A 241,919-nucleotide genomic window follows, 5' to 3' on the forward strand; every position below is an offset into this window, starting at 1 on the left:
CCTCCTTCCTTCCTTCCATCCTTCCTTCCTTCTTTAGTTCCTTCCTTCCTTCCATCCTTCCTTCCTTAGTTTCTTCTTCCTTCCATCCTTCCTTTCCTCCCTCCCTCCTTCCTCCCCTTTCTCCCTCCTTCCCTCCTTCCTTCCTTCCATCCTTCTTTCCTTCCTTAATTCCTTCCCTCCTTCCTTCCTTCCATCCTTCCTTCCTTAGTTCCTTCCTTCCTTCCTTTCATCCTTCCTTCCTTCCTTCCCTCCCTCCTTCCTTCCCTCTCTCCCTCCCTCCTTCCTTTCTTCCTTCCTTAATTCTTTCCTTCCTTCCTTCCTTCCTTCCATCCTTCCTTCCCTCCCTCCTTCCTTCCCTCTCTCCCTCCCTCCTTCCTTCCTTCTATCCTTTCTTTCTTCCTTAATTCTTTCCTTCCTTCCTTCCTTCCTTTCTTCCTTCCTTCCTTCCTTCCTTCCTTCCTTCCTTCCTTCCAGCAGCAGTTGAACCAGAGCCAACACCGGCACGGTGGCCCAGGCCTGATCAGTCTCCCTCCTGGGCAGCTTTGACACCCCTCCCACCACCAGCGAGCTCTGTGGGTCAAACAGGGTGAGCCAAGGACTTTGCAGGCAGGAGGCTAGGAGCTTTAGCAGGACGCGGGTGAGTAGGTGCCTGTCTGCGAGCCTGGCCTGACCACCCCCCGCCTTCTGTTCTAGGGAAGCTGAAGGACCCACGGTGCTGTCTGGCCACCCTGAGCAGAGGAGGCCGGGAGGGTCCCGTCCCTCGGGCCGCACCCCCACCCTCAGCCCACCCGAGAAAGGGCTCAGCACACTGACATGGGGGAAGTTTACTTTAGCGTTCTTCCACCGACATCCGTGTGCTGCTTAAACACGCCCATCACCCCTTGAATGTGGCCCAGCAGCAAATACCCGAGCGAAGAGCTCCACGGGGTGTGCCTCCCCGCCAGGTCCTCATCCCCCCACGAGCGCCTCCCTCCAGCCTGGGGGAGCGCCGCTGCGTCACCCGAGGGCACCGCCAGGGCTCACAGACTCCGGATCTGCCGCGCCTTCAGATCCCCGTAATTCTACAATTCTGAGGTCCCAGAGCTTATGGCAAACTTCAGGATCGAGAGGAGCAAGAACGTATGGAGGCCATTCGCTTCCGCTAATGATTCCTGCCGCTATAACCAAGACACACCTTGTTCTTTCCAGAGATCTCGCTCAAGTGCTCTGTTACCTGAAGCACCCGTGAAGGTTAAGGCACGCGGTGGTTCTGTCGCCCCGGGCTCAATTTCTCTGTCTGTAAAATGGGTGTGTTAGATCACGGTGCCGGCCGGTGCAGCTTGGACTGATTTGTGTGAGGATGGGGGAGGGATGTGAGAAGAGTGTCATTCGATGTGTTGGAATGTGTTGCTGCTTCCTCGTATTCTGTTTCTGAACCCGGAGGACATTTCTAGAATCTCCAGCATCCCTGCCTCCTTTTCTCAAGTCAGAGCAAGAGAAGAAAACGCTCTGCTGCTGGCGCTTCGGGTTGGTGTTTGCTTCCTAGTGCCTTGCTGGCGACCCCCGACCCCCGACCCCGGTCAGCCACGGTGGCTCCCAACTTCTTTTCCTGGTCCATGAGGTACAGCCAAGTGGAACCACTAGACCCGCGGACCCCTCGTTCGAGGCCACTGCTCTTGCTCCCCACGCGTCTCTGTTGGCCATTCCAGCAAATCAAACGTCGCGTTCGTACCATGACCTCCGTCTCCCAATCCTTCTCTGGTGCCCCAAACCGCGGCACCCACTCTGCATCCAGCCCCTGCTCCTCCGAGGCACCAGGAAAGCGAAACCCCGCCCGCAGCATCCGGCACCCAGGCCGGCCCCCCCTTCCTCTGTGGGGGGGGGGGGGGGGGGCCTGCCGCCCAGGCGCTGGGGCCTCCGCGGTCCCCGCCCGACAGCGTCCACGCAAACGCGAGACCGATGCCTGCCAGACGGCGAGACCGTGGCTTTGCTTGTTTCTCCACCAGCAGCGCCGTTCTCCACCTCGCATCCCGCAACCGCCTCCAAAGGGTGAGCAAGTCCGAGCCTCGAGGACTGGAAGGCGTCTGGAGGCTGAGCCACTTGCCCAGGGTCACCCGGTGGCCCAGGAGAGAGCAGGGGCCCAGGCTGTCCCTCCCGCCGGAGGGGGGGGGGAGGACACTGGCCACACCACCCTCCGGTCGTGGTTCCCGGGAGAACCCACTCTGGTGTAACGCACCAACTACACGGCTGCGGGTGACATCGCAGGTGACACCCCTCAGGTAAAGGTCCCCTCAGAGGTTGGCGACCAGGGGCAGCCGTTCCCGAGACATCACCTCTGCCCAGAACTGGTCAAAGCCTCTGCGCCAGCCAGGGGAGGGCAGGGCCTTGCCGCCCGCCCCTCCCGCCCCCGCAGCCCCTCCCGCCCCCGCAGCCCCTCCCGCACCCGCAGCCCCTCCCGCACCCGCAGCCCCTCCCGCCCCGCAGCCCCGCGCAGGGGCTAGGACCCCGATGGCCATCACCCGGGCTCCAAGCTGGAGCAGGCCTGCTCGCTGACTCCAAACAGATCTAAGGCTCTGCCTTCCGCGCCCAACGCGGCTTTCGTTTCCGTGAGCCCCCCTTGAGATAAAGGGCCACGTCGCCGAGGCTGTGGGATGTGACCCAGGACAACGGCCCCTGGACGTACGCCTCAGCGACCAGTTTCAGAACCTCCCTGGGAAAGACCTCCGACGCCGAGTGACCCTGTCCGAGCAGCAGGAGCGGGTCCAGGTGTCCCCGTCCCCCACGGCAGGTGTGGTCAGCGCCTGGTCAGCCGACTGCGAAATGCGGGAGGCTGCTGGAGGCTCGGCTCCGGCCCGGGGGCACAGGGAAGGAAGGTTCTGGAACCCGAAGGAGCCCCGCCCGAGGGGGCTCATGACTCCTCCCTCCAGGTCAGAGCTGCGGGGTTATTAGGCGCTCCAGATCCACGTGGCAGCTCCCCGAGGCGACCCTAACTCCTTACGAGCTCAGGGCACCAGGGCTGCGTTAGTCACCGTGAGCCGTGGCGGGGAGAGAAAACACGAGAAGAGCCCTCCTCTCCGGGTGGATGCTTTGGGATGGAGGACCGCTCTGCACACAGCAACATCGGGAGGAGGTTGCTTGGGCCTCGATGCCCGCAAAGCCTTCGAAGGGTGCGAGGGGTTTCAGGGCTGAGGCCTCTGCCACCCGCTCTCAGCGCCGCCCCCACGGGCAATGGGGGATGGGAACCCTAGAGCCTCACCCCAGATCCCACGCCCAGGGGAGCGGTTCGGCGATAAGGGCTGTGGGGCTCGATAAGCACACGGTGCCAGGCGCCTGTGCAGGAGATAAGCGTGGAGGAGGGACTGTTCCCAGGGAGAGCGCCTGGGCGGGCCAGGGCGTGCGTGGGGCTGGGCGGGGCCTCTGCGGGGCTCAGGGAGCCGGGGAAGGAGCCGGGGAAGGAGCCGGGGAAGGAGCCGGGGCCCTGGCCAGCGGCGGGGTGCCCTCTCCCCGTTTCCTCTGTGGGCTCGCCCTGTCTCCTGGCCTGCTGGCACTCCCTGACCTTTCCGCCTCACTGCCTCCCGCCCCCTCCGGGTCTGAGCCGCCCAGCCCCGTGTCCCCGCAGCTCTGGGCACAGGTGTGACAAGGATTGGCTTGCCCGTCACCTTCCCCACAAAGCGGGGAGCAGTCGGCTGCACCCCACAGCCTGGCCCTGCGCCCAGCACACAGCCAGCATTCAGGCCCCAGGCCCAGGAGGAGAGAGGAGCTGGGGGGCTCTGAGGGGTCCTATAAGGAGAGAGGGGGGTGAAAGGGGGGGGCCCGCCTGCCTGGTGGCTGCAGGAAAAGACAAATCATCTCTGAGCTCACACCTGCACCCCCGCACCACCGGGGCTCAGTGGCTGCCATGGAGCCGGACACCTCCAGCGCCTCGGTTTCCCCACGTGAAGAGCAAACACTTGCTTCCTCAGAGGTCGTCTCCGAACCGCCCGGCGACTGACATCTTCACCTTTGACCCAGAACCCCACCCTGGGGCTCTGTCCCTTCGAACCTACGCACATTCCAGTCCACAGACACACGAGGACGTGTGTGCGGCTTCAGTAGTGATGGCAAAACCCCCAGGACCGGGGGCAGCACGCGCCGTCCCCCCACGGCAGGCCCCGTCACGCGCCGTCCCCCCGCGGCAGGCCTGCGTTGCTGGGAGAGGAGCCCCTCGATGGGGTGGCCGGTCACATCAGATCAGAGCCCCCTCCTGGCCGTGCTTTAAGTCCCTCTCTAACGGCGCCTCCCCAAGTGCAGTCACGTTCTAGGCCCGAAGGGGCAGGGCTTAAACACGAATTGGGAAAGGACGTGATGCCGTCCACATCAGTGTGAATATGCGCGTACGTGTTCACATGTACATGGCTGTAGATGTGTACGGATGTGAATGCAGGATCGCCCTGTGTGCTCCCAGTCTGTGCAAACATCCGTTAGGACCTCCGGACGTCCTGTTGAAGAAGACTGGGTCACTTTTGCTCTTTCGGGGGGGCGGGGGGGGGCGGCCGGAAGCGGTTGATGTGGAAAGGAGGACCTGGGTAATACTTTCAACAATAAAGATTAAAAACAAATAAATAAAATAATTTTTATAGGGTTGTGCGTTTTCTGCGTTTTCTTAATTCCGTTTGAAAATAACAGCCCGACTGGCGTGGCTCAGCGGTTGAGCATCGACCCAGGAGCCAGAGGTCACGGTTCGATCCCCGGTCAGGACACATGACCAGGTTGCGGGCTCGGTCCCAGAGTGGGGGACGTGCAGGAGGCAGCCGCTCAATGAGTCTCTCTCACCACGATGTTCCTCTCTCTCCCTCTCCCTTCTTCTCTGAAATCAGTAAAAATATATGGAAAAAGGAGAGAAAGAAGACAACAGTGACCCCGTTGCCTCCGTGTAGGCCCCGTCTTGGTGATGTCATGGATGACATCTGTGACAGGATGTTCATGAAATGGCACATGGAAGCCTCTCCCTTTGGGGGTTGAACGGTCAGAGATCAAGCTCCGCCCACCCCCACCCCACCCCGGGGCCTCACTGAGTTCCTCTCCCGCACCAGCGTCCAATACCCATGCTGGGTGGACAACCACCGGCCGAGACAAGGGGGACACACACCACCCTCAAACCCCCACTTACTCCGAGAACCACCTGCGTTTCCTTTGGAACGTCCATGGCAGTTTGATGTTGCGCTGTCGCCGTTCCCTGTCCTGCGCTCAGAGAGGTGGGAAGGGTGTGTGTGTGTGTGTGTGTGTGTGTCCTAGAAATGCCTCGAAAACCCTTCGGATCGCTTCTGTCTCCCCAGTCTAGATGGGCGCACAGACTGCGAAGGAGATGGAAATGAGCTGCTCTGCGTGGCCTCGTAAACAGACCCGTCGCACGGGTCATGGGCTGTCTCGTTCCTCAAACCAAACCCTGAACCGTGAGCGCGGGCATTTGGCAAAGACCTAGACCCGCAGGGGCTGGTGGAGTCTGCACGGGCAGGCCCCGCCGTGAGGCACCAGCGCGCTGGCCTGGGCCTGGGCCTCGGCCCGCTCTGCTGTGTCCCCCCGGGAGCTCGCCCGCCCCGCTCCTCCCTGTGTCCTGGACAAAGGCACACTTCTGTGCGCTCACCGCGGCCAGCTAGGGTCCAGATCAAGGGGAGGACCGGGGGGGGGGGGGGGGACGAGGGGGGAGTGCCATGGAGAAGGGAGGGAGGCAGGGAGCCAGGAGTTGGGCTCGCCCGCCGTCCTTCCCTGGGAGCCTCAGCGTGCACCCTGGGAACGTGCAGGCACAGGCGCCAGCGCACAGCTGTCCCCCGCGGAGTTGGACTGCCCAGGGGACATTGACAGCCCTTTCCCAGCATGCTCCACGAGGCCGTTTCCTTTCAGAGAGGAAGACGCCGGGCCCCAGGGATGCTGCTCTGTCGGGGGGGATCAGGGAGCAGCACTCCCGGCGCCCGGGAGCTTGGGATCCCAGCCTTCTGAGACCAGAGACTTTCCGTGCGTCTGGCGCGGCCCCAGACCCTCCTGCGGTCTTCCTCCTGGGAAGGCCCACTGGGTGGCCCGGGGCTGGCTGCTGGCTCAGCACCTGTCCTCTCCCTGCCTCCTCTCAGGTCCAGGAGGACCCTCCACACCACAAGGTGGCATCCCAGCCGCAGGCTCCCCGGGGGAGAGGACCGGGGAGAGGACAGTTTCGGAGCTCTGCCCCCGTCAGGGCGCCATCTCCCTGCCAAGTGTGACTATCTCGCTCAAGCACCACCCAGAAAGGGGAGTGGCAGGGGGCCCTGTCCCGCTCAACCATCCGTCCAGACCAGGCGTGTGGAGCTATCTTCAGAAGCAAAGCACTGCCCACCTGCCATGGCTCAGTGGTTGAGCGTCGACCTCTGAACCAGGAGGTCATGGTTCGAGTCCCGGTCAGGGCACATGCCCAGATTGCAGAATTGATCCCCAGAGGGGGGCGTGCAGGAGGCAGCCGATCCATGATTCTCTCTCCTCATCGATGTTTCTATCTCTCTCTCACTCTCCCTTCCTCTCTGAATCCATAAAAAAATATATTTAGAAGAAGAAGAAGAAGAGGGAGGGGGAGGGGGAAGGGAGGGGGAGGGAGAGGGGGAGGGGGAGGAGGGGGAGGGGGAGGAGGAGGAGGAGGAGGGGGAGGAGGAGGAGGAGGAGGAGGAGGAGGAGGAGGAGGAGAAAAGCACTGCCTTCCCCCAGCCCCCAAAGGACAGGAAGCATGCTGTGTGTTTCTCCACTATTCTGCTCGTGCTCGGGGTTCATGCATTCCATATTTGTCCCGACCTTCACTGAAACCTGCCCTTTTCCTAGTTCAGGGCCAGAGGCTGAGCACAGGCAGACGGATAAGACGTCGTCCTTGACCGTAGAGAGCAGATCCCTGTCCTCGTGGAAGCTGAGCTCATAGGAGGCCTGGACGCCCGATACATTCTCCATTGGTGTGAAAAGGTTTGCTTGCCCCTCCCTGTTGACGCAGGACCTTGACCTCGTCATCAGCACAGTCTGCGAGGTGCGGACCGTGCCTGTGCAATGCTCCGGTCTATGGACCCACATGAGGAGCCAGTCCTTAACCTTGACCCCTTGAGCCAGGTCTCTGATAACCCATGACACGAGTCCCTCAAGTTTTAAAATTGTAAGTAAAAGGGGCTGAACACTGGCTGTGACTACAAGTCACACTTTGGGTTCTCAGTTTTCACTGGAAAACGTTGTTCCCAGCTCAATACCTGAAGCCAGGGACGGCGCAATTGCTTAGAAAAACGTTATCACAAATACTTACACCAGTTGCGCATTATCAACGCCCATTCATTCCACTGGGACGTTGGTATGGTGACAGCAAACGCTGGTGAATTTGAACTCAACTGTTTCTCCCAGAACCTACCACTCAGGCCTTTGCTTGTAGATCATCTGTTTTCAAAAATCTGGCACACGTGTTTTCTCCGTCAGCGTCTCCATAGCCCGGGGCCACGGGCACGGCTCTTCCACTTCACAGATGAGGACGAACACGCTGTGCTCGAGGCCACGTGGTGGTACGAACACAGATTCAGCCCTGGTGTTCTGGCAGGTCCCACTGTTCACCCCTCGTTAACCGCCGTCGTGATGCACACAAGGGCCGCTGCGCTCGCTACAACATATCCCTCACGGCCCGGTGTGTTTGCTGCTGTCCGTGCTTCCTCTCCGGCTCACCGGCTCACACGGGTGAAAGGAACAGAGGCTCTGTCGTTGAGCGTGGAGGTCTCCCCTACGTCCTGCCCAGCTTAGGTCATCATCTCCGACGCCTTCACCGGGGTCTTATTCGGCCCATGTAACGTGAAGCCTCGGGCACATGAGCTCACTCGGTGCTTGTTACATAAACTAAGGCGTGTTCTCGGTGCCGCGGCAGATTCTGTCCCGGTCCCCTCTGACGCCGTAAAAATGCGTTGTCCTCCGCCATCTGGGGACCTGGGCTGCACTTGACCCCGGGCATCAAGCTCATTTCTCCCCCCCGGGAGTTGCTCTCAGGGGTTATTTCAAGCCACAACGGGAGCAAAGACAGCGAGGAGGGACAAGACTATCCCAGGCCGGGGGCACATGATGACAGAGGTCCGGTTCTCCCTGACTCTGGGCCCCAAAGGCCGCCTGGCCACGCGGGCTCCCTCCGGCGCAGTTGGATACGTGCCCCGGGTTTCAGGGCAAATCAGTGGGATGTGTGTGCAGAGCTCCCTGAAGCGGTGTTTGATGGTTTTACAAGTTCCCATGGGGTCAGTGCCTGTGGAGCTGCCCTGAGGCCCAGGCACCTCCTCCCCCAGACAAACGTGACCCCAGGCATGCATTTCCAGGGGCGGTCCGCGGGGTGTTTGTCTTGGCCGCGGCCGGCGCTCCGAGCCCCGGGAGCAGCGGCATGTCCCCTCCATGCTGTGCGCTTAGGGCACAGCTGAGAACAAAGGCTCGGGAGCGGCTGGAACCCCCTCTCCACCTCCCTTATGGAACAAAGCGGGTCATTTTGTTTCGTTTTGTTTGTTGTTGTTGTTTTAAATATATTTTTATTGATTTCAGAGAGGAAGGGAGAGGGAGCAAGAGAGATAGAAACATCCATGATGAGAGAGAATCATTGACTGACTGCCTCACCCCACACTGGGGACCGAGCGGAGCCTGCAACCCGGGCGTGTGATCTGACCGGAAATCAAACCCTGACCTCTGGTTCATAGGTCGATACTCAACCCCTGAGCCATGCCAGCCGGGCGAGTGGGTCATTTTGAAGGAAAGGGAGGCTACACGGGGGTCCCCGGTGGGGAACTGGCAGGTAACACGGGTGTGGCATGACTGGAACGCACTGGCATCCTGAGGGCTGCTCACTCATCACAAGGTGGTCGCCCATGTTTCTCCTCAGCATCTAACAGGACAGCGGCTGCATGCCAGGGCGGCGGCGTCACTGGGAATGAGGTACATGTGTGTGTTTTTCTAAGTTGTGCTCGTCTCTAAGGAACTCTAGGATTTTGTAGCAAAATACACCCCCTGGTGAGGGTAGCTCACACGTTCTCAGTTAATGATCTCCGCTCTCCGACTCAGCATCTCGTCGAGTTTCCTGGTATTCGTTAAACAGAATCATAACCAAGGGACTATTACGAGTTTCAAGTGACCCATTGATTTAAAAATCACACACGTACAAAACCCACAGAAAACTGCAGACACTGCTATCTTTCCCGTTAACCAGCGGAAGTCAGTTCTAAAGCCCAGAGCTCCCAGCCACAATATCAACAACAAAAGCAATAGCGTGGGGAGAATCTCATTTCAAATGCCCCGGAAATGTACGCATGTCTCGGCGAGATAACGGAGTTGCCTACATTGACAGAGAAAATATTTCTGGGCAGGAAGATGGCGAAGAGTAAAGTAACGTAAACATGGCAGTCCTCCCCACCCCAAAAAGAATGCAGATGTTCTATTTGATCCCAGAGAAAATGTTTGTTTTTTTAATCTTCTAACTTCAAGACGTTAACACAGTCTATCTGGAAGACAGACTGAATGAATAAGAATAGTCCATGATGAGGAATAGTGTAGGTGTTGGTCTAGGCAGGGGTCCTCAAACTTTTTAAACAGGGGGCCAGTTCACTGTCCCTCAGACCATTGGAGGGCCGGACTATAGTTTTTTAAAAAAAAAAAACTATGAACAAATTCCTATGCGCACTGCGGGCCCGGGACGCGTCGGCTGCTAAGCAGGACAGGCAGCGGCACCCGGTGGGCCGGATCCATGTCCTCAGCGGGCCGCATGTGGCCCGCGGGCCGTAGTTTGAGGACACCTGGCTAGAGTTTAGAGCAGCATTACAGAGGTACAGGACAGGAAAACAGAAGAGGCTGAGAACCCATTAATAACTCTAGTGTACACGGAAGTATTCGTTTTACACAGGTGGCATCACAAATCAATGGTGATGGATTATTTTTAATTTTTTTTTATTGATTTCAGAGAGGAAGAGAGAGGGAGAGAGAGATAGAAACATCAATGATGAGAGAGAATCTTCGATCGGCTGCCTCCTGCATGGCCCCCACCGGGAATCGAGCCTGCAACGCGGGCATGTGCCCTGACTGGAATCGAACCTTGACCTCCTAGTTCATAGGACGATGCTCAACTACTGAGTCACACCGGCCAAGCATGATGAATATTTTTTTAAGTACTAGTTCTGGGGAAATTTCTTAACATTTTGGAAAAAATAATATTGGTTTTTATCTCATACCACTACATTTCCTATGAATTTAATAATAATAATATATAGAAAATAACCCTATAAAATTAATAATAAATATTAAAAGTTTATGCCTTCTCTGTAAGGAGAGTGTCAAGGCAGAAAAGCAATGGGAAAAAAATGAAAGAAAAGTATCTATCTATTTAAAGTTTGAACACCTTTGTAGGTTAAAACTCTTTAAAACAAAAGGACCAAAAATAATCTGGGAAAAACCCATTGGCACAGATTTCCAGCTTCCTAAAATACACGGGTTTGCCTCGCTCGCTGATCCTGCAGAGAATGGGCTATTTCTGTGATGGTGTGGGCTGTCCCATCCCTGGCTCTGTCTCTGACGGTGTGGGCTGTCCATCTCTGTCTCTGTGACGGTGTGGGCTGTCCGTCCCTGTCTCTGTGACGGTGTGGGCTGTCCGTCCCTGTCTCTGTGACGGTGTGGGCTGTCCGTCCCTGTCTCTGTGACAGTGCGGGCTGTCCCATCCCTGTCTCTGTGAGGGTGTGGGCTGTCCATCCCTGTCTCTGTGAGGGTGTGGGCTGTCCGTCCCTGTCTCTGTGAGGGTGCGGGCTGTCCCATCCCTGTCTCTGTGAGGGTGTGGGCTGTCCATCCCTGTCTCTGTGAGGGTGCGGGCTGTCCGTCCCTGTCTCTGTGACGGTGCGGGCTGTCCCATCCCTGTCTCTGTGAGGGTGTGGGCTGTCCATCCCTGTCTCTGTGAGGGTGTGGGCTGTCCGTCCCTGTCTCTGTGACAGTGCGGGCTGTCCCATCCCTGTCTCTGTGAGGGTGTGGGCTGTCCATCCCTGTCTCTGTGAGGGTGCGGGCTGTCCGTCCCTGTCTCTGTGACGGTGCGGGCTGTCCCATCCCTGTCTCTGTGAGGGTGTGGGCTGTCCATCCCTGTCTCTGTGAGGGTGCGGGCTGTCCGTCTCTGTCTCTGTGACGGTGCGGGCTGTCCGTCTCTGTCTCTGTGACGGTGCGGGCTGTCCATCTCTGTCTCTGTGATGGTGCGGCTGTCCCATCCCTGTCTCTGTGAGGGTGTGGGCTGTCCGTCCCTGTCTCTGTGAGGGTGCGGGCTGTCCATCTCTGTCTCTGTGATGGTGCGGCTGTCCCATCCCTGTCTCTGTGAGGGTGTGGGCTGTCCATCCCTGTCTCTGTGAGGGTGCGGGCTGTCCGTCCCTGTCTCTGTGAGGGTGCGGGCTGTCCCATCCCTGTCTCTGTGAGGGTGTGGGCTGTCCATCCCTGTCTGTCTCTGTGACGGTGTGGGCTGTCCCATCCCTGTCTCTGTGAGGGTGTGGGCTGTCCATCCCTGTCTCTGTGAGGGTGCGGGCTGTCCGTCCCTGTCTCTGTGAGGGTGCGGGCTGTCCCATCCCTGTCTCTGTGAGGGTGTGGGCTGTCCATCCCTGTCTCTGTGAGGGTGCGGGCTGTCCGTCCCTGTCTCTGTGAGGGTGTGGGCTGTCCGTCCCTGTCTCTGTGAGGGTGTGGGCTGTCCATCCCTGTCTCTGTGAGGGTGTGGGCTGCCCGTCCCTGTCTCTGTGAGGGTGTGGGCTGTCCGTCCCTGTCTGTTTCTGTGGCAGTGCGGGCTGTCCATCCCTGGCTCTGTTTCAAACCCTGTGTCCACCCTGGGGCCCAGAACCCTCGAGTGGAAACCCCACCGACTTGCTGACCATCTATGCGAAATCTCTCAGGATTCCCACGTGAGGGCCTCACCCTGGTGCATGGAGCTGTCGTAGCGGATTACTGCAGGCTTCGATTTTTTCAGCTGGAAATGTGATACGGTCCCTCTGGGAGAAGCCAGGGTATAACATTCTCAGGGAGCAAACGCTGGAATTTTATGGAGTGAACTTAACCACATTCCAAGTGGATACTTGATGAGAGCAAAGAATTTCACTGCAAGGGGACGCCATCCGCTGAGAGGCCGAGAGGCCCCGAGGGACACCAGTGACCACAGGAAGCGAGGGCAGGCGCTCTCTAACGAGTCCGCACCTGGCGGGTAAGGCTTACCTGCAAACGAGACTCAGAAGTGACTCATTTGTCCAGTTCCAGGGCGAAACGGAGATCAGTTTTACTTACGGAAAATATTGAAATTGTGTAATGTAAGTTCATAGCCACAGGCATACATATATGGTAAAAAGAAAAAAAAAAAAAACAACAACAACAAAAACACAACTAGTTCATTTGCAACTTCTGCGTCGGGCCAAGTTGGAGTAACAGACCAGATTGGTTTCTGCCTGAAACCATCCTAAGCACCACGTGATGTACATCAAGCAGCAGTTTTCAGGGCACCAAACATCAGCCCACGAAGGACGGCAATCCTGAGAAATGGGGAACGGACGAGGTGGGTCCTGTGGTCACCCCAGCTCGCTGCCAGGGGACTCTCCAGGCCAGGATCAGAGACAGGCAACCCAGGAGCTGCCCAGTGGACTCCCTGGGTACACAGAGCCGACGTGTGGAAGCCCAGAGTTTGCAGAATAAAGCACCGAGAGAGAGAATTCCCGAGACCTATGGAGGGTCCCCTCGAGAACTCAGCGGAAGCCCTGGCCGGTGTGGCTCAGTGCGGGGAGCATCGTCCCATGCCCCAAAAGGGTTGCAGGCTCAGTCTCTAGCAGGCGGCGTGCAGGAGGCAGCTGACCGACGTGTCTCTTTCACATGGATGTTTCTCTCTCCCCCTCTCCCTTCCTCTCTCTCTAAAATCAATTTTTTAAAAGAATACAGAACTGAGAGGCGCATGCAGGTGAGGAAACCGAGGCTGGGAAAGATCTGTCTAAGAGGGTTCGAGGGAAGAGTCGCCGTCCCCACGGCGAGACTGGGAAGCATCACAATGAAGGGTCCCCAGGTAGCGCCCTCGGAGTCGCCTTCGTCAGGAGCCTGGAATAAGGAGCCTGAGGTCACATGTGCTCTGTTCCAACTGAATGTCTGAAAGCAAAACCCCCAAAGGTCACACTTTTCCCAAGTGGGTTCACTGCCTCCCAGAACAAAGCTCGAGGGTATTTATAGACACAAAAATGCTCAGCACCAAACCAAGTCAGTCCACGAAGCCCGCAGAGAAATGGGGAAGAGCGACAATGGAGAAAAAGCCAGCCAATCCCAACCAACCCAGAGCTAATCGGACGTTAGAATCTGCAAACAAGGACAAAAAAAAAAAAAAAACAACAGTTCTGACCGTACAGCTGTGTTCCAGATGTTCAGGCGAAGGAGACCCCAATTAGCATCGAGAGCCAAAAACTACAGGCACTAACAGAACACACACTGGACGTGATCACAGCAGACTGGGCTTCGCAGAACTAAAGGCAGCGACTTTGAAAACACAGCAATAAAAACTACACAAAACAAAATACCAAAAAAAACTTTATAAAAAATGACAAAATTGGCAGCAAACGGTGGGACAATCTTTTTTTTTTCCCCTTGTCCCTCTTTATATTTTTTTTTTTCAGGATCTACAATGCTTTTTTTTTTTCTTTTTCTTTTTTTTTTTCTCCCCTTCCCCCCAGTACATGCCTTTACCTGCCCCCTCCCCCCAGTGTTTTTTATCCACTGGTTATGCTTATATGCATGCGTACAAGTCCTTCGGTTGATCTCTTACAGCCCCCCCGCCCCCCGCAACCTCCTCTGCCTTCCCACTGTAGTTTGACAGTCTGTTCAATGCTTCTTTGCCTCTGTATCTATTTTTTTCCCCATTTCATTCCTTTAAAAAATCTTGCCTCTGCAGACTAGAAATAAACATATAATAACAAAAAATGTTTGAGTCCCAATTTCCATGTCCAACAGTTCTGAGTCCCCATTTCAATGTCAAACAGCGGTGGGACAATCTTAAACAGTCTAAACCATAATAATAAAAGTGTAATATGCTAATTAGACCGGACGAAGCCGCGGCTGCGAGGGAAGCAGGTGCCAGCAGCCGGGGGAAGGAAGGCCTACTTTTGCACAAATTTCGTGCACCGGGCCCCTAGTTTATGTACATTTGAAGACTTAAAGATGAGTAGGGAGGGGGACAACAGAAAAACTATTTTAGAGAAATAATGGATAAAATTTTTCTAAACTTGGCAAAAAGTATAAACCCACAGATCCAAGATACTTATCAAACCCAGAGTACAAGAGACATTAAAAAAAAAAAAATTACACCAACTTACTTCATAGTAAAATTTCACAAGCTAATAAGCGAGTTTATCAATGTTGCAAGATACAGCATAAATGTGTGAAAAATGTTTATGGACCAGCAACAATCAACAATGAAAAGTAAGCATGATTTAAATAGCGCCAAAAATAAGAAATACTTGGAAAAAAAAGTCGACAGAAGACATGAAAGGCTTCTATATTGAAAACCTATAAAATATTGATGAGAGACATTAAAGAAAACCTAATTAGAAAGATATGCCACTTTCACCCATCAAAAAGACTCAATGTTGTTAAAATGTTAACTCTTGCTAAATGAATCTTTAGACGCAAGACCGCCTCTATCAAAATCCCAGAAGGCTTTTCTGTAGAATGCCACACGCAAATTCTAACATTCCTGTGGAAACGCAAAGGACCTAGAACTGGCCACCGACTTTGAGAAAGAACAGACGTGGAGAGCGAGCGCGAACGGAGCTCAGGGGTCTCAGCATGCACGCTCGCTGCAAAATGCCTTTCAACGAGCAGGAACGCTGAGCCAGTTTTTGTTTTTGTTTTTGTTTTTAAATATATTTTATTGATATTTTACAGAGAGGAAGGGAGAGGGATAGAGAGTTAGAAACATCGATGAGAGAGAAACATCGATCAGCTGCCTCCTGCACACCTCCCACTGGGGATGTGCCCGCAACCAAGGTACATGCCCTTGACCGGAATCGAACCTGGGACCCTTGAGTCTGCAGGCCGACGCTCTATCCACTGAGCCACACCGGTCAGGGCTGAGCCAGTTTTAAAAGCTACTAATAGAAATACGTGAACCGAAAGCAAACCAGCTCATCTGCCACGTGGCTCGCTCTCCACTTGACCATCGGTCGCCGTGAAATCAGGAGACACCTCAGGAACGCCGCCAGAGGGCACACCTGGACCCAGACGCCCTTTTCTGTCTAACACAGGGCTGGTCCTGCACAGCCGAGGGGGGTCCCGCAGGGCAGGGACGGTGCCCGCAGAGGATGCTCTGAGGACCCACGTGACATCGCTGGACATCCCTCCCTCCGCCTCCGGCACCAGGTCAGGCACAGGGCAGAGCTGAGGAGCCCGGGCGCGAGGCTGTCCTGGGCCTGGCCCCGGCCGCGGAGACAGGGAGCTGGAGGGGGGAGCAGAGGCCTTCAGCGGGAGACGGAGCAAGGACTGAGCCCTGAAAGGCAGGAGCTGCTGACCCTCCGTGGCTGGGGGGGCTCTCCGTAAGGCCCAGGGAAAAGGGGCGCCACCTGCCCCTCCCTCAACACGCATGGCATTCCCCCTGAACATCGGGTCCTGCACGCACGCCGGGAGGAGCGCGAGTGACGAGCTGGGGCCAAAGGGGGCGCAGACACTCAGACTGAAGTAGGCAGAGTCCGGGGACCTGGGACCTGGGGTTCTCGGGGAGCGGCCCCCGGCTTGCCCCGGCCAACCACCAGAGAGCGGGGAGCCCAGGAGAGCGGGCTTTCTAAGAACTGTCCGAACTCACGGCCGCGTAACTTCACGTTTCAATTAGTCACAAGTGAATCAGATGGAAAATGCACTCACCACTTCAGAGCCCCATCGCCACGTGCCGCTGCCACGTCGTGAGCAGCGCTCACACCGACCTGCTGGCCACTGAGAAAGTTCCGTGGGCCCGGCCCTCGGCCCGTAGCCGCCGCTGCCAGCTCGTGGGGGTGGGGGGCGCAGAGGAGACCAGCGGCTCCGTTCCACTGCATTCAGGTGACCTCGGCCACATCCGACCAGCTGGTCCCCAAGCCGAGACACGTCGTCACGATGGCCACGCAGGGAGAGGTCCAGAGAGCCAGAGACGCGCTGTCGGGGCCGCGTCCTCGCTCTGCACGCACAGAATCCCCCGCTCGGTCCTGCCGGTGACTCCCCAGGAAACACGTCATTTGCCCACGTGTTTCCATCCTGAATCGCCGTCCACCATGAAGCTTTGCTGTCCGCCATGTCTGTGTTTCTGACTGCGCCTCGCGGGGAGTTGTACGGGGAATGGACACGCTGCATGGTGCGGGGCAGGGGGCGGCAGGGCGGGTTCCTCGGGGCATCGGGGACGTGGCCCTGAATGGGTCACCTGGGCGCCTGGGATTCGGTTCCTTCAACTGAAAACGAGCAGCCGAACCGCCGTCGGGGGCGCCTGTGCCGGTCTGAGCTAACCAGGTGTCTGGAAGCCGAGCCTGGGACGGACCCTCGGGAGGAAATGTGGGAGCTCGCGCTCACCTCTCAGCTGCGGCGGAAACCCCAGTTCAGAGCAACAAGGCCCCAGGCTGAGCTGTCACCGACTCCTCACAACGGCCAGGCGGATGGGACCAGGCCTTGAGGCCACTTCTGCAGCCCTCCCTGCGATCCCGCTGTGGCCACCTCAACGCTGCTCTGCACGCGACAGGGGACCAGGAGGCGGGCCTTGCTCCCCGAGCAGAGCATCAGGCATCGAGCATCCTCCGGGCGGGATCAGGATTGGGGGGAAGGAGATGGTGCTGGGACCGGGCAGCGCCCCCTGACCCCTGATCCTTCCATTGACGGAGGACATTCCTGGTCCCTGCACAAAGCCAGCCCCGAATTCTATCATCCGGGTGCTGAGGACATCCGGCCAGGCTGACACGGTTCCTCACCGCGGGCAGGGGGGAGGGCAGCGGGTGGGGCGCTGAGCCCGATGGCGTCAGCAGCATTCCCGGGCCATCTCCCCGGCTCCGGGTCACTCAGACAAAGGGCAGGAGACGCACCTGCTGTGGCCGCGGGGCGCCTGCCAGGAGGACCGGCTGGGACAGACGCTGCGGGCGGGGAGCGTCGGACCTTCGTCACCGGCACACTGACACGGATTGCAGCGGAGATTGAATGTCGCCGGCGTCTGTTGGCTCCAGGGGTCTTTTCCAACCACAGGCCGCTGGACCGAATGACAGCAGCGCGGCCGTGACAGAATCCACGCCGGGCGCCAAGCGACCCTGAGCAACCTGGAGGGAGCCGGCCTGCGCGGTCCCCGAGGAAGGACGCCTGGAGTCGGGTTTCTCTCCCCTGTGCTGTCTCCGTTCCTTATCTGTCAACATGGTAAGAGCGAGTGACAGGACCACGGGTTTCACACATGTGAATTAGCTGGGGTTCTCCAGGTGGCTGCATGGCTGAGCAGGAGAAAGGGCCCCAGGAAACGGGAGGTTTTCCTGAAGTGAACCTCAGCTTTGCATCCGTCACGCCCAATTATCACACGAACAAAAGCTGCGTGCGGATTTACTCACTGCTTGGCAAGCACAGGGCCACCCAGTCGCCAGCGCCACGGAGAGCGATCAACGGTGCCGAAGTCCTCCGGGACGGCTCAGGCCTCCGTCACTTCACCAGCACAGGAAAAGCGGACTTTCTCAACGGCAAATGTGAGCTGGGGAGGAACCGTGTGGCCACTCGGAATCGGCTCAGCGAGGATCGCTGGAATTTCACAAAAATCTTGTTCTTACGTTCATTGGAGACGGCTCGGTACACGCTGCCAAGTCTGGGCTTCTCAACAGAAGCCACATGATTTGAGAGTCTGCTCCGAGGCCCTGGTGCAGACAGAACCGCGTGGCACCCGCCAGGAGGCCCTGGTACAGCTTCCGTGCAAAGAGCCGGGAAGAGGCAGCAGCCGACAGCCGTGCTGGTCCAGGGTCTGCTCCACCTGCTGCGGGTTCCACGCCATCGCTCACCTCCTGGGCCTCAAGGCCTCATCCCCGAGCTAAAGCTCTTACAGGCACTTCTCATCACGGCTCAGGCAGCAACGTCTGGGACACGGGTCACCCCCGGCGGGCAGGGTGCGTCTGGCATCGAGCGCGTGAAGACCAGGATGCTGCTGAGTTGAGAAACCTGGTTTCCACTCGATTGGACTCAATTTCCAACAAGGTAGCATCGGGCCCAGGGACCCTGCAGGTCTACAGGTAGCATTCCAGCATCTCTCGGCCGCTCCCGATCCCGTATTTGTAAACAGTCCCAGATTACTATCTTCGGTGCTAATATAATTCTTGATGTTACCCAACATATGTGGGCAATAAGTGCTGCTTTAATGTTTACAGCAACAACAGCGGAGTAAAGCTTCCTCGGTCTTTGGCGGCCGTTTCTTAGTGACTATTTTCTGTGCACGGGGCACCGCCTCGGTCTCCCAGAGGGTAACGCATACCCGCAGGACGCTGCCTTCACTGTCGGGGGACGTTCGCTGAATAAATGGCTCATCGAAGGATCTCTTTGGTGCTGACAGAAACACGGAGCGTGTGCGAGTCCTAGACGGTGAGAACCAGGTGAGCAAGGCTCCCGTGGGTGGCTGAGGTGGTTGGGCCTATGCACAGGTTTTACAGCTAAAGCAAAAAATGTTCTCCCCACAAAATGACCTTCCCCATTCCTCGTTTCCAACAGAGGCTTTTGTTTAGAAGCCCACCTTCTCCTCGGGCTAGCTTCTCTCTCCCTGCCCTGTCTCCCGCAGGAAAGCGAAGGGTTTCTGGAGGAATGCGTGTCAGTGATACACTGGGTGGTTTTTCTCAATGAATGAGGGTGTGATCCCAGGAAAGGAAGAAGAGGGGGGCAGCTGTTGACCCAGAAACCATGTCACATACACACACCCCAGCTGGGCCCCCCGGCTGACGCGGACAGTGAAGGAGAAAGACGGACAGTGAAGGAGAAAGACGGACAGTGAAGGAGAAAGACGGAGGGCAGACAACAGGGCCGCGCAGGCCGGTGGTGCCGGAGAGCACAGTGGGGGCATGGCTGGGAGTCCCCTGACCTATTTCCCGCCCCCCCCCCCGGGCCAGGGCCACTTGGCCAGCCCAGGCTCTCTCTCTGCCTCTCTCATGCCGAGAGAAAGGACAGGAGGCAGGCCTGAGCAAGCCAGGAAGGAGGCGTTCGCATGGGCTCCGTCACCAGAAACGCACCGAGTGAGGCCGAGGGGCCAGTGAGGCAGGGGTGGGCAAACTTTTTGACTCGAGGGCCACCATGGGTTCTTAAACTGGACCGGAGGGCCAGAACAAAAGCATGGATGGAGTGTTTGTGTGAACTAATATAAATTCAAAGTAAAGGAGCGGAGGGGAGAGCAAGAGAACCCTCCGCTCTTTCGGCTCCGCGGGCCGGATAGAACAGCCGAACGGGCCGGATCTGGCCCGCGGGCCGTAGTTTGCCCACGGCTGGGCCAGAGACTTCTGGGAAGCCAGTCAGACAGGGTGGGGGTGGGGGGGAGGGGGTGCGCCTTCCTGCACAGGAGGGAGACGGGAAGACACGCCACCCCACCGGGCAGCTGCACCAGTCTCCTAGGGCTGACAAAACGGAGGCCACAGCCGGTCCTTCGGCAGCGCATCCAAGCAGACCTCACGGCAAGGGCGGGGGGCGGGGACAGGGGAAGAGGCCGAAAGGGGGGTGAAGGCCGTCTGTGAGTGACCACTGACCATGGCGGTCCCTGTGCTCAGCAGCCCCGCAGGGTGTCCATTCCTCAATCCCTAACTTGAGTGCTGTCGCCAATTCACAAAAGACGGCGGGCACACGCCCAGGTGACAGGGATGCTCCAGGGCAAGGCCAGACCACAGTCTGGCTGTGCCCCTCCCCCTAGCCTGCCTGGCCTGCTGCCATCCCCCCCTCCGCCCCCCGTGAGCCTCCTGGAGAACCCCAAACCCACACCCCGTGAGGCAGCGCATTCAGCCGTCCTTGTCTCGGGCAGACTCACCTGAGCGCAGCCTGAGGCTGCTCGGAGCCTCCGCACCGTCGGGGACCCAGTGCCACATCGCCCTGCACGACAGGGACCCAGTGCCACGTCGCCCTGCACGACAGGGACCCACCGCCACATCGCCCTGCACGTCAGGGACCCACTGCCACATCGCCCTGCATGTCAGGGACCCAGTGCCACATCGCCCTGCACGACACGGCACGGCCAAAGCCCTCCGCCCTGCCCACGGCTCCCTGCTCCGCCTGCGCTCTGTGCCCTCTCGCCCACCTGCCCGGCTCCCTGTGCCCCGGGGTGGAGCTGAGAAAGGCCGCCGGGCACAAGTGGCCTTGCTGGGTGCAGCCAGGAGAGAGCGCCGCACACACTCCAAGGAAGCGGTAAGAGGCTGAGAATGCCTCCGACATGAATTACCGGGACCTCACCCGATGACGCGGGTCGGATGGCGCCGCCCGGGCCGGAGCAGCCTCTGGTCACACCCCGAGCAGGCGTGCATCCCGCACAGCGGAGTGAGCAACGCACAAGAGGCCGGACTCAAGCGTGGCCGGCGTGGCTCAGGGGCTGAGCGTCGACCCGTGAACCGGGAGGCCAGGATTCGATTCCCGGTCAGGGCACAGGCCCGGGTTGCAGGCTCGATCCCAGGTGTGGGGCCGTGCAGGAGGCAGCCGATCCATGATTCTCTCTCATCACTGATGTTTCTCTCTCTCTCTCCCTCTCTGAAATCAATAAAAATATTTTTTTTAAAAAGAGAGAGAGACTGGATTCAATGGTAAGTCAGCTCCATCCAACCCCGCCGCCCCCCCACCGCCCTGCACTCGCTCCCCTCTGTGCTCACGCCTGCGTGGCTTTGCTGCAGACCGAGCCTGTCCCGGGCGGAGGAGGGGTTCACGCAGCCCCACTGTGGACTTTGCTCCTGTGAGCCTGTGGGTGGAAACGGTGTAGAATGACAGGCAAACCTGGAGCTGCAAGTGATCTGTGGGCTCACCTTCTCCTTACCTGGTCGTTTCCCTCAGTAACTCACGAGGGATTTCAACATCGTTTCTCCTTGGCATGAGTCTCCTTACCCTTCCTGCCTCTCACCTGCTGCCCTCTCGCTCGGGGCACGGAGACCTGGTCTTGAAATGGAGTCAGATCCGGGGCGCAGGTGCATAACATCCAGTGAGCGGCCGTCAGGACCGCCCCTGGGTCCAGGGGAGCGCAGGCAGGTTTTAGGACCTTGGTCACTTTTTAACTCACCCACCCCCACGCACTTCCAGCCAATGACAGACGGCAGGGAAAGTGTGGGGACCCCCTCCCCTCAGGTTCTGACTCATCCTTCACTGGCTGCTGACACTGAGGAAGCCCCAATGGCTCTGATCCTCAGTGTTCTCGTCTGTGAACTGGGAGCACTCACACCCACCCCGCGGGATGACCTATTGGTCAGGGGTCTCACACCCACCCGGCGGGATGACCTATGGGTCAGGAGCACTCACACCCACCCCGCGGGATGCTCTATGGGTCAGGGGCACTCACACCCACCCCGCGGGATGACCTATGGGTCAGGAGCACTCACACCCACGGGATGATCTATGGCTCAGGAGCACTCACACCCACCCCGCGGGATGCTCTAGGGTCAGGAGCACTCACACCCACCCCGCGGGATGACCTATGGGTCAGGGGCACTCACACCCACCCCGCGGGATGACCTATGGGTCAGGGGCACTCACACCCACCCCGCGGGATGCTCTAGGGTCAGGAGCACTCACACCCACCCCGCGGGATGCTCTAGGGTCAGGAGCACTCACACCCACCCCACGGGATGCTCTGTGGGTCAGGGGTATGCAGCTCCATCAAGGCTGCCTGGAGCCAGCACCGCTCGCTCGGCAGGTGTGAGCGTCCTACTTCCCCCTCTCCCAGCACGCTGTCTGCCATGGGCTGTGACACTCTGCTCTCCTCCTCTGGGTTTGTCCAGTGGCGCTTGGGTCAAAGAGGCTGGAGGCCATGGTGCTAAGACCAAAGCCATAGACGGTTGTGTTGACTCTTAGGAGAAACCATAGGTCACCTCCGTCTCCCGCGTCAGCACGGCCACGTGACTAAGTCTCCGTCGTGTGACAGGTGTCCCCTCGAGGGAAAGGCACTGGATCCTGGGAGACTGGGTTTTCCGCTCCTTAGAAGTGTCCGCTGTAGAGCTGGCGGACGCCGGGGTGGGCGGCTGTGAGGTGAGGATCTGGTTGAGGGATCCACACACTTGGCAAAGGTTGGCCTGCGTGGCATCTGGTGCTGCTGACTGTCCGAGCTGGGGACAGCGTCCCTGTGCTCAGAGGCCTGGGCCTCGCCGCAGAGGTGCAGACAGCGGCTTTCAGCGCAGTCACGTCTCGCGGAGTTCCGGCATCCTTTGAAGACTAGTGTGAGAGACAATGATAATTTGCGGCTAACAAGAGACTGACCAGAACATTAAAAGAAAAATGAGATGCCCATGGGAGTTTGCCGGAGCCTGCCGGCATCAGTCGAACAGTACCTGCAAGTGGGGGAGAGGATGAGAAAAGACAGACAGAAAACAGAATGGGATCGGGAGGACTGTAGCACTTCCCACTTACAGTCCCGAGTTTATTTTACACCATACATTTATACAGGGTCAGTTACATTCCATACAATACATCATTCCTATTATGTGGTAAACATAATTATACCCCTTTGTTTCAGGTTTCCTACTGACCTTTACACAAAGCTCCTTATCTTGGCTAAGATTCCAATGGCTATACCTGCACATACACCTCTGGCGCCACCTAAGTTCCTTTCCATGAGATAATCTAGCTATGCTTCTTGCTTAAGGATAATTACGCTTATAAATCAACTGTGCTTGAAGGTTAACTAAGCTCTAGGGGGCAGAATGTGTGATTACTAAACTATTGTGCTTAAGGGTCTCTAAGCCTAAAAGGGGGCAGGGTGCATGACTAACCTTGGGAACAGGCAGGCCACTTTGTGACACCTGCCCTCTCAGGACTCTGTCAACTGAGGTCGCTCCCAACCATTCCCCCTCCTTAAAAATTAAGTAGGTTGGGCTTTTAATTTTAGTTTATGTAGCTCAGTGCGCAGTGCAAGAATGCCTTTTCCTACTCTACGCATAAGGTAGGAAATAGATGTCCTTATTATCTTTCTGAACCAGAGGAGTACCCATACTTGCTCCTAACTTTCATAACCCATATTGGAATTTCCCATTACTTAATCCCCATATTCCCTTATACATTCCCAGTTCTAAGGAGTCTGTCCTATTGGGTTGAGACCAGTCATAAATGGAGAAATTAGTTCCTGGGAGTACATACTGTACTGCCTGAGGACCATTACAGCGTTTCCATGGCACAGCGTACTTGGCAGTCAGGGATTCTTTTTCACAAGGGGGCAAGTCCTGGGGTGGAGAGATGTAGATTACCTTTCCCTTCTTTCCGCTCAGTCCTTTAAGAAACACTGTCCAGCCGGGCGATGCCATTGCTACAGAGTCCATTTGTAGACATCCCGTTACATCACCCTCTAATGACAAACAAATAGGCATTCCATTCCCTTGTCCAAAATAGTCAAAACCCACATGTAGTTCTGGTCGTATATGTCCATTAGAAGGCATCCCCAGGGTGTGAGTGTCATTCACATATACCGGAACTGACGGTCCGCCCCATTCAGCTGGATGAAGTAAAGGAGGGTCAGGAACGTAGGCCCAGTGGATGTCTCCTCGGACGCTCGGTACTTGGCAGCTTAGGATAGCCATCATTGCCAGGAACATTGAGACTCCTGTCTTTGGAGTAGAAGTCTGTATCAGCGTCTGTTCTGCTTCAACCGCCAACTTCTTCATCTGTCCCCAGGTGGGCACCGCGGCTGTCCGCGTCGTCTGAGCCAGGTTGTAGGGTTGCTCTTGGAGAGTCAGTTGTCGAACTCCCTTGACCAGCTCGCCCATCTCCTGCGAAGCGCACAAGCCTCTCCGGAAGCCACCTCGCACTTTCGGCATCCTGGGGAAAAACACAAACATGCCCTCGTCCCCAAATGAGCAGTGGGTCTGGTCCATGCCATTGTCCGGTTAAAGGGCCCTTCCACCTGACCTGAGCATAGGTGGATGCAGTTCCTGTATTCCAGAAACGCTGTGCAGCTGATCGCCCATGCACATCCAAAATTAAAAAATTAAGAATAAATAGAGTATGATGTAATAAGTTCTGTGGTGTCCGGGGATATAACTCCCCCCTTTTTATTTTTTGTAATTGTAGCTTTAGAGTGCTATGAGCTCTTTCTACTATCCCCTGTCCTTGGGGATTGTATGGAATTCCTGTTTTATGGGTAATATTTAGCTTCTGGCAAAACTGTTGAAAACTTTTTCCAGTATAGCCTGTGCCATTGTCAGTTTTAATACATTTGGGCTGTCCCATAACTGCAAAACACTTTAAACAGTGGGCTATACAGTGCTTACTTGCTTCACCAGTCTGAGCTGTAGCCATAATAAAGCCAGAAAAAGTATCTATAGTGACATGTACATACTTTACCTGCCCAAAACTGGAGATATGAGTCACATCCATTTGCCACAAATGATTAGCTTTTAGTCCCCTTGGGTTAACCCCATAATGAGGCACTGATTGAGTAGTAGGACAATTTGTATATTGTTTTACTATTTGTCTGGCAGCTTCCCTGGTAATTTTAAATTGCTGCCTGAGACTATTACTATTTTGATGATGCAGCGCGTGAGATCGCTCAGCCAATTGTTCCTGGGTATATAATATTATTCTAGTCGCAATGTCTACCTGTTCATTCCCTTTTGATAACGGTCCAGGCAGTCCAGTATGAGCTCTGAGATGACCAAAGAAACATGGCTGGATGCGCTGCTGTAGGGCGCGCTGTATGTCTCTAAACATACTTTGTACTATGGAATTAGTTGTCCCAATAAAGGGAACAGTTTCAATTACTTCCATTGCTTTTACTACATACTGACTGTCTGAATACAGGTTAAATGCTTGATTTGGAACACATTGTAATACTGCTAAGATGGCATACAGTTCTACTACCTGCGCAGATGTATAGGTAGTTTGAAAAGTTGTTACTTTACCCTGAATACTGTAGGCTGCATTACCATTAGATGAACCATCAGTAAAAATTAACAAAGCCTCTGTAATAGGTTCTTTTTGTACTATTTTGGGAAATACAAAAGCATGCTGGCTTGCAAACTGCAGAAGTTTATTGTGAGGGTAATGATTATCTGTTTGACCAGGGTAATTAGCCATAGCCGTTCCCCAGTTGTTACTATGTTGTAACAACCAATCTACTTGCTGTTTAGAGTAAGGAAGACAGATATAAGGCGGTTCACGTCCAATTAATTTGCAAGCTTCAGTCCTTACCATGTGGATAAGAGTAGCTACTTGAACATAGTAAGGTGTAAGTACTTTAGCAGGCGATACAGGCAGGTGAATCCATAATAAAGGACCTTCCTGCCATAATACTGCCGTGGGGGTGTGTTGAGTAGCAAGAATGTAAGCTCCCCATGGCCGAGAATAGTCTAAATATGTAACCTGCTGTTGACCAATAGCTGTTTCTACTATCTGTAAAGCCTGTCTGGCTTCTTCTGATAGCTCTCTGGGAGAGTTAGGATTAGAATCTCCCTTGAGGACTTCAAAAAGAGGCTTAAGTTGTCCTGTGGTGATTTTAAGATAAGGTCTTAGCCAATTAATGTCTCCTAGCAGTTTCTGAAAATCATTAAGTGTTTTTAACCCATCCTTTCTTAGCTGTATTTTCTGAGGGGTAATACAATTCTGATGTAAAGTATATCCCAAGTAAGAGAAAGGAGACTGTCTCTGTACTTTCTCAGGGGCAATGACCAGTCCCTTTTCTTTAAGCCCTTCTTGTAGTTGAGCACATGCAGCTAGCAATATGCCTTCATTCTGATAAGCTAACAGAATATCATCCATATAATGTATAATATAAACTTGAGGAAATTTCTTTCTAGTACTAATAAGAGCTTGAGCAACAAACTTTTGACATAACATGGGACTATTGGCCATCCCTTGAGGGAGAACTAGCCAATGATATCTCCTCATAGGTTCCTGAAAATTAGTGGATGGTATACTAAAAGCAAATCTTTTACAATCTTGAGGTGCTAGGGGAATAGTATAAAAACAGTCCTTAAGATCAAGAATTATTTTGTAAGTACCTGCAGGAATGGCAGAAGGTGAGGGAAGTCCTGGTTGTAAGGCTCCCATAAGTTCCATTGTCTCATTAACCTTTTTTCCTAAAAGGTCTTATCGCAGCCTGGCAGGCCATGTTAGCATTCTCAAATGCCAGTTGTTCTACCAGTAACATTCCTGATTCTCCATCACCAATGAGCCGTCCTGCTGTTTGCAGCAGGCGGGATACAAAATCCTGAAAAGGCTCATCAGGTCCTTGCCTGATTTTAGATAAATCTTCTGTTTGCCTTCCTGTAGAAGGCAATTTTCTCCATGCCTTAGTGGCAGCTGCACTGACCTGAGCAGAGGCCCCAGGAGGATACTGAAGTCGGTTGTTCAGTCCTCCATAAGGTCCTTCTCCTGCTAGCATCTCAAAGGTAAAAGGAATATTTTGGCCTCTGTTTATTTCTGCTGTAGCTTGACACTGTTCTATACATTCTGATTTCCACAACAGATAATCTCTTCCTCCCAAGCAAGCTCTTGCCATGTTCTTCCAATCATTAGGAGGCAGAGCATCCGTAGCTAAAGTGTCCAGCAGCGCCTCAGTAAAAGGTGCCGTTGGCCCCTACTGGGAACAAGCTACTTTAAGTTCCTTTAGTTGTTTAAGTGGAATGGGAGAGTGATATCTCTGCATTTGCCCCTGACCATCTGGCCATTCCAGCATGGGAAACGCCGTATGAAATCCTCCTGTGTCCTCATCCTTTTCTGCTGCTCTCTGCAACGTCTGCTGCAGAGGGGAATTTAAACCTAGCTGGCTAGGTCCCCAGGATAGCTCTTTATTTTCGGACGGAGGGACCCGTATTGGGCGCGGTTCCCCTTCATCTGGTTTTTCTACTTTTAGGACGGAGGGCTCCTGAGGCGTTCCTCTGCCAGAGGAAGGCGTAGAACATCTACTATGCAGCTTAATTGTTTTTTCCTCAGGTGGTGACATTAGCTCACAATTCTTTAGCTTGGAGGCCAGTCGTAACAGTTCTTCCTTAATTCCTCTAACTCCCTCTTTCATTTCTACCTCTTCTCCCAATTTCTCTGAACAGTTTAGCCGTGTTAATTCCCTTTTTATCTCAGCTAATTCCTCCTCCATTTTCTCCATACGACTGGGGGCTGGTTCAGTTACTGTTGCCAACATCCTCTGAAAGAAGAGCCAACCGTTATCATTATCATGATAATGAGCGGCTGCATCTTCTAAAGCCTCTTCTTCCTCGGAAGGAAGAAGATCCCAAGGCTCATCGTCATACGGGTTTTCCTCTTTCTGTGCTAGCAGCACTTCCTGCTCTTTCTTCTCTGATTTTAAGTGAGGGTTTTCAGACAGCAGCCGTCCTAGCGGTGCTGAAGGCTCAGGAGATTTATTAAGCCCCTCAGGAAGGGATAACTTTTCTAGGCTGGGGCAAGAAAGGTTCTTGTCTTTTAAAGACAGCCTCTCTAGACTAGGACATGATGGACTTCTTTGCCTCATTCCCTCATTCCACCTTTTCCCTTCATGGCGGGGGTCAAGACAATCCCGAATAAGATTCCACAAAGAAAATGTATCCTTGCCAAAACCGGTTTGGCTCAGTGGATAGAGTGTCGGCCTGCAGACTGAAGGGTCCCAGGTTCGATTCCGGTCAAGGGCATGTACCTTGGTTGCAGGCACATCCCCAGTAGGAGGTGTGCAGGAGGCAGCTGATCGATGTTTCTCTCTCATCGATGTTTCTAACTCTCTATCCCTCTTCCTTCCTCTCTGTAAAAAATCAATAAAGTATATTTAAAAAAAAAAACTATTAAGAAAATGTATCCACAGGCACCTTCTTCGGGCCATGAGCAGAATAATAACCTTGTATTCTTTTTCCAACCCTAATCCAAGTCTCAAGATTCACAGTCCCTTCTTCTGGAAACCAAGGACAAACTTCTACCACAAAAGCCAGAAAGCGCTCAAGCTGTTTATGCCCTACCCTAGTTCCCCGAGCGCGAAGCATATTTTTAAGCACATGTACAAACAACTCTTTACTATTACTTTGTCCCATAATTTATCTCTCCCGACTATAAACTCACTGCTCCACTGACCTTACTCGGTGCACCTTCTTCTTAAATTGCAGTGTCCTTCTCCATTTCCCCCTATATCAGGTCTCCTGTTCGGGCGCCAGAAAATGCCGGAGCCTGCCGGCATCAGTCGAACCGTACCTGCAAGGGGGGGAGAGGATGAGAAAAGACAGACAGAAAACAGAATGGGGTCGGGAGGACTGTAGCACTTCCCGCTTACAGTCCCGAGTTTATTTCTCACCATACATTTATACAGGGTCAGTTACATTCCATACAATACATCATTCCTATTATGTGGTAAACATAATTATACCCCTTTGTTTCAGGTTTCCTACTGACCTTTACACAAAGCTCCTTATCTTGGCTAAGATTCCAATGGCTATACCTGTACATACACCTCCGGCGCCACCTAAGTTCCTTTCCATGAGATAATCAGCTATGCTTCTTGCTTAAGGATAATTACGCTTATAAATCAACTGTGCTAGAAGATTAACTAAGCTCTAGGGGGCAGAATGTGTGATTACTAAACTATTGTGCTTAAGGGTCTCTAAGCCTAAGGGGGGCAGGATGCATGACTAACCTTGGGAACAGGCAGGCCACTTTGTGACACCTGCCCTCTCAGGACTCTGTCCACTGAGGTCGCTCCCAACAGGAGTTATTGGAAAACTTTCTTATTCCTGGGAATCTCGACAGAGCAGGCTTTGGGGGGCTTTTGAGGTCTGTGCCCCCGAGACCGACACTTTCAGTCTGTGACGCTTTGGTACCTCGGAGACCCCTGCCCACTGCTGCCTGCCTGCCCTCGGCCTCAGCAAAGGCCACACAGGGCCTGACGGGTCCCCACAGGCACCCTGCTTCTTGCTTTTACTATATTTTTTTTATTTTTTGGTTAATCCTCACCCAAGGATATTTTTCCATTGATTTTTAGAAAGATTGGAAGGGCGAGGGAGACACACAGAGAAACATGGATGTGAGAGAGACACATCAATTGGTTGCTTCCTGCATGCACCCCGACCAGGCCAGGGAATCTACAACCAAGGTACGTGCCCTTGACCGGAATCAAACCTGGGACCCTTCCATCCGCAGGCTGACACTCTATCCACTGGGCCAAACCGGTTAGGGCTGCTTCTTGCTTTTATACGCCGGCATGGCTCCGTGGTTGAGCATGGAACTGTGAACCAGGAGGTCAGAGTTCAATTCCCGGGTCAGGGCACATGCCCTGGTGCCAGGCTGGATCCCCAGTGGGGAGGGGGGGCATGCAGGAGGCAGCCGATCCATGGTTCTCTCCCATCATGGATGTTTCTATCTCTGTCTCCCTCTTCCTTCCTCTCTGAAGTCAATAAAAACATATTTTTTTAAAAAGTAGAACTCGAAAACCCAAACAAGCAACCACAGCGCGGAACCGGGGCCCACGCACTGTTTGTAGCACGAGCCGGGGTAGAGTCCGCAAACCTCCTTCCTGCCGGCCAGGCTCTGCCCCAAGTCCAGGACTCACGTGGCACCAGGCGAGGAAGCCTGTGCACCTCCCAGCCCTGCAGGGAAGGGGGCCGAGTGGGCGAGACACGAAAGCGTTACTTCCCCGGACATGTAGGTTACTAGGGAAAGATTAACAGGTCTGTGGTGTGTGCGCGCTCAGATTTCTCACTCCGGGATACAGAGCGAGGATTGTTTGTGGTGCTGGTAGGAGGCAGTGACAAACGGAGAGAGTGATGTTGCAATCGACACATCTGGCCGTTACTTGCTCGGGGCACATCAGGGGAGTGGTCAGGGGAGCAGCGGGACCAGCACCCGGCGGGGGGGGGGAGGACCGGCTGGAGGCTGCAGGCAGGTCTGCACAGAGCAGCTCTCTCTCCAGTGAGCTCACGCTCACACTTGGACTTTTGGTCCGAGCTGTGCTGAGCTGGCCGCAGCCTGGCCGGGACATTCGTGGCCGCCCGCGAAGCGCTTCGGACCCCTCCTGCCCGCAGCAACCATGCCCACAGTGGACGATGTGCTCGTGCACATCGGGGAATTCAACTTCTTCCAGAAGCAAACGTTTCTCCTCCTCGCGCTGCTCTCGGCATCGTTCCCCCCCATCTACGTGGGCATCGTGTTCCTGGGCTTCACCCCCGAGCACCGCTGCCGGAGCCCGGGCGTGGCCCAGCTGAGCCGGCGCTGCGGCTGGAGCCCGGCCGAGGAGCTGAACTTCACGGTGCCCGGCCCGGGGCCCGCGGGCGAGGCCTTCCCCCGCCAGTGCCTCAGCTACGAGGTAGACTGGAACCGGAGCGGCCTGGGCTGCGTGGACCCGCTGGCCGGCCTGGCCGCCAACAGAAGCCTCCTGCCGCTGGTCCCCTGCGGGCACGGCTGGGTGTACGACACGCCCGGCTCCTCCATCGTGACCGAGGTGAGTGGGACGGGACTTAAACCAACTGCAAAGAGCGCAATAAACTGGTGATCAAAGATAGACCCCGAGTCACAGAAGCATGGACAGACTGCTGAACCTCAGAGGGAAGGCAGGGGAGGGTGGGTGGGAAGAGATCAACCAATGAACTTGTATGCATCTATGCATAACCCGTGGGCACAGACAATGGGGGGGAGAGGGAGGGGGGCGGGCAGGTGACGAGAGCGTGCTGGACGAGGTTAATGGGGGGAAAGGAGGACCTATGGTATACTTTCAACAATAAAGATTAAAATTGGAAAAGAATAGTGTAGCTTTTCTTATGGAAGAAGCCAGTAAGGCCCACGCATGCTCTTTGGACTCAGGGTATCTTAGAAAATCCCAGTTTCTGACAAAAACACGCAGCCTCTTATTTGTCTGGGGTGTTGAGTGGATTAGCTAAAACCCGGTCAAATTCGATCATGATTCTCATTTATGCAACTCGCAGCAGTAAGAGACAAGCAGAAGCCATGAGAATTCCAGGAAACAATGCCAGGGAAGGGAACGGTTCAAGCCTCCTGCTTATCTGGCGGCCCGGCCTCCCCCTCCACGCTCCCATCACGCAGAGGGTCCCCGGAGAGCCTGCGGACCCACCTGAGCGGTGCCTGTGACCCCATGCACTGCGCTCTTGCTGGCTAGCTGGGGTGGGAGCTTATGCTAGTGGTGGGCAAACTCCTTCGTCCACAGAGCCAAATAGCAACAGGACAACGATGGACATTTCTTTGGAGAGCCACATTTTTTAAACGTAAACTTCTTCTAACGCCACTTCTTCCAAATAGACTCGCCCAGGCCGTGGTATTTTGTGGAAGAGCCACCCTCCAGGGGCCAAAGAGCCGCATGTGGCTCGCGAGCCGCCGCGGTTTGCCGACCACGGCCTTATGTTATGAAAAACCAGAGGCAACATTAGCATCTAATGGCAAAAGCTCATTTCAATAAATATAGAAAAAAACAAAAACTAGAGATGTGCTTTTCCTAGAGGCAAAGCCAAGTGGGGGAGGGGCGATTGTTCTGCGAACACAGCATGCCGGCTGCCTGGCTCCCTGAAAGACCCCGTGGCTCGTGGGAAGACATTCAGCTCGCGGGGCCCTTCGTAAGGACCTCAGATGGTCTGGTAGTTGCATGAAATGCTGAAAATCACAGCTTTAGCCCCACACCATGCCGAGGCTTTACAGCGTGGCTACACTCACCCCCTCCCTCAGAAATGGGAAAACGGAGGCCCAGAGGCGGGAAGGGTTCCACCCCAGGCCACAGTGGGAGGGGATTCGCAGTCAGCCCTGAACGGGACCCCCTGACTTCCAGGCCGGCACCTGTCCCTCCTTCCACACTGCCTCTCGTTCCAGATAGAGCAGATGTCACAGCCTTTGCAGGACGCTTCCAGTCCCCCAGACACTAGCAGGGGTGGGGAACGTCCGGCCCGGGGGCCGTATCACGTGGTCTGGGTCCGCCAGGGCATTAGGGGTGAGTTCTAATTAGATGTTTGACCAAATACAGCAGGCTGATTTTTAAGTTGATTTTAATTCTGCATGGCCCGTGAACGATGTTATAAATATCCAAATGGGCCCTAGCGGGTTTGGCTCAGTGGATAGGGCATCGGCCTGTGAACTGAAGGGTTCCAGGTTCGATTCCAGTCAAGGGCACATGCCTGGGTTGTGGGCTAAATAAATAAATAAATAGATAAATATCCAAATGGCCCTTGGCAGGAAAAAAGTGCGCCCCCCACCATCACGCACCGCACCCCCCGGCCTTAAAGAGACAGTAAAGAGACAAGGAACAGCCCAGCCTTCTCCAGACAGTTTGTGTGCGCTGCTCACACACCTATTTGCTCCTGGGTACTAAAATTAGACAGGGGACTTGTTCTGTGCAGAAATGAAGTAACTACCCAATTTCAGCTGATGTAGCCAACCACGGAGTTTAGCCTAAGGACCTACTGCCAGGCGGGATGCTCAACAGATCGCGGGACACAGCTTTTGTGGGGAGAAAATTAACACAGTGGCAAGGAAACAGTGGGTTACTGCCTCCCGGCCCAGGGGTTCCACGCCAGGGCCACGAGGGTAGCTCCCCAGGCCGAGGCGGGTCTGACCGGTTCTGTTTCCTTTCTCTCCGGACGCACGCGGGACCCCTCCGGCCCCTCGGCAGTTTAACCTGGTGTGTGCCAACTCCTGGATGCTGGACCTCGTTCAGGCGGCCGTGAACGTGGGATTTTTTATCGGTTCTATGGGGATCGGCTACATAGCAGACAGGTGGGTGTCACAGGCTCGGGAAGCACGGGGTCCAGCCGTCCCTGCGGGAAGGCTTCCGCTGCCCGGAGAGAAGCCTGGCCGAGTGCTACTCCGTCCTCTGGGTCCTACAGAGAGGGCTCAGGATTCGGCAGTGCTTCTGCCCGGGGGCTATGCAGAAGCCGAGGGTGACAGGGAGGGTAATAGATGGTTTGGCCCAAGTCATTCTTCCTCCTCCCCATCCCCCCGGTCCTGAGCCTCCGGCCTCTGAGCTCTGTGGTCCTCTGCCTGTCTGTCCTGTGCCCGCATCGGTGCACACTGCCCCGGATGGCCGGACTCCGGGCCCAGGGCCGGCGGCGATTATAGGCATGGAGCCTAGGACGGCGTGGGGTGAAAGGGAGGCGGGTTGGTCTACACTGAGAGGCTAGCTCTCCACTTCCACAGAGTCGGTGTCGCTGGAGAGAGACGAGGGAGCCGCTGTGGGTGGGACGTCCGCAGGTGGTCCCCTCAATGTCCTATGTCTTCAGTGCTACTGTCGCGTGACTCCCAGCTCCCCCAGAACTGTTATGTAGCCATCATTAGGGAACCCCAGATTCACTGCGCTGAAAGGTCCTTACAGCATGGATCTCTGCTGTGTGGATGGCCAGTTCGGTATTTTCAGGAGTCCTCAAAGGACAAGGAACAGAAAAATTTGCTTTATACTCGATAAGCACTTTATATCACTTGGCCATCGGGGCTAACGATTTAATACCCACAATGCCTGCTTTCACACAGTGCTTTCCCGTGTTTTCCCGTGCTCAAGCCACTGTGCTCAACATTTTCAACATCATCAGTTACCTAGTGAGATCGAGATTTAGAAATATGTCTAAATTATATAATTATATAGTTTTATATAAATTTCCAATTTTATATAAATATATACTATATAATGTTCTATGAATATACAATTATTATCATACTAGAGGCCCTCGCAACCCTGGCTGCCTCGAGGCCCCGCGGCCCCGCCCCTGACTATTCCAGAAAGTCATTCCGCTGTCCAGTCTAATTAGCGTGTTAGCTCTTTATTAGATAGGATAATAAAATACAATATATATTTAATTCTGAACTAAATGGTAAAGTAAATATGCTTTATGCTATATTTACTATCCCAACTATATCTAGGATCTAGATAAACCCAGCCTTGTGAATACACTATTAAATGTAAATGGACCATTTTCTCTGATGATATTATAATTGTCAGGCTGTATTAAAACTTGCATCATGTTAAACTGAAGGATGGCTTCATCTATCACACTCGCAGGGGCATCTGCATGTTCAAAGCTGTGCCCACTCTGGTAGCAGGAGGGGAGAGGGGGGAGGGAGGGGGAGGGAAGGGGAGAGGGGGGAGGGAGAGAGGGGGAGAGGGAGGGAAGGTGTTGAGAGGCTGGGCCACCAGCAGCTCCATCCACCACACCACTTCTGGGACTATCCGCTCAGCTCCCTTCAAAGGCTGCTCCTGGGACTCTGTGGAGCCTTGTGAGGCAAAGAGGAAGGTCATTTGCTCTTACTTTTACTGCCTCGGAGCTGAGGATGGGTGTTCGGAGATGACCCCTGAAGTCAGGAGAAACACACTGAGGGAGGGGCGGGTCCAGAGTCCCCTGCGCTCATCCAGTGTGTGGCCCTCCCGCTGGCTCCCGGCCCCCTCTCCACCCCCTCCCGCACTGGAAAGTGCAGACTCTGACACTCGCCCGGACAGAAGGGAGCAGATAGGTGGCTGCGGCCGCCTCAGGGCTGGTTAAGTAAGCGGGTTAATTATTCTCATCCACTCAAAGAAGGAGACGGTTCCAACAGTTCCACGTCCTCCTGACAGTGCATTCCTGGTTGATCACCCCGTCAGTCATCACCGTCTCCACGGCCCCCTTGGGTTCCGTACTCCTCCCATCCCGGGTAGAGCCGATCGCTCACTGCTCTCCCTCCAGATGCTGGTCCTTCCTTACCGCTGGGTCTTTTCTCTTTTCCCTTAAATTGTCTGAAGTTCTGCTGGTTTTGCCTCTTTTTCTGTTCTATTTGTGTGTGGGCACATAAGAGTGTGTGATAACATAACCACCCAGGGCTCAAAAAAAGGCAGTTTGTATCTTGCATACTTAATGCCTATTTCTGAACAGTTCTCAGATGTATACAAGAATCTCATGGAAATCTCTTTTTTATATATATATATTTTTTTTATTGATATTTTACAGAGAGGAAGGGAGAAGGATAGAGAGCTAGAAACATCGATGAGAGAGAAACATCGATCAGCTGCCTCCTGCACACCTCCCACTGGGGATGTGCCCGCAACCAAGGTACATGCCCTTGACCGGAATCGAACCCGGGACCCTTCAGTCCGCAGGCCGACGCTCTATCCACTGAGCCAAACCGGTTTTGGCTCATGGAAATCTCTTTTATGCTACAGAATAAACAAACCTTAAATAGATTGTTTTCTGTGAGAGTTTTAAAGAATATGACCTGACAGATAATTACAGTGTCTTTTCAAAGAAAACCGGGGGGGGGGGGGGGGGGCGGGGGCGGGGGGAGGGGCAGATTACAAAAAAGTTGTAAATAAGAATACTGAGTCTGACACCAAGTCAACTTTCTGGAGGTCAGCTTTGCGAATGGAAAGTGGGAAGGAAAGAAAAGGAGAGGGGGAGGGGAGGGAGGGAGGGAGGGAGGAAAGGAAAGGAAGAAGGAGCAATGTTAGGGAACTTGAAAATAGACTTTTTATTTGATATCTAATTTGTTTCATCACCCACCACCTCCTGAAGAGTGATTTTGAGGATCACCTGACCCCAAAAAGGAATCTCTCACCAAGTTCAGGTTTTCTGTTCTAACCATCAGTAATTTCAAGTGCTGCCTCGAGCGGTATTCTCTCCAAGTTGGACAGCTGGGCTGAGGGGAAAGGCCCCGATTTGTAGCACTTGCCGATTCCCGTGGTGTAAATACTCCCACATGGTCCATTGCAAGCTACCGAGCTGAGGCCACTGAGCACAGGGCTGGCTGGGGCCAGGCACCACCCTGTGTGCTCCCCCCGTACACACAACAGAAAGACACAAATCAGCTCATGAGCGGCTATAATGGTCAAACACCGTGGCACACCTGGGAACTGATACGTTGGACATACTTATTACACGCGTTTTTAAATGAAATTTACCTAATTATAAGCGTATAATTTAACTTTGAGGGCTGTTGAACAATTAGCTCACAGCGTGTCTGAAAAATATAACAATGAGCTCTCAGGAGCCAGGGCCTCCCAGAACGGATGGAACTAGCTCAAAGCGGAATCGAGGTCCCCGTGGGTCCCAGTCAACTCACCCAACCACGTGGATGCTTCCAAGTTGAGGTCTCCTACGTGCCAGTCAGTGTGCTGGGCACCCCACACCTCGTATTTCAGTTCGGGTCATGACAGCCTTCAAAAGGAGATTTGAGGCCCCGGCCGGTAGCTCAGTTGGTTAGAACGTCGTCCCGATACACCAAGGTTGCAGGTTCGATCCCTGGTCAGGGCACATACAAAAAATCACCCAATGAATGCATAAACAACCATCCAATGAATGCATGAACAATCATCCAATGGATGCATAAACAACCATCCAATGGATGCATAAACTATCATCCAATGGATGCATGAACAACCATCCAATGGATGCATAAACTATCATCCAATGAATGCATGAACAATCATCCAATGGATGCATAAACTATCATCCAATGAATGCATAAACAACCATCCAATGGATGCATAAACAACCATCCAGTGAATGCATAAACAACCATCCAATGGATGCATAAACAACCATCCAATGAATGCATGAACAATCATCCAATGGATGCATAAACTATCATCCAATGAATGCATAAACAATCATCCAATGAATGCATGAACAACCATCCAATGAATGCATAAACAATCATCCAATGGATGCATAAACTATCATCCAATGAATGCATAAACAATCATCCAATGAATGCATAAACAACCATCCAGTGAATGCATAAACAACCATCCAGTGAATGCATAAACAACCATCCAATGGATGCATAAACAACCATCCAATGAATGCATAAACAACCATCCAATGGATGCATAAACAACCATCCAATGAATGCATAAACAATCATCCAATGAATGCATAAACAACCATCCAATGGATGCATAAACAATCATCCAATGGATGCATGAACAATCATCCAATGGATGCATGAACAATCATCCAATGGATGCATAAATAAGTGGGACAACAAATCGCTGTTTCTCCCTCTCTTTGTGTCTGGGGCGGTGAGGGGGAAGGGGGAGGAGATTTGATCATTCCCAGTTTTGCAGAGGAATACACTGAGGCTCAGTGAAATGCAAGCCGTGCTTCCCCAATGTTAATGCACAGATGAACCCCCGGGGACTCTGTGAGAATTTAGATTCTGGAAGAATAACCCTGGCCCTCAAACCCTCACAGCGTGGGACTGAGCGGTGCCCTGGTCCTGAACGGGGCTGCTGTGCCTAAAGTGCATGCAGAGTCACAGATGGAAGGTCTGGACCAGGGCCGACCTGAGTCGGGCTCCCGTCCATCCATAATTCAGAAGTTAGATCTCCGTAACGTCGTGACTTCCCACAACCTTCCTGCACCTAACCTCGGTCTCCCCCCTCTCCGTGTGTGCTCCTCGCAGGTTCGGCCGTAAGCCCTGCCTCTTGCTTACCATCCTCATCAACGCCACGTCGGGAGTTCTCATGGCCGTGGCCCCGACCTACCCCTGGGTGTTACTGTTCCGCCTGGTGCAAGGGCTGGTCAGCAAGGTGTGCTGGCTGATCGGCTACATCCTGAGTAAGATGCTGGGACTGCAGCGGGGAGAGCTCAGGGTGGGTGCTGCCAGCATGCAGGCAGGTGGGGGGGGGGGGGGGCGGTGGCAGGCACATGGACTCACCTTCCAGGCGGTGTCCAGAGATGTGTCTTTTCTGCGTCAAGAATTCCTAAGCTCCTTTCCATCGGCTCAGTGTGCATTCCTCCTGTAGAGAGCGCAACGGCGTCAGCAGCGAGGGCCAACACCGCGCCCTCCAGGTTCCTACATAACTCCTCGGGGATCTGTGTCTTCTGTCCCCCGCGGTAGGACGTGGAGAGAAAACCGAGCCGGCAAGCCCTAGCCAGGGAACGTCAATGCTGAGAGACGTTAGACCAGGGGTGGGCAAACTTTTTGACTCGAGGGCCACAATGGGTTCTTAAACTGGACCGGAGGGCCGGAACAAAAGCATGGATGGAGTGTTTGTGTGAACGAATATAAATTCAAAGTAAAGGAGCGGAGGGGAGAGCAAGAGAACCCTCCGCTCTTTCGGCTCCGCGGGCCGGATAGAACAGCCGAACGGGCCGGATCCGGCCCGTGGGCCGTAGTTTGCCCACGGCTGCGTTAGACTCATGAGGGACTTGAATACTTCATATAAAGCCCTCCCAGCAAAGCACACTCAGTCTCGATGTGCACACGAGGAGGCCGAGCATGCGGTGCTTGGCCAGTCCAGGCTCCTCAGCCCACTGCAGGGCCGGGATGTCATTTCCCTCCTGCTCACGAGCAGCCCGACGTAGGCTTCAGCGCCACGGGGTGCAGGAGGAGACTTGGGTGCTAACAGCACGGCCTCTTCCAAGCAGCATCAGAACAGAATGCCCACCCTCAGCAGACCCTGGGCATTGCTTTCCCTTCGGCAGCCTTCGAGCAGCAGCCACATAGAGGGAGAGGGACTTGACATTGAAATAACGCGATAGCAACGCTCTCGTGCCGCACGAGGGACCTGGACTCTGTGCCTGAAACCCTGCCTGGCCACGTGAACTTGGGGGGTCCTGGGAGCTGAAGAAAGGCTGGCGCGGGGTACTGTTGGCTGCCTGTCACGACAGACTCTAGTGATGTCAGGTCCACAAAGGAATTCATGTACCCAGTGATCCGCGAGGCAATGTGGTGGCTGGGACACATATGTAGGACTCGGTGGAAGTCAACTGCAGGAACTGAAGCTGTTTCGGCCTCCGCTCCTCTCTTTCCCGGCCCTCGGCACGGCCTGTGGGAAGCCAGCCGACGGGAGGAGGCTTCTGGGACAGACAGGCGTTCCTGTGTAGAGAGCACTCTCTTCCCTTCATTTAATTCTGTTTGAAAGTGCTTTTGGGTCATCCACAGTCACTGACAGGAGTATTTCCAGGGTGCGTTTCTATTTGGCTTATAAAGGGTTGAAGGCTTCGACACAATTACCAAACATTTTATTTTTTTTAAATATATTTGATTGCTTTTTTACAGAGAGGAAGGGAGAGGGATAGAGAGTTAGAAACATCGATGAGAGAGAAACATCGATCAGCCGCCTCCTGCACACCTCCTACTGGGGATGTGCCCACCACCAAGGTACGTGCCCTTGACCGGAATCGAACCCGGGACCCTTCAGTCCTCAGGCCGACGCTCTATCCACTGAGCCACACTGGTCAGGACTACCAAACATTTTAAACAGAAACTCTGTGGCTCGTGGAGGATCTCGGATCTCAGTCCTAGTGCGTTTGCGACGTAGAAATAACTGCCCCCTGCAGCCTCGTAGTGCAGAGCTCGTCCGGCGCCGGGACGTCGCGGGTGGCGTGGAGCTGGTTCTGTTAGCGTGCGCGGGGGCGTGCCGGCGAACCGGCTCATGGAACACGAAAGCCAGGATTCATAGTGTTTTCCAGTCTCTGAGTTATAAATACTCCCACCGTGACAGATGTTTAAGGTGCCAGTGGGTTTAGCAACCAGCTCGCGAAATCCCAGGGAATTTAAAGGGCCGCGTGTGGGAGCCGGGGCGTGCTGACTCCAGGCGGGGGAACCCCCACGAGCTGCTCAGGCCATGTGCACGCATTCAGGAGGGCCAGGAAGACGCTGGCCTCACGTGGGAGAATGAGTTCCTCGGAGGCATTTGTTTACAATTCAGGGGTCCTCACACTTTTTAAACAGGGGGCCAGTTACCTTTCCCTCAGACCGTGGGAGGGCCGGACTGTAGTTTAAAAAAAACACTATGAACAAATTCCTATGCGCACTGCGGGCCCGGGACGCGTCGGCTGCTAAGCAGGACAGGCAGCGGCCCCCGGCGGGCCGGATCCATGTCCTCGGCGGGCCGCATGTGGCCCGCGGGCCGTAGTTTGAGGACCCCTGATTTACATGAAAGCCATCCTCAACCTGAATTCCGTGCTGGACTCACTCCTTCCGGTTTTGAATGATCACTGCCTTCGTTCCCCTACGTCAAAACTCTGCATGGATCGGAAAGACAATGGCCTCTATCCTTGAAGTTATTCTGGAAGTCAGACCTGCTGCTCACCACCCCCTGTAATGCGGGATTATGAGATTTTTGACATGAGTTAACACCATAGCCATAATTCTAAAACAGGCCTCAAAGAACGTTTTAAAGTTGCAGGGAGCTGTATGGAAAGGTCTAGAATTTGCGCGACACTTTGCGGTTGTCATTCTGGGCGGGCCGTGGTGGGACAGCCGGCTGCCTGACGTCCTGGCCGCTGACCGCGTGCTTCCCCCTGCAGTCACGGAGTTCGTGGGGCTGAGCTACCGGAGGACCGTGGGGATCGTCTACCAGGTCGCCTTCACCGTGGGGCTCCTGGCGCTCGCGGGGGAGGCCTACGCGCTCCCCCACTGGCGGTGGCTGCAGTTCGCAGTGACCCTGCCCACCTTCTGCTTCCTGCTCTATTATCGGTACGTCCGTCCGTCCGTCCGTTGGGAGGAAAAGGAAATCGGTCGCCCTATTTTTCTCTGCCTTCCCTGGCGCGCACCATCCCCTGCCCGCCCAGGTGTCCCTCGCTCCTGTCCCCCGCAGGCCCGGCCCACGCAGGCTTCCCTGGCACCTGCTGGGTGTCCCTTGGCAGGGCAGCCCCTGCCCGACTCCATCTCCTCTGTGGGTGCCTCGCTGAGCGAGGTCCCTCACAGAAATCTGGTGTGGCCGTGGGGGGCAGGGCCCGGGGTTCCCCTCCGCTAACGCACTGTTGGCACTGGCGCGGAACCCAGGTGCGTGCCCGAGTCCCCGAGGTGGCTGCTGTCCCAGAACAGACACGCCGAGGCCATGCAGGTGATGAGGCACATCTCCAGGAAGAACGGCAAGGCCATGCCCGCGGCGCTCCAGGTGAGCCAGCGCTGGGCGGGGGGGGGGGGGGGGGAGGGGAGCGGGAGACGGAGGACAGGGAAAAGCCGCCATCGGAGGGCCCGCCACAGGCAACAGGGCCTTCCATGGGAGAGGAATCGTGGTTCCCTGTCAGACATTCCAGAGAGGGGAGAAGCACAGTCACCTGCAGGGGAGGCGCCATCATCAGAAATAGGGGGGACATAAAACCCTAAAAGGAAACCAAACAGCCATTTGAAAGTCACATGAGGAGCTTCCCCTAGGGCACCTCAGGCCTGTGCTGGCCCCCCTCCCCCACCCCTGCACCCGCCCCCCCACCCACTGCCCTCGCGCCACCCCCCTTCGCACCCATGTCTGCTTTGCCTGTGTGTCTGTCTGCACCCCCACGCAGGGTGGCCTCCCCACGCAGGGCGGCCTCCCCAGGGGAAGATGCCCAGGTCAGGAAAGCAGATTTTCAAACAGGACGGATCGTTTCCTCTAATTGAAAACGTTGGGTGGGAAGCGAAGAGCCGATCTGCGCAGCTGCCTTTGTGGGCAGAGCAGGGGAGGGGGGGGGGCACGGGGGGGCTGGGGGCCGCTTCCCCCGCACTTGCCTCTGCCTCCAGCAGGCTCCCCCCTTCACTCACCTCTCCTCCCACAGGGCTGGGAAGGGACAGGCAAGCTTGTTAGGAATCGTGTCGGAATAAGCGTAAAGCATGTCTGACTGAGGAGCTAGGACAGGTACCGGGAGGAGTCTGAGATTTTACAGGGCATTTCCGATGGGGATTTGGGGCGCAGAGGCCTTGCCCCCGCTTCCCCTCTGGTCTCGGGGGGCTGGGATAACGTCCCTTCCAGCAATGGCTGAGCAGTGCCCGTCCTAGGGTTTGGGTCCCTGCAGAGCTGGGTCAGGACCACAGCACGCGTGGGCCACCGCCCGCCAGAGGCCACCCTCACACCCCCGACAAGCCTGGTCCGCGCTGGTCTTGCGAGAGGTTCTTCCCCTCGCTCCTCGGTCTTTCGCTCCATCGTGTGGCCCCAATTCCCGCCGCCCCACCCCTCCCCTTGAGCTTTGCCTTTGTCTGTGCCTGGGTTATCCCTGGACTCCAGCTTCCTGTCCTGTGAAATGGGTGCAACCGCGAACCCCACTTCCAGGACCGCTGTAAGGATGGGAGGAGCGAGGGAGTGAAGGGCTGAGCCGTCCTGATGACAGCACTCAGCAGGGGACCGACTGCTGCTCCCTCCCTGGGGGACGCAGGGTCACCACCGCTCGACGTACCCATGGTTCCCGCTGTGTCTAGGGCCTCAGACCTGAGGAGGAAGTCGGCGAGAAGCTGAACCCGTCATTCCTTGACTTGGTCCGAACCCCTCAGATAAGGAAGCACACCTTGATCCTGATGTACAACTGGTAAGGCTTACTCTTCCCTTGAGATCCTGCCAGCCTGGCCGGCGGGGCTCAGGGGCTGAGCATCAATCTATGCGCTAGGTCACGGTTCGATTCCCGGTCAGGGCACAGGCCCGGGTTGCAGGCTCCATCCCCAGTGGGGGGCGTGCAGGAGGCAGCCGATCCATGATTCTCTCTCATCATGGATGTTTCCATCTCTCTCTCCCTCTTCCTTCCTCTCTGAAATCAACAAAAATATATTTTTATTTTTTTTAATTTTTTAATTAAGGTATTATATGTGTACATATCTTACCATTGCCCCCCTACCCCACTCCCATACATGCCCTCACCCCCCAATGTTTTGCATCCGTTGGTTACTCTTATATGCATGCATACAAGTCCTTCAGTTGATCTCTTATTTCCCCCACCTCTCCCTAACCTTACCGCTGTAATTTGACAGTCTGTTTGATGCTTTACTGCCTCTGTATCTATCTTTTTGTTCATCAGTTTATACTGTTTTTCATTATCCCCAAATGAGTGAGATCATGTGGTATTTTTCTTTCACTGACTGGCTTATTTCACTTAGCATAATGCTCTCTAATTCCATCCAGGTGCCTACAAATGGTAGTAATTCCTTCTTTTTTATGGCAGCATAGTATTCCATTGTGTAGATGTACCATAGTTTTCTGATCCAGTCATCTGCTGATGGGCACCTAGGCTGTTTCCAAATCTTAGCTATTGCAAATTGTGCTGCTATGAACATAGGGGTGCATATATCCTTTCTGATTGGTGTTTCTAGTTTCTTAGGATATATTCCCAGGAGTGGGATTACTGGGTCAAATGGGAGTTCTATTTTCAGTTTTTTGAGGAAACTCCATACTGTTCTCCACAGTGGCTGCACCAGTCTGCATTCCCACCAGCAGTGCACGAGGGTTCCTTTTTCTCCGCATCCTCGCCAACACTTGTTGTTTGTTGATTTGTTGATGATTGCCATTCTGACAGGTGTGAGATGGTATCGCATTGTCGTTTTGATTTGCATCTCTCGGATAATTAGTGACTTTGAGCAGGTTTTCATATGTCTCTTGGCCTTCCTTCTGTCTTCTTTAGAAAAGATTCTATTTAGGTCCGTTGCCCATTTTTTTATTGGATCATTTATCTTCCTTTTATTAAGTTGTATAAGCTGCCTGTAGATGTTGGAGATTAAACCTTTATCAGTGATAACATTTGCAAATACGTTCTCCCATACAGTGGTCTTTCTTGTTGTTTTGTTGATGGTTTCTTTTGCTGTGCAAAAGCTTTTTATTTTGATGTAGTCCCATTTGTTTATTTTCTCTTTGGCTTCCGTTGCCCTAGGGGCAGTATCAGTGAAGAAGTTCTTTCGGCATATGTCTGAGATTTTTTTCTTTTTTTTAATATATTTTATTGATATTTCACAGAGAGGAAGGGAGAGGGATAGAGAGCTAGAAACATCGATGAGAGAGAAACATCGATCAGCTGCCTCCTGCACACCTCCCACTGGGGATGTGCCCGCAACCAAGGTACATGCCCTTGACCGGAATCGAACCCGGGACCTTTCAGTCCGCAGGCCGACGCTCTATCCACTGAGCCACACCGGTTTCGGCATATGTCTGAGATTTTGCTGCCTGTGGATTCCTCTAGTATTTTTATGGTTTCCCGTCTTATATTTAAGTCCTGTATCCATTTTGAGTCAAAAATATATTTTTAAATAAAACATAAATAAAATAAAATCCTTCTAAATTCTTCTAAGCCCAATCACCCACTTTGTGGAGGGGAACAAGATGCCTCAAACACAGCCCAGATCCAGTGTTCGTGTCGACCTGGACAGCAAGGTGGGCCCGTGGACAGCAGTTTCCCTGACGTCACGCTTCTCAGGCAGATTTGGCATCAACGTCCAGTCCCAAAGCCCCAGTCGGTGCCTTCCCAACCTTGGCTTCCCCTGGAACCACCGGGGAGGCTTTTAGATATTAAGGCCAGAGCCCTCCCCGCCGGGAACGCCTTTGCATTAACCGAGAGAAGAAGGGCTTGGGAACCACCCTTTTACAGCCCATCTTGGCAAAGCTCAGCCGATGCCGGCTGCCGAGCTCTCCGACGGCACAGGGCTGGGAAGAAAGGGCCTTTCCCTGTCTCTTCTTCCTGGAGAAGTAACTTTGGAACAAGAATGAGCCACAGGAATAAGCCAGTGGCTCCACAACGCAGGGACCTGGGCCTGGCGGCGCCCACTGCTCTGAGGGCTGAGCGCCGCCCCCACCACGCCCTCCTTCCCGTGCCCACGGGGTGACGCCCCCCGGCCGCCTGAAGAGCCACGGTCACTGGCACAGCAAAGCCCGTGGGGATTAGCTAAGCCCCCTTCACAACATGGCGTGGAAAAATGCAGCCGTGAAATGTGGCCTCGGACTTCTTCTTTCTTTGAGTAATTGCAGCTCTTGCAAACTATCCTCATATTTCCCGTTAAGACAATGAACACTTTCCGTCAACAAACGTAGAAACAGCGTCAAATGTCACTTGCGTCACGGCAGGAGAAGTCATTAAGAAGGGAGCTGTGCCGAAACCAGTTTGGCTCAGCGGATAGAGCGTCGGCCTGCAGACTGAAGGGTCCCGGGTTCGATTCTGGTGGAGGGCATGTACCTTGGTTGCGGGCACATCCCCAGTAGGGGGTGTGCAGGAGGCAGCTGATCGATGTTTCTCTCTCATTCGATGTTTCTAACTCTCTATCCCTCTCTCTTCCTCTCTGTAAAAAATCAATAAAATATATTAAAAAAAATAAAAAAGAAGGGAGCTGTGCCCATAGCCCCCTCTGGCTTCCTAAAATGTGAAGGAAGCCGTCGGTCCTCTGATCTCAGTTGCATGAGGAGGCCACAGAGAAGCGCCCGCCACTAAGGACCCGCAGAGCTTTACTAAGTAAATCCCGCTCCTAAGACGTGTCTTCCTTCCGTTCAGACGTGGCCAGAGGATGCTCTCCCAGGTCTCCCCTGTCCTGGGGCGGAGGCCACCGCCAGCTGCCATCGGGGTCAGAGAGCGAAAAAGCAGTGGGTGGAGGGAACGGGAATAATAAGATGACCAAGAAGGGTGACTTACGGCCAGCCCTGATCTTCCCAGAAGGCCCCCTCCCGGGGCTGCTCCTGCCAGCCTTGACCGGAGCTCTCCTCTTTGGCCAGGTTCACCGGCTCCGTCATCTACCAGGGCCTCATCATGCACCTGGGCCTCGCAGGGAGCAACATCTACCTGGACTTCTTCTACTCGGCCCTGGTGGAGTTCCCCGCCGCCCTCCTCATCCTCCTCACCATCGACCGCATCGGCCGCCGCTGGCCCTGGGCGGGAGCCAACACGGTGGCGGGGGCGGCCTGTCTGGCCTCGGTTTTTATCCCGGAAGGTGAGTGTCGGGCCAAGCGAGGGTCTTGCTTGCCAAGATCCTAGGAAGAGGCGTACCCAGCCCTCTGCCAGGAAGACCATGTAAGCGATCATCCAGATCCATGTGGAACGAACCCGCTGTCCGGGACCTGCATGGCAAACACGTGTGCCTTGAAGTACACTCGCACCGCCCGGCCGGCGTGGCCCAGGGGTTGAGCATCAACCTGTGAACCAGGAGGTCAGGGTTGGATTCCCGGTCAGGGGCACAGGCCCGGGTTGTGGGCTCCATCCCCAGTGGGGGACATGCAGGAGGCAGCTGATCGATGACTCTCTCATCATTGATGTTTCTATCTCTCTCTCCCTCTCCCTTCCTCTCTGAAATCAATAAAAATATTTTTTTTTTTTTAAAAAAAGAAGAACACTCGCACCCAGTGGCTGCCTGCCGTAATGTAATTACACCCGAGTGTTCTCTGATGGGACAGGGGGGAGGCGGGGGGCCCTGCTACAAGGCATCGGCCGCCCGGAGCTCAGGGATGGGCTTTGGGTGAGGAGGCCCGGGGCTCAGTCTCACCCCGCACTTCCCAGATGCTAATTAGACAACGCCCTGGACCTCCCACACATCCTGCAGAACGAATGAGAAACCCTGAGCGACTACGGCCAGGGAACAGGTCTCCAGCTCCTCTCTCTCCTCTCTCAAAACACCTCCTCAATGAGGGGGAGCAAAGGCCTGCCCCACAGTCCTCCCGCAACGGGGTGCGATGGCTGCGCCCTTCGGGTATCCGCACCCACTCAGAATATGCCCCCCGCCCCCCCCCCCCCACTGTTCCTTCGTGCGGCCTCTACAGACGGAAGGCGGCCGCCTTGGCCACGGGAGAGTTCTGCTGTCATTGGTGACGGCGCTCTCAGGGAAAGCATGTTCGCGTTCCGTCTGAAGTTAGATAAACAGACGTGAGCGTCTGCTGGCATCGCCTTGACGCTGGAGAACCAAGTTTGCTCTCTCGTCCCGCGCTGGGATGTGGCTGTCCCCTGCCCGCCCCTGCCCCCGCCCCCGCACCCCACACTGCTTAAAGCCAGGGGTGTGCACATGTGTGATGGCGTGTTTCCCCTCAGACCTGCAGTGGCTGAGAGTCACAGTGGCGTGCTTGGGTCGCATGGGGATCACGATGGCCTGCGAGATGGTTTGCCTGGTCAACGCGGAGCTGTACCCCACGTTCATCAGGTGAGCACCGGCTCCCCCGCATGCTGGGGTGTTTCTTGGCTGGAACCACGGGGGCCAAGGCAGACGCCTTACTTAGGGAGGGCCAGCGCCTCCCCAGCAGGAGCCACGTCACAGCCCACGCCCGCAGCCGGGGTGGAACAGAACCTGCGCTGCGACGAGAGGCCCTGAACCGCCAGAGAGGGTTACCCAACAGCCCGGGACCAGGACCAAAGCCACGCCAACGGGGCCGGAGAAACAGGGGCGCCGGGATGAAAGTGGACAGGGAAAATCACCCCCACTTTAAAGCTTCCAGAACGCTAATAGACAACAAGAATAACAGAACACCAACGGAAGACGTGCTGTGCGTCGTGTGTGTGAGCGGAAAATACCGCGAACGCCGATTCCAGTTCCCAGACGCCTCAGTGGTTTGGGGACTGTCTCTGTGAGGGGCGGCTGGGGACACTGCTGCTCTGGGGGAAGGTCGGAGGTCAAACCCGCTCTCCGCTGCAGGAACCTCGGGGTCCTGGTCTGCTCCTCCATGTGTGACATTGGCGGCATCCTCACGCCCTTCCTGGTGTACCGGCTCACCGGCGTCTGGCAGGAGCTCCCCCTGGTGGTTTTTGGTAAGAAACCCTCGGAGGTGTCTTTGAACGGAAACCTGTTTTTCTAGAGGCCTCCGTTGTTCGACCTCAAAACAGGTGCCTGGTAGGAACAACTAGTATGACTAGTAACTAGTAATACCATCAGCATTGGTGAAACGAGTGCTAGTAACACCAGTGTGAGCGAGCAATGCTGTCAGCAGCTGCCACTGCTCCAGGTCGGGAGCCATCCGGCCTCCTGCCCGCAGAGGCACAAAGTCAAGGTCAAGGTCGGACCTGAAGGCGAAGGGCGTTCCCTGCAGGAGCCTCGCGCTCTCCCGCTCCGCCCTCCGCGGTCTCCCCGTCACAGGGCTCCCTCCTGGCTCCACGGCACCGCTCTGAGGAAAGGCTGTTACAATGTTACCAGCCAAAAACATACAAATAAATATAACCTTAGAAAGGCTGTTACAATGTTACCAGCCGAAAACATACAAATAAATATAACCTTAGAAAGGCTGTTACAATGTTACCAGCTGAAAACATACAAATAAATATAACCTTAGAAAGGCTGTTACAATGTTACCAGCCTAAAACATACAAATAAATATAACCTTAGAAAGGCTGTTACAATGTTACCAGCCGAAAACATACAAATAAATATAACCTTAGAAAGGCCGTTACAATGTTACCAGCCGAAAACATACAAATAAATATAACCTTAGAAAGGCTGTTATAATGTTACCAGCCGAAAACATACAAATAAATATAACCTTAGAAAGGCTGTTACAAAGTTACCAGCCTAAAACATACAAATAAATATAACCTTAGAAAGGCTGTTACAAAGTTACCAGCCTAAAATATACAAATAAATATAACCTTAGCTCTCAAACTGTATGGGAACTTAAAAACACAAAACACTACAAGTTTGCTACCCACCCCCACCCCCACCCCGACCCCCACCCCCACCTTCACCCCGACATATACAAAAAACTAGAGCTGGAGACAAAGCAAAAAGAGACCAGAAATGTATGAAACACCTGAATTCGTCGAAATCCAAGACCCGAAGTCCTGGCTCACCCTGTGACACAGCAATCCTTTTAAAAGCAAGCCGTCACTTTACTTGCCAGGAACGACCCAGGTTTCTGACTCGTTTTCCTCGCTAAGTGCTTTCTGTTGGCAGGATTCTGTTCTTGCTTTTCTTAGAATCGGTGTGTTGTTTTTTTCACAGTTATTTTCTAACTCCCAAGCATCTTAATATTATGGCAAGGTCCTCGCCTAGAATAAACTCGACTCAAATGTGAGTTGCCGTGTTTCATTTCCCTATAAGGCAGTGTAATCCAGCGGGGTTTGGGATCAGCACAATATTTATGGTGGCGAGTAGGGCTGTCAGATGGCAGAGAAATGCGTAAGGAGAGGAAATGACACAGACAAGTTTTAAGGACTAAGGGAGGCTCTAATTATAGCGCCAGAATGTCCCCTTCTTTTTTTAATATAGTCTTATTGATTTCAGAGAGGAAGGGAGAGGGAGAGATAGAAACATCAATGATGAAAGAGAATCGCCTCCTGCACGCCCCCTACTGGGGATCGAGCCCGCAACCCAGGCATGTGCCCTGACCGGGAATCGCACTGTGACCTCCTGGTTCATGGGTCAGCGCTCAACCACGGAGCCACGCCGGCGGGCTGGGGGTCCCCTCTCACTGTGGTTCCCCTCTGCCTGCCTTTCAGCTGCGCTTGGCTTGGTCGCCGGAGGGCTGGTGCTGCTGCTGCCGGAGACCAGGGGGCAGACTCTGCCTGAGACGATCGATGAGGTGGAGAACTTGCGGAGGTACGGAGCTGACACGCCCAAATGCGCTGCTTCCTGCATGCTCTCGGCCAACTCTGCCGCCAGTTGGAAGGGAAGACGAGGGAGAATCTAGCCATCCGTGGGCAAACTACGGCCCACGGGCCGGATCCGGCTGTTCTATCCAGTTCTCTTGCTCTCCCCTCCGCTCCTTTACTTTGAATTTATATTAGTTCACACAAACACTCCATCCATGCTTTTGTTCCGGCCCTCCGGTCCAGTTTAAGAACCCATTGTGGCCCTAGAGTCAAAAAGTTTGCCCACCCCTGACACCACACAATGAGATCCATTCGCACAAAATCAGACTTGAGAACACAAAAGGAACCGTAAAATAAGAAAGAGACTACAGGATAACACCTTCTGCTTTGCCAGGGCGGGAGGGCTTTGTACATACGGCCCGAACTCCGGGACCCACTTCGAAAAGATCCATCCGCTTGCCTTCATAAAAATTAAAATTGTGCTTTGAAAAACTACTCTAAGCTTAAATAATATCGCAGACTTAGAGGAAACAGGTACTCCTCCACAAAGGGTTAATTCCCCCAATGTGGAAGGAGCTCTAACAATTCATAAATGTGGAAAGAGCTCTAACAATTCATAAAAGCAATCACCCAACAGGAAAACATGTGCAAAGGATCTGAACAGATAATTCTGCCAACACAAAAACGGCTCTTAAATCTCCGGTGATATGCGTGACCTCCTTCCGAGGAAGGGAAGGGCAGACCCTCCCTGCCTGGATTTCCTCTTGGATGGTTGATGATCGCACCGCTGGGGGACACCCGTATAGGAGAGAATGTGGAGGTGGTGTCCCACATTCCCGATTGGAAACCTTTCTGAGGGGCGATATGACAATAGGCTAGAAATCGCCAAGGTACATACCCTTTTACCTGGCAACTCCACACTTCTGGAATTTACATATGCAAAACATATGTGCAAGACTATCCTTTAAGGTAATTCTTCTTAATATAACCAAAGACGGGAAACAACCCAAATGCCTGTTGATTGGGAGACCAGTTATACAAACCATGGTACGTGATTCAACAGAATGGCATATGGCCATTAGAAAGAAAGAAGCACCCCTGGTGAGTCTGCGCAGTGGTTAGAGCACCGGCCCGCAGACCGAAGGGCCACGGGTTCAATTCCAGTCAAAGGCGGGAGGCAACCAGTTGATGTGTCTCTCTCACGTAGATGCTACTCTCTCTGTCCCTCCCCCTGCCTTCCATTCTCTCTCTTAAAAAAAAAATCAATGGAAAAAAATATCCTCAGGTGAGGATTAACAACAAAAACAAAAAGGAATGGAACGGCTTTATGTGCACTGGCAAGGACAGTTCTCTAAGACACATTATTAATGAAAAAAGCACAAAAGAGAAAGTGTACGTCTAACGTTTGCTGGGGAGAGTGAAAACATACTTATGTGTGAGGTATATATACACGCTAGAGGCCTGGTGCACGAATATGTGCACAGGTGGGGTCCCTCTGGGTGGCCTGCAGGGATCAGGCCAAAACCCACAGTCCAACGCCGCCTGCAACTCCTACCTGCTGCTCCCGCTCATCCCGGCCCCACTGTGCCCGCCTCAGGCTCGCGCCCAATCAGTCCCGATCGGGAGAGGCTCGCACTGCCACAGCAGCGCTCACCAGCCATGAGCCCTGCGTCTGCGGATCGGGCTGAAACCACCTCTCTGACATTCCCTGAGGGGTCCCGGGTTGTGAGCGGGTGCAGGCCAGGCTGAGGGACCCCACCGGTGCACTATCGGGCCAGGGAGGGCTCCAGGGCGTGTCTGGCCCATCTCGCTCAGTCCCGATTAGCCAGACCCCAGCAGCAAGCTAACCTATCGGTCGGAGCATCTGCCCCCGGGTGTACATTATAGCAACTGGTCCATCAGTCGACTGTCTGCCCCCTGGTGGTCAGTGCACGTCATAGCGAGCAGTTGAGCAGCCTTAGCATATCATTAGCATATTACGCTTTGATTGGTTGTTTGGTTGTTCAGCCATTCAGTCTATTTGCATATTGCCCTTTCATTAGATAGGATTTGCTTGCATCTCTGGCTGCCTTTGCAAGCGCCGTGACATTGGCTGTGCAGGGCTGGGTGGCTGTGGCTTCTAGGTGGGAGGAGACTTCCAATGCATGCTTCTATTTTCTTTTTTTCAGAGAGGAAGGGAGAGAGAGAGAGAAACATCAACCACGAGAGAATCATGGATCGGCTGCCTCCCGCACGCCCCACACTGGGGACGGAGCCCCCAATCTGGGCATGTGCCCTGACCAGGAATCGAGCTGTGACCTCCAGGTTCATAGGGCGACGCTCAACCCCTGAGCCACGCTGGCTGAGCTCCATGCGTACTTTTTGGTACTTTCTGGGTTTTGAACCATACAGACCTATTGAAAAAGTAAACTTTTTAAAAAATTTAAGAGAAATGTAGATGGCATACTTCGCACAAGTTTGTTTTGTGCTGTATGCTTCGAAATGGTTATTTATCTTATCCAGACGCCATTCGGGGCCTCCTGGGGCCAGGTCTGGCCATGCCACAATGCGTGCGCTTGAACACGTTCAGGACGGAGCCATCCTGAGGAATCACAGTGCCTGGGCCCCTGGAGCTGGGAGCGCAGAGCTGGACGAGGCCTTTGAATTCAGCCAGAGGTCGCACTGGCCGCCGCAGGACGCCAGCGTCTCGGCGCTGAACTTGGCCCACATGCTAGTTTTTCAAGTGGGAAATTCCACATCCACTGAATTTCCAGCATCTGGTAACATAAATAAACAAGCAGAGGATTGGGTAACGCTGAGAAGGCATTTCCTCTCGTTGACAGCTTGCAGGCGCTAAGTGACGGCTCCACATTTTGGAGGGCATGTCCCCCCAGGACCCCACATTTCCGCATGCCTTATTCTCTAGTGCAGCCGTGGGCAAACTACGGCCCGCGGGCTGGATCCGGCTGTTCTATCCGGTTCTCTTGCTCTCCCCTCCGCTCCTTTACTTTGAATTTACATTAGTTCACACAAACACTCCATCCATGCTTTTGTTCCGGCCCTCCGGTCCAGTTTAAGAACCCATGGTGGCCCTCGAGCCAAAAAGTTTGCCCACCCCTGGGCTAGGACCTGGTGCATTTTGTGCTTTCTGCCTGGTGCATGGAGACATTGCAGTTTGAGGTCCTGGATCCAGATGTCCGTCCCCCGTCCCCCATCTCAGTGCAGTGTCCCGTGCACCCGAGCACACTCCCCCCCCCCCCCCCCGCTTTGAGGACAGACTGCATCCTGTGCAATGTCCTATCCGAGGGCCAGCACAGAGCAGGTGCGCACCAGGTCGCCGGGAGTACATGCTGAGCTCCCTCCACAGTGCTCCTTCCTCAGGCCCCGGGCCTTCCCCAGCCAGCCCGTCAGCCCGTCAGGAGGGAGGCGCGCGGCCATCAGGCCAGGCCCCCGCATTGCCGTCCATGTGGCCTTACCCCCAAGCCTCGATTTCCTCATCCGGAAATGGGGCCCTCAGTTCCTGGCCTGGGTTTCTGTCATGACTGGACGAGAGAGCCATGCACCGTGCCTGGCCCTTCGTACGTGTCTAATAACCGCAGTTACCATCCACAAAGTCCCCACAGCTGCCCTACAGAACAGAAAACATGGGCCCGGGCACTTTATGGGAAACCGACTTTTTTTTTTTAATATATTTTATTGATTTTTTACAGAGTGGAAGGGAGAGGGATAGAGAGCTAGAAACATCGATGAGAGAGAAACATCGATCAGCTGCCTCCTGCACACCTCCCACTGGGGATGTGCCCGCAACCAAGGTACGTGCCCTTGACAGGAATCGAACCCGGGACCTTTCAGTCCTCAGGCCGACGCTCTATCCACTGAGCCACACCGGTTTCGGCTATGGGAAACCGACTTTTAAAATATGTTCTGCATGATCATGGTGCCTAGGTTTTGCAGTCTTCATTTTTAACTGGAAAAGATTCAACTTAGACATTTCCCACATTCCCGGTTACCGAGGAGAGGAGAGCACCTTAAAGAATGGCTTAGGCCCGTCTCCCTCTTCCGCGGAGATTCAGGAAGCAGGCCAGCCACGCTGGCTGTTCGCCAAGCTCTGCACGCGTTCTCAGTGAGCATCCCCACCTGGAACTCACTGCGAGATGCACACGGGGGGAGGCCTGCCCGTGTCTTATTGCGTTTGTTTCTCTATCACCCCGTGGCTTTGGCATCCAGCCTCCTCATGAGTTTCTCTCCCATCTCCGACTCTGCTTTACAGGCCACGAAAACACAAAGAAAAGAAGATTTACCTCCAAGTCAAGAAACAAGACATCCCACTACACTAAGAGAGGTCCGCTCTGCACCTGCTTTGATCATACCAGGCTGCAATCAGAGTCCTGCTCTCATCGCAACGCCCACACACGTCCCCCTTCCTCCTCTCTGAACCCCGTGAACCCAGGCCGACCACGGCTGAGTCACAATGTACCTGCGGGACCCGAGCCGGCAGCCCCCGGCCCCCGCCCCCCCAGCTTTCCTCGGACAACGGCCTTGGGTTTGCTGGGATTTTCGTTCCATCTCCGTATTTCCTTATTTTATTCCATTCTTCACGTGGCTATCAAATCAAGACACACAGAGGGCTTGTGAACCAGGGAAACGGAAAAGATCTAAAAAGCAATAAAACTGGGCACAGGAAGCCTGTTTTCGTAAAGAAATAAAACAGCCAAAGCAGTACCACGCTGTCCAGGACGCGTGCCGAGAACTTTAGTCTCTTCGGTATCGCACGTGAAGGAAGTTCAAAACACGTCGGTTACCGTCCAAACGAGGACTTACGGGAACCTGAGGTACGAGGAACGGGAACGGCCACCGGAGCAGCCCCTGGGTCTCTGTGTGTGTGTGGAGGGGACCCTGCAAACGTGTGCTTCCTACAGGGGAGGGGAGGGGAGGGCTTCCTGCTCCCCCTTCCTACCCGGGGGAGACTCGGGGAGCCGGGGGCAGGGCCAGGCACGGGAGCTGCAGGGCCTGGGGGAGCCGTGGGCAGGGCCAGGCACGGGAGCTGCAGGGCCAGGGGGAGCCGGGGGCAGGGCCAGGCACGGGAGCTGCAGGGCCAGGGGGAGCCGTGGGCAGGACCAGGCACGGGAGCTGCAGGGCCAGGGGGAGCCGTGGGCAGGGCCAGGCACGGGAGCTGCAGGGCCAGGGGGAGCCGGGGGCAGGGCCAGGCACGGGGGCTGCAGGGCCAGGGGGAGCCGTGGGCAGGGCCAGGCACGGGAGCTGCAGGGCCAGGGGGAGCCGTGGGCAGGGCCAGGCACGGGAGCTGCAGGGCCAGGGGGAGCCGGGGGCAGGGCCAGGCACGGGGGCTGCAGGGCCAGGGGGAGCCGTGGGCAGGGCCAGGCACGGGAGCTGCAGGGCCTGGGGGAGCCGGGGGCAGGGCCAGGCACGGGAGCTGCAGGGCGAATCCCCTGTCCCCTAAGTCCCAGGCCATCCTCGCTCTCGGGGTTCTCCCTCATTTGGAAGAAGCGCCTCTTCCAATGCCCTCCCGAGGAAGAGCACACCTCTGTCCCTGTGAACCTCTCCTGACGTCAGGGGTCAAACCTGCAGCTCCGTAAGCCACAGGGGCACCGTCCGGTGTGATAAAGACGCCTCTCAGTTGTTAGCGTTAACACAGCGTGCCCAGATTTTTCCAAAGGAACATAGTGAGTAGGTTTGTAAAGCTAACACTACAAGACCTACACTGGAAAGCAGAACATGCCCCTCGTCTACCTTGCCAACTCCTCAAAGGTCATTTTCAACAATTTTAGCTGTCTTTTCCCTTTGATTGATCTTCATGTAGCTAAATAACTTTCTTTATGTTAACATTTATTGATTTTTAAGTTTTAATTATCATCTATTCGCTTTTAAATATAAACTATGAAAAGTTAGCTCTCCTCCCCTCTCCCTTCATCCCAACACACAGCTTCTCTCTTCCCTTAATGCTTTGCTTTGTCCGAATAGTCAACCTTCATTCACACCCTCATGCCATGTCATTACTAACAAAAGCTGGGCCACCTGGTGAACTGTGGCTACACTCCTCCCTTCCACCTTCTGCCCTCCCGGCCCTCGGTTACCACTGCTCGCTCTCTGAGTGTGCATGCTCACTTCCCCCGCCCCAGGCATAAACCTCCCCCTCCCCCATGCACCCCAACACGTCCCGGGCACAGCGCCCTCTCCTGCGCCTTCCTCCCGGAGACCTGCCCCGGAGCCTGCAGCCTCTCCTCTGCTGCACCCTCTCCTATCCTGGCACAGCGCCCTCTCCTCTCCCACACCCTCTCCTCTCCCACACCCTCTCCTATCCTGGCACAGCACCCTCTCCCCGCTTGGCACAGCGAGTTTGTAAACAGCGTCTGTATGAAACTGCCTTTGAAACATCTACGGTGGTTTCTACTTTGCTGAATAGACACACATTAATATTCTACCTGAAACAGTGAGTAGAGCACGCCCAGGAAATCAATGCCCAAATATGGGAATCTAGGGTCCATTAAATGGCACGATTGGGGTCAACTCATGGATGCCACTGAGATCTCCAAATTACTTGGCTGCATTTTATTTTTAAATATGTTTTTTATTGATTTCAGAGAGGAAGGGAGAGGAGTGAGAGATAGAAACATCAATGATGAGAGAATCATGGATCTGCTGCCTCCTGCACCCTCCCCCCCGCCGCCCCCACTGGGGATCGAGCCCACAACCCGGGCATGTGCCCTGACCAGGAATTCAACCATGACCTCCTGGTTCATAGGTCGACGCTCAACCCCTGAGCCCCGCCGGCCGGGCATGAATTTTACTTTTTAATACCTGACCCTTCATCTCCCCTGGCAGGGGCAGCACATAACAAGTCTTTAACTACCAACGCCTCTCCTCAGGCCCGGGGGGCACCAGGACACCCCCTTACCAGGGTCATCCGGACACAGTGAGGCTGTGCCTCCGGGGTCTGTCCGGGGCTGCTCTCCTCACCCCCAGGCCCCTGGCTAAGCCAGCGCCCGCTGATGCCAAGCCAGCCCCCTCTGGCGCCCCGTCCAAAGCTGAGCGCTTTGGGCCCCAGAGGCTGAGCCCTGGGCCAGGCCGTGGGGACGGACGGAGGACGCGTCCTGGAAGCCAGTCTGCTGCATATGGAAACTGGTCCCCTCCCGGCGCTCTGGGCCTCATCTACATGGGGGCGCCCAGAGGCCCCTCAAAGCCAAGCCGCTGAACACCCGGCCGGGCTGAGCCTAGATCCACGGCTCTTCCAGAACCTTCCCAGCACAGCCATCACCACGGAGACATCCGGAGTTCCTGGGCGCAGCGCGCTCCCTGAGCTCCCCAGCCGGTGGCTGATGTGCACCGCTGTGGGTGTCCGGGAAGAACTCCGGGAAGCCCGTGTGTGCATGTTGCTTGCACGTGTGCTAGAACCTTCTCTCGTTGCCGGGAAAACGCGTGGCACGTCACAGGTATTCCCTGCAGCACAGACCTGTGTCCGGGCCAGCCACGGCCGGCGGGGCCCCAGGGCGCAGCAGCGGGCGGGCTGCGGTGACTGGAACGCACCGTGGGTCCCGCTCCCTCGCACATCAGAGTGCCACCTGCAGTGTCCCCCGTGGGCGACCTTCTCCGTGCAGTCATTCCTGCGCCGGGTGACAATGCCAGCGTCACCGCGGCCTCGGCTGGACGGGGCTCTGTGGTCGCGGGAAAGGGCAGACCGGGTGTCGGCGGTGCGGAGTGGAAAGCTCCCTCGGCCAGAGCTGGTCCCGGCCGCTGAGCGGGGACAGTGTCCCCGGAGCTGACGCGTGGCTACAGTTCCAAGGGGCAGCAGGATTTGCGGCGGATAAAGGAGAGTGTGCTGTGTGCAGGCGGGGCCCCTGGGGTTGAGGTGTGGGCGCAGGAGCTGGAGATTGGGGACAGCGGGCCGTCAAGGGCTGGAGGCCCTGAGCGGGGGAGATGAGAGAGAGATTGAGGAGGGGGGAAAGCCGGCTAATCAGACATGGCGCCAGAGGTTACACAAGGAATTTAGGAGAAGAGGCCATGCACATTCCCCCACAATAACCTAACAGAAATCAGATAAACCAGAAACACGCTCAGCAGCCTGGAGGCGCCGCAGGGCACACATCCTGGCGGGCCTGTTGGCTCTGGGCACCCCGGAGCACGCGCAATCATTTTTGTGCACACATAACCAGGAGCCACAAAAACAGGTGCAGGCACAAGCACGCTTTCAGAAAGCGAGGACAAAACTAAGACACTGTGGAACAGCTTCACCCAAAACGATTCAAGGAGAGACAGAGTTAAGATTGAGATGTTACGTTCTAATTTTCTTCTTCATAATTTCGGCACTTCCCCGATTTTCTGTGATGCATGTATTTAAATATACATATTTGTTATGCATATTGGATACACAAAAAAAGCACATATAATGTATGTGGGTCACCAATAAAGGCTTCTCTCCTTAACCCACCCCTGGTCCATCCCCATCACACCAAACATAACAACTAGTCCAGGTTTCATCTCATTTCCTTTTCATGTTTATCACGTGGGTACGTGCACGCACGCACACACACACGCACACACACACACACACACACACACACACACATGCAGCTCTGCTTTTTCATCACTGTTTTCCATCTTATTATTTTCTTCCCTTACCTTGATTTCCCTTTCTCTTACTCAGGGCTTATTCTGCGGTTCTTTTTCTAGTTCTCTGTCCCAAGTACCCAACATGGAAGTTTTGGGGTGTACCATTTACTTGCGCTCAGAAACACATATCGCACTTAAAGGGAAAGATTTGGTTTTTAGTTTAATATTTCTATTACTTGCAAAATCTGTCTTTCCATTGTAACTCATCACTTGGGGTTTTGACTCTCTGAAGCACTGTTTTTCAGGTCACACACTTTGTAGCTCACATGTCATTGTATCCTATATAATAAAAGCCTAATATGCAAATTGTCCCCTGGACCGGAAGTTCCACCAGGAGTTTGACCGTTCGCTATGAGGTGCACTGACTACCAGGGAACGGCACAGAACAGGGTGGGCATGGAATATAGTGGACATCAGTGACATGGTGCTGGCAGTGGGTGGCAGTGAAGGCGCTGCCGGCCCCATTGGGCCCCGATGAAAGCGGGACTGTGGCAGGATGGTGAAGCAGGTAAGCGGGCGGCGCCAGGCCAAGGCGGGTGTGAGTGAGGCCTGATCGCCCCGCCGATAGCCCAACAGATAGTGACTGGCGGCAGTGGGTGGGGGGGGGGGCACCGCCTGGCTCCTAGGCGCTGAGGGAGCCGGGCGTGGCCCCAATGACTCAGGCAGAGAGGGGGTGCATGGGGCCCAGGGGCACAGGTGCTCCCCAGGGCCCAGAGGTCACCTGGGACCTGCCCTTCCATGCCAGACGCTCACAACTCAATCACTGGCCAGGCCTAAAAACTGCACCTGTGCACGAATTTCGTGCACCAGGCCTCTAGTTTATACATAATTCTCAGTCTTTCCTGGCCATATATTTGATCCAGTCATTGTAGCAAGTAGCTAAACGTACTTTCTTAACCAAGACAAATTACAGCGTATTTACTAATCAAGGCATCTAGCCATCAAGGGAAGATCTCACAAGTTCCTTTTCTATGAAGCAAGTGAACTATAGTAACTTAGTAAATGTTTATCCGAAAATGGACACGAGTGTACTTGGGGTTCCTTCGGTCACTGAAAAGTCAGGCTCTCCTGACATGTTAGGAAACAATGCTAATTCCCAATTAATCCTTTAAAAAAATTGGAAAGTAATCGGATTAAATGAACTATTTGTTTTTATTTATTCAAACCAGATGATGATGATAATAAAAATCTGGTACTAATTATGTGAAAATGGGACGTAGAATAACATATCTTCTTTTTCTGGCATACTCTTAAGAAACCAAGGTCCTAGTGTTTAGGAGGGGACGGCACTCTCACTGGGCTATGTTGCAACCTAACCGGGTCAAGGAGATTACGTAAGACAAGAGCGCTCCTCCCTCACATCCGCAATGACAACAAGGGAGCCCTGGCCAACAGTGTGCAATGGCCAGCTCTGATGAACTGAACTAGTCAGCATGCTGACGGCTGACCCTGGGGTCAGAGCCACAGGGACGCACCGCAGGGTGGTCTGCGGCTGTGAGAGTGAGCTCTGGTCAGAACGGGGTCAGACGGGCAGCGACAAGAGCAAAGTAAGAGAAATGCACAGGGGGACACAAACTCTGCTCCACCTACAGGCCTGTGGGGAACCCCAACTCCATGGCACCCTTTGGGGATCCATCAAAATCAATACAGCCTTCCTTTGGCTATCATGGCGTCCAAGGCTTGAGGCTTTGCTCTTCTTGGAGAAAGACACTGTAAACAAAACATCTGGAAGGACATGGATGGTCACTTCCTATTGACTTTGGTCCTGGGAAGCCTGGAAGACACACAGCCGGGCCAGTGCTTAAACCTCACTCATATGTGGAATCCAAAGAACAAAATAAACTCGTGAACAAAGCAGATCCAGAGACACAGAAGCATGGAGCAGGCTGTCGAATCTCAGAGGGAAGGCAGGGGGTGGGAAGAGATCAGCCAATGAATGTGTATGCATGTATGCATAGGCCTGGACACAGACAGAGTGTGGTGAGGGCCTGGGCCCAGGGCGGCTCCTCTGACATGTGGGGCGGAAACTCCCCAAGCGCTGAGGTGTGCTGACTGCGCACCTCTTTTTAATTGTGATAAAATACCCTTGGCGTTGACCAGCTTAACCATCTGACGGTTCAGCCACATTACGTCCATTCACACTGTTATGCAGCCATCACCACCATCGTCTCCAGAGCTTTCATCTTCCCACACGGAAGCCCTGCCCCACTAAACACCACCTGCCCATCCCGCTCCCCATCCACGCAGCCACCCTTCTACTCTCTGTCTCTATGGACTTGACTACTCAGGATTCGGGCTTGATCCCCAGCAGGGGTTGTGCAGGAGGCAGCCGATCATGAGTCTCTCTCATCATTGATGTTTCTCTCTCTCTCCCTCTTCCCTCGTCTCTGAAAAGAATCCTATCTAATAAAAGAATAATATGCAAATTAACTGTCACTCCATCACAAAGATGGCAGCGCCCATAGCCACAAGATGGTGGCGCCCAGTCCTCTCAGCCCCACCGGAGTCCCCCAGTCCCAGCGGGGGTGGCCGCTGAGAGCGGGCAGTGTGAGCAGCCTGGCGGAATGCTTTCTGCGTCACCATGGCGACGAGGCAAGCATCCCGCACTGGGCCGCAGATGGGCCTCTGGGCCACTGAGAGCCTCTGGGCAGCGGGTGCAGAGCAGCCAGGCCCCGCAGAGAGCTACTGGCACACGGATTCGTGCGCAGGGCTACTAGTTAAAAATAAGTAAATAAATAAAAATAATAAATCCATTAATGACTTTTCCCCCTTTTCCATGGCTCCGTTGTCTTCCAGAAACTTGGAGAGACCACGCAGCAGAGGTTTTCCCGAGTTTTTTTTCCCTTTGGGTCAGGGTTTTTGGTTTTTTTTAAAGATATATTTTATTGATTTTTTACAGAGAGGAAGGGAGAGGGACAGAGAGTTAGAAACATCGATGAGAGAGAAACATCAATCAGCTGCTTCCTGCACACCCCCCACTGGGGATGTGCCCGCAACCAAGGTACATGCCCGGAATCAAACCTGGGACCTTTCAGTCCGCAGGCCGACGCTCTATCCACTGAGCCAAACCGGTTAGGGCTAAGGGACTCTTTTCAAAGGAAACACGTGCTGGGTTATTTCAAGTTTATCACTTTGTCTTAAACGCCTAGATCTTTTTCACGTTTGGTGGTTGTCTCTGCTCATGTCCTTTTTTGCAGATGAAATCTACATCCCCTCCCACTGTCCCTCCTCCTCACATTAGTAGATGAGACCGTTTCCTGGAGGGTGTCTCTTGCTATGACACGGAAAGGCACCACTATAGCCACCCAGAGAATGCATGGGTCGCTCTTCAAAGTTTTGGGGTTGGCCACCCATGTCTGGCCAACAATGAGAGGCAGACGGCCTGCCAGTCAGAGTCTGATGTGGGTTCAAGGATTCCACCCATTGTTTCTCCTGATCCAGTGAGACCTCCTCCCCGCCCCCCCACAAACCCCATCTCAACACCACGGCATTGCTTTCGCCTTCTGCGAGGGGACTGGAAAGCCACAGGACTCCGAGCAGCCACGAGTCCCCAGCTGTGGTTCCCACGAGAGGCAGACCGACAGAAGAGTGAGCCCCTTGCCTCGGGCTGACACGTAGGGCCGGGGGCCCTTCCCCTCCGGCAATGGCAAGTTAAGGAGGCGACGCTGAAGCTTGACTGGGGCTTAACATCAATACGTCTCACTGAATGAGAACAGAACCTTACAGACACAAATCTCTCAGGACACTGGGAAGGGGTGTTGTAACCAGGAACCAGAAAGGTTCCTAGGAAAAGACCATCAGATCAAAGAATTCCCATATATTATTCGTCCTTTCTTAGTAGAAAAAAGGGGATTATACACCCATCGGGAACCACAGTATAACTGCATTTATATTCTCTATTTGAGAAAAAAGGAAAACTTCTTTCACAATTACTTAAACTAAATTAGCCCCGGGGTGGGGGTGGGGGAACTCTCTCTGTGTCCCATCATTTTGGGTGACTTTATTTCCTTCTGAAATTACTTCACTCATGTCTACTGGTTTTTAGTCTGTCTCCCCCAACTAAAATTTAAGTTCTAAATGAGCAAGATATCTTGTCTACGTCGTTCTCTTACTGAATTCCCAGTGCCAAACACTGTGTCTGGCACATAATAAATGTTAATGACTGCTAAATGAATTAATGGTCGTGGGTGGATTGATGGATTGACATCAATGGATGGAAGCCAGTGAGGGATTTCTTGATGCCTTGGCTTTGGCCTTTATTGACCCAAGAAAAGATGAAAAGGGGGGAGGGGTGTGGGAGTGCCACCTCCCAATGGTGACTAACGTAGAAACAATTCAACAATATCCAACAACAACTCGCTGTCCCATCCGGAGGCCACCGCTTGGGAGGGCAGAGGGGTCGTCCTCTGTTCATGGTGCGCCCTTGGCGTTGTGTTCTTGTCATTGCCAAGGGCACCGGTTTCCTTTCACTCCCATCAGCGTGTGTCTCCGCATCCTTCCGTCAGTGGCTCTCACAGAAGCCCTGGCAGAACGTGTGCTACATCCACTCAATGAACCTGATTTCTGCACCAAAAGTCAGAAGTGCCCAGCCGTTTCCCACGGACAGGGTGGCCCACTATGGCACAACTGTCCTTTAGAACAAAGCCTGCCTAGAACGAGATTTCACGTCAGCCTTTGGGGATAGTGGCGGGGGTGGGGTGGGGTCAGTCCCGGTCTCATTTGTCCTGGAAAGCCGTCTTCCGCGTCCCCAGAGAGCAGCCCTTGGTGTGGGTCCTGGGGCTCCAGCGCTTCGGCCCAGACACACTGAGCGGTGTCTCCCGCTTTGAGCAACAGCAACCGCGGCAGGAGCAGCTGGTCCGCGGGGACCACACCGGCAAAGGAAAAGCCTCCCAGAAGCTCCCAGTTCCAAGTGATGGGGCGTCTTCCGTCTTATTTCCCAGCTTCCAAGACAAGACGGCTCCATGCCCCTGGTTTTGGTCCTAAGTTCTCCACCTTACTTTGCCCCCTCGGACCCCAGCCCCAGAGCCGTCCACAGAGCAGTGCGAAGTGGGGAAAGCAGTGCCTATAAGAATCTCAGAATTTCTCCGGTTCTGTATTAGGATTTAAGTTGCCATTTGAAATTTGGCAATAATTTTGTTAAGAACGTGATAAAGCAGGCCCAGCTGGCATGGCGCCGTGGTTGAGCTCTGACCCATGAACCAGGAGGTCACGATTCAATTCCTGGTCAGGGCACATGCCCAGGTTGCAGGCTTGATCCCCGGGGTGGGGGGGGGGGGGGCGTGCAGGTGGAAGCCGGTCAATGATTCCTTCTCATCATTGACGTTTCTCTCTCCCTCTCCCTCTCCCTTCCTCTCTCTGAAATCCATAAAAACATTTTTTTTAAAAAAAGAATGTGTAAAGTAGGAAGAAACTGTTCGCATTTTTCAGCAGGCATTTAGAGGCTGCATCGTTCTGAAATATCATTTTTATAATCTTTCACGGGATAAACGGTTCTGTGACCCTTCCTGCCCAAGGCCCCTCTGTGGCTTGTTGGGCAGATGGGCCCACGGCAGCAGCTCCAGGTTGGCATTCTGAGTCCTGGCTGGGGCAGCGCCCTGGGCTTCCCGTCGCCTGGAGGCCCACCTGCCCACCCTCCACCCCGCCGGGCTCATCCTTTTCCAGGGGGACCGAGCAAACCGATACCCTCTACTCCCAGCTATCATCTGTGGGATCCCTTAACACGACCCTAGTGGTTCAGGGCCCACTCAGGGTCCAGTTTCTGGAGGAGGCCGCACACTAAAATGGAGAGAGAGACTAGACAAGGGTTAATTTGGGAAAATGGGGGGGCCAGGCGGGAGTCCACCTCTAGTGGGAAGACTACCGCCAGGCTCTGGCCTTGCCATCCCTTTTATTGAGGCTGTGGGATACACCCATTACCCTTAAGCAGCTTTGGGAAACGCCCATAGCCCTTAAGCAGGTAATAAGCGGATTATCATATCAGTAAGGATTTACATGATTACAAGATAGGGAAGTTGCCTCAGTGACCATCGTCTCCATTAGATAGGGAGTGGTTGGCTCTGACCTTTCAGAGCTTCAAGGTTGACCAGCCTCTTTCTATTAGTGAGACAATGATTGGTTTCCGGCAATCGTCTTCACCTGGGGTTGAACCCCTAGAAGATCTGACCTCGGTTTCTAGGTCACTTCCACCCTGGAGGGCCAACATATTTTCCTTTAAAATGATCAATCTCACCGAAACCGGTTTGGCTCAGTGGATAGAGCGTCAGCCTGCGGACTGAAGGGTCCTGGGTTCGATTCTGGTCAAGGGCATGTACCTTGGGGGTGTACAGGAGGCAGCTGATCAATGTTTCTCTCTCATCGATGTTTCTAACTCTCTATCCCTCTCCCTTCCTCTCTGTAAAAAAATCAATAAAATATATTTAAATAAATAAAAATAAAATGATCAACCCCCCCACCCCCCAATAAAATAAATAAAGTGACCAAGCCCTGAACATCCCACACTGAGGCCCGCCTTCCTCCCCGGCACATCTGTTTCCTATCTGAGCCTGTTAGCGGCGGGCCTAAGCCAGCCTGGACGGAGAACGCGCATTAGTCGTGTTGAACACTCAACAGAACACCTTGTAAACTTTATTGGAAACTCATGTGCCTTTCCCCTGGCACGATCCCTAGACTTGTTCCCTCTGAGCCCCACCACGGACTCTTACAGTCTTGCCTTATTCCAACCGACGGTGACTACTGTTTTACGAGGTCATTCCGGCCACCGCACCCTCCACATTGAGGCGCCTTGTCCTGCGAGCGGCGCCGTGGGCGTCCCGGACAGGCCTTGTCCTCTGATCCGCGTGTTCGGTTCCGAGCGGTACCTGGTGTTCCTTCGAGAACGGAAGCACGTGCAGGGCTTCTTGAGTTTTCAACGTGGCTTGTTGCTAGGTCCCCGCCCACAGCAACCCTTCTGGGAATCTTAATTTTCAGCCAATGGTACACGGAAACCTGGGCGCCTGGGGTGCACCCGAGAGGGTCCCAGGGCTCTGGCGGCAGGGAGGTCGGAGGCGCTGAGAGCATAAACGTTTTCAAGACCCTTGACCCAAAAGCCAGGTTTGGACGGGGACCAAGATCAGGCCACGGAAGCCTGGCCTCCCACAGCTCAACCAGCAAACGTTCACAGAGCCTTGGTGACGAGTCAGAGACGGCGTGACTCATGCTGGTGACGGGGACCGGGATCCTGGAGCGGGGAAAGGCGTTCTTCCAACCACGGAGAGAGGGCTCGGCCTCCAGGGACCGCAGAGGGTGGCCCGTGGGCACCACGTTGGGGCCCACACACCAGCGGTCGATGGTGGCCCTTCACCCCATGGTGGCGGCCCTGTGCCCCAGCACACGACTCCCTCCCGGTGGAGAGCCCCACTGCTACACACACACACACACACACACACACGCACATGCACACGCACACACATGACACCAGGACTCTTGAAGCTGCCTCTGTCCCTCTGCTCCCAGACCCTCACATTGGTTTTGGAGGGTCAGCACCCCAACAACCAGAGCACAGACAGCTGGTTGACCCCTCATATCCACTCACCTGCTTCCTCAGGAATGGAGCCCCAGTCCCGCTTCCTCCAGGTGTGCTGGCCAGTGAGGTGCAGACCCTGCAATCGGGGCGTGTCCTAAAGGGGGTGCACGCCTCGTCCCCACCCGCCTGGCCTCCTGCATGTGGGTCATGTGGCCACTGGGACCTGGGGAGGGACGCCCTGCCCGGCCCGGCCACGAGACAGAGGCCCTGGGCCAGGCTGTAGGCACCCCCACTGGTCCGGGGCGGGCATCCTCGAACTTCTTGACTGTGAGAAAGAAACGTGTGTCCTGCGTGAGCCCCTGCTGTTCTAGAGGCCCGCACTCCACGGTCCCGACCAACAGCACCAAGACCCGCCCGCTGCGCTTCCTACAATCACCTGAGCGCCTCGCCCACAACCGGGTGCACCTGGTCCCTCGGCGGGGAGGCCGCGCGTTTGGTGTTTTTAATGATGAGCCCTCGTTGTCTAAAGCCTCCCTCAGAAGTTCTGTCGAGGGATGCTGAGAGAGATTAGAGGGGACGCTAACACACGTCTAAAACATGATTTAAAGCCTGAAACCCACACACGGGCCTCCCCCGGGGATGCTGTCATAAAGCTTCCGGGGGTCCCAGGGCCCATAAAGCGGTGTCATCTACGCCGAGGCTAAGCGAGCAGCAGCATTGGGTCTGAACAGACAGCGGGCGCAGCCGCCTCCTGGAAACGCTCCCTGCCCCGAGCGGCTAACCGTCCCCGGAGCCTGCGGGGAAGTGGCGCCAACGGACTTGCTGGGCCGCCACACGCTCCGACCGATGACAACACGGGCGAAGGCAGCGGGACAGGCGTCCCTGGCTTTGTTGCCACAGCGTACAATCACTTGGTCGGAAAAACAAGATACAGAGTAAGTGCTTTGCTCTGGAGAAGCTGAGATGCCGCGCAAGGTCCCCCCCCACCCACCTCCCCTCCCCATGTATTCAGATGGGTTCCAATAAAAGAATTAGGAAGGCAAGGCTTTTTTAAATTATTATTTTATTTATTTATTTGTTGCCAAGGCCAAAGTTCCGGGTTTCCAAGTAGCCCGTGTCCATTCTCGAAGGAACAGCAGATACCGCTCGGGACCGAATACGCGGATCCGGCGCTGAGCGCGTCACTGAGCTGAGCCAGCGGGGCTCACGCGTCCATGACAAACCGCAGGCCTCTCGGGCGCCGCCAACGAGCGTTAGCAACTTCTTCCCCAGGGCGATCTGAAGGCTGGCTATTAGCTGTCTTTGTGGTTTGTCTCACAGATAAAGAAATGTTTAAATAAACATGTTTGTGTACTCCAGGAAGGATGTCAATTCTTTTTTTTTTTTCACCCAAGGATACTTTTCCATCGATTTTTAGAGAGTGTGGAAGAGAGAGGGAAAGAGCTGGGGCTGGGAGGAGCCCGCGACCTCGACCTGAACCGTGCCCTTGATCGGAATTGAACCTAGGACTTCCCAGTGCTCTAGCCACTAGTATTGAACCAGAACGTGACCCGGTTACTATATAACTGGTGGTAAACTGAACGCTGGTATATAGGGTGGGGCAAAAGTAGGTTTACAGTTGTAAGGGTATAGGGAGCGGTTATGCAGGGGTCCTCAAACTACGGCCCGCGGGCCACATGCGGCCCGCCGAGGACATGTATCTGGCCCGCCGGGTGCCGCTGCCTGTCCTGCTTAGCAGCCGACTCGTCCCGGGCCCGCAGTGCGCATAGGAATTTGTTCATAGGTGTTTTTTTTAAACTATAGTCCGGCCCTCCCACAGTCTGAGGGACAGTGAGCTGGCCCCCTGTTTAAAAAGTTTGGGGACCCCTGGTAGGGTTAAGCCTCAGACTGACCTGCCGGCAAAGCCGCAAACAAGTCCCAGCTTGGAGGGCACAGTCCTCTAAGCATAAAGCTTGATCTTGTGACTGCTCCCTAGATCTTTCCTGGGCAGCTAATGGGCTGTGGGAGGGGCAGCAAGTGCTGCCAAAACCAGTGAAACTTACAAGAACATTGTAGATTACCTTGTTCACCTCTGACTATAAAATAAAGCATCAGCTTGCAGTCTGGATCTGTTCTGTGGCCTCGGTCCGCACAGAAGATCCACCTAGAGTCCTAGACCCAGCTTATTCTCTTTGTCTGTCTTTTCTTCATCCTTCACCAGCCCTCCCTCAGGCTCGCCGAACCCTTGGCTGTGCTGGCGCGGGACATAAGGGAAACGGTTTATTCTTATGATTTGTTCATTATTGTGCTATTTTCCATACAAACGGCTGGAGACCTGCTTGTGCCCCGCCTGGGTTGACGGCGATAGTTCACAGTAGGCAGACGAGTTCACCTTCTAGAATCCCCAACAAGAACCAAAACCGAGAGTGAAACGGAACAAGAGACCCCGGAGCACAGGAGGCAGAACTGCTTTCCTAAAAGGTCAGGGTCCTGTGGCTACAAACAACAGCCGCCTTTTACCCCTCACGCACGTGTGTGTGCGTGTGACAGGTGTGGAGTTTGCTGGGGAGTCGCCGTATTTAAAACCAGGCACCCCCCCGCCCCCAGTTAGTCCACATTAAAATACTTCTGCAGCATAGATACCTACAAACACAGACATTTTCTTTCCGACAGCGACTGAAGCAGTATTATTCCAGGGCCCTTTCCCGGCAGCATTTAAATTCCATCGGAGCTTTAAAACACCCGGGAACGGTCACCGGCAGCACTCCCACAGCAAAGAGTGAGTGGTTAAAGATAGCCAGGGCATGGGGACCTGAAAAGGAATAAACCAACGTGAAACACGCACCTGAGTGTCCTTTGGGGTTCATGTTGGTTTGGGGGCCCCACGTGTGAGGAAGAGAAGCGCCATCATCCTCTCAGCCCCTCGGGCGCGGCAAAGCGTCTCGCTCTGATTCTGGATCTGAAGGTAAATCTAGTTTCCTTTGGGCTTTGCTGACCTGTCAGAACCAGAAATAAAAACTGAAGGTGAAGTAAATAAACGATCCATGTCTTGACGAAGAAACTGCTCAAAGTTGTACACGGGCCTAACTCTCAAACAAAAAGAGAGAACCAGGGAGCGACGCAGAGAAGGGGTTAATTATTGGGTTAATTATTGGGTCATTGTTGGGTTAATTATTGGGTTATTACTGGGTTAATTATTGGGTTATTATTGGGATAATTATTGGGTTATTATTGGGTCATTATTGGGTCATTATTGGGTCATTATTGGGTTAATTATTGGGTCATTATTGGGTTATTATTGGGTCATTATTGGGTTCATTATTGGGTTATTATTGGGTCATTATTGGGTCATTATTGGGTTAATTATTGGGTCATTATTGGGTTATTATTGGGTCATTATTGGGTCATTATTGGGTCATTATTGGGTTAATTATTGGGTCATTATTGGGTTATTATTGGGTCATTATTGGGTCATTATTGGGTTAATTATTGGGTCATTATTGGGTCATTATTGGGTTATTATTGGGTCATTATTGGGTTCATTATTTGGCCCCGATCAGCACTGAGAGATGCGGAACTTCTCACAGTGCGTGGAGGGGTGCCTGCCGCGGCCTCGTCGAAGAGCTCCCTAAAGGCCCAGGTTCTGGGCTCCACCACCGGTTCCCCAGTCCAGTGGTTGGCAAACTGCGGCTCGGGAGCCACATGCGGCTCGGGAGCCACATGCGGCTCGGGAGCCACATTTTGCCGACCACGGCCCTAAGCCAAGACCCTGCACCAGGAGCGGCGCTGAGTGTGTTCCCTCTGTGACTGGGCACACCAGGTTTTTAGAGCCGCAGAGGAAATTAACCATCTGCAAGATAATGGAGACGGCCTAAGGTCTGTGGAACACCTACTGTGTGCCAAGCATGGGTTAGTGACCATCGCTACTTCGCCTCGTTCAGTGTTCCCAGCGACCTTCCAAATGAACTCTGGGGCTTGTTTTCAGGCTAGGCAGTGACGGTTCTGTGGGGGCAGTGGCATTCCCACAGGCATGTGGCCCAGTCAGTGACCTCGCCCAGACTTGAAGCCAGGCCTGTCTGACGGCGCAGACCACTCTCTGCGGCACAGGGACGTGTGTCCTACTGCAGAGTCCGGACCGAGGCGGGAGGGGCTGAGAAACCACCTCGCCAGCACCTTCCGTCCTCCCTCCCTCCCTCCCTCTTCCTTCCTCCCTCCCTCCCTCCCTCCCACCCTCCTTCCCTCCCTCTGTCCTTCCTCCCTCCCTCCCACCCTCCCTCTTCCTTCCTTCCTCCTTCCTTCCTTCTTCCTTCCTTCCTTCCTTCCTCCCTCCCTCCCTCCCTCCCTCTTTCTTCCTTCCTTCCTTCCTCCCTCCCTCCCTCCCACCCTCCCTCCCTCTTCCTTCCCTCCTTCCTTCCTCCTTCCTTCCTTCTTCCTTCCTTCCTTCCTTCCTCCCTCCCTCCCTCCCTCCCTCTTTCTTCCTTCCTTCCTTCCTCCCTCCCTCCCTCCCACCCTCCCTCCCTCTTCCTTCCCTCCTTCCTTCCTCCTTCCTTCCTTCTTCCTTCCTTCCTTCCTTCCTCCCTCCCTCCCTCCCACCTTCCTTCCCTCCCTCTGTCCTTCCTCCCTCCCTCCTTCCCTCTTCCTTCCTTCCTTCTTCCCTCCCTCACTCCCTCCCTCCTCCTTCCCTCTTCTTTCCTTCCTTCCTTCCCTCCCTCTCCCTTCCTTCCTTCCTTCTTCCTTCCTTCCTTCTTACCTTCTTCCTTCCTTCGATCCTTCCTCCCTCCCTCCCTCCTTCCCTCCCTTCTTCCCTCCCTCCCTCCCTCTCTCCCTCTCCCTTCCTTCCTTCCTTCCTTCCTTCCCTCTTCCTTCCTTCCTTCCTTTCCTTCCTTCCTCCCTCCCTCTTCCTTCCCTCCTTCCTTCCTCCCTCCTCCCTCCCTCCCTCTCCCTTCCTTCCTCCTTCCTTCCTTCCTTCCTTCTTTCCTTCCTTCCTTCCGTCCTTCCTCCCTCCCATCCTCCTTCCCTCTTCTTTCCTTCCTTCCTTCCTTCCCTCCCTCCCTCCCTCTCCCTTCCTTCCTTCTTTCCTTCTTCCTTCCTCCCTCCCTCTCCCTTCCTTCCTTCTGTCCTTCCTCCCTCCCTCCCTCCCTCCCTCTTCCTTCCTCCCTCCCTCCCTCCCTCCCTCTTCCTTCCTTCCTTCCTTCTTCTTTCCTTCCACCCTCCCTCTTTCCCTTCCTCCCTTTTCCTTCCTCCCACCCTCCCTCCCTCCTTCCCTCTTCCTTTCTCCCTCCCTCCCTCTTCCTTCCTTCCTCCTTCCTTCCTTCCTTCCTTCCTTCCTTCTTCCTTCCTTCCTTCCTCCCTCCCTCCTCCTTCCTTCCTTCCTTCCTTCCTTCCTTCCTTCCTTCCTTCCTTCCTTCCTCCCGAGCAGGACCTGGGACTCCATGACAGCACGCGTCCCGTCAGGGGAATGAAGCTCTTAAGTCATTCTTTGTGAAGAAAGTCATGGGGTGTCGGCACCCACCATTAGCGAAAGGACAGGAGACTGACTTTAAAACGGTTCCCAGCGGAGAGCCCTGAACTCGGCTGAGCGGGGTTCCGGTGCTCCCACAGGCGGCATCGCGGACAGATCGCTGCCTGCCCCACAGGTTAGAGCAGGGACCGTCAACCAAAACTGCCTATTCGCCCTGGCCGGTGCGGACCAGTGGTTAGAGCGCCGGCCCGGGCACCGGAAGGTTGCGAGTCCAGTTCCCGTGAAGGGCAGGGACCTGGCTGCGGGTTCGACCCCCGGCCCGTGCGGGATGCAGCCAGCCAATGTGGCTCTCACATCGATGTTTCCCTCTCTCTCCCCCCTTCCCTCCCACTCTCTCTAAAAATCAACGGGAAAACTGCCCCCGGTGAGGATTCTAAAAAATGCTTACGTGTGCCCTCCGCTCCTTCCTTACAAAGTCCGCGGCCACCGTGCTGTGCTCCTGTATCAGCTCTGGGCCATGAGAAGACAGCTGTCGCCCAGCCCTGCCACGCCTCACTGCACGGAGTGGCGAGCGGAGACGCCCCGCAGGGCAGACTGACAGCCCGGCTCCTCCGAGCTCCTGCGCCTCCATGGTCTCTGGCACAGCGACCCCCTTGGTCTTGGGAAGAAGCAGCGTCAGCGCCCCTCCCCCCGCCCCCCCCCCCCCCCCCCCCCCGCTCAGCACCGCTTCAGAGGGAGGTTCCACAGGAAGCCGTCAGACCAGGCCACACCGTTTACAGGGGCGGGACAGCTAACTACACAGATGCCTGGCCCTGGCCAGCGGCTCAGGGGTTAGAGCATCGGCCTGGAGACCCAAGGGTTGCAGGTTTGATTCCTGGTCAAGGGCATGTACCTCGGGTGCAGGTTCAATCCCTGGTCTCGGTCAGGGCTCATGTAGGAGGCAACCAATTAATGTTTCTCTCACATCCATGTTTCTCTCTCTCTCTCTCTTCCTCCTTCCCCCTCCCTCTCTCTTCCTCTCTCCCCCTCCCTCCCTCCCTCTCTCCTCCTCACTTCTCTCCCCCCCTCCCTCCCTCTCCTTCCTCCCTCCCTCTCTCCCCTCCCTCCCTCTCCCTCCTCCCTCCCTCTCCCCCCCTCCCTCCCTCTCCCTCCTCCCTCCCTCTCCCCCCTCCCTCCCTCTCCTTCCTCCCTCCCTCTCTCCCCCTCCCTCCCTCCCTCTCTCCCCCTCCTTCTCTCCCCCTCCCTCCCTCCCTCTCCCTCCCTCTCCTTCCTCCCTCCCTCTCTCCCCCTCCTTCTCTCCCCTCCCTCTCCCTCCCTCTCCTTCCTCCCTCCCTCTCTCCCCCTCCTTCTCTCCCCCTCCTTCTCTCCCCTCCCTCTCTCTCCTCCCCTCTCCCTGCTGAGCTCACTGGCCCAGGCATGGCCGCTGTTGGCATGTGACTAGCCAGCCTGCCTCCCACCAAGTGGGTAATTGGGGTCTTGGGAGATCCCCAGGTCCCAGTTTGGGGAGAGACGGAAGCGCCCCCTCCTTATTCTCAGTTCAGCCTCATCAGTAGCAAAGCTGACACTACGCTCTGACTGCCATTTGTGTCCTCGTGTCTGTTCTCAGTTGATAAGATCCAGCAGTTGCAAGAGGCAGGAGTCAAATTCATGAGAAAGGAGGAGGCTTCGTCCGAAGGCCACCACTCCGTCCTGTCGGCCATCACGGGACTCCCGCAGGGGTGTAACCGCCGCCGCCTTCCAGGAACGACACCTCCTCCCCCCCGGGAAGCGGGAGCGGGAGCCAGGGACACAGCGGTGGGGTGCCCGCCTCAGCTTGCGGGGGTACCATCCCCTCCTCGCGTGGTCAGCGAGCCCGCACGCTGGGCTGGAAAGAAGGGACAGTCCGTGTCCTGGGAAATCTTACCGGCGAAAGGGGGGCACGCCTTGCCAAACCTCCATCATCAGCCTGGAGACCCCGACGGGGCGTGAGCCCACCCAGTCGCACAGCGGGGAGCACGGGTCAGCCACGGCTCCTGTGAAATGCGGAGCGCACACCACGCTCCGCCATCCGCTCTCCCACGTGGCCCCTTCTCTCAGAGCGGCCAGCGGCCCCCCCCCCCGCCCCGGGCCACGGCTGGGGGGTGCCTCCTTCAGCATTACGCAGGCCCTCCTGCGCTCGGCAAGCACCTTCTGCCACAAACCCAGCCTGGCCAGAGCAGGCCGCACTGTGTTGTCAGCATCCACTGCCCGCTGCCGTGCGCTCGCTCCGCCCCCCCCCCCCCCCCTTCCTGGGGAAGCGGCACCTCTACACTGCCAACTGGGTTTTGCTTCGTCATCACATCAAGGCCTTTTTATTTTTTTTTTAAATATATTTTATTGATTTTTTACAGAGAGGAAGGGAGAGGGATAGAGAGTTAGAAACATCAATGAGAGAGAAACATCCATCAGCTGCCTCCTGCACACCCCCCACTGGGGATGTGCCCGCAACCAAGGTCCATGCCGTTGACCGGAATAGAACCTGGGACCCTTCAGTCCGCAGGCCGACGCTCTATCCACTGAGCCACACCGGTTAGGGCTGTCAAGGCCTTTTTAATTCACCTTTATTTTTCAGTAAAGGGGCTGCCCTCTTTGCATTCCTTTAAACGTACAAGTGTTGGTCTCCGTTCTGTCATCAGTTTTTATGTCACACTTCTCATTCTTTCCAGTCTTTTCTTTGTCAATGTGCTGGTTATGTGTATTTTTTCCCCCCTGATAATTGGTGGGGTCCTGACTCCCTGAAGCCCACTTCCTACTAGGGACTGATCAGAAGACTGGGCACGGCCCCCCCGCACCTGGACCCCCCCAATGCAGCTCATTCTTCAGGCCCCTGGGGTCACACAGCGGTCACCCTGACCCTGGCCCCCAAATACCAGCTACTCAGGGAGAGGTGCTTGCTGTCACTCAGCCATTGCGCACCGCCAAGGAGAGAGGACCGTGGCTTAGGACGAGCTCACCTTGGGCCCGACCCCGTCTCTCCTGGCCTCCTGCGCGCCCTTCCTAGTGGAGAACCCAAGCGGGGCACCCCCACCCCCCCCCCCAACTTGCAAAAGATGAAGATGCAGATGCAGACCTAGCGGGAGGGCCTCGCTCACAGATTCTGGGGTCCTTCACCTGGCAAGAGGCTCTGTTAGACATGAACAGCATCGCCTCGGAGACCCGCCCTGGGCCCTGGGCCCCGGGCCACGCTCTGCAGCAGCCGGAGGGGCCATCCAGAACTGCCGTCGGGTCGCAAAGCCTCCAGTTGTCCCTCCCACACAGATAAAACGCAGGCCCCCGGGCTCGGCGGACCCCTGACCTCGCTCCCACCGCTCCCGCCCAACGCCAGGCCCAGCTCTCCGGCCACAGGGTCCCGCACTGCTCCCGCCGCAGCTCTGGAGAGTGGGAATCTGCATCTTCACCCGGGTCGTGGTACCCGGCGCACGCACACACAGGACAGCGCATCGCCTGTCCACTTACACTGTGCTCACTGTGTGTAAGTGGCACCTCGCTGTAGAACTTTAAAAAGCGAGCAGGCTAAGGTCACACCTGCCTTTGTTTCCGTTCCTGTTCTAGGAGCTTATTGGTCAGTAAAAACCCTGTCCCCCGTCCCGGTCCCTGGAAGATGTCCAAGACGGACAGCGCACCTCCTAGATGAAAGCCATGCGAGGCAGGTGCCCCCCGCCAGGCCGGACGTGGTCAGTGGGTAGATGTGCCCAGTGGGTAGATGTGCCCAGTGGGTAGATGCAGTCAGTGGGTAGATGTGGTCAGTAGGTAGAGCGGTCAGTGGGTAGATGTGGTCAGTGGGTAGATGCGGTCAGTGGGTAGATGCGGTCAGTGGGTAGATGCGGTCAGTGGGTAGATGTGGTCAGTGGGTAGATGTGCCCAGTGGGTAGATGTGCCCAGTGGGTAGATGCGGTCAGTGGGTAGATGTGCCCAGTGGGTAGATGTGCCCAGTGGGTAGATGCGGTCAGTGGGTAGATGTGGTCAGTGGGTAGATGTGCCCAGTGGGTAGATGCGGTCAGTGGGTAGATGTGCCCAGTGGGTAGATGTGCCCAGTGGGTAGATGCGGTCAGTAGGTAGAGCGGTCAGTGGGTAGATGCGGTCAGTGGGTAGATGCGGTCAGTGGGTAGATGTGCCCAGTGGGTAGATGTGCCCAGTGGGTAGATGTGCTCAGTGGGTAGATGCGGTCAGTGGGTAGATGTGCCCAGTGGGTAGATGTGGTCAGTGGGTAGATGCGGTCAGTGGGTAGATGTGCCCAGTGGGTAGATGCGGTCAGTGGGTAGATGCGGTCAGTGGGTAGATGTGGTCAGTGGGTAGAGCGGTCAGTGGGTAGATGCGGTCAGTGGGTAGATGTGGTCAGTGGGTAGATGCGGTCAGTGGGTAGATGTGCCCAGTGGGTAGATGTGCCCAGTGGGTAGATGCGGTCAGTGGGTAGATGTGGTCAGTGGGTAGATGTGCCCAGTGGGTAGATGCGGTCAGTGGGTAGATGTGCCCAGTGGGTAGATGTGCCCAGTGGGTAGATGCGGTCAGTAGGTAGAGCGGTCAGTGGGTAGATGCGGTCAGTGGGTAGATGCGGTCAGTGGGTAGATGCGGTCAGTGGGTAGATGTGCCCAGTGGGTAGATGTGCCCAGTGGGTAGATGTGCTCAGTGGGTAGATGCGGTCAGTGGGTAGATGTGCCCAGTGGGTAGATGCGGTCAGTGGGTAGATGCGGTCAGTGGGTAGATGTGCCCAGTGGGTAGATGCGGTCAGTGGGTAGATGCGGTCAGTGGGTAGATGTGGTCAGTGGGTAGATGCGGTCAGTGGGTAGATGTGCCCAGTGGGTAGATGTGCTCAGTGGGTAGATGCGGTCAGTGGGTAGATGTGCCCAGTGGGTAGATGCGGTCAGTGGGTAGATGTGGTCAGTGGGTAGATGCGGTCAGTGGGTAGATGTGCCCAGTGGGTAGATGCGGTCAGTGGGTAGATGTGGTCAGTGGGTAGATGCGGTCAGTGGGTAGATGTGCCCAGTGGGTAGATGTGCTCAGTGGGTAGATGCGGTCAGTGGGTAGATGTGCCCAGTGGGTAGATGCGGTCAGTGGGTAGATGTGGTCAGTGGGTAGATGCGGTCAGTGGGTAGATGTGCCCAGTGGGTAGATGTGCTCAGTGGGTAGATGCGGTCAGTGGGTAGATGTGCCCAGTGGGTAGATGCGGTCAGTGGGTAGATGCGGTCAGTGGGTAGATGTGCCCAGTGGGTAGATGTGCTCAGTGGGTAGATGCGGTCAGTGGGTAGATGTGCCCAGTGGGTAGATGCGGTCAGTGGGTAGATGCGGTCAGTGGGTAGATGTGCCCAGTGGGTAGATGTGCCCAGTGGGTAGATGCGGTCAGTGGGTAGATGCGGTCAGTGGGTAGATGTGCCCAGTGGGTAGATGCGGCCACCGCGGTCCATGGTGACGAAGATGAGGAAGGCCGCGGGGAATCCCACCAGCGCAGAGAAGGGGAAGTCCTGGTGGAGGCCCCGCCAGTGGCGCCCACGTGTGTGACGAGGCCCTGCTAGAGCAGGCGCTGGTGAGCCTGCAGAGGAGAGAAAGGTCAAGGGCATGCTCTCTGTGGGAGGGCGTCACGGCCTGGCGGGAGGACCCAGGACCCCACGGGCGGGCGGGAGGGAAGCACCTCACGCCTTAGAATGTGCTAGAGCAATAGAGGGGCGTGAAAATCAGAGAAGGGGCCCTGGGAGGCCCTTAAGGGGCACTTCCTTCCCCGGTCCCTGTGAGAGTGACTCACAGAAGGTACCCTGGTTGCCTGGAGGTGGCCAACAGAGATTGCTGCTGCACACCCTCCAGGTGCAGCCAGGTGCTGGCCTGGCCGAGCGCTGCCCACCCCTCCAGGGGCCAGCAGGGGGCAGTGGCGAGTGAGCGGCTCAGGAAGCAGCCTGCGGTGGAAGCTGCGGGACCTCCAGTAATCAACCCCCGGGGCCTCCATTCCCCTGTGGGTGAGCATGGCGATGCTGGTCCCTCCACACTGGCTTGTCTGAGGCTTCTCGAAGCTCACGGACAGCGAGTCCTTCGTGGCGTTCCGGCCCAGAGCAGGCCCTCGGCGAAGGGAGCTGTGACTGCTGCCGTCACTGTCCTCGTCCCAAGATCGAGGACGCAGACGAAACGAGGCGGAGACGCCAGCCACGTCTCCCCACGTGCGCTGGCTGCTCCCTCCAGCTCGCCCTCTGTCTTTAACGAGCCCCAGCCGCGCACTCTCTCTCCCCACCCGGGGCCCGCCAGGCCCCTCCATCCGTGTTCGAGAACCGAAGAGCCACGTGACGGAACGTGGCACGCAGACAGGGGACCACCAAGTCATTCCCCGGGGGAAATCCAGAGACTGCCGTGTGTCACTGCTAGAAAACGACAGGACTTTGGAGGCTCGGGACATTGGCCGTGGTGTCGGTGTTCGCACTGGGAGGAGAGGTTTCCGCTGCTCAGAAGTTTCTGTCTCCTCCCAGCGGGCAAACTGCCTGTGGGCTGAGGTCCCTCGGGGTACGCCCGCTGTGCCCCGACAAGCACAGGGATGCCTCTGCTTCCCATCCTGGACAAGCGTCCAGAGAAAAAGAAGGAAGTTAGCCAAGCGGGGTGCCCCTCCGGGCCCGTTAGGCAGTTACGTGGGGACAGCCACCTATTCCCAATGAAAAGACTAATGTGAGAGAAAGGCATGTACAACCGAGATGTTCTTGTCCCAAGTGTGCAGGGCTGCCACCTTCTGGCAGGCCGCGCGAATGGCACATTAAAATGACTAGCATTTCCTGTATCTAAGCCTTTTACACATATTATCATCTCATTCATTCTCCCAACAGGGCTATGAGACAGGTACTATTATTATTAACCTACTAGAGGCCCGGTGCACAAAATTCGTGCTCTTAGGGGGGTCCCTCAGCCCGGCCTGCACCCTCTCGCAGTCCGGGAGCCCTCCGGAGATGTCTGACTGATGGCTTAGGCACGCTCCCAAGCCGGCAGTCAGACATCCTTGGTGCTGTTCCGGAGCCGCTGCATGCATCAGCCATGAGCCCAGCTCAGGGCTTCCGGATGAGCGGCGCTCCCCCTGTGGGAGCACCAGGGGGCAGCTCCTGTGTTGTGCATCTGCCCCCTGGTGGTCAGTGCACGTCATAGTGACCAGTTGTTCTGCTCATTTGCATATTAGCCTTTTATTACTGGTATATAGGATAGGCTGATGAGGAAACTGAGTCACCCTTCAGCAAGAGGAGTCTTCTATGTGCCAGGCGCCTCCCTATTAGTTCAGGCCCTCAGTTCCCACAAACCTCACGTGAAAATGCAAACGAGTGGACAGGCAGCAGGTGGCTGAGGGGTGGACGCAGGTCTGGCTGCTCGGCCAGGTGGGAAGCACCTGGACCCACCTTGGTGCTGAGAAGGCCCTGCTGCTGGGCAGCTGAGTGGTGAGTGCCCACGTGTGCGGGAGTCCCCTAACCCGCGGAGGACACAGCACCAGCCTGCGAGGGTCCCGCAGCTCTGAGCGGAGCCAGGACGCGCTGCTCCCAACGGTGAGACGTGAGGGCTTTGAGGCCACGGTGGGGACCCTCCTTCCTTCTCCTCGGCTCACTGCGGAGCGCTCAGAGGTCAGGACCTCGCTCCTCACGTGAGGTCGGGCCTCAGGGAGAAAGAAGGACGTCTGTCTCAGAGCCCCGACCCCGGAAAACCCCCTGGAATTCCTCTCCACGCTCCCCCGCCCGCCCCAGGGTCCCGTGACTCGCACCTGGGGCTCTGACCACGGGAACACGAGGACACAGGTGCGCGCCTGGTGGGGCGAGCGGAACAGGTCAGCGAGCCAGGGGTTCAGCCTCCACCCTCAGCACGCGGACCCCTGCCGAGCGGGGGGGGCCCTGGGAGGTCCCTGCAGCTGCACTCCACACCATCCCCCCAAACTCCGCCAGCGCCCTGCTCCCCCGGCAGCCCCCGGCGCTTTCTAAGCCGCAGCCCAGCCCACAAGAAGCCCCGGCCAGCGCGTCCCCTCTAAGCCGGCAGGAGGCGCTTGCCATGCTCCCGGGCCATGTGGCCATCACCCTTACGGGGGGGAGCCGGGAGCAAAGGACCGCGCAGACGGGGTGACAAGCCGAGCGCCCCGAGCTGGAGGTGGGGCAGCTCACCCGCGAACACGCCCCCCAGGAAAGGCGCCCGGCTCCCCGGAGGGCTGTGTCTAGGTCACCTGCAGGGCTCACACGCCTGCATGCCCCCGCCTCCCGAATCCCCGCAGGAAGCCGGCGGGCCGCGGGGCAGAGCCTGGGGCTCCCGGGCCGTCACCGCTCAGCCGGAGGGCCAGCGCCAGGGCTGCCCAGTCACCAGCACCACCCGAGTCCCCGCCGGAGCTGGTGCACCAGGGTCAGGCGAGTTTGGCAACAGCGATGCAAGCACTGCTCTCACCTTGAGCTCATGCTCAAGGTCAGGCTCCCCTAGGCTGGTTGGGGCTGGGGCTGGTGCGTGGCCGAGGGGGCAGGGCCTCCTAGGGGGGTGTCAAAGGCAGAAACTGCACATCCCCCCCCAACTGACCCCTGCCCCAGTCCCCCGGCAGGTGAGGCTGGGCATTCAAACACGTGAGCTCACTGTCAGCCCTCCAGCAAGTTCCAAGGTCCAGACCAGGCCGAGCTGCAGCTTCCCAGGGGCAGGCCGGCTCAGGAGGGGGAGCGGAGGGGCAGGCAGCAGGGGCAGGGAGACCCATTGCTGCCTGGAGCCTCTCCTGACCTCCTGACCTCGAGCCCCCCCCAGTGTCCAATCACCTACATCAGCTCCAGGGGAGCCTCACACAGCCCCCGCCCCAGCCCCCGCCCCCGCCCTCACTTGCACCCCAGGAACGCTTTCTCCTGCAGCCGCCTCCCCCTCTGGCTATGTCAGTATTTCCAGGAATCGCTCAGTGTTCAGGTCATCTAGACCTCGGGCACTCGGAACCCACAGTGACCCGTTCTAAAGGTCCTTTTGTCCTCTGACATCTGACCCTCCTCTCCAGGAGAGCCCCCCTCCCGCCAGGTCACCCCTTACCAGCCTCCCCCTGCAGCCCGCCCCTCCCTCCAAGCCACCCCTCACCAGCCTCCCCTGCAGCCTCCCCCCTACAGCCAGGCCACCCCTCACCAGCCTCCTCCCCCCCTCCCACCAGGCCACCCCTCACCAGCCTCCCCTGCAGTGCCCCCTCCCACCAGGGCACCCCTCACCAGCCTCCCCTCGACCCGCCCCCCCCACACACAGCCAGTGGCTCCATTCACCCTTCCCCCCAAGCCACACCCTCGAGCAAAGTGGATCCCTCCTCCTCCCAGCCCATGCCAGGCTGTGTCTCTTAAGCCGCTTCTTCCTTCTGTCCCTGTGACAACCATGGTGGTTGGCATTGCTCGCTGGGGCTCCTTCCCAGCCTCCTCACACCCTCCCCGCCTCCGGGGAGGCCACCCCCCTCCCACCGCTGTGTGATCCTCTCCCTCCGCCGCCTGGTGAACACCAAACTCCTTTGTTGGGCCAAAGGCAGGGCTGCCGGGTGTAGCAGAAAAACGTCAGGTGCGCAGCTGCCCGTGAATTGGGGTGAACACTTCCTTTTAGTATAAGCAGGCCCCACGCCACGTGGGTATGCCCAGCCTCTGTTGCCAGTAACAGATATCGCCCGGTACCTGGGACAATAACCCTGAAAAGGTGCGCTGTTGATGTGAAGTCTAACTTAGCCAGGTGTCCGCGTCCCCCAAGACTGCTCTACCGAACCCTGAGACGGAACCGGTTCAACAGCTCCGGCTCCCTCCCCTTGCTGTGCCCTCTCCTCGCAGCTCCATCCAATGCCCCGGAGCCGCTCAGCCCGCTGTGACCCCCCCTCAGAGCCCACGGCCCCTCTGCATCGGCCCACATGGGGTCTTTTCTCACCAACCACCTTCCCCCCGCCCTCCCCCCGACTGCAGACCTGGAGGGGGCCTCGTGGCTCTGCTCTCTGTGCCCCGCCCAGCACCACACCCAGTGGCAGAGCAGCGACAGCTCGGAGCAGACCCGCAGGCCAGGAGGGGACCCGCCTGGGCCGTGACAGGCAGAGCGTGTCTCAGCACAGAGCCCAGTGCCCTCCTGGGGCTGCTCCGGAGTCCCGGCGGCACCCAGTCAGTGTCCCTGGGCGGCCAGGCCTCTCACGGGCTATGTCTTCGGAGCAGCGGTCTCCAGGCGGTGGTCCGCGGACCCTGGTGGTCCTGGAGGTCCAAAAGGTTGGCGACCGCTACGTTGGAGGACGCCTTCAAAAAGCAAGTGGCCCCAGCACCTGCCCCTCTGCCCCCTCCTCCTCCCCCCGCCCCCCGGACAGCGTGCCGGCCAGGCAGGGGGAGGGGACCAGCCCCAAAGGTGGTGACACTGACATCCCGTTGCCTCTCGTTTCTGGGAAGCGGTGGCCTCGTCCAGACCGGCTTTGGCTAACACAGAGCCGCTGCCCAGGTGCCGGCCGTGACCCGATGCCCTGCCAAGGCCCACACCTGTCCGGTGCAGCAGGTCCAGAAGGGTCATGCAGGGTGCCCGGTGAGCCTGACCCGCACCCACTGTTTACTGCACGGAACTCCGCCCTCTGTCTTGCCGTGAAGCCAAAGCTGAGAATTTGGTGTCTGTTTCTTCCCTGAAACCCACACGTTCCCCAACACGCAGGGCCTGCTCTCACCTCGGTCACGACGGAGGAGCCGGGCGTGGCGTACACCCAGCCGTGCCCGCAGGGGCCCAGCGGCAGGAGGCTTCTGTCGGCGGCCAGGCCGGCCAGCGGGTCCACGCAGCCCAGGCCGCTCCGGTTCCAGTCCACCTCGTAGCTGAGGCACTGGCGGGGGAAGGCCTCGCCCGCGGGCCCCGGGCCGGGCACCGTGACGTTCAGCTCCTCGGCCGGGCTCCAGCCGCAGCGCCGGCTCAGCTGGGCCACGCCCGGGCTCCGGCAGCGGTGCTCGGGGGTGAAGCCCAGGAACACGATGCCCACGTAGATGGGGGGGAACGATGCCGAGAGCAGCGCGAGGAGGAGAAACGTTTGCTTCTGGGACCAGCCGACTCCCGGACCTGCTCCAGAGCGTCATCCACGTGGGCGCGGCGGCCGTGGCGGCGGCATCGCGGAGCAGCCCGCCGCGGGCAGTGGCCAGGTCAGTGGTCCCTGCGGGCTCCTTGCAGCGGGCCCTTCTCCCAGCCGCCTGCAGCACCGCTGTGTGGCTGCCCCATCCGCACCTGGGGGAGCAGGCTGGGAGGCAGCAACGCCCCAAGCTCACTCTCCACCGAACTTGCCCGGCTGCCCAGGGAGAGCTCCGGCCAGGGAAGCCGCCTCTGGCTCACGTCCGTGTGCTGGTTCATTTGTTGACTCAACAAACATTCGCCAGGTCCCCGCACACGGCAGGTGGAGCGGGCTCTGCACACAGGGATGGGCCGTCCTAACTCCGCCGGCTCAGTGTCCCCGGGGCGGACTCCCCACGGGACAGCAGCAGGCAGAGGGAGCCCCCGCCGGCCCTCGGCCTCACATGCCGTCGGCAGGGTGCAGGGGGGTCGGCAGGCGGTGAAGCAAGGCAGGAGGAGTGAGGCGGCCGGCAAAGTGGCCCAGATGACCCCCAGCACGCACGGGGGCCAGGGCCGGGGGCAGCCAGGCTCCAGGCCTTCATCCCGGGCCACCCTGCCCTCCTCAGGGCCTGCTCCCCAGGGGGCGGAGCTGGGAGCCGGCCATGAGGCCCTCCGCCCCCACCCCTCAAACAGGCAGAGCCTGCCCATCCCGCCCCTGCACGGCACACGCGGAGCCCAGGGATGGCGGGGCCTGGGCAGCAGCAGCACGGCCGCACCGGAAACAGCTCCGGTTTTGCAGGTAACCGTCCTCTGGCCGGGGCGCGTGGGACGGAACGGGGTGCGAGGGCCCAGCTCCCCAGACGGACCCGTTTCCCGCCGTCCTCGCCCGACTCGGCATGGCTGGGTTTCCTGGGACCCCACCAGTGTCGCTGTCTCCCGGGCAGGCTCCCAGCTGCCCTGAAACAGCCTGACCCCAGGACACGGCCCAGGGCCCTCTGGCCTCCGCGGTGAGGCCCCGTGGGCCCAGGCCAGGGCTGCTGACAGGAGCCCCAGGACACACGACATTCGGGGGCCCTCCACGCGCACAGGAGGGACAGGTGGAGGTGCACAGGGGTGCCCTTCGTTCCTGGGACACGCGTTCCTGGGCACCAGAGCTGCCTCCAGCCCGGTGGTTTGGTAGCAAGCATGGCCCCTCCTGGGGGACTGCAGCTCCGAGATGCCCTCCCACGTGGCCAGAGGGGGAGCCCAGGGGGGGGAGGGGGTGGGGGTCCCCAGCATACTCAGCACGGCCCTGGGAGAGGCAGGAAATGCAGTCTGTCTGGGTGTCTGCCTGCCTCAGGAGCCCCCGGGTGAGGCGTGCCTTTGTTCTAACGGGGGGCTCTGGTGGGCGCCTCGATGGCTCCTGGCCACAGGAGAGACCACCCCCATCCTCGTGAGCTAGCCACGGGCCCTGCCCCACGAGGAAGCCTCCGTGAGAACCCGTGTTGCAGGGCTCAGAGCTCCCAGGTCCAGGACACGTTCACATGGGGTGGGGGTGGGAGGAGGGGGGCAGGGAGGCCCCGGCTCCGCAGGGACAGAGGCTCCTGGGCTCGGACCCTCCGGGTCTCACCCCGTGCATCCCTTCACCTGGCCGCTCACCTGCATCCTTCATTGGGCCCTTTGCTAAGCCGTAAACTCAGCGCCACCCTGAGACCTGCCAGCTGCTCTAGCAAATAACGGAATCCAAGAAGGAGGGGTCATGGGAACCCCGGTCTGCAGCCACCGCAGGCGGAACTGTGGGAGCTGGGGCCCTCCTGCCTCTGATGGGCACCTGCAGTGGGGCCTGATCTATGGGGTCTGACGCTCTCCAGGAAGACGGTGTCGGGTCAAGTTAATGTGGTGTCAGAGAACTGCTTTTGGGGGATAACCCACAGTGACACAGGAAGAGGACTACGGGGGTGCCAGCTCCCCTGACGTGGGTCCTCTGCGTGGGGAGTGGCCGAAGCCTGAAGGTCCAGCTCTCCACGCATCACGGGGAGAAAGCGGGGTTCCTCCCCGCCCCCAGCGGCCAGGCCAGACCACACCTGACCTGAACCCCACCGCTCACTTTTTTCCATGGAGAAAGCAGCTGCCCAGCTCTGTGCAGGAGCTGCCCCACCCCCACCAGAGACTGGGGGACCCTTAGCTTGCCCTGCATCACTCCCTTGCCCCCTCCCCCAGCCCTGCTTCAGGCGATCCTAATGGCAAAGGGGAGAAGCCACCAAGGACTGCGGCCACGGCCCGTCACGAAGGGCCTGGCTGGTGCCATCAGCCCGAGTTTGGAGGCCGGCCAGGTGCTCACCAAGCATGTAACGTGACCCTTGCCAGCACCTGAGTTACCCAGGCATCAGACATGAGAAACCAAGGCTCAGGGTCAGCCCCTTGCCGCGTCACGCGTGCGGTCCTGGTGCCAGAGCATCCCCGCGGACATGCGAGCGAGCGAGGGTGGGGCTCCCACTGACGCTTCACTAGGGACCCGGATTCCATCTCATCCGACTCTCACGTGTCATGCAATCCTACCCTGCCTTTGTTTCCTTAGCCATTTACAAATGCGAAGCGTGCTCGGAGCGTGCAGACCGAACCAGAGGGGGCGACGGGGCCCCGGGCAGAGGATGGGCTCAGAGCGCAGGTCCTGGCTCAGGTTCAAAGCCAACCAGCAGCCGTGTCACAGCGATTGTGTCCCCCCGGGGCCCGGTCAGTCCCCCAGCCGGAACTGAAAGCTCTCCCCAGACTGGCCTCTGGCGCAAACTCCAAGCCGTTCAGGGGAAGAGACGGGGGACCGTGGGCCTTAGACACGGCTCCGCCCTGTGCCGGGACTCCCGGCCTGACACAGACCATCTCCGTGAATGAATGAAAAGACAAGAAAGCAAGTGGATTTTCTGCATCATGTTTTCTATAAATGCCAAGAATAAAAAGGGAGGGCGTGGGACGGGCACGGGACGGCGGCCGAGATGGGCGCCGAGCTCTTGGGCGCGGCACTGCCGTGGTCGCCGTCCGTGTGTGTCGTCACTGCCGGGCCCCGCGAGGAAGCCGGGGCCGGGCCTGTAGTGTCGGATGCACCTTAGGGCTGCCGTAACAGAGCACCATGGGCTGGGAGGCTGAAACAGAGGGTTACCGCCTCACCGCTCTTTGGCCAGAAGTCCAAGGTCAAGGTGTGGGCAGGGTGGGCTCCTCCTGAGGCTGCGGGCAGGGCTGTCCCGGCTGCTCGCCTTGGCTTGCACTTGACCGTCTTCCCCCTGTGTCTTCACATCCGCTTCCCTCAGTGTGTGTCTGTGTCTGCATTTCTCCATTCTGCAAGGACACCAGTCATGGCGGGTTAGGGCCCACCCGCCGACCTCGCTGCAACGTGGTCATGGGTGTGAGGACCCTACTCTGCGTAAGGTCACGTTCTGGGGTTGGCTTCCGCCACCCCGACATGCCAGCACTCGAATGAGGAGAAGAAAGGAAGGAATGAGCCCTAGCCAGTTTGGCTCAGTCGGATAGAGCGTCGGCCTGTGGACGGAAGGGTCCCGGGTTTGATTCCGGTCAAAGGCACATGCCCAGGTTGTGGGCTCGATCCCCAGCAGGGGGCGTGCAGAAGGCAGCCGATCAATGATTCGCTCCCATCACTGATGTTTCTGTCTCTCTCTCTCCCTCTCCCTTCCCCTCTGAAATCAATAAAAATCTATTTTAAAAAAAGGAGGAGGAATGGGTCAGAAGCACCGTCCCGGTGGTTCTGATACCTGAACAACATTGTGAAATCCTAAGAAAAACAGTAAGGAACTCACTCCAATCGGATCACTAGAAAACGGGATGAAGGGAAGGCTGCTGACTCCGAGAAGCCCACTTTGACGGCTTTGTCTGCTTCCCGTGAGCACCTAGGCGCTCTGGTCCGTAACCAGAGGCAAGACGGGTGTGTGCAGGAGAAGCCACTCGAACAGGGCTGCACCCAGGCCGCCTCCCGGGACCCTGGGACCCACCCACGGGGTTGCTTTGGTGAGCGGGGACCCCCGAGTCTGCCTTCTCGGAAAGAGGCCTGACCCAGACGTGGGTGACGCTGAGGGGCACGGCGGACCCCGTCAGTCCCGCACGTGGGGACGACCCCAGAGAGGACGGAGGTGCTGCGTGAGGGGTCACCCGCCCACTGCAGCTGAGCCCGAACGCGGCCCCGGTACCCCCACAGGAGGGCAGGCGGGCAGCGGACGGGCAGCCAGCTCGGCAACGTCCCACTCTCCAGGGGAAAAAGCAGTGACACCCAGTTAATAATTTATCTTTTATTGAAATTGAATACTTTACGTTACAGTAAATTTGATTGGAAAAAAAAATGAGGAAAGAAATCAATTTTAAAAAATACTCAAGTTGAAATCAAATCAGCCAGCCAAACCGAGTACAGACCCATGAGCCCGGAGGCGTCTGCCTGCAGCGGGTGACTACCACTATGTACAATTCCAGAATAAGAGGAAAGCCATCCGCGAAACACCCCGAGAAGAGCCGGCAGCGGGGAGAGAGCAGTCACCCCGCCCGCCCGCCCGTGGCTGGGGCCCCCACCTCGGCCGCCCCCACCCGGACACCACGTGCCAACGCCAAGGCGGGAGTCCCACCCGCCGGCCCGCATGCAATTCTGCAAGTCACACACTGTGCAATTTATTTAAGGCTTCTTATAGGTCGGATGGTTGATAAACACTTTTTTCTTTAAAAAATAAGCACAGTAACGTTGGCGTCAGAGAACCGGAAGAGGCGAGACCTGTCCCGTCATCTCCTCTGACATCTCGACTCACAAAAATCAACCTTTGGGCGGGTCGTCTGAGGGCACCAGCCAGCGAGAGGAACACTGACAAGTGTGCGCTGCGCACCGAGGCCTCAGGCGTCATGCAGAAGCCGAGCCGGTACCGACTGAAGGCATGGGATGGCGGGGGGGGGGGGGGGGGGGGCCTCGAAGCCCAGGCACTCGGGGGCCACGCACGTGCGTGTGCCCGCAGGAAACGGAAAGCCGAGAGGAAAGGAGACAGACGGAGTATTCTAACTCAGAGGATACATGTCGACAAGTTCAAAATCGCATATGAAACCACCCCCGCAGGCAGCTTCCCGGGACCACGGGTGGCCGAGCACCCCACCGGCAGGAAGAAACTGAGGGGGAGGTTTGTTTTTTTGTTGTTTTTGTTTTTTTTGTGTGTTTTTTTTGTTTTTTTGTTTGTTTTTTTGTTTTTTCACAAACCTGAGTAATTGTCAGAGTCAATAAATAGGAAGAGAGAGGTAAATGCTAAATATAACGGTCAAACACCTACAGGGCCTACAGCAGCAAGGGTTCTCCCAAAGCCCTCTGTCCCCAGGTGCGTCTGGCCCGGCGCCACACCCTTAAATGAGGACTCGGGACAGACCCGAGTCCCAGCACCACCCTTTCCAACCGGACCAATGCCTCATCCCGGGCCGTGACCCGCCACGGACGAGGGGTGCCCGACCTGCTCACCCTCTCTCTCCCCCTTCACAAAAATCATTCCCTTTTGAACCAGTTTTTGTTAAAGGCAAAAACGACAGAAGCGTCATCGAGCTGGAGTCTCATGTGGTCGACGGCGCCCGGCGGGCAGCAGCCCCGGCCCGGCCCCGGACTCAGATGTTCAGGAGGTCCTCGTCGCTGTCGTCGTGGAAGGACCGCAGGCCACCGGGGGGGCCGGGCTTCGGCGCCGCGGCCCGGGGCGGCCCCCGCCTGGCCTTCTCGCCGCCCACCAGCCCCACCCGGGTGTCACGGAGCATCTTCCTCGGCGGGTTGCGCATTGGGTGGGTGCTTGCGGCCCCAGTCCCTCTGCCCGAGTGCACGCGCACCTCTGGGATGGTCAGGACCTCGTCCTCGCTGTCCTGGTCGTCCCCGTGCAGGGAGGCGAGGGCCGCGGCCTCCACGGGCTTGGTGGTGACGTGGCCGTTCTCCTGCCCGTCCTTCCCGGGCCGCGGGGCCGGCGCCTGGATCTCTTCCATCAACCACTCCGTTTCGTTCTCGTCCACCTCCTCCTCCTTGTTGACCTGCTGGGGACCAAACAGAGCCCGTGGAGGCCGCCTGCAGCCAGGTCCGCTCCCGCACACCCTCCTCCCCACCCACCCAGGTCAGGGCCCCTTTTCTGCCCACTCAGCTGCGTGGCCCAGCCAGGTCAGGCCCCCTTTCTGCCCACTCAGCTGCGTGGCCCAGCCAGGAAGTGGCGTCACAGGGGCAGGAAGGCAGCGGTGAGTCCGGGCTCCCCCGCGGCTCATCAGGAGCCCGGCGCCCTGGGCGGGGCGGGCTGGGGGGGAAGGACGTGAGTCGGGGTCCAGCTGAGATAAGCCTTTAGCAGGCAGCTTGGCAGTGGCATCAGGAGCCGTGAGCACATTATGCCCTTTGGTCCAAACGATGCCCCTCTCCTAAAAGTGTATCTTGAAGGAAATCATCCCAACGCCAGAGGCACAAAGCTGACGCCACCGCGAACACGGGTTTAGAACAGGCCAAAAGCAGGAGCCACCGAACGCGAGGCGCTCGGAGACCAGCCGCCTCCGCGGGGAGGATAAAGGAGCGAGACGGACTAAAAGCCACTGATGGCTTTCCCTTTCTACGTCCGTCTGCTGGTTAGGACGTTCTTCTCAGCACCGACTGACAGCACAGCCCCCCCCTCCCCACAGCTCTCCGGGGGGCGGGGGCGGGGCGCAGGACGTACCTTGGAGTATTTGTAGGACACGTTTGCACTTCCTCTACAGCAGCTGGTTAGCTTACTCAGCACCGTTTCCCTGCAAGAGACCAGTTACTCCCGGTGGACCCAGCAGGGTTCCCAGCCTAACAGGGTGGGGGCGCCCCCCCCCCCATGACTCTCCACACACAGGTGCACTAAACCCAGAACGGCGGCCAGAACACCATGGAATCAGACAGGAGTGGATTCAAATCCTGCCCCACCGCTTGGCGGTCTAGCGAGGCCTGGAGCAAGCTATCGAACATCGGTGCCTCCTCTTCTCCACGTATGAACGAGACGGGACACCTTCCTGAACCCCAAGGCTGCACCGAGGCTGCGTGGGCCACCGCGTGGGGACTAACCCCCGGACGGCTCGCGCCATAGCCCTCTGCTTGCCTCTGGCTCACGCGGATGAGAGAGGACAGGGAGCCTGAGCTGGCCGGCTCCTCTGCCCGGGCCAGGGCTGCACCACAGGGCTCCCAGCTGCACGCCTCAGTCACGTGTGACGTGCAAACCCGACGGAAAGTCACACGGGTGAGTGAGCAGCCCTTGCCCGCAGCAGGTGCCTCTAAGCGATGACTTCACGAGGGACAAGGGGAGGGAGGGCGCTAGACCAGGGGGAAGTCTGCTCGCGGCAGGCGTTGAGCTTGCTGCCCCTCTGCACACCCAGGCGTCCCGGGAACCGGCCGGCCAGGCCAGAGCGCGGCCAGGGCAGGAGGGCAAAGCACCTGGGACAGGGTCACGGCTCTGGGCACCCGGGACACCTCATCACAGAAACGCAGACGTTTATAAAACGCAACTGGAAGCCCCCCTCCGGTTTTAACTTGGGCTCTGGTTGCTGTTGGGGCCCCCGAACCACGGAGCCCTGATGCGACTCTGCCCACTGCCCACCCGCCTCTCCTTACCGCCTTTCCTTTTTGTAGAGCAGCAGGGTCAGCAGGCAGCCCGTGAGCGCCACCAGCAGCAGGCTGAGCACCGCGCCCACCGCCTGGCTCCGCTCCGAGAGCCCCGTGCGCGCCGGTGCATCCGCCCCAGCGTCCTCGCTGTCGAAGCCCGCCCTGGAAGGAAGGCTCGTCACTCGGGGGTCCTGCCGCCACAGCGGGGACCAGCAGTCCCCACCTCGGGAGTGGCCCTGATTGCCACACCACACGTCACGCCACCACACGAGATCTACCAGACACGAAGCCCCAACTCAAAGCTGTCTGGATTGCGAGTCCAGGCAGAAGCATCAGGAGCCAGGCTGAACACCCGGCCTGGGGCCACGGGGACAGAGGAAATGAGAAAGCTGAGCTTTGGGGGACGCACTCCTCGGTCCTGGCCTGTCCCTCGGTAGGGCCTCGGGGCCCAGAAGCAAGGAGCTGGAGGGACCTAGGAGATGCTCTGAAGACTCTGCCCTCAGAGCCAGAGACCCCCCGAGCCAGGACCAGCCGGCGCCGGGGACACCTCCACGCACCTGGGCTTGACTTCCCCGCCACCCAGGCCCCGATGTGATTTGGTTTCTGCTTCTGGTTCCTTCTGTGACCCGTGAGGACTTAGGAGTGTGACTCCGTTTCCAAATGTCTTTCTACTTCTCAGTGACTCTCCTGTCCCTGTTCCTAACTGAGTGCACCAGGTGTGCCGTTTAGACGGCGCCAGGGTACGGAAACTTGTCGAGACTTGCTTCACACCCGTGCTCCTGGGACAGTCAGGACAAGGCTGACTTTTTTTTTTTTTTTTTTTGCTGGACTAGCGCCCACAGGAAGTAAAAAACAAAACCCAGGTAAGATTTAAGGTCTCGAAGGTGGGGCCTGGGCTCCCCTGGCAGGGTCCCTGCCATCGTTTGCTGCTGCTGCAGGGTCCTCCCCGAGCCGTGAGGGAAAGCAGTCACAAGACAAGAACTCGGTCTTCTCCTGACCTTGTCTCAGGACAGAGAACACAAAGCTTAACATGGAAACGGGGATGAGACAGAAAGGAAGTGCATCGAGGAGGAAAGCCACGGATGTGCTCTGCTTTGGATGAGGCCCTAAGCCTGGCACCGTGGCTGGGCCAGGGAACCAGGGTGGGCACGCGAGAGGCAGGCTCCCGAGGCCACAGAGGCTGCCACCTCCCTTCCCGCACCAAGAAGCTCTCGGGGCAGAAACGGGATTTTTCCATGAAAACCTGGCCTCTGGCGGATTTTCAAGATTTGTAGAAAGTTCATTCACTCGGGCAGAAAATGCTTCCCTCGAGTTAAAGTGACATTAACTCACAACCACCTTTCAACCAGCCAATCTAGTAGTTTGTACTAGAAAACGAAAGATTAGCTGGGAACAAAGGTGGGATAAAGCTGCCACCTCCCAGGGACCACCAAGGGGGACACGTTGCTGGGAGAGGACATGAAAAGAGAGAGGCACTAGGGGCCCACGGTGCACGCACCCCAGTACTGCTGGGAGTGGCCGGGGCTGCGCGCAGTGACAAGGAGTGGACCAAGGAGACAGGACGTGGACAACTGCTGAAGCCAGGTGCTGGCTAGTAGGGTTTACCTCTACCACTTCTCTGGACTTGTTCATGTGTGAATTCTTTCCACAATAAAACACTAGGTGGAAAACACACACACACACACACACACACACACACACACACACACACACACAAGCTGTAGCTGAGTTTTGAGCGAGGAGGTGGGTAAAGTTGGTAAGTGTCCATCCAGAGGGGAAAGTGACGGAGAGCAGGCTCCCACCCATGCCGGGACGCCGCACTTACCGCAGCGGACACACGGCGGAGGTGTACCAGGAGAAGAGGTACTGGCAGTCGGCGGTCTCGTGGTTGAACTCGGGGATCCCCTCCTTCACCGAAGAGTCACAGTGGAAGAAGATGGTGGAAGAGACAGTTTTTGTCTTATCTTTCCCACATTTGGAGGTCGAGGAAAACACCACATCCAGATCCCCATCTGTCAGAATGGAAAGCGAGCACACAACACAGCACTGTTATCATCACTATTTCAATAACAGCTGATCTTCTCAAAGTTTTACAAAGTTTGCAGACACTTAAAACCAAGCAGAAGGGTCCCCCATCAAATGTCCCACGTGTGCTCTCCTCACAGGCCACCTGGCACGCACGTGGGCCTCTTCCCTAAGTCCGTGTGCAAGGCGGCCTGGGCCCTGACTGTGAGAGGGCTGGCTGTGTCCTCAGGTAACAATAGGGTCCGGAGTGGCAGCTGGCGAGGGGGTACTGGCCTACCCGGAGACTGGAATAAACCAAGTGAGCGGCCAGCAAACTGACCAATCAGCCAACTAATCAACCAATCAGCCAACAATCAGCCAACCATACACCAGCCAGTCACCAAACCAGTAGGCTAATCAACGAACAGCCAGCCAATCAACCAACCAGCCAGCCAGCTAATCAATCAGCCAGCCAGCAAGCCAACCATTTAATTAACCAGCCAGCCAATCAGCCATACAATTTACCAATCAACCAACCAACCAACCAACCAGCCAGCTAATCAATCAACCAGGCAACGAACCAGCCAATCAACCAATCAGCCAGCCAATCAACCAATCACCAGCCAACCAATCAACCAATCACCAGCCAGCTAATCAACCAATCGGCCAATCAACCAATTAGCCAGTCAGCTAATAAACCAACCAACTAGCCTGCCAGTCAACCATTCAATTAACCAACCAGCCAACCAACCTATCAACCAGCCAACTAATAAACCAGTCAGCTAACCATTCAATTAACCAACCAACCAATCAACCTATCAACCAGCCAGCAAATAAGCCAGCCAGACAATCAACCATTCCATTAGCCAACCAACCAGCCAATCAGCCAGCCAGCTAATCAACCAACCAATCAAACAATCAGGCACCCAGCCAATCAACCAGCCAGCCAATCAACCAACCAACCGGCCAGTCAATCAACCAATCAGCCAGCCAGCCAACCATTCAATTAACCAACCAACCATACCTACCTAATGGAGCCTCAATAAAAGCCCTGGCCCCCAGGGGGCAGTGAGCTCCTTGGTTGGCAATACTGGGCGCACTGTGTCACACGCTGACCTGGGAATGCACACACCCCAATCCCGCAGGGAGAGAACAGCAGGGGGTCTGGCTCCCTCCTGAACCTGCCCTCGTGCTTCTTCCTTTGGCTGATTTTAATCTACATCCTTTCACTATAACGAACTACAACCAGGACTAACGGCTCTCAGTGAGTCTCAGGGCCCTTCCAGGGAATTATCAAACCTGAGGCTGGTGATGGGAGCCCCCCCAAACTAGCAGTTGGTATTAGAAGTGAGGGAGCCTTGTGTGGATTCAGTCCACTCCCCACTCTGTAGGCGACTGGAACTGTCCCGTCAGCCACAGCGGGGAGGCCGGGAGGTTAGTGTGAGGCAGACAGATCAGAGAGGGGAGCCCTGGGACTCTGTTCAATCCACTGGGGTGGCTGCACACAAGGCAAGAACAGTACCAGGGCTTAGGTTTTATTTTTTTAATTTTAGAATCAAGACATTAAAATAAAATAAAAAGGATCTGAGATTTCAACTGAAGGGACTTCATGAATATTTTAAAGCTCTTCCTTCGAGAAGTAAAACGGAACAATGGGAAAATGCAATTACCTTGAATGTAGTATTTGGTTTTATCAGCAGTTCCCACTTTCCTGCTGAAGTGCTGGTCGTTGGATTTAACCTGGCAGACGCTGGCTCCGTAGCACGCCGGATTGTTGGAGCTCGTGATGGAAGAAAGCTGGATCTCATACAGGTACTTGTCCCCGTTTGTTCGAATGTCCCCGGAGGCACTGAACTGCCTGGAGAGACAGAAAAGGCAGCAGTGACTCCGCAGTCCTTTAAAAAAGCTGTTCACACCTGGCCAGTGTGGCTCAGTGGTTAAGTGTCAACCTATGAACCAGGAGGTCACAGTTCCATTCCCGGTCAGGGCACGTGCCCAGGTTGCGGGCTGGGACCCCAGTAGGAGGCGTGCAGGAGGCAGCTGATTGATGATTCTCATCATTGATGTTTCTAGTTCCCCCCCCTTCCTCTCTGAAATCAACAAAAACTTATGTTTAAAAAGAAAGCTGTTTACTATAGACCCGAAGTCCTGGGAGCGAGTGCAGACCGCAGGACACCCCGGTGGGCAGACTTCCACCCCCACCACCTTGCACTCTGCACAGTGCGCCTTCTTCGAATTGCATAGCACACACCCACCTCGCCCTGCCCCCGCCCTGACAGACACCTGGCCACCTGACCACAAGAAGGTCCCAGTGACACTGCCAAGATGCTGATCATTTATTCAGAAGCCGATCAGCCCATAGATCCCTGATCAAACATTGTTTCTGAAAGCCGTGGCTCGACCCCTGGGCTTATCATCAAGTGAGGGGGCGGGGCACCTTTATTTTCACACTCGAGAGAATTCACCATCTTTGGTGTTAAGACTTGAGAGCTGAGCAGTTTTCCCTTGGTTGAAGCAGGCCGTGCCGACAGCCTGGGATCGGGAACTCGGGCCCCGGCCTGTTTACCTTGTGGAGCTCCCGCCAGGCAGAGACCCGGCTGCCGAGTCCACGTGGGACGCACGGCAGTGCCCGGAGGAAAAGGCTCACTCACTTAAAGAAAATGTCTCCGAGGCTGACGCTCTTGCCGGTGACGGGGTTGGTGATGGTCCCGTTCACCATCTGCACCTCCTGGGGCTTCACGGCACAGGCAGCCCGCGAGTCCCAGCTGAAGTGGTAGGTGCAGGTGTCCGTGTCGAACCTGGAGGGGGTGCAGGACAGTCACACCCAGGGCCAGCGGGGCCAGGCGGGCTTCGGAGGAGATGGCACACAGCCGCAGGGGCTCCCCCATCCCCGCCCCTGCCTTCAGACTCCGGGGCCTCCCGCCTCCCTGGGACGGGCAGGCAGCTCTGGCTAAGACGGCTCTTTTGTTCACTTTCCTCAAAACCGTATCAGGAAAGAGGACCAGCCAGTACGTCAGCCACGCGAAAAGGTAGGAAATAGCTTAATACAATTTCTTAAACTTAGAAACCGTGCAACGTCGAAAAGCTGAAAAAAATTGCTCCTAGGTTTTTGAATTTTTACTTGACAGGTGTTTGCGACTCAGAAATTGCCCACTCCCACTCCGCGGACAATGGACCATTCCTGGGCCTTCCCTCTGGCAAGCTCAGCTCTGGAGAGAACCCTTTGTTCACAAACAGCAGCTCACATGCTCCCTCTGCTGGCCACACTTGCCCTCACGCCAGATGCAGAACTGCCTGGAGAATTCTAGCAAATTCCAAGAGCCTCCCAGGTGCCACCTCACCTGCCCGTGGGCCCCGCACTTGAACACCGGCCTTGGCTGGCACCCATCAACGCCCCTTTGGCTCTATGACTTCCAAACACGGAGGGCAGTTACATGCCGCCTCACGTGGTTGCTTTCGTCTAGTCACTGCGTGTCCCCCATTTTCCTTGTGGGGAGCAGCCCTGCCCCCCCAGCCCAGGCCCTAAGTCTCAGTGCCAACCCCTCCCGGGCACGGCCACCGGCATCCTCTTCCTGCTCACACAGCCACAAGCCGGGAAAACGAGAGAGAAACGCTGCCGGGCCCCCGCCACGCCCCTCGGGGAGCCCCCTCACCTCCTGAAGGCAGGCCTGCCCACAGTCTTCGCACAGGTCAGCTCTATGACGGTAGACGCAGTCTTGTTTTCACCACACGCGTCGCCTTTTGAGTACGTCACAGTGATCTTGTCATCTGAAACACACAGAGGTGGAAAAGCCGTTCGTTCTCGTGTATCATGAAAACCTTCCAAGTCAGGAATCAAAATCGGCGCCAAGGACCAGGACGGAAAAAAGCTGGGCGTTCTGGAAACTCGTCGCCGGGTCACCGGCACCTGGGCCGCCCGGTGAGGGCCTCTGGCCGCCCCGCTGCTCACACAGAGACCGGGTCCGATCCCAGCCTCCTGCTCACCAGCTGCATGACTAGTTGTGGCCTCAATGTGACAGGAACGCCAAACCCGGAGGCGGGAGAGTGCACAGAGCAGGGCCTCCATTAACAGCCGCTCTCAGCACGGTGCCAGGCGGCCCCTCTTTCCCTGTCCCAGGAGTCGCCGGGAGGCCTGAGACACGGTCCTGGGAATAGCGCCTGCGAGTTCCACCCAGTCTGCACGGACCCTCCCGGGCACTGGAGAACCCCCCCGCCCCCGCAGCCCGCGGCCCCGGCCGTACCACTGACGTCCAGCTTCTGCGTGTGCACCAGCCCCAGCACCTGCACGTCCCCAGAGGCGCTCTTCTTGCAGATGCTGGCCCTGTCCGAGCAGTCCAGGGGCCCCTTGTTTATCTTCTGGCACAAGTTGATGTAGTACCTGTGAGACCAGAGGGCGGTCAGCCTTGGCCCCTCACCGGGGCAGCTCTCTCCGTGGCTCTCAGGAAAGGCCACGCCTGCTCTAGCAGGTTTGGCTCAGTGGATAGAGCGACAGATGCAGACTGAAGGGTCCTGGGTTCGATTCCAATCAAGGGCACGTGCCCAGGTTGCAGGCTCGATCCCCAATAGGGGACGAGCAGGAGGCAGCTGATGAATGATTCTCTCTCATCATTAATGTTTCTTTTTGTTTTTAATGCATAGTTCTTCCTTTCTTTTTTTAAAATATGTTTTATGTTCTTACTGACTTCAGAGAGGAAAGGAGAGGGAGAGAGAGAAACATCAATGATGAGCGAGAATCATTGATCGGCTGCCTCTTGCATGCCCCCTATTGGGGATCGAACCCACAACTTGGGCATGTGCCCTTGACTGGAATCAAACCTGGGACCCTTCAATCCACAGGCTGAGGCTCTAGCCACTGAGCCAAATCAGCTAGGGCTCTCATCATTGATGTTTCTCTCTCTCTCTCCCTCTCTGAAATCAATTTTAAAAATGTTTCAAAAAAAAAAAGGCCATGCATGACAGCGAAGGCGCCCGCAGCACCTGCGTGCGGCTAACACAGCTTTTCAAAGACGGCCCACTCAGCCACAGACCGCCTCGGCTGGCGGCTGGCGGGGCGGTACTCACGAGGCGCCCTCGTGGTCGAAGAACCAGGACCCGGTGAGGGAGGACAGCAGCCGCAGGTCGTAGGTCTTGTGCCCGTGGATGAACTTGCACTCCATCTTCTTGGGAGGGCAGACTGCTTTGGTTTTCCACTCAAATGTCACCTCGCACCCACGCGTCTCGCTGAAGACCTGTGGCCTCCCGATGTCGGCTTCCTCGTCGCACTTAAAGATGATAGCGGACGTCCGGTGGCTGTTGGCTGGGGAGCAGCGGGGGACCATCAGACCACACACGGCCGTGTCTCAGGCTGTCCTCAAACTGCCCCTGCCCCCCACATTGCCTCCGGTCCCCCACACTGCCCCAGGCCCCCCTTACGCTGTCCCTGCTCCCCACTAAGTTGCCCCCACCTCCCATGCTGCCCCAGACCTCCTTTATGCTGTCCCCCCCCAGTAAGCTGTCCCACCCCCCAGTAAGCTGCCCCCAACCCCCACTAAGCTGCCCCCACCCCCACTAAGCTGCCCCCACCCCCCACTAAGCTGCCCCCACCACCCACTAAGCTGTCTCCACCCCCACTAAGCTGTCCCCACCCCCCACTAAGCTGCCCCCACCCCCCACTAAGCTGCCCCCACCTCCCATGCTGTCCCCACCCCCCACTAAGCTGTCCCCGCCCCCCACTAAGCTGTCCCCACCCCCCCGACACTGCCCCCACCCCCCCACGCTGCCCTTAGTCCCCCATGCTGCCCCAGACCTCCCTTACACTGCCTAACCCTGCCTATGATGCCGCTGGCCCCCCCATGCTCCCCCGACGCTGCCCCTGGTCCGCCCCACGCTGCCCCCGCAGATGGTGCTGTGTCACTCACACACACTCACCCCTACCAGACCGTGTCTCTCACTGCTGTAACATCCCTGCCACTAGCGCCACTCCCCAAGGGCAGGGTCCCGCTTGTCTAAGGTGCCCATGGTAACAACAAGCAGCGAAGTGCTAGTGACCATGAGAGCCCGGCAGGACCTGAACCCCACGTGCGTGCCGCCCGGGCCGGGAGGCGTGCCGGCCCTGTGAGCCTCACACCGAGCAGCAGCAGGCCCGTCAGAGCCAGCGCGCACGCTCCTCACAGACACCACTCTTCCCTGGCGGCCAGAGAACTGTCATTCCTGACGTGTTTCCCCTCGGGAGCTCACGTCGGACCGCCCACACACGAGGGGACTCTTGTGAACCGCGCAGCAGTCAGGGCGCTGCGTCGGGCTCACTGCTCATCGCCGCCCCGCAGGCCTGCCACGTGCAGAAAGTCTACGGAGGAGGCTCTCCCGTCACTCACCTGCCACCTGCAGGCCTGTGACGAGCAGTCACTTCGCTGAGGCAGGAATGACCAGTGCTGGACACCGTGTGGGCCTCAGCCTCTGGAGCTGGTGGGGGAGCCCGCTGACCGCTCGGCTGACTGCCCCTGTGCGCCGTCAGCCAGCTGTGTCCACACGGTACTCACACTGCCTGCGGGATCCCCTCACGGTCCGTGGTACTCACACTGCCTGCGGGATCCCCCTCACGGTCTGTGGTACTCACACTGCCTGCGGGATCCCCCCCTCAGGGTCCCTGGTACTCACACTGCCTGTGGGATCCCCTCACGGTCCGTGGTACTCACACTGCCTGCGGGATCCCCCTCACGGTCCCTGGTACTCACACTGCCTGTGGGATCCCCCTCAGGGTCCCTGGTACTCACACTGCCTGTGGGATCCCCTCACGGTCCGTGGTACTCACACTGCCTGCGGGATCCCCCTCACGGTCTGTGGTACTCACACTGCCTGCGGGATCCCCCTCAGGGTCCCTGGTACTCACACTGCCTGTGGGATCCCCCTCAGGGTCCCTGGTACTCACACTGCCTGTGGGAGCCCCCCCTCACGGTCCCTGGTACTCACACTGCCTGCAGGATCCCCCTCACGGTCTGTGGTACTCACACTGCCTGCGGGATCCCCTCACGGTCCCTGGTACTCACACTGCCTGCGGGATCCCCTCACGGTCCGTGGTACTCACACTGCCTGCGGGATCCCCCTCTCGCGGTCTGTGGTATTCACACTGCCTGCGGGATCCCCCTCACGGTCCGTGGTACTCACACTGCCTGCGGGATCCCCCTCACGGTCTGTGGTACTCACACTGCCTGCGGGATCCCCCTCGCGGTCCCTGGTACTCACACTGCCTGTGGGAGCCCCCCCTCACGGTCCGTGGTACTCACACTGCCTACGGGATCCCCCTCACGGTCCCTGGTACTCACACTGCCTGCGGGATCCCCCTCACGGTCCCTGGTACTCACACTGCCTGCGGGATCCCCCCCTCAGGGTCCCTGGTACTCACACTGCCTGCGGAATCCCCCCCTCACGGTCCCTGGTACTCACACTGCCTGCGGGATCCCCCTCGCGGTCCCTGGTACTCACACTGCCTGCGGGATCCCCCTCGCGGTCCCTGGTACTCACACTGCCTGCGGGATCCCCCTCACGGTCCCTGGTACTCACACTGCCTGCGGGATCCCCCTCACGGTCCCTGGTACTCACACTGCCTGCGGGATCCCCCTCACGGTCCGTGGTACTCACACTGCCTGCGGGATCCCCCTCACGGTCCGTGGTACTCACACTGCCTGCGGGATCCCCCTCACGGTCTGTGGTACTCACACTGCCTGCGGGATCCCCCTCACGGTCCCTGGTACTCACACTGCCTGCGGGATCCCCCTCACGGTCCCTGGTACTCACACTGCCTGCGGGATCCCCTCGCGGTCCCTGGTACTCACACTGCCTGCGGGATCCCCCTCACAGTCCGTGGTACTCACACTGCCTGCGGGATCCCCCTCACGGTCCCTGGTACTCACACTGCCTGCGGGATCCCCCTCTCGCGGTCTGTGGTACTCACACTGCCTGCGGGATCCCCCTCTCGCGGTCTGTGGTACTCACACTGCCTGCGGGATCCCCCTCACGGTCTGTGGTACTCACACTGCCTGCAGAAGCCCCCCTGACGGTCCCTGGTACTCACACTGCCTGTGGGATCCCCCTCTCGCGGTCTGTGGTACTCACACTGCCTGCAGAAGCCCCACTCGCGGTCGCGGTCGTAGTTGGCCGTGGTGGCGCACCACAGCCGCACCCTGTTCTCCAGCACGCACTCCTCGTAGCTCTTCCCGTTGAAGGTGAAGGGGAACACGCAGGGGTCGCCCTCCTCGGTTTCTGGAGAGAAGGACAGCAGCAGAGCCCGGGTTGCCAAAGCAGCATCACTGTGCTTAGCGGCGCGACGACGTGTGACCTGGAGCTGCCCATGGAGGACCCCTATAGGAGGGCCCCCCGGACCCCTCAGACCCCGGGCCTCCCGCCCGGTGTGGCCAGCAGTCCGGGGCCTGAGTGTCTCCAGCCTGAGCTCCGCTCCCGGGGCTGCTGGGACGCGACGCCCCGGGTCCCATCCACTGCCGTGGCGCTCACAGTGGGCACTCCCCTCCCGTTTCCTCCCGCTGCAGGTCTAACGCCACGTTTACTAGGAACGCAGATGCCCCCGCCGCCAAGCTTTACCTGGAGGGCAGGTATCTCCGTTGGCATAACTTAAAATGACTGCCTCGTCCTGGTGCCGGTAGTCCAGCCTCATGGAGGCCAGCCGCCCGAAAGACACGCCCTTGCTCCCGGAGAGCAGGCAGACGCCTCCATCCTTGCAGCCGCCCTCGTCCAGGCCCGCGGCCGCCGTGCACACGCCCACGCTGTAGGTGCGCGAGTCTCGAGTCACCTGGACAGGGGACACCATGTGGGGCTGTGAGTGGGCCGCCCCTGCAGGGAGGCAGCGTGGGCAGGAGGCAGGAGGCAGGGCTGCACCCGCATGTCCATCAGCCTCGGGCTCACCGCTTGCCCCAGTCCCGGCCTTCTGCCTGCTCGCTGGGCACCTCCCCGGGGCATGGAAAGGACCCCACCTCCCTCCACCCAGGCCAGCCTGCTTCTCCTCCTGCCCCCCCCACCTTCCCCACCCAGGCCAGCCTGCTTCTCCTCCTGCCCCCCACCTTCCCCACCCGGCCCAGCCTGCTTCTCCTCCTGCCCCCCACCTTCCCCACCCGGCCCAGCCTGCTTCTCCTCCTGCCCCCCCACCTCCCTCCACCCAGCCCAGCCTGCTTCTCCTCCTGCCTACTGGGGCAGCACCTGCCGGCCTCCCCTGCAGCTGGGCCTGGGAGAGAGAGCAGCTGTGAGACCTCAGGCCGCTCAGACCACTCCTGGAGCCCGTCTCCCCCGTCCCCGCGGGACCCGGGGGTGGTGAGGCCTATGCTAACAAGCAGAGTGGGCGCTCCCCGAGTAAGCGTGCACCGTCCCTTCCTGGCTTGCCCGCCCTTTGCAGACTCCACCTACTGCACTGCACACCTGTTGGAGGGCCTGAGCCTGGGCCAGATCTCCGTTTACAGGGTCCAGGGCACGACCTCCCCCAGGAGGCACGAGTCTTGTAGGCATGGCCCACAGCTGCGCGACTCGGTCACGCCCAGATCACAGGCCTGGAGGCCTAGGACCCCCAACCACCAGTAACCTGAGCTGGCCATGGCCTCATCACCATAACAAACCATCCGTGTCACGCAGGATGGAGCAGACGGGGCCCACGCCAGCTCCAAGGTGCCCCGGTCGGGGGCCTCCATCACCCTGCATGCCCCCCTGGGACCAGTGAGAAAGCCGCCTCTTTCCTAGAGTCAGCTGGGCAAGCGTGGCATTCCACACGGCCTCCGCCAGCCACCAGAGACCTGGCCCTGCCCCTGGGTACGCAGTCCCAAGCACGTCCCGAGCCACCTGTTCCTCACCGGTGGCCCCACAGGGTCACTGAATCCTCACAGGCCCTATGGAGTGAGAGCTCCGACCCAGGGGCACAGCTGTGTCAGCGTGGCTGGTTGGCCACACGTCCCAGCACCCCCATAGGCCGGCCCGTCCATGCCCCCAGCACCCCCACAGGCTGCCCGTCCATGCCCCCAGGACCCCCACAGGACGGCCCGTCCATGCCCCCAGGAACCCCACAGGATAGCCTGTCCATGCCCCTAGGACCCCCACAGGCCGGCCCATCCATGCCCCCAGGACCCCTACAGGCCAGCCCGTCCATGCCCCCAGGACGCCCACAGGCCAGCCTGTCCATGCCCCCAGGATGCCCACAGGCCGGCCCGTCCATGCCCCCAGGTGGTGGCTAAGTGCGCCACCCCCATGCCCACCCGGGACACATGCCCGCGCAGAGGTGAGGGCCAGGGAGTTACCTTGAAGGTGCTCCTGGACAAGCTGGACAGGTTGAAGCTGTAGTCGAGCTGCTCGTCCATCAGGGAGCAGCCCTCCGTCCTCACCTCGTCCGGACAGACCAGTGGCGTCTCCCACTCGAACACAAAGTCACAGTCGCTAACCCTCAGCAGCTCCGGGGTCCCCTGTGGGAGAGCACAAGCCTCGTGGGTTAGGCCGGCGCCTCCCCCTGCTCACAACCCTGCCAGGGCCGAGACTGGGCCTGGGGCTGCGGCACCCTCCCCGCACCCAGGGACAGGTGCTGGCCGCAGACCACCAGGTCCCGGGGTGACCTGCCGAGAAAGGGGGAGGCCTGTCCATGTCACGACAGAGACGTGTGTGAAACAGACCCTGGCGAGGAGGGGAGCAAGCACTTCTACGCGCTCCCAGGCAGCGCCCCCCTTCTCGACACGGGACATTTACAACGAGGCAACAGCCCCCAGCCGGCACGCAGTGCGGGCCTCAATCCTGCCGTTACTCCCTCGCTCAGCAACAGCCCCAGAGCAGATGCAGGACTGGTCGGGAATTTCAGTTTTTGCTTCTGCTGAGAAGCTTTTTTCCTAGAGACTCATGTGGAAAAAACATTTCAACTAAAGATAAAAACCAGAGGGAAGAAAGCTGCCTTAAAGTCTCTCTAAACCTGGAATGAACATTCAGTGGGAGAGCCCGGCTGCCGAGCTGTGGGCACAGGCACGTCCCTGGCAGTTCTGACCCACAGAGAAATGGGGGCCATCATTACAGTTTATCTCTTATTCGGGGGCGGGGGGGGGGGGCGTTATCAGGAGAAACGCACACGCAAAGGCTCAGTAAAATGTTATTTTTTAAATGTACACGGAACAGGAATCAATAACCTCCTCAGAAGTCAAGTGCACGACTTTGTTGGACCTGTGCTGACTCCAGGGGTCTCCCTTTTCGCTAACTTATGAATGCGAGGGGATCACGGCGGCTGAAAGTCTGCCAGACTCCCAACCAGAATCAGCCACCAGCGTCAGGGTCTAAACCAGCCGTGGGCAAACTACGGCCCGTGGGCCGGATCCGGCTATTCTATCCGGTTCTCTTGCTCTCCCCTCCGCTCCTTTACTTTGAATTTATATTAGTTCACACAAACACTCCATCCATGCTTTTGTTCCGGCCCTCCGGTCCAGTTTAAGAACCCATTGTGGCCCTCGAGTCAAAAAGTTTGCCCACCCCTGGTAAACCAAGTCATGACCCTTGCACTCGCTGCGAGGCGGAGCTTCATACCCACTCGTGCACGCGGCCGTTCGTGTTCTTAGGTTACAATAAGCCCCTGTGTGCACCTGCCCTGTAACTCAGGGTGGGCCACTCACGGCTGGATTCACTCCCTAAATTAGGCAGATGCACGCCAGCCGGACGTGGGACCCGAGGGAGACCGTGAGCTCGGCACCCTGGATCTGAAACAGGCCTCGCGGGCTCCAGCTCAGCCTCTCCCGCACACTGCAGCCGCCACTGCCCCCACATGGCAACGCGCCATGCTCGCGGGCACACTCACCATGCTCACACCCCTCTTGCAATGGAAGGAGATCAGCGAGGTGTAGTTGAAATTCTTGTCGGCTAAGCAAGGGGTACTGCTCTCAAAGTTCAAGTAGACCTCGTTAGCCACGGGATTGAGTATCGGAGGTCCTGAGACTCGGCCAATATCCTAAACAAAGAAGAACGCAAACCACATTCAGGACGGTCACTGTGCCCCAGGTGAATACAAAACGGCCAAGTTTACTCCTCGTCTGTTTGGAGAACGAGCAGCGTCTAAGGAAAGCCGGTTGTAGCAGCTCACTCGGCAGGTCCTGGCACTCAGCTGCGCCACGGAAAATGCAGTGCTTCAGGGGTCATCAGCTTTGACCCCACGATTAGAAATAGTGGCTCCATCTCCCCCTGGAATGTTCCAAGCCTCCAGGCTGTTTCTCTCCGTCACACTGAGAATGTCGCAGGGTCTTCTGGGACCCGGCGGCGAGAGGCAGGAACCGCCGTCTGTGCCCCACGCTGACCCTCTCACGCCCAGCACTGCACTGCGACCGCCCGCTCACCGGGAGGTGCCCCCAGGAGGGCACAGCCCTGCTCCCCGCCACCTCTCACACTCAGCTCAGCACAGCACCCGGGCTGCTCAGTAGGGATTCTGGAGTAAATGAACACATGAAGGAAAGGCATGTGAGCACAGGACTCTGTGTGTGTGTGAGTGTGTACGTGTGCATGTGTGTGTGATAGAGAATGTGTGTGTATGATAGTGTGTGTGTGATTGTGTGTGATAAAGAGTGCGTGATAGTGTGTGTGTGAGATAGTGTGTGGGTGACAGTGTGTGTGATAAAGAATGTTATGATTGTGTGTGTGATTGTGTGTGTGTGTGTGTGTGACTGTGTGACAATGTGTGAGAGAATGTATGTGTGATAGAGAATGTGTGTGTGATGAAGAATGTGTGTGGTAGAGTGTGTATGTGTGTGATAGAGAATGTGTGTGTGTGATAGAGAATGTGTGTGTGTGATAGAGAATGTGTGTGTGTGATAGAGAATGTGTGTGTATGTGTGTGATAGAGAATGTGTGTGTGTGACAGAGAATGTGTGTGTGATAATGTGTGTGTGATAGAGAATGTGTGTGTGCGATAGAGAATGTGTGTGTGTGATAGAGAATGTGTGTGTGATAGAGAATGTGTGTGTGATAATGTGTGTGTGATAGAGAATGTGTGTGATAGAGAATGTGTGTGTGATAGAGAATGTGTGTGTGATAGAGAATGTGTGTGATAATGTGTGTGTGATAGAGAATGTGTGTGATAGAGAATGTGTGTGTGTGATAGAGAATGTGTGTGTGTGATAGAGAATGTGTGTGTATGTGTGTGATAGAGAATGTGTGTGTGTGACAGAGAATGTGTGTGTGATAATGTGTGTGTGATAGAGAATGTGTGTGTGTGATAGAGAATGTGTGTGATAGAGAATGTGTGTGTGATAGAGAATGTGTGTGTGATAGAGAATGTGTGTGTGATAATGTGTGTGTGATAGAGAATGTGTGTGATAGAGAATGTGTGTGTGTGATAGAGAATGTGTGTGTGATAGAGAATGTGTGTGTATGTGTGTGATAGAGAATGTGTGTGTGTGACAGAGAATGTGTGTGTGATAATGTGTGTGTGATAGAGAATGTGTGTGTGTGATAGAGAATGTGTGTGATAGAGAATGTGTGTGTGTGATAGAGAATGTGTGTGTGTGATAGAGAATGTGTGTGTGTGATAGAGAATGTGTGTGTGTGTGAGAAATGTGTGTGTGTGATAGAGAATGTGTGTGTGTGATAGAGAATGTGTGTGTGTGAGATAGAGAATGTGTGTGTGAGATAGAGAATGTGTGTGTGTGATAAAGAAATGTGTGTGTGTGATAGAGAATGTGTATGTGTGATAGAGAATGTATGTGTGAGATAGAGAATGTGTGTGTGATAGAGAATGTGTGTGTGGTAGAGTGTGTGTATGTGTGATAGAGAATGTGTGTGTGTGATAGAGAATGTGTGTGTGAGATAGAGAATGTGTGTGTGATAGAGAATGTGTGTGTGTGACAGACAATGTGTGTGTGATAGAGAATGTGTGTGTGTGAGATAGAGAATGTGTGTGTGTAATAGAGAATGTGTGTGTGATAGAGAATGTGTGTGTGATAGAGAATGTGTATGTGTGATAGAGAATGTGTGTGTGATAATGTGTGTGTGAGATAGAGAATGTGTGTGTGTGTGACAGAGAATGTGTGTGTGTGATAGAGAATGTGTGTGTGTGATAGAGAATGTGTGTGTGAGATAGAGAATGTGTGTGTGATAGAGAATGTGTGTGTGACAATGTGTGTGTGATAGAGAATGTGTGTGTGTGAGATAGAGAATGTGTGTGTGTGATAGAGAATGTGTGTGTGTGATAGAGAATGTGTGTGTGTGATAGAGAATGTGTATGTGTGATAGAGAATGTGTGTGTGATAGAGAATGTGTGTGTGATAGAGAATGTGTGTGTGTGTGACAGAGAATGTGTGTGTGTGATAGAGAATGTGTGTGTGATAGAGAATGTGTGTGTGTGACAGAGAATGTGTGTGTGTGATAGAGAATGTGTGTGTGTGTGACAGAGAATGTGTGTGTGTGATAGAGAATGTGTGTGTGATAGAGAATGTGTGTGTGTGTGAGATAGAGAATGTGTGTGATAGAGAATGTGTGTGATAGAGAATGTGTGTGTGTGATAGAGGATGTGTGTGTGACAGAGAATGTGTGTATGTGATAGAGAATGTGTGTGTGTGAGAGATAGAGAATGTGTGTGTGTGATAGAGAATGTGTGTGTGTGATAGAGAATGTGTGTGTGTGATAGAGAATGTGTGTGTGTGAGAGATAGAGAATGTGTGTATGTGATAGAGAATGTGTGTGTGTGAGAGATAGAGAATGTGTGTGTGTGATAGAGAATGTGTGTGTGTGATAGAGGATGTGTGTGTGACAGAGAATGTGTGTATGTGATAGAGAATGTGTGTGTGTGAGAGATAGAGAATGTGTGTGTGTGATAGAGAATGTGTGTGTGTGATAGAGAATGTGTGTGTGTGATAGAGAATGTGTGTGTGTGAGAGATAGAGAATGTGTGTGTGTGACAGAGAATGTGTGTGTGACAGAGAATGTGTGTGTGTGATAGAGAATGTGTGTGTGAGATAGAGAATGTGTGTGTGTGACAGAGAATGTGTGTGTGTGAGATAGAGAATGTGTGTGTGTCTGATAGAGAATGTGTGTGTGTGTGTGTGATAAAGAATGTGTGTGTGTGCACAATGAGTGTGAAAATGAAGCTGTAACACTTTATCACTGTGGGGCATGTTCAGACCACAACACCCGCTCTGGTTAGAGAAATTACTAGCTTTTAGAATCTGAAAAAGGGTAGCTGAGCAGTAACACAGCAGATGGGGCGTCTCAGAAAGTGACCCAGAGCGAGACCCCAACCTGCACTGTGGGCAGGAGGACTCCAACGGGCTCCCACCGGGGCCTGGCTCACCCCTCCCACCCACAGGCGGCGGCTCTGCCAGTCCCTCGAGCAACTCCCCTGCCCACTCCTGACGACGCTGCAGACACGCTCGCCTGTCACATGACGGGAAGGCATGTGAGCACAGGAGCTCGCTACTTAGAGCACACAGAGAAACACTCCACTTCTGAGGTGCATTTTAAATACCACCCCCCACCGAGGGTTTGACAGAACATGTATGTAACCCGTGAAGACAGGTTCTGGAGACGCAGACCTATACTGGAAACGTGAGTATAAAACCACTACTTCTGAGGCAGAACGTGTCGCTGTTAAAGCTGCGCCAGCCCTTAACTGTCCCTGGTTTCCTAAAGAAAGCTTGGCCCGGCCGGTGTGGCTCAGTGGTTGGGCGCCGACCTGTGAGCCAGGAGGTCACGGTTCAATTCTGGTCAGGACACATGCCCAGGTTATGGGCTCGATCCCCAGTAGGGGGCCTGCAGGAGGCAGCCGATCCATGATTCTCATCTTCGATGTCTCTCTCCCCCTCTCCCTTCCTCTCTGAGATCAATAAAAACACATTTTTTTTAAAAAAAGTGCTTGTGTTTGGGAAGAACGCTAACGACACAAGATGTGCACCCACAGAAACCAAGCTCTCCATGTTCTTTCTTGCACTTTACGTAAATATTTCTCCTCCCGTGACACACAAACATGTAGCTACACGTGTGTTCACATCTCTGTCCACAGCTCCGAGACCTGGCCACCCTCATCGGCGGGCGGCCTGACGCAGAGCCCCACGCTGCTCCTCGCCACGCTCCCGGAACACGGTCCCGCTCGGTCTCCACGCCTTCTGCTGGAGGAATTCCCCGGGGGAAGCAAGCAGCACGGCGCACAGGCGTGCTGTCGAAAACCTTGCAGGCATGGTCTCCCCCCGCGTTCCCCACACTTACTATGGGGGGCCCGTCCACGGGCACCTTGCACACGGCGGCCCCCGCGGGACACGCCAGCCCGTGCATGGGGTTCAGCGGCTGGCAGATGTTGATGTAGTAGTCGGGGTTGGTGTCGGAGGACTCGTCCTCACTCTCGTCGTACGCCTCGTAGCCCCCAGTTTGGTGGATGAGGGGCGACAGGTCGATGATGGAGCTGCCGTTCTTTACGGAGCATTCCGTCTATGAGAGAGGCAGACCGCTGGAGTCGGCAGGACGTGCCTAGGCCTTGTACGTCACCCACACGCGTTTAACAGCTTAACCCCCACCGAAAAAGCACGAGAGGCGGGTTCAGGGCCCCAAACGCTCCGCTACAGAACACTGAGCACGCTGAACCGATGACCACGGGCCATCGGAGGGGACGAGAGACCCAGGCACCCGCTGGGAGGACACCCGGGGCCCCCAGGCCTTCCTCCGCAGGTCCACGTGCAGCCCGGACTCACCACCTGCTCGCAGGCCAGCGGCGTGTGCCAGGAGAAGAAGAGGGTGCAGGTCCGTTTGTCCAGGGAGATGAGCATGGGCCTGTTGGTGGGCCCGGCCTCGGGCCTGCACACGAAGCTGATGACGCTCTTGTACCGCAGGCCGGACTTGGAGGGACAGGGGGAGCCCTCCTCGTACACCAGCTGCAAGACCTGGTCCACGTAGGTGAGCCTCTTGCTGGCCTTGCCCACGCTGATCCTGGTCTGCCCGAAGCAGGCCCCTGCGCCGGGCCGGGGGAGAGGAGAAACACACGGTTACGAGGCACACGGCCAGTGTCCTGAGCTCTTCCCGCAAACGCAGGCTTTCGAGTCCACGCCGACACCGTGGTCCTGAGGGTCCGAGAGGGTCTGAGCAAATGCCACCCACGCACTATCCCATCACGTGGCCGCGTGCCGCCAGCAGCCGCCGCGGGAGAGGGCGTGTGGCCTCCGCTTGTCCTCGGCCCTCTGGCTGGAGGGACGGAGGCTGGGGCGGCCTCAGGGGCGAGACCGCGGGAGCCGCACTCACCCACGCCGGGGGCGCAGTTTTCGTTCTCCCCGCAGATGCTGATGAAGACGAGCCCCTTCTCGCTGTACGCGGCCGTGTGTCCGGCTTTGCCACCCAGAGAGTTCAGGTCAAACATGTGTCCTGCCGAGGGCCGAGACCGTCACCAACTCCGCCACAGGCGAGCTGCCACCAGTCACGGCCCCCCCAGGGCGGGCGAGGCGCGGGGCCCACCGCCCCTGTGCCCGTGCACAGGCGACCGTGGGCCCCGGTGACTGGCAGGTCCCTCCCTGAGGTGGGGCTGGTGACGTCTCACCTGTGGCGGGGTTGGTGACTCTGCAGTCGCCGTGCACGTTGCTCCGCACGGGACAGGCGGCCGGGGTGGGCCAGGCGAAGGTGAACTCGCAGTCCTCCACGGCGCTGATGAACATGGGCCTGGCGTTCTAGGGCGGGACAGAGGCTGCTGACGGGCAGGTCTGTGTTTGGAATCGTGCACCCAGCAGGACCTGTGCTCCTGAGGAACACTGGGGGCTTCGCACACATGGGGCGAGGGAGACGCACCCAGGCCGGAAACCCACTCGGGGCCTGAGGGGTTCCCACAGGGTGAGGGGGAGTCGGGGCGGACAAAGATGCTCAGGGGGCTGCTCACAGGAGCACACGAGCGATAACATTCTAAAAAGCAAGTGAACTAAGACCTGTGGTTAGGAACAAGACCGGAAGAGCCACCATGAATTCTCTGCCCGCCACACACCGCCAAGCCTGCTCCGCGTCTCCAGCCTCTCGTCCACCACACGCATGCTCAGATCCGCTTGGCGGCCACACCTCGGGGCACGGCCACGCCCAGCCCCTGCCCCCCCGCCCGCCCCGCCTCCGCCCGCTTTCCCGCCACAGGCCGGCAGGGCTCACAGCAGTAATGGGTGAGCAGCTTCGTGGGGTAAAGTTCTGAACCAGGTCCACGGGGGCGAAGGGGAAGTGCTGCCTTGACCAGGTCCGGCCAACCTTCCGCTTCCCAAGGTGACCCCCACGAGACCCAGGGCGTGCTGCCAAGTATCGGTTCCCTACAGTCCCTGGGGTGCCGAGTGAAACTTCAACCCCATGAACTCTGAAGCCAGAACGGCCAGGCCTGGCGTGTGTGGAGCCGGAGGAGAGAAGTGCCCAGGACCACAGGGCCGGCGTGATGCTGCCTCATCACCCGCTGCCCGCTCGCCCGCTCCCCGCTCGCCCGCTTGCCCTCTGCCCGCTGCCCGCTGCCCGCTCGCCCGCTCGCCCGCTTGCCCTCTGCCCGCTCGCCCGCTGCCCGCTCGCCCGCTGCCCGCTCACCCTCTGCCCGCTCGCCCGCTGCCCGCTCGCCCGCTCCCCGCTCGCCCGCTGCCCGCTCGCCCGCTGCCCACTCACCGGCTGCCACGCCTGCCATCCTGAGCTCTGAGACTCCCACCTCCAGGGAAGGCAGACGCCCTCCCCCGGCCCGCCCCCCGCCGTCCCCAGGGCAGCGGCCCAGGGCTGAGGACGCTGGGTCACTTACCACTTGGTTCTCGCTGCAGGTGAACCGGATGGTGGTCGACTTTTTCCGAATCTGGTCAGGACACAAGTCGCCATCCACGTACTTCAGGACGGTGATGCCGTCCTCCTGCTGAGGACCGTCCCGCACCCTACCCAGGTTCACGGGCTTGGAGCCGTTCAGCAGACACGCGGCCGCTTCCGGCGGGCACGGCTCTGCAGTGGGAGATACACGGGGTCACCTTCGGGCCTTTTCCGTCTGGAATTTAACTCCTGGCGAGGGAGGCCAGGCACGCTCAGACTGCACCTGCCATCACGAAAACAACCTGCTTCTCTCACGCCAGTCAGACACCACCACCGAGTCTTCACTCACAGAGTGACGGGGAGAGGCTCGGGGTGCAGGGATCCGGGTGTAACGGCCTGAATTCCTCCTGAGCCTCGAAACGGGGAAGCTAAAACACCCAGATGAGGCTAAAGGGACACGGCCGTGCCCTACACTCGCCCGCTGTCCTAAAGCAAGAGGCACCGAGGACTCGGCCCCTTTCCCAGGCCCCAAACGCCTGTGCCGTCGGCCCCGGGGAAAGAACTTGCCCCGCTTCAGGGGTTAGGACCACGGTGCTGCCAGCCTGCCCAGCACAGAGCAAGGGGAAGGGGCCGCGGCCCCGGTGAAAACCGCTCTGTAGGAGGAACCGGAGCCTTGGCACCGGGCCGCCAGCGTGGGCTGGGCAGGGCAGGGCAGGGCTGTGTAAACGCCAAGGGTCAGGGCAGATGGCGCCTGGCCCCCCGACTTCTCAACACTCAGGTTCGGGGGGGCTGGCTCCTGCCTCGGAAAAAGGCCCTCGCCCACGCCACTCTCAAGACACAGCCGGCACACACCTCTCCGCGGCACGCCCTCCCACCTCCTCCCTGCTGAGAATCACCTGCCGCCCTGATCACCTCCGCCCACCGCCACCTCCTCACGTTCCAAAAGGCCGTAACGTCCCCAGCAGAGCCTTGGGCACTGGTTTATCCTGGGCCACCCCAGGGACCGGTCACTGAGACCCTGAAATAACCCTCCTGCGCTTCCTGGCTGAAGCCCTGCGTGTCACAGGGAGGACGGCACCCCAGAAGCCCGGGCCCCTCGTCCCCACGCTGACCAGCCCCCGCCCGTCCTCACCCGCGCCGGGCTGCGGGGCCAGGGACTTGCAGACGTTGATGAGGTAGTGCTCGGGGGCCCCGGTGCTGGTGACGGCCTCCCAGTTGTCACTGTACCGCGACAGGGACGAGAGGTCGAAGGTGTTGCCGGCCCCGTCTCTGCAGGGAGGAGAGCATGCGGTCAGGGTCAGCTGTGTCCACCTGAGCAGCTGGCACGCTGTCTGGGAATCCGATCTTCCCCAGGGGCCGGACTTTAGACTGGACCAACACCCCCAGCCGTCACATCAGCGACAACTCAAATTCACAAAGACATAGTTCAACAAAACGAGCCCCGGCTGGTGTGGCTCAGTGGATAGAGCATCAGCCTGCGGACTGAAGGGTCCCGGGTTCGATTCCAGTCAAGGGCACATGCCTGGGTTTCGGGCTCAACCCCCAGTAGGGGGCGTTGAGGAGGCGGCCAATCAATGATTCTCTCTCATCATTGATGTTTCTCTCTCTCCCTCTCCCTTCCTCTCTGAAATCAATAAAAAACACTTTTTTTTAAAATTATGTATTAACAAGAACCTCCAAACACCAAGCCCGAGAAGTGGGTGCTCTCCGAGCTCAGACCACGGAGAAGGCGCATGGCAGCCACTGTCAGCGGGAAGCTGGCTGGCACGCTGGTGCGCGCTCCGCGTCCCGTCAGACAGGAGCGAGGGGCGGGAAACCGCCTGGGAGCCGCGCCGACACCAGCCGCAGCCCCGAGAGGAGGACACTGAGTCCAAGCAGAGAGCGCGACGCAACAAGGAGCAGGGCGCCAGGACCGAGAGACCCGTTTCTGTTTCTTTTCATGAAAAGCAATTCACGAAGTCACGCCTCCGGCCGCCCGAGAGGCACGGCCCAGGCCGGACTCACTTGAAGGAGCATTCCGTCACGTCGAAAGGGCGGCAGGCGTACTGTGTGCGCCACTCGAACAGGTAGGAGCAGTCGGAGGTCTCCTGGAGGAACACGGGCTGGAGGGGGACAGACACGCTGTGACACGGAGCCTCCCGTCCGTTCACGCTCTGGGTTTTAAGGGTGGACGTGGCCAGGGATGATCACGTTCCCTGAAACGCGCTCACGTTCATCCAGGTTTCACCACAGGCCCCGCACCGTTCACACTCAGCTCAGCGCAGCTAGGAGGGGCGCTTGCTGCCGGCCTGACGCGGGGGCAGCGAGAGGGCGCCCCGCCGCCCAGACCTCCCCCGGCTCCCGCTCACCTTCTGGGTGCTGTGGTCGCAGTAGAAGAAGATGGTCGTCGAGCGCTGATACACCTTGTGGCAGGTGTCCCCCCCGGTGTAGTTCATCTTCAACAGCCCGTTCTCGTACGTCAGCTTCTGCGTGAGGAGGCCTGTTCGGGAGGCGGCCGGTTAGCGGGGATCGGTTCAGCCGTGCCCGGAGCCACGCTGACGGCACACCCGCTGCATCACGCACCCCGAGCCGCAGGTGACCGAGGTGCCGGCCCACGGCTGTGCCCGTGCCCCTGCTCCTGCCACGTCACAGCAGGAGGCACAGAGCAGGCTTCTCGGCCCAGGGCTGCAGCAGCCCAGACTGACCACAGGACGACACACAGCCATTCCTCAGCTGGTCAGCAAACAGCGGTCACACCTCCGCGTGGCCCTGGGGGCTGCCACACCCACAGCCGCTCCTTGGACTTCTTTTTAAATGTCCTTCAACTTATTACCACTTGCCCACGGCTGAGACAGCAGGGTGACCCACAACCTGCCTGTGAGTCTCAGAGCCAAACCCTTTCCTGAACGGGTCCCCCGACTCGATTCTAGAAAGTACTGCCTCGGAACACCCATCCCTGGCTGGCTCAGCAGGCCCCACTGTTGTAATAGAGAAAAGAAACAAGACTGCCCTCGCCGGTTTGGATCAGTGGATAGAGCGTCGGCCTGCAGATGGAAGGGTCCTGGGTTCGATTCTGGTCAAGGGCACATGCCCAGGTTGTGGGCTCGATCCCCAGTAGGGGGCATGCAGGAGGCAGCCGATCAATGATTCTTATCACTGATGTTTCTATCTCTCTCTCGCTTCCTCTCTGAAATCAATAAAGACACATTTTAAAAAAACAAATCAGATAAAAAACAAGGTCTTGGGATCCGTAACCGGCATTGCTAAGTATGAATGAAATAAACGAAGCTCGAAGGCCTCCGTCAGTGCACACTCTGGCTAAGAAAGTCAGCCAGCAGGCACCTCCCCGTGGGCACCCACCCAGCAGCCGTCCTCCTGCCCAAAAAGAGGCACCCCAGCCTGGCCCCTTCGGCCCGCAGCCCAGGCTCTGCGTGCAGCGAGAGCAGAGAGAGCCCCCCTACCTGCCACTTTGTGGAATCCCAGCGGGCCCCGCTTCTCCTGACAGGACGAGATCACCTTGGACTTGTCGTCGGTGGAGCAGACGCTGGAGGACAGCTTCCCGCAGACCCGGAAGTAGTAGGTGTACTCCCCGGCGTGCACCACGCTGTCATTCAGGGCGAGGGGCTTCAGGTCGTACAGGTGGCCGTGCCTGGGGTCTCGCACCTCACAGTTGTCTCCTGCAAGGACGCAGGAGGCGTCACCGAACAACGCGGTCACTCCCATTGGCAGCAGGAAGTTACCCACTTCCCATCAGACAACTGCCGTCTCGAAATAGGCCTCACACACGCCCACGCTGTTTCCTTTTGTTGCCATAGACACGTGTGGAGAACTGCCTGGCAGACAACTTTCTAGAAACGCCGAGGACACAAGATGAGGATCCACGTAACCGAACAAAACAGTAAGTGCCCCATACTCATGTGCTCACGTGTGAGAAGCCACAACCATCAACCCAGGCCCCTGAGGAAAACACCGCGGGTCAAGCTGGCAACGTACAGGAGTCACGTAACTCGAGGGTAAAGGTTATCTGTGTAGCCCGGCCGGGTGGCTCAGGGGCTGAGCATCGACCTCTGAACCAGGAGGAGGTCACGGTTCAAGTCACGGTCGGGGCACATGCCCCGGCTGCAGGCTGGATCCCCAGTGTGGGGCGTGCAGGAGGCGGCCGATCCATGATTCTCTCTCGTCACTGATGTTTCTCTCTCTCTCTCTCTCCTCTCCCTTCCTTTCTGAACTCAATAAAAATGGTATTAAAAAAAAGATATTATCTGTTCATTCTAATCGTACACTGTACACCTGGAACTAACGTGACAGTGTCTGTCAACGGTCACTGAGAAGAGAAACTCCCCAGGTGACAGTGGAAGAAGAGAGCAGCTATCTGCCCACCGTGCGTTTTCCACGGCCACACACGTGCCCGTCATCGCAGGGTCTCGCATCTGCGGCTTGGGCGAGGGCGTGGCCCCTGCTGCGCTCACGCTGCCGGCGAGCCGGGCCTACCTTCCGCTCTGACCACCGGGCAGGCTTCCACCGTCCTCCACACGAACACGTACTCGCATTCGTCCAGCAGCTGGAACGTGGGCGAGCCCTGCGACGGGGAGGAGGAGGGAAGGACAGCCACGTGAACAGCCTGCATTTCAGCTCCGTGAGAGACAGCGCTGTCAGCCCACGGCCCTGGGAGGGCACGCTCCAGCGGACCCCAAAGGCCTGGACCCGTGAAAACCCAGGCAAGTGGTGCGTTAGAAGATTCAGCGATGGGAGGGACCTGAGGAACGGAGCCGACACACGAGACACACTGCTGGTCGCACTCGCGCCGCCGTCTGTCACACGCACCGCCGTCTGGCACACGCACCGCCGTCTGGCACACGCACCGCCGTCTGGGCACACGCACCGCCGTCTGGCACACGCACCGCCGTCTGGGCACACGCACCGCCGTCTGGACACACTCACCGATATCTGGGCACACGCACCACTGTCTGGCACACTCACCGACGTCTGGGTACACGCACCGCTGTCTGGCACACCCACCGACGTCTGACACACTCACCGATGTCTGGGCACACGCACTGATGTCTGGCACACACACCACTGTCTGGCACACTCACCGACGTCTGACACACTCACCGACGTGTGGGCACACACACCGATGTCTGGACACACTCACCGATGTCTGGGCACACTCACCGATGTCTGGGCACACGCACCGCTGTCTGGCACACTCACCGACGTCTGACACACTCACCGACGTCTGGGCACACACACCGATGTCTGGACACACTCACCGATGTCTGGACACACTCACCGATATCTGGGCACACGCACCACTGTCTGGCACACTCACCGACGTCTGGGTACACGCACCGCTGTCTGGCACACCCACCGACGTCTGACACACTCACCGATGTCTGGGCACACGCACTGATGTCTGGCACACACACCACTGTCTGGCACACTCACCGACGTCTGACACACTCACCGACGTCTGGGCACACACACCGATGTCTGGACACACTCACCGATGTCTGGGCACACTCACCGATGTCTGGGCACACGCACCGCTGTCTGGCACACTCACTGTCTGGCACACTCAACGACTTCTGGCACACTCACCGATGTCTGGGTACACGCACCGCTGTCTGGCACACTCACCGACGTATGGCACACTCACCGATGTCTGGGCATACGCACCGATGTCTGGCACACCCACCAACGTCTGACACACTCACCGATGTCTGGGCACACGCACCGATGTCTGGCACACGCACCACTGTCTGGGCACACTCACCAACGTCTGGGCACACTCACCGACGTCTGGGCACACGCACCACTGTCTGGGCACACTCACCGATGTCTGGGCACACGCACCACTGTCTGGCACACTCACCGATGTCTGGGCACACTCCAGCGTTATCCTGGTGGAAAAGCGCTGGTTCCCGCACTTGTCGCCGTTGACGTAGACGAGGCTCAGGGACCCGTTGCCAGCAGCCTGAGGACTGATCTGCACCACACCCAGGTTCCAGCTGTCGTCCTCGGACACCAGACACGACCCCACTGCGTTGCCTGGAAGAGCCGGGGTATTCGCTGGGGGTGGGGCTGGGGGTGGGGGAGGGGGAAGGCAGATGGAACTGGAGTCCAATGCCCTACACTCACCTCGGCACCCAGGGATGTACGGGAGGGGCGTGCACACGCTCAGGTAGAACGTCCTCTTCTGTCCGTCCGCCGAGGGGTCCACAGCAATCCAGGGCTTCCGGACGCTGCTCAGGCCACTCAGGTCGTACTCGTTCCCGGCCGGGTCTGAAACATGGGCACGCGCAGGGCAGCGAGGCCTCCTCGTCGGCTGGGAGTGCAGCCCTCCTGCCCAGCGGAGACCCACAGGCACCCCTGGCACTCAGGACAGAAATGAGGGGGCCTGGCCGGGATGCCCAGTGGTTAGAATGCTGGCTGCACACTGAAGGGTTGTGGGTACAATGGCCAGTCAAGGGCTCGTACCTGGGTTGCAGGTTTGATCTGGCCCTGGTCGAGGTGCCTGCAGGAGGCAACCAACTGATGTGTCTCTCTCACATCGATGTTCCCCCTCTCTCTGCCTTCTTCCCTCCCTCCCACTCTCTCTGGAAATCAATGGGAAAACATCCTCAGGTGAGAATAAAAAAAACAAACAAAGCAGCAGCAGCAGCAGCAGCAGCAGCAGCAGCAAGGGGGCTGGCTCCCAGGAAGCCCCGAGGGTTCCTGCAGAAACGCAGCCCGCCCTGACCCTGGCAGCTGCGGTGCGGAGGGCCAACCAGAGGGCACAGGGGCGGGTCCCGGGGACACAGCTCAGCCTTGGGCCCACCTTACACAACTTGGTTCTCTTTTTAGTCTTTCTCCCTCGGATAAGGAGCTCTGAGAGCGTATTTTATTTTCCCCCAAGTTTTCTTCTCTGTTCTTAAGCATATAATTCTGATCCCAAATTGTAACTTAAAACCATTAACTATCCCAGATTCTCTTCAAGGGGAAGATTCCAAATCTAGGCATCCTTCAAAGAAAATGTGCACACACACACATGGCATGCTGCCTGTAAAGTAAAGCACGCCACATACACACTCACTCATGTGCACACATGCACACCCTCACATGCATGTACATACATGCACCCGTGCACACACACTCACATGCACACCTACTCACGTGCACGCACACACTTCTGACTGGGCTCTGGGTTCCTGGTCCCCCAGGCCTTACCTGTGACCTGGCAGTCCACGGGAGAAGGCACGCAGGCCAGCGCCGTTTCAAACTCAATGAAAGTGCTTCGGATGCCCAGGCCAGCATCAATGTCTTGATGCAGGAATTTGGGGATTCCTGGGTACACGTCATCATTGCAAACAAAGCGGATGATAAAAGAATTACCAGTCGCTGGGGAACAAGAAGGACAGACTGTGAGAAACAGCGGCCATCACAGCGCCGCCCCGACAGCCCTTCCACTGGAACCAGCCCTGAGGCCACCTCGGAGACAGGGACGTCGCCGCGCCAGGTCTGCGTCGAGGGGCCTGAGCGGACCCGGAGTGGCCACATTCATGGCGACAGTGACCTACGTGCAGGTGGGGTGATATGTGAACCTAGTGTCTTGGCCTCATACAGGGCAGGGCAAGAGCAGGTTTATGGGTGTGAGCACACGAAACAGAGTTTATTCTTGTACTATTACTTATTAATGGAGGCCCGGTGCACGGACTCAGACTGGGCTGGCACTTGGATACCAAGTCCCTGCTGTGCGACACAGTGCAGAGAAGAAAACTGTAGGGGCCCTGGCCAATTGGCTCAGTGGATAGAGCGTTGGCCTGTGGACTGAGGGTCCCAGGTTCAGTTCCGGTCAGGACACATGCCCAGGTTACGGGCTCGACCCCCAGTAGGGGGCGTGCAGGAGGCAGCCAATCAATGATTCTCTCTCATCATTGATGTTTCTCTCTCTCCCTCTCCCTTCCTCTCTGAAATGAATAAAAATATATTTTTTAAAAAAGTGATAACGTCCCGCGTCAGAGGGACAACTGATGAAGGACGCGGGGAGGAGGGGCGAATGGGCGGCAGGGGTCCGGCCACCTCTCCCGTCGGGGCCTGGGTGAGCACGAGGGCACGTCAGTGTGGCACACGTGTGCCGGAGGCGAGGGGACTCGGACACCGCAGGGACTCCCTGCCGTTACGCTCTCAGAAAGGGTGACAGTCACAGAACCGCCAGCACACGTTCGGCCGCAACAGCAAGGCTCCGGGCTCACCCTTGGTGTCGGAGTAGGGGCCCTTGTAGGTCAGCGTCATGAAACCCTCCGTGGACAGCTGGAGGCTCTTCTCGAGTCCAACCAGCCGCTCTGGCTTCAGGTTGTTGAGATCCGCCGTCTGGGTCGCCGCCTCGCAGCCGGAAGCTGGCTTTCCATCCAGGGTCCCACAGACGGGCATCGTGCCGCACACGTTAAACTGCAGGCCAGACGGGAAGAACCAAACCCACACCCTCAGGCTGCGCACCTCGCCACGGGGGAGAGCCGGCGACCCTGCCCCGGCCAAGCTGGGCAGCGGGTGCCCACTGCTTGGTCACCAACGCCCCACGTGTGGGCACGAGTCCTGGAGTCGGCACCTCAGGCAAAGATCAAGGCCCAGTGCCCACGGACTGCCTCCAAGGCGTGGCACGTGTTATATGGCCCTGCACCTCCAAACGCTCAGAGGCATTTCCGGTAACAATGCGCCACATGTGACAGAGGACATAGGTAAGCCCTAGTTTTACAGTACTCTAAGGCACAGTAGAGAAATGACAGACAGCTAACATGTTGACTAAGTCATTGTGATGGGATAACCCCAGACTTCTTAAAGACGTTACCGTCATCCCACGAAAATGAAGGGGAACAGGCCCCCCCGTGGGAAGACGGAAGGAAAGACCGCTCTCTGCCTGGTAAGTGTGTGTGGAAACGTACGCGAAATTAACAACTACAGGCAAAAAGCGGGTTTCTGAAAGCTAGGATCTCCTACTTCAGAAATGGCCAGTCGGTGCAATGCCAAGTAATCGGGGCTCTTCACTTCTAGCATGTTCTGTAGAGATTCATGTTATCTAGACTGTTTTCTACGGGGTTCAGCGAGGCTCTCGTCTGCCTCTCACATCCTTAAAGGCAGCTAAGTACACTCTGGCCCATTATAACTACACCCTCGGCCACTGTAACTACACCCTCGCCCATTGTAACTACACTCTCACCTACCGTAACTATACCGTTGCCTAATGTAACCTATACCCTCATCTACTGTAAACGACCTCACCCAGTGTAACCTACATTCTCACCTATTACAACACCTTCACCTATCGTGTAACCTACTCTCTCACCTACTGTAACCCACACCCTCACCTACTATAACCTATACTCTCGCCTGCTGTAACCTACACCCTCACCTACTGTAACCCACACCCTCACCTACTGCCAACAACACTCTCACCTACTGTAAATTACAACACCAGCTGCCGGTGACCTCCGCGCACTGTCGCACTTCAAAGCAAACTGGGATTCACACAGAATTCTTACCACAAAAGTCTTCCCGATGCCAGAGACCACGTAGCCTTGGGAACTGTTCAGCGGGTTAAGGTCAAACACGTACCCGCTGTTAGGGTCCCTTATAGCACAGGCCTGCGTGAACAAGGTGGGAAGAGACACACTCGAACCAAGTCCTGGAGGGCAGAGCACACACAGTGCCTCCCAAGCCCACATGTCCTCCCGACGGGAGCCCCAGAGAGAATGCAACCCTCATGCCCACTGCCGTGGCTCAGTGGCTGGGCGCTGACCCGTGAACCAGGAGATCACGGTTCAATTCCGGCTCAGGGCACATGCCTGGTTGCGAGCTCGATCCCCAGTAGGGGGCATGCAGGAGGCAGCTGGTCAGTGTTTCCATGGTGATGCTGGTTAGATTAGGAAAGGGAGGGGAGGGGTGTGTGCAGAGCCGGACAGCGGATGGAACGTCAGGGCAGCTCGCCGAGAGGTCCCGACGGCACACGTACCTGGTCTGTGTCCGTCGTTATCTGGATGGGACAGGCGGCCTCCGTGTTCCACAGGAACGTGACCACACACTCCCAGATGAGAGAAAATATCGGGTGGGTGTTCTGGAAGGTCAAATTCAGGGCTAGGTGTCAATCGATAGGCTGGGTGCTCAAAGAGCGTCATCCAATTACAAGGTGCGTCCTCCCTGTTCCTGCTCTGAAGGCATTCCCGCTCAGGCTTGGACGCTAAGACATTTACCTGAGCTCTTGCCAGCAGTAAAGGGTGCAACTGGGACCCAAACCCAAGTGTGAGTCCAAGTCCACGCTTTTGAAAGAGAGAACCTGACTCCTCTACCCACCAGACTCGCTCGCCCCCGTGAAGAGACACACCGGAGGTCCTGGCCACAGGAGAGCCCGGACCGCCCCGCCCCGCCCCGCCGAGCGCCTCACCAGGCTGCCCCTGGAGCAGACGAGGTGGATCCGCGTGGTGTAGGTGGTCTGCACGCCGTCGCTGGTGGTGCAGGCCGAGCCATTCTCGTACTCCAGCAGCAGGCTGCCGCTCTCCTCCACCAGGGGGCCGAGCTTGGCCACGCCCAGGTTGCTGATGGAGACGACTTCAGAGAACACCCCCTGCAAACAGCATGTGTGTGAGGGCCCCTGGCGGCCTCGTTCGTTTGTGCAGAGGGTTCGCGTCACTCCGTTCCACAGTCCGTGAAGTCCCCGTGAGCACGGAGTGCGCGCGCAGGGAACCGGCTCCTACACGCAGGGGAGCCCTGCACCTCTCTGCACACAAAGCTCACGCAGAATAGGACCCTAAACCAGGGGTCCTCACACTTTTTAAACAGGGGGCCAGTTCCCTGTCCCTCAGACCGGTGGAGGGCCGGACTATAGTTTAAAGAAAAAACTATGAACAAATTCCTGTGCGCACTGCGGGCCCGGGACGCGTCGGCTGCTAAGCAGGACAGGCAGCGGCACCCGGCGGGCCGGATACATGTCCTCGGCGGGCCGCATGTGGCCCGCGGGCCGTAGTTTGAGGACCCCTGCTAAACCCTCACAAGCACTCATGCTGGTACGTTCCACTGCCTTTACTACAGGAAAACGATGTTCAGACACGTGACCTACCCAAGGCCATCCCCTGACACTCATCAGAGTCAGTCCCACCCCGCCCCTCACATCCCCACCCTCCAGTCGTGAGGGCAGAAAGTAGACAAGGATGGGGGGCGTCCCCTTGTTCCACCGCAGCGGGGGATGTACTGGTCAGGCCACTGTGCCATGTCCCGCATGACTGTGGGTATCGATTTGGGGGTAACAAATGCGAGGAGACGAGTCTGCAAATACGGAATCCGTGGGCATCGAGCGCTGACTGTACTGAGGCCACCGCTTCCAGTAGTGCACACGTTGGTGTGCAAAACCCCATACGGCACTCACCTCACCTCCACAGCCACGCCAGACACCTCTAAACCCACCCAGGGAAGTACGTCCCGATGTGCTAGTTTAAAGGAGCACGTGCCCATCTTTATTTTAAACTCGCCGCGCAGCCCAGCTGGCGTGGCCCAGTGGTTGCGCGTCGACCCAGGAACCAAGAGGTCACCGTTTCGATTCCCAGTCAGGGCACAGGCTAGTTCGCCGGCTCAGTCCCCAACAGGGGCCATGCAGGAGGCAGCCGATTGATGTTGTTTCTCTCATTGATGTTTCTCTCTCTCTATCCCTTTCCCTTCCTCTCTCTCTCTAAAAACCAATAAATATATATTTTTAAAAAATGAAAACACTCAACGGGCAAAGAGCACAGGGGACCATACCAAACTCCTGGCAGTAACCGCACTCTCCCGACAACGTCGGGCAGCTCGGAGTCCGGACCAGAGCAAATGCTCAGATCTAGTTCACCCCCAGTGACGCTCCTGAGCCAGTGCCCCCCTCATTAGCCAGAAGCAAGAGCTCTTGGAAGCAAAAACCACTCTTCACCCATGTCTGCCGGCCACCGGAAGGCACTTTAGAATTCAGACTAGACCAGCCGTGGGCAAACGACGGCCCGCGGGCCGGATCCGGCTGTTCTCTCCGGTTCTCTTGCTCTCCCCTCCGCTCCTTTACTTTGAATTTATATTAGTTCACACAAACACTCCATCCATGCTTTTGTTCCGGCCCTCCGGTCCAGTTTAAGAACCCATGGTGGCCCTCGAGTCAAAAAGTTTGCCCACCCCTGGACTACACACTCGACCGGAGTTTCCTCAGCCCCGTACTATGATCAGAGGTCCCCCCCACCCCCCAGGCTCGCTCAGGGCTTAAATCTGAACAACGACTTGCACAATCGCACACCAGGCAGGCCTCGCTCCCGCTCAGAGGCCCGCTTCCGGGCCAGCCCGACTGTGACCTGGAACCCACAAACCACGAGGCCCCCGGAGGCAGGGGCGCCAAGGGAGACCAGGCGATGGGCGGGCGGGCAGGGGCGCCCAGGGAGACCAGGCGACGGGCAGGCGGGCGGGCGGGCAGGGGTGCCAAGGGAGACCAGGCGACGGGCAGGCGGGCGGGCGGGCAGGGGTGCCAAGGGAGACCGGGCGACGGGCAGGCGGGCGGGCGGGCAGGGGTGCCAAGGGAGACCAGGCGACGGGCAGGCGGGCGGGCGGGCAGGGGTGCCAAGGGAGACCAGGCGACGGGCAGGCAGGGGCGCCAAGGGAGACCAGGCGATGGGCGGGCAGGCAGGCGGGCGGGCAGGCAGGCGGGCGGGCAGGGGCGCCAAGGGAGACCAGGCGATGGGCGGGCAGGCAGGCGGGCGGGCAGGGGCGCCAAGGGAGACCAGGTGATGAGCGGGCAGGCAGGCAGGCAGGCAGGCAGGCAGGCGGGCGGGCAGGCGGGCGGGCAGGCAGGCGGGCGGGCGCACCTGTTTGTTCTCGTATCTCATCTGGCAGGCGGAGGCGTAGCGGTCGCAGCCCGGCACCGGGCTCAGGGGCCGGCACACGTTTATGTAGTACTTGCGCCACGTGCCGTGCGCTCCGGCGCTGTCCAGGGCGTACCAGTTCCCTTCGGGGTCGCCGTCAGACTTGGCCAGCCTAAAATTCCAGAGCAGCGTATGCTTGTGAAGCCTGACAACTCACTTCTAAGCGTTTAGAGAAACGCCGAGAACACACCCTCGCGGTCACACTCCTGAGCTGCTCGCCGTGACTCACGCACCGGCAGCGTGGCATTGGCTAAACGCAGACCCCGGCACACCCCGCCCCGCCCCCCTCTGCACCGATAGCAACGGACTTAAATGACGCCGCTGAAGACAGAGGCTGCGTGCAGAGACCCGCTAACATCCAGAGGCCGCCAGCCCGCTGTCACGGTTACTCCGCGTCACCTCCCCAGCCTGTTCCTGCAGCCCAGAGCGGACTCCCTACCCCCGGCTCAGTGCCAGGCTCCCGGCGGGGCCTACATGCCAGACCTCCGCACTAACTGGACCGGGCCAGGGCGAGGCCAAGGGCCGGCTGCCCCCGCACCTGGAGAGATCGTACTGCTCCATGGAGAGCGGGTCCGTCACCAGGCACTCCAGCGGCTCCTCGGGGCAGGCGTAGCTGGTGTACCACCGGAAGTTGTAGGTCGAGTTATCTTCCTCCTGTCGCGACAGGAGACAGGGAGGATGCAGAGGAAGGGAATGTCATGCGAAGTCAGGGTTAAACAAAACAAAGATAGGTATGTCCTCTATAAACACTGCAGGAAAGAAAGGTTCCGTTCCCTCATTTTAACAACAGGAAGAGCGTCCAGGAAAAAATTAAGACGATCCCAGGCTGTTACGTGGGAAGGAGGGATGGCTGCCATGCCTGTGTGTCTGGGACCCACCCAACAGGGCTGCGGGCGATCGGAGCAGAAAGGCCTGCTGCAGGGACAGCTCGGAGATGGAAACTGCCTGTGGGCCCGGCAGACCTAAAGGACCCGTTACAATCTCAACAGGGGGTAACGCGGCCAGGAGGCCAGACTGAAAGCTGTGTCTCTAAGTGAAGGCTCAGTGCCACTCTTGGGGAGCCAGACAATGCGGCCATTTATCCCCAGGGACGCCCAGCTCACACCCCACCTACGGGGAGAGCCTCGTCTCAGTCCAGACAGGCACCAGCCCCGAGGACACTTTCTCTTTCCTCCCGCCTTCACAGGACCCATCTCTCACAGCATCGTGCATGGGCCCACGTGGGCACACACAGCCCCTCCCTACCTGGTACACGGGGACCCACAGCCCCCCCCACCTGGTACTCCGGAACCCACAGCCCCTTCCTACCTGGTACATGGGGACCCACAGACCCTCCCTACAGGGACCCACAGCCCCTCCCTACAGGGACCCACAGCCCCTCCCTACCTGGTACACGGGGACCCACAGCCCCTCCCTACCTGGTACACAGGGACCCACAGCCCCTCCCTACCTGGTACTCGGGGACCCACAGCCCCTCCCTACCTGGTACTCGGGGACCCAGAGCCCCTCCCTACCTCTACCTGGTACACGGAGACCCACAGCCCCTCCCTACCTGGTACACAGGGACCCACAGCCCCTCCCTACCTGGTACTCCGGAACCCACAGCCCCTTCCTACCTGGTACATGGGGACCCACAGACCCTCCCTACAGGGACCCACAGCCCCTCCCTACAGGGACCCACAGCCCCTCCCTACCTGGTACACGGGGACCCACAGCCCCTCCCTACCTGGTACTCAGGGACCCACAGCCCCTCCCTACCTGGTACTCGGGGACCCAGAGCCCCTCCCTACCTGGTACTCGGGGACCCAGAGCCCCTCCCTACCTCTACCTGGTACACGGAGACCCACAGCCCCTCCCTACCTGGTACACAGGGACCCACAGCCCCTCCCTACCTGGTACACAGGGACCCACAGCCCCTCCCTACCTGGTACACAGGGACCCACAGCCCCTCCCTACAGGGACCCACAGCCCCTCCCTTCCTGGTACACAGGGACCCACAGCCCCTCCCTACCTGGTACTCAGGGACCCACAGCCCCTCCCTACCTGGTACACAGGGACCCACAGCCCCTCCCTACCTGGTACTCAGGGACCCACAGCCCCTCCCTACCTGGTACACAGGGACCCACAGCCCCTCCCTACCTGGTACTCGGGGACCCAGAGCCCCTCCCTACCTCTACCTGGTACACGGAGACCCACAGCCCCTCCCTACCTGGTACACAGGGACCCACAGCCCCTCCCTACAGGGACCCATAGCCCCTCCCTACCTGGTACACGGGGACCCACAGCCCCTCCCTACCTGGTACTCAGGGACCCACAGCCCCTCCCTACCTGGTACACAGGGACCCACAGCCCCTCCCTACCTGGTACTCAGGGACCCACAGCCCCTCCCTACCTGGTACACAGGGACCCACAGCCCCTCCCTACAGGGACCCATAGCCCCTCCCTACCTGGTACACGGGGACCCACAGCCCCTCCCTACCTGGTACTCAGGGACCCACAGCCCCTCCCTACCTGGTACTCGGGGATGCCCACGCCTGCGTCGCGGTCACAGAGGAAGGTGATCAGCGTGGCTCTGGGAGTGTGTCTGTTGTTATTGTAGGGCGTGCCGTCTCTGTAGTTCAGCTGGATCATCCCATCGTAATAGGAAAGCTTAGCATTGCTCTGGCCCAAGTTCCAAGCCTTCCCATCGCTGAAACAAGCAAGCGCCTCTCAGAAAAGAGACCCAGAGCAGTCTCCTGCGACGCTGGCACGGGAGGAGGGCCGGCGTGCAGGAAGGGGAGCAGCTGGGCCAGGACCCAGGGCACAGACCACCCTGACCCCCGCCAGGATGCTAAGCCCCGGGGGGAGGGGGGAGGGGGGGAGGGCAACCCCCCTCGGGAACCCAAGCCCACAGCTGGCTGAAGGCGCAGCCCCTTCATTTGCACTAGTGAGCAGAGAAATACACAAATGTCTGTCTAACAAGTGAGCGGAGCCAGCCACACGAAGGCGGGCTTCATGGAAACCGCTCCTCGTTGCCAAGGGAAACAGAACTCCCAGCATCCTCTGGTTCGCAAGCTATCTTTTCTCAGCCTCTGAACGCAGAGAGCACACCTGTCCCTGAATAAACATCTGTTACCCAAGAAACCTCGGGGTTGCTGACTGGAGACTTGCCTTCTCGCCACCTGGCAGGCCCCGGAGCCCGGCTGGCAGGCGCCCGCGGTCACCGCCGCGCACAACGTTGATGTAGAAGTCGTACTTTGCCGTTTCAACCTTGTAGCCGTCTTTCTTGGTGAGAGGCGACAGATCAAAAGAGAACCCTTCGAAAGAGCAGAAGCAGCCCAGGGTGCAGGTCAGTCGGGCACAGACAAGAGGCACCTCCGCGCAGCCTCTCGCCCACGCTCTTCCCAGACGCCCGGCGGCAGAGAGACCGGCGGGCGGACGAGGGCCCTGCCTTCGGGCACAGAAGCAGCCCCTGCCTGTGCTGGGAGGTGTCACTCCGCTTACACTGTCCAACATGAAGTTCCATGCAAAGCCCACAACTGCTGGTCACATAACCCGGATGCTCTGCGCGGGATGGGTACCACAGGGCCTGCGTGAAGTCTCTCGGGCAAGCTTCCTGGCCAGACACCAGCGTGAAAAGCCTTTTCCACGTGACTTATTTCCTTGTGACCCCCTCAGGTTTCGCGATCAGCAAAACCTACCTTAACCATGAAGTTAAGGAAGTTTCTTGTGACCTCAGACACCGGGTTTTCAGGATGTGGGTCCCACATGTTAATATCATCCTAAAGCAGGTCACCTCTAAAACCCTCGTAGGAAATACGTTTTTTAAAAGCCCAAGCAGGTCCCGGGGACGCTGCCCGCCAGGTGCTGGGGCACACGGGATACACACCTGCCTGGGAGTCCAAGACGGTGCAGTTGTCGCCCTCGGTGCGGGACAGCACGCAGGCGGCGGCTGTGTGCCACTCGAACTCGTAGAAGCAGCCGTCCTCGCGGGCGTCCATCAGCACCGGGGCACTTTCCAGTTCTCCTGCGGGCGGGGCAGAGCCGTCACCACCCGTCCCCATACTGTGCACATGGTCCTACAGATACTGTGCGGGCCCACTTACCCAGGTTCCCAGAGTCAACCCCACAGAGGGGGAGGGGAGGCGGCGGGGACACTGAGGGGCAGAGTGTCAGTGTGGGAAGATGAGAAGGTTCTGGAGATGGTAGTGGTAACTGTTGCCCAACAATGGGAACGTGCTTCATGCCAATGAACTGTCCACTTAAAACGGTTAGAATGGTGAAGTTCACATTATGTGTACTTTACTACAATTTCAAAAAAACATATAAATTTTATACTATGCATATTATGCCATCATTTAAAAAAAGGAAAAAAAAAGAAAGTTTTTAAAAAGCTCAAAAAAATAGTCCTAGCCGGGCTGGGTGGCTTGGTTGGGTGCCGACCGGTGCACTGAAAGGTCGCTGGTTTGATTCCGGGTCAGGGCACATGCTCACGGTGCATGCTCTATCGCCAGCAGGGGGCGTGCAGGCGGCAGCCCACCGATGTTTCTTTCTCTCTCCTTCTCCCTCCTTCTCTCTCTAAAATCAATAAAAACATATTTTTTTAAAAAGAAAAATACTCCTAGCCCCTGAGCTTATTCCACAGCTGAGAATTTATCTAAAGGAAATACCTCAACGGGAGGAGGGGAGGAAATATAACAGCATGGTTAGCGACAGCGGCAACATGCTGTTAGTCCAACAGCAAGGGCAACGTTTGAAGATAGTAAGACCGCCGAAGCCGGTTTGGCTCAGTGGATAGAGCGTCGGCCTATGGACTGAAGGGTCCTGGGTTCGATTCCGGTCAAGGGCATGTACCTTGGTTGCGGGCACATCCCCAGTGGGAGGTGTGCAGGAGGCAGCTGATCGATGTTTCTCTCTCAGCAATGTTTCTAGCTCTCTATCCCTCTCCCTTCCTCTCTGTAAAATATCAATAAAATATACTTAAAAAAAAAAAAAAGATAGTAAGACGGAGCCATGATCAACTCTCTCAGCACTCTCAACAGGGAAGTCCCTGAACATCATACATATGACTGTGACATAGAAAATTATTCACAAAACACTACATGAAAAACACAAAAATGTGTGTCTCTCTCTCTATAGGTTTTGACCCTGTAAAACAATGTAAGTAAAGAACAGTAAAGAATGCATTGCCCTAGCTGGTTTGGCTCAGTGGAGAGAGCGTCGGCCTGCGGACTGAAGGGTTCCAGGTTCGATTCCAGCCAAGGGCACATGCCCGGGTTGCGGGCTTGATCCCCAGTGTGGGGCGTGCAGGAGGCAGCCAATCAATGATTCTCATCATTGATGTTTCTATTTCTTTCTCCCTCTCCCTTCCTCTCTGAAATCAATAAAAATATATTAAAAAAAAAAAAAAAAGAATGCATTATGTTCCGTGGTGAAACCAAGGACAGCACTTTTTTTAAATATATTTTTCTTGATTTCAGAGAGGAAGGGAGAGGGAGAGACAGAAACAACAATGATGAGAGAGAGTCATTGATGGGCTGCCTCCTGCACAGCCCCCCACTGGGGATCGAGCCCGCAACCCGGGCAAGTGCCCTGTCACGGAATCGAACCGTGACCTCCTGGTTCATAAGTCAAAGCTCAACCACCGAGCCACACCAGCTGGGCCCGACAGCCTTTTTAAACCATTCCCCGGAGTGAGGCGGCTGTGTGATTGCTATGTATCAGTCCTAAGCAAGAAGCCATGCGCAGAACGTAGCTCTTCAGGAAAATTCCGACGATGCCCTCCGACGCCATATGGTTTCTCCATTTCTGGGCTGGTTTTGGGCAGGGGGTGGGGGATCAAATCCAACTGACCACCATTAAGGGTTCCGGACCCTGAAACGCTTGACCCCACCCCTTCGGCCTCATCACCCAGCAGTGCCCACAAGAAACAGCAACGAAGAGCGTGGGCACACCCCTGACAACAGCCACAGATACGTTTCATCTTTTCTTTTTTTAAGCTCTTACCTGGCTTGCACACAAGTATTATATCAGTTTTTATTCTCTTCTTATCACCACACACATCACCATCTGCATAAGAGAGTAGAATGTTCCCATTCTCTTTTGTGGGAGAAGAAACAAATTTGCCCAGACTTTTCTTTCCATTCTTATCTGGAAAAAAAAGGGGGGGGGGGAGGAGACAGAAGACACGGTTAAAAACGGCAATGACACAAAGAGGTACCAACACTCAGCAGGTGTGCCATGCCCCTTTCTCGGCCCGCCTGCCCTGGCCAGATGGTCAACGACTTTTCCTTGAGTGACAAGAGCGGCCGGGTGGTGGCAGCCACGTAGAAAGACCCCAAAGGCCACCTCCAGGCTTAGCAGGAAAGTGCGAGAATGATAAACCAAGTCCCCTGTGCCCACAGGAGGTGGGAAGGCTACACCCCGTCACACCATCCCGTAAAGCAGGGGTGGGAAATGGCCCGTGGGCCATATAAGGGCCCCGAAATCATTTGGTCTGGCCCTGACAAGGCATTAGGGGTGGGGAGTTAATTACATGTTTGACCAACATGTTTCCGTTAATATCCAAGTGGCCCTTGGCAGGAAAGGGGTTCCCGCCCCTGCGTCAAGTAACACTGCTCCCCCATTCGGGGGCCTCAGCTGCCCCGAGACACAGGGCTTTTAAAGGCACAGCCAGGAGGCTAGAAAGTAACTAAACCTGTTCAGCCAGCCAAGAATGTGGCCACATAATTCGTGGTTTGGTTGATTTTTACTATCAAGTTCTGAAACTCTGGGCCACATCCTTAAATAAAGGCCACGCTTGGACCTGCTCGGAGAGACACAGCACCTTCTGAATAGAGGGGTGACTCCTAACACCCACATGGGCTCACGACTCCTTGTTTCACGTGTGTAACAGACTCGAGTGACTCCTAAGTGACACTACCACGCTACATACACATGCCCATCTGAGGCGTGCCAGCAGGGCAGGCCAGCCCAGCCCAGGGAAGGGGCCTGGGGACAGCGCTCTCAGACGAAGGCCACAATATCAGATGCCAGTGGCCTTCCACCATAACGTTTGAAAGACCAAGCAGTCAAGTTGTTAAAATAATCAAAATCAGCCCTAGCCGGTGTGGCTCGGTGGATAGAGCGTCGGCCTGCAGACTGAAGGGTTCCAGGTTCGATTCCAGTCAAGGGCATGTACCTTGGTTGTGGGCACATCCCCAGTAGGGGGTGTGCGGGAGGCAGCTGATCTTGTTTCTCTCTCATCGATGTTTCTAACTCTCTATCTCTCTCCCTTCCTCTCTGTAAAAAATCAATAAAATATATTTTTAAAAATAATAATAATAATCAAAATCAGTTTTGCACGAGTACTAGCAATGTGATTCTTCAGGTTACAGAGCGAGCAGATAACCAAGCATTTTCAACAGGTTCTCTCCGCTCCGGCCACGAACTGGCCATCAGGAGGCCGCGGCCACCGCAGGCCCATCTCCGCCCCGGACGCGCCGTGGCTGCTGCGGCCATCAACCCTGTGTCCTCACCAGCCCGAGGTGCTGAACGCCGATGGAGCTGGGCACCCCGGGAGGTTTCCTAACTCGCCGCCCTGGGCGCGCCCGGTGCCCGCACACTCACCCACAGCGCACACGGCCGCGTCCTCGGGGCAGCCCCGGGCCTGGCCCTCCGGCAGCAGCCGGTGGCAAATGTTGATGAAGAAGTGCTTCTTCTCGCCTTCCTTCTGGCTGCCACCCACGGCTTCCCAGTTCCGTTCCGGTTCTGTGAAAAAATAAAGTAAAAGGAGCTTCTTTCGTCAAAGGCAGCGACTGTTTCCCGTGAGTCACTCCATAGACGATGCGGGGGGGGGGGGGGGCGCAGAGGGGAGAACGGCCACCAGGTTCAGCGAGCACGTGGCCGCCAGCCCTCGGCCTCCCGCTCTGGGCAGGCGGCGGCAGGCACAGCCACGCCCCGAGGTCCTCCGGCTTCTTGTTTAACGTGACAGAAATAAACCGTAAACCGCGCCCCACACCTCCCGGGCAGCAGGGGTAACAGGGGGACAGACCATTAAACGGTGAGATTCTCCTACGTATGAGATCAGAAACCGAAACCAAGTCCGGACGCCAGCCCCGCTCGGGACGGACAGGCACCAGGCCGTCAGTAACAGCCCTCCGTCAACCACCGAGAAGGCACACGGGACACGTGTGGCCCCCGAACTCCAACAGCTCACGAGGCAGTCAGACATGACACAGAAACACGAAGATCCTCAGCAGCAGGGGGCGCACCTGCTCAGTGCTGAGAGCACAGGGTCCTCCCGGAGGACGCCAGCCCTGGGGCAGACAGACCAGCAGGAACAGCCGGGAAGGAACCACGCGGACTGAAGGGGGGCGAGATGGCACCTGCTCCTCTCGCGCCCAGAGCCCGGGTGTCGAAGGTGCTGCTACGATCGCATGGAGGAGTGACATCCATGTCGTGGGGGGGGGGAGGTGGGGGGGAGGTGGCATCCATGTCACGTGGGGGAGTGACATCCATGTCACGTGGGGGTGTGGCATCCACGTCACGTGGGGGAGTGACATCCACGTCACGTGGGGGAGTGGCATCCATGTCACTACCCTGGAAGAACCCACGATGAGCGAGTGAGCGAGCAGGACAGCCCCTCTGGAAGCTGGGGTCTCGGGGGTGGGTGAAAGCTGTAGAGCAGGACATTTAAGCGACAGGGAAGGAGTTTGGCTCAGCTCACAGCTTCCCGGGGGCTAGTGGGTGCAAGAGCTGAGAAAGTGCAGACCAGAGCAGGGCAGGCGCCCACGAGTGCAGACCCTAGGGGTGTCGTGCCGTGATGTTTCCTAAAAAGACTGCATACAGGGACCTGCTGTCACACCCATCTGACCGTGAGAAGAGCCCCTGGAGAGGGTCAGCAGCACGGCCGGACGTGGCCACACCAGTCCTCACACCGGGCTGCGATCGGAGCTGAGGGCTCGTTCCACCTCACGGAAAGCCAACCTCCTCACGAACACACACGCGACAGAGCTGACCGGGGCCACGTCCCAGCAGCGCGAGGGCCCTGGCGCCGAGCACCGTCCATCTACTCCCGCAGGCCCGCGCTCCGAGGCAGGCTCGCCCACGCTCCACGCGAGAGGAACCGTCTCTTAACATGACACGTTCCCAAGCGGGCGGGACTCCCAACGCGAGTCCCCGTCACAGCTGGTCCTGATGTGACTTCAGGCAGCTCACGCCCTGTCCCAGGTCCCGTCTCTACCCCACAGATGCAGCCTGCTTCTGCGGACACCCAACGCCCGCGCTGCTGAGAACGAGATAAAACCAGAATGTCCCAGCCGGACTCGGCTTCCCCGTGAAGCCCCATCCTCGCCATCCGGGCTCTCTGCCTGCTCAGCTCTAAGGCCCACGGGCACGGGGCACGCATGTCAGGTTTGCTGCCGGGTCCCCAGCACGTGGTCCCTGCCGCAGGTGTCAGACGCTCAGCAAGCATCTGTGCAGCCACACGTCTGTCTGCCTGCGCCACACACCGAGGCCCTCACACAGAGGCCCGCACACCGAGGCCCGCACACCGAGGCCCGCACACGGAGGCCCGCACACCGAGGCTCGCACACCAAGGCTGTGTCCCAAGGGCCCCCACGCCCTTTCTCCTTTCGGCCTCACCAAAGAACCGGAGGTGGGAGAGGAGCCTGATCCCACCGCAGAGATGGGAAGGAGCAGTGAGGCCAAGGGGAAGCTTGAGGCCCACGCATGAGCTCGCCCGGCCCCGACCTTCACCCCAGCCCCCGCCCTCTGAGCCCGGCAGCCACCTGTTCGGTGGGAACCCAGCCGGCTGTTTGTTTTTTAAATTTTCCCACTGAGATAGAATTGACATGTAACACTGTGTTCGTTTCAGGTGCACAACATGACCTGCTACACGGACATGCTGCGGAATGACACAGGAAGCTGAGGGAACACCCTTCACCAGTTACAAACGCGATGGGAACTTGGAGGATCTGCTCTCTTAGCAACAAGAATTTAAGTTAAAAAAAAAAAAAAAAGTTTCGCCCTGGCCAGTGGTGCTCTGTGGTCAGAGTGTCGGCCCTTGCACCAAAGGGTCACGGGTTCAATTACGGGTCAAGGGCATGTACCTGGGCTTCAGGTTCAATCCCTGGTCCCAGGCAGGGAGCATGTGGGAGGCAACCAATCGATGTGGCTCTCTCACGTCGATGTTTCTCTCTCTCTCTCTCTCTCTCTCTCTCTCCCTCCCCTTCTCCCTCCCTCCCTCCCTCCCTTCCACTCTCTAACAATCAATGGGAAAAATACCCTCGGGTGAGGGTTTTTTTTAAGTTTCTAATAACAAAGCACAAGCCTGAAACACAGTAGGCACTGAGCTCAAAACACCCCAAGGAGAAGACAGTGATGCCGACCCCAAATTCAGACACCCTGCGTGAGTCAGTGCCAGGCCTCATCATTCCTGCCGCCACGTGAGGGGAGGGAGAGGCCACGCTGGGTGCACTGGCAATGGACGTAGCAGTGACGGCCCTTCCCAATGTTCGTGGGGAAGGAGACGGGAAAATGCGCCCCAACACGCACGCGGCTGAGACCCACGCGGGCACAGGGACCTACCTGCGGGCACGGGGACCTACCTGTGGGCACAAGGGGCCCTACCTGCGGGCACGGGGACCTACCTGCGGGCACAAGGGGCCCTACCTGCGGGCACAGGGACCTACCTGCGGGCACAGGGCACTACCTGCGGGCACAAGAGCCCTACCTGCGGGCACAGGGACCTACCTGCGGGCACAGGGACCTACCTGCGGGCACAGGGACCTACCTGCGGGCACAGGGCACTACCTGCGGGCACAAGAGCCCTACCTGCGGGCACAGGGACCTACCTGCGGGCACAGGGCACTACCTGCGGGCACAGGGACCTACCTGCGGGCACAGGGCACTACCTGCGGGCACAAGAGCCCTACCTGCGGGCACAGGGCCCTTCCTGCGGGCACAGGGCACTACCTGCGGGCACAGGGCCCTACCTGCGGGCACAGGGCACTACCTGCGGGCACAGGGCCCTTCCTGCGGGCACAGGGGCCTACCTGCGGGCACAGGGCACTACCTGCGGGCACAAGAGCCCTACCTGCGGGCACAAGAGCCCTACCTGCGGGCACGGGGCCCTACCTGCGGGCACAGGGGCCTACCTGCGGGCACAGGGCCCTACCTGCGGGCACAGGGCCCTACCTGCGGGCACAGGGGCCTACCTGCGGGCACAGGGGCCTACCTGCGGGCACAGGGGCCTACCTGCGGGCACAGGGACCTACCTGCGGGCACAGGGGCCTACCTGCGGGCATAGGGGCCTACCTGCGTGCCGGGCCAGAGCGGACAGGTCGTACCGCTGCTTCCCGTTGGTGAGGCCACACAGGAGGTCCTCCTTCTCTTTCACACACGCGTGCTTCGTGTCCCAGGTGAAGAAGTAGGTGCAGTCCACCTCCCCGGTGAACACGGGAGCGCCTCTCCCGCCGTTTCCTGTGCAATTGGAAAAAGAAAAAGGAACACTCACTCACCCAATGAACACAGCGAGCTGACCAGCAAAGGAAGACCCGAAGCAGGGAGGCAGGACAGGCCGACAGACCTCGACGTGGGGGACGGGAAGGGACAAGCCCAAGAACTTGTACACTCACATGCATAGCCCTGAACACGGCAATAGGGCGGTGAAGGCCTGGGGGACGGGGAGGGGCTGGGAGGAGGAGAGGAGGGGGCAGTGGGAGGTCTCTAACCCTGTCAACACACACACACACTCCACTATATGCCTAAACCCAGGGATGTCAAAGGAGCGAGGGAAGAAACGGGAACACGGCGAATGGGTCACCAACAGCCAGCAACCCACACGCAGCTGAACATAAACAAACCCCAGCCCCAAAGCCGGGGTCAGAGGCTGAGATGAGAGCAGAGGCTCAGCTCACCCCAACCCTCAGAGCAGCCTGCGCCCCTTTCATCTTGGTAGGACGCAGGCCGTTGACACACGCTGGATGGGGCCCTGAGAGGGTGCTAACGAGGCCTGTGGTCGGCTCGGCTCCGCCAGCCCGTCAGCTCCGCCAGCCGCGGGGCCAGACCAGACCCACGGACAGGGAGGCGGCGGCCAGAGCTGTGCCAGGAGTGCCCCGGGCTTAGTGGGGTCGCCGTGGGCAAGACACGTTCCCTGGGGCTGGCAGCAGGCGAGGGACCCTTCCTACGGTCCCCCCACTGCAGCAGCTGTGGGCGTCGCCTTGCAAAGCTGCAGGCTGGCCTCCAGGTGGCGCCAGCACCCTTCATTCTGGGGACTGCATGAGGACGTGTCTCCCACACCCTGCTCGCATCTGCAGTCTGCTGACCACCCCATCAGGGAGCCCCCCGTTTCCCAACGAGGAGCCCCACAGCTCAGCTCTGCCCAGGAAGCCAGCTCCTCCCGGGTCGCCCCGGTCCACGGAGCCGGGGGGTCTGCGAGCTGTGCCGACTCCTCCCCCCGGCCCCTCCGGCGGGTGGGCGCTGGCACCAGGCTGTCTCCCTCCCCTGCCGGGTTAGCAATCCTCCCCCCAGTCCTCCCCCGTCCTACAGCTCCGCCTCTCTGCGGCGTGGTGCCCACAGTGCGCAATGTTCTCCAGGAAAGGGAAATGATTTCTGTACCCAGGGACAACGAGGTTTCACTGCAGCTCCTATTAAGCATTTAATATGACAAACAGCACAGTCATGCTACCAGCGGCTCCCCTGCACTGCGCACACTCCGAGCCAGGCACCGGGCAAGCGTCTGAGTGTGCCGTGGGGGCTGGCTGCAGGAACCGGCTCCGACTTAAGCACTTTATAAAACCTGGCATGTTTAATCCTGAGAACCCCATGGCACAGGTACAATTCTAGCCCCGTTTACTAGATTCAGGCGGCTAAATAATTTGCCTATGGTTTCACAGCTAGAGCGCGAGGAGCCAGGAATCAAATCCAGACGGGCTGGCCCCGGCGCAGGCTCGTGAGCACAGCAACGCTGCCTCGCACTACGGCGGCCACGTCCCCCTTTTGAAAGTGCGTGGAAGGCCCTGACCGGTTTGGCTCAGTGGAGAGAGCGTCGGCCTGCGGACTGAAGGGTCCCCGGTTCGAGTCCGGTCAAGGGAATGTACCTCAGTGGTGGGCACATCCCCAGTGGGGGGTGTGCAGGAGGCAGCTGATCGATGTTTCTCTCTCATCAATGTTTCTAGCTCTCTATCCCTCTCCCTTCCTCTATGTAAAAAAAATCAATAAAATATATTTTTAAAAAAATAAATAAAGTGCGTGAAAGCCCGTCTCTCGAAGCAGCAGTGCCGTCCCCTCCTTGCTGACAACGCGCCCCCGCCTGCTGCGGGTCCACTGCTCATCCACCCACGCTTCCCGCCGGTGACTCACTTCTCTGCTTGGAACACAGTTCCGTTTCCTCGAACGGCTGCGTGCCCTTCACCAGCTGAGCTGACACACGCTTCCATTCAGCCATGAGGGTCCCAGCGCCCGCCCCACTCGGAGCGGGTTCTGCATCTGAAACTCGCTAAGGATCTGTGGGAGTCCCTGTAGAACCAGCGGGGTGCACCTTGCCTGTCTTCTTATTTAACTCCTCCAACACTTTTAGAGGACGAGGCAGCCACACGCCCCTCTCCCCAGCCTCTTCTGTTTGCTGTGAAGTGCAGTGGGCGAGCATTTGTACGAGCTTTTCACTGTCAATCCCACGGTCCTGGCTCTCCCCGCTCCGTGGCCCCCTCCCAGCACGGCATGTACATGGCTCCCAGCATGTGGACTCCGTGACCAGCTGAAGGCCGTGGTTCTTCCAGGGGAGCCACGGAGCTGCTCCCTGGCTGAGTGGACAGCACCCACTCCTCCATCCCTCTGTGATAAGACAGTGCCGTTCCTCCCCACCAGGGATTACTGTCCTCTCTGGGCTCCCAGCTCAGCTACGGCCCCAGCCCCCTGCCATGGAGGGTGGCCCGTGCCACTTAAAAAGAAGAACTGCTGCTCCCTCTCACCCTGCAGGGTCCGCAGAGGCCACGTCTGCAGACAGCAGCCACACAGCACGGAGGGCACCAAGGCCCGAGTGAGCCCCTTACGCCGCCAGACCCTGCAATGGCGTGAACGAACTAAAGAAAATAAACCCGAAGGTGATGAGTCGCTTACATTTTTAGGTTTATTACTAGCCTCTCCTAATACATGACTCCTCCCCCAAAAATATCCAAGGCCCTTATTTGACAAAAATACGGTACCCTATTACGGCAAACTAGACGTAAGTTATTGAAACAAATGGCTCAAAGTATATTACAGCGAAAAGAATAAACGTGTGAAGAGTGTGCATGGGCCATAGATTCGTAAGCATCAATAATTCACGGAGATCCAAGTTAAATTAAAAGCCACGTTATACACACAGCCAATTAGCACCCGTTCACATGCAAAGCTCTACGGTTACAGTTATCTAGTAAGTAAGCACAGAGCCGTCTAAGGATTTCCTCTCAAACCGCCCAACGTGGATGTGGACAAGGTAATAATGAAATGATGTCACAGCGTGCACGGTGTGACGGGAGCGGAGGCCCTGGGTGGCAGAGGTGCGAGCAGCCTCACATGTTATACCGCAAGGCCGACCTGGGCGCGGGCTCAAAACCCCCCCCAGAGCGTCCGACATCTCCCCAGCGACCTCCTGGTCCCCGTCGCCATGAGAACGGCCAGGAAACACCGAGTTGCTGGCATTAGGGCTGAAGGTGGAGTGGAGTGCCATGTCCCATCAGTGACGTATGGTTTCTACGAAGCAAATCTGGCAAACGTGAATGACCGTTAAACCTGAATGGCAGGGAAATGAGCTTTCTTTCTCGTGATGGTCTTTCTTGTGGAAACTCTTCATAATAAAAAAGTGAAGGAGGGAAGAGAAAGGGACCTGCAGTCTTTTTTTCACGCCTTGGCTCATCTGCACCAACAGCCACACCCCTTCCCGTGAGTCCCCAACTGTGTGCCCTTCCCCGCCTCCGCCTCCTCCGCTGGGATCTCTCTGGATCGCGACTCCGTGTTCCCAGCGTGCCCGGATGAGATCAGCGCACTCCCAAAGACCTTGGCCAAGCCGTTTATAAAACGCCCAGAACGAGGCCAAGAGGTAACCACAAGGGAGGGAGACTTGGCCCACAGGAGTCACCCACAGCCGAGCAGCGGCCAGTGGGGAGGCCGGGAGGCCTGGCTGGGGAAGGGGCCGGCACGCCAAGTGCCTGAGAATCCAGGGACACAGATAAGCAGCAGGCTGCATTCCCGGGGACAGGGACCGGGGGGGCAGGGGGCCACAGAGGGTCTCCTGGAAACCTGGAAGGGGAGGACGATGGAGACAGTGAACCTGGGAGGGCAGAGGGCGTTCGAACCAGATGGGAGGCGCAGCCGCAGGCCACACCCAGTAGAGCCATGTCCCCCACCTGCCGGGCGTCTCTGCGCCCCACACTCACTTCTGGATCACGTCACCTCCTCCACAGGACGTAGGCGCTTGCTCCGGGGCTGCCCACTCCCCCTTCTGGGGTCATCTCTAGCCACAGTCTAAACGTACACCCTGGAGCTGCTCACCTCGACCCCAATTCATGGCTTGAGTGAGCTGTTCCCTCTGCCACAGACAGCGCCCACAGCCTCCCTGCTCTGCGCCTGGCTCACTCCTACCCTCCTGCGGGCTCCCCCAAACAGGGCCTCCTCTTTCCTTCACTGCCTCAATCCTGGGGGCTCCCCAGATCCCAGGTCGGGCCTCGGGGCCTCCCTCCTGGTGAGGTTCTGGGTGACGGCACTCACCCAGGGCCCCCCGAATCACCCTGCCTTACCCTGGCCGTTCCCTTCTCCCTCGGCGCCTGGCCAGGAAGCGCCTCCCGGGCCCCTGTGTCCATCGCCTCACAAGGTCAAACAAGCAAGTACGAACACAACGCGTGCTGAATGGCTCGCGGAGAACGTGGACGTTCTACAGGGCTGGCCACCGTCTTCGCAGTCAGCAAGGGTGCATGTGGGAGCGGGCTGACGGGCGCGAGGGGCAGGGGAGCAGGAGGAAGAGCGTGTGGGCGAGGCCGCCCCTGGCTGCACGAGGCCCCTCTTTGGGGCCCGCTGGGCAGTTTAGGGGAGCTCGGTCCTGCTCACCACCTCTTCCCAGCTCCTTCGCATCCCAGGTTCGGCTCTCAGGGCCCCCCTCCCGTCACACACAGCTGCCTCTCCTGGGCTCTGCAGTGAACCATGTCAAAACCTGCCCATGACCAAATGGCCAGCGCTGCCACAAACACACAAACTGCGTGCGGGGCCAGGAGGGCCGGGGGCTGGCGGCCTCGTGGGCTTGTGGGGCAGGCGGCTCCAGAACCAGCACTAGGGGCTGAGGTGGGGCCGGCCTGCGGCAAGTTTGGGGTCACCGCCTGGAGGTCGTCAGGCAGGCCCGCTCCCTGATGACAAGGGATCCCGTCTCCTCTGCAGATGCAGACTGTGACCTCCAGGAAGCTGCTCCTGCCCAGCGCCGGGGCTCGGTGGTGGAGCATCGACCCCTGAACCTGGAGGTCACAGTTCGATTCCCGGTCAGGGCACGTTCCCTGGGTGCGGGCTGGATCCACAGTAGGAGGTGCACAGAAGGCAGCCAGTCATTGATTCTCGCTCATCATTGATGCTTCTCTCTCTCTCGCCCTCGCCCTTGATCTCTGAAGTCAACAAAAATGAATTTTTTTCAAAAAGGAGGTGTCTCCTAATCGCTCGGAAAAACCGAACTTGCCCTACGACCTCCTGGGATCCCAAAATCCAGTCGCTATCACGGGGCCACCATCTTAAAGGGTCCCCTTGGGCCTCAGTTTGCACAAGAAAAGGGGTCGGTGAGCAGACCCACCTTGCAGGAACCACACCCGCGCTGGTGAGCGTGGAACCCAAGGCAGAGCCTCCGTCCCAGCAGGCCCGGCGCTGGGCCCACTCCCAAAGCAAACAGAGGGGGGAAAGTGGAAACAGGATGCGTGTCGCTGGCTGGGGGCTGAGGTGCCACGCCCGGGGGACGCCTGGCTGCCCCATTCAGCCCTCCACTCCCAGGAACACCCGTGCCCGGCGCCTGAGCAGGCACAAGACTCACCCGCGGGCACACTCACCCGCGGGGGGCACACTCACCCGCGGGGGGCACACTCACCGCGGGCACACTCACCCGCGGGGGGCACACTCACCGTGGGGGGCACACTCACCCACGGGGGCACACTCACCCGCGGGCACACTCACCCGCGGGGGGCACACTCACCGCAGGCACACTCACCCGCGGGGGGCACACTCACCCGCGGGGGGCACACTCACCGCAGGCACACTCACCCGCGGGGGGCACACTCACCCGCGGGGGGCACACTCACCCACGGGGGCACACTCACCCGCGGGGGGCACACTCACCCGCGGGGGGCACACTCACCCGTGTGGGGCACACTCACCCGCGGGCACACTCACCCGCGGGGGGCACACTCACCCGCAGGGGGCACACTCACCCGCGGGGGGCACACTCACCCGCGGGGGGCACACTCACCCACGGGGGCACACTCACCCGCGGGCACACTCACCCGCGGGGGGCACACTCACCCACGGGGGGCACACTCACCCGCGGGGGGCACACTCACCCACGGGGGCACACTCACCCGCGGGCACACTCACCCGCGGGGGGCACACTCACCCGCGGGGGGCACACTCACCGCGGGCACACTCACCCGCGGGGGGCACACTCACCCGCGGGGGGCACACTCACCCGCGGGGGGCACACTCACCGCGGGCACACTCACCCGCGGGGGGCACACTCACCCGCGGGGGGCACACTCACCCACGGGGGCACACTCACCGCGGGCACACTCACCCGCGGGGGGCACACTCACCCGCGGGGGGCACACTCACCCGCGGTCTCGTTGCACTCGAAGTTTATGACGCTCATGCGCTGGAAGCCCGAGCTGCACTCGTCGCCTCCGAAGTAGATGAGGGTGAGGTCCCCGTCCGAGTACCTGGATTTGGGGAACACACATGCACGGGTGTTCAGCAGAACCCCGACAGGAACCTGCGTTTTTAAACCGTTCTCCATTAAGCCCTTCGCATCCCCCCGACAAATCGGTGCTGACACAGAACAGCACGCTCTCGCCAGCCGGGGAAAACGGCGAGAGGAAATGAGTTCCAAATGGACAGGCTTATCGTCCTCTTACTTCAAAGTTGCCACGGCGGCAGGACAGCGCCGAGGGTTTGCCGTGAGCCTGCACGCCCCTCCGTTCTCCTCCTTCCCTCCCTGGATTTCGTACAAGACAAGCCATCGGGCGGCCTTCCCTGCGGGCCCTGGACCATGCGCGTCCCCAGGGAACGGCCTCTCCTATCGCCCAATCTCGATGACCACTAGGTCAGGGGCCACGGGAACTGGGCTGGGTGTGTTCTCTTAGCTGTTTAAAATCTTTACGTTATGCTCACGGCATTCCAGGTTCTCCAAGCGCCAGAGACAACGGAAAGCGAGGAACGATAAATCTTTAAGTACAAAAGCCGCTTCAACTGTAAACTAATCAAGTGCGTTTCCTACAGTGCGGCTCCTTCCAAACAATGGCTTGTAAAACAAACAGCTTTAACAGGAGCCGTCGCATTGTCCAGCCAGGAAGAGCAGCCGGTGCGCAGTGACCAGGGCCCACGCCCCAGGCAGGTCGGCGGGAGGGACGCCGTCCTCCCAGCTCCCGGGCTTTGCAGGACGGAGGAGGAAGGGGCCACGGGAAGTCGGCTAAGTTTTACAAGAACAGACACAATGCGCTGGAAAAGCGCGGGAAGGCTGTTTACACACCGGAGAGTCTGGCTCTGGAATTTTCCTGCCACTTTGACTTGAGTGAAATCAGGCTTCTTCGCTTGGCAAACCGCAGCCTGCTTCTCATTACAGGCCTTCGGGGCTGCTTCAGCTTCTCCGCAGACGTTCACATAGAACACATACTCCTTCCCATCGGCAGTGTAGGAACGGCCTGGAGAGAAGGGGACACGTGAGCAGAGGCCCCGCCGCAGCCGCCGCTGCAGGAGCCACAGCGCCGCTCCCGCGCCCGCGCACCACGGCCCGGCGCCGCTCACCTCGGGTCTGCCGCAGCGGCCACAGGTCGATGGCGATGTCGTGCTGCGCGCTGCTCAGGGAGCAGTTGCTGCTCTCCAGGTAATCCCGGTGGCAGGCGTACTCGGTGACCCACTCAACCTCGTAGCGGCAGTTGGATTTGGCCGTGAGCTTGGGGAGGGTGCCCTATTGGAAACGGGTTGGGAAGGTGCACACTTCACTTGTGAACATCCAGCTTAAACACTGGTTTTCCTCGCTTCTGAAGCCTCGGAAGCCGGCGGTCGGGTTTCTACGTTTTCCTGTCCCTGCTCCGCATCCTGAGTGGCCTGGACGTGTCTGGATTCTCTGACTGGCCACGACCCCAGTGACTCGCCAGCACCCCTGCCCCCCGCTTCAGGGTCACACTCGGGCTTCGGCCAGTGCACCCTGAACCCATGTCACCCGACACCCTCGGCCTCGGCAGCAGCCAGGCGAGTGAGGCAAAGGGCAGGCAGCAGCACCTTTCAATCAGAAGAGCTGGGGAGCCCGGGCCAGGGACCTCCCCCCACACCCCGTAAGTTGTGTGGGAATCGCTGTGCCTGGGAGCCTCTAGCAGGGGTGGGCAAACTTTTTGACTCGAGGGCCACCATGGGTTCTTAAACTGGACCGGAGGGCCGGAACAAAAGCATGGATGGAGTGTTTGTGTGAACTAATATAAATTCAAAGTAAAGGAGCGGAGGGGAGAGCAAGAGAACCCGCCGCTCTTTCGGCTCCACGGGCCGGATAGAACAGCCGAACGGGCCGGATCCGGCCCGCGGGCCGTAGTTTGCCCACGGCTGCTCTAGGGAGACGGCCCTGAACCCCTCTCCGGACTGTCCCAGGGGCCTGGGCATGCCTCCATGTGCTCCTGCCCCAGGGACGGGGCCTCACCCACACACTGCGCTCTGAGGGCCCTGCCTGGCAGACAGGAGCTCTGGCCGAGCCTGCGGTGGGCCAGGGACGGAGGCCGGGAGGTCCCTGCTCCCGGAGGGCAGTGCCGTCCGTAACCGTCGCCGAGAGTGTGTGGCTGCTCGGCATCAGGCAGGGCTGCTGCCTCCGAGAGCCGCCGCTCTGCCAATGTTTACCCGGCGCCGCTCCGTGCCAGGCACAGTCCTCCGTGCGGGTTTGCAAACACGGGTCATGTGATGAATAAGCTGCGAAGGGGCGCGTCCGGCTCCGTCTGTCTGACTCAGAGCCGGTGCTTTCAGCCCTCGGCGCGGGCAGGTCGGACACGTGCCGACGGCGGCTGGGCCGCGCAGGAGAAGTCGGACACAAAGGCACACAGTGTGCGGTCACTGCCCTGGACGGTCACTGCACAAGATGCCCACAAAGCCAAGGCCACAGGCTGTGGCTGCCAGGCTGGGGCAGGGGTGGCAGTGGCCACACAAGGTCTCTTTCGGGGTGATGGACACATCCGAGCATCAGACGGGGGCACTGGTTGCCTAATTCTGTTCCTGTGCTTAAAACGGGGGCTTTTACCATCTGTATATTCACTAAAGCTTTTTTAAAGAAACCTACAAGGTACACGTTGACTAAACTCCCAGCTCCGAAAAGTATTCCACCAGCCAGCGCAAACGCTTAAGTAAACCTTCGAGAATTAAGGCACCACATGTAACCCGAGTGCCGCCCCGTGAGCAGCGAGGCTGGGCGGGGACCCTTCCCTTCCTAGCAGCAAACCAGCCCCTGCGCGGACACCGCGGTGCCTCATGTCTGGGAAGAGAGGGTGGGAGGGGCGGGCGGGAGAGGGGGCGCCCACCCCTCTCCGAGCGCACAGGTCCTCACTGCATGCAGTGCAAACGAGGGGGGGAGCCGGGGAGCCCGCGGCCCCGAGACGGCCTCCGCAGCCTGAGAAGGTTTCCATTCCCATGCGTAGGCACGGACGGAAGGAATAAATCAGAGCCCCTCCACCTCGCATTCAGAACTGACGTCGAGCCCGGGGCGGCCAGGCGGGTCCCCTGTGAGCTGCCACCGCGGGCCCTGGGAGTCTGGGGACCTAACGCGGAAAGCTGGTTGGGACGAAACCTTTGTCCCCACACCCCAGCGCACAAAGCTGGCCCGCTGCCACGGCACATTCCACGTTTATTTGGGGGGAGGGGAGGAAGGCTCCCCGGCCCAAGCACTCCCCTCCTCCTCACTCCCTCTGCTCGGAGGAGACAGGAATAAATCAGGGGGAAGCCCTGCCCTTCCTCCGGGCTGTCTCCCGTCCATCGGCACCCACATCTGCTAAAACACTTCACAGCCACACGTGCATGCAACACCACTGGGCAGCGGCCAAGGACAACCCAGACCGCCCTACCCTCACGGAGTTTACAGCTGTGCTCAACTGCGTAAACAGCCAGAGGACAGAGCAATCAGGCTGCTGGCAGCTCCGCAGGGGGAGGCCGGCGGGGAGGGGGAGGCAGGGAGGGTGACCGCTCCCCTGTGAGCGCAGGGGGCCTTCCCGCGGCCGGCCGGTTCTTCCACGCCGGGCGGGACCCCCAACGCCCTGCTCGGAGCCTCCCAGGTCTGCACGGCATCTGCACTGCTCGTTTCTGACCACGGTTCTGGAAACTCGTTAGCTACCCCTACCTGGTTTCATCCCCAAACAATAAGGGCCATGAAGTCACGGGTTTGGGGTGGTAGGGATGGTTTTCCAAAACCCACTCCAATCAGCACAGCTATGAACATTTTTAAAATCTGTCCACGAACCAATGAGAATCGTCTCCCACAACAGTAGAGCAAAACCCCGTCCGTCCCACGTGAACACCCAGGGGCCCCTCGAGGTGGCGGAGAGAGCAAACGGCCGGCTGTTCTCCGGGAGCCTCGCCCGCTCGGCCATCCCGGGAAGCACGTTTTCCCCACAGTCCACACGCTCGGCCCGCACAGACCCACCGCCCGCCGCGGCCCCAGCCCCCGCTCCCAGGCAGCCCGGCTAGTGGGCGCGCTGGGACGTCCTGGGAGACCAGCCTCACCTCCCGGCGCTCCGACGGGCAGACGAAGGTAATGGTCACGGCCGGGCTATGGCCCTCACAGAAGTCTGGCCTCCCTGCCTCTTCTTTTCCGTAGGTCAGGACCAGCCTGGAGGCCACAAGAGACAGGAGCGTTACAAAGTATCTTTTCCAAATTAAAGGCATTCAGATTAATCCGGGGGCCCTGAGCATTCATTTGGGGACACTGGAAACTGAAGGGAGATTAAAATGTAAAAGAAGCCATACGTAGCACACTTTAATTCATTTCCATTTGGGGAAGGAAAATAAATTTAAAAGTAAACTTCCATTTAGTGCTGTTTTCTTTAAAAAACAAATAAAACAAGCAACGTGTAAATTTAAATACTACGAAAAGCTGTTTGAGTCAAACAAAAAACATTACACTCTAACAAAACCAAACACACACAGCTGAGCAGGTCAAGCCATCGCTCCACAGCCCGCAAGACCACTTCCTCCCCAAACAACGCCGTCTCCGTGCAAGCCAAGGTCGTCTCTGTCACCTGAAGACAGCGGAGCGTGCTGGCCGGCTGGCCACGGCGGGAAGGGCCTCATGAGGGGGTTGGGGGGGTCTCTCACCTCGGGCCCGCACCCGCACTCCTGGTGAGCCGGCCACAGAACGGCCGAAAACACAGGGCCTGCCTTTCCTCTGAGGACTCGCTCAGGCTTTCATCCAATGCCCACTTCTCCCAAAGTCGTCCGGGTACAAAGAGTCCCCCATTTGTCACGGAGAACAACGTTATGGGCTGCGTGGTGTCCTCCCTCCCCCAGCTCCCGCGGAAGCCCTAACCCCAGCCCCTCGGCATGTGACCGTCTTTGGAGATGAGGTATTCAACGAGGGGATTAAGACGAGGTTGTCAGGGTGGGCGCTCATCAGACAGGACTGTGTCCTCCGAAGAAGAGGAGACCAGGACACAGACAGGCACAGAGGGAAGCACGGGGGCACAGGGAGAAGACGGCCGCCCGCAGCCAAGGAGCGAGGCCACGGGACAAACAGCCCTGGCGCCCTGGACTGCGGGCCTCCAAACTGAGAGCAAATAACTGTCCGCGGCTGGCCGCCCGGCTGTGGCTCTTTGCTCACAGCAGCCCTGCAAACTAACGCAGACACACACCTAGAAGCCTCCCCGACATTTCACATTTCAGGCATGCTCCATTTCCGCAGGCGATCTGTAATCGCAGCACTGATGAGCCACAGCTCCACGCAGAGCAGCCCACGAGGTGTCCATCAAGGGCCTGCCACCGGGGGGCCATCAAAACCCTCCACCCCAGTGCCAGCCGCGGTCACGTGCGCCCACGGAGGAAAGCGTCTCCCTGCCAAGTCAGGCACAGAGGCGGAAGAGCACGTGCAAGCAGCACATCTTATCATGAGGACTGAAGCACCGGGTCTGGGGGGGCTGGGGGGACTGGGGGGCCGGTGCCCCCGCAGGAAGCAGGCCCCGCGCCCTGGAAGGGAGCCAGCACACTGCCCTTCCTGCCCTCTCCCTGCAGGATGGTGTCTCTGAAGAGCAGATAAGGGTGGACACAGTGAACTTCACCGGGGACCTGCCATGGCCAGCGTCACACACACCTGCAGGGAGCTGTCACATGAAGCTGTCACATGAGGCAGCCCCGTGCGCTCATCCCGACCCACGTTCTCACAGCTCTGGGAGACAAGTGATTAGGAGTCAGGCAGCCTCGGTGACTCACCGCGATGACTAGTGTTTTTGCAAGCCTGTGGGAAGCCATGGTTTTGCAAGCATCATCGTGCAACCAACTACAAAGCCAGGCTCCTGCTGAGCAGGGCAGCCGCCCGCGCACACTGACCTGTCCTCGCTCACGAGCTTCAGCCCCTCCTTGGGCTGGCCCACGTCGAAGGCCTGGCCCCCGCGCACCAGGCAGGCGGCAGTGCCCAGGGGGCAGGCGCGCAGCTGCGGGCTCGGGCCCCGGAGAGAGTCTGTAAAACATTACATGGCATGTGGATTATGCATCAAAGGGTCACCACACTCACCCGCGGGCCCCAGGTCCCTTGAAAGAAAAAAAAACCAAGATCAACATTTTCCAAGTCTCCATAAGTAACGTAAGGTAGACGTTTGGACCACATTCCATTCGCAGACCTTGGACATCAGTGACCTGCCTGCGCGTTAGGAGGAGAGAGCAGCGGCCCCCACCTGCAGGGCTGCAGGCACGTGTCGGGGAAGGAATGCAGGGCACTCGCCCTGCCTCTGGCACGTGAGAGGCGCCCGCTAAGCAGGGGCTCTCGTGTTTGCTGACCTTGAGGAATGTGCCCCCTCCTCCTGGAATGACCCCCCCTCAATCTATAAACAGACTAGCACAGGCAGGGACTCCGTGGGTCTGTGTGAAGACAAGCAGACTCGAGAGAGAACCCACAGATGGTTCTGGATTCAGGTCCTAGATCCACCACTGACCTCCGCTACACCTCTGACCTAACTCCACAGCTCCCCAGCCCCTGAGCCGCCTCACAGGGTCGAGGAGTCACAGACGATGGGGAGGACACGTCGGTCTCAGGCCACATCCTGAGATTTCCCTGCCGGGCGGTTAGTGCACCCCGAGCGTCTGCGGCTCCGGGGCTCTGCGCCCGCAGTGGCCCACGGGGGACGGAGCACTCGGGGGACTGAAGGCCAATGTGAGGCCCGAGCCCGCAGCGTGCAGTTGAGCAGCCGGCAGGAAAGCGACGCTGTTCGTGGTTTCGGGGTCACTTTCATCACACGGTGTGAGGCCCGGAGCCGTCTCCTGGGCTGGAGAGTGTCGGGGTAAAGACACTCCGTGTGGGTGATCCGTGTGAATCCAAGTCACGGAACCCAACTCAAACTGCCAGTCAATTGCAAAGAAAAAAGCTCTTTTAAGACTATATCCAGCCAAAACCAGTTTGGCTCAGTGGATAGAGCGTCAGCCTGCGGACTGAAGGGTCCCGGGTTCGATTCCGGTCAAGGGCATGTACCTTGGTTGCGGGCACATCCCCAGTAGGAGGTGTGCAGGAGGCAGCTGATCGATGTTTCTCTCTCATCCATGTTTCTAACTCTCTATCCCTCTTCCTTCCTCTCTGTAAAAAATCAATAAAATATATTTAAAAAAAAAAAAAAGACTATATCCAGTGAATCTGAATAATCGCGTATTATTTCAGAATCCAACTTGATCACCAAATTGGAGTTACAGGCCCATTGAAGATGAAGACTTTGTCTACCGACCTTTCTCCAGAACAACAACAGGAGCCGTCCTTGGAGCACAAAAGAACGACACGAACAACCTGCCACACACCTGCCCGGCGCTGGCCCCTGGGGAGCCGTGCAGCCCCCGTTTTAGAACGACGTAGGAGCAGTGAGCCAGTGGCGTGTGATGTCCACGCACAGGGTAGGGAACGCTCACACTCATGTGCCTGCTGCCCACAGCCCTCGCGTGGGCTGGCTTCCTTCTTAAAAACTTTTCTAAGGCCCAAGTCCTATGTACTAGTACGACGTGAGGAATAAGAACGTAAGGGAGACAGGGAAGAATTGTTTTTCACTCATTACCAGCGAAGCCAGCAGAGGACTAACAGCTCACAGCCCTTGAAGCAAACGCCAAGCTAGGCTCCAGCCGGGCTTAGCACAGCTGCCCACGGCCTCTCTGGATCAAGGCTGGGCCCAGCCTTCAGGTGGCTGAGCAGACACCAAGCTTCTCACCCAGTCCTGGCAGCTTCAGAGACACCCAGCCAAGAAGTCGTCCCAGAACGAAATATGGGTCATGACCAAGTGCCCGAGGACCCTGGGCACCCCTCTCCCCCTTTTCCCAGCCTGCAGCTCACAGCCAAGGGCCTCAGGGACCCACAGCCAGGCACGCGTGGCTTCCCCAGTCCGGCCAGGAACTCCGGACTCCGTTTCCTCCAGCCGTGCTCAGCGCCCACACACCAATTCAATCCACCCCCCGCCCCGCCCCCATCTCATTGGAAGTAAGATTTACTTGAGAATCTGAAAACCCCAAGTGTCAGGCAGAGAGAGCACACGGGGCTGGACTCGCAGTGTGGAGGGAATGCGTGAGGGATGGGATTCCTGGGCCGAGGGGTGGGCTGTGCCCAGAGACGTCTGTGGGGACCAACGCGATCTCGGAGGCCTCACGGCCACGTGGCTCCAAGCAGGTGAACGCAGGCGGAGGGCAAAGCCAAGGACACTGCCAAGCGACCCTTCCCCACCCCTCGCCCACGCCCCCCGAGGTCCAGACCTATGTCTCTGCAAACGTTGATGAACAGAGACGTGTCCGGGTCCGAGTCATCCACCAAGTAAGCGCCACTGAGCTTGATCAGTGGGTTTAAATCGTGCTTCTTGAACTCGCCATCAAATGCGTAGCACGGCACCTAGAAGAGAGGATAGAGTCAGTCTTCAACACACACCTTCCAACTGGCCTGCGACCCACCACCTTTTTAGCGGGTCCTTGCTTCCGGATTACACACGCCTTGCCCTGCGGCCCACATCCCCACCACCACCAGCTTGGTCCTGCCCAAGCTGCCTCGGGTCACATCACTCTCTGCTCAGATCCACACTGAGAGCGAGTCCCCTCCAACCTCGAGGACGCAGCCTCGGGGCTCCCGGGTGCTGCTCGGCCCACGGAACTCGACACTCCCTCGCATCTCCCTGGAATCACACAGCTCTCGCTCCACCTCGCTCCGGTCTCGGATGAACCGTCACCTGCTCGGGGAGCCTGTCCTGACACCCTGATCTAAAGCAGTGCTCCCCAGTGCTCTGTGCCTCCCCGCCTTCCTTCCCTTCATAGCGCTGGTGTGTGTTACCTGTTAGCTTCCTCCCACAGGAGAGCCTGCTGGCTGAGCACACGGCTGTCCCTGCTGAAGCCCGGAAAGACGGGCTCAGGACGACGCCTGCACCAGCACCTGCTCAGTAACTGATGAAGACAGAGTCCTCCTTCGAGCATTGAGCCCGTCCTTCCTGGATTCTCACTTATGACCACTCACACCCTCGTCTCTAGGAACGAATGGCCTCTTAGTTCCAAAATGTCAAGGAGCCCACTGCAGCTGACACGGCTCCGGGCTCTCCAGCTCCTAACCTTCTCAAGCAGAGAGCATTGCGCCTAGACACGTGCCGAGACTCACAAAGGCCCTGCTCACCCAGATAACACCACCTCCTGCCAGGTCTGCCTTTGAAACCCCCTTGTGAGTCTTATTTCCAAAAAAAAAACAACACCCTGGCATCCCTGTCATCGCCCGTGCGAAGAAACACACCGAAGACTCGTGTTCTCGGCAATCGTTTCAAAGCAGTTTGCTTCACCGCTTTCCAGCCACGATGTTCTTGAGACTTAAGTCTTTCACAAGGAAGCCATTCGCAGGCAGGGCTGCTCGCAAAGGTTAACTGCCTAATATTTAGCTTTCAAATCTTTCTTGGAAAGATGCTATCAGGCCTGCAGGAACGCTCTGACCCACTAACCTTTTTCCCCAGCCCCGTTCCCCGAGATTTCATGGAGAGCGAACGGACTGAACCAACCACTTGCACCTCCTCGCAGCCTCAGGGGACACGCGCACTCATTCCGACCAGATCCCTAAAGCAGAGTCTCCCGTGATCGGAGATCCCGCCGATAACCACAGGGGCTGGCACATCTGGTCCTGGGAGAACATGACTCACAGGGGCCAGACGCCAAGCCTCGGGCTACATCCTGCAGAAAGGCCAGGCCCACACGCTTTAAAAATTACCTAAATTAAAGTGAAGGTCTCCCTGCAGCCCGTCCCTGGGCCCGGGGAAAGTAATCAGGGCCCCTAATCCTGCGAATCTGCCGTGTGCCATCCCCGGCACGTTCACACAGCGACGCCAACGGGAGCGGGTCAGAGTGGAGGCGGGGCGCCGCTCCAGCTACAAAATGAAAGCCTGTGAGAGCAAGGCACAGCGGCCCCGGCTGGGGGGAAGGCGAGGCCGGCCACGTGTGCAAGGACTCGCCATTCTGGACGGGCTCGGGGGATCCCAGTGAGAAGCCGGCGCTCAGACCCCCGCTCCAGGCAGCCAGCCACCGCTGGCCGGCGCGCGGGCCAGGAAGGAATTGCGGGGCCCGCCCAGCCCTGCGCCCACAGAACTGGAGTGCACGTCGGAAAACAGCCGGGCTCCTGGGGAGAGGCCTCCCACTTCCTGCCCCACGGAGCAGAGCAATGGAGACATTCATGAGAGCAGGAACGCGGCCGCTGGGGGAGGGGCGGCCGGCCCCCCACTCCGCACACTGAGTGGACCTTGTTCACGCCGTATGTTGACGGTGCTTGTGCGGCTGCTGAGGTCTGAGTTCCCTGGGTTCCCTCCCCAGAGTGCCAGGGGAGGGGGCGGCCGGCCGTGGTACTTTAGAGAAATTACAATCTAAAAAAACCCTCCCGGGGTCCACTGAACGGGCCCAGGGCGGTCGTGGTAAAAGGCAGCCGAGAACAGCCGTTAACTCCCGCCGTCAGAGCAGCACAAACAAAGAAACCAGGAAATCTGAGCGAGGTGTGGACATCGTGGCGGCAACAGCCCTAGACCGAGTGGATTTCTTCTTTAAGACGTGCTGGGTGTTGTGTGCATGCAGAGAAGCACAACCAATGGACTCAGAGAGGAGGGGGCGAGGGTAGGTGCTGGGGGGCGGGGGCAGCCGGGGAGAGGTCAATGGGGGGGGAAAGGAGACAAATGTAATACTTTCAACCATGAAGAATTTAAATTAAAGGAAAAGAAATGCTGAGTGTTTTAACAATTCTTGGAGTCGCACCACAGCCGGTCAGCGCAATCCATCCCCGAGACAGGGTAAAGCGAGGTACTCGATTGTGACCCGGGGGGCACTGTGACCCGGGGGCACTGTGACCTGGGGCAGTGATGGCAGGCTACGCCAGCGGCCACGTGCTCCTCGGGCCCTCCCTCTAAGGTGCCGGCACGGGAGGCAGAAAGGAGTTCAGGTCGTGAGCAGGGACGCGCCCTCCGGACCTTTAAGTCCCCGGGGCCCCTGAAAGCAAGCAGCCTTTCAAAACGCAAGAAATTCCTCCTGCGCGGCCCCCAACGGGCCCTCCCTGCCTGGACACCAGAGGGATCAGGCCCAGCTGCCACCCCGCCCCCGAGCCGAGCAGAGAGCCGACTGCAACGTCTCTCCTGCACCTTCAGATCCACGTCGAAGAGAAATTAAATGTCACTGTTTTGAGAAAAAACAGCTGGCCCTCCCCCCTCCGCCCCAAAGAACAATTCAGAGCAGGGCACCCGTCTGCTGCAAAGGCCACATGGTAAATATGCCAGGCTCGCGTCACGTAGGCCTCTGCCCTGCATTCTTCTTTGTCTCTTCACAGCCCATAAAAACGTGAAGGCCATTCTTCGCTCTGGGCTGTACAAACACAGACCAGGCAGGGCTGGGCCACGGGCTGCAGTGTGACTTCCACCCGCCGCCCCAAGCGGGGGGGAGACAAACGGCTACTTCTTTCTTCCTTGAACCTGGAAAGGCGTTTTCCCCAGGTCGGGGGAGACGCCACTGCCAGCTCAGGAGAGCGAGGGGAGAGGCCGCGCCGCGGAGGCAGGAAGACAGCCTCGCTGGCAGGCTGGGGCTCGGGGGGCCGGGGAGGTGGAGGTCTCCGGGGAGAGCAGGCAGCTACCCTGCAGCCCCGACAGGCTCCTCCTGCCACGCACCGTGTGCTGGCCAACAGCTCACCCTCCGTTTTGCAATTTAAAGCGTAACCCTGACGCCGTTCCTAAGGACGGGTGACATTTCCTTGGGCCTCTCCCCTCCCACACTTGAAGCTTTTCTGCTCTGAGCCTCCGGCTGCTCCTCCGCGAGGCAGCGTGGCCTCTTCCACGCCGCGGGACCCCGTCCTCTGTCCCGGACTGCCGTAGGTGCGGGCCTGTGATCGCTCGTCATTCCTCGTGTCGCTGGCTTTACTTTTTAAAAGCGAATGTATCTCCTTTTGCCCTTCTTGAACGATCCGGCATTAAGCCATCAGTGAAAACAACTCCCATTGGTCAGTTCCTCACTCCTAAGACTTTGAACCCAATCCCTCAGAACGGGAAACGAACGGCGAAAAGTGAGAATAATCAGCCCGCGAAGACCGCTGTCCAGGCGGGCACAGGAAACCACGGGTACGACCGACCCGGGCGGCGGGAGGAGTGAAGCGGAAAGGGTGCTACCGCTCTCCTCTCCCCCGCGACCAGGGAAAGCCACGCGGCGGAGCCACCTTCGGAGGCCCCTAGTAGAGGGAACAGGACACTTCGTGGAGCAACAAGAATGACCTGACCGGCCCGGCCAGTGTGGCCCAGTGGTTGAGCATCAATCCATGAACCAGGAGGTCACGGTTCAATTCCCGATCAGGGCACGTGCCCGAGTTGCGGGCTCAATCCCCGGGAGGGGATGTACAGGAGGCAGCCGATCAATGATTCTCTCTCACCATTAATGTTTCTATCTCTCTCTCCCTCTCCCCTCCTCTCTGAAATCAATTTTTTAAAAAAAATTTTTTTTTTTTTAAAGAATGATCTGACCAAGAAAGAACGGAAGAACGGTAAGACACCCAGCCTCTGAGGTGAGCTGGCGAAGACCTGGAGGGCTCAGGACACCTGGCCGGGAGCCACCATCCGCAGCCACCCCAGGGCTCCGGGCGGAGACGGCACGGGAGGCACCGTGGACACCCTACACCCCGCTCCGCCGGGTCCCTCGGTCCTGCGTTGCACGGCACCAGAAACCCACAAGGAACCTGCCTGCAGGTGGGCCGTTCGATTTCCACCACGGCCTGTGGGCCGCAGAGCCCTGTCCTAAGCGCAGAACCACCCAGCACAACAGGAACAACTGAACCAGTATTTCCAGTCTGAAGGGCCCAGCATGTACTTTCCAAGCACGTGACCTCGAGGCTACCTCTTTCTTGGCTTTGAACGTGTCTTTCTTGCAGGCGGCGGAAGTCCTCCACTCGAAGTAGTGCACACAGTCCGCGGCGGCGACAAACTCGGGCGTGCCCTGTCAGAACGAAGTTAAAGTTACCCTGCTGCGCACGGGCAGGTTCCCTTTATTAAAGTTAGAAACCGTAAAAAAAAAATAAAATAGCCAAAACCGGTTTGGCTCAGTGGATAGAGCGTCGGCCTGCGGACTCAAGGGTCCCAGGTTCGATTCCGGTCAAGGGCATGTACCTTGGTTGCGGGCACATTCCCAGTAGGGGATGTGCAGGAGGCAGCTGATCGATGTTTCTCTCTCATCGATGTTTCTAGCTCTCTATCCCTCTCCCTTCCTCTCTCTGAAATATCAATAAAATATATTTTAAAAAAATAAAAATAAAATAAAGTTAGAAACCGTAAACGAACATTTTAAAAGTAGCAACACGGGGGCAGCGGGCAAACGCAACCGTTTTTAGTTCGACAAGGTCATCACCAAGTTCCCAAACCCAAAAACTCTGAGACAAAGGCTTCATGAAATCATGCTGGAATTTTGGTAGAATCGGGCCAAGACTGTTCTACTGCCCCAGCTATGCGAGTACAGTAAACTCCTGGGAAGCAACCCTCAGAGCCCTGATCCTCTCAAACTCCAAATGTTCTCTTAACCAAATGCCAACAAAATCAAAGCCAGAAAATGTGACCTCATGCTTCCTGTCAGCGAGGGAGGAGGCCCACCCAGGCCCGGCTGAGTTCCTACGCCAGCCTCGCTTCAGACCGCCCCCCCCACCCCCCACCCCCAACGCCTCAACCCGGGTAGACTCCAAACTTAGCCACGGCGCGGCCGGGTGATGCCCGACCCGGCGGGAATTTACCGCTACACACCCATGTGCAAATCTGGAGTTCTCCACAATTCTGGTTCTTTCATGGTGAACACAGAATTCTTGAAGGAAATCGGTTAAAATTAAAACAGGAGCCAGCCCGTTCGGGAACACGGACCTCCGCGTTTCACAGAGCGGCAAGCCGGCTTTTCTCCCAGGGTTTCGACATGGACAGCAGTGCAATTGGTAGGCTGGTCCAAACGAAACATGTAAGTTCTATCTTTAAAAAACCCTTGAGAGGAGACATGACGGGCCTGAGAACATAACAGTCACAGCAAATTCTAAAATAGTATTTCAGAGCAATCTGGTGGCCACGTGAGTTTTACGCACCCTGATTTTTCTGAATACTTGGGCTCTTACTCTGATTAGAGAACCTTCATAGGATCTGTACGCCAACTGCTTTCCCTAAAAACTAGCAATTATTTTACTTCAAGTCCCTCACTAACCACTAAAGATTAAAAATGTTTAAAACTCCCATGCAATACAGAGACAGCAAGAACAAATCACACTTTAAACCATTATGTCCCTTTTCAACACTAGGAATACCCAAAAAGGTTGGGAAGCCTACTACCCACTAGCAAAAACTTCTCCTAGATCAGCGATTTTCAACGTTTTTCATCTCATGACACGCACATAAACAAATTACGAACATTCTGCGGCACACCGGAAAATACATTTTTCTGTCGATCTGACCAAAAAAATCGGTATAATTTTGATTCATTCACGCCGGACAGCTATTGTTGTGCTGGCTGTTGTCATTTTTTTTTTTTAATTTGGCAATCCAAGGGAAAAGAGGTCAGTGCCCCGACTAAATAGGTACTGCATGTTTTAAACATTCTGCCGCACATCATTTGAAAACCGCTGTCCTACACAGATCTCCGTCTCTGCAGTTTAATGTAAATGAGGAAAGAAAAACATTTAAAAAAATAAATACATTGCCCTAAAAACTATCCAAATAAAATGCTGGGAGAAGAGATTTTAGAAAGAAGGAAAAAAATTATGCCTGCAATAAACATTACACTGTGCTTTGAGTTTAAACACATTCATCACTTTGATTTGTAGTTTTACACAGGATGTGGATCGAGTTTCACTCGAAAGTTGTAACTATAGACTTCGGATTTTTTACTTATTGGTTCTTAATGGCGATGGCGATTTCGGTTGGGGTTTTTATCTGCTGTGCTTTCCATTTTTTTCGCTTATTCTCCCTGGAATAACCGCTGTAGCAAGGCCCCCCAGGGGGCTAACATTTCTAACGAAAGGTTATAAAGTGACCTGCGGACTCACCAAGGTCTTGCCACAGAGGAAGGTGATGCTGCTCTGGATTTTGTGACGTGCACGTCGCTCCCCGTCACAGTCCACGGTTGTGTTGAATTCCAGAAGAGTTCTGGTTGCACTTTTCAAAAGAGAGTCGCCTATTCGGAAAGGAAAGAGCATCAACGAACTATAACATATTCATAACCATAAAGCTATTTCCAAGCATCAGCAAATTAAAAGTGGCGCTATAATTCATCTGAGAGTTTATAAACGTACAAACTGTCCTCTCCCCAGAATTCTGCATCTCAGGAATGGCATCCTATCCACCCAGCGGTTCAAGCCCCAAACACATTACACTGAGTCCTACCTTCCTCTCTACCATATTCAACACATCGGAAAGTTCTATTGGTTCTACCTCCATCTCAAATCCACCCACACCTCTCCATTTCTGTCACTACTAAAACCACTCTAATCTCTCACCTGCCCTCTAGCTCTAGCCTAACTGGTCCCCTTAACTCCACTCTTGTCTTGTCCCTCGCCATCCCCCCACCCCATCCATCTTGCACCAGTGTGATCATTAAAAATGTATTTTAGAACCTATAACTCGGCCATGGATATTCTTCAGTAACTTCCCGTGCTATAAATCAAAATTCTTTAGAATGGCTCACAAGTCGAGTAATCATGTCTTAGTTTGCCTGGGACATTACTGTAATAATCAAGAATAAAAAGTATACATACTATTAACCATCTGCCTGCCCTAAGCGTGTATAGACCAACTTTAAAATAATTTTTTGTGTGAATTTTCAACTGAAAACATTCAGGAACACCCAAATTGTGAGTAATATATTTATTTTTGTAATATTCATTGCAAACTGATTTTTTTAATTAAATTCAAAATATCATGGTGTGTGGGGATGGTTTCCATTTTGGACACATGGCAGTTAACTGGTTAATACGATGGTAGTTGGCATAGCAACAGATAAACTGACAGACTAGAACATAGGAGAGACATTTGTGCAAATCAAATTTCAATATATCATCAGTTGGCAAAGAAGAGGATATTCAATAAATGGAATTGGAAACAAAATGGCAATCCATATGGAAAAAAAAACAACGATAAAATAGGATCACTACCTACCACCACATACAAAAATAAACTCTAAATGGGTTAAAGATGTAAACATTGAACACCAAACTTCCAAATTTTTAGTAGAAAATATAGTTATCTTTTATATCTTAATGTAAGAAAGTATTTAACACTAAATAGCATTAACTACAAAAAACTGATAAATTTGTTACTAAATTTAAAATTTTACATTAATCAAAAATAGCTTAACAAAAGAAACAAGTTGTAAACTGGGAATACACAGAGCTGGCAAAGAACTGGCATCTAGAATATATAAACTCACAAAGGCCAAAAAAATTATAAATCTAGGAAATAAAGGAAAATGAATAACCTGACAGAGAACACAAAAAGAGGAGAGTGTTTTTTAAGGCGCACAACAAGTCAAGCTATGATGAATTTTAATATCAAAAGCAAAGAGGAAAATCTAAGCCTTCTAGACAGAGAGAATAAGTCATATGATTCAATATAACTCAACATAAAATGGACAGGACGTATTCAGACAGAAGGAAACACATCAATAAATACATGAAGATGTAGAACATCACTGGTGAACAAGGAATTGCAAATCGAGACCACATGGCATACCAATTTCAGCAATTCCATTGACAAAAATTAAATACCAAATGGTGGCGGAGATACGGTGGAGAGCTCTCCTATGCTGCGTGGCAGTGTAAACCGGTATGACCACTTCATAAGTCAGTTTGGCATCATGCCCTAAAATTGAATTTTCATATGCCCTGTGACCTAACGATTCAACTCTCAGGCCGATGCCTAAGAGAAAACCATGCACACTCACAGCGGGAAACAAGTGCAAGAACAACTTGCATGTTTCGCACTAGCAATGACCTGGAAACAACCCAATGGCCCTCAGCAGAAGAGCAGGTTGAATTGGGTAGGGCCACACAACACTGCATGGGGGTACAAGGAATAAGCCACAGTGAAAGGTAACAATGTAGTTGATGTTCAGCAATACGATACTGTTACCACTTGAGTCCCCAAAAAGTTGAAAACATCACATACACACACATACACACACACACACACACACACACACACACAGATTGGGGGTGGGGGATGAGGGAGGAAGGGAGAGAAGGGACAAATTTTTAAATACAGAGGTGGGCTTATGGTCACTTCCAGTAATTGGGGGAACACATAAATAGTGGTTATTGTCGGGTTCCTCCTACATTTTGTTAAAGATAGGATTCACTACATTATCTAAAACAACTAATTAAAAACAAAATGAGCCCTAGCTGGTGTGGCTCAGTGGATAGAGCGTCGGCCTGCGGACTGAAGGGTCCCAGGTTCGATTCCCGTCAAAGGCACATGCTCGGGTTGCAGGCCCAGTGGGGGGGCATGCAGGAGGCAGCCAATCAATGATTTTCTCTCATCATTGATGTTGCTATCTCTGCCTCCCTTTTCCTTCCTCTCTACAATCAATAAAAATATATTTTTTAAAAAAATAAAATAAACAAAATTAAAAGGTTAGCCCTCGGATTATTGATAAGTGCCTATCATGAACTCAGGAGTATAACTGGTCCAATTCAATACATACAGCTGAGGTCTTTAAAAAAAGAAGAGGGGGTAAAATTAAGATGCCAACTGGAGAAGAGGAAATGGATTTTAGAGCTGCGACAACGTCGCGCTGACAGCACAGCGGTTCTGTGTCCCGCCCGCCTGCGCGCCGGCGTGCCGGAGACCGGAGGTCTGTCTGCTCTAAAATCTCTTCTCCGCCGAAAGGACGCACAAACCCTGCCGCAGCGCCGGCACCGAGGACAGCGCCCTGTGGACAGCGCCCTGGACAGCGCCCGAAGCTCCGCCCGCAGTGGGCGGGTCTGGGACCGGGCGATGGGGCGGGGCTTCCGGGCGCCCCCGCAGCCCAGCGCTCCAGGAGACGCGGAGGCGGCGGTGGAAAGCGGTGCGCTGCGGCCACAAGAGGGCGCGCACGGGCCCGCACCCCCCCCAGCTTAAAGACCCTCCCCCCACACTGCAGTCCCCCCATACCGCAGCCCGTTCCGGCCCTGTGCCCAGAGCTCCTGGGGGCTCCTCATAACTGCGGGGCCCATCCTGAAAAGGAAAGGAGAAGGGCCCTGGCCTCGGGCCGAGAGGGATCCGGCCGAGCTCTGCCGCCGCGGCGCGAGGCACCGGCATCCCTCAGCATCAGGCCCCATCGGCATTGCGCCAGCCCATCCATCTCGTCTTCCTCCTCTGCCCGCTCCGCCTGGCGGCCGAGACCGGCTGCCGACCAGGGCACACGAGGAGAGGCCGCAGCGAACCGCGGCACGCAACCGCGGCAAACCACCGCGGCAACCGGCCAGCCAGGCCATCCTCCCCGGACGAGAGCCGGGCGAGGACTGCGGGGCGGCGGCCAGCACGCCAGGCCCACGGCCAGCTCCCGAGGACGGCGCCAAATGGGCTGGGTCGCGCTCGCCGGGCCCGTCAGACCGCGCCGGGTCCTCCAGACCTCGCGCAGGGCCCGCCAGGCCACGTTCTCCAGGCCGGGTCCGCCAGACCAGAACGCACTGGCGGGGCCCCGGCCGATCGGAGCGCGCGAGTTCCAGGCCGCGCTCGCCAGGGCGCTTCCTCCAGCCCAGGCTGCGCGCGCCAGGCCCGCCAGACCACGGTCTCCAGGCCGAGCCCGCCAGGCCAGGCCGCGCTCGCCCAGGCCCGCCGGGCCGCACCGAGTCCTCCAGATCCCGATCTCCAGGCCGGGTCCGCCAGACCGCGCTGGGTCCTCCAGACCGCGCGCTGGGTCCGCCAGACCGCGCGCTGGGCCCGCCAGACCGCGCGCTGGGCCCGCCGGACCGCGCCAGGCCCACCCGACCGAGGGCGCCAGGTCCTCCTCACCACGCTCTCCAAACCGGGCCCACCAGAGCAGGCCGCGCCCGTTGGGCCCGCCAGACCAGGCCGCGCTCGCCGGGCCCGCCAGATCGCCCCGGGTCCTCCAGAGCGCGCCCGGCCGCGCGCACCCGGTCCTCCAGACCGCGGTCTCCAGGCCGGGTGCCCCCAACCAGATCCCGAGCTCCCGGCCCACCAGACGGCGCTCTCCAGGCCGGGTCAGCCAGAGCAGGCAGAGCTCTCCAGGCCAGGCCGCGTCGGGTCCTACAGACCCTGCGTACCGGACCCGCCAGGCCGCGCTCTCCAGGGCCCGCCAGGCCTCGCCGTGTCCTCCAGACCGCGCTCTCCAGGCCCGCTCCGCCAGACCAGGTCGAGCTCGCCCGGGCTCATCAGAACAGGCCGCACTGGCAGGGGCCCCCGAGACTAGACCGCTCCGGCTCCTCCAGGCCCCGCTCTCCTGGCCGGGCCCTGCAGACCAGGATGCGCGCGCCGAGCCCGCCAGACCGCGCTCTGCAGGCCGAGCCCGCCAGGCCGCGCCGCGTTCGCCTGGGCCCGCCAGACCCTTCCGCGCCCGCAGGCCCCGCCAGGCCATGGCAGGTCCGCCAGGCGGCAGTCTCCAGCAGGCCAGGGCCGCCCGATCGCGCAGGCTCCGCCAGGTCGCGCGCTGGATCCGCCAGACCGCGCTCTCCGTCCCGAGCCCTGCAGGCCGCGCTCGCCAGGGCCCGCCAGACCAGGCCGCGCTCGCCGGGACCCGCCAGACCGAGCCACGCTCTGCCAGCCAGGCCTCGCCAGATCCTCCCGACCCTGCGCACCAGGGGGCCCGCCAGGCCGCGCTCGCCAGTCCCGGCCAGGCCGGGCCACGCTCTACCAGCCAGGCCTCGCCGAGTCCTCCAGACCCTGCGTGCCAGGCCGCGCTCGCCCGTCCCCGCCAGGCCGGGCCACGCTCTCCAGGCCAGGCCGCGCCGGGTCGTGCAGACCCTGCGCGCCAGGCCCCGCTCGCCGGAGCCCAGCAGGCCGGGCCTCGCCTGCAACCCCAGGCGCCCCCGGCCGAGCCCAGCCGAGCTCGCTACCCGGCCTCGCTGAGGCTGCTAGGCCTCGTGATCCCGCCTCCGGGGCCGGCCACCGGGCGGCCACGGCGCCCCGCCAACTCATCCAGCAGGGCTTGCCAGGCGGGCGCGCAGCCCCCTCCGCGCTAGTCAGCGCTGTGCTCCAGCCGAGCGAGGCTTCCTAGCTGCCCACTTCCCATCTTTATTGTGTCGTGTCCTTCACAGTGGACTGTCACATGCTGTGTCACCAAATTGAAAAAGCATCCTCTACCCCGGTTTTCCCTCCAAGCTACTGCCTCAGTTTTCTGCTCTATAGCAACAACACTCTTGAAAAGAGATTTCTATTCTTGCTACCACCGGTTACCCCCACCCCCAGATACTCCCCTTTGTCCCCTTCACTGGCTGTTCCCCCCAAGAGGCACAAGACTCACTCCCTCAGCTCCAAGTCTTTGCTTAAGTGTGGCTTTCTCGGCAACAGGTACCCGACTTAATATGCCCGAGCACATTCATGCCCCTGAGCCTGCCAGCGCTCTCTCCCCCCTTCCCTTTGTTTTTGCAGCATTCGTCACATTCTAATATCCTCCTTAGCCATTGTGGTTTTGTGTGTGTAACCTCCAGGACAAAAGGGGGTTCGTGTCTGTTTTAGTGACTGATTCACTCAAGTATTTGTTTCAAATAAATGAATATTAAGTGTCAGTTGTTTTTAAATATTTTATTCACATATCTGGGAATTAACCAAGTAAATCAGAATAAAACATACAATTTATTGCACTGCCCCATACAGTTAGGCTGTCCCAGCATACTATTTATCACAGCACTACGAAAAAAAAATCTGTACAAACATCTCTGTACAGTACTAATTCCTCTATTGGTAAGATTTGCAAAAGTAGGTTATAGGAATATGTTTTAAAATTTAGCAGAAATTGCTAGACTATCAGGAGAGACCATAAATGGGATAAAAACATGAGTTATACCTAAAACTCAACCAGATATCTTAAATATCCAATAGAATGACATGGTTTTACCAAGTATGTGTGTACATACACACATATATATGTATGTATACAGGGCTTAAGAGGAAAAGAATATGTTTTCACATCTGAATAATAAGAGATACAAAATTCACTCCAGTGACTGGGCTGCATGGGGTGGTGGGAGGTTCATTAGGCTGCACCCCGGAGCCACACAGCACAGGTGTCACCTGAAGCCAAGGCCAGCCTCCTGAGTAAATGAAGTCACGACACAGCGCCTACAACCAGATGGATTCCCTGTGTCCTGCCCAAGACCCCAACAAGGCGGCAGCCAGAATCCCAGGCTCTGACGGTGAGTACCCTCAACTAACATTCTTCCCTGGTGGGCGCGTTACCTGTGAAGTGGGCCGGTCACAGGCTTTCAGTCGCGGATATAGAGCTTCTCACCCGCAGATTAGTTAAATTAAAACCACAGTATTAATATTTAGGATGTTAGGAGGAACGGGAACACCTCTGGTGTTTTTCCATACATGCCATGTTTAATGTTATGACTCCAAAGGTTATGACGAGCAAATGATTTAGACCAACTGTATTAGACTAAGAATTTTAGGTTCATCCTATTTGTAAGTTTACAGTGTTACATGTTTTAAGAGTTATTATTATTAGTGCTTAAGGTTTCATTGTCAGATCACATTTTCAAAGGAAATCAAATATATAAGACGTAAAAGTCATTTTAAAATGTGGGGAAGATGACTCATCTAAGTTGTAAATGGAACCAAATGTTGTTTGCAGGCCCCACAAAACCTAGCTGCTCCACTCGGCTAGATTTACATACGCAACAGTATCATTTGCTTAAGGAAGAACTAATGTTTGATTTCTTAATCAAAAATAATGTACTATTATTTAACCCGAGGTTGAGGTCTTACTATTCATTTCTAAGTATAAAAACAGCCCTGTGGGCACTCTGAAACTGCATCAACAATTATCTTCCCTAAAGGGCTGTAGACAACCATTCCACGGCACTACACAAATGTGCCCGCGTCTAGGCTCCCTGCCAACACTGTCTGATGCAACCATTTAAGCTTCTGCCAATTTGACTGAAGGAAAGTGAGATTTCTTTCTTGCTTTGCTTTGCATTTACACCTGACTTACTAATGAAGTTGCCCTGACGATCAGGATTTCCTCTTTGGGAACTGCCTGCCCTTAGACTTTGCCATTTTTCTCCCAGGTTGTTTGTCTTATTTATTAAGAGAAGATCTTGCCTCCTCTGGATTATATGTCTATTCCCCTAGCGTTCCATTGTCTTTTTAATTTTAACTCATCTGTCATTCCTGTTACATGACATGAAGGAGAGGTCTGATACTGTGTGCTAAGAGATAAATGCCTAAATTACGCCTAAAATTTTGGTTATACATTAAGTTCTCGTATATATATTTGGATCTATTGCCATCCTAATTCTCCCGTTCCTCTGATTTATTGGAAACTCCAGTTTTTGTGCCTGTTCTCAAAATTCACTTTTTTCCCCCCCTTTCTAGCAAGTTCATAAGAAGCTAGTTTTCAGGAGTTCAGATTTCCCGTCATGGTTCCCATTTTAGCTCTACAACTGCCTGACTCTCCAAACAACACAGCCCCAAATAAGTACAGGCTCCGGCCTGGCCTGTCAGCGTCACATTCGCAACCATCAGCCTCTGGCAACCAGCCTCTGGCAAGCGGCTTATCTATTTTGGGCTTTCGTGTCCTCATTTATAAAATGAGGGAAATGAAATCACCTACTTCAAAAAAGTTGCTGAATGAATTGAGATTATTTTACTTAAAAACATAATACCTCACACACGGTATACAAGAAACTTAGTCATAAAACAAGTTTATAAGGCAAATTTCGTTAGAGCCACTGTAAGACACATTATCAGCAAAATCAGATCTAATTCAAAATCACCTCTACATGTTAACATCACCTTCGTCCACACCCCCAGTTTGCTTCCTTGAGCGGAAGGACAGGGCAGTAACCGCTGGTGCTACAAGTTCACGGCACCTAGCCTCCCTCCGCCCCTGTGGGAGTTCGGGAGTTTGGAGCTCTGGGAAAAGCATGTGGAATGTGTCCGGGAGAACAAAACGAGATTGAGAACGGCTGGTTTATATCATCGTCAACCTGGAACTTAGCTGTTAGCTCATCCAGTTACCATCAGCCTCTCTCCTTCCACCAAGCTCCACTATGCCCCTGGGCCCAGCTTTCTAAACACACGTTTTATCAAATCACCGCCCCCGTGACCATCACAAGCCATCCACTACCCACCCCACAACGTCACCATGCTGCTGGCTTTCAAAGCCTATGGAACTTCTTTCTTTCTTTCTTTCTTTCTTTTGTTTTGTTAATCCTCACCAAAGGATATTTTTTCCATTGACTTTAGAGAGAGTGGAAGTGGGGGAAGAGAGTGAGAGAGAGAGAGAGAGAGGGAGAGAGAGAGAGAAACATCGAGAAACCACCTCAACTGCTTGCCTCCCACAGGCACTCCGACTGGCCGGGAACCTGCACCATGTGCATGCCCTTGACCAGAATCGAACCTGCGACCCTTCGGAAGGCAGGCTGAAGCTCTAACCACTGAGCCCACCAGCCAGGGCCAAAGCTTACGGAACTTGGTCATTCTCAAGTTTTGTCCAACCTTGCCAATCTCACAAATCCTCCGCCAATGGTTTTTCTGCACCTGGGGTTACATTATACTATACTAGACCACCACCACCTATAGGACACACTTTCATTAGCCAGAAACACTACAGTCAAGTATCACAGTCCCGTCCAGAGGAAAACGCCTTTTCTGCTTTCTGAAAACCTGAGTAATGCTGGCACACAGGCCCACGCGTGGCCTCTCTCCATGAATCACCAAAAGAGGCCAGTCAGGAAAAGGGCCCTCTCACTTGCCCGTGTTTTAAGTATATCACACACAACAAATCTGTCTGACCAGGCCGCAGACCCCTCTCGCTGTGTTTCTGTCTAAGTCTCCTCAACGGGAGACAAAGAAACCAAGCAGGAGCCGGGCCTCCACCAGCTGACCTTGCAGACCTTCCTCTTCTTACTCGAAACATTTCCATCCAAACACGACAGGCAGAGCCACCGCAGCACGCTGCCCCTCCCGGCATCAAACCTCCCACACCATCCCCGTCACAGCATCCGGCTCAGGACCGCCCCTCCCCAGGAGGCCTCACCCGTCAAACCGCTGTGGGCATCCATGCCACCAAACCCAAGGACCCTGGCACCTGCTGCTCTGACGTCGGTCCTTCATTTAGGCATCAACCCCGTTCCCTCCTCCCCAAGGGGAAGGGTCACGTGGGGCCCCAGGAGAAAGTCTGCGGGTTTAATCTAGGAATGCCGGCCCTTGGGACTACTTAATCGTTAACGTAAGCCTAGAACCAATGACCATCGTTGACCCCATGTGAACGCCCACTGCCTGAGAATCAAGGAGCCTCAGAAGGAAGCAGACATTACACGGGGAAAGGCCCAACACTAGAGGAGATGGGGGGGGGGGGGGTAAGAGTGAAGAGAGGGTTTGAGAAAAGCGTGAGAAGGCAGAGCCACATGGGAAACATCCTTCTAGGTCAGACGTGGGCAAACTACGGCCCACGGGCCGGATCCGGCTGTTCTATCCGGTTCTCTTGCTCTCCCCTCCGCTCCTTTACTTTGAATTTATATTAGTTCACACAAACACTCCATCCATGCTTTTGTTCCGGCCCTCCGGTCCAGTTTAAGAACCCACTGTGGCCCTCAAGTCAAAAAGTTTGCCCACCCCTGTTCTAGGTCAATAAGGACAAATGTGCATAATTCTTCGTGACGATTAACTACACAGGATCCACCAGATCAGCGATTTTCAACCTCTCTCATCTCATGGCACACATACACAATTACTAACATTCTGCGGCACACCAAAAAATATCCTTTTTGCCAATCTGACCAAAAAAATAAAAACAGATATAATCTTGATTCGTTCCCACCGGGAAGCTATGGTTGCGTTGGCTATTGTCGTTTTTTATATGCCAACCTAAGGGAAGACAGGTCAGTGCCCCTGACAGAAGAGCCAGGTATTGAATGTTTTCAACATTCTTGCGGCTCACCGGTTGGAAATCGCTGCACTAAATGGAGGACACCTAGCCGAAACCGGTTTGGCTCAGTGGATAGAGTGTCGGCCTGCGGACTCAAGGGTCCCGGGTTCGATTCCGGTCAAGGGCATGTACCTTGGTTGCGGGCACATCCCCAGTGGGAAGTGTGCAGGAGGCAGCTGATCGATGTTTCTCTCTCATCAATGTTTCTAGCTCTCTATCCCTCTCCCTTCCTCTCTGTAAAATATCATTAAAATATATTTTAAAAAAATAATAATAATAATAAATGGAGGACACCTAATCTGATCTCATAGTGGACATTTAAACTGTTACCCCTTTTAACTACGATCAAACATAAACCGTCCATTATGTAGTCTAAGCACACGTAACTGTGTAGGCAGCTATACAGCCACGGAGTTATCCTGGCCACTCTGGGGCGGTGCCCACCCCGTGACGCCAGGCCGGTTGACTCACCCACGGAGCGGTAGCGGCCCGTCTTCAGCTCCTTCATGCAGACGGCGCTCGACGCCCCGCACGCGGCAATGGCCACGTTCCCGCAGACGCTGATCTTGTAAAGCATCTGATTTTTGGTATCAACAGCTTCCCAGGTGTAACTGAAAAGGAAGAAAACCAATTTGTCGTCGTCAGTGATCTGCCAATCATTAACCTCCTCTATAGTTTGACATTCAAGCCTTATTTGCTTTAGGACCACGGAGCTCCCGTCAGCCAGATCCTGAAGGCGGCGACGTCAGGTTGACCAGAAGCCAGGGCAGAAACCACTAACCACCACCTTGCTCTGCTTCCACCCGCCCTGAAGCCACCTCAAGACTCATCGGTCTTCAAAAATTCTTAAAATTCTACCATCCACTTAAGAGTATCAACTCAGATAAGTCATTGCTCAAGAATCGTGTTGGTATAAGACAGGAACCGTTCACATCACACTGGAATGCTGGAAAGCCAACGAGTGTTTTCTACTTCGTTTATTTTACTTAAAAACTAGTTGTGGCATGAAAGCCGGTTCTACTTCTGGTTTTCCTTTTATAGCTACAGCTCAGATCCGAACTGACAAGACGAAGTCGTGTAATGAGTCCACTATCAGATTCACAATCAGACGTACCCAGGTTGGCCCACTGGGACGAGCATTTCCCGTGCGTTGAAACGCACTGGGCACACCCTGGCCAGGTGGCTCGGCTGGTTGGAGTGTCATCCTGTACACCAAAGGATGGCGGGTTCGTTCCCAGTCAGGGCACGCACCTAGCCTGTAGGTTCAACCGCTCGCCCTCTCTCTCTCCCCTCTCTATCTCTCTCTCTCTAAATACCAATTTAAAAAAACATATCTTCGCCCGTCCGGCGAGGCTCAGTGGTTGAGCATCGACCTAGGAACCAGGAGGTCATGGTTTGATTCCCGGTCAAGGGCACATCCCAGGTTGCAGGCTCGATCCCCAGTGGGGGGCGTGCAGGAGGCAGCTGACCCATGATTCTCTCTCGTCATGGATGTTTCTCTCTCTCCCCCTCTCCCTTCCTCTCTCTCTAAAAATCAATAAAATAGCCCTAGCTGGTTTGGCTCAGTGGATAGAGCGTCGGCTTGCGGACTGAAGGGTCCCGGGTTCGATTCCAGTCAAGGCACATTCCGGGGTTGCGGGCTCCATCCCCAGTGTGGGGAGTGCAGGAGGCAGCCGATCCGTGATTCTCTCTCATCACTGATGTTTCTCTACCTCTCCCTTCCTCTCTCTACAAATCAATAAAATAGCCCTAGCTGGTGTGGCTCAGTGGATAGAGCATCGGCCCGCGGACTGAAGGCTCCTGGGTTCAATTCTGGTCAAGAGCACATGCCCAGGTTGCGGGTTTGATCCCCCGCGTGGGGCGTGCAGGAGGCAGCCGATCCATGATTCTCTCTCATCATGGATGTTTCTCCTGTCCCTCTCCCTTCCTCTCTGAAATCAATAAAAATATGTTTTAAAAATAAAAATAAAAAATAAAAAAAACACACCCTTGAGTGAGAATTAAAAACACACACACACACACCTCATTGTATGTTCAAACCTCTGGCAAAGTAGCTCTTGAGTTAATAAATTGTTAATGAATGGATCTGCATACTTGGGACAAAATAATGGCTTGTCAGTTCTGTCAAAACAATGAGTCTCAATTCTCCAGTGGGACAGAGAGAATGTTCTGTCCACTTGGGAGACTGGGGCTCATTTCCTCAGGGCAGAGACAGAAAGGGAGGCATGTGGCTGAACGTCCCTGCAGAATGCAGAGTCTGTGAACAGAACTGGCGAAAGGGAGAGAGCACCTGGGACCCGCCTAGCTGGCCTGCCCAGGAGCGGCGGCAGCCTGGGGTGAGCCGGAGGTCAGACTCACCAGTGTCAGTGTTTGCTCCCCACACAGCGCCCCTGGATGGTAGGCACTCCCTCCGAGAGGGCGCGGCCCACTCCCCAGATGCCCTCCCCCACGCGTCGGGGCCAGGGCTGGGCAGAACACACCAGGCAACACACCCTCCAGCCGAGGAGAGTCCCCCCCTAGAAGCCCATCCAGCAACAGAGGAGCCCCACAGTGGGGTTGGTGGCAGCAAGGAGCCCAGCATTCTCCTGCATGTGGGTGTGGGGCCGGTCACACCCTCTGCCACGAAGCCCGGGGGGGGGGGGGGCGGGAAGCACACAGGAGCGGTCAGGCAGGGTGGCGGACTGCCTCTCCCTCCCCCAGCTCAGCGGCCCCTGCACTGGTAGAAGTCTGCAAAACAGGCTGGTGTGCTTGTCAAGTGCCTGCCCCGGGGGGACGGCAGCTGGAAAGCAGGTGCCACTGAGCCCCCTTCCGCACCAGGAACAGAGCGGGCTATCTCCTGCCGTCCATGCCACCAGGCAGCGGAAAGTCATCACCAAAGGCCTGTTCCCTTTGGCCTGCGTTAACCTCTTCACGTGCCTCAGGACTGCAGAGGGGCTGAGGACAGCAGTGACCATCAGACCAAAAAGCCCCTGCCCTCCTGGGGTCTGTTCCAGCTGAGAACAGAAAACAAACAAGACGACGAACACACAGGATAGTTCTACCGAGTGGTATGTGCTGCTGGGGCCGGAGCAAGATCGCCTTCCTGGGCAGAAACGGCCCAGGAGCCAGGCAGAGGGGACTCCTTCGGAGGGCATTTGCCTGAGGCCAGCAAAAGGAGCAGCGACTGAGATGTGGTGGGAGAGGGTTCCGCAGAGGGACGGGCCGCGGCAAGGCCGCGAGGCTGATGGAAAAGAAAGGCGGCCTTGTGGCTAGAGCAGGTGCGTGCGGCTGGCAGGTGGTGAGGCCAAGGACATGGGGCCGCCGGGCCGCGCCAGGGCCTGCCGATTAAAGGAAGCCGTTTTGTTATTGTTTTGTTTTTTTAAAGGAAGCCATTTTGACTTCGTACTTGAAGCAACGAATCTTTCCTTGAAGTTGTCAGCCAGTGTTTCTATCTGCAGAGCATCCGTAAAACTTGTCTGTTAGTCACGGTTAACACGGGAACGGCTAGTCTCGTTCGGAAGCCACGACTGTCCTCCCAGGACACTGGACGCCCGTGTGCACCTGCGCCAGCCTCGCCTCGCTGCTTCAGCTGAGGATGCGGGAGAGGGTGCAAAGGCATCGTTCCGAACGAGCTGGCCGGGAGGAATAAACGCTAAGGAAATCCACACAGCACCCAACATGCTCTGCGGCTCTTTAACAACAGAAACCCACTGTGGTTCTTGTGGAGATGGTATTTAAATAAGCGAGCTGTGAAGAGTGGGTGTTTGGGGAGCAGAAAAGAGAAGAAAGAGAGCAAAACGGGGGACACTGTCCTGCTTCTCTGGAAATCGGGGTCCCTAGAAAGAAAACGGTTGCTCCCGTTCGATGACACGTCTCTTCTCTGTGAGCATTTCGTATTTGCTTTGTCAAGATTTACCCAAGAGATAAGTGGTTATGGGCGCAGGAAGGGAGGGTCCCAGGTAAGTACTTGAGTGCCGGCTTTTTTCAGGGGGGTGACTGAGCCACTTCGCATAGGGTGGCCCCTCCGGGCTGGCGCCTTCGATGCCACTCACGCACCCAACCTGCACCACGTGGGCGCAGTCCCCGGTCACTTACAGAGGAGGGGAGGGCCAGGGCATGTTCTCCGCTAGCTACCCCGGCATCTGCCGACATCAGTGCCTGAAGCATCCTGCGTCCAATGGACTCATGTCTGCTTTAAAAGAAAGAACAGGCCGCCGAAACCGGTTTGGCTCAGTGGATAGAGCGTCGGCCTGCGGACTGGAGGGTCCCGGGTTCGATTCCGGTCAAGGGCATGTACCTTGGTTGCGGGCACATCCCCAGTGGGAGGTGTGCAAGAGGCAGCTGATCGATGTTTATCTCTCATCGATGTTTCTAGCTCTCTATCCCTCTCCCTTCCTCTCTGTAAAATATCAATAAAATATATTTTTAAATAAATAAATAAAAGAACAGGCCTAGCACCTTCCACCATAAAGAACTCAGGAACAATCCTCTAGTTGAAATAATTTATCTGGAAACTTGGGAAACATTTTCCAGAAACTGTTGTGTGTGTTCTGGTATGCACCCTAGTTAGATCAAATTATTATCTAGATCTGCTCCTGCTGGTAATAAACACTTTTTAAAGACTATTTCATAATAAGCTTGGAAGTCATATAAATATCTGATAGCACTGTTTAAGAAAATTACGTGTTTGGAACCAGAGGATCCCAGACTCCTTGCCAGATCAAAGGGCCCAGGCCGAAACCGGCCTCTCCGTGTATGTGAACATTTAAAGGCAGCACGATCGTGGTGGAGAACCAGAAAATGGCCTCAGAAACAATAAAAGTATTACACACACTAAATAAAATCTAATGGTATCTTTAAGGGAGAATAAACTTTTGTCCGAAAACTTGTGTGCTAGAAAGTGCTCTACACCTGAAGTGACCAGAACATCGCCCACGTCACAGCCAGGGGAGACCCCTCAGCTGAGAGTCACAGGACAGTCTGTGTCCTCGACTAAGCCGTTCGGCTTGCACAAGGAGAGGCAAGGAAGAAAACAGACAGCAAGAAACGAGACCAACGTATTAGATCAAAATGAAAACTAAGCTGTAACATTAAAATTTAAATTTTTTGGCAAGAAGCAAACCTCTGGAAGAAAATATTTGCAAGCTGTGTGGAAATGTAATCTGTGCTCCAACGCACACACGTATGGTTTAAATCTATCTGCTCTCCAGGCAGCTCCTGCAGCGGGGCGGGCAGGAGAGCCGAGCCCACGGGCGTGTTCCTGAAACTTAACTCCCCATGTCAGGGTCAAGTCCTCCAAAAGTCACCAGGGCTCCAGGCTGTCCTGCCTCTTATCTGAGGGGCCCCAGGGAGGTGGGGCCCACAAAGGCGGGGGGGGGGGGGGGGGGAAGCAGATGGTCCATGAGCGCCACCACCCAGAAGCCCCGTCCCCTGGCCCAGCCTTGCGAAAGGCAGTTAATATCCTTCAAGGAGCAGCCCAGCCCCAGTCAGAACTGCTCTTCTGGACACAAAACGATCTGTGCAAGAACCTTGGCTTTGAAAATTAGCAAAGGCAAGCAAAATCCTTGTCATTCTACACCTCATTTTCCAGAGTGTAAAATGTACTGAGCCGAGGTTCCCTCCCACTCTCAAAAAACCCACATCCATGTCAAAGCAACCCTGACGATGCTAGACAGACGTCCTCTGGACCGCGCGGGCTCACCCCCTGGATCCACAGCTCTGGCGCCCGCCCCGCTGGCCTCTCCCACCATTTAAGGCCAGATCTCGGGGACCCGCCGCACCGCCACACAGGACAGGAGGGCCCTCCCACCCGGGACAATGACAGGCAGGCACCGAAGCAACGCGGGGTAGAAAGGACACCTGCCAGGGACCCCAACCGCATCGCAGTCTTCAGGTGCGAGCATCTTCAGGGCAGAGCCCCCAGGCACTTGCTGCCATGAGTCACGTGTCCCGGGTTCCAGCTTTGGAGTCAGAGGCCAAAGCTCAGAAGCATCAGGCAAGCCCCTGGTCCCACATCACTCAGTTGGGAGAGGACGAGGCCAGGAACTAGCCCGGTCCCTCCGACCCCTGGGGCATATGCTTGTCCACCACAGGAAACTGCCTTACTTGTTTTCAACGCTCCAAAAAGTTCCCTTACCTCTTCAGGGAACATTTCATTTCAATGACCACACAGCACCGAACCTGGCAAAACATGACGTGCATCAACGCCACCGAAGTGACAGGTCCGGCGTTGCATGAACATGTCTGGAGCTAGTGAGTCCACCCGAGGCAGAGCTGGGACTCGGAGAGGTCCAGGCTGTCCCAGGTGACTCTGATCGGCGGGTGACAACTGTCCTGCCTCAAGCTCTTCCCCAGGTTTTAAACGTCTGCTCCGTACACCCCCACCCAGTTCTGCTTTCTCTTTTGCACAGCGGAATGGCCCAATACCAGCGGCAGCACCTTCTGCAACCTCTGCTTCCTCTCCCACCGGTTTCCATGGAGGGGCCACCATTCCCTTCTCACCGGCGGCACTCGCCTCCCTCTGTGCCCAGCTGGCTGAGGACCCCCTAAGAAGGGACACGTCTATGCTGTTCTCGTCCCGGGCTCACTCTCCTTGGACATGACTGCTTAGGGCAGAGAGAGCTGCCCTTCACAAAAGGTCATCGGGAACTCGGAAAACAGCCCACAAGCAAACCATCAGATCCAGCAGGGACCGGGGAGGGGGCGGAAGTCAGGCCCAAGGCAAATCCCTTGAAGGAACCTCGGGTTTGAGAGTGATCTGTGTGGCGGAAATGCGCCCGGAACGTGGACAATCGATTTCACCCCCCTCCCCTTACAGAAAGCTGAGGCCTGTCCGCCCCTGACGATGATCCCACGGCCTCTGCCAAGACCATCGCGGACTTCTGCACTCAGTCCGCATCTGTTCATGGCACAGAGGTTCCATTTTAACCTCATTTGGTTTAAATTTCATAATATCCTGAAAGGTGTTGGCAGATTACCAATTAGCAGGAAGCACACAAGTAGCACACTGTCAACCAACCCAGAGACAGGAAGGCGTTCGACTTGCCCAATGTTGCTCCAGCGAATGCCACAGAGCGCCACCCTGGTCCAGACTCAGCAGCCGAGGGCAGTCCTAGCTGCCAACACAGCCTCCCGGAGCCCAGACCACACCTCTGTGAATGTGTCCAGAGAAAGAGGACATTCTAAAGGAAAAGCTAGAGGGGGACAACTGGACGATATCTTTTTTAAAAAAGTTAAATTTATTTATTTGTGTACTTATTTATTTATATTTATTTTTCGTTAATCCTCACCCGAGGATATTTTCCCACTGATTTTTAGAGAGAGGGGAAGGGAGGGGGAGAAACAGAGAGAGAAATATCGATGCGCGAGCAACCCATGGATTGGCTGCCTCGCACATGTGCCCTGACCAGGGGCAGGGATTGAGCCTGCAACTGAGGTACGTGCCCCCTTGACCAGAATCGAACCTGGGACCCTTCAGTCTGCAGGCCAATGCTCTATCTATCCACTGAGCCAAACCGGCTAGGGCTGGACCATGTTTTTAAAGCGTTCGACACTGTGTCTTCTGGACGCCTCGCAGGTTTTCCTACGCCATCGCTGAGTGCTGCAAGACTACAATACCATGTAAAATAGAATGTGGGGTCCTCTCACTTTAAAACCAGCTAACGTCTAAAATAAAATCTTTAAAATTCAGTTACAGCCGAAACCGGTTTGGCTCAGTGGATAGAGCGTCGGCCTGCGGACTGAAGGGTCCCGGGTTCGATTCCGGTCGAGGGCATGTACCTTGGTTGCGGGCACATCCTCAGTGGGAGGTGTGCAGGAGGCAGCTGATCGATGTTTCTCTCTCATCGATGTTTCTAGCTCTCTGTCCCTCTCCCTTCCTCTCTGTGAAATATCAATAAAATATATTTTAAAAAAAAATTCAGTTACAAAATGGTGTGCCCAACCCTTAAAAAAAACATCTTGGGAAACTGAGTTCACGAACCCTCCCTCATTCTCTCCCTGCCTCCCGTGGCCACGTGGCCGGACACTTCTGAAACATGTCTGTGTTCCCCGGCCCCGAGCCCGGGGCTACGGCAATGGCCACATGGCTAGTAAACATTTTATTATTGGCCGACAATTATCCGTGTATAAAGCGGGACAGAAGAATCAGTAATAAAATGTATAAGCATGTATAAATCTGTAATTTGGTTTCCTTAAAAAAAAAAAAAGACAACCGAGCTATATTCCCATAGCGTGGCCACTGGCTAGAGGACTGTTTTTCTGAATCTGAATCTGGAGTGAGCAGAAAATCTAAAACCGGGGGACGAGGGGATGTAAAGCCTTTCCAATGTGAACATCAAAAAGGATTTTCCTGCCTTGGCCAGGTAGCTCGGTGGGTTAGAGCATCGTCCCGATACACGAAGGTCGTGGGTTCAATCCCCAGTCAGGACACATACAAAAGGCAACCAGGGAGCGCATAAATACGAAGAACAGCAAATCGATGTTTCTCTCTCCTCCTCTCGCCCTCCCTTCCTCCCTTCCTTCCTCTCTCTAAAAATCAATAAAGAAAAGGAGTGGGGGGGGGGTTCCTACTTTGGCCTGCATCCAAGTCCTTAACAGAACATTGAGGAAATTGTTTGGCTCATGACTGCCCCTTATCATGATCAGAGAGTTTCTCAGCTCATACATCCAGCCCCGTACCCTTCAAAAATCTCCAAGTCTTTTAAAGGAAGACGGGGAAGGACAAAGGGGGGAGAGGCGGGCGCAGAGGACGCCACAGCAGGAGGCAGGGCTCCCAACATGGACGTTCACAGCGGAGTGTGGCACTTTCTGCCGCTGACACTGAAGGGGGAAGATCGGGTTTGGTGTGACAATCTGCACCCTGATCTGAAGGCCGGGGGACAAGCGCATCTGACACAGCGTGGCCAACGCTCATACAGGAAGCACTTCACTTCCTATTCTAACAAACCCACAGAGCTGTGGGAAAGACACGGGCCTGCGAGAAAGAAAAGGAAGGAAAGAAGGGAAGAAGGGAAGAAGGAGAGAGAGAGAGAGAGAGAGAGAGAGAGAGAGAGAGGGAGGGAGGGAGGGAGGGAGAGAGAGGAAGAGAGAGAGAAAGAGAGAAAGAGAGAAAGAGAGAAAGAGAGAAAGAGAGAAAGAGAGAAAGAGAGAAAAGAAAGAAAGCCCTAGCTGGTTTGGCTCAGTGGATAGAGCGTCGGCCTGCGGACTGCAGGGTCCCGGGTTCGATTCCGGTCAAGGGCATGTACGTTGGCTGCGGGCACATACCCGGTAGGGAGTGTGCAGGAGGCAGCTGATCGATGTTTCTCTCTCATCGATGTTTCTAGCTCTCTGTCCCTCTCCCTTCCTCTCCGTAAAAATCAATAAAATATATTTTAAAAAAAAAAAGAAAGAAAGAAAGAAAGAAGAGGTCTTTCCCTGGTGGTTCCACAGGTCTGGGTGCAGGAAGCCAGTGGAGGGGGAGGGGGAGGGAGAGAGAGAGAGAGAGAGAGAGAGAGAGAGAGAGAGAGAAGGAGGGAGGGAGATCCGGCTGAAGCCAGGCGCTAGTCCTCCCCAGAGCAGGGGTGCGGGGGGAGGGGCGCGGGCCCCAGCAAAGCTTTAAAAACCAGCATCACAGGTGGCTGACCTGCCGATCCCCTGAGACAGAGGGAGGTGAGTGCACGCAGAAAGGGGCATGGCAACCCCGGCCCCCGCCCCGGCCCCCGCCCCGGCCAGCTGTGGGTCAGGCGTGGTTTCTCTGAGCCCCAGCTTCCTGATCTACAGAACTGAGTCACCCCAAAAGGTCGCTGCCAAGAAAATGGAGACTGGTGACGTAGAGCTTCTGAGAGCCTGGGATCGAAGGCTTCCATCGGACTCAACAGGACTCAGACTGCTAAAAATTAACTTCACAAAGAAAGGTGAAGTGGGTGTGGGGCCTCCCAAAGGAATGTCACCTGACACTGGCAAGCACTGGAGGGGAGAAAGGGAGGGGGACGAGACCTAGTCCTGGGCCTTCTCCTCTGAGCTGATGGCGCTCAAGACAGAGATGGGGGAAGAGGAAGGGTCAGGACAGACAGACAGACAGACACACACACACACACACACACACACACTCCCCGCAGCCTCCTGGGACCACTCGGGACAGGACAGCCCGGCTGGGCCTCCCGAGCCTTCAGCAGCACAGAGACCTGCGGAATCTGACTTCCAGCAGAGGGGCAAGAGGAGGGGACAGGACACGCTGTCCCTAAAGAGGCCTCCCAGCAGGGCAAGGTGTGGAATTTGTCACAGATCGCACGTGACCCTCCCAGCACAAAGCTGCCGAAGGACTGGCCTGGCCTCGCAGCCCCACGACTTTGCCCAGTTCCGCTCTCAGGCACCAGGACACCAGCCTACACGTCCCCCTAAACCCTGCTCGGGAGGAGTTTTTAAAAATCAGGGTCATCACCTGATGTCCTCATCCTTCGTCCCTCATGTGCGTAAGGAAGGGTTGGATTAGAGCAGGGGTGGGCAAACTTTTTGACTCGAGGGCCACATGGGTTCTTAAACTGGACCGGAGGGCCGGAACAAAAGCATGGATGGAGTGTTTGTGTGAACTAATATAAATTCAAAGTAAAGGAGCGGAGGGGAGAGCAAGAGAACCGGATAGAACAGCCGGATCCGGCCCGCGGGCCATAGTTTGCCCACGGCTGGATTCGAGGCTAAACCTCCTTCTTCATTACACGGATGTCGGCATCCAACTGCCGTGACAGTCCACCCAGCCCACGGCAGAGAACGCGAACCTTAATGCTCAGGCCCCGGCCCGGGCGTCGCCCAGGCCCCAGACACCCCTCCCGGACACAGAGTCCCTCCCTCAGAGGGAGGGAGGGGTGCCTCCTAAGTCCTGGGCCCTCAGCTCAGCAGGTCAGCTCACGATGCTAATACGCCACCGAGGGTGCCGGCTCCTCCCCAGGCTGACGAGGTGACACAGGAACCATCCCCGCTTGCAGAGGCTGGGGTGCAGGTAAGACTGGCACCTGGGGCTCAGCGGGGGGGAAAGGAAACACACATCCCCGCACACGTTCATTTAGAAAGAACAGCATCATCTCACCTGACCCTAAAAGACTTAAGAACAAGAGGAATGTCCGCTGGGCAACGAACGAGATGCCCGCGTGCTCAGGGAATGAGCTGCACACACTGGCTCACCCCGTCAACGTAACCTGTAGAGGAAACAGGCCCGGTGTCCCATCACGAGCCTTAGGGGAGACCTGGCGTCCTAGATCCTGGGGGAACTGAACTGGAAACCCACGTCTCCATCGATGCCTGCACGGTCCTCCCACCCTCTGCCTTCCCTCCGGTCACTAGGGCCAGCCGGCACCCCGTGCCTGCACCTCAGCCCTGGCTCGGGCACTCCCACAGACTGCCTGCTTCCTCTCCGCTCCCTCCTCCCCTCGCTTCTCCGAGCACCATTTTACAACTCTCCCTGGGCCCCACATTCCAGGGCAGCGACCACGGTTCTCTGAGCCCTTTCACAGCAAGCTCCTCAGAAGGACTGGTCCAGACCCGCTGTCTCCACGTCCTGGCCTCCCTCCTCCCTCAAATCCAGCCCAGCTTCCACCCAAGCCTGGGCCGCTGTCACCAAAGCCCGCCGCATGCAAACCCAGCCATCAGTCCCGGATGCTCGGTGTGACGTCACTCTCCTCGTTTCTCATCTTGTCTCCCTGGCAGCTCCCGGTCAGCCTCCTCTGCTGGTTCCCCGTCGGGGGTACAGCTCCATCATGGGGTGCCCAGCCCACAGCACTGCCCTCAACCCGGAGGCACACCGCCCACAGGACCTCCCTGCTGAATGTCTAGTAGGCACCTCACCACCACCATGGCCGAGCCACGTCTAGGGGAGACTCCTTCTCTCCCCGACATGCTTTTCCCGCAGCCTCCCCATCTCTGAAAACGGCGATTCCATTCTTTCCCCCTGCATCAAGCAATTCTCTTCTCTCTCTCCTCACACCCCACAACCAACCATCAGCAAACCACCTCGGCTTCACCTTCAAAACAACCATAATCCTACCACTTCCACCACACCCGACGCTACAACCCTGGGTCCAGCCTACGGCGTCTTACCCGTCTATCAAAGATGCCAGCTCCCCAGGTCACTCCTCTGCTCAGAATCCTCCCTCGGAATGAAGGCCCGAGCCATTGCCTGGCCTATAGGCCGGGGCCCTGCTCACTCAGCCTGCCTGGTCCTCCCCCCCATTCTCCTCTCGGTCACTCGCTGCTCCGGCCAGGAGGGCCCCTTTGCCAGTCCTCAAGCATGTCAGCGATGCCCCCTGCCAGAGGACATCCCCCCAACTAGATGCAGGGTTCCCTCACTCATGGCCTTCATGGTCTCTGCTGAAACTCCATCTTACAGACAGGTCAGGGGGTGCACCCACTGAGAACAGCCCAAATCCTCCCTCTCCCCTCCCACCCCCCACCTCAGAACGTCAACCAACGCCACTAACTCCTCTGCCTCCTCTATGGGGCCACCTCTAAAGAGACAGGAGGGCACGCTGGCACCTCACTCTGATTGTGGTCACACTTCTAGAGCAGATGGCTGGGGGCGGAGCCGGCCCCCCCCCCCCGCCCCCCGAGAGTGACTCAGTGGGATGCACCCTTGTCACTTCTAGGAACCCTGCTCTTCAGCTCTCCCAGGCCAGTGGTTTGGGTTTCTGCTTACAAGCCGGGGGCAAGGAGCAGGGGCTGTTGGGGAGTTTTTGCTGTTCCTCCGTGCAAGGCAGTGCTTCAGAGTATCTAACCGCTTTAGAGCAGAGATGGCAACAAACGGACTTTATACACAGTCAAAACCCGGTGGTCACTGGCTCCTGACCAGCTCTCCGTGTGCAAGCCGCACACACGTGAGTGCAGAGCACGGGCCGGCACGGGCGCAAGCTCCGACGGCAGGGAGCTCCCCCGACAGCCGCCCACTCTGCACTGCGCCCACGTTCCCTGGCCGTTCCCTGGCCCCCCGGGTGCTAGGACAAAACTGACAGGGAGGCTTTCACAATCTCGCCCCGCCGGCCTGGCTCAGGGGTTGAGCGTCGACCTATGAACCCGGAGGTCATGGTTCGATTCCCGGTCAGGGCACATGCCCGTGTGGCAGGCTCGATCCCTGGTGTGGGGCGTGCAGGAGGCAGCCGGCCGATCAGTCATCGTTGGTATTTCTATCTCCCTTTCCTTCTCCCTTCCTCTCTAAAATCAATAGACATATATTTAAAATATATTTTTTTTAAAAAATACTTTCACCATCTCCACTCCCTCCAACCCTCCCGGCCGGATGGACAGAACCGCGTGCAGGATCTGCTCCGGGGCCTGAGGAAGCGGCCTCGTGTTCTCCAAAGGATGCTGCCCCCGGGGATCGAAACGCACAAAAGGAAAAGGAAAATCCCACCCAAGGTCGCGAGTGGATCGGAGGGGCGAGTGTCACCGGAACCAGAGGGCCGGGGACCTCCCCGCATGGAGGACTCGCAGGCCCTGCTCCACACCCACACTGCCACAGGAACGGGCCGGGGGAGGGGGGGGGGCTCGGGCACCTCGACGCCCGCACTGCAGCAGCTGCTTCTCGTCTGGCACAGTGGTTTCCCGAAGCCCTTTCGCGAGGCGCTTTCCCAACCTTCCCATGGGCTTGCGTCCTCCTTCCCTGTCCCCACCTGGTGAGGCCCGCGAGGGCGGGAGCCCCCCTGACCATCGCCCCCGGGCCGAGGCCGGCTGGGACTTCTCCACTCGGACTGAAGTGCAGCAGCCACAACAGGAAGGGAGGACGAAGCCAAGAAAACGGCAGGAAGGGGCCCCCGGCCACCCGACATATGGCACCTGGCACCGGCCCAAACCCCACACCTCCTGTCCTCAAGCCCCTCCTTGTGTGAGGGAATGTGAGTTGGGCTTTCTGCTCCTCGGGGCTGCAGGAATCCTCGAGGATACATACCTCGAAACCACAGGAGTCTGGATGCAAAACGGACCCCGAGAATCACAGTCCAGTGGTTTGAAAACTTTTTTAGATGGAAACGTTGCTTTCTCCAAAGGATTCTTACGTGGGGTGCCAATGCATAAAACAGATAAATGAGAAATGTGTTCTGGTTGAGGCAGAAGCCCCAAGACACTAATGGGAACTCGGGGGTACAGAGTAACGGGCTAAAAATACCTCTGATCTAACACAGCAGCCCCGACTCAGAGAGAAAAGGCACTCACTGCCGCCCCTCCCCGCCATGTGGGAAGCCTGAGATGGGCCAGCCCGCCACCTCCAAGCCTTCGGACTCTCCTGCCAGCCCTAAAAGCACCGGTGGGTTCCAAGGACGGAAGACCTCAGGATCACTGACTTGCCTGAGGCCCCACAACTAGTGAAGGGAAGAGTCTGGATTCAAAACCAGGACAGCAACTTCCCAACGCAGGGCCCATCTCGCAGGAGGGAACTGAGGCCAGAGAAAGGAAGCCATCTGCCCCAGCCAACTCCATAATCCAGCTCTCCCGCTCCAGCTGCGGGCGGGACACACCGCACCCTGCCAGCGGCCATCCGCAGGGGCCGAGCAGCTGTCTCCTGGCAGGAACAGGCTGGGGGTCGTAATGGGGAGGGCGGAAAAGCCATGGAGACACACCAGCCAGAGGAACGCCCTGCCCATCCCCCGACCTCCCCAAAAACAATTTATAGCCAAGCTCCAGCAACTGCTTCCATCTGACTCCGTGCAGCTGCAGGCCGGAGGGGGCCGGAGGGGGCCGGAGGGGGGGCCGGAGGGGGCTGGACTGCACCGAGCTCTCTCGGGAATCACCAGTGGCCACAGGGCACCACGAAATCCATGTTACAAATGCCAACAAAGAAGCTGGACCCAGGGAGCGAGAATGGATTGAGCAGCCTTCACAGAGCAGAACTTTACAGCCTCTTCCAAGAGCCGTCCATGAAGCAAGAACAGGCCGTGGCAAATATACCTCCACTGGAAACCTTGCTGACATAAACACACACACACACACACACACACACACTGGACACTCGAGAGGTTAAAGGGCTTACAAACACAGGAGAATTGCTAAGCTGGGACACAGGACACAAGACATTCTCCGGAGCCCCGTCCAAAGTGGTAGCCAGATGCAAAAGACAGACCCAGCAAGACAAAGAATAGGTTAGGCTAAGGAAAGGCTGACCCAGCCCAGCCCCACTAATGAAACTCTGACTCAGAGAGAGAACATTGTTTCCAAACACACACAACACTCCGCCTGACTAGGTGCTAGGCCACAAGGGAAATGTCAATAAATTCTACCGCGTTTACCGGCCACAATGAGGGGGGAAATCCATTCACCTGGGGATACAGCGTCTAAAAACTTGGTGAGTTCAGGAAGTGGACACAGTTAGAACATTTGGGTCCCAGAAGGAAATATTCAGAACTGAAGGATTAAAAACGACGTATCAAAGCCTGTGAGTGGTGTGATCTTCGGGACAAAGAAGCATGCAGCTTTAAATTCATCTCAAACTAGAAAAAGAAGGATGAGGTGGCAGCTGGTAATAGAGAGCAGAAATTAAGAGCATGGAAAATAAATGGTGATAGAGACGCTGTTTCTTTTGGAAAGATTAAAAAAAGGTAAATCTTTAGGAAATGTGATTGAGGGGGAAATTTTATATAAATAAAGAGCAGGAATTTTTTAAATTTACCTACAGACACAAACAGTATTTTCAGAAGTAGAGAAGTAGCCTGCTACATACTTATATATGAATACCTAATTAAAATTACAAACTTTCTAGGAAAACAACAGACTACCAAAAGTGCCTCAAGAAGAAGTGGAAAATCTGAGTAGATAAAGCAGATAAAACTGAAACTATAGGCAAAACTCCTCCTTCACAAAGGCACCAGTTTCACTGGTGAGTTCTCCCAAAATGGAAGAAAAAGAAGATGTCGGTCCTCTGCAGAAACTGTTCCATGGCACATGAGATACTAAAATCTACCTCGCTCTTTCCACAAAGCAAACATATGCTTGATACTCAAGGCAGCCAAGAACAGCACAGCAAAGAAAATCACAGCCCAATCGCTCTTAAAAACAGCTGCGAGCATCCTACATAAAGTACTAGCAAATAGAAACAGAGATATTAATGGGGGGAAGTAAGTTCACCCTTTCCTCACATCACACACAAAAACTAACTCGGCCCTGGCTGCTGTGGCTCCGTTTGCTGCGTGCGGTCCCGTGCACCGAACGGTCGCCGGTTCCACTCCCGGTCAGGGCACACGCCTGGGTTTCAGGTTCGATCCCAGTCGGGGTGGCATGCAAAAGGCAGCCCCAGGACTGATGTTTCTCTCCCCCCACCTCTCCCTTCCTAGCTAAAAAAAAAAATAAAAACATTTTTTAAATTAACTCAAAAAATGATCACATGGGCAAACATAAAGTTAAAATTTTAAAACTGCTAGAAACAATCACAGGAAAAAAAATCTATCTGACCTTAGGGTAGACCAATGATTCTCAATTGGAGGTAATTTTGTCCTCCACCCTAGGAGTCATTTGAAATGTGAAGACATTTCTGCTTGTTACAACTGGGGTTGCGGGGGCAGCACTCCTGGCACACGGTGGGTAGAGGCCAGCGATGCTGCTGATCCCACACACAGAGTTATCCAGCCCAAATATCAACGCTGCTGAGGCTGAGAAACCTTGAGGTGAGCAAAGATTTAAAACTATTTTTTTTAAAAAAAACATCAGTTGGAGTTCATCAAAATTTTTTAAAGTATCTATTTTTCAAAGAATATATTAAAGAAATAAAAAGGAGCAAGCCAAAGACTGGGGAAAAATATTCATAATACATATTATATATACCTAAGAAAGGACTTGTACCCAGAATACATAAAGAATTCTTAAGCCCTAGGCAGTCTGGCTCAGTGGATCGAGTGTCGACCTGCAGAATGAAGGGTCCTGGGTTTGATCCCCAGTAGGGGCCGTGCAGGAGGCAGACAATCAATGATTCTCTATCATCATTGGTGTTTCTATCTCTCTCTCCCTTCCTCTCTAAATTCAATAAAAATATTTTTTAAATAATAAAAAGGAGCCCTAACCGGTTTGGCTCAGTGGATAGAGCGTCGGCCTGCGGACTCAAGGGTCCCGGGTTCGATTCTGGTCAAGGACATGTACCTTGGTTGCGGGCACATCCCCAGTAGGAGGTGTGCAGGAGGCAGCTGATCGATGTTTCTCTCTCATCGATGTTTCTAACTCTCTATCCTTCTCCCTTCCTCTCTGTAAAAAAATCAATAAAATATATTTTTTTTAAAAATAAAAATAAAATAAAAAGGAAAAGAATGAAAAAAGAATTCTTAAAACTAAGATGACCCCAAAAAAATTTTAAGGGATGAGGGACAAAAGATTCTTTTTAACAGACACTACACACGACATCCGAATAGTCAAGAGTTCATGAAAGACACTCATCATTAGGCATCACAATAAATAAAAAAACATATTCAACATCAGAGCCAGCGGGGACACGAACATTAAAACCCACAGATACAACTGCAAACCCCAAGAGCTGCTAAAACGGAAAAGACTGATACCATCAAGTGTTGGCAGAAGATGTGGAGCAAATTGCTGGTGGGAACACAAAACGGACAACCATTTCTGAATACGGTTTGACAGCTTCCATAAAGTTAAACGCTCACTCACCATTCAAGTATCTTCCCTCCAAGCCCGCCCCCCCCAACCAAAAAAAGAATGCATGTACAAAATCTTGTACTCAAATATTCACAATGGCTTTTATTCATGATAGCCAAAAACTAGCAACATCTAAATTACTCTTGGATTGAAAACAAAATCAAGACTAAGATGACATGTTCTTTAAAGTTAACAAAAATAAGGGGAGGAGGGTGTCCATGGCCGCTGCCTCCCAGGGAGAGCAGTCAAGGCCAAGGCCAAGGCCAACACAATCTTTTGGGATCCCAGTGTGACATTCCGTGTGAGATGTCTCCATTCCAGCTCGAGCCCCTCCCAGATCTCCCCTCCGCTTAAGAAATGCTTAAGAACTACTAGCAGAATAAACGAATCCTGCGTCACCTTGCCAGGGCTAAAGGTGAAGAGACACTCGTAGCATATATTCGGGCCTCTGTCCCTCACCGGCCACGAGCCAGCTGTGAGGAAAACGAAGGACCTGTGAGTAGACCCACTCTCCGCTCCATCCACCTCACACACCACCCACGACCAAGTGGGGGCATTCCCGCGAAGTCTCCATTCCTGGGACGAGCTGTAAAAAGGAAGGAACGAACAGGGCCTGCAAAGTAATGAGCAACTCTCTGCCCCAAGTCCCAGGTCTGGAACCCTGTTGAATTCTCTCTGCCCGGCACAATACAGTTTTATGTGCCAAGGTCAGAATAAAGATGAGAACATCGGAATTCTTTTTCTCAACCCCATCCTTCAAAAAATCCTCTGCGATACAATGATAAAAGATGTGGAGCCCAATCAGGAATTCATTGCCTGGGAATTTGTCCGGAAGTTGTTCTAAGAATTAATGCATGTGGTCTAATATACCCGTAATTAACAATCTTGGACTTCTACACACTTATTGTTGCAAGAAATGTACACACACAAATGGATGCGGTCCAAGTTTAACATGTGGCCCAAATTAAGCATATAAGCATTGTTCCTTCGGAAAAAAAAAAAAAAAAATGCAGGGAAAAAAATCTAGAGACAGCAACTAAACCAACCTCAACTCCCAGCTGGCTTCATTATCCTCTTGTCCTCAATGTAATAAAAACTTCCAGGATTTATACCCAAACAATTGGGGGGAAACTTGTTCTGAATAAATTTTAAAGTGGTTAACTCCGTAAATCAAGCCAGCCCAATGCATTAGTTTATAACTAGTACAAACTGTTAAGACCTCACTCATTAAGGATGTTAACACCTTAAATAAAGGGTGGAAGCTCACCTATTGTACGTGCAAGATAACACTTTTAGAAAGTGAGACTCACACCACAGTGAGGAAAGCTACAGGGCATGGTAGTCACTTCTGGTGACTGTGTGGCCTCTGCTCGCTCTTGCACACTCTCTCGCTCTCTCTCTCTCTCTCCCCCCCCTTCCCCCTCTGGTCCTGAGACCCTCAGACATTCCTCGCCAGCACAACAGTCCTCGGGCCTCAAGACCTCACGCTGGCCTCGGAAAACAAGGTCTCCTAATAGCCACCACCTCCCGACAAAGAGCTGACTCTGCAGTTAAGAGTCGCCAACTTCTTCCACGGCACAGGGCTCACCCGGACAGGAGTCCTCCTGACACCCAGAAACTAGAACTGGATCGCCCCAAAGAACCAGCGCTTTCAGTGAGTGCCACGTGGAGCCAGACACAGTCTGGGAAACGTGCGGTCCCTGCCTTTCTGTTCTCTCCATGCGCACGGGCGCAGCTCAAGCTGCTGCTGAAATCGTTCCCACAACAGACCGCGCCAGGAACTGCACCCTGCCCACCACCCTGACCCCAACAATGGTCAGGGCCACTCCTCACCCCGAAGCTTTGTCCCCCAATCCGAGGGCCCGGCACGGGACAAGCTCCCCTCCCGCTGGCCCTAAGGGATTGCAGATGAACGTCCCTCTGGGATTCTAGAGAGGTTGTATCCGCAGAACTCCAACTCCAACTCCGTATTTTAGAGGCGGTGAGAATTTACTATTGGGGGGGGGGGGGTCTAGTGAGGCCTGGACAGCGTCTGGGCACTCCAAACCTGTGGCTCGGAGGAGGGGTGTCTAGGGACTGCCCTGGGCACCAAACCACAATGAATGAGACACTTTCAATAGAAAATATCCCACAGAAAAGCATTTGGCGTGCGATCCTGTGCCCACCAGGGCCTGCCTCCACAGACGAGCAGCACAAAGAAACGGTGACCCTTCCCAAGCCCACTTTCACACCTCGGAGAGCTGTTTACGTTTCAGCCAAATGGACACCCAGGAGTGGATTGAAAGGGCAGCTTCATCCATCCTGCTTTGGTGACATTTCATAGAACTTTTCCTACTGGATTTAAAAAAAAAAAAAAAAAAAGATCAGCTCACATTCCCGATCTTCCAGTAAGTGTGTGCTGGAGTTAAGGAACTTTTAGCCAGTGTTATCTCAAAAAAGTACAACGATTATTCTCTCTCTCACACACACCCCCCAAAGAAAATGCCTTCACAAGGATCTAGGCCAAGGTATCCACTTAAAACAAACCAATGGAAGAACTCCCCTTGGCAGGTACTGGGTTGAGAGACTGCACATGGCTCTGGAGAGGTCTCCTTAAGCACAGAGCAGCCACAGACAAAGGGAAAAACGTGCCCCAGCCCTAAAGGGACGGAGGGGTTTTCGTCCTGAGAAAAACGAAGCACACCCACTTTAAAGATCCCCTCCGATACACCCGCCCAGGGCACGCTTATCAGCTAACCGTGCATATCGCCCTGCAGGCACTCTTCCCTGTGGTAAGTTATGCCCACCTATAACAGTAGAGAGAAGTATTTAAAGATACAAAGGCCGTTTTCTGCTCCACAGCGAGGAGGCCGTGTTCCACCTGGAGATGAAGTTAATGAAGGCAGGTTCCAGGAGCGCAGGAGTGACTACACCAAAGCAAAAGCAAGCCCCCCCCTCCCCCACACCAGCCAGCCAACGCAGTATGGGGCCGCCCTTGAGGCCAAGTTTAACCTTAACTATGAAGACATACATTCCGATTTGCTAACAAGAGCAGGACTTGGACATCACGAGCCCAGCAGGACGAATGTCTGGGAGATAAGGCTGGTCACCGCAGCCGTTATTCGGGGGGCCGGGCAGGGGAGCCTCAGCCCGACCTGGCGGACGCTGCAGGCCTTTGCTGTGTGTTGTGCTCATTACCTGAGCAACTGTGTGGGTCAGGGCGCCGAACTGGCCCATAAACTCGTGTGCAGTAAACGCGCCCTCCCGGCCCCTCCCCCCGCCAAATAAAGGGGAGAGAAAGAGGATCTCAGCCTCCGTCTCCTGGGGAAAATACGTCTCCCAGTTCTGAACTGGGGGTGGGGGCGCCAGTAAGGCCATCTCTGAGTAAGGCATGGGGAGAAGCAGCCCCCACGAAGCCCCACCAGGAGCTCACAGCTCGGCTCACAGCGGGCTCACCCTCACTCTCTCCTGGGAAGGAACTTGCTAGTGCCCAGGGGGACCGTGGGCTGGCCACCAGGCCCCCTCAACTTTCCATCTGCTTTCTTTACACCAAAGCGGGGGGGTGGGGGGGGGTCCCCGCTGGATTTTCCATCCTCCTCCACAGTCCGCAGGAGGTTGGTCAGAACACTCTCCGCACAGACGTTCCCCGGGGCTCCTCGCCATCGCAGAAAACGAAAAGCCGTCGACAAGACCGGCGATTACATTACACAATCATGGTTCCCCGAGCAAAAGGCTCCGCTAGAATAATCTGCACGAGACAATGACATCATGTGAGCAACTAGACAGGAAGTTGGGCTCGGAGAAGCGAAGGGTGAAATCTTGAAAGCCAATACACCCCATTCCCCCATCAAAAAAAAGAGAGGGAGAAAAAAGAAAGTCGCTTTCGGTGGAAATGACACTTAAAAGAAAAAAAAAATGGAAAACCCACATGGAGGAAACCAATCGGCAAATAAAAAAACCAAAAGCCCAACTCCACGGCCGTGTGCGCGCGCGAGCGTCCCACGGAAGGGGCGTCCGCGGCCCCGCCGGTGGAACTTGGAGCGGGAACAAAGCGAGGCCGTGCCCGGAGTTCCTGCGCCTCCAACTTTCGCAGGCGCTCCGCGGCGAGGCCGGCGCCGGGCGCGAGGTGCCCGCGGCGGGTCCCCCGCACGGGTCGCGCCGGCCCGCCGCCCGCACACAAAGCCGCCCGGACTTAGTGACAGCCACAAGTGGCCGGCACCGGCCCCCGGCCAGCGCCAGCACGGCGCGCCCCCGCCCGCCGCACCACCCCGCCTGCGGTGTGTCTTCCTTCCCCACCACGCGGGCAACTTTCCCTCGGGGGCGGGGGGGACCCAAGCCTGGACGAGAGGTGCGCCTCGGGGACCCCAGACCCTTCCCGAGCGCCCCCGCCCCCCACCCAGCCCCGCGGCGCGCCGGGGCACCGCGAGCGGAGCCCACGCCGGGCGGGCCACCCACCTGCACAGCTCGGGGAACTCGGCGCCCTGGGCCCTCGCGGCCCCCGGGACCCCGACGAGCAGCAGCAGCTGCAGCGCGAGCAGGGAGCGCAGCGGGCGGCCGGCGGGCGCGGGCCCCAGGTGGGCGCTCCGGCCGGCGGCAGCACCCATCGCGCCGGGCCCGGGCTGCACGGTGGGCGCGGGGTTAGCGGCGCGCGGCTGCCGGGGGCCGCGCCCGGGACATGGATGCGCCGCCAGGGTGGAGGCGGACAGGAGCGCGAGAGGAGCGGGAGCGGAGTGAGAGCCGAGGGGCGCGCGGCTCGGCTGGGCTCGGCGGCGGCGGCGGCGGCGGCGGCGGCCCCGGAACCGCGTCACGTGACCACCGCCAGCACCGCCCCCGCCCCGCCCCGCTCACGTGACTCCCTTGTTCAGGTGATCCCCGCCCGCCGGCTCCGCCCAGGCCCGGTCACGTGGGCGCCCCACGCGCGGGGTGAGAAGCGGCATGGCGGGGCGCGGGCGCAGGTGTGGGCGGAGACCCGTCTGCCCGGCGCGGCCTCAGTGTCTCCCAGCGAACGCCCCGCCGGCACGTGGGCGCTTCTCAACTTAAGAGCCACCGTTTCCCAACCTGGGCGGACCGGGTCGGGCCGGGAGAGGGCTCAGCGCCCAGCCGTGAATGCCACCGCACAGCTGTTCCTCCGCGTCCTGCCCCACGGGCTCAGATCGCGCAGCCCTGCGCCGGGCTCGCCAACCTCTGCCCAGAGAGCCTCCCACGACCTTCTGCGGGAACGTCCTTCCCTGAGCGCGTGACGCCTGCAAAGAAAAGGGAGGCACAAACATGGGACCGCGACCTATGAAGGAGGCAAAAGGGTAACTGTCCAGCGAGTGCCACTCAACAAAGCTGTATCCATCCCTCTGTTCAAACGTGGTGTGGACCCCATACCATGTGACCGCCTCGGGGCCAGGCAGAGTGAAAGTAAAAAGTCTTCAGCTCCACTCACCTTCTCCTGCAGCAAACACCACATCCAGGATCACCGCGATGGAAGCATGTCCTCTGTTCATGCTTGCTCCGTCCCTGACGCGGCCGGCGCTGCTTGAATCCGGACATCTCAGAGGTGGGAGCCTGGTAACAGGTGGGGTGGAGGCACCGAATGTTCAGTAACTTAACCCAGAGACGCTTGGAGATGTGGCAAAGCTGGAATTGAAACACACACGCACACTAACCATGGTTCCATAATAGCCAACATGTGTTGAGTAGGTCATTAGGTGCGATGCAACATACTGGTGCTTTCATTTAGCTTCTTTAACCCCAAGGCAATCCTGTAAGAAAGGTATCTTTTTTTTTAATATATTTTATTGATTTTTTTACAGAGAGGAAGGAAGAGGGATAGAGAGTCAGAAACATCGATGAGAGAGAAACATCTATCAGCTTCCTCCTGCACACCTCCTACTGGGGATGTGCCCGCAACCAAGGTACATGCCCTTGACCGGAATCGAACCTGGGACCCTCCAGTCCGCAGGCCGACGCTATATCCACTGAGCCAAACCGGTTTTGGCAGTAAGAAAGGTATCTTTATCGCACCGTTTTATACTTAAAGGAAACTGAGGCACCAAGAGATTAAGTGACTTTCAGGTCACGAAGCTAGTAAGTGAACAAGCCACGGTTTGCGCCCAAGCCAGACAGTCCCAGAGCCTGTGGCTACGCTGCCGCAGAGTGATCCGGCCCAAGAAAGAAGGTGTGGGAGTGGCTCAAAGGGAGTGGCTCCCATGTCCAAGTGGGGACATCAAGAAAGGATTTGTCCAGGCAGAAAAATGTCCTTTGCCCTTCTAGGTTCTTTGGCTGGCCTCCTAATTAAATTGGCATAAAGCAGATGAACAGGAGGAACACATTTCATTTCGGCCATATGGAAGCCCCATAAAAATCTGAGACCCCAAAGGTCAGGCAATGGAGGCTTATATGCCATCCTAAGCGAAGGAATGGGATGAGTTAAGCCTGGGGCTTCACGGGAGAGGACGGCAATTCCCAGAACTACAGGAAGAGCCGGAGTTTGAAAACCAGAGATTTGCCCCGAGCTGCAGGCAAGTCTTTCAGATTAAAAGGTCATCTGTGGTAATAGCTCTCTTTCTAAGTCAGGCTTCTGTCTAAATTCTTTTAGGCGGTTATGGGAGAGGTGAAGGATTTTCTTGAGTCCCCTGGGTCTCGATTGCCCTCCAGTTCAAAATAACCCAGGTGCCAAAGTAGCACATTTTGGAGTGGCATATTCTCCCCGTCAGGGTCATGTTTTTCAATCCCAATGTTATGGTTGACACGGGCCAAGATCTTCAGTGGATACTCAGACCACCAGGTGAAAACATTATTGCAAACTGGAATAAGCACTTTGTCTCAAAGTATTTCTTTCCTAATAAAGAGAAAATACATCTTTACAAGGGCAGGGTCTGGTAGAACCACCTTAATCCAGTGATTTACATTAGTATCACCAACATTTGTAACGAACCAACACTTCTGCTTTCTAAAGTGCTGTGATGAAAAATACTGCTAACGGTTAGTATGGAAGCCCAGAGTATAATTATGACTCAGATGCAGATGTGGAAGGAACATGTCAAAGGTATTATTTAACTCATTAATTAATGTAAGAACCAGTAACATGTCACAACTGGTTTAAGGTAGATTGCGGAGAGAACCCAACGTTTTATATATAGGCAGTCAGGACGCTGACGTTCAATTGCCTAATAGAAGATTGATCAACATCCGCAGGTCACAAATCAACTGTATGTCTAATGGACACCATTTGCATTTCTAAAGAGAAGAATGAAGAGACAATACCATCAGCAGTCCACAAATTACAGAGCTGGAAAAGAGCTCAAAGGCAATGGAAGGCACAGACCCGCAGCCAATTAGATAACCCAGAGACACACTACCAGGGGTGGGCAAACTTTTTGACTCGAGGGCCACCATGGGTTCTTAAACTGGACCGGAGGGCCGGAACAAAAGCATGGATGGAGTGTTTGTGTGAACTCATATAAATTCAAAGTAAAGGAGCGGAGGGGAGAGCAAGAGAACCCTCCGCTCTTTCGGCTCCGTGGGCCGGATAGAACAGCCGAACGGGCCGGATCCGGCCCTCAGGCCGTAGTTTGCCCACAGCTGCACTAGACAATGCCCCGCTTTCTATTCAAGTTACCCAACAGCACTAGTATATTTGGTCCATTTCAAGGTCTTTCACAGTTTTTGCCTATAGTTACTATAGTGGTTCTCAACCTTCCTAATGCCGCAACCCTTTAATACAGTTCCTCATGTGGTGGTGACCTCAAACCATAAAATTATTTTCGTTGCTACTTCATAACTGTAATTTTGCTACTGTTATGAACAGTAATGTAAATATCTGTGTTCTTAACCTTTCTAATGTCGCGACCCACAGGTTGAGAACTGCTAGCAGGGTCGCCTAAGACCATCGGAAAGCACAGATATTTACATTACGATTCATAACAGTAGCAACATTACAGTTACGAAGTAGCAACGAAAATAATTCTATGGTTGGGGGTCACCACCACACGAGGAACTGCATTAAAGGGTGGCGGCATTAAATACCACTTCTGTGGTATTCTCGCCAACATAGAACCTAAATGTAATCAGAATGAAACCAAATCCAGGTTGTGAAGCATTCTGCTAGAAAAAGGAACTGGACAGTTCAAAAATGTGAGTGCTTTGGAACATCCCTCCCCCCCGCCTCCAAATAGGGGAGAAACGGGAGCACTGTCGGGGTCAGGCGGGCACACAGCAGGCTGAGGGCCCGCTCTGGCCAGCAGGAGGCTGTGTTGAAAGTCAAGTGTCATTGGAACACAGTCAAGTGCCATTGGAACACACCCTTTGTGTCTGCACTGTCCTTGTGGCTGCGCTCGCTCGTCTACAATGGCAGCACGCCGTTGCAGCAGAACCCGCGAAACGGCAAGTATTTCACCATCCGGCCTCTCCAGGGAAGGTGTGTGACTCTCTCCTGGATCGGTGGTTTGCAAACGTGTGGCCCTGGCAACAGCCGTTCTGGCATTTCCTAGCAGCTTGTTACAGGTGCCAGTTCACGCCCTGGCTGGCGTGGCCCACTTGGTTACAGCGTCATCCTGTGCACCAGAGGGTCCCAGAGGGTCGGGTTTGAGCCAGGGTGGGAGGCGACCAACCAGCCTGCCTTCCTCCCTCCCTCCCTTCCTCCCTTCCCTCCCTCCCTCCCTTCCCTCCCTTCCCTCTTCTCTCTTCTCTCTTCTCTCTTCTCTCTTCTCTCTTCTCTCTTCTCTCTTCTCTCTTCTCTCTTCTCTTTCTCTCTCTCTCTCTCTCTCTCTCTCCCCCCAATGAAAGCCATATCCTCAGGTGAGGATTAAAACAGAAACAAACAAACAAAGAGACGCCCGTTCACGCCCTCCCCTCTGACCTAGTGACACAAACTCTGACCTAGTGACTCCCCGTCTTTGGCGCCGGCCCCTGGAAAAGTGTTGGAACAAGCTCTCCGGGGGATTCTCACAGGCGCGAAGGTTTGAGAAACACTGTCTTGGATTAAAGGAGAATAAGACAAGACAACAAAATACGATGCATGACCCTTACCTGGAGCCTGGATCCCAAAAAAGGAAGGGATACGGGGAGCTTGGGGACCACTGGAAAAACTTGGATGAAAATCGTATATTAGAAACTCCAAAGGCAAACGTTCCAGGAACGAACTCTCCTGTATTTCATTGAAATTTTGCTGCAAACCTTGAGGAAAACAGAGACTCAGAGGTGTTAGCCCAAGACCCATGCTATGGGTGGAGTTACGTCCCCTAAAAAGAGGTATGGAAGTCCCAGCCCCCCGTTACTTCAGAATGTGACCTTATCGGAGAACACAGTCGTTGCGGATGCAGTTTGCTAGCATCACATCATACTGGAGGGTGGGGGGTCAGTCCAGTATGGCCGGGTCCTGAGCAGAAGAGGAGAGGCAGACACAGGGAGAAGGCGGCCATATGGGAATGCCGGAGTAGCATCGGCGAGCCGGGGGTGGCGAGCACGGCCCCCAACACCAGCGGCCAGGGGAGCGGAATAAGTATCCCCGCAGCGCCTTCAGAGAGCACACGGCCCTCCCGGCACCTTCCCTTTGGACTTGCAGCCTCCGGAACTGTGAGACATCAGTGTCTGTGTGAACAGAGTGGCACTTGCTGGCGGCAGCGCTAGAGGAATACACCTCGCAACCACAGGGCAGACCCCGCAGCGCCAACCACGGCCCCACGAGCAGGCTCAGCCTTCCCGCCTCGGGCACTTGCCTGGCTTTGGGAACAAGCTCAGGAGGAGGCAGAGCAAGAACCGAGGTCCCCGCTGCTGTGGGCCTCCCTGCCTGGTGTCTGGAGCCACGGTGCTGACGGTCAAGCTGCCGACGCCCCCGTGGGATACATCCACCCGCTGTTCAGCCGCTGGTGCTCAGTGGCTCTCGGGCAGGAGGCACAACAAATTCCAGCCGCTTTTCTGAACAGCCCAGGAAAATAAATAAAACCTGTATTGCCGGAACCGGTTTGGCTCAGTGGATAGAGCGTCGGCCTGCAGACTGAAAGGTCCCGGGTTCGATTCCGGTCAAGGGCACGTAACTTGGTTGCGGGCACATCCCCAGTAGGAGGTGTGCAGGAGGCAGCTGATCCATGTTTCTCTCTCATCGATGTTTCTAACTCTATATCCCTCTCCCTTCCTCTCTGTAAAATATCAATAAAATATATTAAAAAAAAAAAAAACAGCCGAAACGGGTTTGGCTCAGTGGGTAGAGCGTCGGACTGCGGACTGGGGGGTCCCGGGTTCGATTCCGGTCAAGGGCACGTACCTTGGCTGCGGGCACATCCCCAGTGGGAGGTGTGCGGGAGGCAACTGATCGATGTTTCTCTCTCATTGATGTTTCTAGCTCTCTATCCCTCTCCCTTCCTCTCTGTAAAATATCAATAAAATATATAAAAAAAAAAAAAAAAAAAAACCTGTATGGTCAGCAGTGTCTTCAAACCCATGTTACCTTTCTTGACTGAGATAAGGATATGTGAGTGTGTAGAACAGCCGTGGGCAAACTACGGCCCGCGGGCCAGAACCGGCCCGTTCGGCTGTTCTATCCGGCCCGCGGAGCCGAAAGAGCGGAGGGTTCTCTTGCTCTCCCCTCCGCTCCTTTACTTTGAATTTATATTAGTTCACACAAACACTCCATCCATGCTTTTGTTCCGGCCCTCCGGTCCAGTTTAAGAACCCATTGTGGCCCTCGAGTCACAAAGTTTGCCCACCCCTGGTGTAGAATGTCCTTCTTGTGCGATGCATGCTGAGTGTAGTATCGCAGTCTTGGCAACTTCAAATGGTCCAGAAGAGAAAAGGACGCAAGGCCACGTGTACAGATAGAAAGCAGAGGTGCCTCTTCGATTCCCGGTCAGGGCACACGCCTGGGCTGCAGGTTCAATCCCCAGTAGGGGGGCATGCAGGAGGCAGCCAATCAGTGATGCTCCTTTCTCATTGATGTTTCTATCTCTGAAAATCAATAAAGACATTAATTTAGCCGAAACCGGTTTGGCTCAGTGGATAGAGCGTCGGCCTGCGGACTGAAGGGTCCCGGGTTCGATTCCGGTCAAGGGCATGTACCTTGGTTGCGGGCACATCCCCGGTGGGGGGTGTGCAGGAGGCAGCTGATCGATGTTTCTCTCCCATCGATGTTTCTGGCTCTCTATCCCTCTCCCTTCCTCTCTGTAAAAAATCAATAAAATATGTTAAAAAAAAAAAAAAAGAAGGTGGGAAAGAAATCCCATCACGGAGGAGACTGTTTCTGAGTGGAGCGTGGAAGGATGGGGCGAGGGGATGCAGAGAAAGGACACTGTAGACAGGAGAACCAGGCTCAGGGAGAAACAGACCGAAGCTGTGTAAGGAACAAGACTTCTTTGCTTGAGTGAAAACCGTATGGGAACAGAAACTACTTTAGCCAAAGATGGTGCTACATCCTGGCCTTATACAATGTATTCCTTCCCTCAAGTAGTTCATGGCTTAATAGGGACCATAGTCCATTTTAATATAAGTTTGGAACGATTTTATTAGGGCCATTTCCTGTAGGATCTTAAAGGGTCACTTAAGAAATTTAGATTTCCTTGGATATAAAGTGAGGAACAATAATAGCTGACAAAATAATGCTTGTTAAAGACTCACTATGCATCCAAAACCATTCTGCATTCTATCATTGACTCCTCAGAGCACACCTATGGGACGGGTACTTCTATTATCCTCCTTTAAAAGGTGAGACCTTTGTTCAGGCATAGAGAAATGAGATACCTTGCCACAGTCACGCAAATAAGGGGCAGAACTTGGGTACGAACTGTATGGTCTGGCACAAAAGCCCACCGCTTTACCTCGCAAACTCCTCCTCACTGAGAGCTGGAGCCTGAGAGAGGGGAGGTCACAGGTAACCCATCCGGTGGCAGGAGAGACAGGAGCTGCTCAATGACAGTATCAGAGTCAAGGTGACAAAAGAGACTGCAGAGCCCTGACCGGTTTGGCTCAGTGGATAGAGCGTCGGCCTGCGGACTGAAGGGTCCCAGGTTCGATTCCGGTCAAGGGCATGTACCTTGGTTGCGGGCACATCCGCAGTAGGAGGTGTGCAGGAGGCAGCTGATCGATGTTTCTCTCTCATCGATGTTTCTAGCTCTCTATCCCTCTCCCTTCCTCTCTGTAAAAAATCAATAAAATATATTTAAAAAAGAGAGAGAGAGACTGCAGAAGCCCTTTGTCTTTCCCCAAGAACTGGGTAACCTGGCCAGGGGGAGCGTGCAGGCCTTGTGGCTTCAAGAACACCTGGGTACCTCGTGACTCCCAAGAGCCGTGGCCTGGGGATGGAGGAGGCTGGGGAGAGAGGCCTGAGGCCGAGACGGCTGGCTGCCTTCCTGCAGGCATTCCCTCCTCCGCGGGCAAAGCCCCCTCCCAACCAAGACGCTAAAGGTGTGAGGCCCTTGTGTCCTAGCTGTTTTACAACCAGAAGGAGGGCGTGTGACCCACTCCTGACCATGGGCGCGGATGGGAAGTCTCCTGGGACCCTCTGAGAATGTTTTTATTGATTTCAGAGAGGGAGGGAGAGAGAGAAACATCAATGATGAGAGAGAACCACTGATAGGCTGCCTCCTGGGTGACCCCTACTGGGGATCGAGCCCAAAACCCGGGCATGTGCCCTGAGCAGGAATTGAACCGTGACTTCCTGGTTCAGAGGTTGACGCTCAACCTTTGAGCCCCGCCAGCCGGACAGGAACACCTCCGTTCTGTGTGTGTGAGGTCGTACTGTCGGCTGAGGCATCTATGGCGGCCACAGCCCCTGTAACTCGGAGGGGAGAAGGGGCCAGCCCTGTGCGGGGAAGATGGAGAGCGTCAGGATCTGCGGTGACATTGCTTTTGTTTGTTTGTTTGTTTTGTGTGTTTTTTTTATAATTTTATTGATTTCAGAGAGGAAGAGAAAGGGAGAGAGAGAAACATCAATGATGAGAGAGAATCATTGAACAGCTGCCTCCTGCACGCCCCCCACTGGGCATCCAGCGTGCAATGTGGGCATGTGCCCTTGACCAGAATCGAACCCAGGACCCTTCAGTCCGCAGGGCGATGCTCTATTCACTGAGCCAAACCAGCCAGGGCTGCGGTGACATTGTTGACACGTCACCAGAGCCCTAGCACTGGCCGCTGTCTGCCATTGGCCCCGGGCACAATACATCAACGTGCTCGAGCCTCGTGTATCCGTCAGTAAGTTACGGCCTCTCGGCTTCGATGGGCGCTCGGCGATCAACAAGGACATTCTTGTAAGTGCTTCTCCTTCCCCGCGAGCGTGCGGTCAGCTCTCTGAGGAGAGCACCCTCTGCAGGGACGTCAGGGGAGAGGTCCCCGGCCGTGTCCAGCACAGCCACGCCACGGGCCGCTGCACCTGCCCCGCAGGCCGGAGGGGGACCTGCTGCCACCAGGGCCCAGCGCCAGCCTGGCCGCGGCGGGGGCTTCTCCGCTATTCGGTGAGCTGACCCGCGCCTTCTCCACTGACCGCTGACCCCCTCCCAGCTGGCCTCTTCTGGGGTCCTCTCCCTCGGCCTGGGCCAGCGGTCGGCAAACTCATCAGTCACAGAGCCAAATATCAACAGTACAACGATTGAAGTTTCTTTAGAGAGCCACATTTTTTAAACTTAAAACTTCTTCATTTTTTTTTTTATTGATTTTTTACAGAGAGGAAAGGAGAGGGATAGAGAGCCAGAAACATCGATGAGAGAGAAACATCGATCAGCTGCCTCCTGCACACCTCCTACTGGGGATGTGCCCGCAACCAAGGTACATGCCCTTGACCAGAATCGAACCTGGGACCCTTCAGTCCGCAGGCCGACGCTCTATCCACTGAGCCAAACCAGTTAGGGCTAAACTTAAACTTCTTCTAACGCCACTTCTTCAAAATAGACTCGCCCAGGCCGTGGTATTTTGTGGAAGAGCCACACTCAAGGGGCCAAAGAGCCGCATGTGGCTCGTGAGCCGCAGTTTGCCGACCACTGCCCTAGGGCACCACATAGAGTTCCTTATAGTTAATACTTCTTTTTTATTTATTTTTTTAAATATATTTTATTGATTTTTTACAGAGAGGAAGGGAGAGGAATAGAGTTAGAAACATCGATGAGAGAGAAACATCGATCAGCTGCCTCCTGCACACCCCCTACTGGAGATGTGCCCGCAACCAAGGTACATAATACTTCTTTTTTTAATCCTTACCTGAGGATATGTTCATTGATTTTTTTAGAGAAAGAGAAGGAGAGAGAGAGACATCAATGTGAGCGAGAAACATTGATCAGTCGCCTCCCATACACACTCCGACCAGGGATCCAACCCGCAGCCTAGGCATGTATCCTGGCTGGGAACCGAACCCACAAACTTTTTGGCACACAGGATGGTGCTTCCACCCACTGAGCCGCCCGGTCGGGCCGTTAATAACTCTTCAGATGAAACTTTCCGTGCGCCTGTCTCCTGAGTGGACGCAGACTGCGACCACATGTGTGGTTGGCCTCTGTGCTGTTCGGAAGAACAGGCAAGCAGCCAGACCTGGAGCACAGGCTCCCGCTTGCCAACCCCTGATCTAGAGAATGGACGCATGTGGAGGACATTGTGGTTCGGTGTTCGATATCTATTACATCCCGGCTCATTAGCCTAAGCCAACCAAAGCTATCCACTGGTTCAGCAGTGGGCATGCCCAAGCCGTGCTGTGCCAATGCGGCCGCCCTGGAGGCTTCTGGGAAGTCGGCATCCTTGCTCTTAAGAAAATGGTCCTGCCCAAAGCTGGCCCGGGTGTGGGCAAGAAACCTCAGAGGCCCGGTCACCACGAGCAGCCATCCCACCAGCTTTAGGAACAATTTGACAAGGTGGACGGTAGAGAAAAGCTTGTCTCTAGCCTTCTTTTCATGTGAGCTAAAAAAAAAAAAAAAAAAGCACCTTCCAACTTCTCTTTATTAGCTCTGAATTGGGTCATCTGTTATTTCAGCTAAAAGCATCCTGAGTGAAAACCTCCTTCAAAGGGTAGTTATGAAACCCTAATGGATAATGTCACCATGGCATGCAAACCGTAAGGCACACCTGAAACTAATAGAATATCGAAGGCCAACGGTAACTGAAGAATAAATAGAAGCCCTGGCCGGCGTTGCTCAGTGGTTAGAACATCGGCCTGTCCTCCGCAGGGTTGAGGGTTCGATCCCCATCCCTGGTCAGGATGCGTGTGGGAGGCAATCAATTGATGTCTCTCTCTCATCGATGTTTCTCTCTCTCTCTCTCTCTCTCTCTCTCTCTCTGTCTCTCTACCCTCCCCGCCTTTCCACTCTCTCTAAAAATCAAAGGAAGCCCTAGCCGGCTTGGCTCAGTGGATAGAGAATTAGCCTGTGGACTGAAGGGTCCCAGGTTTGATTCTGGCCAAGGGCACATGCCTGGGTTGCGGGTTCCATCCCCAATAGGGGGCGTGTAGGAGGCAGCCAATCAATGATTCTCTCATCATTGATGTTTCTCTCTCTTTTTCCTTCTTCCTTCCTCTCTGAAATCAATAAAGAAATATACTTAAAAAAATCAAAGGAGCCAAAACCGGTTTGGCTCAGTGGATAGAGCGTCGGCCTGCGGACTGAAAGGTCCCAGGTTCGATTCCGGTCAAGGGCATGTAACTTGGTTGCAGGCACATCCCCAGTAGGAGGTGTGCAAGAGGCGGCTGATTGGTGTTTCTCTCTCATCGATGTTTCTAACTCTCTATCCCTCTTCCTTCCTCTCTGTAAAAAATCAATAAAAAATATATTAAAAAAAAAAAAAAAAAAAAAAAAAAAAAAATCAAAGGAAAAAATATCCTCACTCCAAAGGGGAGGATTTAAAACATTTAAGATAAATAAGTAAGCTCTACCAATATGAATATTGGTAATATTGAAATCATCACCAAAAACCCCTCCCCCAAGTCAACGTTGGGTGAGTCTCAGTCACATTGACTATCCACACAGGCCTTTTGACACCCGTATTCCACTGAAAATCAAAGCCCTTCATTTCTCCTCAATACGTTTTTTTAAACTTATTGTTGACACGATTACAGATTCCCCCATCCCCCCTTTACTCATCCCCACCCAGCCCCCGCCCCCTCCCTCTGGCCATCGCCATCAATAACTTCTTAAAACTGCAAACTATTATTTCTTTTAGCTTGAGATTCCCAACCCACATAAGAAAAAGCGTGGAGCAGGAAACCAACAGTAATTATTAGCCTGTCAAAGTGATGCACTGAAGTTTCCTACGAGCGGCTCCCGCCCTCCCTCTTCTCCCCTTTCCCTCTCTTCTGGAAAACAGCAATGCTGGAGTCAAAAACCGTCTTCTCTGACTACACAGCTTCTGTCCCCGAGTAAAGCATTACACACTGGATGTCGCTCGTCCTCATGAGTACTGTTCTCTAGTGTGAAAGGGGGTGCAAGTGGGGGGTAGGTGTACGTAGGGGTGTGCGCTATTTAGTAAAAACAGAAAGTTTAAACTCTCCAGCGCTCCTCTCCCCCTGGGAGGGTGAGCGCAACTGGCAGTATTTTTTTTCTCTACTTCTTTTTTTATGTTTCCATGATGACCCAGTTTCCCGATGATCTGAAATTTGAAACAGGGAAATAAATTAATCCAACATGACATTTCATAACGTGCATTGCCCGCAACTATGTCATAGGTGCTGTGCACAGAGATGGGGAGTACATCGGTAAGCAGCGTCTCTGATGCGGCAAGGCCTGCCCTGTGCCCCGCGTCGCACGGTCCTGGGTAACCTTCCCACCGGCCCCGCAAGGCATCTTCGTCTTGGGTTTTACGCGTGAGCAAGTTGAGGTTCACAAGAGGTTAAAGCGACTTGCCGAGGGCTGCAGAACAGGAAGTGGGGGGTCCGGAGTCACAGAGAGGTCTGGGAGATCTCAAAGGAGGTTCGGGGAGAATGACTCAGTTGGGAAACACTAGGAAAAGTGTGAGCTGCCAGCAGCTTAGAAAAGTGTGAGACTTCGAGTAGTGTCGCGGGCTGGGAGGCCAGCGCCAGGGGTGGGACGTGCACATCGATCGGGGTAGCAGGACTCTGGGGACGGGCCCATGAGCGGGAGCAGGAAACGCGACGACATGCTGCCCCAGCGGTGCAGCGGGTGAGCTGGAGCTGGCATCGGTGCCAGGAGACGTCCACGCTGCACGCTGCTCCCAAGGCCTGGAAGCTCTGGAAGGGCTCAAGTTCATGCATCTGATTGATGGGAGACCTGGGACTCCAGCTGAAGGCGAGTTTCTGAATCCAAGTCCATTTTCTTCCCTGTCAACTGACATCTTCCCTTAAGCCCAAGACAAAACCCTCCTCCTCCACAATTCTCTCTGGCTTCCAGCAGCCTCCGCACTGATGCCAAGGATGGTCTTCTTGTGTGGCGTTAGCCAAATACTGACTTGTGCTGTTAGTTCACACTCCATCTTTGTGCAATTATGCTTGTGAACTCAAAGACAGGGGCTGTGTTTGGGGCCCACATAATATTTCTGTGCCCTCCACAGGCTCTAATACAACACCAACCACCAACACACTCACTTATGGGATGTCAAATCAACCTGGCAAGAGAGCTTGGCCAGTGACACATATCTAGATGAGTGAGTCTTCTCCTCATGGGTCTAGATGAGTGGGCCTTCTCCTGATGGATCTGGATGTGTGAGCTTTCTCCTGATGGATCTAGATGTGTGGACCCTCTCCTGGTGGATCTGGATGTGTGAGCTTTCTCCTGATGGATCTGGATGTGTGAGCTTTCTCCTGATGGATCTGGATGTGTGAGCTTTCTCCTGGTGGATCTGGATGTGTGAGCTTTCTCCTGGTGGATCTGGATGTGTGAGCTTTTTCCTGATGGATCTGGATGTGTGAGCCTTCTCTTGGTGGATCTGGATGTGTGAGCCCTCTCCTGGTGGATCTGGATGTGTGAGCTTTCTCCTGGTGGATCTGGATGTGTGAGCTTTCTCCTGATGGATCTGGATGTGTGAGCCTTCTCCTGATGGATCTGGATGTGTGAGTTTTTTCCTGGTGGATCTGGATGTGTGGGCTTTTTCCTGGTGGATCTGGATGTGTGGGCTTTTTCCTGGTGGATCTGGATGTGTGAGCTTTTTCCTGGTGGATCTGGATGTGTGGGCTTTTTCCTGGTGGATCTGGATGTGTGGGCTTTTTCCTGATGGATCTGGATGTGTGGGCTTTTTCCTGGTGGATCTGGATGTGTGGGCTTTTTCCTGGTGGATCTGGATGTGTGAGCCCTTTCCTGGTGGATCTGGATGTGTGAGCCCTTCCCTGTGGGCTCTTGAATAATAGAAGTGTTTACAGGATGCACTGTGGTTTTATGGTTAAGCGCCTGGACTGCCAAAAAGGCATCCTGGGTTTGAAACCCTGCTCTCCTACATCCTGGAGATTTACTTAATCCCCTCAACTTTGACTTCCTAACCTGTAAAATATGCATAGTAAGGAATGGCGTTAAAGTGCCCAGCACTGCCATGCGCGCGCAGAGAGCACCTGACACAGGAGTGCTCAGGATGGAATAGGCGTGGTCACGGTTTTTAAATCTCAGCGACCAAGACACGGGCTGAGTGCACCTAAGAAAGCAGACTTAGCACCCGCAGGAGGAAACGTGACTTCCGCTCTGCTGCTCTCCTGCGGCGCTGGGGGCTGTATCTGTAATCCCTCTGAGAGGGACCCCCTGCTCCACGTGGGGCTGCGGCCCTTTCTTTGGGCGCAGGTTTTACTTGCGCGTCCCCCTGTGCGCAGAAATCATTTCTTCAGTGGTGTTCCAGCAGGGACCCGGGAGTCCTTCCTAGTTCTTCATATCCGCAGTTCTCAAAGTGTGGTCCCGGGAACCCTGAGGGGCCCTGACAGCCTGGCAAGGTGTCTGTGAGGTCAGCGCGCTGTTTTAGAAGAAAGCTGAGGTGCGCTCCGTCTCCTCCACTTGCTCGCACGTGCACAGCAGTATTTTCCAGGCGTGTGAGGATGCTGTGTCTCAGCTAAGGGCAGAGGGCTCAGTGTCGCTGTGTCTCTTACATGTCTGTTTCCATCTTTTTTTTTTAATTGATTTTTTACAGAGAGGAAGGAAGAGGGATAGAGAGTCAGAAACATCGATGAGAGAGAAACATCGATCAGCTGCCTCCCGCACACCTCCTACTGGGGATGTGCCCACAACCAAGGTACATGCCCTTGACCGGAATCGAACCTGGGACCCTTCCGTCGGCAGAGCAATGCTCTGTACACTGAGCCAAACCGGTGAGGGCTGTTTCCATCTTGAATACGGTAAATACCAGCAGACAGAGCTCACATTAAAGAAGAAGAAAAAAGAAACCACTTCAGGGTCTCCATAATTTCTAAGAGTGCCAAGGCATCCAGGTTTAGGAGCCCCCGATCTAGGTGCCCGTGTGCTCCCTTTGCGGGGCCCGTGAGAAACCCCCTGTCCTGCATCCGCCCTGTTGTTGTAAAGCCCCCCCCGCCCCCCCGCCCCCCCCGCCCCCACCCCCAGGCAGTGCTGAGGACGCCCTCTGACTTCAGAATACGTTTTCCTGATGGGCCTGTTTCAGGAGGTCCTGCCCGCGTTCCTATTCCTCATCGCAGCTGCAAACCAAGCCAGGCCCACGGACACTGTGGCTGAAGAATCGCCTTCCTTTTAGGTTAAGAAGCGCCCCCCGCTCCCCCCACCCCCCCGTGCCAGGCTGCGGCTCCAGAGAGTGGCCCCCGCAGCCAACTGTGCTCGCTGTCCGTTTGCTCAGAACTTGATTTTCTGCCTTGAGCGCTAGGCTTCGCTCCGAGCAGTCCTAGAGTTTGTAAACGCGTTCCTTTGGGAGTTCTGACACTGTTTCTGTTTCCCAAGAGTATGCTGTGGGGGTTACAGACATGAAAAGGGCTGGTGGGCCGGGCTAATTATATATGGATTATTGCCTCACAGTTTCCTGTCCCGCAGACCCAATGCAGATGGTGCAATCGAGTCCAAGCCGAGTTGCCACCAGAGAGACAGCAAACCTCGGCGGGAGGCACCCAGGCACCAGGGGTGTGTCTCCGTTGACCTTGGCATCCCTTCAGCAAGTCTTCCCTTGCTGGGGGGCGAGGGAGACGGCGTGCGTGGGCTCTGCCAAGGCCCAGCAGGCTGACTTTCCCAAACGAGGGCTGGAACTGGCTGGCTTTGGGCTACAGAGAGAAACCAGACACCTTTCAAGAAGGAACGGCAAAGGCGGCAAAGGCGCATTCCCCTTTAATTACACAGCTTCCCTCCCTGTCTCCTCACTTCCACGCAGGCCCTTCCTGGAGGCGCCCTCGGAGGAGCTGGCTCTCCTGCAGATAAAATAGGTCCTGAGAGCGTTTACAAAAGACATCTGCTTTCTTTGGCCAGTTGTTGCCGTTAATCAAAATTTATGTGGAATGGCTAGTCTTTGGCAGAACAAAAATATAATCAAGATGACCCCGAAAGGCTGAGAAAGGTTAATGGACTGAAATAGCGGTTTGTGAATTCCACGAACATGCACAACTAGTCTCCAAGGGTCCTTGAAATATGGAAATAGAATGAGGTCCCTGACTCAGGGGGCACACAATACAGTGGGGGCCACGGATACAAAACAGACCACTTGAGAGCCCTTCCGTCTCCAGGGCCACCCCCAGGCCAGGCCACCCTCCGCTCCAGCCTCCTGCCTGGGCTCCCTCCCTCCTCTCTGCTCCCTGGGAGCCACTGAGAAGTTTTAGAATGTTTAGAAGGCTCTAGAATCAGATTTCAAAGCACTTGCCAGAGACTATGCCTCTCAGCTCTCCATCCCCACCCCCACCTCCACCCCCACCCCCACTTGAAAGTCCTTCCAGGGACCTCATGCCTCTCCCCCCCCTGGGGCCTGAGTCACCCACTTGCACCAGGGACCAAGTTTGCAAATACTTGTCTGCGGGGCTCAGATGGAAGGTTCGGATGCAGATCTAGAGAGCTCGTTTGTAGCTCCCAGAGCTGAGATAAATATGCCAAGAGCTGAGGAGGCAGAGAGGAAGGGGAGGGTCCCCGGGGAGCAGGCAAGAGAGGCCTCAGGCCGCCTCAAGTCTGCAGGGGGGGTGAGGGGGGCGGCCTCCCGCTGCCCTTTGTTGAGGATCCACAGCCTGTTGCCCGCCAAGTAGCTGGTTTCAGTCAACTCATACCTGTGCCTCCTGACTCCCCATTCTGCTGTCGGAGGCCCAGCTCCCTCCCCAGGCCCCTAGAATAGAGGACAGGGGTGCTTGTGGGGCGAGCACCCGAGGCTGGGGGCTGGGGAGGTGAAGGGAAATCTCACTTTGGCATGCTGGCTTAGATGGAGCTCGTTTTTAAGCCCCGGGTGGAATATGCTGAGCCTGCTGTACTTCCCAGGACTCTGGTAACTCACTGCCTTCGGAACGGGCAAGGGGAAGCACAAAGCCATTGCCCACCCCAAAGGCAGAGCGCCACCTACAGGTGAGAAAACAAAATTCAGCGTTCTTAACAGGCCAGAATCAGCCGGGGGCAAACTACGGCCCGGGATCCGGCTGTTCAATCCAGTTCTCTTGCTCTCCCCTCCGCTCCTTTACTTTGAATTTATATGAGTTCACACAAACACTCCATCCATGCTTTTGTTCCGGCCCTCCGGTCCAGTTTAAGAACCCATGGTGGCCCTCGAGTCAAAAAGTTTGCCCACCCCTGGGGCCTCTGGGAAGAAACCCAGCACCCTGCCTGCTGGGCTGGCTCCTGGGATGGGAGAGCACAGAAAGGCTGAAAGAATCCAGGCAAATGGCTCTCAGGGCCGAGTGCCCAAGGCGGCACCTCCCGGAGAGAGCTCCTGAGTCCACAGGGCGGCCCCTGAGGGGTTGGGTAGCAGAGCCCGGGTGCTGAGGCAGGCAGGCTGGAGAGGTTTCCCGGGGCGGGGGGGGGGGGGGGGGGGCAACAAGAGAATGGCCAGGATGCCTAGGGGTCCAAGGGGCCTGAACGGGGCTCCACCAAGTTGGCCCAGTGGGGTGGCCTTGCAGGACAGGGTGCCTCCCCGGGGGCCAGCGAGAACCAGAGGCCGTGCTCTGGCCAGTTTGGTTCAGTGGTGAGAGCGTCAGCCATGGACTGAAGGGTCCTGGGTTCGATTCCAGTCAAGAGCATGTAACTCGGTTGCAGGCAACCAATCGATGTTTCTCTCTGTGTGTCTCCACTCTGAAAATTAATGGAACAAATATCCTCCAATGAGGATTTTTTCTAAAAATTGAAGAACAAGAAGGCCAAGGACCACAAAGGGCCTTCCCCACCCCAGGACGGTGTGGGAGCCTGAACCCAGATGCCACCTGGGGACAGAGGAGGGAGCTAGGCTAGAGAGAACCCCGAATTACCAAGCAGTTCCCTGAAAGAGACTGCGAGCTGGAGGTCGCTGAGCTGGGGCCGGACAAAGCTGTCCTTCAGCAGAAATGATACGCTGTCAGCCAAGGGGAGCCCCGGAGAGCAGTCCTCTTTCTGCGCCGGGTCCGTCGCTGGAGAAGCGTGGCCTTTCACCTCCCGCTCACCCGGCAACACCAACGCCCGCCTCTGGGACCAGGAACCCGGTCCGCCTCCTCCGGCTCACCTGCCCCCGAAGCTTTGTCCCATGGTCTCCTCTGAACGGCACGCTGGCCAAGCCCCTTCCTGACTCAGGCTGACCGTGACCGTGACGGACGTTCCTCTGCCAGGCGCCCCTCTCCCCGCAGAGCGCGCCTCCCACTGAGCCAAGCAGCCCTTCTCTCTGCATCCTGTTCTCCACCTCGGCACGCTCTTCTCTGCACCCACAGCATTTCCCGCCTGGAGCCCCTTGCTTGTTTACGACGTGTCGCCCCACCGGCCTGCGAGCTCCGTGGGGGCGGGGACCGTGACCCCGCTCGTCTGCGCACAGCACCCACATACAGGGGGCACCTGCCCAATGACTCCCGAACAAGTGGACACGTAAGCAGACAACCCCAAAGCAGCAAAACGAAGGACTGCGGAAAGCGCACTGGAAGCTGAGGGCTAGGAATGACTGGCGAACCGCCCAGCTCACGGAAGAACAGCCGGGAGAGAAAACCAGTTGATGTACTGGGGCCGGAGTGGGCAAGGCCACATAGATGGGGGGGTGGGGAATCCAGAGGGAACGGCACTTACCACAGCCTTACGGTTCTTCCCTATCAGAAAAGGAGGGGCTGTGCACGAGTCAGAGGAGGGAGGGGAGCTTTGGTGAGCTGGCCTCTGCCCCCACAACCGACGTGAGGTTTAAAATAGAACCACGTTGCCAAAACCGGTTTGGCTCAGTGGATAGAGCGTAGGCCTGCGGACTGAAAGGTCCCAGGTTCGATTCCGGTCAAGGGCACGTAACTTGGTTGCGGGCACATCCCCAGTGGGAGGTGTGCAGGAGGCAGCTGATCGATGTTTCTCTCTCATTGATGTTTCTGACTCTCTATCCCTCTTCCTTCCTCTCTGTAAAAAATCAATAAAATATATTTAAAATAAAATAAAATAAAATAGAACCACGTGTCCACAGTGTAGCCCATGCTCCATGCAAGTTGCAGATTTGCTGAAGAAGACCCTGGAGAGAGCAGGATAAATAATAACAAAATATGGTGAAGTGGAACCCGGCCAGCGTCGCTCAGTCCTTGAACGTTGACCCATGAACCAGGAGGTCACGGTTCCGTTCTGGTCAGGACACATGCCCGGGTTGCGGGCTCGATCTCCTGTGTGAGGCGTGCAGGAGGCAGCTGATTGGTGATGTTCCTCTCTCATTGATGTTTCTATCTCTCCAGCCCTCTCCCTTCCACTCTCTCTCTAAAAATCAATAAAAACACATTAAAAAAAAATAAAATGGAGTAGATTATCTTTAGCCTGAAGAATGCTGAGGAGTTCATGGTCATACAGGTGGTCTCTTTTCCAATCAGAAAGTGTGCATTTACAGAGGCAATAAATGAAGTCAACAATTTACAAATTATTCTCATAGTTCGCCACCCACAAAATGTCACGGGCTTGTTCAATGAATACATGATCGCAAATGCTGCTAAGATTTGGTGTCACTCGACATTCTTTTTCCTTAATTCTACTTTTATTTTTCTAAGTATATTTTTATGGATTTCAGAGAGGAAGGGAGAAGGAGAGAGAGTTACAAACATCCATGATGAGAGAGAATCATTGATCGGCTGCCACTGAGGATCAAGCCCGCAACCCGGGCATGTGCCCTGACCGGGAATCGAACCGTGACCTCCTGGTTCATAGGTCGGTGCTCAACCGCTGGCCAAGCTCTTCATGTCGTCTTGAGAGTCCGTTCATGAAAGCCGGGCCAGGGAAACAGAAAGGGCTTAGCCAGCAGCAGGCGCGGGGCGGGGACTTGGGCTCTCTAGAAATGTTCCAGGAAAGAAGGGAGCCTGGGCGGGGCAGCTTCGGTTCACTGGGAAGTCAGAGAAAAGGGGCCTTCGAGACAGGCTCGGGGGGGGGGGGGGGGGGGGGGGGGGGAGCTGCTGCCCACTGCCAGTCTCGTGGGGACCCTCAGCGCTTAGGAGAAGATGCCTGGGGGAGGGGGGGGTGCGGGCTGGCTCCTGGGAGGGAGATACACCTCAGTCCTTCCTCTGAGGGTTTAAAGCAGCCGTGGGCAAACTACGGCCCGCGGGCCGGATCCGGCTGTTCTATCGGGTTCTCTTGCTCTCCCCTCCGCTCCTTTACTTTGAATGTATATTAGTTCACACAAACACTGCATCCATGCTTTTGTTCCGGCCCTCCGGTCCAGTTTAAGAACCCATTGTGGCCCTCGAGTCAAAAAGTTTGCCCACCCCTGGTTTAGAGGCTGGCGTTCTGGGGAGGTCTTAGAGGAGGATCTCAATGGAATATTCATTAGGCTGCTGGCAAAGGGAGATTCCCTCACCTTCCTCTCGCCCTGGGGTGTGGTGGCACAAACCACACTGATTGGACAGCTGCTCTCTGTCTCCCTGGGTCTTAAGCTATTTACCCTCAGGGTGGGGAGGAGACGAGTAAACCATTTACTCCTAAGTGTGCTCGTTAGGGCAGATGGGATTTTGTGACTTTCTGCTCGGCCATTTAACCACCTGTCGCAGTTTCCCTGTTCCCCTTGTCCTGGCTCCCTCGTCAGGGACTTCCATCCCCAAAATGGTTTAGGGGCGATGAGGGAGGCCGGCCGATCTTCAGTAACCGCTTCCTTCACTTGGTGTTCTTGTCGGAGGCTGAGGGCATGCTGGATGTGTCCAGCTCAGGGCCCTGGGATGTGGCCCTGTCCCCTGTGACCGGTCACTGGTCTCCCTCTGGAGGACTGGATGGCATTGGCCCCTGAGGAGTATGACGTTACTCGTGTGACCACTCTGGGCTGAGTGATGGAAAGGAATCTGGGGGTTTAATTATTCTGCCAGGACTGATCATCGGTACATGTACACTTTGTGGAAATGTTTAAAAATAACATGGTACAAATGTGAAACTCCTAGGGACCACATGACCCAAGACTGGGGTGTGCTGCTTTACATATTAGCTCCCCTAAAAGACCAGGCACCTTCTTACAACTCAGTTTTTTTGTTTTTTGTTTTTTGTTTTAAATATATATTTTATTGATTTTTTTACAGAGAGGAAGGAAGAGGGATAGAGAGCTAGAAATATCGATGAGAGAGGAACATCGATCAGCTGCCTTCTGCACACCCCCCACTGGGGATGTGCCCGCAGCCAAGGTACATGCCCCTGACCAGAATCGAACCTGGGACCCTTCAGTCCGCAGGCCGACACTCTATCCACTGAGCCAAACAAGTCAGGGCACAACTCAGTTTTTAAAAAGACAGATAACCCAATGAAAAAGTGGGCAAAGGACCTGAATAGCCATTTCTCCATGGAAGTTACACAGATGGTCATGGAGCTCATGCAAAGGTCCTCAGTCATTAGAGAAACGCGAATCAAAACTGGAAGGTACCGTTTCCTACTCACTAGAATGGCTAAAACCAAACAGTGAGGTAAGTCCTCGCTAGTGTGGCTCAGTGCATAGAGCCTCGGCCTGCAGACTGAAGGGTCCTAGGTTCGATTCCGGCCAAGGGCACGTGCCTGGGTTGCAGATTTGATCCCCAGTAGGGGGGCGTGCAGGAGGCAGCCTATCAATGATTCTCTCTCATTGATGTTTCTATCTCTCCCTTCCTCTCCCTTCCTCTCTGAGATCAATAAAAATAACATAAATAAATGCTTAGTGTCAGCATCACCCTTAAAAAAACAAAAGGTGAGATAATAGCGGTGTCGGCAAGGGTGTGGGGAAACTGGACCCCTCCTACACTTCCCCGTGGGATTATAAAATGGTGTGGTCACTTTGGAAAACAGTCTGCCAGTTTTTCAAATGATTTCCAGGGGACCCAGCAATTTTCCTCTGAGGTATATACCCAAGAGAAATGAAAATAGTTGTCCACATAAAAACTCGTGTTTAGCTCTGCCGGTGTGACTCTGCAGTTGAGCATCGTCCCAGGAACCAAGAACTCACCCACTGATTCCTGGTCAGGGCACATGCCCAGGTGTGGGCTCGATCCCTCGTAGGGTGCTTGCAGAAAGCAACCAGCCTATGATGTTTCTCTCTCATCGATGTTCCTGTCTCTCTATCTCCCCTCTTCTCTCTCTAAAAATCAATTAAAAATATTTTTAAAAACTCGTGTTTATTGCAGCATTACTCATGATAGTCAATTGGTGGAAACAACCCAAATTTTCATCAACTAACAACTGGCTAAATAAAATATGGTATATTCATAAAATGGAATATTATTCAGCCTTAAAAAATGAATGAAATACTGACACATAATAGCACATGGATGAAGCGTGAAACCATTGTGCTAAGTGAAAGAAGCCAGACATGGAAGGCCACATATTGTATCATTCCACTTATATGAAATGTCTAGAAAAAGGAAATCTATAGAAAAAAAAATAGATTAATGATTGCTTAAGGATGGGGAGGGGCTGGAGAGGAGCTTTGAGGTGATGAATATAGTAAAATATTTTAAATAGGCAAATTGTGTGGTATGTGAGTTATATCTCAATAAACCTGTTTAAATAATCTAGTCTATAATAATAAAGGGATAATATGCTAATTAGACCAGACGTCATTCCGGACATCCTTCCTGACGAAGCTGGGGCCGGAGGGAAGCCAGCCCGGGTCCCGGGTGCCTGCCAGTAGCCGGAGGAGGGAATCCTAGGTCCCAGGTGCCAGAGGGAAGCTGGTGCCAGCAGCCAGGGGAAGGAAGGCCTACTCTTTACTCTTGCACAGATTTTCGTGCATTGGGCCTCTAGTGATAATAATAATAAAGACCAGGCATGTACCCAATGGAGAATATACCTACTCTGGATAAAGCAAGGTACCTCTGTATTGTACCAGTTGAACTCATAGGTGACTATGCATATAAGAGGAATTCAATGAAATAGTTGATAAATGGATGGATGAGAAAGTAACATTCCAATGAGTGAGTGTCTCCTATTTTTCCAGAGCACAGAGTGAGGAAAAAGAGATAAATTCCAGGAGGAAGCTGTGAGGTCAGGTGTCTGGCAAAGTGACCTAGCATGAACCATTGGGCCACGCAGTAGAATGATCTGTTATGGCCTATTCATTATGAAGTTAAAATCAAGCCAATCCAGTGAACCTTTCTCCGGCAAGAATCAAATAATTTAACCAGGATTTACTCTCACCCTCCCACTAACACTCTTCATCAGCTGTGGCGAATGGAAAGTCAGAGCATCAAAGAATCCACAACCTAGTTAGGGAGGCAAAAGCAACACCCCCTGAGAAGTTAAATAAGAAGAGCCAGCCTGTTATTACCATTCTTAATATTTTGGGAATGAGGACATCTTCCTCTTCCCTTTCTACTCTTCAACACCCTTAATAATCGTGGGTTGTGGCATTTTAAGTGAGTTAAAATTAACTTCATTTTGAGAATTCCATATTTCTGTGATAGACACCTTGACTTATCTAAAAAATTAAGGCTAGAACACAGCTGGCATGGTTCAATGGTTGAGATTCGACCTATGAACCAAGAATTCATGGTTCAATTCCTGGTCAGGGCACATGCCCAGGTTGTGAGCTCGATCCCCATTGTGGGGCGTGCAGGAGGCAGCCAATCAATGATTCTCTCTCATCATTGATCTCTCTCTCTCCCTTCCTCTCTGAAATCAATAAAAATATATTCATAAAAAATTGGGGCTAGAAACTCTAAAACAGGGTGGGGGTGTATGATGAACAGAGAGGGTGCATGATGAAGGTGCCATATGACTTGTGAGATAGTTTACTTAAGAGAATATGCTTTACTTACTAATGGAAGAGGAAGTATTAGACAATGGATCTGATAAAAAGCCCCTCCCCTAATGCTGACAAGCATACGATGTTAGTTTTGGAGATGGCCCAGTTACTCCTTACCAGACCTGTTGGGGCAGAAGGAATCGCATTTCTTCCTGCTTCTGTTCTTGTTAGTGAGAGAGGAGGACCTGCACTCGCTACAGCACACTTAGGGGCATCCTTCAAAGTGTGCCTGGCAGCTGTGCCCGGCCTCCGGGCCTGTGCACCAGGAGGTCACAGTTCAATTCCCAGTCAGGGCACGCGCCCGGGTTGTGGGCTTGATCTCCAGTGGCAGCTGATCAATGAGTCTCTCTCATTGATGTTTCTATCTCTCTTTCCCTCTCCCTTCTTCTCTGAAATCAATAAAAAAAAAATAAAGAATTCCTATTAAAAAAAAAAAAAAGGAGCGCAGCTGTGTCCCAGTTCTCAGTCCAAACCACAGCCTAATGGTTCAACTCCCACCACCTAGGAAACCAGACGCATGTTCTTGCAGCCGGAAGAACGTTGCACATGGAACATGGCCAGCGTTGGATGAGAGGACTGCAGAGGGTCCTGGGTCTGTGGGGAGAGGGGCCCTGGTTCCCAGGGAAGGATGCCTCCACCAGGTACCCTTGTGTCAAGAGCTGAGTTGCCCCCAAGGGGACTCATCAGACCAGCAGGAGTAATTGACCCTGATTTTCAAGAGGGTCTGCCCTTCCACCATGAGGCAATGAAAGAAAGAGGAGATTTGCACACGGGTGGCCCACAGGCTGTCCCCTGGCGGTCCTCTGCCCAGTTCCTATGGTGACCAGTCACCAAGCAACAGCCACAGCCCCAGGACATGATGACCGGCATTTCCAACCCAGGAGGTGAGCAGCAGGGTCACCCCCAGGCACGCTGCTTAGACCAGCAGAGGTGCTGGCTGTGGGGAGGAGAATCTAGAATGGATAGCAAAGAGGGAGCTGAAGAAGAGCAAGTGGCCTCAGGACTACCTGGAGCCAGGGAGACCAATTTTTTTTTTTTAATATATTTTATTGCTTTTTTACAGGGAGGAAGGGAGAGGGATAGAGAGTTAGAAACATCGATGAGAGAGAAACATCAATCAGCTGCCTCCTGCACACCTCCTACTGGGGATGTGGCAGCAACCAAGGTACATGCCCTTGACTGGAATCGAACCTGGGACCCCTCAGTCCGCAGGCTGACGCTCTATCCACTGAGCCAAACCGGTTAGGGCAGGGAGACCAATCTTACTCTTGTTGGTTTCCCCAAGAAAAGAGACTAACCAGAGCCTGAGGAGCTGTTTCCAGGTGAGCGGCTGTGTGAAGCCATTGCACAGGAGGTGGTAACAGTGCTGTCCACACTCCCTCTTCCCAGCCAGCCCCCCCCCCCACCCGGGGGCAGACCTGCTGTCTCCCAGAGGCCCACACTGTGTTCTTTTCCAGGTGTGGTCCTCACCTGAGGGAGCTGCCCTACCCCAGGTAACATCCCTCTGGGGAGGGGGGGAGGGGCAGCCCACACCCAACGATTCATTGCTGCAAAGATGCAAAGGCTCTGTCCTCGACCTCACTAGGACACAGGTGTGTATCCTGGTAAACATTTTACAACTGGATCTCTGGGGGGAAAAGCCCTGGTTTGTAACGTTGGGAGATTTCAAACTCCCACCATGGCCCATGTCAAGATCAAGCTGACATCATGGAGTGAGGGGCTGGGAGGAGAGGCACGCAGTCCCTCCCAGAGCTGGCAGGAACCAGTCCGCACGCCACTAACAGTTCTCAAAGGGCCTTCACCATGCCGAACTCCCGTGGGATCGGCGGAGACCTGTCAGAACCACAGCCCTGTTCACTCCTCCCTCCACCCAGTCCTGCTCCCTCATGCCTTCCAGATGTCGATCCTGAGACACACCCCAGTACACCTGCCCGCAACGCCCCAGCTCCGTCTGTCTCCCAGGGAACCCACCTACAGCCGCCCTTGGAGCTGGCGTCCTTGGGAGTCTGTCCTTGGCTCTGCTTCCTCTCACTCCGCAGTCTTCCCCGGGCCACTTCCCACCTCCCACACTTGGCCATCACCTCTGAGTCAGATGACTCCCCTCCACTCCGGCCCTCAGAAACTCCCAGATTCCTGTGGAAGCTAAACGGCTCTCACTGGTGCTCAATATGCACAAAACTAGCTCCTTGTCTTCTCCTGAAACCTGCCCTTTCTTCTACGTTCTTTTTTTTTTTTTAATATATTTTATTGATTTTTTACAGAGAGGAAGGAAGAGGGATAGAGAGTTAGAAACATCAATGAGAGAGAAACATCGATCAGCTGCCTCCTGCACACTCCCCACTGGGGATGTGCCCGCAACCAAGGTACATGCCCTTGACCGGAATCGAACCCGGGACCCTTCAGTCCGCAGGCCGACGCTCTATCCACCGAGCCAAACCGGTTTCGGCTTCTATGTTCTTTTTTAAAATACATTTCTATTGATTTCAGAGAGGACGGGAGAGGGGGAGAGAGATAGAAACGTCAATGATGAGGGAGAATCATAGATCGGCTGCCTCCTGCACGCCCCACACTGGGGATCAAGCCCCCAACCCGGGCATGTGCCCTGACCAGGAATCGAACTGTGACCTCCTGGTTCATAGGTCAACACTCAACCACTGAGCCACACCGGCTGCGCTCTTCTGTGTTTTTTCAGTCAATGATTCATCCTCTACCAGCAAACGGCTTAGAATGACCTGGAACAGCTCTGTCTCCTAAACACCTGGCAATTCTCTCGCTCTGTCTCTGAAAACACGTCCCATCCCTCACGGTCCCTCCGTGTCCACTTTACCCAGGCCCCTATCTCCTCCTGCCTGCGCTGTCCTGAGGCCTCCAAGGTCTCCCCCTCCCTTTCTCTGTCTTCCTACACATACGTGTCTACACCAGCGATGTCCAGCGTGGGGCGGGCTGGGCAACCCAATGGGAAGCAGGAAGACCACCTGGACTGCTCTCTTTATTAGCTTACCTGTCCCTTTTTAAATATATATACTTTTCTCGATTTTAGAGAGGAAGGGAGAGGGAGAGAGAAGTAGAAACATCAATGAGAGAGAATCATTGGTCAGCTGCCTCCTGCACGCTCCCCACCGGGGATCGGGCCCGCAACCCAGGCATGTGCCCTTGACCGGAATCGAACCTGGGACCCTTCAGTCCGCAGGCCAACGCTCTATCCACTGAGCCAAACCAGCTAGGGCTAGTCTGTCCCTTTTAATACAGGCCTGCCCCAGCTGGTTTGGCCCAGTGGGGTAGAGCGTTGGCCTGTGGTCCTGGGTTTGATTCCGGTCAAGGGCATGTATCTTGGGTATAGGATCTTCTGTGGCCCGGGCCTTGGTCACGGCACTTACGGGAGGCAATCAATGGGTGTGATTCTCTCACATCGATGTTTCTTTCCGTCTTTCCCTCTTTCTTCCACTCTCTCTAAAAACCAACAGAAAAATACCCTCGGGTGAGGATTAAAAAAAAAAATACATGCCTTGCACTGCCCGTGCCACATCCACAAATGCTCATGACTTATAAAGAACTAGAGGCCCGGTGCACGAAATTCGTGCACAGGGTTGTGTGTCCCTCAGCCCAGCCTGCACCCCCTCCAATCTGGGACCCCTCAAAGGATGTCCGACTGCCTGTTTAGGCCCAATCCCAGGGATCGGGCCTTAACAGGCAGTCATACATCCCTCTCACAATCTAGGACTGCTGGTTCCCAACTGCTCGCCTGCCTGTCTTCCTGATTGCCCCTAACCGCTTCTGCCTGTCAGCGTGATCACCCCCTAACCACTCCCCTGCAAGCCTGATTGATGCCTAACTGCTCCCCAGCCAGCCTGTTTTCCCCTAACTGCCCTCCCCTATAGGTCTGCTCACCCCTAACTGCCCTCCCCTGCAGGCCTGGTCACCCCTAACTGCCCTCCCCTGCAGGCCTTGTCCCTTCCAACTGCCCTCCCCTGCTGGCCAACTTGTGGTGGCCATCTTGTGTCCACATAGGGGCAGGATCTTTGACCACATGGGGGCAGCCATCTTGTGTGTTGGAGTGATGGTCAGTCTGCATATTACTCTTTTATCAGATAGGATGCTCCCAGTGAAAAGCACGCACACGTCTGCTCTCGTTGGGTTTGGTGGTGCATGGTCAGGAAAGTTTGCAGATCACTGCTAACCCAGGGCCCTTTCGGCCACACGGACCCTCCCATGTCCCTCCTGCATTTGGTGCCTCCTGGGCTCAAATGCCCCCTCCCTTATTGGACCTGCCCAGTTGCCCATGCTGTCATCGGCTTCTTTCCCTGGTGACCCAGACCTCCTCACGTGACGCATGCTTCTTTTCCCCTTGTAACATAGATATGTATGTAAACGCTCCTTATTCTCTGGCATGGCTGAGAACAGAGACTGCGTGTATATTTCCCCCCGAGCCCAGCACTGCTCCTGAGGACAGGAAGACAAAGGTTGAATGGATATTTTCAGAATCAGACACCTCAAAGATTCACCTTAAGGATGTACTTTACACCTAAACCATCTATTTTTCATAGAGAGTGTAATGGTGGTCAATAAGACCCAGCGAAGGATTAAACACATCCTTTTCAGGAAAAGTCGGGGTGCCCTACTAGGCCAGTGTAACAAAACAAGTCCCAGAAGGACATCACCACCAGGTGGCAGAATGGCATTGCTCTTCGATCAGTATTGCCCAGCCCCCATCTTCTTAGCCCACCCAGCGCGCTATGGCTTCCGTAGCTCGTGTCCCATGTCCCCAGAAGAAAGTGGAGCGGGGCAGATTCTACTCCTGGCTCATCCTCAGCCCTTTCTGCTCAGCCTGGACCTTTGCAAAGGACATTGGTGACAGGCAGGGCCATCTCCGAGCCCACGCTCCAGGGGATGCTGACTCAGCAGGTCCGGTCTCCTGCACGCAGAGGTCTGAGGCAGCCATCCCAGCTTCATACTTATGGGGTCAGGGTGCCAGCGTGGCTTCTACTGGCAATGCCCCCTCTACACCGGGCACCTCCTTGTAGGCCCCAGTGAGCCAAGTGGACGCTAACATTTGGAGGTGTTAACAAAGGGTGAACCCTTTGGTCCCCTGCCCGTCACTGTGCCTGGGAGGCCCCCACATTCGGCCAGGGGTGCCCACGTGTGTGGTGTGTCATGGGCGTTCTGCATCAGGCAGAATGCCGACAGCAGAGCCCGTCCCTGGCACTAAGGTTTCAGAGCCCAGTGAGGGTTTTTTGTTTGGTTGGGTGTTTTTGGCAGATGCCCCCACCCTTTACCCCAAGACGGGACAGATTCCAAGGTGGGCCTCTCTGGAGAGAGGAGCCTTCAGGGAGTAGATCATGATGGGGCCTGGGCCTTGGCCTCATCCTTTGGAACCCCCAGATCATTTGGGGGAGATGAGGTCAGAAGGACCGAATGCCCCCTTTCCTGGTGGAGCCTGGAGGCACCCAGAGCCCAGCAGGGCAGACGGGGTCCCACCCGCCAGCATGATACAGTACATATCAACCTACTGAAGACTCGCCCAGTTCCCGGGACTGTCACAAGTGCTAGCCCATCTGATTTCACACCCACTCGATGAGTTCAATTATTTGAATTCCCATTCTTCTCACATGTGAGCATGAAGGGTCTGCCGCACTCAGAGATGCCGGAGGAGGACTTCACATCCAAGAAGGCAGGCTCCCATGCCTAACTTCTGTGCCAATCGCTGCCCTGAGTGGGCACGGAGGAAGCAGTGGGGCCTGCCGAGGCCTGAGGTTGCAGGAGATAGGACTCTTCTGTGAGCCGCACGGATTGCCCCCAAGGGCCAGTCAAGACATTTGAGTAGACCTCAGCCAGGGTGAGGCTCAGCGCCCCCACTGCCACCACGGCCCCACGTAAACCCTCCGCAATTAGAAAGTTATTCTGAGGAAAGGCTCCAATCAAATTGATTGATTTCTCCTCTCCAACAAATTGACGGTTCAAAGTAGAAATTAAACTCAATACCAGAAAAGTAAAGAGAAAATCCGACTTCCTGGACATCTGACCGGGTGGACTGAGATTCCTGCCCAGTAGAATGAGGGATAGGAAGGACTCAACACACTGAGTAGATACTCTAGCCCAGACCCTCTTCAACATCAATACATTAATCCTCCCCACAGTCCGCAAGGGGTTTACAATCCCCCCTCTCCCCACATTGACGGAGGACACCCAGGGTCACAGAGGTCAAGGACTAGCCCTGGTAGGGGTAGCTCAGTGGTTGAGCATCAGCCCATGCACCCAGAGGTCGCTGCTTTGATTTCCAGTCAAGGCACACGCCTTGGTTTCGGGCTCAATCCCCAGCAGGAGGTGTGCAGGAGCCAGCTGATATCTGTTTCTCTCTCCCCCTCTTCCTCTCTCTCTAAACTCAATAAACACATATTTTTTTTAGAAAGAGGTGAAGGACTGCAAAGGCCACAGCCGTGTGTGGTAGAGCCAGAATTCAGATCCAGCTTTGTCCAGGGTAAACTCACAGGGTACTCACACCACACCCCGAGGCCTGACTGCAGAGGCCACCTCCCAGGGCTGCCATCTGACAGGCTGGGACACAGCTCCGAGAGGAAGTGAAGGCTCCTGGACACGCCAACCAGCCCGCTCTTCTCTATCCCCTCACTCAGCCCCTTCCCGGAAAACTCACGAGGTTCTAGAATCTTCTCTCATTTGTTAGGGAGGACTCCCGTTCCTGTGCAGCTTTTGGCACCACCTTATCTCTTGATTTTGATAAAAGGAGCTTTGCCGAAAAGCACTTGGCGGCTGCTCAGTTAGGAGAATGTTTAAAATGTAAACGGCTTTATTGAGGTATCGTTGTCATACAATAAACTGCATAAACCGTCCCTATAAAGCAGCCACCAGCACCGTCAAGAGACTGAAAGAATCCACCCTCCAGAAGTTTCCTGAGCCTCTCCTTCGCGATCCCTCCCTCCCGGCTCCCGCAAACAGCCTCCGCTCTGCTTTCCGTCACTGTGGATAAGTTTGCATCTTCTAGATTTTACCATAAATGGAATCACGTGGCACGTGCGTCTCTTTGCCTGGATTCTTTCACTCCCTGTGATCACTTTGAGACTGATCGATGTGGTTGCACGGAGCAACACGTCATTCCGTTTTATTGCTGCGGAATATTCTGTCGTGCCACTTGCTTGCTTAGCCACTCACCTGCTGATGGGAACTTGGGCTGGATGCTGGGAACCTTAGTGCGTGTGTCTTTGAACATATGTCTTCTTTTTTCCTAGAAGCAGGCTGGCCAGATATATGGTAGGTATATGTCTAATTTTTTAACGTACTACTAAACTGTTTTAAAAAATGGGTGCACCATTTTACATTTCCACCAGCAGTGTCTGAGAGTTCCACTTTTTCCACATCCTCACCAACATTGGGTGTGGTTGGTCTTTTAAATGTTAGCCTTTGTCGTAAGTGTGCAGTGTGACCTCACTGTGGTTGTAATTTGCATTTCCCTAATTAATGATGATGAGCATCTTTCCGCACGCTTATTTGCCATCCTTATATCTTCCATCTAGCTAGCTAACTTCTGGCCATTATAAAACTGAGTTGTTTGTTTATTGCTGAGTTTTGAGAGTTCCTTATATATTCTGGATACCAGTTGTTTTGTTAGGGGCAAAAACAGAATAGTGGGGACCAGCTATAGTTATAAGATGTATTAATCATGCTCTATTAATAGTGATTGTTTTGTTCTGATTAAAGAAAGGACATTCTAACCTGGCTGGGAGTTGTATGCCCCCGGGACCTGGGTGTCAACCTTGGACCTGGGAGTCAACCTTGGAATGCAGTCCATTCTCATCCAAGAACTGCCTGTTATCATGGAAAGATTAACAACCTTGTTGCACAAACAATGGAGTCCCGCCCAAGCTCACATTGCCTACTTCCCAGGCCCATAAAGCCTACTTCCCCTTGTCATCTTTGTCCTCCCAAGAGAAGCAGCTGGCTGATGGGGGTGGTAGAGTAGATGTCTGTGGCTGACCTGCTGCTCCCCCATGCTGCCGCCACTATTGGAATAAACGCTCACATCCGATTCAACCCTGTCTCTGCTGCATTGGCCAAGTATCTGGCAGTGACAGGCAGCCCGGACCCCTTGGTTGTCCGGTTACAATTTGCACATAAACGCTTTGCAAAAACCTCCTCCCTGTCTATGGCTTTTCTTCCCATTCTCCTTGCAGAATCTTCCGAAGAGCCGTTTCTCATTTTCACGAAGCACAGTTGGTGCATTTGTTATTTTACGGGTTGTGCGGTTGGTGTTATGTGTAAGAAACGCTGCCTAAGCCGAGGAAACAGGCTTTCTGCTACAAGTTGTATAGCTTTAGGTTTTACATTTAGGTCTAGATCTAACGGGAGATAATTTTCATGTATGGTGCACGTGATAAACCCGAGTTGTTTTTTTGCATGTGGATACACAATTTTCCAGAACCATGTGTTGGAAAGACTATTTTCTCCCCATCCCATTGCCTTTGTACCTTTGGCAAACATCAGTAAGCGTGGGCTATCTATTCTGTCCCACTGACCTACTGGTCTGTCCTTAAGCCATGCCTCACTGTTTTGATTTCAGTAGGGAGTTTAAGGAGTGATGAGAAGCTTAGGGAATGGCCCGAGGTCCATTGTCCTAGCTCAGTGGTCCGCAAACTCATTAGTCAACAGAGCCAAATATCAACAGGACAACGACTGAAATTTCTTTTGAGAGCCACATTTTTTAAACTTAATCTTCTTCTAACGCCACTTCTTCAAAATAGACTCGCCCAGGCCGTGGTATTTTGTGGAAGAGCCACACTCAAGGGGCCAAAGAGCCGCATGTGGCTCGCGAGCCGCAGTTTGCCGACCATGGCCCTAGAGAGTCTGTATGTCCCTCCTCCCTTCCCAGGACAAGGACAGCTCGCAGCCTCTTCCCACAGCTCCGTTCAGCTGGGCCTACCTCTTGTTCCAATGGTCTTAGGACCGCTGCCACTCAGATTGCAGCAGAGAACATTCCGGGCCTGTGTGGAGACTATAAATGACGGAAACTCTCCACCATTTGCACCTCACTCCCCAAACCAGCGCCTGAACCAAGCGGAAAGCAAATAAAGCGAATAACCGCCTGCAGCCCCTCCCCTGGGCAGGGAGACGTGTCCTCCCGCAGAACAGGGCTGCTGGCGTTCCCAGCACAGGGACAGTGTGGACACGTGCTGGAGATTCTGTAAAGACCTGCAGAGAGCAGCCTGAAATGAACATGAAAGCGAAATTGGAGACTGCTCAAGAATTCATGGCACTGACTCCCTTTTGTTCTCCTCCCTCTTCCAACACCACTCCTAGCCCCTCTGCTCTGAACACTGTGAGCCAGTTCCGAGGAGACCCCGGGGAGGAGATGCTGGGAACTGAGCATGCACCTCCCAGCAGCTGTGAAACCTCCCCCAGACCCATCCCGGGCTCTCAAAGGGCAAGTCATGAACCAATTTAAATATCCAGCCCTGGCCGGTTTGGCTCAGTGGATAGAGCGTCAGCCGGCAGACTCAGGGGTCCCAGGTTCGATTCCGGTCAAGGGCATGTACCTTGGTTGCGGGCACATACCCAATAGGGAGTGTGCAGGATGCAGCTGATCGATGTTTCTCTCTCATCGATGTTTCTAACTCTCTATCCCTCTCCCTTCCTCTCTGTAAAAAATCAATAAAATATATATATTTTTTAAAAATTAAAAATAAATAAATGAATATCCAACAACTGGACAAAGTATGCTACCCTGTAGAGTACAATGTTATGCTGGCATTAAAAGCTATGCTTCTGAGTGTAATCATTTAAAAATATATACAGTATTTCTGCGCAGAGTTTAGGTCACTGCTTTTATGATTATATTTGACATTTTCATGCCTGAAAAAAAATTTCCATGGCACCAAAGACCGAGCTGGTCCTCGTAGATTCTGAACAGTGTACATTGTGGGCTACACGGCTTCCTGAACAAAGTCAAGCAAACTCAAGGAGCTCTTTGGCCAAGATGTCCTGTATTCTGCTTGTGAAAAAAAGAAAAAAGAGAAAAGAAATTATCCATCCAGCCAGTGTGGCTCAGTGGTTGAGCATCAAGCCATGAACCAAGAGGTCACCAGTTCAATTCCTGGTCAGGGCACATGCCCAGGTTGCAGGCTCAGTCGCCAGTGGGGCGAGTGCAGGAGGCAGCCAATGATGATGTTTCTCATCAGTGTTTCTATCTTTCTATTCTTCTCCCTTACTCTCTAAAATCAATAAAAACAGCCAAAACCGGTTTGGCTCAGTGAATAGAGCGTCGGCCTGCGGACTGAAGGGTCCCGGGTTCGATTCCGGTCAAGGGCATGTACCTTGGTTGCGGGCACATCCCCAGTGGGAGGTGTGCAGGAGGCAGCTGATCGATGTTTCTCTCTCATCGATGTTTCTAGCTCTCTATCCCTCTCCCTTCCTCTCTGTAAAATATCAATAAAATATATTTTAAAAAAATAAAATCAATAAAAACATATATATATATTAATTATCCTTCTGAAACCTATTTAAAGACATAGGACAATCAGATTATTTAATTTAAGGTGTAAAAAGCTGAATGCAAAACAGTAATGGTGTTAAGTATTATTTATAAATATATCATAAAAAAGATGAAAATGTGGTTATCTCTCATGTGGATCATTTTTAATTCTCTCTTTACATTTTTCTACTTTTCAGATCCTTTGTAATAAGCACTTAATGTCTTTTAATTTGAAAAAAAGATAAACAGTAAGTGGACACACTTCAGTGGCTGTCAGCCATGGGGAGCATGTGGGACCACCTGGGACTCGGCCAGAGAAAAGTAAGGACGAAGACGTGGCTGAGAAGATGCAACTATTTTTGTTACTGTTGCTATGGTTACCTGGGCCCTTGCTTCCCTTTCCATGCTGGTGTGGTGTGGACAAGCAAGGGTGACGGAGAGTTCACGTGAAACATAAAACCCCTAGTTCGTTGCCATCGCCTAACAGAGAACACTCCGGAATTAAGAAAAGTCTGGTTAACTATGAAGACGTGTACTAATTTGAGACCTTCCTATTTTCCCTCCATAGTTGTAATAAAAATGAGCCAGAGCTGGGTCCATGTGTTGGCCTAAGAAGATACCCATGTCATTTTCTTCTTCGCACCAGGCGTGGACTGTTAGCTCAAAACCCACTGGTACCAACTCAATGTTTCATGTTTTACATATAGTCTAAATAAACATATCTTGTAGCCATTGAGAGCCTACCCACTTAATATAACCTTTAACACTGCACCCAACATTCGTTAGCTACAGACAAGACACACCCTGTAGCTATTGGCCAAGGTTCTTCAGAGAAACAGAACCAATAAGAGATGATAGATAGGTAGGTAGGCAGATAGATAGAGATAGATTTTAAGAAATTGGCTCATGCAGTTATGGAGGCTGACAAGTCCCAAGATTTGTAGTTGACAAGCTGGAGACCCAGGAGAGCAGATGGAGTAAATTCCAGTTTAAGTCCAAGTTCAAAGGCAGGAAGAAGACCAATTCCCAGCTTGAAGGCAGTCAGGCAGAAAGAGCAAATTTCCCCTTACTTAGCCTTATTTTTTTTTTTTTAAATTCAGGCTTTCAACGAATTGGATGAGGCCCACCCACACTGGGAAGAGCAGTCGGATTTACTCAGTCTACCAGTTCAAGTGCTGGTCTCATCCAGAAAAACCTTCCCAGACACACCCAGACTCATGTTCAACCGAACATCTGGGCTCCCTTGGCCCAGTCAAGTTGACACAAAATTAACCATCATGACTGCGAACTGATGCTGCCCTTGGGAGCTCTCTAACCCAGAGACTCCCCACCCTGCTGCTGTGACATCACCTGGACATGTAAACCCCCTGGACTCCCCCTCAGTCCAGAGTTCCTATGCCCGCTTCCCCTTTGGGGTGGCGGCTCCCTGCCTGTGTCTGAAAGGGCTCCTGCAGGGAGGGACTTCCCCTTGTATGCAAAAAAGCTGTTGTGCAACACTGCCACCTGGTGGTCTTGTCTCTTCCTTGATCAGCCTCAAAACCCTCCCAGTGACCACAATAATCCTCCTTGTGTTATGGAAGAACATTCTTAGGACCCTTCCTGCCTCTGTCCAAACTGTTGGGAAGGGAGCGATCACCTTCAAATCACCAAGTTCTCTGCATCAAATCTGCCCTCAAGCCCCTTGACTTTCTTATCCCTAGCCCAAGGAATTCTGGGAGGGAGGGTGTGTCCAGGAGAAGCAGGCAGGGAGAATAAAGTGTCCTGTCTCCATCTTCTAAGCTCTCAGCCATGGCTGCAAAGTCAGAACTTAGACTCCTCTGGGACCTTTAGTGTCCCCAGCATGGAAACCATTATGATGCTTGCCACCTTCCCTCTATGACCTTCAATAAGAACATAAAACTCAAACCTTGTATGTGTGCTGAATTAAAAATAATTTCTAGCCCTAGCCAATTTAGCTCAGTGGATAGTGTTGGCCTGTGAACTGAAGAGTCCTGGGTTCAATTCAGGTCAAGGGCACATGCCCGGATTGTGGGCTCAAACCCCAGTAGGGGGCGTGCAGGAGGCAGCCAATCAATCAATCTCTCTCATCATTGATGTTTCCCTCTCCCTTTCTCTCTGAGATCAATAAAGATATTTTTTTAAAAAAAGAATTACCTTAAGAAATAATTTCTAGATTTTTCTGTGTGCAAAATGCTAAGTAAGTTTGTTGAAAATAAATATTTTGCTTTGTTTTTTAAAAATATGTTTTTCTTGATTTTGGGGGGTAGGGAGAGGAGCGGAGGGGAAAGGGATAGAGAGATGGAAACATCAATGAGAGAGAAACACGCCCCCTATTAAAGAGAAGCATATGCCCTGATCAGGGATCAAACCAGCGATGTCTTGGTTGGATCAACACTGGCTGGGCTTGCTTTGTTTTTCATCCCTATCTTGTTGGTACATTTCACCTACGCAGCAATCCTGCACTGCTGACACTCAGCGTGGTACAAAATACAGACTCTCAGAACCAGGGTCACACCACTTACGCGTAGCATGGTGCATGGTTGTAGAAGGCAGTCAATGTTTGAAGTGATTTGAATCAACAAGGTAGAGAATTGCAATGACCATTTTAAAGTCACATATTACGGAGGGCTATGTTTCTCTTCCAGCTGACCTCAAGCAATTCAATCCTGTGATATGGAGAGTACTGTACTATATGTAGTGCTTCTTTTTTAACAAGAACAGTTTAGGGGGAAAGTCAAAAGGAAAAAAATCTTCATGTATAATCCATGAAAAAATAATGTTGACTTTATTAATAGTGGACTTTATTAAAATTAATAGCTTTTGCTATATAAAATGTCAAGAATGTAAGACAAGCCACAGACTGGGAGAAAATCTTTACAAAAGACACATCTTGTAAAGGATAGTTATCCAAAATATACAAAAAAAAAACACATTTAAAACTCAACAATAGTAAAACAAGCTGATTAAAAAATGGGCCAAATACCTTAACAAACACTTCACCAAAGAAAACATACAGATGGCAAATAATCATATGAAAAGATGCTCCACATCATATGTCATCAGGGAAATACAAATGAAAAAACAATGAGATACGGGGATTAAAAATGGCAGCAGAGTAAGCGGATGCTGCATGGACATGCTCCCAGGAACGAACTGGAAATACAACTAAAATACAGAAAAATTTCCTGAATAATCAACAGAAAACTCGCAGGAGAGGACCCTGACACCCGAGGACCGGAAGTGGAGACCGCATAGAGACTGGTGGGAGGGGCGGAGGCACGAAAGGGCTGGTGGGCACCCACAGACAGCAACTGAAGTCCCAGAGAGATACCTCGGCTGTGGGGGTTGCCACTGAGAACTCTGGGATCTAATCTCCAAGCTGGGCCCCCCAGCAGAGAGCACCACAACTGAGAAGGGTACCCACATAACATCTGGCTGTGAAAAGCAATGGGGCTGCTGTCTGCCAAGAAGTGATGACTGAAAATTCAGGCACCCTCTTAAAGGGCCAATGCACAAAATTCCCTGGGGAGCCACCTTGTGCTCAGGCAGAGGGAGGGTGAAGTGGACTGGGGCTGTGTGAGCAGAAGCCAGGACTGAGGACTCGGGGGTTAGAGCTCAGAAGGCAGACACCCCCAGTTTCCTGGGCTGAGCCATTCCCTCACACAGCAAAGGACATCTTTCCCACGTAGACATTTGCCTTGCCTGGGGGGGAAGACAGTTGACACACCCTATTGGAAAACACCTTGCCTTGAGGCCATTTAAGAGACTAAAAATAACTATTAGCCTCCAGGCAGAAGCAACTGCCCCACCCTGTTGAAAAACTCTCACCACACCTGAGAATGATTGCCTGGGGGCAATTCAAGTCAGAATCTTATCAGTCTGTAGGCAGAGGCGGTCTCTGGAGGCTTTGAGTCTTTGCCTGATCCAATTAGTCAGAAACAGCCTTTAACACTGTCCTGCACTAGAAATTGAGAGGTGTAGAGGATCTACCTAATACAGAGTCACAAATCCAAACAGACAGCCAAAATGAGGAGACAAAGAAACAACCCCCAAATGAAAGAACTAGAGAATTCTCCAGAAGAAGAGGTAAATGAATCAGAGGTAAGAAATTTATCTGAAACACAGTTCAGAGTAATGATGGTAAAGTTGCTCAACAGCATGAAAAAAGATATAGTAACTATGAAAAAAGAAGTATGAGATAAAGAATGACATAACACAAATAAAGAACACATTGGAAGGAATACACAGCATATCAGGGGAAGCTAAGGATCGACTCAGTGAATTAGAAGACAGAGTTGAAAATATCACTCATTTAGAGAACCAAAAAGAAAAAACAATTACAAAACAGGAGGACAGCTTAAGGGAGCTGTGGGACAAAGTGAAATATAACAATATTAGAATAGCAGATGTGCCAGAAGAGTCAGAAAGGGGGAAAGGGCCCTAACTGGTTTGGCTCAGCGGATAGAGTGTCAGCCTGCGGACTGAAGTGTCCCAGGTTCGATTCCAGTCAAGGGCATGTACCTTGGTTGCGGGCACATCCCCAGTGGGGAGTGTGCAGGAGGCAGCTGATCAATGTTTTTCTCTCGTCGATGTTTCTAACTCTCTATCCCTCTCCCTTCTCTCTGTAAAAAAAAAAAAAAAAAAAAATCAATAAAATATATTTAAAAGAAGAAAAAAAAAAAAAAGGAAGGTGGAAAGGGACAGAGAAAATGTTTGAAGAAATAATGGCAGAAAACTTCCCTAACCTGGTAAAGAAAAAAATCACGCAAGTTCAGGAGGCACAGAGAACCCCAAGCAAGAAGAACCCAAACAGCCCATGCTGATTTGGCTCAGTGGATGGAATGTTGGCCTGTGGACTGAAGGGCCCCAGGTTCGATTCCGGTCAAGGGCATATGCCCGGGTTGTGTTGCGAGCTCGATCCCCAGTAGGGGGTGTGCGGGAGGCAGCCAATCAATGATTCCCTCATCATTGATGTTTCTATCTCTCTCTCCTTCTCCCTTCCTCTCTGAAATCTTTTTTTAAAAAAGAAGAAGAACCCAAACTGGCCCATGCCCAGATACATCATAATTAAAATGCCAAAAATTAAAGACAAAGAGAGAATCTGAAAGGCAGCAAGAGAAAGGAGATGATTACCCACCATTGAATTCCCATAAGGCTGACACCTGATTTCTCCTCAGAAACTCTACAGGCCAGAAGGGAATGGCATGAAGTACTCAAGGTAATGGAAAGCAAGGATCTGAAACCAAGATTACTCTACCCAGCAAGGCTATCATTCAAAATTGACAGTCAAATAAAGAGCTTCTCAGACAAAAAAAAGGCTAAAGGAGTTCATCACCACTAAGCCAGCATTACAAGAAATGCTAAAGGGACTGCTGCAATTAAAAGAAGAAACAGAGAGAGAAACCTAGGCAGACAGAATTAAAATGGCAATAAATAAGTACCTATCAATAATAACTCTAAATGTAAATGGATTAAATGCTCCAGTCCAAAGGCATAGGGTAGCTGAATGGAGACAAAAACATGACCCAACTATATGCTATCTATAAGAGACTCACTCAGAACAAAAGACACACACACACACACACACACACAGACACACACACAAAAGACTCACACAGGATGAGAGTGAAGGGATGGAAAATATTTTCCATGCAAATGGAAAAGGAAAAAAAAGCTGGAGTAGCAATACTCATGTTCGACAAAATAGACTTTAAAATGAAGGCCATCACGAGACAACAAAGGTCACTACATAACACTAAAGGGACTGATCCAACCAGAGGATATAACCCTGGTAAACAAATATGCACCCAATAGAGGAGCACCTAAAAATATAAAAAGAACTTCTAGAGGACTTTAATGGAGAGATCCACAACACAGTCATAGTAGGGAACTCGGCTGACTTCACTGGATAGATCATCCAGACAAAAACTTAACAAGAAAACAGAGACTCTAAAGGACCCACTAGATCAGACGGATTTAATTAACATTTGTAGAACATTGCTCCCCAAAGCTGCAGAATATACATTCTTCTCAAGTGCACATGGATCATTCACAAGGATAGACCACATGTTAGGACACAAAACAAGTTTCTACAAGTTCAAGGTTGAAATCATATCAAGCATCTTCTTAGATCACAGTGGAATGAAATTAGAAATCAACTACAGTAAAAACACCCCAAAACATTCAAACACATGGAGGCTAAATAGCATGTTATTAAACAATGAATGGGTTATCAATGAGATCAAGAAAGAAATCAAAAACTTCCTGGAAACAAATGAAAATGAACACACAGCAACCCAAAATCAGACACAGCAAAAGCAGTCCTGAGAGGGAAGTTCATAACACTACAGGCACACCTCGAAAAACAGGAAAAATCTGCAATAAACTATTTAACCCTACAGCTTAGAGAACAACAAGTAAATCCCAGAGTAAGTAGAAGGAAGGAAATAATAAAGATTAAAGCAGAAATAAATAACATAGAGACTAAAAAAAAAATACAAAAAATCAATGAAACCAAGAGCTGGTTCTTTGAAAGAAGAAACAAAATTGATAAATCGTTAGCCAGACTCATCAAGAAACAAAGAGAGAGGACCCAAATAAATAAAATCAGAAACGAGAATGGAGAAGTAACCATCGACACCACAGAAATACTAAGGATTGCAAGAAAATACTATGAGCAACTATATGCCAATAAGTTGGACAATGTGGATGAAATGGGCAAATGCCTAGAAAAATATAATCTCCCAAAACTGAATCAGGAGGAATCAGAAAACCTGAATAGGCCAATAACAGCCGATGAAATAGATGCCATAATCAAAAAACTCCCAGCAAACAAAAGCCCAAGTCCAGCAGCTTCCCAGGGGAGTTTTACCAAACATTCAAAGAAGAACTAACACCTCTACTCCCCAAACTATTCCAGAACTTCCAAGAGGAAGGAACACTTCCAAACTCTTTTTATGAGGCCAGCATTATCCTAATTCCAAAACCAGATAAAGACACTATAAAGAAAGAGAATTACAGGCCAATATCCCTGATGAACATAGATGCTAAAATCCTCAACAAAATATTAGCAAATCTCATCCAACAATATATTAAAAAGATCCTACACCATGACCAAGTGGGATTTATTCCAGGGATGCAAGGCTGGTATAATATTTGTAAATAAACGTGATACATCACATAAACAAATTGAAAGACAAAATCATATGATCATATCAATAGATGCAGAAAAAGCATTTGACAAAATTCAGCACTCATTTCTGATAAAAACTCTCAGCAAAGTGGGAATAGAGGAAGCATATCTCAACATGATAAAGGCATATATGACAAACCTACAGCCAACATCATACTCAATGGGCAAAAATTAAAAGCATTTGCCCTAAGAACAAGAACAAGATAGGGATGTCCGCATACCACTCTTATTCAACATAGTACTGGAAGTCCTAGCCACAGAGATCAGACAAGAAGAAGAAATAAAAGGCATACAAATTGGAAAGGAGGAAGTAAAACTCTCACTATTCGCAGATGACATGATATCGTACATAGAAAACCCTACAGCTCCACTAAAAAACTAATAGATTTAATAAATGAATTTGGCAATGTAGCAGGATACAAAATCAATACCCAGAAATTAATGGCTTTTTTATACACCAATAATGAATTCTCAGAAAGAGAAACTAAAAAAACAATCCCATTTACCATTGCAACAAAAAAATTAAGATACTTAGGAATAAACTTAACCAAAGAGGCAAAAGACCTGTACTCAGAAAACTACAGGACGTTGAAACAAGAGATAGAAGAAGAAGATATAAACAAGTGGAAGAATATACTGTGTTCATGGATTGGTAGAATCAACATCATTAAAATGTCTATACTACCCAAGGCAATCTACAGATTCAATGCTATCCCTATTAAAATACCAACGGCATATTTCACAGAGCTAGAACAAATACTCCAAAAATTTATATGGAATCAAAAAAGACCCCAATTAGCTGCAACAATTTTGAGAAAGAAAAACAAAGCTGGAGGAATCACAATACCAGATTTCAAGTTATACTACAAAGCCACCATAATCAAAACAGCCTGGTACAGGCCCGGTGCATGAATTCATGCATGGGTGGGGCCCAGCCAGCCTGGCCAGGGGGAGGGGACATGGGCGGTTGGCCAGCCTGCCTGCTGGTCAAACTCCTGGTCAAGGGGACAATTTGCATATTAGCCTTTTATTACATAGGATATACACTGAGTGGCCAGATTATTATGCATTCAGAGATCATAATAATCTGGCCACTCAGTGTAGATCAATGGAACAGAACAGAGAACCCAAAAATCAACCCAAGCCATTATGCTTAATTAATATTTGACAAAGGAGGCAAGAGCATACAATGGAGTCAAGACAGTCCCTTCAATAAATGGTGCTGGGAAAATTGGACAGATACATGCAAAAAAATGAAACTTGACCACCAGCTTACACCATACACAAGAATAAACTCAAAATGAATAAAAAACTTAAATGTAAGTCGGGAAACCATAAAAATCCTAGAAGAAACCATAGGCAGAAAAATCTCAGACATCTCTGGTAGCAATTTGTTTACAGATACATCTCCTAAGGCAGTGGTCGGCAAACTGCGGTTTGCCGCTCTGTTGACTAATGAGTTTGCCAACCACTGTCCTAAAGTAAAGGAAACTAAGGAGAAAATAAACAAATGGGACTACATCAAAATAAAAAGCTTCTGCACAGCAAAAGAAACCATCAACAAAACAACAAGAAAGCCCACTGCATGGAAGAACATATTTGGCAATGATACACCTGATCAAGGGTTAATAACCAAAATATATAAGGAATTCATACAACTTAACAAAAGGAAGACAAACAATCCAATTTAAAAATGGGCAAAGGACCTAAGTAGACACTTCTCCAAAGAGGACATACAGAAGGCCAAGAGACATGAAAAAATGCTCCAAGTCACTGATCAGACCTTTGAGACAGCTTGGAGGGGCCTGAAGAGTGTCACGCTAAGTGAAATAAGCCGGTCAGAGAAAGACAAGTATCACATGATCATACTCACATGTGGAATCTAAGTGACAAAATAAACTGATGAACAGAATGGACCCAGTGACATGGAAGCAAGAAACAGAGTGCGGAATCTCATAGGGAAGCGGCGGGGGCGGGGTGGTGAGTGGATGGGAGGTAATCCACCAAAGACCTTGAATGCACAACCCATGGACACAGACAATAGGACGCTGAAGGCCTGGGGCAGGGAAGGGGGAGGGAGCATGCTGGAGGGGATCAATGTGGGGGGAGGAGGGGATATATGTAATACTTTCAACAATAAAGAATTATTTTTTTTTTAAGTTAAATATGCCCTGGTGTTACTCTAGTGAATATGCTCCATTACAAAACAAACGAACAAACAAACAAACATCGAGACCGCTGACAACACCAAATGCTGACACGGATGTGGAACCACTCTCATTCACTGGTGGTGGGAATACAAATGATGCCGATACTTTGGAAGCTCGTTTGGTGGTTTCTCACAGAACTAAATATCTTTTTTTTTTTTTTTTTTTTTAAATGAATCCCACTTGGTCATCGGTATGAGCCTTTTTTTTTTTTTAATATATTTTATTGATTTTTTTACAGAGAGGAAGGAAGAGGGATAGATAGTCAGAAACATCGATGAGAGAGAAACATGGATCAGCTGCCTCTTGCACACCTCCTACTGGGGATGTGCCCGCAACCAAGTTACATGCCCTTGACCGGAATCGAACCTGGGACCTTTCAGTCCGCAGGACGACGCTCTATCCACTGAGCCAAACCGGTTTTGGCTAAATATACTCTTAACAGACAATCCAGCAATTGTGCTCCTTGGTATTTACCCAAAAGAGTTGAATACTTACGTCTACACAAAAACCTACACTTGGATATTTATAGCAGCATTATTCCTAATTGCTAAAACTTGGAAGCAACCAAGCTGTCCTTAAGCGAGTGAGTGGATAAATAAGCTGTGGCACATCCATACAATGGAATATTATTCAGTACTGAAAATAAAGGAACCATCAAGCCATAAAAAGACGTGAAGGAATCTTACATGGATAGAGCGTTGACAGAAAGAAGCCAATCTGAAAAAAACGACACACTGTATGATCCCAATCAAAGGGCATTCTGGAAAAAGCACATCGTGGCGACAGTAAAAAGATCAGTAATTGCCAGACATTGGGAGGCAGGGAGGGGTAAGTAGGCAGAACCCAGGGAATGTGTAGGGCAGTGAAAATACAGTAGTCCTCCTTATCTGTGGTTTTGCTTTCCATGGTTTCAATTATCCATGGTCAACCTCGGTCTAAATATATTAAGTGGAAAATTCTAAAAATAAAAAATTCATAAGTTTTCAATTAAGCGCTGCTCTGAGGAGCGCGATGAAATTGTGTGCCTTCCCGCTCCATCCTGCGGGGGATATGGATCATCCCCTTGTCTAGGGTTTCCAAGCTGTAGATCCTCCCCCCCCCCCCCCCCCGTTAGCTGCACAGTAGCTGCCTAGGGTGCCACATGGACTGTTGCAGTATGTTCAGGTAACCCCTATTTTACTGAGCAATGTCCCCAAAGTGCAAGAGAAGTGATGCTGCCTCGGATATGCCAGAGAGAAGCCATCAAGAACTTCCTTTAATGAAAGGTATGGATGAGCAGGAGGAAACCTGGCATGTGGAGAGTCCAGGACCACCCTGGTTCAGGCATCCACTGGGGTCTTGAAACATATCCCCTGCGGTGATGAGGGAGACTGTACTCTGTGTGATTCTGTAATGATTGACAGGTGCCACTATCGAATGTCATGTCCAAACCCATGGACATCCAACACCAAAACTGAACGGTTAGGCCGAAACCGGTGTGGCTCAGTGGATAGAGCGTCGGCCTGCGGACTGAGGGGTCCCGGGTTCGATTCCGGTCAAGGGCATGTACCTTGGTGGCGGGCACATCCCCAGTAGGGGGTGTGCAGGAGGCAGCTGGTCGATGTTTCTCTCTCATCGATGTTTCTAACTCTCTATCCCTCTCCCTTCCTCTCTGTAAAATATCAATAAAATATATTTTTTTAAAAAATCAATAAAATATATTTTTTTAAAAAATCAATAAAATATATTTTTTAAAAAAATCAATAAAATATATATTTTTTAAAAAAACTGAACGGTTAGGTAAACGATGGACTTTGGGGGACTATGATAGGCCAGTGTCGGTTCATCCATTGTAACCGATGTGCCCTCTGATGAGGGATGTTGGTAATAGGGGAGACTATGCATGGGTGGGGGCAGGAGCTATTTGAGCCATCTCTGTACTTTCCCCCCAGTTCCGTTGTGAACTTAAAACTGCCTTAAGAAATAAAGTTCTAAAATTTTTTGTCTTAACCAAACATTTAATATTTCTAAATGTAAAGAGATTTCAAACAAAAACAAAACCCTCCGGTCTTGGCCCTGGCGGGTGTGGCTCCGGTGGTTGGGCAGCATCCTGTGCACAGAAACGTTGCGGGTTCGATTCCCAGTCAGGGCACATGCCCAGGTGTCAGGCTCGATTTCCACCACTAGGGGGCGTGCGGGAGACAGCTGACCAATGTTTCACTCTCACATGGATGTTTCTCTTTCTCCCTCTCCCTTCCTCTCTCTACAGATCAATAAAAATATATATTTTTTTAAACTCAGGCCTTTATTTGGTAGAAGGAGGCTGCACTTTTATATAATCTTCTCTGTTGCCAGCATCTGATGTAAATCAACTCAAAGGTCAGAACTGCACATTGAAAATATCCTAGCCCTAACTGGTTTGGCTCAGTGGATAGAGCATCGGCCTGCGGACTGAAAGGTCCCGGGTTCGATTCCGGTCAAGGGCATGTACCTTGGTTGCGGGCACATCCCCAGCAGGAGGTATGCAGGAGGCAGCTGATTGATGTTTCTCTCCCATCAATGTTTCTAACTCTCTATTCCTCTCCCTTCCTCTCTGTAAAAAATCAATAAAATATATTTTAAAAAAAACAAATAAAAAGTAAACTGTGAAAATATTAAATAAATAAATAAATAAAAATATCCTAAACCATGCTTTGGATCACTGAACGCACAGAAGGCAGCTGGCCTCTGATCTTCCATTTGCCTTGTTATGTGGTAATTAATAACTATATTTAGAAGTATTCTTTTCCTCACAAAAATATTACGCTAGAGGGAATAGCTAATGGTCCTCATAAAAAAGATGACAGGCAGGACTAGTAAAATGCTATGTACAGCATTTTCCGCAGAAAACTGAAGAATAATGGATTTGGCTCATCAAGCTCTGCCTACCTCCGAACGCCAAGGCAACTCCAAACTCCTGCGTTCTTAAATGTCAAAACCCGGTGACTAAGTGTCTTCCTGGGTACAGTCTGTGAGGCTGTTGTCTGTGGAAGCGTGTTTGCTTCTGACAAATACATTCCCCGTAACACGGAGCGTTGGGACTTTCTCCTGGAGGGGTGCACCCGGCAGGAGCGCGAAAACCAGAGGTGGCCGAAGCCTTGCAAATCTGCAGCTCAGCCTCCGGTCGGCTCAGGTCACCGCTGGGTGAGGGTGACCGAACGCCGCGCTGCCTCGCCCAGGTTGGCGGTGAGCACCCTCTGGGGAGAGAACATCACCCAGAACTTCTACGCGGCTCCTCATCTGGGGTCTCTGGGCCCCGGCGCCTTTGGGTTACAACTCATGTAATGGTTTTCTTTGGAACCCCATGCATCTCATTATCTGCATTTTAAAACATTCTTCTAAGAAGTTTGTCGGCTTTGCTGGATTGGGAAAGAGCTCCAGACACACATTTCCCACATACGATGTCCAGAATCCAGCCAACAATCCCCAGGCATACCCAGAAACGGGACCGAGAGTGAAGACTGGTGGCATTTCCACAGCGACAGCTGGGAAGCAAAAACAAAGCAAAACCTCCACTATGTACGGCAGTGACCAAACTAAGGGCGCCTAGAAATACATCTAGTAAAGTATGTGCAGGACCATTTCTCAGGAAATTATAAAACCTTTGTTAAAAGGGCCTAAAAAATGTCCTGTAAATTGAAAAAAAAAATGTTTCACATTCATGTGAAAAAATATCTAGTGTCATAAGGGCATAATTCTCCCCCAAAACTGGTCGATATATTCTATTTTAAAAATTCGAAACAAAATTGTAACAAGATTTTCATGCAGCCTGAAGAGAGATTCTAAAATGCCTGTGGGTGCCCTAACCGGTTTGGCTCAGTGGATAGAGCGTCGGCCTGCGGACTCAAGGGTCCCAGGTTCGATTCCAGTCAAGGGCATGTACCTTGGTTGCGGGCACATCCCCAGTAGGGAGTGTGCAAGAGGCAGCTGAATCGATGTTTCTCTCTCATCGATGTTTCTAACTCTCTATACCTCTCCTTTCCTCTCTGTAAAAATCAATAAAATATATTTAAAAAATAAAATAAAATGCCTGTGGAATATCGATGTTTTACACAGTTGGCTCCCCCGAAGACCCTGAGACAGGGACACCCAGGGCCACTTGGGAAAGTGATCCACTGGGAAGGGACCCCAGGAAACCTGGTGGTGCAATGGAGAATGTAAAGGAGTTTAAAGAGATTTGGGCGGAGCACCGGCAGCATTGGCTACATCACCCCAAATAAAATGAGCGGGGTGAACCCCCTATTAGACATCGAGATGTATGTATGTGCATAGTGACAAAGGTGGGTGAAGGAATTGAGGGTGAGACTTGCCGGAGAGATGGGGCAGGTGCCCAGTGGAAAACCTTTCCGGCGCTGGTACGCCCCGCTCCTCCTTCCCGGTCTCCCCACCTCCTGGCGGCTGGCGGCAGGTTTGGATTTCCTGGCTTGTAGACACGTCTCCCATGTCTGCTTCTGCCTCACCGGCCGTGTGTTCACGTCTTCACGCGGCTCTGTTCCAGGGACACCGGTCCTGGGACTGAGGGCTGGCCCTAATCCAGCTCTCTGACAGTCTGCAGGGCACACGAAGCCTGTAGTAATATGCCCTGTGCCCCTCGACCCGCGCGCCGAGCCCGGCAGAGAGGGCGGCCGGCCCAGGTGTTGTGCGGCCGAACCGCTCCTCCCCACCGGCCGGCCGCCTCCTCGGGGAAGGGAACCGCGGCTCCGGTTTAGGAAGTCTGAGCCCCGCCTGCTCCCAGTACCTGCCCGACAGCAATTCTTGCACAGTGCGCTCAGAGACACGGACAGGAACGCTCAACAGCAACGCTTCCCGTTAAACAGACAGAAACCTGGAAACATTCGGGGCGAGAGAATCACAGGTGGGCTGTTCGCTCAGAGGAGTCCGTTTCAGCTGTGGAAACAAACAGACTACGTGACACGCAACCGCAAGGCGAGGCCTTCGACGTAACGCTGAGTGAAAAAACCGTTGGCCGACGGCGGCATAGACCACGATGTAACTTACACAAAGGCACACAAGAATAAGCTGTGTTTATGTAGCATACACGTGTGAAATGGTAATAGCAAGAGCGTGATACAGAGAAAATGTGAGCAGGGACGGTGCCGGCGTGAGGAGGTTAAACCATGGACAGCACAGCTGCTTCGAATTGGATGGAGCCTGAGTGGGGCTCACAGGGGAAAGAGGTACATATTCATATATATATATATATATATACACACACACACACACACACACTGAGTGGCCAGATTATGATGATCTCTGAACGCATAATAATCTGGCCACTCACTGTGTGTGTATATATATAAATATTAGAGGCCCGGTGCATGAATTCATGCATGGCTGGGGTCCGGCCAGCCTGGCCAGGGGGAGGGGACATGGGCGGTTGGCCGGCCTGCCTGCTGGTCGAACTCCTGGTCGAGAGGACAATTTGCATATTAGCCTTTTATTATATAGGATATACACTGAGTGGCCAGATTATTATGCATTCAGAGATCATAATAATCTGGCCACTCAGTGTGTGTGTGTGTGTGTGTGTGTGTGTGTGTGTGTGTGTATATATATATATGTATGTATTCTTTTTATTGATTTCAGAGAGAGGGAGGGAGGGAGGGAGAGAGAGATAGAAACATCAGTGATGAGAGAGAATCATGGATCGGCTGCCTCCTGCACGCCCCCCACTGGGGATTGAGCCCACAACCCGGGCATGTGACCTGACTGGGAATCGTACCATGTCCTCCTGGTTCGTAGGTCAACCCTCAACCACTGAGCCACCCGGGCTAAAGGGGGGCTTTTGAGCAGAGTGTGGTCAGCCCTAGCCACTTGGCTCAGTGGATAGAATGTGGGTTCCGGGTTCGATTCCGGTCAAGGGCACATACCTCATTGCAGGCTTGATCCCTGGCCCTGATCCGGGCGAGTGTGGGAGGCGACCAGTCGATGTGTCTCTCTCACATGGATGCTTCTCTCTCTCTGTCTCTCCCCCTCCCTCTACTCTCTCTAAAAAAGAAGAAAGAACAAGTGTGCGGTCAGCCCTGTCACATGCCACAGAAGGCATGGGTAGAGCAGGGCCATCGGATGTGACGATGTGCAAGTCACTTGTATCCCTCGCTGAGCCAATTTCAACGTGGCGGGAGGGTGGCAATTCAGCTGGCGGTGTGAAGGGGTGAGTGGTGGTGGAGAAAGTACAGACAGGAGTGGGGGGCCCTTTCCAGAAGAGAAGGGTGTCTGTGAGGGGGGACAGCGGGGTGGGAGCTGACCATGGCTGTGGGGGGCTCTCGCTTGTCCACTGTTTGTGTTCAGATAAGAGCACCTTGAACCTGTGGCTCCCACCGCGCCAGCCAGCCAGCCGGGCCTGGGGCCTGGGGCCTGGGGCCTGGAGCCTGGGGCCTGGGGCCTGGAGCCTGGGGCCTGGGGCCTGGAGCCTGGGGCCTGGGGCCTGGGGCCTGGGGCCTGGAGCCTGGGGCCTGGGGCCTGGGGCCTGGAGCCTGGGGCCTGGGGCCTGGAGCCTGGGGCCTGGGGCCTGGGGCCTGGGGCCACAGCCAGGAGCAGAAGGTCCCTGCGCTCCGCTCCGGGAGAGCATCCAGGTGCAGCGTGAGGGTGCTGGGAGGCTGGGGACTGGGGTGGTGGCCCGGCAGCCAGTGAGAGCCTCCCTGGGAGCCGACATCTGACCAGAAGCCTGAGGGAAGAGGGGCGGGGAGCGAGACCGGGGAGTCCTCCCAGGAAAAGCAGCATTGACGGGGAGAGCCCAGGAGTAGGAGTGTACTTGGCATTTTCAAAGAATTGCAAGAAGACAGAGCAGCGAGCGGAGGGAGCCACACTAACCCTGGGGAATGCTGGAGGGGCCGAGAGTTAGACGGGGGCTGCGTCGTCGTGTAGACCCTTGCGGTCCCCTGTCAGGTCTTAGATTTTTCACTTTCTAACACCCCACCAATTTGGTTGCTAATACAGGAGAAGTCAGATTGTTGTCTGGGAGGCAGGTGGAAGGGAAATTCTGGAAGAGGATTGAAGTCCTCAGGCAGGAGAAGAGGAGGGAGCCGTGCGGATTGGGGTTCTCCCAGAAGATGGGGAGAACCTGGGAGTTGTTACCTACTGACCTTGGGGTTTCTTTTCAGTGACCTCTGAAGCAAGACAGCGAGGAGACGGGGACAGTGAGGAAAAGGGCACCGAGTGTGAGGACAGGGAGTTTGGCAGAGCTGCCGAGGGGAGGCGGGAGGAGGTTCAAGGGCCCTGACGAGGGACCAGCCGGTGGGACCGTGACTCTGCAGGAGCCCAGGCCTTCCGCCGGGAGAGGCCTCTGCTTGCTCAGAAGCCTGGTGTGGGGCAGAGGCGCCCAGGGAGAGTGATGGGCCAGGGACACCCGAGGTCTGCCTGCTCAGGGACAGAGGTGGTGCAGAAGGTGCAGGCGCAGGGGACCCACCCGGGAGGGCCAAGAGGCCTCGGGGCTGCAGAAACCCAGGGCAGTGGGGGGAGAAAGTGGACGATGTGGGGCGGGAGGTCCTGCTCGGACAGATGGTGGACGTGTGGGTCTGCAGCTGGGCTCAGAAAGGAGAGAGGCTGAGGGTCAGTGGCGCTGCCGCAGGGTGAGGGGGGGGGGGGGGGCGAGCGGCGCTGGGGGAGGTAAGGAGCGAGAACAGCGGCCATGGCAAGACCGGGTGATAATGACCGTGGCTGCGGACTGCCGCCTGGGAGCCATATTTTAAAGAACGCGAAGAACGTGGGGCCCGAAGGCCAACGATGACAGGATGACAGGATGACAGCCACGGAGACGGAGACGCAGGGTGGTGAGCAGGACCACAGGGCTCCCCAGGGGCCGCTGTGCAGCCAGTCCCAGAGCTGAAGGCTGGGCTTGCTGCGCCCCTGCTGACCTGTCCTTGACCTCCCTCAGGCCTGTCCTTGGCCTGGAACCGCCCCCCGCCCCCCCCCCCCCCCCCCCCCCCCCGCTCTGACCTTTTGAAATCCTACTTCAAGCGACCCAGGGCACCTCCATGAAACATCCCTTTTTTCACTACGAGATGTGACTTCACCTCCCTCTCGACTGCCTCACGGCTTTGTGTAAGGCTCTCTGAGGTGGATGTAGGTGCAGCTGGAGCGGAAGGCGGCTGTGTGGCCCTCCCCGCCCACCCCAGGGCCCCTGCTCCCCTCGCCCTTGTTCGCGCCCTGGCCCTGGGCAGAGAGGGCCGTCCATGAATATTGTAGCGCGAATGCTACAGACCTTCCCCTTGGCAAGGACAAGCACTGAATCCCAACGCCCTCCTCCCCGGCCGGGCCCAGGGAATTCTCAGGGTGGCGCCCCTACCCTACCCATCCAGGGGTCCTCAAACTTTTTAAACAGGGGGCCAGTTCACTGTCCCTCAGACTATGGGAGGGCCGGACTATAGTTTAAAAAAAAACTATGAACAAATTCCTATGCGCACTGCGGGCCCGGGACGCGTCGGCTGCTAAGCAGGACAGGCAGCGGCACCCGGCGGGCCGGATCCATGTCCTCGGCGGGCCGCATGTGGCCCGCGGGCCGTAGTTTGAGGACGCCTGCAACCATCTGGTCTACTCTTCACATATGCACATTCACTGGTCTTCCTGTTTTAGTTTTACCTTACCCTTGACTTTGGGGGTGAATTTGGGTGAAGTAAGAGAGGAATGTGTCCTTACAACACTGCCAAACCCCGAATCCTACCTCTTTGCAAATCATGACTCTAAACGGTTGGAAGAATTTTAATATTCATGAACACATTCAAATTTCCCACTTGGTCTGCAGAAGGGCAGTTAATGGGGGCTTCTCATTAGTCCATCGAATCTTCCCCGGGTGAACACCCCTTGCTTCTAAGAGTCTTTCCTTCCTCTTCGGCCCTAGGGCCCCTCTGAGACGAGATGAGGCCAACCCCCTCCTCACTGACCGCGGCCGGCGCAGCACCTGGGAGGTGACGTAAACAGAGGACAGCCGCTGAGCCACCTTCTCTTCCTGCCCAGAGGAGATGTTCTGTTTTCAATCAGAAACAAGATCATCCGAAATGTCAGCGCTCCGCGCCCATCTGGGGCTCCCGAAAGCAAGCTGCCTCGTGTCTGAATCAGATGTCACCCACTGAAAAGCCGCCTGCGCCAGGCGGGGGGCTGGCGTGTCGCCCCCGGCGGAGCTGCCCCCACGCGTACAGGGGACCGTTGCTTTCGACAGAAAGGGATGGAGCGGAGACAGGCGGCGACAGAGAACCATCTCATCACGGCTTCGCTGACCCTTTGGAGACAAGGTTAAAATAAACACGGATGGGCGTGGACACGGTACTCCCCAGAGAGCCACAGGAAGCACTGCCATTTCACGGGCGCCCGCAGGAGGCAGCAGGAAGCCGACATAGTGACGTGGTTAGTCTACAGGCCACGGCGGGGCGTCCCAGCTGAAACCTGGGCCATGCTGCGCAAGACACAGACAGGAGCCGCGGCAGGCGAGCAGGGACACGCGCAGATGCTGAGGGTCCCGCAAAGTGCCCTCGGAGACGTGGCCGCCCCTCCCTCAGGAATGACACAGACGTGTGCGCCCAGGAGGAGAGGGCCCAGGGGCGCAGCCACAGCACCGGCTGCAGGGAGAACTCTGGGGCAGCAAATAAATAACCCTCCTCTTGGGGGAGGAGCTATGGGGGCCCAATCCCCTCCCTGACTCTGGAGCTGAGTTCCAATCATGAAAATGCATGTCAAGCCAAGCAGGTTACAACAGACTGCATGACACCAAGCATTCCCACAGGGGGAAGGGCGCCATGAGCAACCCCTCCCACAGTGCCAAACGTTTTTTGTTGTTTTTTATCCTCATCGGAGGATATTTTCCCATTGGTTATTATTAGAGAGAGCGGAAGGGAGGGGGAGAGACAGAGAGAGAGAAACACTGATGTGTGAGAGACACATCCATTGGTTGCCTGCTGGTCAGGGCCGGGGCCAGAGATCAAGCTTGCAACCGAGGTACGTGCCCTGGACCAGAATCGAACCCAGGACCCGCCAGTCCGCGGGCTGATGCCCTATCCACTGAACCACACCGGCCAGGGCTGGCCAGAAGTTCTGTTCGTGACCTGAAATGCTGCTGTCACGCATGGCTGCGTGGATCCCGTGACCAACACCTGCGGGCGTTGTCGATGGCAACCCTGCGCCCTGGGGAGCTCTCACGCCGCAGGCAGGAGGAAGACCTTCGTGCATCTACATTCAACATTTGAAAACATGTAGCAATATCAGTACATGATAGGGCCACGCGTGTGCTGCACAGAACAGAGGCGTGCGTGTCTTCTTTCCCTGAAAGCAGGAGGGGAGACTGACGTTTACCGAGCATGACAGTGAGCCGGGGCTTTGCACACCTGTCTTCCAGCTCATCCTCACCACAAGCCCAGGGATACGGACGGTCACGGTCCAATACGTTCTCACTGAGGCCGCAGGGCTCCGAGGGGTTAA

At 55.2% G+C, this 241,919-nt stretch overlaps 2 protein-coding genes and 1 pseudogene across 4 annotated transcripts; 1 reads left to right on the forward strand and 2 right to left on the reverse strand.

The window, feature by feature from the left end:
• Positions 1 to 29,942: 29,942 nt before the first annotated feature.
• On the forward strand, positions 29,943 to 53,932 carry SLC22A2 (solute carrier family 22 member 2; the record flags this gene model as incomplete). Of its 2 annotated transcripts, XM_080663620.1 has the most annotated exons (11): positions 29,943 to 30,529; positions 32,699 to 32,802; positions 37,450 to 37,604; positions 40,305 to 40,473; positions 40,783 to 40,897; positions 42,172 to 42,278; positions 45,431 to 45,645; positions 46,734 to 46,842; positions 47,332 to 47,444; positions 49,125 to 49,224; positions 53,467 to 53,932. In XM_080663620.1, the coding sequence occupies 11 exons, from the start codon at positions 30,119 to 30,121 to the stop codon at positions 53,531 to 53,533; spliced, it is 1,665 nt and encodes a 554-aa protein (XP_080519746.1). In that variant the 3' UTR covers positions 53,534 to 53,932. The 2 variants fall into 2 exon arrangements, with proteins under 2 accessions (XP_080519746.1, XP_080519747.1); XM_080663621.1 differs by lacking the exons at positions 46,734 to 46,842; positions 47,332 to 47,444 and having other exon boundaries at positions 30,119 to 30,529; positions 53,467 to 53,916.
• A 26,942-nt stretch (positions 53,933 to 80,874) lies between these two features.
• Positions 80,875 to 81,817, reverse strand: LOC308245986 (solute carrier family 22 member 2-like; annotated as a pseudogene). Its single transcript has 2 exons — positions 81,390 to 81,817; positions 80,875 to 80,976 (listed from the first exon to the last, which is right to left on the reverse strand). The product of its transcript is annotated as a solute carrier family 22 member 2-like (transcript).
• A 3,304-nt stretch (positions 81,818 to 85,121) lies between these two features.
• Positions 85,122 to 188,205, reverse strand: IGF2R (insulin like growth factor 2 receptor). The gene is given in 49 exon segments (XM_080666273.1): positions 85,122 to 87,766; positions 88,429 to 88,498; positions 89,343 to 89,495; positions 91,159 to 91,345; positions 93,008 to 93,195; positions 93,989 to 94,135; positions 94,991 to 95,105; positions 95,579 to 95,715; positions 96,399 to 96,633; positions 99,429 to 99,575; positions 99,912 to 100,119; positions 101,606 to 101,767; positions 103,132 to 103,281; positions 107,523 to 107,741; positions 108,002 to 108,258; positions 108,546 to 108,665; positions 108,838 to 108,964; positions 110,044 to 110,234; positions 111,175 to 111,311; positions 112,047 to 112,144; positions 112,391 to 112,521; positions 113,483 to 113,698; positions 114,513 to 114,600; positions 115,897 to 116,072; positions 116,163 to 116,306; positions 117,231 to 117,401; positions 118,256 to 118,451; positions 119,540 to 119,641; positions 120,010 to 120,111; positions 120,439 to 120,618; positions 122,864 to 123,032; positions 123,459 to 123,574; positions 125,432 to 125,609; positions 126,071 to 126,132; positions 126,134 to 126,216; positions 126,789 to 126,926; positions 128,906 to 129,049; positions 130,508 to 130,648; positions 134,198 to 134,362; positions 140,714 to 140,817; positions 141,627 to 141,798; positions 141,902 to 142,064; positions 144,848 to 144,953; positions 146,663 to 146,792; positions 149,051 to 149,183; positions 153,668 to 153,766; positions 155,841 to 155,968; positions 166,355 to 166,494; positions 187,889 to 188,205. Coding segments are annotated over 49 exon segments (7,482 nt in total). The 5' UTR covers positions 188,038 to 188,205; the 3' UTR covers positions 85,122 to 87,358.
• Between the last annotated feature and the right edge of the window lie 53,714 nt (positions 188,206 to 241,919).

Source organism: Plecotus auritus, assembly GCF_963455305.1.
Source record: "Plecotus auritus genome assembly, chromosome: 4".
Taxonomy (NCBI): domain Eukaryota; kingdom Metazoa; phylum Chordata; class Mammalia; order Chiroptera; family Vespertilionidae; genus Plecotus; species Plecotus auritus.